The sequence below is a fragment of the Antechinus flavipes genome, chromosome 6 (assembly GCF_016432865.1).
Source record: "Antechinus flavipes isolate AdamAnt ecotype Samford, QLD, Australia chromosome 6, AdamAnt_v2, whole genome shotgun sequence".
NCBI lineage: Eukaryota > Metazoa > Chordata > Mammalia > Dasyuromorphia > Dasyuridae > Antechinus > Antechinus flavipes.
The window spans coordinates 133222382-133503365 of record NC_067403.1 but is presented as its reverse complement, the minus strand read 5'-3'; the positions used below and the strand labels follow the sequence as shown (position 1 = coordinate 133503365).

The following is a 280984-nucleotide window of genomic DNA, read 5'->3' as shown; positions in this document are numbered from 1 at the left end:
TATGGGATTCTCCTATTTGTTTAGCCATTGTTTGCTTTTCCCTTGGTACTGTAGTGTATTGGAACCAGCTGACTGGAGTTAGATGGATCCAGGTTGAAATGTCACCTCTGGCAGCTATGTGAGAATGAGCAAAACATTTCACCTCTCCTGAGGTCTCAGTTTCCTTATTAGTATAATGAAGATAGCAGTACTTATAGTACCCACCTCACTGAACTATTATGTAACTTACTACTAATAATAACTAACATTAACACTACTATGTAGCAGACACTGTACTGAGCCCTTTATAAAGATCTCATTTTTTCTAAACAAAAATTTACCAGGAAGTGAATCTTGTTATACCCATTTTTATAGATGAGGAAATGAAGAAAATGACATTAATTGAATGGCCCAAGGTGAAGCATCTAATTGTCTGAGGCCAGATTTGAAGTCAGGTGTTTGTGGCTTTATAGGCTGAAGCTAGCTCTAAGCCCCCAGATATACTAAGTAATACATCAATATTATAAGGACTTAAATTTATAGGATGTAATTAGAACTATCCTAATTAGAACTATAATTAGAACTATCCTAAGATAGGATGGGCTTCCTGGTGAGACAATGAGTTCCCCTCATTTAAAGTCTTCAAACAAAAGCTAGTTGATAATTTGTTGGATCTTTTGAAGAAAATTTCTTATTTGGATACATATTGGACTCTGGCCAGAGTTGGTTATTGAGAAATACTGGGGGGAAAAAACAAAGACTCCTGAAGGGAAATAAGTATCTGACTACTTTTTAATATTTGCAGAAGAGAAAAGGAAAACTCTAGGATTCATGCCCTAGATTTGGGGAGAGTACATTTTACAAATTTTAGAAAAATGATATTTAAAATTATGACCTGATGTGTAGGAGAAACCATCATAGGAGCAATGTGGAGCCTTCAAGAATAGCATTCTCCCATTCTCCATTGGATCTGAGATTTCACTGACGTAGGCATTGTCTACAATAATGGAGACCACAATCCTTCCATACCTACCAATTCTGTGTAATTCTATATTCTACCATGGATGTTTCCTTGAATTTACCTAATGTGCTTAGTTTTCCAATTTGGTCATCTCTTTGCTCTAAATATGTAACTAGCCTAACATGTTTTTCTGATCACATTTCTCTGATGATATATACTTGGAGTAGTTTGCTATTTCTTTTTCCAGCTCATCTTACAGATTAGGAAACTAACAGGGTTAAATGATTTGCCCAGGATCAGACAGCTAGTAAATGTCAGATCACTTAGATTTGACTGTGGAGAACCCCAAAGGAGGCAGGAGGGAAGTGAGTTTTCTTTCAGGTCCTCTCCTCTCAAACTTAGATATTTGCAATCTGATCTCTAAACTCATCATTCAACTGAAACAGCTCTCCACGGTGATCTAATTGCCAGATCTAAAGGTCTTTTCTCAATTTTCATCCTCCTTGATTTTTCTGCAGCATTCTATATTGTTAATTATTCTTTCCTATTGGATAGTCTCTCCTTTTGAGTTTTAGTGACTCTTCTCTCTTAGCTATCCTAATTATCTAACCATTCTTTCTTAGTCTTCTTTTCTAATTCATTACCTAAATCATTCCCTAAATGTATCTGAAGCCTCTTCTGGAGACCTCATTATCTACCCTGAGTTTAATTATCATCTCCATGTAGATAACTCCAGCCATATTTTCCTGAGCTACAGTTACACATCTCTAATTGACTATTTGATCATTGAACTGAATATCCCATAGATATTTCTGAATTAAAACATCCCAGATTACATTAACTTTTCCCCAAAATTCACCTCTCATCTCTATATCTGTCAAGGGCACCAATACATTCCCAGATATCTAGATTCAGAACCTCATTGTTATCCTCAAATCCTCATTCTCCTTCATCCCACATATCCAATTAGTTAAAAAGCTTTGGTCTTTACCACCTCCAGAAAATCACTTGCATCTGTCCTCTTTGGAAGGAAGGAAGGAAGAAAGGAAGGGGGGGGGGGGGGGGGGGAGGGGGAGAGAGAGGGAAGGAAAAACCGAAAGGAACAAGCATTTATTAGATGTTTACTATATTCCAGATCCTATTACTCAATAAAACTCAATATCTCCTTGCTTCTAGGGTCAAACACAAGTTTCTCTATTTGGCCTTCACAATCTGGCCCCAAACTACCTTCCTACTTTTACTAAACTTGATTCCTCTCCCATTTTCTGTGACAGAATCAAACTGGCCTTCCTGCTACTCCTTACAGGTGGCATTCCATCTCATATTGGCCTCTTTGCCCTGTTTGTCCTCCAAGCCTAAAATGTATTCCCACTTACCCTCTGCCTCTTAGCCTCTTTTCTTTAAAAGCCTTATTCAAACCACCTTTTACATAAAGCCTTTCCTAACCCTCCCCCAGCTGCTATGCTTTCACTCTATACACTTTTTAAAATTATTTTATATATATACTATGCAAGTAGAGATGCCCATTTTGGATTTGGACAATTTTTTTTTTTTTGGTGGAAAGAAATTAAAACATGAAGAGTTCTGAGTGAAACTCTGAGAAATCAGTCTCTTGGAAAAGTACTAGGGAAGAAACACTTTAAAGGAAACAATCCTCAAAGAAGAGAATTTACAGCGGAGGGTTGAAATAACTTGTCTCATGGCAGCTAACACAGCTAATATTAGGACTTTTGAGATTGGTACTATGTGGGAAAGGTGAAGAACTTACAGCTCAAGCACTTATTGATCAGTAACTGTTAGCTAAAATTAGCTGAATCCTGGAGACTTCTCAGTTTTGGCTTCTCCAGAGTCGTGATTTTAGATAAGGCCTGGACTGCATTCCATTGTACAAAGAAGGGACTAAAAGTATATGTGGCCGAAGAAGCTATATCATTATCTCATTTACTGCATTCTGCTAACTAAATAAAGGAATAAAGACTTATGTAGCTAATCACAACTTATAGAGGGTGGAATTTGGGGGGTTCTTTGAGTGAAATGGATAAAAACTGTGAGTATTTCAGGGGATCAGCCCTCCTGCTGTGAGCATTTTTCGTTCATAGTCGGGGCTGCTCACTTCTCGAGATTCTAATAAATTTTCTGCTTTCTATGAGTGATCTCTGAGTAGTCATTTTTGGGTAGGGGTCTTTTTACGTCCCATACGGTACCTAGGAAATCGTGCAGCTAAATATTACAGGGATAAAATGCTGAGTCTAAATCAAGAAGACTCATCTTTCAGAATTCAAATTTCACCTCAGATATTTACTAGCTATATGCCCTGGGCAAGCCACTTAATCCTGTTTGCCTCAGTTCTGAGAAGGAAATGGCAAAACACTCCAGTACCCTTGCCAAGAAAACCCCAAATAGAGTCACAAAGGCAGACACCACTAAAAAATGACGACGAAAAAAAGCTAGAAAATGCTGATAACTACAGCTTTTTTGGATGGCTATGAGACAATTGCAAATTATCTTTATGTGTCAGGGAAGTGAATTTTGGTTTTTCTCCCTACAATAAAGTTGAGTGAATGACTTCCTGCTTAGTAGTGGTTATTTAGCCTGAGCATAGAACCAGAAAAGGCAGAAGGAGCCAAGGAAGAAAACTAAGAAGGAAGCAGATGTAATTAAGACTGCTCTATGCTACTTGAAAAGATAGAGAATGAAAAGCAGCCAAGCTGAGAACTGAGAGAAGAGGTTACAACCTGCCTTGTCTTTTCTTCCCATGCTGATCTGCTGGAGAAATCTATCTTTCTCTCAGCATCTATTGCTGATAATTGAATTGATGGAAGGAAAAGGCATTTCTTCAATCACAATATGGCTGAAGGAAGAATAATTCTCTGTTTTTAAGTTTAGATTGGGAGGGAAGGAGGAAAGGAGAGGTTTGTCTGCTTTACTCTTTAGGATAGCTAGGGCTTGAGGGAAAAGAAAGTCCTGTGCCCTAAAATCCCACAGTCTGCTTAAGTTGAGAAAAACCCTGGGGGCCCAGCCAAGAAATCAAACCCTCAATAGCTTTGTAGTTCTCAGAATGTAGCAGTGCCTGAGAAATATCAAACTCAAAACATGCTGCAAATAGTCCCACAGAATTCTTAGTACTGCCTGAACTAGATTACAAGTTGTCTAGGTGCTACAGTAGCTAAAGCACTGGACCTGCAGTCAGAAAGTTCTGAGTTCCTCCTTAGGAATCCTAACTTAGACCCTTACTAGCTAGGTGAATGTGGATAAGTTGTTCAGCCTTTTTCCTCACCTGTCAAGTCAAGAGGAATTTATTAAGACCTTACTATGTGACAGGTATTGTGCTAAGCATAGAAAAATAATGATAATAAAAGTATTTACTTTATAGGATTGTTGTGAGGAGCAAATAAGATAACTTATATAAAGTGCTTTGTAAATCTTTTTATTATTATTATCATTAATATTATTTTATTAATTATTATAATATTATAAATATTATTTATGTTATTATAACTTTTTATTGACAAAACATATGCATGGGTAATTTTTTTTTACAACATTATCCCTGGCACTCACTTCTGTTCCTAATTTTCCCTTTTCTTCCTCCACCTCTCCCTTAGATGGCAGGCAATCTTATACATGTTAAATATGTTATAGTGTATCCTAGATACAATGTATGTGTGCAGAACTGTACAGTTCTCTTGTTGCACAAGAAGAATTGGATTCAGAAGGTAAAAATAACCTGGGAAGAAAAACAAAAAATACACACAATTCACACCCATTTTCCAGTGTTCCTTCTCTGGGTGTAGCTGATTCTGTACATCATAGATCAACTGGAACTTTATTAGATCTTCTCTTTGTCAAAGATATCCACTTCCATCAGAATACATCCTCATATAGTATTGTTATTGAAGTATATAATGATCTCCTGGTTCTGCTCATTTCACTCAGCATCAATTCATGTAAGTCTTTCCAAGCCTCTCTGTATTTATTCTGCTGGTCATTTCTTTCTTTCTTTTTTTTTTTTAATAGCTTTTTATTTACAAGTTATATGCATGGGTAATTTTACAGCATTGACAATTGCTAAATCTTTTGTTCCAATTTTTCCCCTCCTTGCCCCCACTTCCTCCCCCAGATGTCATGTTGACCAATACATGTTAAATAAAGTATAAATTAAATACAAAATAAGTATACATGTCCAGTTATTTTGCTGTACAAAAAAGAATTGGACTCTGAAATAGGATACAATTAGCCTGTGAAGGAAATCAAAAATGCAGACGGACAAAAATATAGGGATTGGAAATTCTATGTAATGGTTCTTAATCATTTCCCAGGATTCTTTCACTGGGTATATAGCTGATTCAATTCATTACTGCTCCATTGAAACTGATTTGATTCATCTCATTGCTGAAGATGGCCAGATGCATCAGAATTGATCATCATATAGTATTGTTGTTGAAGTATATAATGATCTCTTGGTCCTGCTCATTTCACTCCTGCTGGTCATTTCTTACAGAACAATAATATTCCATAACATTCATATACAACAATTTACCCAACCATTCTCCAATTGATGGGCATCCATTTATTTTCCAGTTTCTAGCCACCACAAAAAGGGCTACCACAAACATTTTGACACATACAGGTCCCTTTCCCTTCTTTAGTATCTCTTTGGAATATAAGCCCAATAGTAACTGCTGGATCAAAGGGTATGCAAAGTTTGATAACTTTTTGGGCATAATTCCAGATTGCTCTCCAGAATGGTTGGATCCATTCACAATTCCACCAACAATGCATTAGTGTCCCAATTTTCCTGTATCCCTTCCAACATTCATCATTGTTTTTTCTTATCATCTTAGCCAATCTGACAGGTATGTAGTGGTATCTCAGAGTTGTCTTAATTTGCATTTCTCTGATCAATAGTAATTTGGAACATCTTTCATATGGGTAGAAATAGTTTCAATTTCATCATCTGAAAATTGTCTGTTTATATCCTTTGACCATTTATCAATTAGAGAATGGCTTGATTTCTTATAAATCAGCATCAATTCTCTATATATTTTGGAAATGAGGCCTTTACCAGAACCTTTAACTATAAAAATGTTTTCCCAGTTTGTTGCTTCCCTTCTAATCTTGTTGGCATTAGTTTTTTTGTACAAACGCTTTTTAATTTGATATAATCAAAATTTTCTATTTTGTGATCAATAATGATCTCTAGTTCTTCTTTGGTCACAAATTCCTTCCTCCTCCACAAGTCTGAGAGGTAAATTATCCCATATTCCTCTAATTTATTTATAATCTCATTCTTTATGCCTAAATCATGGATCCATTTTGATCTTATTTTGGTGTATGGTGTTAAGCATGGGTCCATGCCTAATTTTGCCATACTAATTTCCAGTTTTCCCAGCAGTTTTTGTCAAATAGTGAATTCTTATCCCAAAAGTTGGGATCTTTGGGTTTGTCAAACACTAGATTGCTATAGTTAGTGACTATTTTGTCCTGTGAACCTAACCTATTCCATTGATCAATTAATCTATTTCTTAGCTAATACCAAATGGTTTTGGTGACCACTGCTTTATAATATAGTTTTAGATCTGGTATAGCTAGGGCATTTTCATTTGATTTTTTTTTTCATTAATTTCCTTGAAATTCTTGACCTTTTTTTCTTCCATATGAATTTTGTTGTTATTTTTTTCTAGGTCATTAAAATAGTTTCTTGGGACTCTGATTGGTATAGCACTAAATAAATAAATTAGTTTAAGGAGTATTGTCATCTTTATTATATTCGTTCGGCCTATCCAAGAGCACTTAATATTTTTCCAATTATTTAAATCTGACTTTACTTGTGTGGAAAGTGTTTTGTAATTTTGCTCATATAATTTGGTAGATAGATTCCCAAATATTTTATGCTACCGACAATTATTTTGAATGGAATTTCTCTTTGTATCTCTTGCTGTTGGATTTTGTTGGTGATGTATAAAAATGCTGAGGATTTATGTGGGTTTATTTTGTATTCTGCAACTTTACTAAAGTTATGAATTATTTCTAATAACTTTTTAGTAGAATCTCTGGGTTTCTCTAAGTATATCATCATATCATCTTCAAAGAATGATAATTTGTTTTCCTCATTCCCTACTTTAATTCCTTTAATCTCTTTCTCAACTCTTATTGCTGATGCTAGCATTTCTAATACAATATTGAATAATAATGGTGATAGTGGGCAACCTTGTTTCACTCCTGATCTTACTGGGAATGGTTTCAGTTTATCCCCATTACATATGATGCTTACTGAAGATTTTAAAGATATGCTCCTGACTATTTTAAGGAAAAGTCCATTTATTCCTATACTCTCAAGTGTTTTTATTAGGAATGGATATTGATTTTATCAAATGTTTTTTCTACATCTATTGAGATGATCATATGGTTTTTGTTAATTTGGTTATTGATATAGTCAATTATGCTAATAGTTTTCCTAATTTTGAACCAGCACTGCATTCCTGATATAAATCCTACTTGGTCATGGTGTATTATCCTGGGCATGATTTTCTGTAATCTTTTTGCTAATATTTTATTTCATATTTTAGCATCAGTATTCATTAGGAAGATTGGTCTATAATTTTCTTTCTCTGTTTTCAACCTACCTGGATTAGGTATCAGTACCATGTCTGTGTCATAAAAAGAATTTGGTAGGACTCCTTCAATCCCTATTTTTTCAAATAGTTTATATAGCATTGGAGTTAATTGTTCTTTAAATGTTTGATAGAATTCAAATGTAAGTCCATCTGGTCCTGGGGATTTTTTCTTAGGGAGTTGATTAATAGCTTGTTCTATTTCTTTTTCTAAAATGGGACTGTTTAACCAATTTACTTCTTCCTCTGTTAATCTGGGCAAATTATATTTTTGAAGGTATTCTTCCATTCATTTAAGTTATCGAATTTATTGGCATAAAGTTGGGCAAAGTAACTCCTAATTATTGCTCTAATTTCCTCTTCAGTAGTGGCGAGTTCTCCCTTTTCATTTTTAAGACTAACAATTTGGTTTTCCTCTTTCCTTTTTTTAATCAGATTTACAAGGGTTTATCTATTTTGTTGGTTCTTTTCATAGAAGCAATTCTTATTTTTATTAATTAATTCAATAGTTTTTTTTTTTTACTTTCAATTTTATTAATCTCACCTTTTATTTTTAGAATTTCAAGTTTAGTGTTTGACTGGGGGTTTTTAATTTGTTCCTTTTCTAGCATTTTTAGTTATAAGCCCAATTCATTAACCTTCTCTTTCTCTATTTTATGCAAGTAGGCCTCTAGAGATGTGAAATTTCCCCTTATTACCACTTGGCTGCATTCCACACATTTTGGTATGATGTCTCATTATTGTCATTTTCTTGGGTGAAGTTATTAATTATGTCTATGATTTGCTCTTTCATCCAATCATTCTTTAGGATGAGATTATTTAGTTTCCAATTATTTTTTGGTCTATTTTCCCCTGGCTTTTTGTTGAATGTAATGTTCATTGCATTGTGATCTGAAAAGGATGCATTTACTATTTCTGCCTTACTGCATTTGAATTTGAGGTTTTAATGTCCTAATATATGGTCAGTTTTTGTACAGGTTCCATGAACTGCTGAGAAGAAAATGTACTCCTTTCTGTTTCCATTTAGTTTTCTCCAAAGATCTATCATAGCTAACTTTTCTAATATTCTATTTACATTTTTGATTTGTTTCTTATTTATTTTGTGGTTTGATTTATCTAATTCTGAGAGTGCAAGGTTGAGATCTCCCACTATTATAGGTTTGCTGTCTATTTCTTCTTACAGCTCTCTTAGTTTCTCTTTTAAGAATTCAGACGCCATACCACTTGGTGCATATATGTTTAATATTGATATTGCTTCATAATCTGTGGTGTTCTTCTTCTTTTCTAAAATATAATCATTCTCCAGGAGCAGGTTTCTTGGAGAGGTTTTCTGGAGGTAACCTTCATTTCGGGTTCAGAGTAATAATCACTTCAAATGCAGCCAGGTATTAAAAGTTTAAATCCTTTATTGTATGCTTCAAAATAGCCCAGTTAGCTTTCCTTGTTTCCAAGAGCTCTTGTTGCTAGTCCTCTGCAAGCTTCAGCCTCCAGCTCTCTCTGAATCCTGGCTCTGAATCTCCCGACTGAATTCTGGGTCTCAATCTCTTCAACTCCCTTACTTCTGACTCCAGGAGCTCCTTATATATGATCTCTTAAAGGTGTGAACCCAAAGGTTGACTCCTCCTCTGAGAGATTGGGATTGTGGGCTTCTGACTTGTGAATCTCCCGAACTTATGAACTCTAATGTGTGAACTCTCAAAGTTGTAAACTTAAGCATTGTTTCTATCAATTCTAGTGACTAACACCTTGTTTCTAGTTCTGGCTCATAACAATTATCTATGCTACCCTTTAGCAAGATATAGTGCCCTTCCTTATCTCTTTTAATTAGATCAATTTTTGCTTTTGCTTGATCTGAGATTAGGATGGCTACCCCTGCTTTTTTGACTTCACCTGAAGCATAGTAGATTCTGCTCCAACCTTTTACTTTTACTCTGTATGTGTCACCCTGCTTCAACTGTGTTTCCTATAAACAATATATTGTAGGATTCTGGCTTTTAATCCAGTCTGCTAACCACTTCCTCTTTATGGGGGAGTTTACCCCATTCACATTTATGGTTAAAATTACCAATTCTGTATTACTTGCCATCTTGTTAACTGCTTATGCTTTTCTCCTTTCCTTCCTCCTTACCCCCTTTCCAATATTAAACTTGAGTTTAAGTGGTGAGCACCACTTGCTTCTCACAGCCCTCCCTTTTTAGTATCTCTCCTCCCCATCAAGAGTTCCTCCCCCTATCTTACCCCCTTTCCTTACAATTTCTGTATTCCCTTCCACTTAGCTTATTCCTTCCCTTTTTCACTTTTCCCCTCCAACTTTTCAATAAGGTGGGAGAAGTTTCACCACAAATCGAATATGTCTAATATTTTTCTCTTTAAGCCAATTCTGATGAGAGTAAGATACACACTATGTTCATCCCCCTCCATTCTTTCTCTCAGATATAATAGGTTTCCTTTGCCTCTTTGTGCGATGTGCCCTTTTTCTGATACAATTTCCTTTCCACCTCTAGTTTCAAGACCAAATTATACATATGTTTTTTATATATTTTTATAACAGAAATATAGTTCCCAAGATTTCTTTTTACCTTTTTAGATTTCTCTTGAGTCCTATATTGGGAGATCAAACTTTTTGTTTAGTTCCAGTTTTTTCATCAGAAATAGATGAAATTCACTTATTTCATTGAATGTCCATCTTCTTCCCTGGGGGGAAAAATGCTCATTTTGGCTGGGTAAGTTATTTTTGGCTGCATACCAAATTCCTTAGCCTTTTGGAATATCAGATTCCAGGCCCTTCGATCCTTTAATGTGGATGCTGCTAGATCCTGAGTAATCCTTATTATGGCTCCTTTATATTTGAATTGATTTTTCTAGCAGCTTGTAGTATTTTTTCCTTCATCTGATAGTTCTGGAATTTAGCCACTATATTTCTTGGAGTTTTTATTTTAGGGTCCCTTTCAGAAGGTGACCGATGAATTCTTTCAATATCTATTTTACTCTCTGTTTCTATAACATCTGGACAGTTCTCTTTGATAATTTCATGGAAAATAGTGTCCAGGTTCTTTTATTCATCATATTTTTCAGAAAGTCCAATAATTCTCAGATTATCTCTCCTAGATCTATTTTCCAGGTCTGTTGTTTTCCCAAGAAGGTATTTGACATTTTTCTCCATTGTTTCATTTTTTTGGTTTTGCTTGACTGATTCTTGGTGTCTCCTCGAGTCATTCAATTCCACTTGTTCAATTCTGATTTTTAATGAATTATTTTTTTCACTCACTTTTTAATATCTTTTTAATTGTCCAATTGAGTTTTTAAGTGAGTTGTTTTGTTCTATGGAATTTTTTTCCATTTTGCCAATTTTATTTTTTTAGAGATCTATTTTCTTTTTCTGATTCATTGATTCTGTTTTTCTTGGAGTTGTTTACCTTTTCCAATTCACTAATTCTGTTTTTCAAGGATTTGATTTCTTTATCCACTCTATCTTTAAATGAGTAGGATGACTTATCCAGACTCTCTTGCCAAGCTTCCTTTTCCTTTTCCCATTTTTCTTCTAGCTCTCTTGTGAGAGTTTTTTTTAATTTCTTCTATGAGAGTCTTGTATGTTGAGGACCAGATCATATCCCATTCTGGGGATTCATTTGGAGACAGTCTGTTTTTAGTTTCCTCAGTGTTTAAGGTCTGCTCTCCATCTGTATAGAAGCTATCAATAGTTAGAGCCCGTTTAAATTTTTTGCTCATTTTGTCAAAGAAGAATTAAAGAAAATGAACTAACAAAAAAATCAAATGCAGTCTGCTTTTTTTTTTTTTTTTTTTGGGGGGGGGGCGGCTGGGGGAGAGGAGCTGGATGGTATTACTGAGCTTCCTTTACAGAGCAAGGGCTACAGTGAGGCACTAGCAGGACAACAATGGCTACACTGTGTCTGCACTCTGAGACTCTGAGAGCGTGTTGAGAATACTCCAGGTGGGTGTGGCCAGGTCCCAAAAGACCCTAGCTTTTTGGGGTTATAGTCTTTACCCCTCTGTGTTTATAGCTTCTCTGCTGATCTACTGGCTTGCTGCCAAGGCAAAGTAGCCACACTGTGGTAAAGTTCTTTCTGCAGAAACGGTTGAGATCACACTTCATCCCCCTTCAGTCTGCTCAGTGTGAGCTGCCTGCCATACTCTCACTGCCTGCCCTTAGTCTGAGCCAATCTGACTGTCCCCACCCATGAGCAAAAACAAACCTTTTCTGGTGAATTTCAAGGATATCTTTTCTTGGTAATTATTTGTGTTTTTTTTCAGTCAAGCACTAATTCCGAGGCCTTGTCATGAAATAAAGTATTCTGAGAGGAAAGATAGAGCTTAAGTAGATGTGAGTGTCCTCTCTGTCATCTTGGCCAGAAGTTTGCTTTGTAAATCTTAAAGTGCTATATATAAACCCTTCTCCAATTCCTACTCCTACTCTTCTTTCTCTTCCTCCTTCTTTTGCTTCTTCTCCTTTTTCCCCTTCTTCCTTCTCCTTCTCCTCCTTTTCTTCTTCTTCAATCTCCTCTTTGTTTTTTTTCTTCTTCTTCCCCTCTCCTCTTCTTCTTCCTCCTCTTCCTCCTCTTCCACTTCTTCCTCCTAAACAACAACAATTCTCCCAATGATTCCCTACCCTCCTACCTAACTCTAGAGCTCAGGATTAATTATTTCAGTTGTTTACCTTTAATTATCTCTCAAATTATTTTCTGCTTAATCTACTATGTTAAATTTCAGCTCCAGTTCTTCTCCAATATTACTTTTTTTCAAATCCAGCCCTACTAATCATTGGTGTTATTGCCACTGTTGCTACTGATAACATCATTATCAGTATAACCATCACACCATCATCTTTACTATTATTATTACTACTGCCACTGCTGCTGCTGCTGCTACTGTTACTACTACTACTACTGCTGCTGCTGCTGCTGCTGCTGCAATATACTTCTTTTAGTAACAACTATCTAAATGTCACATCTAGAGACAAAAAGAGAGAACAAAATAATAAAATAAAAGGATGATGGCCAGTTGGTGATGCTATGTGCCTTGAGCACTCAATGAAGGCCATGAAGTTCTGGGACGAACCTTGGAACACCAGCTAATAAGTCTCTAGTGATACCTCTGATTGACTTAAAACCCAGGAAAATGTGATGAATATGTTCTTTTTAATGTGAGCAAAAGGCAGTGTAGTATAAAATTGCCCAGCTGGCTTTAATCAAAACATCTTGTTGTTATTGTTTTTATATTTTTAAAGTTTTTTTTTTTTATTTTTCAAAATATATACATGGATAATTCTTTGACATTAGCCTTTGCAAAACCTTCTGTTCCAATTTTACCCCTCTCTCTAGATGAGAAGTAGTCCAATATATGTTAAACATGGTAGAAATATATGTTAAATCCAATATATGCATATATATTTAAACAGTTATCTTGCTGCACAAGAAAAAGCAGATCAAACCAGAAAAAAAAAAAAGAGAAAGAAAATAAAATGTCAGCAAACAACAACAAAAAGAGTGAAAAGTCTGTGTTGTGAACCACAGTCCTCTCTTTGGGTGTAGATGAATCTCTTCATCACAAGATCATTGGAGATGGTCTGAATCATTTCATTGTTGAAGAAAGCCATGTCCATCAGAATTGATCATTATATAATCTTGCTATTGCTATGTACAATCATCTCCTGGTTCTACTCATTTCACTTAGTATCAGTTCATGTAAGTCTTTCCAGGCCTCTCTGAAATCATCTTGCTGATTGTTTCTTTCAAAACAATAATGTTCCATAACATTCATATACCATAACTTATTCAGCCATTGTTCAACTAATGGGCATCCTCATTTTCCAGTTTCTTGACACTACAAAAAGGGCTGCCAGAAACATTTTTGCACATATGGGTCCCTTTCCCTCCTTTAAAATCTCTTTGCGATGTAAGCCCAGTAGAAATACTGCTGGATCAAAGGATGTGCATAAAAATATCAAGTGAAAGATTGTGCTGAAATACATTGAAACTTGTTCAACTAAAAACAATGGAATATTGGGCAGCTAGGTGGCACCGTGGAGAGCACCAGCCCTGAAATCAGGAGTGCCTGAGTTCAAATAAGACCTCAGACACTTAACACTTTCTAGCTGTGTGACCCTGGGCAAGTCACTTAACCCCAATTGCCTCAGAAAAATAAACGTAAATATGCATTCCAATAGAGTCAAAGCAAAAAATATTATGAAACAGTTTTTGTATATGGATGTTATCAAGCTATATGGCTCTATTGAAAAACATGTTAAATAACTCTCATTGCATAGCATTCATAGCAGTGATATCAAAATGGCATTTGGACGCAATAAACATACAATTCTCTTTTTTTCTTTTTTTGCTGAGGCAATTGGGAGTAAGTGACTTATCCAGGGTCACACAGCTAGGAAGTATTAAGTGTCTGAGGCCAGATTTGAACTAACATCCTCCTGACTTCAGGGCTGATACTCTATCCACTAGACCACTTAGCTGCCCCTAAACATAAAATTCTTAACATATTCTAAGGAAAAAGAGAAATTAAAAGCTTTAAACTTGAATGTGGAGGTCATATTAAATCAGTGGATGAAGGCAACACCTTGCAAATAACCTTTGAAAGGTATAGTGGATTCACTAGAAATAGTGGGTTCACATCCCACCTTAGATACTAACCAGCTCTTTGACTCTGAACAAGATGCTTAATCTGTCTAGCCAGTATTTGAGCATATGAGCATAAAAACATCAAGTGAAAGATTGTGCTGAAATACATTGAAACTTGTTCAACTAAAAACAATGGAATATGCAGATTAAAGTAACTAACATCTATAAAATAACCATCTTAAAGAACACTTTAAGAATTGTAAGATGGAGTACAATAAAACAAAACAAAAAATTAGACCCATCATCCTAAAGTAACCACAGGAAGAGTTTTATTAATCATGTTAAAGAGGAAAAGGATTGATTGAAATTCTTAGAGCATGGGATAAAGTAGGCCCAAAACTACAGAAAGAGTTATAAAATAAGCAGATAATCCCTTCACCAAGTCTATGAAACAACTAAAATTCAAATATGGAATCAAAAGTTACTCTAAGGATTAACCTCTAGAGGAATTCAGCCACTAGTACATCATCATTGCCATGAAAAATGTCGGCAAGTTTATCTTTAAGGAAAGCTACTAAATGGGACAGTGAATAATGTACAGAGCAGCCAGGAATCAGGAAGACTCAACGACCAGAGTTCAAATTTGGCCTCAGACATTTACCAGCTATATGAACCTGAGTAAATCACTTTACCCTGTTTGCCCTAGGAGAAGGAAATGGCAAACAATTTCAGTATATTTGCCAAGAAAATCTCAAATGGGATCATGAAGAATCTGACACAACTGAATTGCCTGAACAATTATAACCTTTAATGATCCCTGTTTTGGTGATCATAGTAGATTATACAAGAAAATGGTATTTACCATTCACAATAGGCTAACAAATTTGCACACCTCAATTCAAGTCAGTTTCAATGGTCTTGTGATGAAGAGAGACATCTGCACACACAGAGAGTACTGTGGGGACTGAAGATGGATCACAACATGGAATTTTCACTTTTTTGTGTTGTTTGATTGCATTTTATTTTCTTTCTCTTTTTTTTTCCTTTTTGATCTGATTTTTCTTGTGCAGCATAATCATTGTGGAAATATGTATAGAAGAATTGCACATATTTAATATATATTATATATGTTATATATATTATATATGCATATGTAATATATATATATATATATATATATATATATATATATATAATTCCTAGGGGAGAGGATGAGGAGAAGGGAAGAAGAAAAAAATTTTAGATTACAAGGCTTTTTTGCAAGGTTGTCCTTGCAAAGTTGAAAACTATGCATGTGAATAAAAAGCTTTATATTAAAAAATTGTCACCTCCAAAATATCTAACAAGATATGTGATCTAATGCATAGGATTATGCATCTGAAGCGCAATATCTTTCATGAACTCAGATGACAAATTCCATACTGTAAATACAGATCTCAAAATATCCTAGAATACTCCACTAGTTGGAATCAAATTGTTGTCCATGATTGCCAAATAGGCAATCTAAAAACCTAAAGATACCTAAAAACCCAAGAACAACATTTTTAGGAGAGGTAGCCATACCAAACAACTCATAAGCTTTTCAGCTTACAAAATACGGAGACCTAGGAGAGAAAAAGATCATATGATAACTGAAGTGCTTATCCCCCACCAAAAAAAAAAAATTCTCACCTTTATTTGTCTTAGTTTCCTTAACTGTAAAATGAGGATAATAATATCAATCTGGAATATTATTGTTCTATGGGAACTGATGATCAAGATGCTCTCAGCATAAAAAAAAAACCTGGAAAGTCCTACATGAACTCAAGCAAAATGAAATGTACTATATACAAAGTAATAGCAATGTTCTGGGATGACCAGCTGTAAATGACTGCTATTCTCAGTCATACAATCATCCATGACTACTCTGAAAAATCCTATCCATATCCAGAGAAGGAACTGATTGTGTCTGAATACAAATTGAAGCATTCTCTCTTTCACTATTTCTCTCTTTTTTAAAAATTTAATTTTTCTTGAGGGTTTTTATTTTCATTAAGATGAAAGATCTATGTTTTTGTTCATTTTATATTTTATATAACTTCACATGTGGTTTTTTAGTTTTGGAAGGGTACAAGGGAGAGAAGCTAGAACTCAAAATTTTAAAAAATAAATGTAAATGTTTTTGAACATAACCAGGGTAAATATTAAATACATAAATCAAATTTTCAAAATTTTCAAAAGAAAATAATAACATCGAACTCCTGGGGATGTTGTGAAGATCAATTGAAATTTGCAAAGCATTAATACATAGCCTGGAATATTATGGATATTTGATTAATGCTTATTCCCTTCTGCTTTCTTTCCTTCCCATATTGTGCTTTCAGTGAGCTTACAGAAGATGAGCTTAAGTGGTTGCATTTTTGACCACAAAATGTAATTATTTTGTTCACTCATTCAATCATTTGTAGAATTTTAAAAATAAAAGAACAATAGCAAGATAGTGATTTATCCTAACACTGAACCTATCTGAATCCTACTAATAAGATGATGAAAACAAAATTATTAATAATAATAATGATAGAGAAATAGTACTTGTATGCTTGTTTAACAAAATACTTTTCATACAATAAATACTTCATTTGAATCTCTTAGTAACCTTGTGAAGGGGGTACTTCAGGGATTATTATCACTATTTTATAGATGAGGTAAACAAAGACTAAAAAATTCAATGTTGATCACAGCTATTATATGAAACTGGGAGCATTTGCATGTAAATCTGCCTAAATTCAAGTGCAGCAGAATCTTATCATGCGCCAAACTCAAACTTCAGATTTTCTTCTATTTGGTTTCTAGTTTTACCTAATAATTATGGCTTCATAAATTTAGAGCAGGAAGAGACATCAGATATCATCTTGTTACCTGTCCCCCATTTATTTATTTTATATTTACTGTCAATAAATTTTTAATTGCTTTTCTGTATTGCTAGCCTCATTCCCCATTTTTTCCTTGTCCATACAGTTTATCTCAACTTATCTTTATCTATTATTTCTTTCTTTCTGCTTGTTTCAGAGAAAGAAATAAAAGGGAACATGTGAAGTATTATGACATGTTGGAGAATTTATTCTATTTGTGTAAGGGTGCTTTTTTTTTTTTTTAATCAAGACACATTATTCTTACTGCTGATGGAAACAAACCAAACTATAAACCAAGCTCTTCTTCAATTTGCAAAAAAAGAGAAAAAAGAAAAAAAGGATCTTGTTATGGCTTTTCCCATTATGTTTAAAAGATGAGATAAAAGAAGTGCACAACTGGAAGGTGAGTAAGAGTTATACAGCATTGGATCAGCAGGGTTCAGTGACCAAGTTAGCAGCTGGAACATTCTGGGAACTAGTCACATTCAGTGACATAATGACTAGTCTACTCATAGTCTTTTGCAACAACATAAAGCTCTCGAGTCTACCACAAAGTAAAAACTGGAATCCTGATAACACAAAGATGGAAGGTTTTAACCATGCCCCTCCTCCTTCCTATGACCCACAAACCATCTCTGCTTTTCCTAAAGGAGTTTTCCTTCCCAATTATCCTCATTCTTTAATACAATGGTTTTTCCTTCTTCATTGGTACTTTCCTATTATCTTCAGCAGCCAGGTGGCACATTGAAAAGTATGAGGCCTGGACTCAGGGAGACCTGAGTTCAAACTTGACCTCAGACACTCAAATGTGTTGTGACTTTACATATCTATCAAATAAGCTGGAGAAAGAAATGGCAAAGTGCTGCATTATTTTTGGCAAGAAAACCTCAAAATTCATGAAGAGTTGGAAATGACAGAACAGTAGCAACAAATTGCTTTCACTTATGTACAGATCTTTCATATATTCAGAAAATCTTGAATTCATTCATCTTGTTGCTCCTTCTCTTCCTTACCTTCCTTTCTACATCAGAGAAGGGAAGAAGGGGGAATTTGCCATAACTGTACTAAATTGTGCAAAAAACAAGTTTTTCCTTATCAGTCAACCATTCTGGATTTAACCTATATCATCTAATTTTCACTCCACAGAGATTCCTTTTTCAAGGAAAAAAAAAATGTCTTCCCAGCATTGCCTACTTTAAAATTTTAATAATTAATCAATCAACAAACATTTACTAAGCCATTAATATGTACCAGGCACTGTGCTAAGTTTTGCGGATCTAAGACATACCGCCCTCAAAGAGCTTACATTTTAGGGCAGCAATATTTCACATAGTTATTCCCTCCTTCCTCTTGCAAAGTCCTTTCCCTTTGTTTTGGTGAAATTGATTAATCTTGGGCAACTTTCTGTCTTTCAGATTGCTCTTTTTTTGTGGCATTTAAAAAAAAATTTCTGGTTATACATGTGCATTTAGTTTTTTTAAACACATTTCCTTACAAATCATGTTAGGAGAGAAAAATCAGAACAAAAGAGAAAAAACATGAGAGAGAAAGAAAACAGAAGAAAAAGAAAATGAATATAGCATGTGTTGATTTACATTCATTCTCTATAGTTCTCTCTCTGGATGCAGATGGCGTCTTCTAATCCAAAGTTTATTGGGATTGCCTTGGATCATTGAACTGCTGAGAAGAATCAAGTCTTTCATAGTTGATCAATGTACAATCTTGCTATTATTGTGTACAATGTATTCTTAGATGTGCTTGTTCCACTCAGCATCAATTTGTGTAACTCTTTCCAGGCCTTTCTAAAATCAGCTTGTTCATCACTTTTTACAGAACACTATTATTCCATTACTTTCACATAACATAATTATTCAGCCATTCCCCAACTGATGGGGAATTTTCCAATTCTTTGCCATCACATAAAGAGCTGCTACAAACATTATTGCACATGTGGGTCCTTTTCCCTCCTTTATTATTTGGGATACAGACTCAGAAGTGGCACTGCTAGATCAAAAGGTGTGCAGTTTTATAGTCCTTTGGGCATAGTTCAAATTCAGACTCCAGAATGATTGGATCATTTCACAACTTTACCAACATCCCCTCCAACATTTATTTTCTTTTTATCTTTTTAGTCTTTTCCTGTTATCTTACCCAATCTGAGAGGTGTGAGGTAATAATGCAGGGTTGTTTTAAGTTGCATTTCTCTAAACAATTGTGATTTGGAGCATTTTTTCATATGCCTATAGTTAACTTTAATTTCTGCAACTGAAAATTGATCATTTATATCCTTTGATCATTTCTCAATTGGAGAATGAATTATATTCTTATAAACTTGACTCAATTCTTTATATATTTTAGAAATGAGGTCTTTATAAGAACTGGCTATAAAAAATATTTTCCCCAGCTTTGTGCTTCCCTTCTAATCTTGATTGCCTTAGTTTTGTTTGAGCAAAACCTTTTTAATTTAATGTAATCAAAACTGTCCATTTTGCATTTCATAATGTTCTCTAGTTCTTCTTTGGTCATAAATTCCTCCCTTCTTCAAATATCTAATAGGTAAACTATCCCTTTCTCTCCTAATTTGCTTATGGTATCACCTTTTATGTCCAAATCATATACCCATTGTGTGCGACGACAAATCTAACTTTAAAAAATGACTTCTCAGAGATCTCTCAAAATGAAGAGTAGAAGCTTTATTCAGGCACCTCATGAGGACCAGACATCCAATAAACTGGGGTCTCCAGTAAAAAGAAGGTCACCCTTTCAGAAGTTGGGAGAGATTATATAGTTACAAGCCATAAGAAATTATGACAATCCCCATTTCCCCTTATCCAGTCGATTCTCATTATCTTGATTACTGTCTGGAAGCAACATGGACTTGTTAAATTTTGACCTGAATTTTATAATGGTCAGTTTCACAAGTTTTGCAATTGTTTTACTTTATCTAATATGAGCACCCTATCTCCCAAATTCCCCAGGTAAATTGAATTCTTAGTTAATGATTTTATAAGAAACCATATAGTCCCCTCACAAAGAGATTTGTTTAGAGGTAAGTAATTCATTAAACTAGGATAACCAAGGAGACTTGGTTTAGAGATTACACAGTTTACAGATCCCTTAGAATATCTCCAATTCATTAGTTTCTTCTTCTAAGAAGTTTAGTAAAGGTTCAGGAGGTCAAATATTTCTACTAGAAGAGCAAAACCTTATGTTCTCCTTCCCAGAGTCCTAATGATTAAGAGATCTGAGATGTCCTCAGTTTCCCCTCACACACACACACACACACACATGACCTTATTTGGTATGAGGTATGAGATGTAGGTCTATGCCAAGTTTGTGATATATTAGTTTCCAATTTTCCCAGCAATTTTTGTAAAATAGTGAGTTCATCCTAGAAGCTGGAGTTTGGGAGTAATCAAATATTAGATCATTATAGCTATTGATTATTGTGTCATGTGTATCTAATTTATTCCACTTATCTGCTATTATATTTCTTAGCCAGTACCATATGTTTTTGATGAATGCTACTTTTCAATAGAGTTTTAAGTCTGGTACTGTTAGGCTATCTTCCTTTGCAATTTTTTTCCATTAATTCCCTTGATATTGTTGATCTTTTGTTCTTTTCCGGTTGAATTTTTTTCTAGCTCTATGAAATAATTTTTTGACACTTTGGTATTGCACTGAATAAGTAAACCAATTTAGGTGGAATTGTGATTTTTATTATATTAGCTCAGTCTCCCCATGATCAATTGATATTTTTCCAATTGTTTAGATCTGATTTTATTTGTGTGAAAAGTATTTTATAATTTTTTCATATAGTTCATGTAGTTGTCTTGGCAAATAGACACCCAAATATTTCATTTTTGTCTACAGTTATTTTAAATGGAATTTTCTTTCTATTTCTTGCTGCTGGGCTTTGTTTGTAATATATCAAAATGCTGATGATTTGTGTGGGTTTATTTTATATTCTGCAACTTTGCTAAAGTTGTTGTTTCAAATAGGTTTTTGGATGATTCTCTAAAACTTTAAATCCTAGAGAATCACCATATCATCTGCAAAAAGTGATAGTTTTATCTCCTCATTGCCTATTTTAATTCCTTTAATTTCCTTTTCTTTTCTTATTGTTAAAGCCAACATTTCTGGTCCAATATTGAATAATAGTGGTGATCATAGGCATCTTTGTTTCACCCTGATCTTATAGGGAATGCTTTTAGCTTCTCCCCATTACAAATAATGCTTGCTCAAAGATTTTAGATAGGTGCTGCTTATCATTCTAGGAAAAAAACTCATTTTTTTTTCTATGCTCTTTAAGTATTTTTTAATAGGAATGAGTGCTGCATTTTGTCAAAAAGTTTTTTTCTGCATTGAGATTATATATGATTTCTGTTTTATTTTCTGTGGCTTTTTACTATTTTCTGTTCATCTATTTATTCTAGTCTTCTGTTCAGTTTTTTCAGTCATATGTGACTGTGACTCCAGTTGGAATTATCTAGGCAAAAATATTGGAGTGGTTTGCCATTTCCTTTTCCAGTACATTTTACAGATGAGAAACTTCTAAGGCAAACAGGAGGAAGTGACTTGTCCAGGATCACACAACTAGTGATTCCAAGTACAGTGCTCTATCTACTGCTCCATCTAACTCCCCTTAAACTAGCCTACAGGATGTTCTTACTTTACATTTTGTAACAACGACAAATTTGAAAACAAAGCTGTTGCTAAGGAAACCAAATAATTGCATGTCTTCCTTAACTAAATAGCACTACATATAGATTAAAGAAAATATCCAGTTCCAACCAGAGTGTAGGAGAAAAAGAAGAGAAAGAAAATCTTTGGTGTGGAGTAACTCTTCTGTTCTGATAGAAAGAGACAACTCTCTTGAATAAGCCCAGAGAGCAAGCAGAGAGCAGATTTCCTAAAGGATGAAACTAAAATGCATCCAATAGAAGAGATGAGGGGCAACTTTATAAGAAGGGTTAGATACCGTATAAAGATTCAGAATGAATATAAAGTCAGTCAGCTTTCTAATAAAAGTCACTTTATTAGGATAATCTGTGATAAATAAATGATACTAAATAAGAAAGTTGCAGTGAATAAATGCAATAAAGGTAAACATGTACATTGTCCAAGTTTAATAATTTTTATCAACAGTGACATATATAATTGTTAATAAAGTGGGCCAAATTCTTACTTCAGTAAGACCAGGGATCCTAATGAGAAATGGAAGAAGGGACACTTTATTGACATAGAAGGGAGGAGATATAGGTGATTGAGGAACATTACAATAGACTACACTGAAAAAAGTGGGTTAGCTTGTCAAATCCTGAAATAAGTCAAAGCCATGAGTTGAGGATTAAAGCATCTTTATTTGAGATAACAAGGTAGCAAAGCTACTACCCTGGGGAATGTGCATTGCATTTCCTAATATCTCCAGATGTGAAAGCAGGAGTACACACATACATGGGCATATAGACATATATAACATTTACACTTTTAATATCATATTGCTCTAGTAAGTGTACATTTTTAAACCACAGCTCAGAATTGATGTAGTCCAATTAAGCATTTGTCTTATTAGTATATACTGATGACATCAAAGTTGGTATAGATACATTATAGGGATTTAATACTTGCTAAAGGTCCCAATTGGTTAAGCAGATGTAACATTGTTCATTTTCCTAGTGCAAAAGAAAATAAACAAATATTTTAACAAAAAAGAAAGAGCTCTAAAAATCAAAACAAAGAATCCCCGTAAATTTAAGTTATCCCCCTTTTAAAGAAGTATTTATATTACTTGTATCAAGATAATAACAAAATTGCTGTTTGCATCCCTTTCTGCACTTTGTTTTCTTCTGTGCATTAAAATATTTTTGTGTTCTTTTAGATCTTTTTTTAAATTTCCTACTAAAGGAAAAATGTAAATACTGCCCTGTGGGTGTTGGGTACAACACCATTTGGGTAAAAATCTGCCAGAAACAATTTTATTTATTTTAGCATTATTCTAATATTCAAATCATTTCATTATGTTCTGTGGTTCCCCCTGTTTCCTCTGATATGGACTATGACAAGATGATTTAAAATAATTCTTAACAGAGTAGTTAGGTGGTAGAGTGGATAGAGTCAGAAAGATTCAACTTCCCAAGTTCAAATGTGGCCTTGAATACTTAGCTGTGTGACTGGGCAAATCACTTTATCCTGAGGCAAATAGGGTTTGGAGAAGGAAATGACAAATTGAAGGTTGGGGTCCCTTTAAGAAACTGTATTTTCTATTGATCTGTGATTCCTTTCAGATTCCCAGACCCTCCTGGCTGAGGCATATCCTCTCCAGACAAGTTATCTTTCTAGGATACCACTGACTTTGATTCAATTACAAATCCTGGTCAAAAAGCATTCCTTTGAATTCCAATAGGAGATCCAGGCTTGTCCCAGCCCCAATTCTGACTTGCTTGAGTTGCCCAGCTCCCACCGGTTCTGATCTGCTCAGGCTTCCCAACTCCCACTAAGATATCCAATATACCCAATACCCAAGCTTCCATCACCTAAAGTCTTTGCAGATGGATCTTGCAGCTCCCTTTGCTGCCAGGACTTTCTGTCCACTGAGAACTGCTTTCTCAGTGCAAAACTCCATTTTCCATAGATCTGCCACTACAGAAGTCAGTCTCTGGTTAAATGATTTCTAACAATAAACTTTCATTTTGCAACTAATATTCGAGAATGAGTGAATTCTTTCACTCCTAAAACCTGTGGCTGATTTAAAGAGGATTCTTAATAACTCTTATAGCCACTAACCTCTAGACCACCAGGAATCTACCCCACTCAAACAGCATCATATTTACTTCATTCAGTATCTCTGCCAAGGAAATCTCAAATAGTGTCATAAAGAGTCAAACACAACAACATTTCTCTAATAGTAAAATGGAACATTATTAATATAGTTATAAATAACCTTGGTTTCCGGTTTTTTCCTTATTTCATCTAAAACTTTTTTTTTTTTAACCAGTCAATTTTCCTAAAGCATCTTTCATCATTCCACTTTTTTTTTTTTTTTTTCTATAAATGGTTTTGGTGTTTTGTTTTGTTTTGTTTTTGTCAGGGTAATTGGGGTTAAGTGACTTGCCTTTGTTCATACAACTAGTAGTATCTGAGGCAGATTTGAATGCAGGTCTTCCTGATTTCAGGTCAGTGCTCTATACTGCACCATCTGACTGCTCCTATTCCCACAAATGTTTTTGCCTGGCTCTTAGGGCCTTTCTTTCTTCATTACCTGCTCATCCAAAGGAACCTTTTGTTCCAGTCAGCCTGGTCACACTTTTTCCTTTTACTAGTCTATACTAAACTTACTGTTGTACTTTGGTTTCTGTTCACACTTATTTCTTAATTAATTGTTGAAAATTACCACCTTTTATTTTTTTCTTTTTTCCATTTCCTCTCTTCACTGGAGAAAAGACAAAACCTTTGGAATCTATAAGCATCATCATTCAAAATAGATTCCCATATCTATGAGCTCCAAAAATGTGTCTCATTTTGCTTATTATTAGTCCATCATCTGTTAAGAGGTATTTGCTCATATTTTTTCTCCTCTTCCTTTTCCCATTTTCCTTTCCTAATAAGATTAACCTGCCCTGGTCTTTTTCTTATCCAATTTCTTTTGCTATTATTCATTCAAAAGAAAATATTATTGTAGTCCAGGTAGCAAGCATGAGGGCCTGAAACATTATAGTTGCAGGAAGAATAGTAAAAGAGAGGATGGATACAAGATAGAATCAATAAAATTTAGCAACTGATTAGTCATATAGAATCAACAATTAGTCCATGATTTTAAATCCCGGTAAGTGGGTGAATAGTGTGCCAAAATTGGAACTAGAAGAGGTAAGAAAGAGAAGCAAGTTTTCTGGGGAAGATGATGAATTCACTATGTAATGCTGGAGAAACTGAGGCAAGATAGAGATTAGAGAGTTTTTAATATTTTATTTGGATTTTTGAGAGGAAGAAATAGTCTGGCCACAGAGCAGAATCCATTCTGCCTCCAGGGCTGAATTAGACTTTCCTCTCAAAGAATCCAGCCCCAATGTGAGATTCTAATGATTTTTATCAATCTGGTTCTGATGGGGGGGAGGGAGGGAAGGGGAGGAAAGAGGTGAGTACCATAAATTCTTGATAACTTAGGAGGACTTAGGAGCCAGGAAATCTGAACTCCTACTTATCTGGGATTATATATTTACAGTTTATGACTCTTTTGGAATGCCAGAGTGGCTAGATCTCCACAGCCTTAATTATCTCAGTCCTAATGGTCAGGAAGGCGGGTTGCAACTAGGTGGATGGAGGCAGAACAATTCAAGGAACTGAGGCAGAACAATTTAGGGAAACTGAGGCAGAACAATAAAAGGAAACTGTGGCACAACAACTATTGAGTATGTTTATTTTTGAGGGGCTGGTGGGACATTCAGGTGAAGATATCCATTAAGTAGTTGGAAACTAGAACTAGGGAACCTTACCTAGGCTGGGGATAGCTTTGGGAATCATTTACATTGAGATGATAATTGAGGTCATTAAGTAAGTGAAACTGCCAAGGAAGAGGCAAGGATATAGGAAAGAGAATGGGCTCAGGCTTTTGGGATGTCCATCTTTGAAGCAGAAACAAATATCAGTAGAAACAAAGAAAGAGCAGTTGGAGAGGTAAGACAACCAGAAGAGAAGTCACTGAAGTCAAAGGCAAAACCATAAGTGAAGAAGATGGAGCTAGTCACATGGTCAAATGCCACAGCATTTGCTCCAGGGGGATAGTTTGAAAAAAAAAAGACCACTGAATTTGCTGCTGATGCCACTGAGGACTTGGGAAAAAGAAGTTAAAATACAGTTAGAAGTCACACTGTAAATCATTAAAGAATGAGAATAATCTCTTAGGAATTTGGCAGTGAAGGGGAATAAGAAAGGTCAAGGAAAAGAGGGTTTTCAGGTTGGGAGTTTTAGGTAGGGGTTGAGACCAGGTGAAGTTTTCTCAGTCAGCCTAGATAGACTAGGTCAGACGAGGCCTAAGTCACATGATCCCTATTCCCAGAGATCTGCAGAGCTGGAAGATCAGGCTTTGGACCCAGGTTGAAAGAAGTCACATGACTTCATGGACGAGGGCAAGAAAGATCAGACCCTAGGTCCCAGCTTCAGGAAGTGACATAACCCATAAGAACAGATATTGGTCACCAATGGTTACTTCCTTTTAAGTCTATACATGAAATGACTTTAGTCTTTGTTATTTAACCAGCTTTACTATTTCTTGCTTGCCAGGTCAAGCACACATTTTGAGCTGAGATACCTCTCAGGTATACTATATAACCAGCTTTATTGTTTCTGGCTTTTTAGGTCTGGCACATATTAGGAGCTGAGGTGCTCTCCCTGTAGGGACTAAATAAATGCTTTCTCATTGTATCTGAAGATGTCTCTGATTAGTTAATTTGGGTAAGGGGGTCTAGCACCATCACACACAAGGTTTTTTTAGGATAGGGGTAAACTAAGCCTATCTGCAGGATGAAGGGAAGAAGTCAAGGAAAAAAAGAGGAAGGAAGATTGATGGAGAAAAGGAAAGGAGTGATGTGGGAAAGATTCCTTTTTAGATTCCCACCCTCTCCTAGTTAATAATGTAAATTACCCTTTAACTCACAAACCCTGGTCCCTTTGAATTCCAATAGAAGATCTGACCTGTCCCAGCCCCACCCGGATTTGAGCCAACTTTGGGGCTATACCCAAAAGCCCCTCGAGCTAAGTCTCCTATTATAAAAAGACCATGCTGGAAACCCCTCTTTGCAGAGATTTCAAACATGGTAGCCATGTGAGGACCCTCTGTCCACTGAGCCCTCTGTCCGGTGCCTTCCTTATCGCTACCTTCATCTATCTCCTTACTTCCAAACCCCATAATAAACCTCTTTTATCAATCTAGCTCTCAGGCCAATAAATGCTTTTATTGGGAACTTGCGCCGCTACTAGACCCCATTTACCACCGTATCCTTGCGCCGAATCCAAGGGGGTTGCAGGGGATCTTTGCTTGACTTCCTGTACCCCAAACCTGCCACTAGACCTCAACTAAACCCTAATCTCATTTAGGTACCCCATATCTAGACCTCAACATTTGGTTCCCTGACTAAACAAACACCGGAAGCTAGATAATTTAGTGACCAAACTGAACCCCAACCTTTCCAGAGCACTCGGAACCAATCTGGGTTTTGAGCTGTTCGGTCAGTATTCTTCCGGGAAGAATCTGCGTTCCTTCTTTCGACTCTATCTCTAAAGGTAGTGGGGAGAATATCTGTGTTCCTCTCACCCTACTTGCATATCAGGTGAAAAGGCTTCTATTTTTTACAGATAGCAGGACCAAGCAATCCGGAACTCTGGACAAGGTAAAAGACTTTTTTTCTTTCCTTATCTTGCAGTGGACACCCAAAGCCCTCAGGTCGCGCTTGGGTCATTGTTGGGAGCTCTAAGCTCTGGCACAATTCTTTAGGAATTGTTGCAGATTGACCAAAGGCCTTTTTTGTCAGCTCTGTGTCTCTAAGAGATCGGAGAGGGGCTGCAAGGATTTGGAAAAATAAAAGTTTTTACCTGTCCACAACCTAGACACTCCCCTGCCTCTAAAATCTTTTCTGGAGCAGATGCTTTGCTTGAGGAAACTCCCTCTGTCCAAATCTTTTGGAGAGATAAAGGCCCTTACTTTGCATCTCAATGCATTTCTAATCTTTTTTTTCTCTCTCACCAGAAAACCCTGCTCTGAGGCAGGGACTCTTGAGACACGAGAGGAATTATCTCTTTAACACCTCCCCCCCCACCAACCAAGGAGACACAAGGCCGTTCTGGGGACCCCACCCCTCTCGGGGCTCCCAGGCCAGCGCTAACCGGAGAAATGTAAGAGGAGCTGTGTTTGAGCCCTTCTCCCACTCCACTGTTAAATGCAATGGAGTTTCTAATGGTCAGGCTGTAGGCACTAGGGGAAAGGTCACTGAATTGGGGTGAGTTTAGAGATATGTCTCTGCCCACGGCGCTACTCCCTGGACAGGGGTAAGTGGTCTCTCCTAAAGGTCTTGCTCTCCCAGAAAGATTTGGGAGCTTAGATGAGCTGCCCCACTTTCAAGTTCCAGCGTGGAATCGCCAGAGGAGCCCTTGCCATTCTAGATGCACTATGCTATGTAAGATGGCATCTCTTTGTTCTGGCCTTTCCTCCCCCTTCTTCCATGGAGTGGGGAGTGTAGAACTCGAGGCCTGTTTCACACCTCTCCCATGTGGCTTGGCAACCTGCCATTTAAATACTTAAATAAAATTTAAATATAAATACCTGTCCCCTTCTTGGGGTTACTGTATGGTGGAGAGATTGGGGACTCAATCTTAATCTTCTCAAATCTCCAGAAAGGTTTTCCCCAACTTTTAAAATGGAACTTTGCTAGCAATCTGGACAAGTGAGCCGCGCCCCTCCCAGACCTTTACCTGGCTCTTAAAAGCCACAGCTTCCAGCCCTCAGGAAGCAAGCTCGTCCCATACCTTTTAAAACGGACTCGATTTCCCTGATTTGGTCATCCTACTTTAGAGCAATGCCCTAATCCTAAATGCAAGCCTTTTAGCTGTAGAAGCCTCAGAATTACGCTTTTGCATGCTCACGAGGCTGTCTACAAAGACAAGGGATTTTAAACTGCTCTCGGTTTTTTTTTTTTTTTTTTTCCCTTAGCCTCAGGGCACTACTTAAAACCTCTTTCTCAGCTGCTTGTGGTGAGATAACCCAGGTAAACCAGTCTAGGTCTGTCTCTCTCACACTTTCCTACCTAATCCTACAGGTGGGAACTCTTTTGCTCCTAATTTTCTTAGTCCCAAGACCTTTTGCTCTTAGGACACTCTATTTTCTGTATTGGCATTCTATGTCCCTGCCAACAATTAAAGGGTTTTTTTCTGGGCTCCAACCCTGGCCAGGTAGCAGCTTCAAGAAAGACCTTTGGAATGATGGCTGGGGAATAAAATTCCAGGTCAAGGCAAATTAAATTCTTTAGAAGATGGCTTTTTTTCTTTTCTCTCCTTATTCCTACTGCAGCAAGAAATGAGTTAATGGGAGAAACTGAAGCCATTTAAGAATTCGGTGAATACCTTTAGGAAAGAAGTCTGTCTTTCCTGTTGTGCTTTTCTCAAGTTCTCTAGACTTGTTCCCTGTTTTCCCTCCCTCATTCCTTGAAACACTACAGCTAAAGGAGCCCAGGGGCTACAGAATATGCATACTGTCTAGAGTTAAGGGAGGAGCTATTGAAATGGAGAACACCCCCACTCCTACCACACTTCTCCTTTGCTACCTTGCCCTCAGTGTTGGTGGCCCTCTTAGGAGGTTTCCACTGAGGCAAACTCACCACATCATGCTTCTAAAATGGGGGGGGGGGGGCGGCTCAAATTTCCCAGGCTAATTTGAGCTTGCTGACAGGCTCCAGGAGTCTTCAGGGGGACTTGTTGCTCATAGGATGCTGTGAAGACGAAATCCTGTTTTATCTTTTGGTAAATGGCCCTCTGAGAGAGCCTTTGTAATACCTCCTAGAGACATCTAGTAAGGTTACGTTATAGAATGGGAAAGTTTTCGGGTTTTGCCATGAATTAGCTTTCTTCCCCATCCCTATAGAGATTTTAAGCTGTCTCTTAATGCAGAGACAAACACTGGGCTTGAGAAAAATGCCTCAATCTCAACACCTGAACTCTGAATAGATTAGCTGAATTCCAATCTCTCTCTGGACTAGTCCATCCTTTAAAGTGCTTTTTTTTCCTTCAATCCTGGGAATGATTAACACTTGTGCCCTCAGGCAAAAGCATTGAGCCAAAACACACCCACCACACTTGTCTCTTTTAAAGCTGAAAGATTCAACCTAGTAAAACCTAGGACCCGCCCACCACCTCAACTTTTTCGGGGTCCAAACCTCAATGTTTCTTCTATTCTGCTGCTAACAGCTGTTGGGTTCCCTTTAACTCTAACCTGAGACTCTCAGCTCTTTTCTTAGAGCAACTTCTGCCTCCTGAAAAAAACACTCGGAGCAGAAGTGCCTTTTAATACAAATCTCTCCCAGACTTAGGCCTGTAGGTGCCCCAGAAACTGTCCTGAGTTCGAACAGGAGGAACACTGGAGAAACTGTGTCACACCATTAGGGCTGAATTGGCCCCCGGCATCCTGCTCCCGGGTAGGGAATTGGGGTCTGGCCCTGTTTCCCTTTGTGTGGGTCAGAAACCATTAATAAAACAATAGATAGATCTCTAGAAGCAAAGCAAAGTTTATTTACATTCTCAAGAACGGGCATCCCACCCATCGAGCAGACAATCGAAGGGAGGAGGCCCTGTAGGGGGTAGGGTCGGCGCTTTTAATCCCTAAAGCAAATTCCCCCTCACACCACTGACCTCATCCTTATTGGCTGAAGATCTTATATTCTAAACGAGGGAACTATCCAAGAACTTGAACTTGACCAACAAGTACATAGTTGCCCATATTTGGCTGAAATAGGGAAGATAACAAGAAGGGGACTCAAGTATGCCCTTAGGGGGCTAACAGGGAGAGAATAGCAGGAAGAGACTTTGAGTATGTCCTTAAGATAGCAGGGAGGAGACACTTTAAGTATGCCCTTGACTTAAAGTCCTTCAGGCCTACTCAAACTTTGAAATAGATGAAGCCTTACTCGATTTTCACAACTGTCTTGAAAGATCTCATTTTATCTCGTTCACCTTTTTATCCCAGGACAATCCCAATACCTCAGGGGCCCGTAAGCTGGGTTGGCAGTGCTGAGATACTTTGCACTCCCTTTGACCCCTTCCACTCCTCCCCCATAAGAGTGGGGAAAGTGGGGGGAAGGCTCAGGGTCTTTGCTTATTGAAGAACCAACTCTTTTTAAAGAAAGGCAGCACAGTTAAAAGATTTCTAAGAGCTTAAATTGCATTCTTATCTTGACTAGATATCAAGGCCTCCAGCCTATCCTGACTTCTTAGTCCACACCCTTTAATACCAATCCCAGGAGAAATTAGCTTTCCTGGAAATTAAGAGTGAAAGGGCTAAACTCTAGGCTACTTAACGCTTTTTACTATTGACAAATAATCTTTTTTTCCCAGCATTTTCTCCTACTTCTCCTTGTTAGATAGGCCATCAGCATTTTTACAGGCAGCCCACAGAAGGGACCTGATGGATTTCCTGCTGTCGCCATCTTCACCCTAGATGACACCCTGGTTTTAACCTGCTCATGAGATCTGGGCTTCAATCTTTGGACTCTCAACTGCCCTTCAGTCTGGAGAACATGGGACAACTGACTAGGAATGACTGACTGTGACACACATCCCTTAGATGCCCTGCTGCCATCCCCAAACCCCACACCTCATGCCTCACCTCCTGGCATGAACCCCAAATCTCTACGACCCTTGCCAGCTCGAAGCAGTTAAGAGGAGATCAGTGCCCCTTTTCCCACATGCCTTTGGAGGTGACTGCTTAAGGAGAGGATGAAGAGTGGACCCCCGAACTTAGAAAATCTTAGAAGGAGAAAATCCTCAATTCTGTCTCAATTTTGCCCCATGTCTTTTTCCTTAAATGAATTTAAGTTCCAACTACTTGAGGGGGAAATGATGTGGGAAAAATTCCTTTCTAGATTCCCACCTTCTCCTAGTTAATAATGTAAATTACCCTTTAACTCACAAATCCTGGTCCCTTTGAATTCCAATAGAAGATCTGACCTGTCCCAGCCCCACCCGGATTTGAGCCAACTTTGGGGCTACACCCAAAAGCCCCTTGAGCTAAATCTCCCATTATAAAAGGGAGAACTGGGACCCCTCTTTGCAGAGATTCCAAACATGCTAGCTAAGTGAGGACCCTCTGTCCACTGGACCCTCTGTCTGGTGCCCTCCTTATCTCTATCTTCACCTATCTCCTTACTTCCAAACCCCATAATACTTTATCAATCTAGCTCTCGGGCTAATAAATGCTTTCATTGGGCGCCACCCCATTTACCACCGTATCCTTGCACCGAATCCAAGGGGGTTGCAGGGCATCTTTGATTCCCTGTACCCCAAACCTGCCACTAGACCTCAACAGGAGGAGACTGAATTAATGGGTAAGAGGGGTTAGCTTTCTGTTATCCTCTGATTTTAATGTTGATTAAAGTACACAGATTGCTTGGGGTGTCAGAAGACATGTGGACAGATTTTCCTATCACAGCATAATGTTTGTGGTTTGGGGTAAGTCACTCTTTGCTTGTTTCCTTATGTGTAAAAAAAGAGGTTGTTAAGTCAACTAGATGGCTTCTAAGTGCCTCCCAGCTCTAAACCTTGGATGTACTTTGAATTTCAACTCTCACTCTAATAATAAAGAAACTAAGGCCTATAGGGCATAAATGTTCTTGTCCAAAGTCACCCAGGAAGTAAATCTTCACATTCCAGACCATTATCTCTTCCTTCTTCCTTACCATACTAAATCCTGCACTAAGTAGGAGAACTTTAGACCCTTCTAGCTTTCAGCCTTTGTGGACACAGTTATATGAGGGTGAGAAGAGAAAATAAAGTTGTATTTTCTTTCTTTCTTTCTTTTTGCTAAGGTAATTGAGGTTAAGTGACTTGCCTGAGGTCACACAGCTAGGAAGTGTTAAGTGTCTGAGGCCAGATTTGAACTCAGGTCCTCCTGACTTTAGGGCTGAACCACCTAGCTGCCCCTAAAGTTGTATTTCCAATGATTTATTTTTTTCATGAGGGGAAAAAAAAAAAAGGCAGCTAGGTGGTCCAATGGATAGAGTGCCTGGCCTTGGAGCCTATAAGACCTGAATTCAAATTCAGTCTCAGATACTAACAAGCTTTGTGATCTTGAGCAAAAGACTTATATGCCTCAATTTTCTCATCTGTAAAATAAAGATAATAATAGTGCTAAGGTTGGGAAGGGGACCCCAAAAGTTTGGGGTCACAGACTGGTATTGAGAGGTGTCTCAAAAGAATTTGCACCCATCTCCTTAGCCAAGGAGCAAAGTTTATTGTAATTGCAACACTATTATAAGCAGATTGAATTCTAAGAGAATTCAGCAGAGAAATAGAATCAAGGATACACATTTATCCAGCTTTCTATCATTGACATACTAATTCTACAGTTCAGGAGTGGCCTTCTGTAGAGGGCTGAAACTCTTGAGTTCATGCACTGAGGTACTGAACAACTGAGCACTTAAGGCGAATTGCCAATTGGACAATACTCTATAAGCATATACTTGGAAAATGGCTCTTCCCACTATCCTGTGCTGGCTCGATAATTGGTGTATACAGAGAATTGTAGGAGGGACTAAGGGAAGGACTAAGACTAGCCAGGGTTACTTTGGCGGTAGATGAGAAAGAAGGAAGGTCGTGGAGATTCTGCTTCCATCCAATTCAATCCTACCTCTAAAGACCAAGAATAAAGACGGAGGACTTTTGCTTATCCTGATTCCGGCTGATTCTAAGGTATCCAGGGTGCTAACTCGGTCTTCACAGTCTTCGGGAATTTGGTTATCACTGAAAAGATTATCACTATCTTCAAGAGTTTGGTCCCTGGGACTATCCTGAGACCAGAAGCTATCTGACAGTCAACAATGAATTGAGGAGTGATCTATTCAGAATCAGATAGATTGTTGCTCTTAGATTGGGAGTTTGGCAGACTCCAAAGCCAGAAAATTTAGGATTACTGACTTATTGTTAGAACAGAAGCTTCCCTAAAATCAGGGAACCACAAAATTATATTACATAAATAGCACCTACCTCTCAGAATTGTTGTGAGCATCAAATGAGTTATTTTTTTTGGGGGGAGAAATTCTCATTGTTTAAACTGTTTATGTCTGAATATGTGGAACACATGTACAGATAACAATCCATTCTGTCCTCATTACTATGGTGTGCAGTTAGGAAATGTAATCCTGGAAACTAAGCTGACCCTTCTAGTAATAAGTGATTCTAGCTTGACCTTAAAGTTATATAGGAGTAATTTATTCATTACAAGGAACCATTGTCAAGAATGAGCCAAATTGGGTGCAGGTTTGCCAAATTTTTCTTTAAAAGTATTTTATTCTATTATTGTTCGGTAAGAAATGACCAACAGGATGATTTCAGAAAGGCCTGGAGAGACTTACATGAACTGATGCTGAGTGAAACGAGCAGGGCCAGGAGATCATTATATATTTCAACAACAATACTATATGATGATCAATTCTGATGGACCTTCAGCAATGAGATGCACCAAATTAGTTCCAATGGAGCAGTAATGAACTGAACCAGCTACGCCCAGCGAATGAACTCTGGGAGATGACCAAGAACCATTACATTGGATTCCCAATCCCTATATTTTTGCCTGTCTGCATTTTGGATTTCCTTCATAGGCTAATTGTATAGTATTTCAGAGTCCGATTCTTTTTGTAAAGCAAAATAACGGTTTGGTCGTGTATACTTATTGTGTATCTAATTTATACTTTAATATATTTAAGATCTACTGGTCTTCCCTGCCATCTAGGGGAGGAGGTGGGGAGAAGGAGGAGAAAAATTGGAGCAAAAGGTTTGGCAATCGTCAATACTGTAAAATTACCCATACATATAATTTGTAAATAAAAAGCTATTAAAGAAAAAAAAGAAAAGAAAAACATTTGCATTATAATTACAATAAACTTTTCCCCTTGACTTGAAAAAAAAATTTTATTCTCTTTTGCTATTTTAAGGCTTTGTATTTCCCTTATAGAACAAAAACCCAGAAGATTTTGTATATTCATGAGTTATGATAATTGATCTGGAATGTTTGGTATATTTTCTTGCTTCATGTTGAAAAAATACTTAGGAATTATGTTCTTTTTTAAAAACAAGTGTGTTAAAAATTAAATTACTCATTAAAAAAATAAACGCCAGAAGTGTATGGAGGTAAACCATCAAATCTAACTTGGGAGTATAATGGAAGGCCTTTGAAGATACAGAGTATCTGGCTGGGCTGGGTATCCTGATCTTCACTATTTTTCTTTTAGAATAAAGGGAAAACTAGCCCCAAGCAATTACCAATTATTTTCTTCATGTTTCAATGGAATACTATGTAGAATTCATTAACCCTAAAACACAGGCCTGGACAGAGGCTGTTTTCACCTTGGCCTCCCAGTGAAAAAAGAACACAATCAGCTCCTTAATAAATGCTTGTTGACTTCACTTATGGGCCATCCACTGGATCACTTCTTTGGTCTCTTTATAGGCAAATCTGAAAGGGTTGGGGAATGGATTGGTGTCCTTTCCTTTTCTAAGCCAAATGTCTAAGGTCAAACTATATCATTTCATCTTTCTCAGCTGGTACTACTGAAAGAGATTTCCACCTAGAGTGTTGGTTTGGGCTAGAGAATGGTGCCTTGACAAGAGGGGTTGTTTGACTCGACAATTCTTCCCTTCTAAAGGAAGGAGGCTCACCGTTTTAAAATTAACGAAGATGTGCTCCATGTCTCCTTTCTTCATTTCTCTTCCTCGGTCCCTAGTTAGGTAGGCTTCTGTTCTCCAAACCTTCGCTTTTTTCTCTTCTCTCTGGTTCCGGTGCCTCTGTGCCCTCTCCACCAGTGCACCCCCCAACTCTTTTTTTCTGCTTCCCAGTCCTACCCAAATGGACACTGACATTTACGCAATCAGTAGCTCTGGTTGAGGGGGAGGGGCAATCCCTTGACCTTTCTCGATGCGCTTTGTGGAACTGCTGTTTTTTCCGACGTGGGCAGAAGGCGGAGGCTGCCGGAGCCGTCCCTTCCAATCGAAATTGAAAGCACGAGATTGGGGTTTGGGGAGACTAGGGAGTTTTTGGTCGGCGGGAAGAAAACCGGGTTATGCTTGAGCTTGTAGCAACTTGGAGAGGGAAAAAAGACCACACCCTCCCCTTTAATCTGCCTTTACACGCAGGAGGCGGAGGCTGGGGCGGGCGCTTAGCGCTGGGATTCCACCAGCGCTGCGGTGCAGGGGTGCCGCCTTAGTTCCGAGCCGTGGAGGGGAGGGGAGTCCGTCCGCGGCGCCGACCGCGAGAGCTGTAGCTTCGCATACAGTTGTGACCCTCCCGGGGGGTTCCCCACTCTCGTACCAGCAAAATGCTGCTGGCTGGCCGGTGGCTACTACCTCGCTCGTCCCGGGCGCCCTCGGCGTCCGCTGCCGTCCAGGTAAGGCGAGCTTGCCGCGCGTTCGGAAAAGTTTTGCCTTTGCGGAACTTTGCTACTTGTTTGGTCAGAGCGGGAAGCGTCCGGGGCGGAGACGGAAGGAGGGATCTGTCTGCTAGTGGGACTGCAGCAGCAGCCAGTAGGCTGGCATCATCCTGGTCCGAGTGGGCTCATTTGTGCCTGGGAGGTGGGGATGCTGAGGATAGAACTCGGGATCCCGCATCTAGTATCAGACTTCTAGGCAAGCCTCTTTTTTTTTTTTTTTTTAAACAAATGAAGAAACTGAAACCGGGAGAAGAGCGTGGGGTCCTAGGCTTAAAGTGCCAGACCTAGAAGGGATCATTTACTGATGAGGAAATTCAGATCAATAAGTCAATAAACATTTATTAAGCGCCAGACACTGGAATTATAGTTCAAAAATTCACCCCAGTTTGTGTAGCATTGTTTGCATGTTGCCTTCACCATTAGACTGTGAACAGGGGGCTGAGTTTGTTTTTTCTTGTTTTGCTTTGCTTCATAAATCCCTATCTAGTTGATTGGTCAATTGACAGATTGGCCAGATTGTCCTAGTTCAGACCATAGAATTATGATTCTATGATCAGGATCTGGAAGGAACCACCAGAGGCCCCCTAGTCCAAACCCTTCGTTTTATTTAAAAAATAAAAAAAAAAAAAAAAAAAAAAAAAGGAAAGTCCCCGGGTCCAGAGAGTGATTTGTTTTCACTCACTTGTACGAGTTCTCACAGGCGGTGGCTGAATTCAGGTTCAAATTCCGAGGTCGATTGCTCCTAAATTGCTTCCTGGTAGTTCTTGTGGTAGAGATCTAAGTATTCTTCCCCCCAAGCCCTTCCCCATAAGCAAATAAAACTGACAGAGCCATCCCCTAAACCTGCAAGAAAATAAGGGAGGGAATTCGCTTCCGCGCCAGTTAGGCATCCACCTGAGTGGATGTGGGATTGGGAATCTGTTGTTACCCTGTGATCAAGTGAAACAGAAAGGTTAATGGACTGACTTTGGCAGAAGGCAGTGCCGAATGCTTTTCGATGGTATGTCGGGAGAGGGGAATTGTACTTTGAATCCGGATTCTCAGAAAACACGGCCAGTTCCCTTTTCAAAGGGAGAAGGAACGATTCCTTTGGTTTTGTAATGCTGGACCATGATGGGTGGATGAATCATCTTCCTTAAGTCGGATGAGTTAGTTTGACACCTCTGTTTTACAGTCAGTTCAGAAATGGTACTTGGAGAGGAAATGGGAAAAAAAAGGGGGCAGGGTGGGGTGAAGTAGGGGAGCTTGTGGCTTTAAAAAACAAAACGGTAGTAAGAAAGTATAGCATAAGTAATGAAAATTGCAATAGAGTTTGGCTGAAGCCAAGGATCCTAAAGTCTTGTTAGAGACAACTTGAAGACACACCCTAAAGGCAGATCAGATTTCTTTTGCTCTTAAAAGATAAATAAAATAAAATAAAACTCAAGATCCTTTCTTCTTTTTAAAGATCAGATTAATTTGGAGATTTCAGCTGTGTACAAAATAGTGGCAACCACAATTTGTTTAAGAACTGGTTGAGAAGAGAACAGTTTTGATTCAATTTCTCTGTTTTCACTTTATAATTCCTTTCACCTTGCTGCAGAGTTCTCAATAGTGTAGGGAATCCATTAATATTGTACTTCTTGTGAACTGATTCAACCATTCTGGAGAGCAATTTGAAACTATGCCAAAGGGCTATCCAATTGTGCATACCCTTTGAGCTAGCAGTGTTTCTACTGGGTTTGCATCCCAAAAAAGATCATAAAGGAATGAAAGGGATCCACCCACATGTGCAAAAATTTTTGTGGCAGCCCTTTTTGTCGTGATAACTTGATAACTGAGTGCATGCCCATCAGTTAATGGCTGAATAAGTTAGGACATATGAATGTTATGGAATGTTGTTATGCTAGAAGAAGCGACCAGCAGGATGATTTCAGAGAGACCTAGAAAGACTTACATGAACTGATGCTTAGTGAAGTGAGCAGAATAGATCATTGTACAGGGCAACAAGATTATATGATGATCAATTCGGATGGACATGGCTCTTTTCAACAGTGAGATGATTAAGACCAGTTCCAATGGTTTTGTGATGAAGAGAGCCATCTGCACCCAGAGAGAGAATTATGGGAACTGAATGTGGCTCACAACATAGTATTTTCACTCTTTGTTGTTGTTTTCTTGCATTTTATTTTCTTTCTCATTTTTTCTTTTTGATCTGATTTTTGTGCAGCACGGTAATTGTGTAATGTGCAATTTGTGGAAGAATTGCACATGTTTAACATACGTTGAATTACATCTAGGGGAGGGGGTGGGGGATAGGGAGGGAAAAAATTTGGAGTACAACGTTCTGCAAGAATGAATGTTGAAAATTATCCATGTACTTTTTGAAAATAGAAAAAGCTTTAATAAAAAAATAAAATAAAGAGAAAAAAAAAAGACTATTTCTTGAACATTACCGCCCCCCCCCCATTCCCCGCCATCACATATAGTAAAACAATTCTCTCAGTTTTCTTGGAAGCCCTCAATGGACTTGGGACACTTTACAATGCTTATGTGTATTACCTCTTTTGAAATACTCTCTTTACCTCATTCTTTAAGTCTGTTGGTCTCCTGTGTTCTAGAGATATAGAATACTTATTAAATACTTATTAAGCACCTACTATGTGCAAGGTACTGTGTGATAGCTTCCGGGCATGAAATTGAAAAGTTAGTTTTTAAGCTTCTCAGGTGAGCCTGAAATTGAGTAGCAGAGACAAGATAGAGAAAATTGAATTTGAATGTTTCATAGAGATGCAAAATTCTCTGTACGGCTGATGCTGTTTCTCCTCCATGTGTGAATCTAAGAAAGCATTAGTTCCTTCCCTGTTTCTATTTCCATTATGGTTTTAAATTTGAATTGAATCCATCTCCTCTCTAAAGTGAACTAAGTGGTACTTCTTTTCCCCACAATCTGTCAAGAACCTCAGTGGTGACTGATACTGAGAAGCACTAAGAAAAGAAAGGCAAGCCTCTATGATAGACATTAGGGGGTTCTTTACATGGAGCTCAGGGAAACCAAATCACAGTTTCTTAACTGATGTGAAACTCTAGTCTTTTGCTCTCATTTTACAGGTGAGGAAACAGGCCTGAAGAGGAGTTGCTCAAGATTACATAGGGTATAGACCATCTAGGTGGAGCAGTAGATGGAATAATTGGCCTGGGATCAGAAGATTCCTCTTCATGAATTCCAATCTATTCCCACATACATACTATGTGACCCTGAGCAAATCACTTAATCCTGTTCGCCTCAGTTCCTTTATATGTAAACTGAGTTGGAGAGAGAAATAGCAAATCACTCCAATATTTTTGCCAAGAAAACCCCAAATGACACCACAGAGAATTAGACACGACTTAACTGTAATATTATTTAGTAGAATACCTGGCACATAATAAAATACTTATTTGCTTCTCCTGCTCCCCATGATTATCTCTCTACAGAGGTTAAAAAATGGCAGATTTTTTTCTGAGATCTTTTGAAAGGTCTGGCTTCTTCTCAAAACTCTTAAGAATACCAGCCTTCCAGGTCTTGCTCCAGTGACATAGGATGAAGAACTGTGATGAAGTGTTTGAAGCCATTGAAGTTGAAAACTATTACCCCATTATGTTTTCTCTCCATAAGTAGTCTTTGACATAGTCCCCTAACATATATTAACTTAGGGAGAAAAAGCAAGAACATTTGAATTTGACAATTCATAAGTCATTGATTTAGAAAGACCAAGTCCTTTGGTGTGTCTTAGAAGGCTTTCTCTTTTGTGTTGGCATCTTCTAACATTTGAATATATTTTTTAGGAAAGTAGAATGATTTGGGGTAGCTAGTTGGTGCTGTGGATAGAGCACCAGTCCTGAAGTCAGTTCAAATTTGGCCTCAGACACTTAATACTTTCTAGCTGTGTGATCTTGGGCAAGTCACTTACCCCCAATTACCTCAACAAAAAAACAAAAATTATGTGAAAGTAGAATGACTTGTAGAAAATATTCTCATTTTAGGGATATGAACAAGTAGTTTTCAGATGGAGTTAAAAGTTATCTGTAGATATATAGATGAAGAAATGCTCTGGATCACTATTGATTGGAGAAATGCAAATTGATTCTGAGGTGTTGCATCATATTTATCAAACAGAGATGGAGGATGATAAGTATTGAAGGGGATGTGGGAAAACTGGGAAACTAATGCATTGTTGGTGGAGTTGTGAACTGCTGCAACCATTCTGGAAAGCAATTTGGAGCTGTGTCCAAAGGGCTTTGAAATTGTGCATACCTTTGATTCAGCATTGCCACTGCTGGGTCTTGAAAGAGATCATAAAAAAGGGAACCACATGTACAAAGATATTTGTAGCAGCTCTTTTTATGGTGGCAAGGAGTTGGAGATTGGGAGGATGTCCATCAAGTGAAAATTGGCTGAATAAGTTATGGTATATGATTGTGATTGAATGCTGTTGTTCAATGGAAAATGATGAGTGGGTGAATGTCAGAGAAATCTGGGAAGACTTATATGAACTGATGCTGACTGAGGTGGGTCGGGAATAGCAAGGGGTATGTATCATACATAGAAACAGCAAGATCATATGATGACCAACTATGATAGACTTAGCTCTTTTCAGTAGTGCAGCGATCCAGGACAGTTCCAATAGAATTGTAATGGAAAATGCCATCCACATCCAGAGAGAATTATGGAGATTGAATGCAGATTGAAGTGTCCTATTTTCCCTTTTTTTTCTTTCTCTTGATATTTTCTCTTTTGTCCTGAGTTTTCTTTCATAATGTGACTAATAACATGATTGCACATGTATAACCTATAGCAGGTTGCTTGCTTTTTTGGGGAGGGGAAGAGAGGGAGAAAAAATTGGAACTCAAAATCTTACAAAAATGAATATCGAAAACTATTTTTACTTGTAATTGGGAAAAATATGATTAAGTTAAAAAAAAAAGTTCCTATTTTTTTTTCTTACATTGGTTGTGCAGACTATAATAAGTTCCTTGAGTTTTTGCCATTTTATCTCTGTCATTTAGCATAGTTCCTGGAATACAGTAGGTTCCTAATAAAATGCATGCTGATTGATTGATTGATTGATTGACTGACTGACTGAATGGCAAAGTTTTGTAGGTATAAATAAATAATTTGTCAGCACAGCCCTAATGTAGCAGAAGAGGGCCGGAGGAAGAGGGGAAAGAAGAGACAACTAACTACAAAGGAACCTCGAGGTCACTTAAATAAGAAGTACCCCACTGTATTGGTGGACCTCAGTAGTGTTCATGGATATTTCTTATAACAGCATCTCTTCATGTCCGCATTCTAGCTTAGCTGTTGTCAGGACAGTCAGTGACTCCTGCTGATGCTGGTGGGACTCCAGCCTTGAGTAATTACTATGCTTGCTGAATAATGTTTATGTTAAAACCCCTTGCTTAATTGTGTATTTCTTAATTGTAACTCCCTGCTTTTTTGGACCAAAAAACCTTTGATAGGTGTTGATGTTCTGACATAAAAATTGAGCTCTTTCAAGCAGTCTTTAAAATTTGAAAAATTTGCTTATAGCTTAAATATGGAGTTTAGCCTTTTGTAACTAAACTTGATTTGTAAACTAAACAAATCACAATTTGTTAATTTTGTTTGTTTTTTTTTACAACTCTTGCGTTTAATAATTGTCATTCTTGTGACTCATTGTCATCTGCTTCCTAAATTTTAATTTTGTGCAGTTTATTTTATTAAGCACATTTTGATTTACAGAAAAGAAACTATTACTCAAAAATAGCAATCGTAGACCTAAGAAAGTCTTTGTCCTTGTTTGGGTCAACAGTCTTATAAACATCAAATTTGTAAGTGACACAGCTGGGGAGGCTAGCTAATACTTTGGATGCTAAAGTTAGGCTTCGGAAAGATTTTTGACAATCTGGAATGATAGGCCAAACTAAGAAGATGAAATTGACTGGAGATACATAAGAATTAAAAAAACTCATTTGTGCTTGTATAGAATGTAAGAAACCCAGCTTGGCGCAAATTCATGTGAAAAAGGTTTAAGAGATTTAGTTGACTGAAAGTACCCATCAATGTTGGAGGAGATATGGGAAAACTGGGACACTGATACATTGTAGGTGGAGTTGTGAACTGCTCCAGCCATTCTGGAGAGCAATTTGATCTATCAGTGTCAATACTGATTCTGTATCCCAAAAAGAACATAAAAGAGGGAAAAGAATTCAGCTGTGCAAAAATGTTTGTCACAGCTCTTTTTGTGATGGCCCAGAACTGGAAATTGAGTAGATGCCTATCAGTTGGGGAATGGCTAAACAAGTGATGAGCTGCTTGATTTTAGAAAACCCAGAAAGACTTGATATGAAATGATGCTGAATGAAGTGAGCAGAACCAGGAGAACCTTGTACAGTAATGATGAGATTTAGAGTGGTCTAGATTCCTGGTGGTGTAGAGGTTAGTGGCTATAAGAGAGTTATTAAGAATCCCCTTTAAATCGGCCACAGATTTTAGGAGTTAAAGAATTCACTCATTCCCGAATATTTGTTGCAAAATGAAAGTTTATTGTTAGATAGAAATCAGTTTACTCAGAGACTGACTTCTATAGTGGCAAATCTATGGAAAATGGAGTTTTGCCCTGAGAATGCAGTTCTCAGTGGACAGAAAGTCCTGGCAGCAAAGGGAGCTGCAAGGTCCATCTGCAAAGACTTTAAGTGATGGAAGCTTATTATATAGTGGGGATTGGGAAGCCTGAGCAGATCAGAACCGGTGGGGACTGGGCAACCCAAGCAAGTCAGAATGGGGGCTGGGACAGCTGGAGCAGATCTGAACCAGTGGGGCCTAAGATGGCTCAGATCCAGTGTGGGCTGGGACAAGCCCAGATCTCCTATTGGAATTCAAAGGGATGCTTTTGACCAGGATTTGTAATTGAATCAAAGGTTCTGGCATCCTGGACTGGGGAGGATATAGACTGGGGAGGATATACTTCAGCCTGGAGGGGCTGGGAATCTGAAAGGAATCACAGATCAATGGGAAATAGTTTCTTAAAGGGACCACAACCTGCTTCAGTAATAGCAAAATCATGTGATGATGACCTATGGTAGACTTAGCTTTCCTCAGCAATAGTGATCCAAGACAATTCCAATAAATTTGGGATGTAAAATGCCATACACATCCAGAGAGAGAACTATAGAAACTAGTGTACATTGAAATATACTATTTTTACCTTTTTTTGTTTTGATTGCTTTTTTTTTTTCCTTGTAGTTTTTCCTTTTTGCTCTTAATTTTCTTTTACAACACGGCAAATAAGGGAATACATTTAAAGTTTTCCCACATGTAAATTGCTTGTTGTCTTGGGGAAGGGAGGAGATAAAGAGGAAGAGAGAGGAAATTTGGAACTCAAAATCTTATAGAAATGAATGTTGAAAACTATCTTTACATGTAATTAGAAAAATTAAATACTATTGAAATGGGGAAAAAGAAAAAGAAAAAGCCAATGCAGTTTTTTGGGGAGTCTCAGCTTACCTATACATTGAAGAAACTCTCTCTTCCAGGGTAGAGCAACAAACTTTCAATAATTTATTTTCCAAAGTTGCCTGGAACACAGAGATACTTAAGGGACCCCAGTCAGGATGTGGCAAAGGTAAGACTTGCAACTAGGTCTTTCTGCCTCCAAGGCTGACTCTGTAATCACTCTGCAACTACAAGACTGGTTCTCCTATCACTGAACCACTCTGACAGCTTCAGTAAAATTAGGTTGCATCAATAACAGTACAAATAAAAATTAAAGGAAGTAATCTTACTGTATTCTGATTGGATTAGACCCATCTGGAGTATTATGTTCAGTTTGAGGCATTATGTTTAAAAACAAAACAAAAGAAAGGGTTGTAAATATTTGAAGGCAGCAATTATCTTAAAATTTTAAAATAATTCAATTTTATTTTATTTTTATTAAATTTTCAATTTATTTTACTTTTACGTTCTCTCTCTTTTCCTTCTCTCCCCCCACCATCAGCTTTAAAAAAGCAGAACAGTCTGTTACAAACAAGCAAAACAAATTCCTGCATTGGCTATCTTTAAAAAAAAAAAAAAAAGTCTCATTCTACATCCTAAGTCTGCACACTGACCTCTTAGTCAGAAGATGAAGGCTCTTCATGAGCCTGCTGGAACAGTGTTTAGTCATTTGATTGGTCAGAATTCTTATGTCTTTAAAAGTTGTTTGTTTTTATGATCTCCCAAGGTTTCTCTGAAACTATCCTCTTCATCATTTCTGACAGCTCAATAGTATTGCATCCCATTCACATATCAGAATTTATTGAGCCACTCCTCAGTTGATGGACACCACCTCAGGTTCCAATTTTTTTCCACTATGAAAAGTGATTCTATATATTTTTTGACTTTACATCTTTTAATGTCTTCTAGCCAGCATACAGTTAATGCATTTCTCATAAATCCAGTCTATGCTTAAAGATCAAAAAGCAAGGAAGTATTCTTCCTAATTGACACTGCCAATATACTTTTCTGACAGTTCTTAGTGCTAAGCAGTTGTCTTGATCAAATCAGAATATTATCTGTAACTTCCTATTAATAAAAAACGATTGGATTCAAATCTTATATATCGAAGTACTTCACATTTGAAGATAGTGTCATTTATTCTCTAGCCCTGTCCCCTCCTCTCTCTTTCCCAAATCTCTCCAAACTAAATATTTCAAGTTCCTTCAACTTTACTTCAGCTGACATAGCCACCATTGCCTTCAAGTTTGTCTTTTTATTCCCCTCCTCGCTCCCCCTCAAAAAAAGTCATGTCTAGAAATGAATGCAGAAGTGAATGCGGAGGGGCTGAACTATGATTTTCTCCTTTTGTTCCAATTTTTCTTTTCCAACATGACAAATTTGGGAATATTAAAAAAAATAATTGTAGATGTATATAATCTTTATCAGATTGCTTGTTGTCTTTAGAGAGGCTGTAAGAGATAGAGGGAGAAAAAATTTTGGAATTCATTTCTAGCAAAATGAATGTTGTAAACTATCTCTACATGTAATTGGAAAAATAAAATACTATTAAAATGGAAAAAAAAAAAAAAGAAAAGAACTGACCACAATTGCGTATAGTGGAACTTCCAGGGTAGTTGAAATGCAGTAGTTCAATAGGTAAGAAATAACTGGAGGCCAGATTAATTTCTCAAAGGAAAATACTATATTGTTTATAAAGCAGGACAGGATCAAGTAACATCAGGGGACTGGTTGGTCTAAACAGATACTTCAGAATGGGTATTTTATAGAGAAATGTAGGGCTAAAGAGGGAATGTTTATTCTTTGCTTATTGGTTAGACCCTCTCAAAGGAGATATTTACCTCTTACTCACTGGCCAAATTTTGAGAAAATTAAGGAATAGAAACAAGGAATTAGAATCTCAAGTTTCCCAGATTCCTAGTTACTAAGACCTAAGCTCCTTGCACCTGAGTGTGTGGTTAACCATTTCCTATTTACTACAACCCAAGCCCCTGAACCTGTCCTAGTGGACAGTAACAACTTTATTTTTCTTCCCCCATCCCTAATTACAAACAGAGGCCCTGCTGGGGTCCATTCTATTTTCCCACTTTTTGTTTTGGAAGGGGTAATGGCAATCAGGGAATAGGGAAATAACTGATTGGAATTGGCCAGAGACAGCATGCAGGAGGACTTCATGACACTCTTTGAGCTGCTCAAAAGGTGATTGCTGCTTCATGAAGGGAAATGGGATGTAACTTGTGAAAAACATTTAATAATGACAGAAACAAAACAAAGCTAAGAGTGAGGAAGCAAAGAAAAAAAGCTCAAATGAACCAGACGAGTTTAAGGGCAAATGGGGCCAAGAAGAAAAGGGTTTAGGCAAAGAGGCATTCTCCTGCCAATGGCAACTACTCTTCTTAGCCTTCTCAATGATGATCTGAATCTTGCCTGACTTGTTAATGTAGAAATAGCACTCCTTGGCAATCAAGGCACAGTTGCCATCCTGGGCTGAAGTGTGAATGTCCAATGAATGTTGATTTTGGAGATCTGCCGTGGCAAGGGATTAATTAATTAATCTCTAGTTTAGTGAGGGAATTGAGCTTCTGACTAATCTTGGTAATCCTATTGGATACATAGTGAGACTAGGTGAGAGATGTGTCATCCATCCCAATTCCTATTCTACCTGCAGTTCCCATAGCAGCAAAGAGGGGGTTCAATGGGAGTACTCTCCAAAGCCTGTGAATGGATCTATGGAAGTACAGGAGAAGAGGGACAGGTTCTGTGGAGCTTAGGAAAAAGAAAGCAGGAATAACATGTACCTGACCAGAATGGAGGCAGGACTCCTTGTAATTCATTACCACATAAAAAGATGGTTCCTGGCAGGTCCTGGAAGGGAAAAATAGATGCTCCCAATGTTAAGGGACCCAAGATGAGCAGAGAACCCAATAGCCTTAATATCCAAGAACAGGTATCTCTGAGAATATTGCCTTAGCAGGATTAGGGGTAGGATTACTGTTGGAATTCTTATTTCATATTTAACCCCAGAGTGTGTCATAGACAAAAGTAGTGTGAACAAGAGTCTTATATTTACTCTGAGTGCAGTGGGTAGTGAAAAGATGGCACTTATCTTCTTTGGTCCCCTTAGGCTTCCCTTAGCCTCCTGTGAGGGCTGAACTCTTATCCATGGTACCTTTGAGAAGGAAGATTTTAAGTTCAGTGGATATAGTGGCTGGCCTGGAGTCAGGAAGACCTGAGTTTAAAATCCAGCATCAGATACTTATCAGCTGTGTGACCTTGGATTTTTGCCTCCTTTATAAAATGAGCTGGAGAAGGAAATGGCAAAACATTCTAGTATTTTTGCATGAAAATTGACTGTAAACTGAGAAGGACCAAATAACTAAAATAAACCTTATATAAAGGTTCTAGTGGGGTGCATATTGGATTAGAAAACCTCAACTAACATTATGTTTTATTATATTTTTATTTCACTAGCTATTTTCCAATTACATTTGAGTTTGATTGAGGTCTCATTTGAGAGTGCTGTGGGTAGGAATGTTTGATACTTCAGCCCTATATCAATTAAAATCACAGATTTAAAATCCTAAGAAAAAAAGGAAATAAAAAAATTTATTAAAGGTCTCTCTGAAATGCTAATAATTTTTTGGCGGCTGATAAAATGCAGGTTAATGTCAATGTGCTAGGAAACAGAGAAATTACAAATGAAAAAAGCAGAATTATTGAGTCCAGCCTTTACTGATTTTTATATAATTATTATAGTCATACATAAGGAAAGCAGACACAAATAACAGACACATAAATGGAGACTCAATAACATCCTGAAAAATGAATTGGTAAAAACAATTCATAAATACACATTGACACATAGTACTAATACTTTGTAGAAAGACATTCACAGTGATAAGACAACATGCCAATATTTCTTAAACCAATTAAACCATTTCTCAGAGAAAAATCTCATATAGCCCTAAGAACAGATATTAACAAAATAAAAGAGAGGATTGATGAACTGTATGTAATTAAAAATGAAAATGCCTACAAATCCCAAAGGAAAGATTAAGGAAGAAATCTTGAAAATTGTAGGAGAAATGGATGCATTTTTATTTTTTATTATTATAGCTTTTTGTTTATTTATTTTATTTATTGAAATTTATTTATTTTATTTATGCATGGGTAATTTTTCAGCATTGACAATTGCAAAACTTTTTGTTCCAATTTTTCCCCTCCTTTCTCCCCAATCCCTGCAAAAAATAATAGAAAGAATGAAAATGCTATGTTGTGATCCAAACTCAGTTCCCACAGTCCTCTCTCCAGTTCATTGGAACTGGTCTGAATCATCTCATTGTTGAGAAGAGCCACATCCATCAGAATTGATCTTCATATAATCTTGCTGTGTACAATGAAATCCTGGTTCTGCTCATTTCACTTAGCATCAGTTCATGTAAATCTCTTCAGGCTCTTCTAAAATCATCCTGCTGATTGTTTCTTATAGAGCAATAATATTCCATAATATGCATATATCACAACTTATTCAGCCATGCTCCAACTGATAGGCATTCACTCAGTTTCCAGTTTCTTGCCATTACAAAAAGGGCTGCCACAAATATTTTTGCACATGTGGGTCCCTTTCCCTCCTTTAAGATCTCTTTGGAATATAAGCCCAGTAGAAAGATCTGGATCAAAGGGTATATACAGTTTGGTAACTGTTTGAGCATAATTTGGATCCAGAATGGCTAGATCTGTTCACAATTCCACCAACAATGTATTAGTGGAAAGACCCTGTTCTTACTGGGACAAGGGACATAAATAGTGGGCAGATGAACATCTGGAAAAGATGGATAAGCATAGATACAAAAAAGCCTATTGATTAATTTCCTCAGATGAGTTCACTTTCTTCAGGGACCATCATTATTAAATTACTGATATTGTTTTAACATACCTGTTCTTTGGCTATGTTTTCTCATGTATATCTTTATTATTTTTAATTTTTTTTACATCATCTTACTTCTCTCTTCTCTTCCTCTAACAGAGCCATCCCTTATGAAAATGAATTTAAAAAGAGGGAGGAAGCAATTCAGCAAAACTAACCAAACATGTAGAAAAAATTATTGACATTATTTTCAGTATTCTATTCTCATACGTTTGGACAAAGCCAGGGAGAATCACTTCTACTTTCTTTTCTATGCTTCCGTTCAGCAACTATACTCCACCCACATATATATGAAAACTTCTGGAAGGAGTTAATGGAAGTTCAGCAATTTAAAATAATTCATGCTTAGAAAAGGAACAATAAGACCAAGCTCAATCTTTTGGACAATTTATTGGGTTCATTATGAAATGCCCTCAAGGCTATTAAGTGGTTCAGAAAGAGGTTTTTCAGTTGTACTGAGTAACAGAAGAGGCCAGGGAAGAGAGAAAAAATAGAACCAAAATGGTTGTTTGAGTAGAATTTCAGTTAAGAATTCAAGTTTGTATATGCAAATAACTACTACTAGGGCACGAAGAGAACTATAACTGAGGAGAGGGGCTGACTGATGCAAGCTGGACAAAGATTCTGGTTGAATGGATCCAGTGTCAGGTAGTTTGATTTCTGACTTGGAAAGAGGCAAATGAGTGACAGGGGACCACAGGTGAAGTTATGAATCACACTGAGATAAATAACTTGAGGGAGCAGTGATTTAAGTTTAAAGACAAATTTATTATATTTTTCTATGTAAAAAATAGAATATTTTAATCTGAGAATGAGGTAGGGGGTGGTGGTGCAGGTATCATTCCTATGCCATCTTACTGACATAGCAATGTCAGTATCCAAAGTTACCCCTCTCTTTTTATTATTAGGAGAGCTAAGGCCTAATAAACTGTGCCCTCGACTCGGAATAACAAGTCCTTTGCGCTCATCTTCTGGATGAACACTGTTGCAATGAAATTACCAACTGGCTCAGTCAGCCATGAAGTCCTGCTAGGAATGCAGGTTTTGTCACTAGACAGCCTTAACTCACTGTTGTTATTTTGCTCCACTGTTGTTGCTATGCTACACTGTTTGATTCTTTATCTATCCACAATTATATAAACAAAAGGTTGTCCTCACCCTACACATCTAATTTCCTTTCCTGAATGGAATAAAGAAAGCTTTTTTACTTATAACCTGTGTGAGCTCTTTGGCATTAACAGAGATTTCGAAATCTTTGTGACTATTTTATCATTTGTTATTAGAGTTGACACCCTACTTTGGAAAGTTCTTATGGCTATGACATTTTTAAGTACTTATTATGTGCCAGCAATAGCTCTAGGCCCTGGAAAGTCAGAGACGACAACAACAACAAATTCTACTTACATTCTGTCCCGCTGGTATCATTCATATTATCCTACCTTCTTTTGGATCTTTGAAATTTTGTTCTTAAAATTCTACTGATTAATCTTGGAAGACTAATGAATTGATTTTGAGAATAGTAAAAATACCTTGTTTTTTAATAGTTTTTTTGAGGAATGGGAGTGGGGAGGAGAGACTGGGGAAGAGCTTTATGATTTTATCTGTGTGAGAAACACCTTTCCCATAAGGTAACTTCAATTCCTCTGTAACTTAAAGTCTTAGCAAGTTGCCTAAAAGGTTAAATGATTTACTTAGGGTGTCGGTAACTCAGATGCACCCAGAGGCAGGATCTGAACACAAGTCTTCTTGACTCTCCACTTACAGGTTTAAAGTTGCAAGGAACTGCTGAGATGTTTGTTTTACAGATGAGAAAAGAAAGACTCAAGGAAAATTAAATTTAATGTGCCCAGAAGATAGCAGCAGAGTCAAGATTTGAACCTAGTCTTTATACTAGCTCCCTCTTAGTGGTGCTTTGTAGTGATTTTTTTACTCTGGAGATGGTATAGACCAGAGATGGCTAATACTATTGTCTCACTGCCACCATAGCAGATAAAAATTTAATTGGAAATTATTTAACAAAACAAATAAAAATACAGTAAAACATTGGTGGTGGTGGTTTTTGTCCAGCCTATCATGACTTCATCTGGGGTTTTCTTGGCACAGAGATAATGGAGTGGTTTGCCATTTCCTTCTCGAGATCATTTTACAGATGAGTAAACTGAGGCAGTATTAAGTGGCTTGTCCAGGCTCACACAGCTAGACAGTGTCTGAGGCTGGATTTTGAACTCAGGGAGAGGAATCTTCTTGACTCCAGGCCTGGCACTCTATCCATTGTGCCCATCTAGTTTTCCTTAAAACATAATAATGACGGTAGATGGTAGTTGATGGTAAAATATATTTAATGTTAATATGTGGTTTTCTAAGTCAACATGTGGCTAATATATATATATATATATATATATATATATGTGTATGTATATCTATCTATATTCTATATGTCCTTCTATACAGTACAGTGGCCCCAGTTTCTATTTGAGTTTGACACCATTGATGGTAGATTAGGATTTAGAAAATACATACCTGCTTTGTTTACAAGACTGTACTAAGATACAGTCAATCTTCAGTCTTAAGATTCTAAATTTGATAGGAGAGAGAGAATAAATTGGCCTATGCTTACTTATGGTAAGAAACTACAGGATGGAACTTGAGAGAGAAATAGGAAATGGATTTATGATTTCATTTGCTTAGTGAATTTCCAATTGAGTAGCCTCCCTCTACCAAGGCAATTTGGCAAATTCTTGACACCTAATAGCTTCACAGAGCTAGCTTTCTAGAGCTGAGAACTGAGAGGTTGTTCTAACCAGCATGTACCAGAGTCAGGTCCCAGGACCTCCTAACTTCCAAGATAGCTGCCTCACTAATGTAAGATAGGAAGAATTATTTTCAGATAAATGTCATAACTGGATTCATATTCTAAAAATCATTTTATCTGTCTAAAGATTGTCCTAAATCATGGTGGTGATGGTTTGAAGTGAGTACTGAACAGAAGGATAAAAAGTTGTTTTCAGCTGTAAAGTGTCACAAGAAAGAGGAAATTAATTTTGTTGCCTTGGGGAGCAGAATTGGAACCAGTGGGTTCAAATACCTATCCCTCCTCCTAAAATAAAAACTTCTTGAGGGCAGAGCCTAGACCATTGTTCTTATAGCCTTGAAACTTCTAGCACCATACCTTATACTTAGATATATAATAATTTTATTATATATTTGAAAGCCTGTGGGACAGGTCCCAACTCCACCATGTGCTCCTAGAACCTGGCCAGCTTCCGGCTTGTCCAGGGTTTAAATGCAAAAGACTGAAGCCTTCTCATTGGATAAACTAAAAGGACGGAACCATCCTTAACCAATGTCGTGAATGTTGGCTGCCTCCCATAGGTCGTAACTTCCTGCAACTTCCTGTTTCTCCGGGTTCAAAGTTCATCCCTCCAGAGATCAAATGACTTCTCCAGGATCCCAGTTCTGGGAACAGGGATCATGTGATTCAATACCGAAAAACACTTCATCCAATCAGTCCCATTCAAAAGGAATAGCAAGTTGTGTTTAGTAGATTAACAGTTTGATATACATTCGTCCTTTTTATTGTCCTGTTGTGAAAATGCTTATTTTATTCAATAAATTAAAAATAAAACAATATTTATGGAACTGATCTGTTATATGTCTGCTCTGCAAGGAGCTAGGTAGGCCAAAGCTAGGTATGATTTCTTTTAGCAAGCACTTTGAGCTTTCTCAGCCCTGCAGGGAAAAGCTTTTACCCAATTAGTAAAGGTGTCAACAAGGATCAAAAGCAACTTGAAACCTCTGCAAGGGTGCATATGTATTACAAGGGATTGAAGAGCATTTCTTCCCAAGTGGGTAGCTTGGTGAAGACCAAAAATGTTTCCCCTGACTTGCCTCTGGGATTAAAAGTTGGCTTGAGGATGTTTGAAACCAGCCAGGAAGAGAAAGTATATCCCCTTTCCTCTGCAAGGGCTTGATGCTGTGAGCTATATGAAGGGGTGTAAGAATCAGGGAGCTGGGGAGTTAAAGGAGCCATAGTCAGGAGTAAATGGGCAGCAGTTCTAGCAGCTGAATCTGCAAATCTATTCCCCTTGGCCTTAAGTGAATCTCCTTTCTGATGTCCTTTACAAAATATGACTGAAACTTCTCTGGGTTTGTGGACAGCTTGTAATAGTTATAGAATTTCCCCCGCATAATAGGAGAATTCTTTGCTGTCAGAAGTCCCCTTTCTGTAATAGCCCTATGAGCATGCAAAATATGAAAAGCATATTTGGAGTCTGTATAGATGTTCACTCTCATTCCCTTCCCCAGTTCCAAAGCTCTGGTTAGGGCAGTGAGTTCAGCTTTCTGAGCACAAGTCCCAGGACGTAGTGGCTTTGCTTCCAGGGTGCTACTGAGGGTCACTATAGAATCCTGCCTTTTCTTTCCCCATTTTCAAGAAAACTCTGTAAAACATTCATCATCTGGGTTGTCGAGAGGAATATCCCTCAAGTCAGGTCAGTTGGAGTAGACAGAATCTAAAGCTTCCTCATAATTAGGAATGAGGACTCCTGACTGAGTGTTGTCAGGGGGCAGGGTTAAGGGTGTGACATACTCAAGAGAGTCAGGTCAGGGGTATCTAGCAGGAGAGCCTGATATTGAATAAATCTCCCTCCAGCAGGCCACTGATAAAATGCTCTGAAACCGGTGGGGAGTTAAAACTTCCAATAGCTGCTTTTTCAAATAAGAAGGGCCATAGCAGTCACTGCTCTAAGGCATGAGGGCCATCCTAAGGATACTGAATCCAGTTTCTTTGAGAAGTAGGCAACTGGTCTGGGGTCCAGTCCAACACCCTGAGTTAAGATCCCCAGGGCCTAGCCCCACCTTTCATCTACTTTTAGAGTAAAAGGCTTTTCTAAATTCGGTAGGACCTGAGCCGGGGCAGAGTAGAGGTAGAGGTCAGTTTACCTTTCAAGGTCTTAAAAGCTTTGGCCTGATTGAGGCCAAAGGGGAAGATTGTCAGAATCCTGAATGGGGGTGAAGTTATGGCTCAAATATTTGACGGGCTGGCAGGCAATGTGGGCTTTGAATAAGTTGAGACCCTATAGCCCCTAAAGGCCAGAAAATTAAAGAGTTTTTACGTTTGCTTTTAAGGAAGCCTCTCGGGGTCGGGCTTCAGATCAAATTATTGTATGTGGATAAGGCTGCTATTAAGCAGCAAGCCCCTTAAGTCTTTAGCCAGTGCCTGTCCAAATATGTGTGGACTATCTTGGAAGCCCTGGGGTAAAACTGTCCAAGTTAATTGGTGGGGATGGTCCCCTAGCTTTGCCCATTCAAAAGAAAAAAGAAATTGTAAGTTTTCATGCAAAAGTATACATCTTTAAGATCTAGAGTGGAAAACTATTTTGTGTCTCCTGGGATCTGGGTACAATGGAGTGAATTGGAATGACTGCCTCATTAGCTACTCTGAGGTCCTGTACCATATGAAACTCTCCATTCGGTTTTCTAACAAGGAGAATTGGAGTACTGTAGGGAAACTCAAAGGCAACTAAAAGTTTGTGTTTTAAGAAATTTCTCAGTCAGGAATTGCAATCCTTCCCTAGCCTCTGCCCATCAGAGGAATCTATTTCCTCCCAGATTTCAGAGGGAATATGGGAGGGCTTTGAGAGAAGCACACAAAAAAATTACCTGGAGCCCTGAGAAGAGAAAATTGGGTCCCCAATTTCACCATTAAATCATTAAATCATGCCCCAATCACCAGCCCTGAAGTCAGGAGGACCTGAGTTCAAATCTGGCCTCAGACACTTTTAACACTTCCTAGCTATGTGACCCTGAGCAACTCAAATTCCCCCTCTACCCCCCCCCCCAAAAAAAAACAAACAAACAAAACATGCCCCATTAAGGGAGCAGGACGGGAGGGAATAATAAAAAAGGAGTGTTTAAATCTCAGGTAACCAAACAATTTTTAAGTTTCCCTTCTTATTCTATGAGGGTAAGAGCAAGTGAGACCAGAGTGTTGTAGCAAGACAGAAAGAGAGGCCCTAGTATCAAAAAGAAATTCAATGGTCTCACAGGTCACATCCAAGGATACCCAGGGCTCGTCTGTCATGGTGGAGCAAAGGGAAGCCTTGCCGAACTGTGGGCACCATCACTCCTAGTCTTGAGCAGACTGGAGGGCAAGACCTAGTGTTGGTGGCAGCTTTACCCTTCAACTGGGGACAGTATCTCTTCCAGTGCCCCTCCTGATCAAATTTGGGGCAAGAGCCAGGAAGTTTCCTCTAAGGACAGTTTTGAGTCCAATGGCTCTATCCATTACATCTGAAGCACAAACCCCTATGGCTCCTGGATATGACAGCAGCTAAAATTTGAGCCTGTTAGTTGTTTCTCACTTTAACTCCTTTCTCTTCTGCTGCAGATCAGTCCCTATAATTAGACTCCAAAAGCTTTTTCTAACAGCTGGGTCGGGGAAATTTGAGGGCCCAAAACGAACTGCTGCAGCTTCCTCCATATATCTGGGGCAGATGGAGGACAATGGTCCCGTCTGGAGAAGTGGGGTCCAGATTAGTGTTTTCTTAGAGCCTCTACAACCCTGAAAAGAGGGTAGGATTTTCCTCAGCTGTTTGGGTGATCTAAATCTTTCAAAATTAACCTTCTTAATTCCCCATTTCATGCCTTCAGTGAGGCAGGTTAAAATACCCTGAGGGGTATCTACCAGAAGAGCATGCAGCCATGTCATCCCCCAAATTTTGGGCCAGATCCCAGGTTCTCTTTTTCTCCCCTTGGTCCTCAGAATGGTGAACATGTTTCCCCTTAATCTGGGAAAGATCTGATATTGAAAAAGGCACCTATCCTAAGGAGGAGAAAGAGGGACCCCACTCCTTATGTCAGAGGGATTAAGGAGTGGGGATGGGAAAGTCTCAGGATCTGGTTCAAGAAGTAAGGGGGACAGAACTCCTGACTTTGATAAAGGTGTGGTTCTGGAAGGGATTCACAGACGTCCTTATCAGGACTGCTTGGGAGTGCAGAGGAATTCTTTGTCCCTAGAGGAGTAGAAAGGATGGTGTTATTTAAAAAGTTAGTGTCTAATTTTGATTTCCCTTCAGTAAATTTTAGCAGCATCCTGCAGTGCTGTTTTAATTTAGGATCTTGAGACAAGACCATGAAGGCTTGAACATAGATAACTTCAGTCCACTTGCCTTGTCTTCGGCAAATCAAGCTGCTGGAGTTAATTGAGTCATTAATGGGCTATTTTTCCTAGTTCCCCAAAATATATTGAGGGCAGGCAGTATTGCAAAAGAAAATAAACTTTTTAGTTTTAAGATCTTTCAGGCCAAATTTGTCTCTGTTTTTTTAAGAGAGAGCCTAAGGGAGAATCCTTAGGGATAGAGACAGGTGGATTGTCCCATTTTTATCAAAAGCCTTAGACTTTTTAAATTCCATAGTGCCTGTGTTCTTCAGGCATCCCAGAGAGGGTGATAGGTACTGAAGTCCTCTGGTTAAAAGTATTTCTGCTAAGAAATGCAGAAACTTCCAAGTCTAGGCATCCCCAGTCAAAGAACTCTGCTGAGCATAGAGCTCCCAATGGCACCAAATCTTCCTAGGTGTTTGGGTTGTCCTTAGCTATAGAATAGAGACAAAAGAGGCAAGAGAGGGCTTACCTTGGCGAGGAGGATGTAAAATTTTGGGGATCCCCATACGGGTTACCAAATGTTGAGGGGTGGGATACCCTAACAGCTATGGAGGTCCTCAGGCCAGTGTTGCAGGTTTTGCAAAAGAATTCACAGTGCTAGTCTTCAAGCAAGGTTTGGCAAAATGGTTTATTTTCACTGAGAAGCTCTTTATCTTAGTGTGCCCCTTCCTGATTAGGAAGATAGCAAAGATTAGGGTACAGAGTTTTGATTTTACTTAGCTTTCTATGGTTTGGGGCTAGAGAGCAATTCGAGAGACTAATTTCCAAATCAATAAAGAGTGGCGATTGTTTCCTAGTCCAGACTAATTTCCAGATCAGTTGAAGTGGAAGTTTCCCATGGGAACCAAGTAGGAGGATGGGGATCATTTTAGAAATTTTCCCAGAGGCCGGGAGGGATTGAGATTCAGGGTTTTTCTAACTCAGGCCCCTCCCCCAAAAAAAGATTGGGGGGACAGAGTTGTATTATATCAGTTTCTTGGTCATCTTTATGGCATTGATTTAAGGATAACTGATTGTTAAGATTTCTTCCTGTTTCATACTTCTAGAAATGGACATGGAGTCTGTACCCTCATGGATGTTTGTTGAACAGGGAGTTAGTTGTATATTTTCTTTTAATTGTTCAAAATGTTGTTATTATTTTCAGCATACTCTATTCAGAGCCCTCAAATGAAATCTCTTTGTGAAAAATAAGTGACTTATTCGAAAACTAGTTCTGGATCCCAAAAAGGCCTGTGGCTTTTATTCACTTAGGTCCTTGGATTGATATAATTTAAATTCCTTTGAAGCAACAAACTGGGAAAACATCTTCACAGTTAAAGGCTCTGATAAAGGCCTCATTTCCAAAATATATAGAGAACTGACTCAAATTTATAAGAAATCAAGCCATTCTCCAATTGATAAATGGTCAAAGGATATGAACAGACAATTTTCAGAGGATGAAATTGAAACTATTACCACTCATATGAAAGAGTGTTCCAAATCACTATTGATCAGAGAAATGCAAATTAAGACAACTCTGAGATACCACTACACACCTGTCAGATTGGCTAAGATGACAGGGAAAAAGAATGATGAATGTTGGAGGGGATGCGGGAAAACTGGGACACTAATGCATTGTTGGTGGAGTTGTGAACAAATCCAACCATTCTGGAGAGCAATCTGGAATTATGCCCAAAAAGTTATAAAACTGTGCATACCCTTTGATCCAGCAGTGTTTCTATTGGGCTTATATCCCAAAGAAATACTAAAGAAGGGAAAGGGACCTGTATGTGCCAAAATGTTTGTAGCAGCCCTATTTATAGTGACTAGAAACTGGAAAATGAATGGATGCCCATCAATTGGAGAATGGCTGGGTAAATTGTGGTATATGAATGTTATGGAATATTATTGTTCTGTAAGAAATGACCAGCAGGATGAATACAGAGAGGACTGGTGAGACTTACATGAACTGATGCTGAGTGAAAGGAGCAGAACCAGGAGATCATTATATACTTCGACAACGATATTGTATGAGGACATATTTAGATGGAAGTGGATTTCTTTGACAAAGAGCCCTAACTGAGTTTCAATTGATAAATGACGGGCAAAAGCAGCTACACCCAAAGAAAGAACACTGGGAAACGAATGTGAACTATCTGCATGTTTGTTTTTCTTCCCGGGTTATTTATACTTTCTGAATCCAATTCTCCCTATGCAACAAGAGAACTGTTTGGTTCTGCAAACATATATTGTATCTAGGATATACTGCAACATATCCAACATATAAAAGACTGCTTGCCATCTAGGGGAGGAGGTGGAGGGAGGGAGGGGAAAAAAATAGGAACAGAAACGAGTGCAAGGGATAATGTTGTTAAAAAAAAATTACCCTGGCATGGATTCTGTCAATATAAAATAATTATTAAATAAAAATTTAAAAAAAAGAAAAGAAAAAAATTTAAATTCCTTTACCAATTTTCTCTGGAATGGGTTGATTTGTATAGTAATTGTATCTATAACTGCCTTAGGGGGACTCAATTTCTTTCCTCCTTTGTAGTAAAAGACTTCTTTTCAGTCATAGAATTCTATTAGACACTGAATTTGAAGTCACAGGATGTGGATTCCATTTCTAGCCCCTGTTGCTTTTAACAAGGTGACCTTGGACAAATCATTTAATGTTTTTGGACCCAGTTTTCTTCTTTATACAGTGAAGATTTTCAGTTGCATAACTACCAAGACTCCTCTGAGGTCCCTTTTAGATAGATGTTTGTGATTAGATATTTAAAAATTGTACAATTTCCTTAGCCATCTTACTAATACACTACACTACAGAACTATTTCTCCTACTAACTTGCTAGAATCCTTACTGGATACTATATCATATATAGTGTAGAAAAGAATAGGGATAGGTTCACAAATCGTCAACTATAGCAATCTAGTGTTTGACAAACCCAAAGATCCTAACTTTTGGGATAAGAATTCAGTATTTGACAAAAACTGCTGGGATAACTGGAAATTAGTATGGCAGAAATTAGGCATGGACCCACACTTAACACCGTATACCAAGATAAGATCAAAATGGGTTCATGATCTAGGCATAAAGAACGAGATTATAAATAAATTAGAGGAACATAGGATAGTTTATCTCTCAGACTTGTGGAGGAGGAAGAAATTTGTGACCAAAGATGAACTAGAGACCATTATTGATTATAAAATAGAAAATTTTGATTATATCAAATTAAAAAGCCTTTGTACAAACAAAACTAATGCAAACAAGATTAAGCAACAAACTAGGAAAACATCTTCACAGTTAAAGGTTCTGATAAAGGCCTCGTTTCCAAAATATATAGAGAATTGACTCTGATTTATAAGAAATCAAGCCATTCTCCAATTGATAAATGGTCAGAGGATATGAACAGACAATTTTCAGATGATGAAATTGAAACTATTTCCACTCATATGAAATAGTGTTCCAAATCACTATTGATCAGAGAAATGCAAATTAAGACAACTCTGAGTCACCATTATACAACTGTCAGATTGGCTAAGATGACAGGAAAAAATAATGATGAATGTTGGAGGGGATGCGGGAAAACTGGGACACTGGTGCATTGTTGGTGGAGTTGTGAACGAATCCAACCATTCTGGAGAACAATCTGGAATTATGCCCAAAAAGTTATCAAACTATGCATACTCTTTGATCCTGCAGTGCTACTACTGGGCTTATATCCCCCCCAAAAAATACTAAAGAAGGGAAAGGGACCTGTATGTGCCAAAATGTTTGTGGCAGCCCTGTTTGTAGTGACTAGAAACTGGAAATGAATGGATGCCCATCAATTGGAGAATGGTTGGGTAAATTGTGGTATATGAACGTTATGGAATATTATTGCTCTGTAAGAAATGACCAGCAGGATGAATACAGAGAGGCTTGGAGAGACTTACATGAACTGATGCTAAGTGAAATGAGCAGAACCAGGAGATCATTATACACTTCAACAATGATACTGTGTGAGGATGTATTCTAATGGAAGTGGATTTCTCTGATAAAGAGAAGATCTAACTCAGTTTCATTGATCAATGATGGACAGAAGCAGCTACACCCAAAGAAAGAACACTGGGAAATTAATATAAACTGCTTGCATTTATGTTTTTCTTCCTGAGTTATTTCTACCTTCTGTATCTAAGATATACTGTGACATATTTAACATGTAAAGGACTGCTTGCCACCTGGGGAGGAGGTGGATGGAGGGAGGGGAAAAATTAGAACAGAAGTGAGTGCAAGGGATAATGCTGTAAAAAAAAATTACCCTGGCATGGGTTCTGTCAATAAAAAGTTATTTAAAAAAAGAAAGAAAGAAAGAAAAGAATAGGGAGCTACATTGGTGTTTTACGCAGAAGAGAACTTGCCAGAACATTGGATCTCAGGGTAAAATGGTTTCCTGTCAGAGTCCTTGATCGTTAGCTCTCATTCCAGGCCTGGTCTGATGGTGTTACCTAATTACTACTTTGTTGTCACCATGAGGAAGCTGATTCCCAGGCTCAATCTCTCTGGTTGAAACTTGACCTGGACTCAGACTTCTCTTGTAGACCTCCTTCTCACTTCTGTTCTGGTTCTGGTGGCCATTATCCCTGCCCTTTGTCCCAGATGCAGCAGCCTCCTCCTATCTATTGGCACCCTGACATGTAACCTTTGTCCAATTAATTTTCCTTGACTGGGATGTGAGAGGCATAATTAGAGTCTAGTCAAATTGTTGGTTTAAAGCTTTGTCAACCTTTTAGCACCAGTCTCACAAATAAATGGAGTAACTTTATTTAGAATGAGAGTAGCCCCCAAGTTGAGTCTTAAAGGACTTAAGTTGTCCAAGAAGTATAAATAAAGAAGAAGTGCATTCTAAATAGGAGATAATCAAGTGCCAGCAAAAGCCTACTAGGTGACTCTGGGTGCAGAGCTGGGCCTAAAGTCAGGAAAGACATGAGTTAAATCTGGCTTAAAACTATCATACTTTTGTGCAAGTCATGCTGTCTCAGTTTCCTTCTGTGTAAATTGAAGTGCTAGTCATAGCATCTGCCCCATAAAGTTGTTGTGAGGATCAAATGAAATAATATTTATAAAGCATTTAGCATAATGCTTGGCATACAGTAGGTAGTTAATAAATGCTTGTTTACCTTCCTTCCTTACTTGTATGAGAAAAAGAAATTCTGTTTTAATGGAGGGTGTAATGAATACATGAAGAAGAGTAATGTCCTTAACTTTTAAGTCCCAACTAAAATTCCAACTTCTACAGAAGTTTTCCCCAATCTCGCTGAATTTCATTATTTCCTGTTTATTCTGTTCATAGTTTGCTTTGTATATATTTATATTTATTTGCCACGCTATCTCCTTCCATTAGATTGTAAGCTTCTCAAAGGCAGGAATGGTCTTTTGTCAAGTTTTTGTATCCCCAGTACTTAGTGATTGTTTAATAAATGTTTATTGATTGATTGGTGTGGCTGGAAAGTATGGCTGAGGTCAAGTTGTAAATGGCCTTTTAAATGCCAAACCGAGGTATTTGTATAAGATCTTAGAAGTGATAGAGATCTTGTAGAGTTCTTTAAGTAAAGGGAATGCTAAGTTTAAATCAGTATTTAAAGGAAATCACTTTAGCTGCTGTCGTGAGGATATATTAGAGTTGAGACAGACTAGAAGCAGGGAGAGCAATGAAAAGGCTATTTTTGCAGTCCAGGGAAAAGGGGATAAAGGTTAAGTAGACTGATAGTTGTATTGAGGGGGAAAACGGACAAATGTGACAAGTACTGGAGAAGTAGAAACGATATCACTTACCAACTGATTGAATGTGTAAAATGAGAGAAATGAGAAATTGAGGGTTTGTGAACCTGAATGACTGGAAAGATGCTGGCCCCTTTGACACTATTAGACAAATTTGGGAAAGGGGTGGGTTAAAGAGAAAGACAATGAATTCTGTTTTAGACACATTGAATTTGAGATTCTTATAAGCAGGTAGTTGGTGATGTGGGACTGGAGTCCAGAGAGAGACTATCTCTTGTAGCTGGATAAGGGAGGCTTCTACATCAATATGATAATTAAACCTGAAATTTAATGAGATCATCAAATGAGACAATCTAATGAGAGAAGAGAAAGATTCCAGGACAGAGTGTGAGGGAAGATTCACAGTTAGATCCTTCTCAATCTTCTTTTAATATTATCCTATCAGAAAGAAGGAACATGGAGAGAAGTGTCATAAAAATATAGGAGGACAATGACAGTGTCAATCTGCAGAGAGGGGAGAAAGGTGGAAGATTGAGAACTTTTAAGATTTGACAGTGAAGACTTAATCTTGGAAAACTTTGGAAAGAGCAGTTTTATTTGAGTGATGAAATTGGAAGCTGGACCTCAAAGGCTGAAAGAAAGTGAGAAGGGGGAAAATGGAGACAGAAAATGTAGAATTTATAAGAATTTGGCAGAGAAAGGAAGGAAATACAGGACAGTAGCTAGAAGAGATGGTAGGATTAGGTAAGAGTTTTTTGTTTGGTTTTTTTTTTTTTTTTTTTTAAGAATTAGGGAGATTAGGGAATGTTACTAGTTAGTAAAGAAGGAACCAGTAGATAAGAAGAAAGTAAAGATTTAGAGATAAGGGAGATGACTGAAAGAGTAGGCCTCTTAACAAAAAGGAGAACATAAGAGTAAAGATATATGTAGAGAACTTCTTGCTGAAAAGAAGAGTCATCTGAGATTGGAAGAAAGAAGATGAGAATTCTTTGGGTATGGTGTGGATGTGGTTATGGGGATGTGTGTGGGGATATCTAGATATTATGAAGACAGGAGAACATTGGGAACTTAATAACAGGCCTCTATTTGCTCAGTAGAATAGAATACTTCATCCTCATTTGTTTGTGAAAAGAAGAGAATATTTGGAAGAGAATGAGCTAATGAATCAATTAGGGATGAGTAAAAAGACTTCTTTCTTCATTTAGAGCCTACGTTAATCAGTTACTAAATATTTATTAAGCACCTGCTATATGGTGTGGCTGTTAAAAAGGTTCAAGAGACAATTTCTGGGTAATTTATTGTATTAATAAAATTATTGTATTTAATAAAAAGGACAGTCAATTTGGCAATCTCTCTCTTAGACCAAAGACAATCATGGTAATGAGCTCAGGTTAAAGAGTAAGTATTCCCCAAGATGATAACCAATCCTGATTGGTTAACAATTAATGAGAGAATGAGAATTACTATGAGTGGTAGTACCCTAACTTTGATTATGTCATCCATTTTTAAGTTTTCCCTTTCCCATCCTTGGACAAAATATTTTAAGAATTTATGCCTTACCCAAGTCTGAGCAGAACACAATGGCTGCCTCACTTAGATGGGTATGGATAGAAGAGAAAGTTAACTCAATCTTTAAAGGCAGAATTTTTTAAATAAGGACCTTAGAAAAAGGAGGTGACTCTCTGGGTACAGATGGCACTCTTCATCATAAGACCTGTGGAACTAGCCTGAATCATCTCATCGTGGAAAAGAGTCACATCCATCAGAATTGATTATTGTAGGGGCAGCTAGGTGGCTCAGTAGTAAGAGCACTGGCTCTGAAGTCAGGAAGACCTGAGTTCAAATTTGATATCAGACACTTTTAACACTTCCTAGCTGTGTGATCCTGGGCAAGTCACTTAATCCCAGTTGTCTCAGACAAAAAAAGAAAAAAGAACTGATTATTGTATAATCTTTTGGCATCAGTATTATGTTTCTCTCTAGGCCTCTCTGAAATCATTCTGCTAATTATTGCTTATAGAACAATAATATTCCATAACATTTGTATACCATAACTTATTCAGCCATTCTCCATGGCTGAGATGGGCATCCACTCATTTTCTAGTTTCTTGCCACTACAAAAAGGAATGTGGTAAACATTTTTGCATATGTGGGTCCCGGGTCCCTTTCCCTCCCTTATGATCTCTTTGGAATACAAGCCCAGTAGAAATACTGCTGAATTAAAGGATATGCACAATTTGATAGCCCTTTGGGCATAGTTCCAAATTGCTCTTCAGAATGATTGAATCAGTTCACAACTCCACCAAGAATGTATTAGTGTCCCAGTTTTCCCCCATCCCCTCCAAAATTCGTCATTATATTTTCCTGTCATCTTAATCAATCTGAGAGATGTGTAGTAGAAGTATCAGAGTTGTCTTAATTTGCATTTCTCTGATCAATCGTGATTTAGAGCACCTTTTCATATGACTAGAAATGATTTTACTTTCTTCGTCTGAAAATTTTCTATTCATCTTCTTTGACCATTTAGTGATCAGTTTTTTTAGTGCCTAGCACTGGGGATCCTTATTCAGTCATTTTTTCAGTCTTGACCCCAGTTAGGATTTTCTTGGCAAAGATAAATGGCATGGTTTGCCATGTCCTTCTCCATCTCATTTTTCAGATGAGAAAACTGAGGCAAATAGAATAAAGTGGCTTACCTAGTATCCCACTAAGTGCTGAGATCAAATTTGATCTAAGGAATAGGAAATCTTCCTGACTTCAGGACAGCACTCTTATCTACCTAACTGACTGCTTCTCACTACTATTTATGTATAGTTTTAGGGACTACTAGTGAATTGCCTTCATTGTTATTGTTTAAAATTGATAGTCCCTTTGTCCACCATTTATTTTATTTGTCCACCGTATTTTATTTTATTAAATCGTTGGGTATCTGAGAGATGAGCAGAAAATTTTTGAATATGCTGCTCTTTGGGATCAAATGACTATTTTACAAATTAAATATCTTCTCAATATCATTACCCTCTCCGTTTTCCTTCCTGATGGTTACCATTATTCTCTGCTAAGACTTGACCTGTCCCTGTATCCCATTCTCACTTGAGGGCTTTTCTCTAGTAGTTATCCTTTTTCATTCATCTTCAGTGTCTCCCTCATTGCTGATTTTTAAAAAAACATAATAATGGCTCAAGTTTAGCAACTCTGAGGTTTGCTAAGTCTCAAATCTAGTAACTTCATAGCAGCCCTAGGAGGTAGATGCTGTTAGGATTTCCATTTTAACAAGGAGGAAATTGAATTTGAAAGATACTTGCATGGTTTTGGCCAAGGTCACAGAATTAGCAAGTGTCTGACAAGATTCAGACCAAGACTAGTTCTTTTTCTATTCTGTCACACTATATCTCAAACTTGCTTAGGTCCCTCCCATTCTTCTAAAAAAAAAAATCCTTGACTCTGCCACCCAGCTACTTCTCTGCTATATTTCATGAACAATTTACACCAAAAATATGAGCTTCCCCATTACTTATTCCTTCCTTGATTCATTTCTTTTGTTTTCTTTTTTTTTTAATTAAACTTTTTATTGTCAAAATATATGCATGGATAATTTTTCAAATTAACCCTTGGAAAACATTGTATTTCAGTTTTCTCCCTCTTTCCTTTACTCCCTCCCCTAGATGGCAAGTAATCCAGTATATGTTAAACATGGTAAAAATAAGTGTTAAATCCAATATATGCATACATATTTATACAAATATCTTACTACACGAGAAAAATCAAGAAGAAAAAATGCCAAAGAAAATAAAATGCAAGCAAACAACAACAAAAAGAGTGAAAATGCTATGTTGTGATCCACACTCAGTTCCCACAGTCCTGTCTCTGGATGTAGATGGCTCTCTTCATCACAAGATCATTGGAACTGGCCTATTGATTATCTCTTAATATCTGTTTTTGTCATTTGACTGGAAGAAAACTGCTTTCTTACCAAATCATTTGACTTTTTTCCATGAAGCATAGTGTAGCAAATCCACTGTATTTGGAGTCAAGAACACATTGGTTCAAATCCTGCCTCAGATGTTTAACAGCTATGTGATTCTGTACCTCTCTGTACCTCACTTTTCCTTATTTATAAAAACGAGGAGAGTTAGACCTCTAAACTCTAAATGTATGATCCTACATCTGTCGTCCTCCGACAACCATCAGACTGTGAATTCCTTGGAAGCAAAAACTGTTTTCTTTGCATCCTTGGCACTTAACCCAGTGCCTGGCACATAGTAGATGCTTAAATGCTTGTTGACATACTTTCTGAGAGTCCTACCAGTCATGAATCCTGTATGGTAAGAGGATCATAGATTGAGTGCTGCAAAGTACCTTAGTATACAATGTCTTGCATATAGTGGGCACTTAAAAAATGTTTGTTTATTTGACTTATTTTCTAAGAGTCTTTTCAACCATGAGTTCTTTGAAAATAAAGTGATTAAAGTGATTAGAGTCATAGATAAGGAAGGAGCCTTAGCCCCATACCTGGAACAAAGCAGACACTTCATAAATGCTTATTGATTAATGGGCTGCTATGATCTTCACAGATTTTGCCATTGCAGACCACTTTTTTAGGACACTGTCTCCTTTGACTTCAAAGATCACCCCTCTGCTACCTCTATGAATATGAATCATCTGTTTCCTTCCCTGACTTTAGGTGAATATTTTCCAAGGGTCTGTCCTTAACCCTCTCCACAGACTGTCTGTCTCCTTTAATAACTCATTCACTGCCAGAGTTTCGGCAGCCCCCTCTCTGAAAATGATTTCCAAATCTGTGTCTCCCAGCCCTAAGTTCTTCTCTGTGAATCTCAGGCTGCCCTTGAAAACATTTTCTGTCTCTTGTCTCCCATAGAGACTTGGCACACAGTAAATAGTTGATAAATGCTTGTTGATTTAGTTGATGCCCCGGTGTGAATTTCTGATATAATGCTGACCCATTTTTATTATAGGCCTGAATAAGATCTCAGTGCCTACTGTTTCCTGCTAAGTGAAATCTGTTTCCCATTGTACTTTAGAGGAGGGGAGAAACTCTTTTACAAAATAAACTAAACATTTCTAACATTGTATGCAGAGAAGAGTGGAGTTGGCATTGTAAGTCTCCTGAAAAGCCTAGTTTGATTGGGAAACAAACTGATTCTTACTGAATACTTTGTGCTCTAAAAATGAATGCGGGCATATTCTTTTCATAGTTGAACTTAAGGCAGTTGTCCTCAGAATTTGCAAGCTTATAAAGATATTAAAAGGAATACTTGCAAAAATGAAAGTACAGTTTCAACCAACTTTGGATATTTAAACATTCAAGCAGCTTTATTCAAATATTCAGAGCATAAGCTACATGGAATTAATTTTTTTAATGGTAGTCAGCAATTGTATATCAGCCAAGTATTATATCTAAAGAAATGATTAGGCATTATTCATCTCTGAAGAATTTTAACTCTGGAAGAAAGAACAGGCACTAATAATGGAGCATGTGAATTTGGAAATCTCCTTAATGTTTAAAAACGAGTCTATGCATCCTAGTGTATTGTTGGTGGGGTAATGAATTGATCTAAAGTAGGAACCAACAATCCATGACCTGAGGTTCAAATCCATTGAGATTTATTTTTTATGGCCCATAATTTTTTTTTTTTTTTACATTTTAAAGTTCATTAAATTTTTATTTAAAAGTTGTTGTTTAGACCAGAAAATGGTAAAAACCTGTTAATAGTTTTTAAACATTATAAAAAGCGATTTAGAATTAAGTAAACAAAGTAAATAAAATTTCTATTCTTTTTGACTCAGAAATTCCATTACCAGATACCAAAATATATAGTATCATTTTTATTATAACAATTGGAAATAACCAACTGCGGAATATCTAAAACAAGTTTGTGATGTGTGAAAATAATAGAATATATGCTCCAAGAAGTGACAATGATAATAAATAACATTTTTATAGCTTTTAAGGTTTGCAAAATACTTTGCATATATTATCTAATTTAGTCCTGCTTTTAGATGGGGACTTATTTATTTCTATTTTGCTGATGAAGAAACTGAGGCTAAGAAAGATTCAGTAACTACTAAACCAAATTCATATAGCTTTGGAGTATCCAAGTTGAAATTTTTAATTCAGGTTTCCTGTCCTCAAATCCAACAGTTTATTCCCTATGCCATCATTATGAATACCGAAAAGTCTGAAAAGATTGATATGAAATATTTCAAAGGGAAATAAACAAAACTAGGAAAAATAAAAATATACAATGACAACAGTGTTTTACAAGAAAAGAAAATAGTAAAACCCCCAAAACTGTGTGCTATGAAATTATGAGTGTTAGCTCCAAGAAGGAATATAAGAGTATACTCCCCTCTCTTTTTTACAGAGGTAAGGGGCTGTTGGTGAAGAACACAACTGTGGTGTTCTTCTTCTTTTCCATAATACAATCGTTCTCTGTGAGAGCAGGTTTCTTGGGGAAGTTTCTGGAGGCAGCCTTAGTTTCATCTCAGAGTAATAATCACTCCAAATGCAGCAGCTGATAAAATCCAAACGTTTATTTTCTCCTTTCTTGGGCCCGGGTAGCTTTCTTGGTTCCGAGAGCTCTCGTTACTAGTCTTTTGCCTCTAGCTCAACTCCAAATGTCTCCAGCCAGCACCAAGGTGAAAGTTGGAATGAATCTGACTCTGCCTTCGAGAGAGGGCTTCTGTTATCTCCCAGAGTGCTCTCTGGCCCTGAGAGCTTCTTGCTTATATGCTGTTCACTGAGTACATACCAATCATTATATCACTGGGAAACCATTATTTGTTGTATGATTAAATCATGCTAAACTAGATTTAACCCTTGTCTCCTCAATTTCACTTAGTACCTTGTCTGGCCTATAACATCTCCTCGTAGGATCAGATCAATCATACTGAACCCTGCTAAATTAGATAATTATTGTCTCTATCAACTCTAATGAATTAACACTTTGTAAAGATTCCAACAACAACAAACATATGTCAAATCACACCTGGTTGATGTGTTGGTTAGTTTTGATGAAATGTTCTCCATCTTGACCCCTGACCTTTTTCTTTTTTTATGAGGGAGGGTGTAGTGCAATTCTGGAAGGGGAGGAGGAAGTGTATATTGGGAATTGTAGGTGATATCAAAACAAAACTATACGTGCTCATACATAGGCATATGTGTGTATCTATTTCCAGCTCTTTATTTCTATGTCAGTATGGAGGTAGTTTGCAAGGCATGGTGGAAAGATTTGGAGTCAGGGCCTTGTTTTGAACCTTGGCTCTTCTCCTTACCTCTTTGATCATGGGTAAAATCATTTTACTTCTCAGACTAATTTTCCTTCTCCATAAAATGAGCATGATAAATTTGAAGGACTCCTCTTCTAGCTCAGTCTTTAAAATATGCTGGGGTGGGGGGGAGTGGAGGGATAGTTATAGCAAAGGTAAGACTCACAGAATCTCTCAGTTAGAAGGGAACTCAGACTCTGTAGTCCATTTTGTACTAAACATCCCTTCTATCATATAAGCAACAAGAGTACTCCAGACTTTACCAGCAGACTTCTAGTGAGGGGGGAAGCCTGCTATTTCCTAACACACTTTTCTTCCTCTTCAGGATAGTTAGGGAAAGGAAGTTTTTCCTGATTTTTAAACCTTGTGGCTTTCTTAATTTAGCCTAATAACTTATTAATTTTTGGGATTGCTTTATCCACTCAAACTCCCAGATTTTTTTGATAAACTTCCAGCAGTATGTGTCCCTATCTTATGCTTATGAAATTAATTTTTTGAACCCAATTAAAAGACCTTACAGTTATTCCATATGCATTTTCTCTTAGGAGTTTGTTTAATGTTCAAGCTTATCAAGATCTTTTTGGATCCTGACTGTCATGCATTATTCCTTTATGCTGTAGATCAACTACAGATTTGATAAGCTTGCTCTCTGTAGCCATATCCAAGTCAGTAGCACAGAACCAAGCACAGAACCAAGCACAGAACCTCGGCACTCCATAGAGACTTGTTAGTTGGCATTGACCCTGTGTTCAATCATTCAAGTCATTCAGAATCTATTCACTTATTTTATGGACTCTTTCAATGACATCCTGTCCATAAGAATGAATAGTGATATACAATTATATCAGATGTTTTGATAAAACCTAAGCAGACAATACTTCTACTCTTTTCCTCTTTTACTAGTATTTCCTCAAAAAAGAAAATAAAGTTAGTCCCAGCATGTTAGTAATATTAATGTTGAAAATATGTTGGCTTCTCATGATCTCCATTTCCTTTTCTAAATCTTGAACAGTATCCTTTTGATAATATATTCTAGATTTTTGTCAACAAACTCATAAAAATTGCATTTTTTCTAATTCAAAGACAATGATGAATATGATGAATTAGAATGGAATTTATAAATGCTGAGGTACTCCTAGGGCCAAAATAAAAAAAAATTGTATAAAACTAGTTTAATATACATAGCTTTCACTTAGAATTTCATTTTCATGCTTGTTTGCTAGAAAACTTGCCTGTGAATTATCAAGCCTTTTGAAAATATTTTAGCTATAGCTGACGTTGTAGGGATTCTTGGGAACTCTTAAAACCAAAAGTTGTATGTATGAAGCCAAGTGATGAGCAATTATTGTTTTCAAAATCAGAAGTTTTTCATAGTCCTAAATATATATCTCATCATTTTGTAAGGGGATTGTTATCCTTTGGTATAGTCACTGTTCCTCCTAGAATTAATTTTACTAATTCTTTAGGGATCTTGTATTCTAATGAGAATTGATTCCTACTCATCAAACTCTCAAGAGATCTATTTATCTACTTGGATACAGATTTAAAAAAATTTTAAAATATGCCTTTTTAAGTGTTACATCACCAGGATAGCTCTCTTTCTATTCAGACATTTGGGTAAGTAGATGTATTCATTCCACAGACATGTATTAACTACTACTTTTCTGGTTTCAAAGTACTGAAGCTAATCAGAAGATTTACTTAGGTAATATTTCTGAATCTGTGAGAACTTTGACTATATAGAGAATAAAGATTTCTAAGAAGTCCCTTATCTCTTAACTTTTGTTTTTGTTGTCATTTCAGTCTTGTCCAACTCTTCAGGATTCCGTTTTGGGTTTTCTTGGCAAATATGTTGAAGTGAGGGGCAGCTAGATGGTACAGTGGATAAAGCACTGGCCCTGAAGTCAGGAGGACCTGAGTTCAAATATGGCCTCAGACAACACTATCTGGGTAACCCTAGGCAAGTCATTTAACCCCCTTTTGCCTCAGCAAAATATATATATATATATTTTAATTTTTTTTAACACAGGAATGCTGGATGTATGATAGCGGCTGTGGGCTTCCTTTTTAAAAATGAGGCTAACCACATCTCCCTCATTAGAGACCTTGGGGTTCAGGTGATTCTTCTCCAATATTATTTGTTTGAGGGGCAGTTAGGTGACTCAGTGGATAGAGCACTAGCCCTGAACTCAGGATGATCTGAGTTCAAATCTGATCTCAGACACTTAACACTTCTTAGCTGTGTGACCCTGAGCAAGTCACTTAACCCCAATTGCCTCAGCCAAAAAAAAAAAAATTATTTGTTTGAATTCCCCTTTGGCTATATTTCCCATAATGCACCAGGTCCCTTTAACAAAATAACATTGGTTGGTTAGCTTTTATGAAGGTATATTTACCAGAGCAGAAGTTAAAAGCATCCTGGAGCATCTTCTCTCTTACTTATACCACCTGGATTCCTGGGGAGAATGAGCTCAGAGGTATATTCCTTCTACAAAGCAACTATTCCTTCATACTTTCTTACAATATGGCATAGTGAATGGATTGATGAGTTTACATCTTTCAATTTGCTGGACTGGGCAGTTGGGACTTTGTTTGCTCGCTGACTAGCTTCTGCAAAAGCCCCACTTACACTTTGCTCTTAGACTTCTAGTGTAAGGAAATTAAAATTAAAAGTGTCATTTAATAACCAGTTCCATTCTGTAATTAATTATACTCTCCATTACTCCATATTACTGCCATCATTTTGTCAAGCCAAACTTCTGTTTTTGAAGTAAGCTGAGGAATGCCATTTTTCCCTCTCTGAGTTAGTATGGTTGGAAGAAAAAGTTGCTATCATTTGTGCTGTTAGCCCCTGGGACATCTACTTGCTGTCTTTCAGCCCCAACAGCTTAGCCTGGTGTCATCCCCCAAAAGACAAGGCCTTACATGGCCTTGTGCGATGAGGGTTGGTGGTGTTGATCTAGGTTGATAGATTAACTAGCAAGCTAACATTACAAGAGGCAGCTGAGTCCCTTAAAGCAGTTAATATTCCACCCAGATGTCCACCCAAGTTCCCCAGTGTAGCTTATTCTAATACTCTCCAGTTACCCAGACCCCCTCCTTTTCTGTGTATGAATAAAGAGATTCACCTCACCTCACTGAGGTGGCCAGTCTGACCCGCTTTGTTAAGTTATACACATCACTGTAAATACATTGTGTATAGAGTATGTGCCTCAGTTTACAGTGAATTTATTCATGGAAAATGGCTTCTTTTCCTGACCTTTCAGGAGAAAGTTTCACAAAGTCATCTCCAATTCTGATCACCAAAAACCAGGAAAGAAGAGAAACAATAAAAGAAAGATGTCAACCTTGTGTTCATGGTCTTCCTAGTGGGAAGGAAAAGACTTGCTGTCTCTCTTCTCACTAATGACTTAGTTCTTCTCTCACAGAGGCAGCTAGGTAGTGCTGTACTTAGAGTACTGGACTTAAAGTCAGCAAGACCAGGGTTCAAATTTTACCTCAAACACTTCTTGGTTGTGTGACCCTGAGCAAGTCACTTAATCCTGTTTGCCTCTATTTCCTCATCTATCAAATGAGTTGGAGGAGGAAATAGCAAACTACTCCAGTGAAAAGTCTCTCAACAACAGCAGTGACAACTTTCCCTTAAATAGCTGGCATTATACTGGAAAAGCTGCCCAGAACAGTGATATCATATTTACACAGAAAAGAACCACTAAATGCAGGTGATTAGAAAAATCAACCACATACTAGCATTATATGTGTTCTACTGTACTTTTATCGATTTTGTTAAATATTCATCAGTTACGTTTTAATGAGATACACACTTCAGGCAATTTGTTGGACTCTTCTGATGTAAAGCTCTGAGTGTTAAATGACCAACGAACCACGAATCAGTATTATCAGAGGTGAAACTTGAACCCAAGTCTCCTGCATAGGAAGGACAGCCTTCCATTCAATATACCTTCAATGTTTCTTTAGAGTTTATGTTAGGCTACTCCTAACCGGGCGGTACCTTTCCTTACCCAGTCGTGACTGATTCTTCAGACATTTCCCGATACACGAGAGGAGATAGTCACCACACCTGATGAAGGTTGCAACAGACACACTTTATTTGGTACAGCTCATGATGTCTCCCCTGATGTCTCTCTCTCTCCCTCGTCCTTTATATCTTCCCCCAACTATCTTCCGTTTCCCCCATGGTCACATGCCTCAGCAACAGTCCTTCCAGAGGAGGGGAGTGCTTGCCCCATTCTTGGCACGTACTCAATGAATGACTGTTTGTGCCATAATTCTCTTGCTGGAACACGTAGTGCACACCTGTCAGCAGAATACATCCCTGGGTGCCTCAACCCAATTCTGGTTTGTACTGTAGCCAAGGCATTGTATTTTAGGGGCATCGAAAAACAGGTGAGGTAGAAGGTTTCAGGGCCCAAGTTTATACGCAAAATAAATGCAAAATAACATTATTTTGTGAAGGTTATTCCTATTGGTTATTATTTAGATATTGCTTTGGGGGTTTTTTTGGTTTATTATTTTGGGTTTTCTTTTATTTTTTGTTGTCCAGTTCATTGAAGCTGGGGGAAAACATAAGAGTTTGATTCTTGAATTTTTTTATCCAATGTTGTTTTTATTGAGAAATGACTATCATAGATTAGAGGTGTTGTCAGCTCATGTCCTAAATTCCTGAATTGAGATCCCAGTTAAAATTGAGACTACTGAGTGTAATTGAAAATATTGATCAGTTAGCACTATTTATGCTTAGTTTTTTGTTATAATATTACTGTTTTCTCCTCCAGTATTGATTTCTTGCCTGAGTTTTAAAATCTGATACACTTATAATTCCAGAAGAGTTTTAACTTGGAACACTTCCTAGTAAGTAGCATATACAACCCGTAAGAAAATTTTAATTTGTTATCAGAGTACTTTAATTCCATCAATTTTATGTTTCTGAATTCAGTTTCTTCAAATGAGTTCATTAGATATCTCATTCAACTTCAGAGCAGTTTTGCAAAGTAATATCCTCATTTTATGTATAATTGAGATTTAAATCTTCCTGACTTTAAATAGTGTTTCAGCTGCTATACGTACTCACTTTCCCTTTTTTTATGTTTTCTTCCATCATGTAATTCTAAAGAGGATGAGATTCAGATTTCTACAAGATTCTCTCCCATATCCCTCTGAAATATCTACCCCTTAGATTTCCTAAGGTTTGTTTTGTTGTAACCACAGTTATATAACATACAGAAGAGAAATTTTATAAAGTTAGGAGACATCCTAATAATTTGAGAGTAGGAAATCCTTGTTTTTAATATGTGAACTCACAAGTTTTTCTCTCCTACTCTCTTCCTTAGCTTTGCTCTTAAGCCCACATGTAGCTTCACTGTCTTGGGGATAGGATTAAATTTTTTGGCTTCCAATTGAAATAGATTAAATTTAGTTGCAATATAAGGATTCTTGGTCCCTTTTGGGATGTTATTGTTTAGTCCTTTTAGTCATGTCCACCTCTTTGTGACCCTATTTGGGGTTTTCTTGGAAAAAATACTAGTTAGCTATTTCCTTTTCCAGCTCATTTTATGGATAAGAAAACTGAGGCAAACAGAGTTAAACAACTTGCCAGGATCACAAAGCTAGTATTTTGAGACCAAATTTGAATTTAGGAGTTTTCTTGACTCTAGACTGGGCTTTGTATCCACTATACCACCTTGCTGACCTTTTTGGATCTGTATCCTAAATTTTATCTTTTAATATGTGGTCCACGCACATATGGCCTTCAAGTTTTCTCTGAGCTAAAAGACTCCCTTAAAGAACATTATGTTTTGTAGAAGCAAAATCTCTAAATCATAAATTCACCAAATGATCACTAATGGAGTTTCTGGAAGAAATGAAATAGGTTTTAAAATGAAACGTAAATTTGAGTTCTAGAATAAACAAATGGGTTAGTATAGGAGGTAAAAACATACTCAAGTAAAAGACTGAAAAATAGAGCCAAAAGACAATAATAAATAGTAAAATATATACATACGTGTGTATGTGCGTGTGTGTGTATTTAAAACCAGAAAATGTATAATCACACAAAAACTATTGACCTTAAATAAAGGTCAAGGGGAGATCTTGTAAGAATCATCCTAACTACTTAAAAACCTAAATGACCAAAAAAAAAAAATCCTTAATATAGTTGAAGAAAACATGAATGAAATGAAAATTGCCTCTAACTGTTAGGCAGTGGGCAAAATGAAAACAGTATAGAATTTCCCAGTCCCTTTCTGAAATCCCAAAATGAAAACTCCCAGGAATATCAACCAAAATCCAGAACTTAAAGATTAGAGAAAAAAATACTAAAAGCATTCTGAAGAATTTAACTACTAAGGGAACCTCAATCGATTAAAAAGGGGGTGGGGGAAGATTCTCATTCTGAAATATGATTTATTTTTTTTTTTTTGATTAGTTAGCCAAACTCCATAAAATATCTACCCTTTTTTTACAAAGGATCTAAGACAAAGAGATGCTTTGCTTAGCATTGTTTACATAATTATAGTTAGATCACCTCTAATATTTTGGCCATGTTAAAAATAGGCTTTAAATGCTGATTTTTTTAAACACAAGAAACACCTTTACTGTGCAGATGACCCCTGACCCTCAGATCAATCATAATTCTCTTTGTCACTTAAAGACCTCAAGTATATTCCATATTAAACCTTCCTTATAATAAAATTGACTCCTCATGAAACCATATCCTCCAAGTGCAAAAGCTGTCTAAGTACTCTAATTTCATTCATTTAAACCATGACTAAAGTTTGCCTTTTCCTAACCTTTGAATTTGTATGGTGTTTTGATTTTGCATTTATTTCTTTGACGCTACCACATAGCAAACAATAGTTTGAGTAATGAGAATGATCTAAAATAAAATGTTTTATTCTAGAAATAATTGTTTAAAGCATCAATAAACTTCTTTAAGTTTTAAAAGATATAAAATGTTTTATGAAGCAGAATCAACAACTTAAAAAAAAAAAACTTTATGTTAGCTTTTGTTAACCTCATTGAAAGTCTTAGTGGGTCTAGATTCTTGAGTCTTACCATCATCCTTGATTCTCTTATCCAAGGGGACAACAATAGACTTCAAAAGAGTTGCGTGGATACAGTGGGTAGAGTGCTGAATTGGGAATTGAGAATCCAAATCTTGCCACCAACAATCAAGTCATTTAATGTCTCTGAGCCTCAGTTTCTTCATATGTGGAAAAATAGTATATATATTCTTCATAGCACTTTAAGATTGTTTTCAGCCAGTTTTATAAACGTTAAAATGATATGTAAATGTTAATTATTACATTTTGTTCGTATATGAGTTTACCAGAGGAATAAGATGGGGCCTTAGAAAACCAGCTAGGTACTCAGGAAAGTGTCCAAGAATTGAATTTCTAGAAAAAGAGACCCTTTCACTCCTCTTCTCTCTTTTCCAATCAGCTAACATTAGCTTGTTTCTAAATCATGGTAAATGTAAATTTTCTTCTTTTACTTTTGCACTTTAAGAGTCAGTAATTTCATCCATGTGGGGAACAAATTATATCCCCCTCTGGGCCTTGGTGAGTTGCTCTAAATGAAAAAAAAAAAAATCATCACCTTAAATAGAGCTAAAAGGTCAGTGAACCTCTTGAAACTTAATTGGGGGGTGGGGGAAAGGCACGCAATCAGATGGTGCAGTGGATAGAGCACTAGCCCTGAAGTCAGGAGGACCTGAGTTCAAATCTGGCCCCAGACATGTAACACTTCCTAACTGTGTGACCCTGGGCAAGTCACTTAACCCCAGTTACCTTAGTGAAAGACAGAGAGAGAGAGAAACTTAATAGGGAGTTGTTTTTGGTTGATCCCCATGGCCTATCCAGCTTGGTAGGACCTTCCAGAGTATTAAGTTGGCATAACTTTTGAGAACTCGGATCATCTCTGTGCTATGGTGTGAGGTATGAGAAGAGACCTGGAATATATGTCTTTTTTACATCTTGACCTACCTCATGATGTTGCCTATGAACGCCTTCTCAGAATAATATTTTCAAATGTATAAATTAAATTAGTACCTGAACTGAGACTAGGAATCTGGTGTCCCTAGTGTTATATATATATAACAGGTCTGCTGTTTGCAGACAAATAATTGGATCCTTTGATTTGGAGGTAGGTAAACAAAAAGTAGAAGATTTTGGGCTATGATTGTGTACCATGTCACAGATTTCTTTATGGAAACATAGTACCTATATATTTTCTCTTTGAAAGATGTCCCTCACTGATACATTGTTGGTGGAACTGTGAATGGATCCAACCATTCTGGAGAGCAATTTGGAACTATGCTCAAAAAGTTATCAAACTGTGCATATCCTTTCATCCAGCAGTGTTACTACTGGGCTTATATCCCAAAGAGATCCTAAAGGAGGGAAAGGCCTGTATGTGCCAAAATGTTTGTGTCAGTTCTTTTTATAGTAGCCAGAAACTGGACACTGAGTGGATGCCCATCAATTGGAGAATGGCTGGTTAATTGTGGTATATGAATGTTATGGAATATTATTGTTCTGTAAGAAATGATCAACAGGATGAATACAGAGGTTTGGAGAGGCTTACTTGACCTGATACTAAGTGAAATGAGCAGAACCAGGAGATCATTATTCATAGCAACAACAAGACTATATGATGATCAATTCTGAAGGACGTGGCTCTCTTCAACAATGAGATGATTCAAACCAATTCCAATTGTTTACTGATGAAGAGAGTCAGCTACATTCAGAGAGAGGACTATGGGAACTGAGTCTCGACCACAACATAGCATTCTCACTCTTTCTGTTGTTGTTTGCTTGCATTTTGTTTTCTTTTGCAGTTTTTTTCTTCCTTCTTCATCTGATTTTTCTTGTGCAGCATGATAACTGTATAAATATGTATATATATATTGGATTTAACATATGTTTTAACATATTTTAATGTATTGGACTACTTGCCATTTAGGGGAGGGGATGGGGGAAGGGAGAGGAAAATTTGGAACAGAAGGTTTTGCAAGGGTAAATGGTGAAAAGTTACCCATGCATATGTTTACATACATACAGAATGTAAATAAAAAGCTTTAAAAAAAAGAAGAAGAAGAAGAAAGAAGGAAGGGGAAGGAGATAGATGTCCCCAAGGTAATGCCTTTTCTTTGGACAATTTTTTGAAAAATACAATTTAATCCTAAAACAAATTTTTAAAGAGCTCAAAGTTTTTTTATAGCATATTTTTATGTCATAGGAAAGGAAAAGAAGGAGTTCAATGCAAATTACTATTAAAAAGTTGTGTTTGTCATATATAGATGATATATTAATTACTATTGAGATGCTTTGTTGTGATTTCAACCAGTCAGATGTAATTACTCTTGCAAGAATACAGTGAGCTCTCAGATGCTTTCTGTTTGCTTTGTGTAGCTCCTCTTCATTTTGTAAAGACAACTTCAGATTTCAAACAAACAACTGAAGCATGGAAGGAGGTGGATGCTAATGCCAACAGCTATTGAATGTTAAAGCTATGTTGGTGTGAGGTTAAATGGAAGCTGGGTTCCATGTTAAGGGATCTGTTGTTAATTATTTCAATTGCCAAGAAGAATTCTATATTGAGGAGGCTGGGATAGCATTTGGAGTTGGAGAATTTTTATTAAATAAGCTGAGATACAGTAGTTGTGAAATAGGTTTGGTTAAATCCCAATTAAACATTGATTTTTTTTTTTACCCCCTTTCTTCTTTCCTCTCTCTCACTATTCTTTTCTTCCTTCCCTTCTTTTCTTCCTACTACCTTTTCTTTCTTTCTTCCTTCCATTTTTCCTTGCCTTCCTTTCTCCTTTCCTTCTCTCCTTTCCTTCTCTGTTCCTTCCCATCTTATTCCTCTCCTCTCCTCCATCCCTTTCTCCTTTTCTTTCTCCCCCATTCTTCTTCTCTTCTTCCTTTTCTCCCTCCTCTATTCCTTCTCATCTTCTCTCTTTTTCTCGGTTCTTTGTTTTTACAAAGAAAATTCAAATTAAGACTAGTCATTATGCAGTGAAGTGTTAGATATGAGAAACAGTGAATTTAGAGTAGTAAACAAGTAGATATGTCATAAGAAGATGTTAATAGCACTGTAATCCCAGAGCAACTGAGTTACAATGTTTAAATAAGGTTTTTTAGCAAACAAAATGCAGAAGCTAGAGTGCAATTAGTCTTGCAGCTGTTGTTATCTTTACTTCAAAGAAAAGGCAGGGAGAGAGTAATGAACTTAGTATTTATAGCTTGGAGATTGTGGCTCAAGCCCAGTCAGATAAGAGAGTGGAATCATTCTTGGATAAATAGGGGGTATGGCAAGGGCATAACTGCAGGACACAAGATTGTCCTTGACAATAATTTTGTTCCTAGGGTAGTTTTTGTTTTTGTTTTTATTTTATAATAACTTTTTATTGACAGAACCCATGCCAGGGTAATTTTTTTTACAACATTATACCTTGCACTCGCTTCTGTACTGATTTTTCCCCTCCTTCTCTCCCCCCCTCCCTAGATGGCAAGCAGTCCTATATATGTTAAATATGTTGCAGTATATCCTAGGTACAATATATGTTTGCAGAACCAAACAGTTCTCTTGTTGCACAGGGAGAATTGGATTCAGAAGGTAAAAATAATCTGGCAAGAAAAACAAAAATGCAAATAGTTTACATTCATTTCCCAGTGTTTCTTCTTTGGGTGTAGTTGCTTCTGTCCATCATTTATCAATTGAAACGGAGTTAGGTCTCTTTGTCAAAGAAATCCACTTCCATCAGAATACATCCTCATACAATATCATTGTTGAGGTATAGAATGATCTCCTGGTTCTGCTCATTTCACTTAGCATCAGTTCATGTAAGTCTCTCCAGTCCTTTCTGTATTCATCCTGCTGGTCATTTCTTACAGAAAAATAATATCTAGGGTAGTTTTTGGATAGGGATAAATGAATTTTTGAATAGGGATAAATGAAGTCAGAGAGCACCTGGAAACTTTTTCTTTTCTATTCTTCATTGTATTGCAAAGGAAAATGAAGGGGAGTCAGAGCCTCAAGGTTTAAAGTTTTCTTTTTAAACTCAGTTTTCCAAGTCTAATTGCACAAATGAAAAAGGGAAGGCAGGGTATGGTTTGCTTTCCAAGGCATAGCATAGGAAGGGGCATATAACCTGCTATCCAGGGGATTAATAGATGAGTATAAAGTACATCAAGGAGAAAAAGAAGCTACAAAAGTAAATATTTCAGGCAAGGATAGTGAAATTTACCTAGACAGAAAGCTCTGTCTGTGTAATTATATTAATGAATTGAAAAAGAATCCCTGAAAGAAAAAAAAAAGGAACATGGTATAAGAGAAGAAAGAAGGAAGTAGAGGTTGAAGAGGATGGGGAGTGAAAGAGAGAGAAGGTAACATAAAAGGAAATCACTAAAATGTCTGAACTTCTAGACTTCTTTTGCATTTATTTCCTGTGCTACACTCATTTTTTAGTGTTTAACTTCATACTGTCATGTGCTAGTCTATATTAATCTTCGTTATTAATTAAATTGTGACTTCCTCTAAGTCAAAGTTTTTTTATTATAAGAGATTTCTCATAAAATGGGAGTAATCTCTCTTTATGTGTGTGTGTGTGTAAGATAAAAACAAAACATATCAATAAAACTTTTTCAAAGGCTAATTAATAAATAATTATAATATAAAAGCAAAATCACTTATAAACATGTGCCAAAGCTTACTTGTACTTATACCAAAGGTAGTGTGGTGCTATGGAAAGTGTGTCAGGTTTGGGGTCAAGGATCCAGATTCAAATTCTAGTTCTTACATTTATTACCTTTATGACCTTAAGTAAGACACTGTCCCTCTCTGAGCCTCAATCATTTGTTAAGAGTGGGTAGGGACAGCTAGGTGATGCAGTAGATAGAGCATCAGCACTGAAGTCAGGAGGAACTGAGTTCAAATGTGGCCTCAGATACTTAACACTTCTTGGCTGTGTGACCCTGAGCAAGTCACTTCCAAATCTGTAATCCTATGACCATGTACTTCTCCATAACTTTTCCGATAACCTACAACTTTGATTTTTCAGAGATCAGGCTATTCCAGTATTCCTTGCCATATAGCATCATTGGGAGAACATTTATGTTTAAAAAAAAAAAAAGTTGAATTTTCATGATGGAAAAGTTTGTGATTGTTGAAAGCACTGTATATTTGAAAATGCAATCCAGCCTGTTTTTTTTTTTTTTTTTTTCTGTTTAGTTCTGATCCCAATTATATAGCATAGTTAGGACAATAAGCATTTTTCATCCATTTAGTTTTTCCTGTATGAATTGTAGCAGGTGAGATGCGTTGAGAGAAGAATGCTACTTTTCTTCTAAAGCTTCTAGGGATGCTGAAACCACCTCCCCCCCACTATTTAAGATTTCTAGCACTGTTGCTCACCAAATCTTAGCGTTACTCACAAAATCCAAGTGATAGCGATTTGTTTTTAAAAGAAAAAAATCAAAAGGTGTTTACTGAGAATGGCAAGTCACTTGTTCAGGGTCCCACAGCCATATCTCTCACTTTGATGCTAGCTCACTCTTTTCTATTTGTTAAGTACTTGTTGGTTAATAAGATATTAGGTGTGAAGACCAAGTTAGCACCCTGGATATCTTAGAATCAGCTGGAGTCAGAATAAGCAAAAGTCCTTGGTCTTTATTCTTGGTCTTTAGGGGTAGGAGTGAATTGGATGGACACAGGATCTCCATGACCTCTCCTCTTCATCTCCTGCCCAGAAGTGACTCTGCTACTCTTACTCCACCCCCTAATCCCTCCTACAATTATCTGTGTACACCAAAAGATAGAGCCAGCACAGAATAGTGGGAAGGGCCATTTTCCAAGCATATGCTTATAGAGTATTGGCCAATCGGTAATTAGCCTTAAGTGCTTGGTTGTCTGACCTCAGTGCATTAACTCAAGAGTTTTAGCCCTTTACAGTTAGGTATTAGATAACAGTTTGTATGTCTCTGAATATTACAATTATCTAATCATCATTATCATCATAGCATTTGTATGATGTTTTAAGGTTTGCATTACAAATATTATCTCATTTGATCCTCACAAACCACCTTGGGAGGTGAGTGCTATTGTCCTCTTTTGACAAATGAGGAAACCAAAGCAGACAAATTCAGTGACTTGCCTAATGGGAAGAATACTGACTCTGGTGTCAGAAGAAGCCTGTGATGTTCATTATCTGTGTGATGTTGTCATGTCACTAACCCTCTTTGACCCTCAGTTTCTTCACCTTCACCTAGGTCCATGAGTTTTCTTTCTCCTCAAATATTTCCTTTCTGCAGATTTTTCTCATCCTGAAACTGACTCCTGCTAAATTAGAAGATAGAGTAGATGTTGCTGTAGTTGCCAGTGTCTGGTAGTAATAGTTTTCTCTCCAAGGAGAGAAAAAATATTGTTTCCTGTGCTGCCATTTGTGCCTGCCTTCATTGCCAGTCTCAGCAGCATGTGTTATCTTTGCACATCACCTAGGATTTAGTCTGCATCTTGCTTGAGTATCCATTCCTGAAACAGGCTCTCTGAAATACAAGACGTGATCAAAATGAAGAAATTATCATATGGAGTGAGAAGATGGGTAAGGCATGGGTGAACTCAGCCTAAGTCCCAAAAATTTTGGAAGCGATCCAAATGAAATGATAAACCACAAATGAGAAACAGGTGCTTGTTTGAGGAAAGTGAGCCTTATCTCCACCACTACTTCCTTCTTACCCACAAATCCTTTTCTTATGGATTCAGCCAAAGTTTCTCAGGAACCCTAGGTAGAATATATGCCTTGTGTTTGTAATGGCAGCTTCTTCTTTCAAGTTTTATTCTGATGCCTAATCCTCATGTTCCCCTAAAGGGACTCAGGCTTTGCCAGCCAAGAGACTAGGCATGTCTTATTCAACAGATCCTGTTCTAAGGACTGTGTTTTGTCTCTAACCCATGAGGGACCAAGCTCACAGCTTCTACTACTTTGCCAGTTCATCTCTATTTGTAATTGGGTTTTTTTTTTTTTTTTTTAAATGGAAGGCAGCCAATTAATGCAGTGAATAGATTACTAGACCTGGTATCAAGGAATCTCTTAAGTTCAAAGCCAGCCTCATTCATGTACTAGCTGTGTGACCCCATCTGACTTACTCCACTGGAGAAGGAAATGATAAACCACACTAGTATCTTTGCCAAGAAAATCCCATTCGTAATATAGCCACAAGGTCTCAAAAAGCTGGATAGAAATGAAAAGCAATATCTAGCCTCTAAAGTCCAGGATTCTTTTCACACAGTGGGATTATTTTCATTAGCCCTGTGGTTTATTCAATTACAGCTTCACATATCACCTGGATCTCTTCCTGCCTCCTTTAAATCTTCTAGACATCATTTGAGTGCTAAACCTTGACTCAGGAGATGACTTGGTTTTGACTTATCCCAGTGGTTAATGCTTCTTATGGTGCCATGAAAAAGTCAACAGAACTTTTAGTTGTTCATTTTTATCATTTATGAAATGGAGATAATAGTAGTATCTACTCTTTAAGGTTGTTGTGAGGTTAACATGTAAAATGTTTTGCAAATCTTATAAGTACTGTATAATGGTGAAACTTAACATTTTAAAAAAAGCTTTAAACTTTTTTGTTTTCATGTAATTGAGAAAAATATTAAAAGTAAAATTTTTAAAGTTCTACATAAATGATAACTATTATTGTTATCGTGGATTACAGATGACATGTGTAAAGCACTTTGTCAAACTTAAAATGCTATGTCAAAGTAATAATTAACCACTTTTATTATGACATCCTTAGGAACGTCTTTTAACATTTCAGGGAGGTCCTACCTTAATTTCACAAAACATTTCATGTACATTATGATTAAAAGCACTCTCGAGTCTTTTTGGACAAACGTCAGCAAAGACTGATCAGCTAGCTAACTTGGAAATTGGTCTCTGTTCTTTGAAACAACATATTTTTCTGCTCCCCAAAATCACATATTTTTGAAAATCAGACTTGCCCATTTCTGGCCTCGTGGTAGGCCTGCATGTATCACAATTTAGCCTTCTGTGAAGAATTTAATGCAGAGAAATTTCCTACATAAGACATTATCAGTTCATCTTTTATGGGGCATCAGAGAGAAATATCACAGAACCCTAAGTGTTCATTTTCTAGGTGCTGTATGTAGTGCTTTCTCTAAATTTTGGGTGTTTGGGTTTTTTTTAAGTTTGTTGCTTCAAGACATTTTAAGTAAATTACATAATCTAATGATATCGCTGGCATACAATTGTGCAATCCCTGAAAAAGAACAGTAGTAATTGAGTTGTCATCCATGTGGAAAGGGTGAATCCTAACACCATGTGTTATTGTCAGAAGCCTCATGCTGAGACTAGTTTCAGATGGAGTGCCTTTGCAGCACTGTAATTAAAATCCTAAACCAAATGTTTGTCTTTAGAAATACATTGTCTTTATCTTAATTCCCTGTAACTTACATGTCACTGTTATAACAATAATAATAATAATAATAATAGCTAGCATTTACATATCACGTTAAAATATGCAAAGCAATTCACAGATATTATTGCAGGTGTCCTTCAAGGTAGAAAATTTCTGTCAGGGGTTGCTGATACTTTGCATTCACTGTGCTAGTCTTACCACTTCCTTTAGGGATTAATGTCAATATACAACAATGTCTTTTTATCTAAAATTTGAAAATAGATTTTACAAAGTGTTTTACTGTATAATACTGTATAATATAATACAGAATAATAATAACACCTTTTGTGTATCTCCTAGATCCTCATGTAAGTCTGATGAAGTGTTTTAAATGCATAAAATTAAACACATCAAGTTACCCAAAAAACACTATCACTCCCAGAGACTATCAATTATAGTTTCACGATGAGAAATGAAAACACTTTTATTAAAATATTTTAAATGCAAGTTTACAGTAATCTAGGTCATGAACCTCAGAGATAGTACAAAGAAGTCTGGACTTTTAGTCAATGGATCTGGATTCAAATCTCAACTCTAATACTAAATAGTTGTGCTATTATATTGTCACATGCAAGCCAAAAAGCTGAGGGAAAATGACCTATACTTGGTTGAAGTAGTAGGTATTACCAAATTTGGAGGAGAGCAAATTGAAGACTCATCTTGGTGAGTTCAGATTGCATTAGCTGTATGATTCAAGAGAAGTCACTTAACCCTGTTTTCCTCAATTTCTCCTTTTTAAAATGAGCTGGAGAAGGAAATTGTAGACTACTCCAATATCTTTGCCAAGAAAACTCCATATGGGGACATAAAGAGTCAAACATGACTGAAAAAAAAGTCACTGAATTGTAATGGCAAAATCTAATCTGAAAAAACTATCTAGAAAGCTTTATACCAGGATGCCTGTGGAGTGTTTAAATCCAAGATCTGAGATGAATCAGTAGAAAATCATTGCCAAAGTAGGATTTCAGAGGCTAGGAGTCATTTTATACTGTTTTAAGGAAGCAAAATAAAGGGGGTAGCAGTGTGAGAAAACATTGGCTCTGGTGTCAGAGGACCTGGGTTCAAATCTTTGCTTGGAAACTTAGATACCTTTATGACCTTGGGCAATGTATTATTAAATGTTTCTTCATCTATAAAGTGAAGATGATCCTTCTAGTTTTCAAATTATGATACTATAAATAATACAGGAAAATTGACTAACTCAGACTGAAACCCCAAATTTATAGTTTCTCTCTCTTTTTAAAAAACTGTCATCTGCTTATATTTCCCTCCTGACCTGAATGTTTCAGTTAGGTAACAAGAAGTAATTTACCAAGATTTGGCTGTTCCCATGTGATTATGAACTTTCTCACCATATTTCGTACCAGAGTAATCCTTTGGATCTTAAAAACTTTTAAGGCTTTTTAAATGTAAAGACCTAAAAGTCCTTGAGAGCTCCTTGGGCAGATGGAACTGACAAGAATTCTATCAATTCTAGAATGTGCACATTGTATGTTGATTTCAGTTGCCTTTCTGCTTTGATGAATAGCACCTAGACTCTGACAAGAATGGATGAGTAATCTACCAAGTTAGTCTAACTCAGAATCATAAAATTCAAGAATTTGGAGGTTGAAGAGAATTTGGATTTTATCTAGTCTACATAAACCCTTTCTTTTATATAAAGCAATCAATCTAGGAACTGGGAATTATTAAAAAAAAATTCAGTTGCTGGACTTGAGGAGCTGATGTTTTGTCCGGGGAAGTATAGATATATGTGTGTGTGAGCAAAGCAGACTTGCAATACTTCAAAAGAAATATGAGACCTGCATATTTAAAGATAACCACTCCAAATGTTCATCTGGTCCATTTGGTCCTGACTTATAGTAGAGCCATTCAAGCTCATATTGATCTGATTAGCCACAGTTGGACACACAGTATCTTAACCCCAATATAGTGACATAATTTTGGTCCTCTTTGAGCACAAGTAATAAAATGAATTCAAAGTAATTTTAGGCAGGGGCAGCCACCAGCAGGTATGAGAATCAAAAAAGGCTCCGTGTTGAAGGTATTGTTTGATACCTTCCTTAAGACAAATCTTAAGGAAGCTTAGAAATTCTATGAAGTGGAAAAAGTAATATATTCTAGGTGTAGATGGACAGTTTATGCAAAGAAGTCTCTGGAATTTAGTGAGTAGGGGAATGATGTGGTAAGATCTTCATGTTAGGATTATTGTGTTGTCAAATTGGTGAAGAATGAATTGGTGAGGAGATTTGAGGCAGCTATAAAAAGAGCTTCTGTCTGTAAAGACAGAAGGCTTTGTCTGTTTCCCAAAGCAAAAAGAAATGGACTTACATGTACAAAATTATTTTTATAGGTTTTTTTTTTTTTTTTTTTTTTTTTTTGTGGTGGTAAAAAGTTGGGAATAAGGGGATGCCTATCAGTTGGGGAATGGCTAAACAAATTGTGGCATGTAATTGTGATGGTTTACTAGTGTACTATTAAAAAATGACAAGAGAATTGGTTTCATAAAAACATGGCAAGACTTATATGAACTCTGGTGCAAGGTGAAATGAAAAAAACCAGAAGATCATTGTAGGTTGTAAAAGTTTGTAATGATGATCAACTGTGAAATATTTGGCTACTCTGAGTGTAAATTGAAGTATAGTTTTCTCACTTTCTTTATTTTTTTTAAATGGTGGCATGTATAATTGGTATTTTGCTTGCCTTTTCAGTAAGTGGGGATTTCAGTGGGGAGAAGTGAAAGAGAGGGAGGGAATTTGAAACTCAAAAGATTTGGACTTCAAGAATATTTAAAATAAACAATATAGTTAGAAGGGGGGAAAAAAGATTGTTGCAATAGACCAGGTAATAAGAGTCTGAACCAGGTTGTTGGCCCTCTTACTGGAGATTAAAAAGAAGAATTGGAGAGAGGTTATAGAAGTAGAACTGACAAGACTTGGCAATTAATTGGATATGTAAGATAAGGACAAGGTGATGGTACAGGGGTCTGCTCTTTCATTTCCCTTCAGGTCTTTCTGAAACTGAGCCCCAACATAGTGTGGCTTATCTTTCCTGACAAGACTTTCTTTCTTCTTGTGAATTTTGTCCCTTTGGGTGTGACTTCTGATTACCTATTCATTGGTCAAACTGAAATAACAGGCCTTGGATCTAGCAGACTTTGGACACCATTATTTTGTACAGGATTCAGAGAAGTCCTTTCCCATAACTTCTTGTGGTAACTTATCTATTAGGAAGTGGTTTTCCATCCGTTATTTGTGTCAGAACCGTGGGATATTAGAACTGCTTGATACAAACATTTTCATCCAATAAAACTTTTCTTAAACTGTGTTGATTTTGTTTATACAGAATTAAACTGGAATAGTCTGTTTTGTCTTTTATCTTTTTTAGCTTCTCCATCCTTTGCCTTGTTATGAATTCTCCTTAATCCTGAAATCTCCTTAATCAATAAGGGGCAGATAGGTGGTATAATGGATAGAGCACCAGCCCTGAAGTCAGGAAGACCTGACTTCAAATATGACCTCAGACATTTATCCCTTCATAGCTATGTGACCCTGGGCAAGTCACTTAACCCATTTGCCTCAGCAAAAAAAAAAAATCATACTTGTAAAAGATCTTTTAAATGTTCTGAATCAATCTTTTATATTTCAGTTGCTTATTTAGTTTACTTGTATTTATTTAGTTTGTTGTGCTTTGTTACTTAGTCTAAAACAATGTTCTGAATAATTTTTGATAAGTAGGAATTTCCCCCCCAAATAATTTGTGATCTTAGATTTATTGAACACTGGATTGCTTCTGTATCTTTTTTCTCTAGTATATTTTTTCTTTTCTTTTTCCTCACTTAATAATACTCTATTCTTCCCAATTACATATAAAAATAGTTTTCAACATTTATTTTTATAAGATTATGATTTCCATTTTTTTCTCCTTCCTTCCTTTCCTTTCCCCTTCCCCCAGATGACAAGCAATCTGATAGGAGTTATATATGTACAGTCATTTTAAACATATTTCCATTATTAGTCATGAAAGAAGGATCATAACAAAAGGCAAAAACCACAAGAAGAAAAACAACAAAAAAGTGAGCAGAGTATGCTTCCATATCTGCATTTAGACTCCATAGTTTCTTTGGATATGGATAGCATTTTCTATCATGAGTCTTTTGGAATTGTCTTAACTGAGAAGAGTTAAATATGATTTATCAAAGTTAATTATGGCGCAGTGTTAATGTTACCATGTACATTCTCCTGGTTCTGTTCACTTTACTCAGCATCAATTCATGTAAGTCTTTCTGAATCTGCTTGCTCATCATTTTTAATAGAATAATAGTATTTAATTTATCCATAAACCACAGCTTGTTCAGTTGTTATCCAATTGATGAGTAGCTCCTCAATTTCCAATTTTTTGCCACCACAAAAAGAGCTGCTATAAACATTTTTTGTACATATGAATCCTTTTCTGTTTTTTAATGTTTTCTTTGGCATACAGACATAGTAATGGTATTGCTGGATCAAAGGGTATATATAGTTTGGTTGCCCTTTGGGCATAGTTCCCAGATTGCTCTCCAGAATGGTTGGGTCAGTTCACAATTCCACCAAAAGTGCAGTAGTGTTCCACTGTTCCCATATCCTCCCCAAAATTTATCATTTTCCTGTCATTTTGGTCAATATGATTAGTGTGAGATGATACCTTAGATTATTTTAATTTGCATTTCTTTAATCAGTAATCATTTAGAGCATTTTTTCATTTTAAAAATAGCTTTCATTTCCTCATCTGAAAACTGCCTATTCATATCCTTTGACCTATTTTTCTAATCTGCTTTTTTGGTTTTTGGGTTGTTTTATTTATTTTTTTTTTAAACAAGTAGCAAATATAGGGCAGCTAAGTGGCAAAAAGTGCTGGGCCTGCATTCAGAAAGACTTTTCTTCCTAAATTCAAATCTGGCCTTAGACACTAACTAGCTATGTGACTTAACTCTATTTTCCCCTGTTTCCTCATCTGAAAAATAAGCTTGAGTGGGACAGGGTGCTAGACCCCCCCTTCCTCAAATTAACTAGTCAGGGACATCTTCAGGTACAAAGAGAAAACATTTTTTTAGGCCCCTCAGGGAGAGGCCCAAGCACACATAGGAGACATCTCAGCTCCCAACATGTGCCCAACCTGAAAAGCCAGAAACAGTAAAGCTGGTTAAGTAGCAAAAGACCCAAGTCTTTTCAGTGGATAGACTAAAAGATCACCAATGTTGTCTGCTTCCTATGGGTCATGTCACTTCCTGTGGCTGACCTAGGATCTGACTTTTAGAGACTTCTAGGCCTTGAGATCATGTGACTTTCTGTATCCTGGGCCCAAGACCTGATTTTCTGGCTTTGCAGACCTCTGGGAATAGGGAATCACGTGATTTAGGTTTAAAGTCTGAGCTACTCTATCTCATAGACTTTTAAAGAAAACTTCACCTGGTCTCTCAAACTGGAAAAGGAACTGGTAAATCACTCCAGTATCTTTGCCAAAGAAAACCTCAAATGGGGTCACAGAGTTGGACATAACTGAAAAACTATTGGATAGTCACAAAGGAAATAGTTTCAATAGTTGTTACTTTATAATTTAAAACCTAGTAATACCAAACCCCCTTCATACTTTTGACTATAATCTCCCTTGAAATTCCTGATCTTCTGTTTCTATACATTGATTTTGTTATTAAAGTAGCAAATATTGTCATTTTTATTATATAGTTGTCATAACCATTGTGTGGGATGGCAACACAACCCCTAACTCAAAATGACTACTCAGAGATTTCTCAGTGAAAATCAGAAGCTTTATTAGAATCTCGCAGACCGATCACTGAGATCTCAGAGAAAGGAGACCAATTTTACAAAGGCTTATAGGTAATTTAAATAGTCAAAAACCAGAGGAACCCATGACCCCCTCCTCTTATCTGGTTAATTTTCACTGCCTGCTCAAGTAGAGATAGCAAAGGTTTGCTAAATTCTAGTCAAGTCAATATAGTTGACTCATTGCAGATGTGTTTGCCTAAAGTTACTGTGGGCAGCTTGTCACAATGTTTGCACATGCTTGCTCCAGCTGATATGAGGACTCTATTGTAATGTTTGTACAAAGAATTTCATTTTTCCCAAACCCATCAGACCTTCATAAACTAAAATTTAAGTTATAGGTTCAATCTACTTTAGTTAGTGATTTTATGAGAAACTACACAATCCCTCACAATCAAGAGATTTATTTAGAGGTAAGTAATTAATTAAGCCAGAGAGATTAAAGTAACTAAGGAGACTTACTTTACCTCAGCCTCTCACTCAACAAATAGAGATAGTTGGGAGGCTTCTTGAATATCTCCAGGCCATTAAGTTATTAGTCAGGTTCTTCTCTAAGCAGTTGTGTAAAGATCAAGCTGTTACCTCAGGTATTTTCTGCTGGAAAAGTAAATCTTTGTTCTTCCTCCTAGAGCCTTAATGATTAAATAGATTCCTGGTGCTGAGTCTTGAATTACCCAAAGTTGTTATTGTGAGAAGTCCTCAGTTTCCCGTTTCCCTCACCCTGAACAAAGAGGATCTCTCCAGTTATTTGAATCTTCCTTTATTTTTGTGAAGAGTAATTGTAGTTGTATATATATGTGTCTTGAGTATATTTTGGTATATTAACTTATACCTATTTTCTGCATTTTGCAACTATTTTGAATGAACTTTCTTTCTTGTTTGTTTCTGAATTTTCTTGTTAGTGCTGAATGAAAATCCTGATTTTTTTTTTTTTCAAATTGTGTTTCGGTACTTTGCTGCAGCCATTAGTTTCTTTTTTGATTTTCTGGATTTCCGTAAGTAAAGTATCAAATTGTATGCATATTAAGCATATTTTTTCTCTTCTTTGAAGATGTTTATTTTTAAAATTTCTTTCTCTTGTTTTACTGCTATTTCTGGCATTTCTAGTACAGTGTCAGATAGGGAAAGGAAATATTCTTGATTTATCCTTGAACTTACAGAGAGCTTCCAACATTGCTGTATTTAATATAATTATAGTTCTTAGTTTTAGATGCTTTAATGTTTTAATCATGTTGAAAAAAGGTTTTTCCAAAGGGTCTTCTAACCTTTAATGTTAATTGTGTGGGGCAAGCCATGTGGTTTCTCAGAAACTGTTTGCTAAAGTAAGAGAAGCCTTAGGCCTCAATTTTGCTTTTTTTTATGTAACCTTGAAGAAATTAGACTTTTTATGTAGTTACCTCATCTCTAATCAGTTCATTATCACCCCACCTGCCATATAAGGAAAAAATAACTGCAAGAGCCAATCTAAACTAAAAGCTTTGCATAAGGGAATTTTGGGGAGGGGTCAGGTAGTACTTGTTTATTTAATTGAGCTCTCCTGTGAATTTGGCTTCCTCCTTCTGGATTTCCTAGAGTTAAGGACTGCGAGTTTCTCATGAGATTCTAATAAAACCTCTCAACCTTCACTTTGAGAGATCTCCGAGTAGTCATTTTGATTAGAGTCTCTGAATTAAATAAAATAGTACTTTATTTTGTGGAAGTCTATTGATATAATCATATGTATATAGTTGTTGTTTTTCTTGTTTATTTAGTTAATTATACCAATTGCTCTAAAAATGTCGAGCCAACCTTATTTTCTCTAGTGTAAATCCAATTTGGTCACAATGAATAATTTAGAAACTACATTCCTGTAACCATTTTGCTAAAATTTACTTTAAAATTTTGCATTAGAATTCATTAGCAATATTGGTCTTTAGTTCTTTGTTTCCCACCTCAATTCAACAAGCATTTGTCAATACCAGCTCAACTGCAGTGCTAAATTCCTCAGTGCTGAATAGAATTAAAACTACAAATTAGGGAGAGATTAGAATAGGCTTAGAGAACAACTGCTATTCTAAATGAGACTACACATTTTGAATAATCAAAATTGGAAATAATTTATCCACATCTACCTTCTCTCCCCCCCTCCCCAATTATATACCCTTACACACATACATATATGCGTACGTTTCTATTTTTATTGTTGGTAGAAATAAAACTGTAACTTAGAATATATGGCTCCGTTTTAGTTCCATTTTACTTACATTGTTTATGCTTTTGTTTAAAATAAAAAATGCAACTTTTAAGTACTCACACTCTTAATATCAGGTATTCTGATGTCATTATTATAGTAGAAAAGTCAATTAGAGGATTAAAAAAATCTCCTTTATGTGATCTTTTTAAAAGATTTCAAAAAGCCTTTTTGGAGAAGGATCAAATGAAAACATTAAAAATGATTAAAATTCTCTTTGCACAAAAGATTGTGGGGGAGTTGGGATTACTTAGACTTTGAAAAATGAAGATTGACTGCAGGGAACCTGGTACAAAAATATTTAACACTGACTTTCTCTTCTCACTGCCAGTCTCCATTTCCCTAATAGTACTTTTCCACTGAAGAAGTCAGTCTTTCTAGCAAAGATGGCTTCTCATCCAGCAATAAGCTTCCCTTTTTGCCATCTAAAACTCTTCAGGTTCGTGAATTCTTTTACTAAGGACCTGTGCCTACCAAAAGGAGATTCCCACAACTCTCTGACTGCCACTAGAACCCCATCAACACTCCAGAGACTTTTTGATTACCAAATCTAGGTAACGTCCATTCATTCAGCAACAAATCAATATTTGTTAAGTACTCAGGCCCTATGAAGGGTACCGAAATGAATCAGTAGTTCTTTCTCTTTAAATTTGAAAGGGAACTTCAGAGATTCTTTGGACTAACCCGATCATTTTACAAATGAGGAAATTGAATCCTAGAGAACTTAAAATAATTAGTCCAAAATCATACAGGTAGAAGAGATAAAATTCAGTATTGTGTCCTCTGACTCCCAAATTTGTTGTTCTTTCCATCCAGATTTTCTCTTTCATTCATGTTAACCATATAGTAGTATGAACTGAGCACCAAAAAGAGATCCAAATTAAATGAGGGACTGTGTTCTACGAGGCAGCCTCAGAAAAAGATAAAGGAAGGCTTACTGTAGCAGGCATTTAAGCCAGACCTACCTAGAAAGATTTTGATAGGAAAAGATGAACTTGGAAAAACTATTCCATTTGAAAGAACATTATATGAGCAGAGAGGGGTCAGGGAAACATGGCACATAATAACTTCATAGGTGAATTGTTAAGCAAAGCCCGAGGGCAAAAATACTTGGGAAGGATACATAGAAGAAAAGTCCTAGTTGGGATGCATTTATGTGTGGAAAATAGCATGGCTCATCCCTTGGAAAGTCTACACTCTTGCATGGGAAGGTAAGGCAGTTGGAAAGTAGGAAATTATGGCTCAGAACCAAGTGAGGGATTAATATTGTTCAGCATGGCATAGGTTGGAAGACCAGAGGCTACAGATTGATAGTGGTTTCCAAACTGCCCCAGAAAAGAAGCATGCTTCTCCCCTCAGAAATCTATGCTGTGATACAAAGCTGCATTTGACCCCCTTAGTTCCAGCTCTAGTAGTTCAGTAATGCTGGAATGATATAACTGGTTGCCAGATTGAAGATAAATAGAATGATTCTAAAGTCTAACTCCAATCTTGTCACTTTCTCTTCTTTAACAAAAGGTTAAGACTCTTAGCACCATGTAGAAGCAGTGAGGTGGATCAGAAGATAAGAGTGATGAGCTTGAAGTCAGGAAGACCTGAGTTCAGATATGGCTTTAGAGATCAGCTATGTAACTCTAAGTGAGTAATTTAACCTTTGCCTCAGTTTGTTTGGCCATAAAAGGGGGATAAAGTAGCACCTGCCTGTCAGGGTTGTTGTGAGGACCAAATGAGACAATATTTATTTTGAATTATTATTATTTTCTCCAGTTACATGTAAAATGAAAATTAGTTTTACATTTGCACTCACTTTTTGCATATTTCTGCACGAATCATATGGGCACATATCTCTGATCCACACAGCTAAAATCCCAGGGCAGAAACACTTTCGCTGTGTGGGGCTATTCCCAGAGCACTTCCTCAGCTTGGCTGCTCTTAGCATCCCATTTGCAGGACAGCTACTGTCCATATATCTATTCCTGCTCTGCAGAGGAAGCTGGTAATCTCCTTGCCTGAAGGCAGACCCCAAAGGCTTTTAAAAAATGAGTTTAAAAAGCCAAGTGTACACTAACAATCGATAATTTTTATACAGAAAAAGAGCAGGTTTTCAACCCTGAGGAGACTATTAGCAATCTCCAGACAAAACCCCAAAGGGGGATCTAACTTGATCCCCATCACATAAAGCTCTCCTAGAAGAAATTATAAAAGATCTTAAGAGAGCTAGAAGAAAAATGGGGAAATAGAGTATGGAAAAGGCATATAATTTACTTAAAGAAAAATTTGATAAAGTGGAAAAAGAAAACAACTTCCTGAAATGTGAATTGGAAAAGGTAAAGAACTCCCAGGGAAACTGATTTTGTGAATTGGAAAAGATAAAGAACTCCCAAAAAAGTAGGATTTGTGAATTAGGAAAAATAAAGAACTCCCAGGGAAGTAGGATTTGTGAATTGGAAAAAGATAATAACTCAGTTAAAAAAAAAAATTCCATAGAACAAAACAACTCACTTAAAAACTCAATTGGACATATACAAAAAGAAATAAAAAAGCTAATGAAGAAAATAACTCATTAAAAATCAGAACTGAACAAATAGAAATGAATGATTCATTGAAACACCAAGAATCAGTCAAGCAAAACCAAAAAAAATGAAAAAAAAAAAGTTAAATATCTACTTGGAAAAACAACAGACCTGGAAAATAGATTTAGGAGAGATAATCTGAAGATTATTGGACTTCCTGAAAATTATGATAAAAAAAGAGCCTAGACACTATTTTACAGGAAATCATCAAAGAGAACTGCCCATAATAGAATCAAAAGGTAAAATAGGCATTGAAAGGATTCATTGAACACCTTCTGAAAAAGACCCTAAAATTAAAAACTCCAAGGAATATTGTGGCCAAATTTCAGAACCAAACTAAGGAAAAAATATTACAAGCAGCTAGGAAAAAAAAAATTCAAATATCGAGGAGCCACAATAAGGATCACTCAGGATCGAGCTGCCTCCACATTAAAGGATCAAATGGCCTGGAATCTGATATTCTGAAAGGCAAAAGAACTTGGAATGAAGCCAAGAATAAACTACCCAGCTAAACTGAGCATTTTCTTCCAGGAAGAAGATGGACATTTAATGAAACAGGTGAATTCCTCTTGTTTCTAATGAAAAAATCAGAACTAAATAAAAAAACTTGACCTCCAAATATTAGACTCAAGAGAAGCAGAAAAGGTAAAAATACAGTTCTTGAGAACTATATTTCTGTTATAGACATACATAAAGAGTGCATGTATAATTTGATTTCACTGATATAATATTAAAAAGGGGAAGTAGAAATGAAAAGGAGATAGCATCAGAAAAAGGGAAAAGGGGAGAGAAAAAGAGGGAAACTACATCCCATGAAGAGGCAAAGGAAACTTATCATATCTGAGGGAACTTAGGGAGGGAGAAGAACATTATGTGAATCTTACTTTCATCAGATTTGGTTCAAAGAGAAAATAACTGACCTATTTAGTTTATAGAGAAAGTTCTCTCACCTCATTAAAAATGGAGAAGAGGGAAAGGTGTGAGAAAGGGGAAGGGATTCAAAGGGGGCGGGAGGGACTATGAAGAGGGAGGGCTGTGTGAGGCAAGTGGTGCCCATAAGTTTAATATTGGGGAGGTAAGAAAAAGAAAAGCATAATCTGGGCATAATAACATGGCAGGAAATACAGAATTAATAATTTTAACTGTAAATGTGAATGGGATGAACTCTCCCATAAAGCGGAGGAGGATAACAGACTGGATCAAAATCCAGAACTCTACAATATGTTGTTTACAGGAAATACATGTAAAGCAGGGTGATACATACAGAGTAAAGATAAAAGACTGGAGCTTTCAGGTGAAGTAAAAAAAGCAGGGGTAGCCATCCTTATCTCAGATTAAGCAAAAGCAAAAATTGATCAAATTAAAAGAGATAAGGAAGGAAATTTTATCTTGCTAAAGGGCAGCATAGACAATGAAGCGATATCAATACTAAACATATATGGACCAAGTGGTGTAGTATCTAACTTCCTAAAGGAGAAGTTAAGAGAATTGCAAGAAGAAATAGACAGCAAAAGTATAATAGTGGGAGATCTCAACCTTGTACTCTCAGAACTAGGTAAATCAAACCACAAAATAAATAAGAAAGAAGTAAAAGAGGTAAATAAAATAATGGAAAAGTTAGATATGATAGATCTTTGGAGAAAACTGAATGGAGACAGAAAGGAGTACACTTTCTTTTCAGCAGTTCATGGAACCGATACAAAAATTGACCATATATTAGGACATAAAGACCTCAAAATCAAATGCAGAAAGGCAGAAATAGTAAATTCATTCTTTTCAGATCACGATGCAATACAAACTATATTCAACAAAAAGGTAGGGGTAAATAGAGCAAAAAGTAATTGGAAACTAAATAATCTCATCTTAAAGAATGATTGAGTAAAACAGCAAATCATAGACACAATAATTTCACCAAAGAGACAAAATGTGTGGGATGTAGCCAAAGTGGTAATAAGGGGAAATTTAATATCTTTAGAGACTTACTTGAATAAAATAGAGAAAGAGAAGATCAATGAATTGGGCTTGCAACTTAAAAAGCTAGAAAAAGACCAAAGTAAAAAACCCCAATAAAATACTAAACTTGAAATTCTAAAATTAAAAGGAGAAATTGATAAAATTGAAAGTAAAAAAACTATTGAATTAATAAATAAAACTAAGAATTGGTTTTATGAAAAGAACAATAAAATAGATAAACCTTTGGTAAATCTGATTAGAAAAAGGAAAGAGGAAGATCAAATTGTTAGTCTTAAAAATGAAAAGGGAGAACATTCCACCAATGAAGAGGAAATTAGAGCAATAATTAGGAGTTACTTTGCTCAGTTGCATGCCAATAAATTTGATAACCTAAGTGAAATGGATGACTACTTTCAAAAATATAGGCTTCTTAGATTAACAGAGGAGGAAGTAAATTGCTTAAATAGTCCCATTTTAGAAAAAGAAATTAATCAACTCCCTAAGAAAAAATCACCAGGACCAGATGGATTTACATGTGAATTCTACCAAACATTTAAAGAACAATTAACTCCAATGCTATATAAACTATTTGAAAAAATGGATTGAAGGAATCCTACCAAATTCCTTTTATGACACAGACATGGTACTGATACCTAAACCAGGTAGGTTGAAAACAGAGAAAGAAAATTATAGACCAATCTCCCTAAAAAATATTGATGCTAAAATCTTAAATAAAATATTAGCAAAATGATTACAGAAAATTATCTCCAGGATAATACACTATGACCAAGTAGGATTTATGCCAGGAATGCAGCGCTGGTTCACTATTAGGAAAACTATTAGCATAATTGACCATATCAATAACCAAATTAACAAAACCATGTGATCATCTCAATAGATGCAGAAAAAGCTTTTGATAAAATCCAACATTCATTTCTATTAAACACACTTGAGAGTATAGAAATAAATGGGCTTTTCCTTAAAATAATCAGTAGTTAAAGTAACTGTCAATAAATATTTGGGAATCTATCTGCCAAGGGAAAGTCAGGTATTGTATGAGCAAAACTACAAAAAACTTTACACACAAATAAAGTCAGATCTAACCAATTGGAAAAATATTAAGTGCTCTTGGAGAGGTTGAGCAAATATAATAAAGGTGATAATACTTCCTAAACTAATCTATTTATTTAGTGCTATACCAATCAGACTCCAAAAAAACTATTTTAATGACCTAGAAAAAATAACAACAAAATTCATCTGGAAGAACAAAAGGTCAAGACTTTCAAGGGAAGTAATGAAAAAAAAATCAAATGAAGGTGGCCTAGCTATCCCAGATTTAAAACTATATTATAAAGCAACTGTCACCAAAACCATTTGGTCTTGGCTAAGAAATAGAGTAGTTGATTAGTGGAATAGATTAGATTCAGAGGACAAAATAATCAATAACCTTAATAATCTAGTGTTTGACAAAACCAAAAACCACAGCTTTTGGGATAAGAATTCACTATTTGACAAAAACTTCTGGGAAAATTGGAAATTAGTATGGCAGAAACTAGGCATTGACCCATACTTAACATCATACACCATGATAAGGTCGAAATGGGTTCATGATTTAGGCATAAAGAATGAGATTATAAATAAAGTAGAAGAGTATAGGATAGTTTACCTCTCAGACTTTTGTGGAGGAGGAAGGAAATTGTGACCAAAGAAGAACTAGAGATCATTATTGATCACAAAATAAAAAATTTTGATTATATCAAATTGAAAAGCTTTTGTACAAACAAAACTAATGCAGACAAGATTAGAAGGGTAACAATAAACTGGGAAAACATTTTTACAGTCAAAGGTTTTGATAAAGGCCTCATTTACAAAATATATAGAGAATTGACTCTTAATTTATAAGAAATCAAGCCATTCTCAATTGATAAATGGTCAAAGGATATGAACAGACAATTTTCAGATGATGAAGTTGAAACTTTTTCTAGCCATATGAAAAGATGCTCCAAGTCATTATTAATCAGAGAAATGCTAATTAAGACAACTCTGAAATACCAGTACACAATTCTCAAAAAATGCTAAGATAATGCTGAACGTTGGAGGGGATGTGAGAAAACTGGGACATTGATACATTGTTGTTGGAATTGTGAATACATCCAGCCATTCTGGAGAGTGATTTGGAACTATGCTCAAAAAGCTATCAAACTGTGCATATGCCTTGATCCAGCAGTATTACTTCTGGGTTTATATCCCAAAGAGATATTAAAGAAAGGAAGGGGACCCACACCTGCAAAAATGTTTCTGGCAGCCCTCTTTGTAGTGGCCAAAAACTGGAAACTGAGTGGATGCCCATCAATTGGAGAATGGCTGAATAAATTATGGTATATGAATGTTATGGAATATTATTGTTCTGTAAGAAATGATTTCAGAAAGACCTAGAAAGACTTCATGAACTGATGTTGAGTGAAATGAGCAGGACCAGGAGATCATTATATACTTCAACAACAATACTATATGATGATCAATTGTGATGGATGTGGCCCTCTTCAACAATGAGATGAACCAAATCAGTTCCAATAGAGCAGTAATAAATTGAACCAGCTATACCCAGCGAAAGAACTCTGGGAAGTGAGTGTTTACCACTACATAGCATTTCCAATCCCTCTGTTTTTGTGTGCTTGCATTTTTGATTTCCTTCACAGATTAATTGTACATTATTTCAAAGTCCGATTCTTCTTGTGCAGCAAAATAATTGTATGGATACGAATACATATATTGTATTTAACATATACTTTAACATATTTAGCATGTATTGGTCTGCCTGCCATCTGGAGGAGGTGGTTAAGGAGGGGAAAATTTGGAACAAAAGGTTTTGCAGTTGTCAATGCTGAAAAATTATTCATGCATAAATCTTGTAAATAAAAAGATATAATAAATTATTTTTTAAATTTAGAATAATCAATAGAGAATGTATGTGATGGGAACAAGGCATCACAACTATGTTATTTGCAACTCTATTTTGATACCTTGCCATTGATGATTTCTGCTATTTACAACTCTTTTGACAAATACTTTGCTATTGATAATTTTTGTTATTTACAACCCTGTTATGACAGATATCTTGTTATTAATAATTAAGGTGAATTGAAATGTCAAAGTGTGGCATATGCATTAACCTTGGAAGATATATAGCATCACCTGGAGGTAGCTGTTGTAAATGTAACATTAGTTTAAAAAGTATATAAATCCTGATGTTCAGATTAATAAACAGAGATTGCAAAGCATATGTTCCGCCTGACCTCCGATACTCATTTACACTCTTGGTACTCCAATAATTTTCCATCCAAAAGTTATCGAGATTGCCTTGTATCACTCAACCAATGAAAAAAGTCAAATCTATTTAGCTGATCATGAGATATTTATAAAGCATTTCGCATAGTAGTTATGTAGTAAGTTCCACATAAATGCTGACTCCCTTCCCTTTCTCCCCTTCATCTATAGTTCTACATGCCCATTCAAAGGTAGTGTTAGAATTTGGAGCCAAACATAAACTTAGCTATAGTAATATCTGGACAAAAAGACAGGGTAGACATTCTGTGAATGTTTTCCTATATTCCTAGTTGGTGAATGATTGATCCATATTCTTTTAAGGTATGAATCAGGCATTTATTTTTTAGGTCAGAATTATTTCTCTCCTGTATGAAATAGTAGCTACTTTTCAACCAAAGAATATAGTGGGAACTGGAAAAATTTAGTCCATTATTTTCAGGCATATTAAGATAACTGTAATTTTAAAATCTAGTTCAGGGAAGGGAAGAAGCATTTATAAAGTGGCTACTCTGTGCCAGACGCTGTCCTATACATTTTTACAAGTATTATCTTACTTGGTTTTCATAACAGTCCTAGGAAGTAGAAGCTGGTTTTATCCCACTTTACAATTAAGGAAACTGAGGCAAAAAGAAGTTACTTGCTTCTTCAGGATCACACAGGTAGTGTCTGATACTGGATTTGAACTCAAATCTTTCTGATTCTTGGCCCAGTGTCCTATCCACAGAGTCAATCTTGATTGCTATAATGTGAAGGATAATCTTAAGAACATAGGTTGAGAGCTAGAAGGGATTCTAGTGTTTATGTAGTTTACTTGTCCCCTTCTGTTGTCTTTTTTATAGATGAAGAGACTTGAGGCCTACAGAAATCCGGTGACTTGATCAAGACAATACAGGCATTAAATGACACAGTCAGAATTTGAACCCAGGTTTTCTGACTTCAAATCCATTGCTCTCTCCTCTGAATTGAGCTGCCTAACTTTTCCTAAGGTTTTCAAGTTTACAAAACATTTTCATGGGATCACATACAAGCTGGATAGGTAGCTCAAATCCCCTTGTTTTAAACATGAGGAAACTGAGATGCAGGGAGGTTAAACCATTTCCTGCAATCATACTCTCTGGGGCAGGTGTTAAATACCATCTTCCTGGTTTCAGATGCCATATTCTGTTTACTCCACTTTGCTGCCTCCTTTAAGAGCCCAACAGAATAATATTGGTTCAGATTTGAGTAAGTGCAACTTTAATTAGATAAAAAGATCTCTAAATTATGGGTATTAACAGAACCCAGCTTGGTTCTGGGATGAAGTGGACCTTGGAAGGTAAATAGCATATATCTGACTTTGGGGGTTGTTAAATAATTTTAGATGATATTACACAGGCAAATTTGAGTCTGACTTGAAAGTATAGGATTCATAGATTTACACACATATAAGAGGCTGCATGGATAGATTTTAGAGATTGTCTGAACTTGGGAACAAATTACATCTTTATTTTCATTACTTTCTAATTTAGTGTGACATTTAATTATGACTTAAAATAAAAAAGTGTGATTCTGAGAAGGGGTCCATAGGTTTCACCAGACTACAAAAGGGTTCAAGGACATATGAGAGTCCCTGAGTTAACTCCCTAACACCTGAGTTTTCCTTATGCTTTGCTAGTTTTTCTTTAGTATCGTCTAGCAACCCTGTTTTTAGCATTCAACAAGGCATCATCCATACATCTGTCAATCAACTAGACTTACCTAACCCAAACCACTTCCAGATTTCTTTTGTTTCTTTCCTGCTGGCTTCTTCCAAAGAGAGAAGAGAGAAAAGAGAGAGAGCATGAATCTTTATATTCAGTGCTAAGTCTGATGAAATTTGAAATTCCAGCTTTTGCTCTGTCAAAGTTCCATTTTGAAAAAAACACCTTATCCCCAGGCCTGCTTTTCTCCCCTTCCCATTCTACAAATATAACATTCATATACTAATGAAGTTGTTGTAGCTCAGTCATTTTCATGTAAACCCCATTTAGGGTTTTCTTGGCAAAGATATTGAAGTAGTTTGCCATTTCCTGTTTCAGCTCATTTTTACAGATGAGGAACTGAGACAAACAAGATTAAGTGACCAGGGTCACACAGCTATTAAGTTTCTCTGAGTCCAGATTGGAACTCATGGCCTTCTTGATTCCAGGCCCAGTGTTCTATTTACTGCACCATCTATCTTGTCCAAAGCTAAGGGAAGTAGTTTGAAATTATAGATTGGCTTCATTATGATTAAAGTAAAAGAACAATTGTTGATTTAGCCCTTGACATTTGTCTGGATAGAAAGAGAAGAGCATTTGAGGATGACTGAATCTAATGCTCAGGAAGTAGGATCCTAGGAGGCCTATTTTCACTTGCATTTGAAGAACAAAGCTCTGGGATTGGGATGAAGAATCAGTTCTGCTCTAAGGACAGTTTTCTCTTTCATTTTCCTTTTATTTCTTGTGATTGCAAAGCACTCCGAGGGGATCTCTGAAGATTGTTAACACTTGAAAAACCTGCCATAGTTTTTTGCATCTGACATTTGTTCATTGTGAATGACAGTCTCATTTTTTAAAAAAAAATTACTGCAGCTTCCAGTTCTAAACCTGATTTCAGCTATCATTTTGCAAATGAAGAAGCTGAGACCCAAAAGTTGGAATCACAAATTTAGGCTGGATCGTGGAGGCCATCTATTTAATGATAGATGAAGAAACTGAGGCAAGCATCATTTAAATGTCATACCCTAAGTTATATAACCTGAATCTGCAATAGGATTTGAATCCAATTTCCTGACTCCAGGTTCAATGCTGTCACTAGTCTACCGTGCTGCCTTATGAATTAGTTCTTATGAACTTGTGGAGTGGGAGGAAAATAACAGATGGCACTACCAGCGAATGAATGATTGAGACACTTGGAGAAATTAGCTGCTTGCCCATACTAGATGAGAAAAAGATTTATTTGTAGGTAGAGCCTTTTCATTCATATGCTCATTCATTCAACCTCTATTTATGAAGAAGCTCCAGTGCCTCCACATGTAGCGGGATGGACGTAGGTCCAAATTCCACCTCTTACACTTACCCCAAACCAGCTTACCTTAGGTAATTCATTAAATTGAATGAATTAAATTCCCTAAGATAGTACATTTCATGGGTCCTGGTTTCCTTATCTTTAAAATGAGACCTCTTCCAGTTTTAAATCTGTGATTCTACAAGGTCATAGAGTGGTTGCAGTCTTCAATGGTGGGGACATTTCACTAACAAGGAGTTCCCTCCCCTAAGAGATCATTTATTCATCTACTATACACAAGGTATAATGAGGGAAAAAAGGAATAAGCATTTATTAAGTGCTTGCTGTATGCCCAGAAGTGCTTTGCAAATTTTATCTCATTTGATCCTCAGAGGTTCTCTATTATTATTGCTAAAATTTATAAAGTGCTTATGTACCATGCACTAGATTAAGCATATTATAACTTTTATATAATCTTTACAACAACACTGAAAGGAAGGTGCTGTTATTATTTTTATGTTAGATATGCAGAAACATGCAGACAAGGGTTCTGTGATTTTTCCAGCGTTGTATCATTTCTGAGATTTCAATTCAGATCTTCTTAACTCCAGGCCCAGTACTCCATCCACTGGAACAGAGTAACCTCTTTAACCTTTCTTTGCTTCAGTTTCCTCAATTACAAAATTGGGATAATAATAGCACTTACTGGCCAGGGTTGTTGTAAGCTTCAAATGAGATAAAGTTCTTAGCACAGTGCCTGATATATATAAATCCTATATTAATGTTAGCTATGAAGAGGATGAGGAGAAAGATAAAGATTACTCAAGAAAGGAATCATATGAATGGAGTGGCATTGTATAGGACTCTTCCTTAGAAAGGAAAAGATGTGGGGTTATGGAAATTAGTGTGGAAATTGCTCTAATATTCAGTAATTTACTCTTCCAGCTCTGAAAAAAATCCACTTTTATATATGTCCTCTAGTAGAACATAAGTTTTTTGAAGGCAGGGACCAATTCCTTTCTGTCTTTATATTTCTTATACCTAGAATAGTGCCTTGGCACATAGCAGATACTTAATAAATATTCTTTGATTGGTTGATATCTATACTTGTTCTGAATTCAGCACTGATGAGTCTCCTGATTTTATGGAAAAGTAACCAGTTCAAGTTTCTCCCTTTTCTTCCAGATACTATGTGTAAGGCCAACTAGAAATAGGAAATACCATCATCAATCACGCTTTTACAGCATACTGGTGCCATCTGATGGTAAGTCTATTACCATCTTCTTTAATTAATTGGTTTTTGTACTTCCAAATAAAGTTCCAGTTAAGGATTTAGAGTTCTAAGTAAAACGTTTCAGATTGACTATGTTACCCCTCTTTCAGTGAACTTCCCTAGCTCCCATTTAGCTCCAGGGCTTTTATTTACACACACACACACACACACACACGTTATGTCTAACACACCTAACACAACATGTATGTGTATGTCTGTCTGTGTGTGTGTGTGTGTGTGTGTGTGTGTGTGTGAACTCTGTTGAGCAATTAAATATCTTCCTAATCTGGCCCTTTCTCACCTTGCCAGACTCCTTATATATGACTATTTCACATACTCTGAAGTATTCCAGTAACACTGGCTAGCTTGCAGTGTCATGTCTTTGACACTCTCTTTTCCCCACATCTGGGATGCCTTCTCAGCTCCCCTCCTCTTAGTCTCTTTGACTTCTTTTAAATCTTTGGCTTAAATCCCATTTACTCTAGGGATTCGTTCCCAACTATTAATTCCTTCCTTCTCAGAGTGCCTTCTGTGTATATCATCTATCTGCTTAGTTTATATGTTGTTTTTGGTGTTAGAAGGTAAGCTCCTTCAGTATAGAGACTGGGGATAAGGGGAAAGAAATTGTCTTTTTTTTGTATCCTGAATGCTTCCATCAGTGCCATGTACACAATAAGTGCTTAATAAATGCTTTTTAACTGGTACCTCTTAAAAGAGATAAAATTTTTACTGTGAATAACTACATACAGTATAACCTAATTTAGTATAAGGCTGAACTTCGAAGGAGTTCAATGTACATGTATATAATTTGGTCAATTAACAAGCATTTAGGTGCTGGACAGTATTTTTTAACTATATCCTACTTGGAGGCGGGGATGAAAGGAAGGGAAAATTAAAGTAAAAATGGTGAGCAGCAAAGAATGAAAGAACAGTTTACAAGAAAGTAATGAAAAGATAGATACTCATGAATATAATTTCTTCTACTAAAACATATACTTTTTTGAATTGGTAATTTGTTGTTCTATATTTTGAATCCTCTAAATGTTCTATTGGGCACATGACAATATTCTCTTGTTTTATTTTATTTTGTTTAGTATTCTTTTTGCAGTTTTTTCTTACTTTTTAAAAATAAAATAAATTGATTTCCTAATAGGGAAGCTTATATTCTAAAATGAGTACAGAAAAAAGAATTATAGTTTTCTCTTAATTTTAGTATCTGTTGCTTTTTTCCAAAAAGGAAGAAGTATCTTTGAAAAATCTTAACCTTTGCTACATCATCATTTGGGTTTTTTTTCTTTCTTTAACAGAGGTAATCATTAATTACAGATATGGTCTTCCTTTGATAACCCTTACTTTGCCATCGAGACAGGAGCGCTGTCGTTTCACAATCAAACCAATGTTAACCACCGTTGGTTCATTCCTCCAGGATATCCAGAATGAGGACAGAGGTATAAAAACTGCAGCTGTCTTCACCCCAGGTATTAATTCACTTTCATTTGTGTCTTACTCTCCCATCTTTTCCTTGATCCCAACCTCCTAACCATTTTATTCTAGTTGTCTGCTATTCCACAGAGGACAAGAAAAGGGTTCTTTCCAAACATTTTGCATCATTCATTATAATGCTTATATTTGACGTTTTTTAATCAAAGTAATACCTACATATGGGGATCATGATAAAAAACATCAGTAGAGACGATTAGAATCTTAGCTCTAAACATGAAAAAGACCACAAAGTTATCTAGTTCAATTTTCTCATTTTTAGAAATGAGGAAATTACCACCTATGGAGATTGTTATTGGCCAAAGATAATTAGAATTTCAGTTCATTGAGAGCTTGAGAGGCAAAATTTGAAATAAGGTCCTTCCTAAGCTCATCTAAGGACCATGATGCAAGTATTAATTGCTGACGTGACCTGCATATTATTTCCTTTTTTGTAATTTTGTAATTTTTTATTTTTTTAATAATAACTTTATATTGACAGAATCCATGCCAGGGTAATTTTTTTTACAACATTATCCCTTGCACTCGTTTCTGTTCCGATTTTTCCCCTCCCTCCCTCCACCCCCTCCCCTAGATGGCAAGCAGTCCTATATATGTTAGATATGTTGCAGTATATCCTAGATACAATATATGTTTGCAGAATCGAACAGTTCTCTTGTTGCACAGGGAGAATTGGATTTAGAAGGTAAAAATAACGCAGGAAGAAAAACAAAGATGCAGATAGTTCACATTCTTTCCCCAGTGTTCTTTCTTTGGGTGTAGCTGCTTCTGTTCATCATTTATCAATTGAAACTCAGTTAGGTCTCTTTGTCAAAGAAGTCCACTTCCATCAGAATACATCCTCATACAATATTGTTGTCAAAGTGTATAATGATCTCCTGGTTCTGCTCATTTCACTTAGCATCAAATTCATGTAAGTCTCTCCAGTCCTCTCTGTATTCATCCTGCTGGTCATTTCTTACAGAACAATAATATTCTATAACATTCATATACCACAATTTACCCAGCCATTCTCCAATTGATGGGCATCCATTCAATTTCCAGTTTCTAGCCACTACAGACAGGGCTGCCACAAACATTTCCTGCATATTATTTCTTTTTTTTTTTAATATTTTATTTTATTTTATTTTATAATAACTTTATATTGGCAGAATCCATGCCAGGGTAATTTTTTTTTACAACATTATCCCTTGCACTCGCTTCTGTTCCGATTTTTCCCCTCCCTCCTTCCACCCCCTCCCCTAGATGGCAAGCAGTCCTATATGTGTTAACTATGTTCCTGCATATTATTTCAATGAAAAATTTGGTAATTATGTGTGGCAGTAGAGCTGCCCAATAATTTATAAACTAAGACCCAATTCTTGAATCATTAGAAATAAAATAAGATTTCACTGATTAAAGTCCTTGGCACAGAATCAAAATGCAAACTCTATTATTAATCTTTTCTGTATTTTAACTATAATACAATCTATTTTTGACTAAAAAGTATTATGGGCCACAACTCTGAACTTGAAACAAGGTACTAAGTGGAATTGAGACAAAGGTTATCTATTTTACAATGGTGCTTAACAGTTCTCTAGTTCAGTACATGTACTTAGTACTTAATATAGTTCAACAAGATTCACACCTATGATAAGAGAGCATATAAGCTCAGACAAACTCAGCCAAGACACAGAGGCAGAGAAGACAAGAGAACTGGAGGCAGGAGCTCAAGCTCTCAGAGCCAAGGAGACAGAAATTCATTTCCATCTTTGGTCAGGCAGGCTCTCCTCCTGCTTTTCTCCATTGAAACCAAGACCGGTCTGAAAGGCTCTCCAGAAAGCTGCCCAGCCCCAGGAAGGAGATAATAAAGAATTTGGACTTTAACACCTGGCTGTACTTGTAGTGATTACTCTGGTTAAAACGAAGGCTGCTTCCAGAGACCCCCAGGAAAACCGAACCAAAGAACATTACAAAAAAGGGTATTTGATCAGGAAATATATAACAGAAGGCAGGGCTAGTGGTTAACTCTTGTAAAATAAATCATTTTTATGTGGGTAATAGAAAAAAAATGACCTGCCTTGTGAATCAGGAAGACCTGCCTATAAGATCCATCATTTCTAAGTTTTCTTAGATTTTTCTCTGTATCACTCTCTTCCTTCTAGACAACCATCCCTTTTTAACAATTTTTAATGCAAAAAAGAGAAAGAGAGAGAGAGAGAGAGAGAGAGAGAGAGAGAGAGAGAGAGAGAGAGAGAAAGAGAAAGAGAGGAATTTCAGGTCACACTTTAATTTGCTATGGATTTGAAAGAGCAAACGCCTTTTTGTTGGAAGCTTATACTTGCATTTTCAAAAGAGGAAATAAAATGTATTGTTGGCCCCTTAAAAGAGCTTTCTTGAGATTTTGCAGCTCAAATAGTATGTTAACAGATAAGGTAATGTAATAATACACTCCATAAATCATATTCAAATTATTCCTTTTTTTTTTTTAGTGAGATCACTTTGAAAGGACTTTTGGAACTCATTTAAATAGAAATGTTTTTAAATGTCACTTGTAAAGTCAGATGAAAAGATTAGCACATCAGAGAATTTTTTTAAGACCACATGGAAAAGATATCTGCCTTTATATTTAATTTGTGCTTGAAATTGGTATTTTGAGCGTACTGAATTTTTTTTAACCTATCATGAATTGACAGTTAAGTTGGCAGTTCAAACCAGACAATTCAAAAGGAGGCAGGTGCAGGCTTGACTTACTAAGATCCTTGAGAATAAAACATAGGCAGCAGAGAGGCAGGTGACTAAAATGTTTCAACTTAGAAGTGTCTGCCTTCTATATTGCATGCTGATTTTCTTGGTTCTCTATTGTCATTTAATTAAGTGGATTAAATAAATTAAATCAAGCTGGTAGATAATAATTCTGCTAACCTTTCTCTAAGCATTACTTTATTTAATAAGTTGGACTTTTGCAGGTGATAGAGATGATGGAGAAACTTCAGAGGTTCTTTTTGTTTTGTTTTTTAATAAAGTTGCTAGAGTATACCTAGAGTACATTTGGTTCAGGAAAATCACTCTACTTTGATGGATTGCATTGTTTTATTACCTAATCTAATCCCTTTTGGAGGATATCATTCCTATATTATAATTTGATCATTCTTATATTATAATACAGGTTAAAGTTGTAATATGTTCATACTTGAATCTCATTATAATTACCTAGATGTTCTAATATCAATTTATTATTTAATAGATTCAGTGTTATTTTACAAAACTTCTTGATTATAGAATTTTGCTATAAAAGGAAAACAAAGGACATAGTTACATCAAAACAGGAGAAAAAACTCTCTTAGCTTTGTTTGACTCCAGGCATGAATCATATCTGTACCAATAATGTAGTCACAATATTGTTAAAAAGGTTTAAAATTAAGCAGGTGGGAAAAATTTCATTTTCATCAAGGTAAATAGCACAGTAGGGAAATGGAGGAAGGATTCTATCTAAGCCTAGATCATCCCCATAACCTTTCCCAGACAGAAACATCTTTCTTAGCAGTCCCCAGACTACCATACATGTCATTTTCTATTACTGGTTTTATGTCAAGTCAGATAACTATCCTGGTAATCAAAGTTAAAAACAACAATTAATTTACAGTCTTTAAAATAGCAAAATTTCACTAATCCCTATTTAGAGGTTGGATATCTTTCCTGATGTTTCTCTAACAAATGACGGTTCATTAATCCTTTACTTATAAATTAAAACTACTCATATTCTGGGGCTTCAAACATACAGCAAATACTTGATAGTTGACTCATCATTAATATATTAAAGCGATATCTTTAAACTACCATATGCACTTTCATAAAAGTCAGATTTTTCAAGTGAAAATATGCTATTCTAATAAATACTAGTAATAGTATTTATAACTACATCATTAAATATTTGTTTTCAAATATAGTTTTCATCACATCCTTTTAAAAGTCTGAGTCACATGTGACAACATCCAGATTAAAATTTGCTTTGTCTAACAGCATTTTTGTTTTACAGTAGTCTCTCAAATTTTACAACATAAATTTAAAAATATAATAATAACAAACAATAGGCTTCAGATGACATCAACTTCATTTCTAAGTTTTCATTCCCTGTTTGGTCTTTGAAATTGTCAAATATGGAACAATTACATTCACATATGGTGCTTAGCATGTGCCAGTCATTTTACAACCATTATATCATTTTGTACCTAACAAGATATTTGTTATTCCCTCTTTGAGCTAATTATGATGAGATAAAAGTTCAAACAATGCTCATCCTCCTTCCTTTTTTCCTTCTACTGGAATAGGCCTTTTGTGCCTCTTCCTGTGGTATAATTTACTCCATTTTACTTTCCCTTTTCTTCCCCAGTACAATCTTTTTCCCACCCCTTAATTTCTTTTTGTATTTTATTATATCAAAGTCAACTTAAAACCAAAACCCTCTAAACTGCCTTAACAAAAATACAACTCTCAAGAATTACAATCCTGTGTAGGGATGTAAACAACTTAACCTTTAAATAACTTTTTTCTTTCCTGTTTACTTTTTTATGCTTCTCTTATAATTGAAGATCAAATTTTTTCAGCTCTGGTGTTTTCATCAGAAGTATTTTAAAATCCCCTATTTCATTGTATTATTGATCTTTTCCTCTGAAAGACAATGCTCAATTTTGCTGGGTGGTTGATTTTTGTTTGTAGTCCTAGCTTCCTTATCTTCCGGAATATTATATTATAAGCCCTCTGACCCTTTAATGTGGAATCTGTTAGATCCTGGAAAATCTTGACTGTGACTCCTTGATTATATAAATTGTTTCTTTCTGGCTGCTTGCAGTATTTTCTTCTTGACCTGATAATTCTGGAAATTAGATACAATATTCCTTGAAGTTTTTATTATAAGGTCTCTTTCAGAAGGCAATCTTTAAAGGAGGATTCTTTCAATTATTGTTTTACCTTCAAAAACAATCAGTTCGGTTTTTCTTGATGATTTCTTTTAAAATGTTGTCTAGGCTTTATTTATTTATTTATTTTTTAATCATGGCTCTCAGGTAGTCTAGTAATTCTTAAATTATCTCTCCTAGATCTGTTTTCCAGGTCTGTTGTTTTTCTAGTGAAGTATTTTACATTTTGTCTATTTTTTCACTTTTTAAAATTTTGTTTAACTGATTCTTGATCTCACGTTGAGTCCTTTGTTCACATTTATCCAATTCTAATTTTTAATGAATAATGAATTAACTTTATTCAATTAGCTTTTTCATCTCTTTTTCCACTTGGCCAAGTCTACTTTTAAAGGAGTGGTTTTTACTTTTTTACTTTTACTTCAAATCTATTTTAAAATTAATAGCTTTTTGTAAATAAACAAAAACATATGCATGGGTAATTTTTCATCAATGACCTTTGCAAACCTTCTATTCCAACTTTTCCCCTCCTTCCCCTCACACCCTCCCCTAGATGGCAGGTAATCCAATACATGTTAAATATGTTAAAGTATATGTTAAATACGGTACATGTTTACATATTTATACAGTTATCTTGCTGCACAAGAAAAATCTGATCTAGAAAGAAAGTTTAAAAAAAAAACTTGAGAAGGAAAACAAAAATGCAAGCAAACAATAATAGAAAGAGTGGAAATGTTATGTTGAGGTCCACACTCATTTCCCTTAGTTCTCTCTCTGGGTGTAGCTGATTCTCTTCATTATTGAACAATTGGAGCTGGTTTGAATCATCTCATTGTTGAAGAAAGCCACTATCAGAATTAATCATTGTATAGTCTAATTGTTGCAGTATGTTATGGTTCTGCTCATTTCACTCAGCATCAGTTCATGTAAGTCTCTCTAGGCGTCTCTGAACTCATCCTGTTGGTTGTTTCTTATAGAACAATAATATTCCATAACATTCATATACTATAACTTACTCAGCCATTCTCCAACTGATGTGCATCCATTCAATTTCGTTTCTAGCCACTACAAAGAAGGCTGCCACAAACATTTTTGCACATGTGGGTCCTTTTCCCTTCTTTAAGATCTCTTTGGAATATAAGTCCAGTAGTAACACTGCTGGATCAAAGGGTATGCACAGTTTGATAACTTTTTGAGTGTAGTTCCCAATTGATGCTGCTTATCATTTTAAGGAAAACTCCATTTATTCCTATGCTTTTAATAGAAATGAGTACTATATTTGTCAAAAGCTTGTGCTGCATCTCTTGAGATTGTAACGAATTCTCTTCTTTTGTTATTATTATTAACACAATAGTTTTCCTGATATTGAACCAGTCCTGAATTTCTTGTATGAATTCCAGTCGATCATAATGTATTATCCTGCTGATAAGTTGTTGTAATCTCTTTGCTTATATTTTAAAATTTTTGCATCAATATTCATTAGGGAGATTGATTTGTAATTTCTTTCTTTGTTTTGCCTCTTCCTGGTTTAGATAGCAGCGAAAAGCCTAAGGTGGGAGTTTGTAAAGTTAAGAAATCTTTCCAAGTGTTTTCACTCACTACAGCCCTTAGAATTTTTTTCTGGCTGGCTGCATTTTAGATCTTTCAAGGTAACAAAGTATAATTCATATGACAAACATGACACTGACAATTATACAAACACCGACAAAATATAAGACAAATACAAACAGCAGAATATACAATCGAAAAACTAATTTCAACCAGTTTCAAATGCACACAAAATCAAATATAAAAGTAATTCTTAGGCAAATACAACTTAGATATGAAGAAAATAAAAACCACAGTTCATAGCTAGACATGCATTTATAAAAGAAAAGATGCACACAAATGCCAATCCATGTGCAAAACAGTCCTTATCAAAGTTATCTGGATCAAGAAAAGGGACCCTGAAATATTCTTCACAAGGAAAGCCAAATTCAGTCAAGAGTGAGCCAGAAGATTTGAGCAGGAAAGGGCAGTAGAATCACCAGATGAGGGGGTACAGTCAGACTTCGGAGAAATAAATCTCCAGTGGTGCCTAATATATCCCACTGATACCAGAAGACCCATTTGATCGTGTTTCATGTCATATGTCAGCTAGATCAGAACCAACTTCTAACTTATATGTGGCTGTAACTAAAGAGAGCAGGGTAGACACAAAGAAAGGTTTAAATAATTTCAGAGTGAAGAATATGGTGTTTTTATCATCCCTACCCCCTTAAAAAAAAGGAAGCCTTAATGCTTCTGATGCTGGGGCTACATATATAGATGAGAAGGATTCGCTCTTAGATCTTAGATAGTTCTCGTGGTTAACATTTCTTGGGACAGTATAGTTGTTCTTGGCTCCTGTGGGAACAATCATTGTCTCAAATCGTAGAGGTCATGGCCACCCTGCAGGACACAGAACCAGAGTTCTGTGACTGAAACTGGAGTCTGGTCTCTGTCAATGAAACGTGGTGAACAGCCCTGGGAAATAAAGAGAGCTAAATTCTTTAATAACACTTTGCCAGAAGATGAGATCATTCCAGGGCACAAAGGAGTATTGTTATGCCAAACTCAGCTTCTTTTGGGATTTAGTTATGGGAAAGAGCTCCAAAATATTTTGACAATATGCATCTCCCCTTTGCATTAGTTCTCCTTGTCTGTCTTTCTTAAGCACAAAATTCATCTGAGGAGACATCCAGTTTGGACAAAGTCAGCAGTGTTGGATTAGACAGGAAAATAACATTTTCAGTAGCAATTACAAGAGGTAATTAAAAGTGTCACATTCATTTTTTACTTTGTGTGTTCCTGTTGATGGAGAACTTGTAAAAATAAATGTGCTATCTGGAAAATTGATTTTGTTTTCACTCAAGGAACTGGTTTTTAAAGTCTTTGTTTTCTACAGATGGGAACAGTATTCCAACTTCAACTCCTATGGAGATTTTGCTTATGAATGACTTTAAACTGATAATAAATGATATAACATATGATGTTCAGTGTCCTAATAAAGGTAAGAATCAAAAAAGTATCCAGAAATATTCATTTCTGCCTTGAATTTGAGGGGCTTGGGGTAGGAGTGGTTTGGGTTCATCAAATGATCAAGAGGTCTTGGAAGAATCCTTATTTTTAGAATTTTTCAGCCAGTTATATATAAAATAGTTTCCAAAATTAGCTCCTCTTTGTCTTCCCTCTCCAACCCAATATCCTGTCTCTTCCCCTTTAGCTTTGAAAGCCTGGACTTTGACTCTTACCTGCTATTTCCAACAGTAATCCATTTGGGTGGAGATGGTCAGAATTCTTATTTTTATTTCCTTCCTCCTCTTTAAATTGCAACTCCTCATTTCTCTAAGGTTTTTCCCTTTCATCTTGGAACAATCTGTGCTTTCCTTTTTCTGAAAGCTTGTTAGTTTGTTTCTGGACTTAGTGTGTGGTTCTATTGATTTTCACATTAAGTAATCTCCTTGAACATTGCTTCCAAATGTTTGTTTTGCATCTGTGTATTAAATATTTGTTAAGTCAACCAAGCAAGTGACTCAACTCAAAGGTTTGAGATCTCTGCTGGCCATGGATGTTGTCACCTCTCTTATAATGGAGTACAGCATCCCATTTCTTTGGATTCTTCATCCCACTATAGCCATCAAAATTATAAATCTCTTTTGTGTATGTGTGTATGAATTTACATTTTGAGGAGGCATTTAAGTTTTCTTTTTATTTCTCTTAAAAATGATATATTCAATTTAACAAGCATTTATTAAGCAATGTGATAGATGCCAAAAAGTAAATTAAATATTCCCTATCCATATTTTTAATTTGATCCACAAATGCCTTTTTTATCACCACATATTCATTATTCTAGTTTTTTATTGAATAAAGACTTGCTTGGAAAAAAGTTATCTGTTATCTTCATGTTTCTTTTATTTCTAAATACATCTCCCTCTTTCCCCACTTTACCCAGGAAAGTGGTTCTATCACAAAGTATACAAAAGCCTTGGTGGGGAAGGAAGAGGAAGAGAGAAAAATTTGGAACTCAAGATTTTGTAACAGTGAAGGTTGAAAACTATCTTTATCAAGTCATCTAAGATTAAATGTCTACTCTGCCAGGCAGAGTCCCAAGCACTGGGGATGCAAAGAGAGGCAGAAACAGACAAGAGTTGGTTAGACAAGCGGGAGAACCAGGAAAGAGCTTTTGCTGTTTTCCAGTCTTGCCTGACTCTTTGTGGCATATTTAGAAAAATAAAATGCTATTAAAAAAAAAAAAAACAACAAAACAGTAATAAGAGAAAAAAATCTAGTTTAGTAAACCAGACAATATACTGTGGCAAGTGAAAGATAAAATGACTGAGGAAAAACTGATTCAGTCTTTAAAAAGTATTTTTTAAATTTCTTTTTAAATAATTTATTTTTTAATTAAAGCTTTTTAAAAAACATATACATAAATGAGCAGAACCAAGAGATCATTGTACACAGCAACAAGATTATATGATGATCAATTCTGATGGACATGGCTCTCTTCAACAGTGAGATGATTAGACCATTTCCAATGATGTTATGATGAGGAGAGCCATCTATACTCAGAGAGAAGAGTGTAGAGACTGAGTGTGGTTCACAACATAGCATTTTCACTCTTTTTGTTGTTGTTTGCTTACATTTTATTTTCTTTCTCATTTTTTTCCTGTTTGATCTGATTTTTCTTTTGCAGCAAGATAATTATATAAATATCTATGCATATATTGAATTTAGCATATACTTCTATCATGTCTCACTTGCCATCTTGTGGAGGGGTGAGAGGGGAGGGAAAACTGGAACACAAGATTTTGCAAGAGTTAATGTTGAAAAATTATCCACACATGTTTTGAAAATAAAAAGCTTTAATAAAAATTTTTTTAAAAAACATGCATGGATAATTTTTCAACATTGACCCTTGCAAAACCTATTCCAAATTTTCCCCTCCTACTCTCTAGATGGTATATAATCCCATATATATTAAACATGATAAAAATGTTAAATTCAATATAAGGCATATTGATTTATTAAGTAATACATGGAAATTACCCATTAAACCAGGATTAGACCTGGATCCCCAAAAGAGGTGGAAACATACTTTTATACATTAAAAACAATCAAATACGACCAAATAATTAATAGAAATAAGATCAGGGGCAGCTAGGTGATGCAATAGAGATAGAGCACCAGCCCTGAAGTCAGGAAGACCTGAATTCAAATCAAAATCTGACCTCATATACTTAATACTTCCTAGCTTTGTGACTCTGGGCAAGACATTTAACCCCAATTGCTTCAGGGAAAAAAAAAAAAAAGATCAAATGGAAACAACTAAGATATAACATTAGAAAACCTGATAGATATCTAATTGGAGGAAAGATTAGAGACTTTCCAAATTGGATAGGGGTATGTGACTTGCACAGAAATCACAAAGTTAGTAAATATCTGAGGTTAGATTTGAACTCAGAAAGATGAGTCTTTTTGACTCCAAACCTGGCTCTTAAATATTACAAGGGGGTTTTCCATTGTTTGGCTGGGGAGAAAGGATAATGAGAAGGAGAAAAAGTAAATGCTTTATTCTTTATAAGTGTTTTTCCCCCAATTAGGGCAAGAGAAAACTTTTGTACATTGGAAAAATTAAACTAAAAAAATGCTTATTGATTTAAAAAGATTAAATATATGTGATTAAAAAATTTATATGATGAGTATCCTTGGTATTTAACATTTGAATGAAAAAAAATTATTTTACTAAGAAGTAAATAAAAATATTTCATTTGTTTTAGGAGATGGGGAAGGGAGGAGATAAACGAGAAATGTACTTTATACATATAAATGTACATATATATATATGCAAAATAACCTTAAATATATAAGCAAAATAACCTTATTTTATATGTCCACAAACTGGGACAGGTTAAGCTCACAAGAGCCTGGACTTGTCAGAGTCAGAATGGGACTTGACTGCCTGAACTGGCAGCATATCAGGTCTGACTTGCTCCTTCCTTGATTGTGATTGCTATTGTGTCTTTTCTCAGAAAAACTGAATAGTGAGCACATGACCGGCTTGGATGACATTAAGTCCTTGGTACAGAGACTCTTTACTGCCCTGCATGTGGAGGAGCATCAGGTCAAGAAAGAACGCAGTTTACTAGAGAAAATTGAAGAGCTGAAGGAACAGCTACAGCCCATGGAGGAGGTTAGTCAATGGGTCATCCAGTAAGGGCCAGACATCTCTTGGCCATCCTCTCTGGACAATGAGAGGGATCATTTCAAAGTATCATCAGGATTCATAGAGAAGGCCCTCTCTTATCATGGACTCCATGCAAGAAGCTGGAGTCAAGTTTTCCAAAGCTAATTAAAACCCGGATATCCAGGGCTTCCTGATAAACTAAATAGTACAAGAAGAAAGTTATCAGAGAAAAATAGTGACTTCAGTTGATTCTTCTCTGATGTTATGGAAGCATAGAAAGCATTCTGGTTCAAGATCAAAGGAGGATATGGGCTCAAATCCTTGTTTCTGATATTTGATAGCTATGTGATCATGGGCAAATCAGTTAAATTCTGTGTGCTTCAGTTTCCTCATTTATAAAATAAGGGCAGTGGACTAAATGACCTCTGAGTTCTTTTCCAGGTCTAGATGTTGGAATTAATTGGTTATAAATAAGCATTTATTTTATATTACATATTTTGTATAATATATAATTATATAACATATATCATGTTGATGTTATGTAATGTTTTATTATAAATAGGCATTAATTTTATATTAAATATTTTCCTTAATATATTTATACAACTCATTGTGTGATATGTTTTATTATGAATAAGGATTTTAAAATATTATATCATATATATTTACATAACATATTGCGTATGATATATATGATATAATATTTTATCATAAGTAAGCATTTAAAAGCACCATGTCAGGAACCAGCTAATCTTTGACAAGAAGCCTTTTCCAAACTCTCTTAATTCTAGTGTCTTTTTTCTGTTGATTTCTTCCTATTTATTCTATACTGTAGCTTGTTTCTACATTGATATTAACATGTCTCTCCCCCATAGATTGTAAACTCTTTGAGAAGGTTATTGTTCACTCCTTTTATGTCTGATTCTATTTGGAGTTTTCTTAGCAAAAATACTGGAGTAGTTTGCCATTTTCTTCTCTGGCTGATCTTACAAATGAGGAAACTGAAGTAAACAGGATTAAATGACTTGTTCAGGTTCATATTTGAACTCAGGAAGATGAGCCTTCCCGACTACAGGTCCAGCCCTCTAACTACTGTACCAACTAGTTGCTTCTTTGAAACCAGGGATTGTTTTTTACAGTACCTAAAACAAAAGGAGATACTTAATAAAATGTCTAGCAGATGGCACAGTGGGGAGTGCCAAACCTAGAGTCAGGAAGACCAGAGTTCAAATCTAGCCAGACACTTGCTAGCTTTGTGACCTTAAGTTTTAAACCTGTTTCCCTCAACTTTTTCCACTGTATTTTTTGGGGGAGAGGGGAGGATTGAGGAAATTGGGATTAAGGGACTTGCTCAGAGTCAACAGCTAGTAAGTGTTAAGTGACTAAGGATGAATTTGAAGTCAGGTCCTCCTGACTCCAGAGTTGGTGCTTTATCCACTGCACCATCTAGTTGCCCCTCCACTGTAAAATAAGGATAATAACGTCGATCTCCCAGGGTGGTTGTGAAGGTCAAATGAAATATTTGTAAATTACCTGGCACATAATAAGCAGTGTATAAATGCTAACTATGATAGTATTATTATAATTATTGTTGTTGTTATTAAATGCTTTTCACTGGGGATACAAAGCAAGACAGTCCATCTCAAGGAGCTTATAGACTAGTAATGGTAATAAATAAAATAGATTAAATATAGAATATATACATATATATTCTATATTTAATCTATTTTATTTATGTGTGTGTGTATTATGTATATATACATATATATGTATATATACATAATACACACACACATGAAATGAATAGAAAATGATGGGAGTGGGGGAAATTGTAACAACTGGAGGAACTGGAGAAAGTCTCTTAAAGGAGGTGACCCCTGATCTTAGTCACAAAGCACGGTTCCAAGAGATTTGGATGAGAAAATACAGAATTTCAGGATTTCAGGTGAGGGGGAGGGGCAGTATCAACATTGGGAAGCTTTTACAATAGAACTTACTATCCATTTAATAAACTTTACCATCTCAAATATTTAGTTTTATTGTAATGCTAAGAACAAAAGGGCACATGACTACATTTGACCTGGTAACCCCTTGATCATGTCATTGTTCGTATAGGTATCTATTTATCTATCTACTCTTTAAGTAACAGAAATATTCTCACAGTTGTAGATAAGAGGAATAATTAGTTTTTTTATTTTAATTTTTAATAGCTTTTTACTTACAAGTTATATGCATGGGTACTTTTACAGCATTGACAATTGCCAAACCTTTTGTTCCAATTTTTCCCCTCCTTCTCTCCACCCCCTCCCTTAGATGGCAGGATGACTAATACATATTAAATATATTAAAGTATAAATTAAATACAAAATAAGTATACTTGACCAAACCGTTATTTTACTGTACAAAAAGAATCGGACTTTGAAATATTGTACAATTAGCCTGTGAAGGAAATACAAAATACAGGCAGGCAAAAATATAGTGATTAGGAATTCAATGTAATTCAGAGTTCTTTTGCTGGGCATAGCTGGTTCAGTTCATTACTGCTCCATTGGAACTGATTTGGTTCATCTCATTGCTGAATATGGCCAGGTCCATCAGCATTGATCATCATATAGTATTGTTGTTGAAGTATATAATGATTTCTTGGCCCTGCTCGTTTAGGAATAATTATTTAAGATGCATTGATTGGGGGTAGGTGAAAAGGCGGTACAATCACTCCTTAAAGCCAACACTTTAATGAAATCCATTTGGAAATGTTTCATCTGAATAGTTATTCTGGGCTTTCATAAGATCCTAGGTCAGATTCCCAGTGTTCCTTTATATTAGGTTTGTAGCATGATTAAGCTCAGAAACTCTTGAATTTCACCAGAACCAAACAAACATTAACCTGGAAATGTTAAATAAAATAATAAAACACAACATAGATAATATTAATTATCTATTTATTTATCTTATTTATATTTAATATATAATATATATTATTATATAATATATTTATTATTATATATAATTATATAATATATAATATTTATATTATCTAATTAACAGTTAATATACTGACCACAGGGATCTATTTTTATTTGAGTTTGACACCCTTGGTGAGGAGTATCCTCATTGTCAAGAATAGCTTGAATCTTATCTGTCTCAGCCATGCACACTGATCATGTATTAAGTACCAGGCATTGTGCTAAGTGCTGAGGATACAAAAAATAGCCAAAGACAGTGCCTGCTGTCAAGAAGCTTACAGTCTAATAGGCAAGTAACTTCACTTGTCACTTCTTCAGCCATTCCTCTTCATACAAGTTGGAGAACAGATATTCCTCTGCACTGGCAGAGGGCATTTCCACACCGAGAGTTCCCTAGAATGTTATTTATTTGTTTGTTTGTTTATTTGTTTATTTAGGAATGTTATTTATTCTGAAAGTGTCATTAAGAATTCTTAGCACAAACTCCTTGGACTGTGGGGGAAAAAATATGGGAACCCTATATAAGTACAATCATGGGTCTGGGTCAAAAAAAAAGGTAGATGTTGCAATTATAAGTAGATTAATCACGTGGTTGTTTTTTTCCTCAGCTGAAAACTAAAATTGCAGTTGGCTCAGAGGCCAAAACCAACAGACTTTTGTGGATAGGACTGGCCCTGATGTCCACTCAGGGTGGAATCCTGGCCTGGCTCACATGGTGGGTGTACTCCTGGGATATCATGGAACCGGTGACTTACTTCATCACCTTTGGCAGCTCCATGGCCTTCTTTGCTTATTTTCTGCTCACTCGACAGGTGTGTCTCTAGATAGGATAATCTATGTATGGCCAAGAAAGACTATTCATGTAAATTATCTGAATTTACATGATAGGTCTGTTAATTTTTTATCCTTTTATGCTTTAATAGGCAGCGAGCTGGAAAAGTGTACACAGAGTGAACTAGGAAGCCTTTGGTTTAAACCTGGCCTTAGGCATTTACTGGCTGTGTGATCGTGGGCAAATATATTAACCGCATGTCTCTGTTTCCTTATGTGCAAAATAGGGATAACAAGAGCACCTATTTATCAGCATTGCTGTGAGAATCAAATGAAATACTTATTAAGCACTTTACAAAGCTTAAATCCTCAGCCAGTAGTAGTAGTAGTAGTAGTAGTAGTAGTAGTAGTAGTAGTAGTAGTAGTAATAGTTATAGGTAATAGCAGTAATAGCTATTGTTATTTATTGTGGTTCTGGTGGTCGTAGTAGTAATAATGGTGATAATGGTACTAGTAGTTATTATTGTAATTGTGTAGGGAATTTCTACCATTTTAGAAACATAATCAGACTGACTTAGATCTAGAGGTGTTCTAACAGTTGTCTCAGATGTGTAAAAGTTAAATGATCTGCTTTGGGTCACACAGCCAGTTTCAGAGATAGAATTTGAACCTAGATCTTCCAGGCTCCCAACCTGCATTCTATCCATCAATCCATGCTGCTTCACATGTTAGATTAAAAATGCCATGTCCCAAAACAAATCATTGATTATTCTCTCCTTCTTGGTTGTTGTAATTATTAAGCCAAATATTGGAAGTCAGGCGTACATTAAAATATGGGGATTTTTTTTTTTTTATTAGGATTATTCTTACGCACTCATTAAGGAAAGACAATTTCTCTACTTCTTCCACAAAAGACTGAAGAAGAAGGATTTTGATGTGGACCAATATAACAAGTTAAAAGAGGATCTTAAAGAGGTATCTTTAAAGTTCTAACTATCTGTTATCTCTATTCTCAAAGCTGGATTTGTATTTGTGATGGCTTGCTTCACGATCATCCAGTTATTGGCTTTACACTTGCAAAATTCCTCCCAGATGAAGTTGGGTGTTTTCTCCCCCATTTTAAAAAGAAGAATATTGAATTATGAAATGGAACTCCAAACCAATTTAACCTTCTTCCAGGTTTTTGTCTTAAATTTTATATTTGTATTTTTAGTCTTCATAGAAATATGAATAGCTCACATTTAATTAACTCTATATACTTGTGTTTCCTTATATCATGTGTGCATTAGAGTTCTATAACTCTTACATAGGATGTTGGGGACCCATTTACTCTTTGGGCTGGTTTATTCATTCCATTTTGCCCTTTTATTGAGAGAACTGAGTTCTCAGATAAGGACTATCACCATATGGCTCTATTTATTCTTTTTCAGGATCCTGGGGGTAACTGTTATGCAGGAATACTCCCCTTACTCACTACTAGAGATATTGAGCTCCATTGACTGGTGTGCTCCATTTATACAAAACCAGTCACTCACAGTGATGATAACCACTAGATCCTCAATATAATGATCTATTTAACAATAAAGTAAAATAAATATTATAAATCACAGGTGCTTACTATAAGCAAATTCAGGAATAATTAATAATCCACTATACATAGACTTGAGTCACACTTTACTACCAGTGCACTCAGTGTTTGAGGAATGGGCACATGCTTGCTTAATACAAGTGAAGAAATCCCCTATGTTCAGGATTAACTCAGGTGTCATTGGTCCTTTCAGGTGACATGTGAAAGATCTCTGCTAATTGCTTTTATACAAACTCTCCTGCTAGGCAATTTTTTTTATCTCAAAATCATTAGGAATTGACAAGCTCTTTTAACTCAGTCACCCTTAAAAGGGTGTTGAGGAAGTGTTTTACTGTCATGTTTGTTGGCTAGCAGAGAACTGCAAAACTCATCAAACTGGCTCTTTAAAATTTAGAGTTGAAACAAAAAAATTAAGCAAGGCAAATGTACACCTTATAATAAAAAGACAATAATGAAGAGTTCTTTTTTTTTTTTTTAAACAAATGCATCCTAATCCTAGAAAGATAGGGATTGTCCTTCCTGCTATGTGATATAAGATTTTTTTTTAGACCAGAACTATGGTTTCATTGTTGTAGGGAGCTCCCAACGCGTCAATTTCTTCTGCTAACATAGATCAAATGAATTTATTTTAATTTAAAAATGTAAAAACATAACCTGGGACACAAAGAAATTAACTAGCTATGTCATTTAATGTGTCACAGAATGTGTCAGAGGAACCCAGGCTTTCCATACTGTGGCTTTTCCAAACTAATATTAAACCTATGATGATGAACTCCTTCCCTTCCCTCCTCCCCCCACATGACAGTTTTCAAGTCAAATAAGCAAATAAGTGTTATTTTCAGGATAGTAAAAGAGGACAAATTAAAGAGGGAAAATGGAGGCCTTTAAAAGCTTGCAGGTTTATAGGTTCCTTGGCTTCTGCTATATAATCAGCAAAACCTCTTGATGTCCTTTATAAAAATAATGAATTCAGGATAATATGGGCATATATTAAAGCAGCCAAGGAAACAAAGTATTCATTCTGACATGCCATTGTCCCACTACAGGGGAAAAACTATTTTGAGTTTGCTCAAGAATCCATTGAACATGAATATATCCCTTGCACACAATAGATATTGATGTTTCTCATTTTTTTATTCCATCTTTCTCTGTCTTTTACTTTGTTAGGCTGAAGAGTCTCTGCAGCGTCTGCGCCAGTCTCTCCATTTGCAGTTACCAATTGAGGAAATTAAAGAGAAGAATTAATACCTGCTTTTATTATTTGATGATTATTTAGTTTGTTTTGTGAACTAGATGCTTTATAATTTTCTGTTGTTGAAGATTTGAATTTTTTTTCAAAAAGGAAGAAATAAAATTTTTTAGTTAATGAAGTTTTTCTTGCAAGACAAATATTCTGAATTCTAAATCTTATAATGAGGTTTTGATTTGTATGTTTTAATGGATGATGAAGGGTCTGTCTGGTATTATACTGGTCAACTTGATGGTTTAGTGCAGTGGTTCTCAAACTTTTGTTTTAAGTATCTTTATCCTATTAAAAATTATTGAGGATCTCTCCAAAACGTTTTTGTTTATCTGGATTATATTTATAGATATTTACCATACTGGAAATAAAAACTATTTTTGAATTTGTAGGCCCTCTAAAAGGGTTCCCAAATCCCCAGGATTCTCTAGACCATATTTTGAGAACCACTGATTTAGTGGATAGAGTACCAGGCCTGAAGTCAGAAAGACTCATCTTCCTGAGTTCAAATCCAGCCTCATATATTTATTAGCCATGTGACTGTAGGCAAGTTATTGAACCCTGTTTGCCTCAGTTTCTATTTGAGGAGGAAATGGCAAATCACTCCAGGATTTTTGCCAAGAAAACTCCAAATGAGGTCATGAAGACTTTGGACATGACTGAAAAAAACTAAACTGGTATTACACAGGTGTTTGATCAGATAAGATCTGGCCTGGAAAAGAATTCATTTTCCAGATAAGAAAAGAAGTCCCCCAGGATCACTTCAAGATTAACTAGGATGGAAAATAATTACAGTTGAAAAAAAAAAACAATTAAGAAAATATCAATAACTACCACCTATATATATATACTTTCCCTCCTCCACTTGGGCTTTTCATATGTTAATATTTGGCTAAAATTGTGCGATTATAAATATCCTTTAGGAGTCTGCAATTTCAGGGCTTGATGGAATTAGCACAATGTTTTTCACATGTATATATGGAGGCCCTCACCATTTATAAAGTTATAGGGGTGTGTTCAGGGAGGCCTAACATCTCTGGTGTGAAGATTTGCTGAACCCTTTTCAGAGCTGCTCCACCTGTCAGTTTAATGCTCATCTGTGACTCCAAGAAGCTATAACATGCCTGGCAGCCACATTCTGCTAAAATGCCTTGGTAGATGGGCTAAATCAAGGTGAAGGTAACTGGTGGGCTTCAAACCTGTCAGAGAGTAAGGGTGATTTCTACCTCCCAAATGTGTGGCAGAATGTGTAGATGAAAACAATTTGTTCCAGTGGTCATTAAGGCAGCTGAAAAAGGCACTACAGGGTGATTAGAGCTTGGTCAGGCATCAGAGACGCCAAGGTCATCCACTGGCCTTCATCAGCCATCACTAATTATCCTGACCTTTGTCTTGCCCTTGGACTGATGACTCTAGAAGAGAGAGTAAAGCTGAAGACTTTGTGCCTGACTTGAAGGCCAATTCACATGCAAGTCAAGATATCATCCTGTGATGTCACTACTCAGCTTCAAAAGTGAAGGTCAAGAAACAATTCTTTTGATTCTTCATTTCAACATAATTGATTTGCTTTGCTTTTTACTTTGTTTATTCCATTTAAAAACATTATTCTGAGGAATCTGTGAATTACATCAGACTCCCCAAAAAGTTCATGACACAAAAGCTTAAAAATCTCTGCCTTAAAGCCTTCTCCTAAAGACAAGATTTCTTTAAAATAAAAGACCTATAATCCATTAGTATATATACCTTAGGCAGCCATTAGGTAAGAGAATTTAGATTGCATTAGTTTTTAACAAACTTTCCCTTCAAACATGCATGTTTTAAACACTAATATTCTCCAATGTTGTTATATATGATAATCAACCAAGGGGGGAAAAATCATGAATAAAAGGCATAAGTAACCTAAACAGCAAAGGAGAGACAGGAGTAGGCATAGGTAAGCCATAACATATTACCAACAAAGAACTGAATTATCAAAACTGATGTTAAAAGGTACCTCCATCTCTTGATATATCTTGCCTTGCACATGAAATTGAATTTAAATGAGGCACTGCTGGGAATTAGACAAAAGGCAAGATACCATCTCTTCAAGCCTTAGTCTTTATCTGGCACTGTTCTGCGTTTAATATTTCTATCTTTGCCCAGATAATTGGACCATTCACTGCACATCCAAATGCATTTTTAGCATCCTGATTTAAATTACAACTGATGTAAATTGTTCTTTTGACTTCAGTGATCAAAACGAGTAAGATTTTGCTAATTCAAGCATTTATTAATATGTTAAGTATTGGGGATACAAAGGCATAAAAATTTTAACTTTTAAAACCTCTCTAAAGGTATCTGAAGTCTAATAAGAGAAGACAAAATGAAAACATTTACATACAAACAAGATACATATGAATTGAATGTAAGAGGGAAGAACTAGAAATTCTATACACCTAAAGATAATATGAAATTCTGGCCCATTATTAAAATGAATTTCCAAATAGTAACTGATAAGATTTTTTGTGGACCAGACTTGTGATTTCATTGGTATAAGACAATTTCTACCAATTCAGGATAGAAATTTTAAAGAGTTGCCTAGTCTAAAACATGAACAACTTGCCCTAAATATAGTAGTCTACTGTTTTGAGACCTCATGAAAATGGATGACAATGAATAACTTCTTTCCACACAGGTGGAATCTATAGCCAACTATATTGGAATAAAAATGAAAGGAATCTGTAGAATTACATGATTTTATTACAAAAGTATCAAATTATTACCCATATAATAAGTGTAAACAAAATTTAGGTCTGTCCATATTGCTTCCAAAACTCAAGCCTTATGGCAACTGAGCTTAGGTTACATTGCTCTAAAAAACTATTTAAAATAATCATATTTAAGATAGGATGACAGTACAGTGGTTAAAGCATTTAATTTCTCTGAGACAATCAGAATTGTGTAATATTTTCCCTAGAGCCCCCAAAATTTTTCATGGTCTGTACACCAAGTACGACATTCTGGAGTATTTACCTCTTTGGAACAGAGCCAGTGGATAGTGGTTAAGTCTTATTGTACCTTCACAGGGAGGAGAAAAGGAGGTGGAGAGTTAAGATTGAGAGGCTGCTAGTCACCATCCCAGCATTCCTCTGCAATGAGGACAAGAATCTCACCTACCATTAGATATGAATGGCCACTTAAACAAGTGATCACTAAATTACCAAATCACTCAAGTAGTGATTTATCTAAAAAGGACTTTTTAAAAAGTCTAAAGAAAATCTTCTGTTACAATAAATTTTAAAGACTGACCTAAAACGTGCAGCACATCAACTATAATCATCGGGGGTGAGAAGGAATGATGAAAATCCGGCAAGATATGTCATTAGATTTATTGACAATTTAGAATCTGAGAATAAAATCTCAATTGTGCAGACACACCTTACTTATGTAATCACAAATTTGCTACTCTAAAATATAATCACAGATGAAACAAGTTAAAGCAGAATGTGGGTACCACAGGAATGATGTCATAAATTAAGCAGTGGCAACAATATGTAGATGAAGTTGTCTTAGACTGGGTGTAGTTTCAAGTGTAAAATACTGGGAAGCTAAAGGAAAAACATGTACCCAAGCAGAACAATGGTGGTACAGGCTGTGGGCATTGGCTTTAAATTTGGAGAGAGCAGGTATCCATTTATTGGATAATATGTACGTAAGCTATAAAAGGGTGGGTAAGAGGTATTGGTGATTATGAAACATTATGTCATTATGAAACACCACAGATATTTAAGAATATTTTTAATTTTATAAAACAACCAAAAGTCCCAGAGAAGATACAAATATTCCTTTTAAACTGAAATGCTAATGGAAAATGATCTGCTGTTTTTATCTTTCACTCAAGCATCTAACAAAGCTTTAAATGACTATTAAAAAACAGATGTTGGTAAAGAAACAAAAATGCCACAAATACAAATTAGAGCTGCTTGGATGAAATTAAAGTCAATTATTCATAAACCCTTGGGAAGGAGATTTCCCTAAGAATTTTCCCTGAGAATGTTGCCAACATAGTAAATAGCAAATATGATCAAAAATGAATATTTAGCAAAAGTACCCATTTTGAGTACTTTGGAATTATTTTGGAACTGTTATAATTCCCAACTTTAAATTGTGCTGCTGAGCAATGAGATTCTGTCCCTAAATGGACATATGATTAAAAAATTTAAAAGGCACTGGGCCCCATATCTCAAGACATTAATTGTATGAAAAGAAAGGGGATGGGATGTGGGGAGGAAGAAATCATGCCTCCAAAATATATGTTTAAAACATGGTGGCTGACCATATCTTAATTAGACTTTGGAAGGAAGAAGAGCTTTTTGGTCAACATGGAGGCAAAACAAGGGACCTGCTTTTTCCCAATGGCTTTTGGGTCCTTGCAGAAGTCCACTCTGCGATGAGAAACTTTTCTGTTCACCAGTGTGAGAAGTTCTGTAAACTCTAAGGAGGAGCCATATTTTCCCAGCATCTCACAAAAATCTTGAATGTACCAGGAACCATTTACTGTTTCACGGTGAGAATAATAACCTGGGAAAGAATACAAAACACAAAATGCTCAGACTTCAGCACAGCATTTTCATTTGTCTCAAATTGATAAAGCTCTCAAGAGGTGTCATTATGCTTGAATTCATCTTAACTGCATAAGAGTAAATCAGGACAGCATCACCTAAGTCAAAGGATTTAAAAAGAAGCAGGAAGTCAAGAGCTGAGAGGGCCTGCTAGTTCCCTAGCCTAAAGTCAGGAAGACCTGAGTTCAAGTTGTGCCTCAAATATTAGCTGTGAGATCCTGGATAAGCCACTTAACCTACTTTGCCTCATCTGTAAAATGGGTTGTGGTTGGGTCATTTCAGATGCCTCTAAAAACAAATTGAGATAAGGAGAATAGGGAGTTGTATGAGGATGTATTCTGATGGAAGTGGATTTCTTTGACAAAGAGACCTAACTGAGTTTCAGTGGATAAATGATGGACAGAAACAACTACACCCAAAGAAAGAACACTGGGAAATGAATATGAACTATTTGCATTTTTGATTTTCTTCCTGAGTTGTTTTTATCATCTGAATCCAATTCTCCAACAACAACAAGTGCAACAAGAGAACTGTTCGGTTCTGCAAACATATATTGTATCTAGGATATACTGCAACATATCTAACATATATAGGACTGCTTGCCATCTTGGGGAGGGGGTGGAGGGAGGGAGGGGAAAAATCAAAACATAAGCGAGTGCAAAGGATAATGTTGTAAAAAATTGCCCTGGCATGGATTCTGTCAATATAAAGTTATTATTAAATAAAATGAAATTAAAAAAAAAAAAAAAGGAGAATAGGGAGGAACTGTACTTGGGAATTCACAGGTAAGGAAATCCCAGCTTGTAGTGCAGGTTGGCATTTTTTTCTCCAACCTTCAATCTTAGAGAATAGCTTAGAAGGCTGAATGCTTAACAGCCATGAACAGGGACAAGTGTCAGGGGTTTGAGTTGGCACCCAAGTTTTCCTGGCTTTGTGGCCAGCTCTCTGACCACTATCCATTTTGAGAGAGACAATTGTCTTACTAGACAAGAATTATCTCTACTTCTACAGTTGGGGTTGTTGATCTGGGATCTATGAACTTTTACAAATATATATCTTTGTAACCATTTGGACATCTTTTGAAATGGCTTCTATTGAAATGCTATTTTATTTTATGCATTTCAAAACAATATTTTGAAAAGTGGCCCAGAAGTTCACCAGACCACCAAAGGAGTCCCTGTTCTAGAGCATCTGCTCTGGAAATGAGGAGCCAAAAAGAAACATTGTCTTGATATAGTTTTCTAAGAGTCTGACCATAACAAGTCATCATAATCAGTAACTGGCAAGCATGTCACTCATGACAACAAAGATGCAGATATAAGTCCAAATAAAGATCATCTCTCCCCCAAACTCCTAATTTTGTAAGCTGATATATCTTCTAATAGTCAATAATACCTTATTTTAGGACACCGCTATTTAGACCCCTACAGCAGTACTTAGTATTTAAAATAGTTTATCCTTTTTTGGCTTAATTTAAAATTAGATGTCTCAAACTGATTTCACATGTGATTTTTCGGATTATATTTTAGTCTAAATTCTGTGCTAAATTCTATATGTACTGTTTGTCAGTATTCTTACAAAGTGATGACTATAATTGGGAGTGTTGCCTCTACTAAGTACTTACCCACAGCACCATGAGCTGCCTTTATGAGACATAATGGAAAAAAAAAAAAATCCTCCTGTAGCCAACTCTGATGGTGCGGGATCTCAGAAATGAGTGAGGGAGGTTACTCCTCAGGTGCCAAATGTTTAACCTATTACCAATAACATCCTAAAAACCTTTCCAGAGCTTGTATTTCATTTGCCATCCACAAACTGGGGTCATCAAACCACAATGTTTTGGTTAGAACTTTAGGAGACCACAGCACCAATTAATTAAGTTTAATTAAGATTTCCTATTTGGTTTCTGAAGCTCCAATCAAACTCTAAAGTATCCTCTGTACCACAGGTAAATTTTAAAGTGTAAAATTTAAACCAGATAAAACTGTAATTGAGAAGTATTTAGCAAAATAAATGGAAATACAATTAAGATAATTTTAATGTGGGGTTTCCAAAGTTCATTATCCAGATCAGTTTCTATTTGAGTTTGACAACACAGTTCTGAACAGTTGGAAAAAAATAAAAGCAAAGATCTAATCACATCAGCTGTGTACGCAATACATTCTCTAATGTTCCCTATAACTTCTAGGAGCTCCCTCTTTCCCTTCTTTCTTTAGTCGCCTCATGTCTTCTTTGTATATCTTATTATATACATGGAAGTATATGTGCTATTTTTCCTATTAAAATGGAAGCTCCTTGAGGACAGGGCCTGTGTATTGACTTTGATCTGTGGGTTGCGATGCCTGCTTTAAAAAAATACTTGGTAGATTTACTTACTTGGGGACAAAGCCTTGACTCAGTTTCTAAGAGGAACGTACAAAATAGAAACACACACAGAATTAAGCAAGAGCTACCAAACACTCCTAGAAATAGTTAACAAACCTTCTGCAACAGAGTAGCACATGAGGAAGTCAGCACCAGCAGGGAGAGTGTAAACTGAGGCAGCATCTACTTCAGTTTCATTGACATCCACCTCTTCAGTCTTATAATCAACCACATCCAAAGGAATGACTGGGACATCGTGCTGTTCTCCCCGGCATGCCTGACAGTATCAGGGAAGAATCTGATCAGTTCTCTTCATGCCCCCTCCCTATCTAGTGTTTTCTTCTATTAATTTAAAAATGAATGAATGATTACTAAATTGTTCGTTATTAAACATTAAAAAGTTAATAGATATGGTAGGAATGCAAATCACCGCCCAGATGGGCATTCCAATCCAAAAAAAACTCAAAATAAGGAAACAGATGCCAAATCTAAAGTAAATAAAATTGAATCCAAAAGATAACAAAGCACATACAACCAAGGGGTGTGTTGGAACTAACTGGAAATAAACTTGTGACAGATTTCATCTCAGAAATCCATAAAGGCTCCAAATCAGGGCACTGTTTTGTTGACTGTCTAGATTTAACTGAAAGTGAAGAAGAAAAATTTTAATAATACAGATCAAACTTAAAAGTCATCAAGCTCACCATTTCTTATAGCACAGTAATATTTCTTCACCATCATATACCAAAACTTATTGAGCCTAATTGACAGGCATCCAGTTCTTTGCTACTACAAAGAAAGCTGTTAAAAATAGTTTAGAACATATAGATTCTTTTTCTTTTATCTTAATTATCTTGGGAAATAAATCAAGAGTGGTGTTGCTGAGTCAAAGGATATAGATAGTTTAATAACTCTTTGGGCATAATTCCAGATTGCTCAATCAGTTCACAATTCTACCAACAATGATTTAGTGTCCTAATTTTTCCATATCTCCTTCAAAATCTGTCAGTTTCCCCTTCATTTTAGACAATATGATGATAATAATATCTCAAGATTGTTTTAATTTGCATTGCTCTACCCAATGATTTAGAGAATGTTTTTATTCATGACTACAAATTATTTTGATTTCCTTTGACTCATAATCTTATTCATTTGACAAAGTTCTTTAGATATTGAGATATGAGAACTTAATTTAAAAAACTATAAAATTTTTTTCTCAATTTTTTTGCTTTCCTTCTGATCTTTGTTTTATTTATATGAAACCTTTTTAATTTAATATAATCAAAACTATCCAGTTTACACTTTACACTGCCACTCTTGTTTATTCACAAATTGTTCACCTATCTATAAGTCTGACAGGTATGTTCTATGTTTTTCAAATTTTCTTATCTCTCTTTACATCTAGGTCATGTATCCATTTTCACTTTATCTCAGTAAATAGTGTAAGATATTGGTCTATGCCTAATTTATGCCAGATTGCTTTCCAGTTCCCCCCCCCCCAATTTTTTTAACCAAATAATGAATTCTTATCCTTAAAACATAAATCTTTATGCTTGTCAAACATAAGGTTACTTAAGTTATTTTTTAGTATAAATTGTATGTCTCCTCTGTTCCACTGGTCTGTTTCTTAGCCAGTAAATCAAATAGTTTTAATTACTACCCTATAATATAGTTTAAATTCCTGAAATTGCTATATCTTTAGTTCCTTTGATATTCCTGACTTTTTGTCCTTCCAAATGAATTTTCTTATGGCTTTTTCTAATTCAGTAAAATAATTTTTTGGTAATTTAATTAGCATAGCATCGAATACATAAATTAGTTTCAGTAAAACTATCATTTTTATCATATTGATTCTGCCTACCCATGAAAAATAAAATATTTCAATTATTTACCTTTATAAAAAGCTTTTTTAGTAATTTTGTTCATATAGATCCTGTTTTGTTTTGGTTATTTTTGATAGGTGTACTCCCAAATATTGGATACTCTCTAGTTATTTTAAATGAGGTATCTTTTACAATCTCTTCTTGCAGGATTTTCTGTGATATATAGGAATGTTGTTGATTTATGTGAATTTTACTTTATATACTGCTACATTGCTAAAATTATTGTTTCAACTAATTTTTGATTTGAGTCAGATTTTCCCAGTACGTCATCATATTGCCTGCAATGAGAGAAGAAAATTTTCTAATCCAATTCCTTCTATTTATTCTTCTCTTACTGCTATTGCTAGGATTTCCAATACAATACTGAATAATATTGGTGACATTAGGCATCTTTGTTTAAAACTTAATCTTACTAGGAAAGCTTCTAGCTTTCATTATTACAGATAATGATTGCTATTTCCCAGTTGATAAATGGTCAAAGGATATGAACAAGCAGTTTTCAGATGAAGAAATCTCTGTCATAGTCATATGAAAAAATGCTCTAAATCACTATTGTTTAGAGGAATGCAAATAAAAACCACTGAGGTACCATTTAACATTTATCATACTGGCTAATATAATAGAAAAGAAAAATTATAAAATGTTGGAGAAGATGTGGGAAAATTGAGAATCTAATGCACTGTTGGTAGAGCAGTAAACTGATCTACTGTTCTGGAGAGCAATTTGGAACTATACCCAAAGAGCAATCAAACTAACCCAGCAAAATCACTACTAGGTCTGTATCCTCCAAAAATCATTAAAAAAAGGGCAACAAAATACAAAAAATATTTATGTAGCTCTTTTTGTGCTGATGGTTGGAAATTGAGGGGATGCCATTAATTGAGGAATGGCTGAATAATTTGTGGCATATAAATGGAATGGAACACCATCATGCTATAAAAAATGATAAGCTGATTTCAGAAAAACCTGGAAAGACTTACATGAACTGATGCTAAGAGAAGTGAGTAGAACCAGGAGAACATTGTACACAGGAACAGGAACACTGTGCAATGATTAACTATGATTGACTTAATCATCTTGGCAATAAAATGATCTAAGAGTGGATGTTTGGCTCTTTTCAGCAATAAGGTGAATCAGGCCAATTCCAAAAGACTTACGATGGAGAGAGAGCCATCTGAATCCAGAAAGAGGACCGTGGGGTTTGAATGTGGATCACAGAATAGGTTTTTCACCTTTTTTGTTGTTGTTTGCTTGCTTTTTGATTTTTTTTCTCATTTTTTTCCTTTTTGATCAGATTTTCCTTGAACAGCATGATAAATGTGAAAATATGAATAGAAGAATTGTATATGTTTAACAAATATTGTATTGCTTGCTGTGTAGGGGAGGGGAATGGGGAAAGGGAAAGAGAAAAGTTTGGAAACAAGGTTTTGCAAGGGTAAATGCTGAAAAGTTATCTTTGCATCTTTTTTTTTCTTAAAGCTTTTTATTTACAAAACACATGCATGAGTAATTTTTCAACATTTCAAAATCTTCTGTTCCAAATTTTCCCCTCCTCCCCACCTCCTCCCCTAAATGGCAGGTAGTTAAATGTTAAAAGTATATGTTAAAACCAATATATGTATACATATTTGTACAGTTATCTTGCTGTACAAGAAAAATCAGATCTAAAAAGAAAGAAAAAAACCTGAGAAGAAAAACAAAAATGCAAGCAAACAATAACAGAAAGAGTGAAATTTTGCATGTATTTTGAAAATAAAAAGATATTAGTTAAAAAATAACATAAAAAGTGAAATGATCTAAGGCAATTCCAAAACTCATGATAGAAAATGCTACTCACATCCAGAGAAAGAACTGATTATCTCTGAATACAGATTGAAGCATACTACTATTTTCAACTTTTTTGGGAGTGTGGTTTCCTTTTATTCTGTGGTTTCTTTCACAACATGACTAAATGAGGAAATGATTTTACATTATTGCACATGTAAAATAGCAAGCAATCTGATAAAGATTATATATTATTGCACATATATAATCTTTATCAGATTGCTTGCTATTTGGGGGAGAGAGAGGAAGAAAAATTTGGAACTCAAAATCTTTCAAAAAATCAATGTTGAAAATTGTCATTAAATGCGATTGGGGAAAAAAAAATACAATGCTATTAAAAAAAAAAAAAAAAAGTCCAGGGGAAGAAGGGGATCAAATAATGCTTGCTGACAGTTTTGGATAAAATGCCTTTTTATCAATTTAAGGAAAAATATTTTTATACCTATATTTTCAAGTTTTTTTTTAAAAATAGGAATAACTGTTGCACTTTATCAAAAGTTTTTTCTACATCTATTGATATGTCTTTATTTTTTATTATTGACATAATCAGTTATATTAAAATTTTTCCTTTTCTTAAATCATCCCTGCATTCCTGGCATAAATCCTACTTGGTCATATATATAATCTTTTTAATACATTGTGGTAATCTTTTAACTACTATTTTATTTAGGATGTATGCATTCATATTCATTTATAAAATTAGTTTAAAATTTTCTTTCTCTTTTTATTCTTCCTGATTTTGGTATAAGCATCCTATCTATTTCATAAAAGATGTTTGGTAGGATCTCTTCTTTGCCTATCATTCCAAATATTTTATTTAATACTGGAATTAGTCTTTAAATATTTGATAGAATTCAGTTGTAAATCCATCTGGTCTTGGTTATGTTCCTTCAATTTCTTTTTCTAAAATAGGTCTATTTAAATATTCTATTTTCTCTTCTGATAATCTAGGCAGTTTATATTTTGCCAATTTTCTTCTACTTTACTTAAACTGTTATAAATTTTCCTGATTACTGTTTTCACTGTATCACATAGGTGTTGATATTTTTGTCTCATTGTCATTCTTTTTAATGAAATTATTGTTTTTATGATTTGTTCTTGAACCTAATTATTCTTTAAGATTAGGTTGTTTAGTCTCCAAATAGTTTTTAATCTATGTTTCTGTGGTCCCTTATTAAATATAATTTTTATTGCAATGTGATCCAAAAAAAGATGCTTTTAACATTTCTGCTTTTAACTGTGAAATTTTTATATTCTGATATATGATCATCTTTGTAAAAATAGCATAAACTGTTGAGAAAAAGTGTATTCTTTTGTATTCCTACTCAATACTTTCCAGATATCTATCATATCTACCTTATCCAAAATTCTTACTTCTTTGATTACTTATTTATTTTTTATTAGCTTTATCTAGTTCTTAAAGGGAAAGATTAAAATTCTCCATTATTTTATTATACTACTACTATTTCCCACCTATAATTTATTTAACTTTTCTTTTAAAAGATTAAAATGCTACAGTATTTGGTTTATTTTGTCTTACTTTTCAATTTATATCTCCAGAATTTAGCAGTGTTTTCCACAGAGCAAATGTATAAGAAATGCTTTATTCATTCGTCAAAAAAATAAAAGATTACAAAAACAAAATATCAGTATTTTTTTTAAGAGAAAATCCCCATCCTTGTAATTCTAACAATTTACTCTAAGAATTTTAATACTAAATAATACATTTGGTAAACATAAAAGAATGAGGCATTTGGCTATGAAGGAACATGAATTCAAATAATTCTAAATCACTCTGTAACCAAGAGAGAACTGCCAGCAAAATAATTGAAAATTCATTATTATTTTGCAGCCAAATGAAAAGAGGGGAGCAATAATTTTGATACAGGGGAGAAAGATTGGTGAATACAGAGTCAGAGCTCAAATCTTAGCTCTTTTCAGAACAAATCATCAAGTTTAAAAAACAGGATAATTTCCTGTGATAGCCTGTTCCAATTATGATTAGTCAAATCCTTACTGAACTTCTCCAAAGTGTTTAAGACAAAGTGCAGGAATGATTCCTGTTATGGATACTGTGATAAAAATCCTCTAGCAAAATGATTTCCACCATACAAAAATGTACTTGACTTATTCGCTTCTCCTTCAAGATTAGTCCACAAGAAATGGTTTTAAATACAGGAGCAAATCAATTGAAGAATGGCTGAACAAACTGTAGTATATGACAATAATACTACTGTCTGCAAGAAAAAACAAGGGGGTTGATTTCAGAAAAATCTACATGAACTGATGCAAAAATGAAATGAACTGAGACAAGAAAACATGGTAACTTCTATGATATAATGATTGTCTCCTGTGAAAGACTTGGCTATCCAAGACAATTTCAAAGGACCCGAGATGAAAAAATATTATCCACCTTTAGAAAGAGAAATGATGAACTCTGACTCCTTTATTTTCCCTGTCCTCTATGTGTTGGTTTTTTTGTTTTGTTTTTTTTTTTTTTTTGCAACATGGCTAACATGTAAATGTTTTGCTTTATTTCACATATATAATTAATATCATATTGCTTGCCTTCTGAAGAAATGGGGTAGAAGTGTGGTTTGAATTCGAATTTGAAGAATTTGAAACTCAAAAAATTTTAAAATGGAAGTTAAAATCTTTTTAATATAATTGGGAAATATTTAATGAAATAAAATATATGAGCAAATTTTTTTTTAATAACTGAAAAAAAAAAAAGATACAGAGGCAAAGCCAAAAAAGCACTTGCAAGTCTGTGTTCTTTAATTAGCTTTTCCTCTAGTGGGTCTGTGATGATTTGTAGCCTCCAGAGAGCCAAGATAAATTTATGATATGCTAATGCATCCATTTCTAAAACAGTTAAGTTCTAATCAGTGGATAATTCTTTTTGATTGCTTGGCCTTCAACCTTGAACTAAGCCTGGGAATTAGTTTGAGAGCAGTTTTATGAGTTACCCACAATTTAAGTCTAAGAGCTTGTTTTGCTAAAACTAAGTATCAACAGAATTTATGATGAATTAATAATCATTCAAAGTACTCTTGTAAAGAAGTGTCAATAGCTGTACCAGATCTAAAATTATGTTATAAAGCAGCAGTTACTAAAACCATCTGGTATTGGCTAAGAAATAGACTAGTTGATCAATGGAATAGGTTAGGTTCAAAGGACAAAATAACCAATAACTTTAATAATATAGTGTTTGACAAACCCAAAGACACCAGTTTCTGGGATAAGAATGTATTATTTGACAAAAATTGCTGGGAAAATTGGAAATTAGTATGGCAGAAACTAGGCATTGACCCACACTTAACACCGTACACCAAGATAAGGTCAAAATGGGTTCATGACCTAGGCATAAAGAATGAGATGATAAATAAATTGGAAGAGCATAGGATAGTTTACCTCTCAGACCTGTGGAAGAGGGAGGAATTTATGACCAAAGAAGAACTAGAGATCACTATTGACCACAACATAGAAAATTTTGATTATATCAAATTGAAAAGTTTTTGTACAAACAAAACAAATGCAAACAAGATTAGAAGGGAAACAATAAACTGGGAAAACATTTTTACAATCAAAGGTTCTGATAAAGGCCTCATTTCCAAAATATATAGAGAATTGACTCTAATCTATAAGAAATCAAACCATTCTCCAATTGATAAATGGTCAAAGGATATGAACAGACAATTCTCAGACGAAGAAATTAAAACTATTTATAGACATATGAAAATATGCTCCAAATCATTATTAATCAGAGAAATGCAAATTAAGACAACTCTGAGATACCACTATACACCTGTCAGATTGGCTAGAATGACAGGGAAAGATAATGGGGAATGTTGGAGGGGATGTGGGAAAACAGGGACACTGATACATTGTTGGTGGAATTGTGAACACATCCAGCCATCTGGATAGCAATTTGGAACTATGCTCAAAAAGTTATCAAACTGTGCATACCCTTTGATCCAGCAGTGTTTCTACTGGGCTTATACCCCAAAGAATACTAAAGAAGGGAAAGGGACCTGTATGTGCTAAAATGTTTGTGGCAGCCCTGTTTGTAGTGGCTAGAAGCTAGAAAATGAAAGGATGTCCATCAATTGGAGAATGGTTGAGTAAATTGTGGTATATGAATGTTATGGAATATTATTGTTCTGTAAGGAATGACCAGCAGGATGAATACAGAGAGGACTGGCGAGACTTACATGAACTGATGCTGAGTGAAATGAGCAGAACCAGGAGATCATTATATACCTCAACAACGATACTGTTTGAGGATGTATTCTGATGGAAGTGGATCTCTTCGATAAAGAGAGCCTTAATTGATCAAAGATGGACAGAAGCAGTTACACCCAGAGAAAGAACACTGGGAAATGAATATAAACTGTTTGCATTTTTGTTTTTCTTCCCGGGTTATTTATACCTTCTGAATTCAATTCTCCCTGTGCAACAAGAAAACTGTTTGGTTCTGCAAACATATATTGTATCTAGGATATACTGCAACCCATTCAACATGTAAAGGACTCTTGCCATCTGGGGGAAGGGGTGGAGGGAGGGAGGGGAAAAATCGGAACAGAAGTGAATGCAAGGGATAATGCTGTAAAAAATTACCCTGGCATGCATTCTATCAATAAAAAATTATTAAAAACAAAAACAAAAACATTAAAAAAAAAAGTGTCAAGAATTCAAGAAAATAATCTGTACAATAACTAAAATCATTCAAAAGAATGAAAATACTAGAGGCTGCTCAGAATAAATTCAAAGGTCAATACTAGTTCTGGAGAACATGTGATATACATGTCACATTCCTTAATAGAGATAATCCACACAAATTTATTTAGGCACTTACCATTTGCCAACTGATATTAGTATGTACATTTCACTTGAGTCCAGAAGACTTTGTACTATTTTTATTAACATCACACTATGATTATATAAATTGTGATGAAAACTTGATACTTTCCAAGAGTAGTCTGAATAGCTACAAGTTTTTTTATGAATAATAAAAATATCCAGTGCTTATTCTTAAAAAACATACATTTTAATGACTAGACAGAGATGGCAGACTACAGATATCAAAAATTGCTTTTCTGTAAAACAATTTTTTTTCTGTATTAAAATGAGGAAGGTGAGGATCTCTCAACAATTGGGAAGTAGCTAAACAAATTGTGATTCTTAAATTTTAGGGAATGCTATGTGCCATATGAGAAGATGGCTAAAAAGAATACAGAGAACTATGGGAAGGTTTATATGATAATTTCAATATCAATAGAAAGAACAGTAAGAAGCAACTGAATCTAAGCATATACTTATGAGCAATGAATAACATCTGAAAGAACAGATGGTTCAGAAGACAAAGGTAAGTAAGGCAGCTTTGATATGAATTTTTCAAATTTATCATATATTTTAAAAGAGGAGACTCATAATTTCATATGTAATTATTTTTGTTTTTCTATTGTTTCTTGAAATGTATGTGTTTTGTGCATTTATTGAAATGTATATGTTTTGTGCAAAAATGTTTGTAGCAGGCAAGGAACTGGAAAATGAGTGGATGTCTATCAATTAGAAAATGCCTGCATAATTTATGGTATATGAAAGTAATGGAATATTACTATTATAGAAAATGATGGAGCCTGATTTCAGAAAAGTCTGGAAAGACTTACATGCACTGATACTGAGTGAAATGAGCAGAACCAAAACAACACTGTATACAATAACAACAAGATTATATAATGATCAACCATGGATTTGACTCTTCTCAACAATGCAAATGATTTAAGGCAATTCCAACAGACTTGGGATGGAAAATGCATTTCTCCTTTAAAAAAAATTCTTTAATACAAGAATGACATTCTGGTTGGGATAGGAAAAATGTATCATATGAAGATAATATAAAAATCAAAGGATAACAAGAAAAAATAAACTAAAAGAGAAGGGAGTCTTTTGAAGGGAAGAAGGCCCAATTTATTGAGTAAAAATATAAACTTTAATAGGGCCTATGGCAAGGATTCCAGACAGTATAGGTTCAAGCAGGGATCTTTCTAATCCAGAAAATCTAGAAAGCACTGACCTTGAAAAGGTGCTGTGAATCCTTCATAAACAAACCATGAACTTTTCCAAATTACTCATACCTGAATGATAAATATCTTAGGTTTCCCAACTAAGCTCTGACATCTGTCTCCCTTAAACATGGCGGTGAGCTTCTGAATATCAATTTTGGCATCATAAGCATAGATGTGATTTTCTTCACCATGAGTCAGGAATACGCACAAGAAGCAGTCAGCATCCACATGGCTAGAGGTAGACACTGCAAGGGAATGATCATCGAGAACTCAGGAGAGAAAGCTAAGCATTCACTGACAGTTCTACAGGTAAAAATGGTAGTAAACTATCAATAATTTGGAATAAACTGGGAAAAAAATGAAGAAATAATCCAATTTAGTAAAATGCAAAAATAAAAAGTAATCTTAAAAATTTTCTTTCAAATGCTGTGCATATTGATGTAAATAAAATTGGCTACTTTAACTGGCTTCTAGTAGGTGACCTATGAGGTCCCTTTCAGTTCTAAATGTATGTCTTGTTTAAATAAACTATAACTGATGCTTCTCCAATCATATAAGTTCATTGCTATATGTGGTACATGCTACAAATCCATCTAAGACCTGAGTTTGGCCAGAGCCAAAAGAATTCATCCCCAGAGGCTAATATAATAATGATAATTAGCATTTATAAAAAGCTTTAAGGAGCAAAACACTTTAAAAAATCTTATTTCATTTGGTCCTCACAACAATTAAGAGGGAAGAGGGAAGTACTACCCCCATTTTATAGATGAGGAACCTGAGGCAAACAGATACTAAGTAAATTGCCCAGGATCACAAGTGAGTGTCTAAATCAGAATTCAAATTCTGACTCCAAGTCTAGCATCCCATCCATTATGCCAACTATTAGGCCCCTAATATGAGCTTAAAAGTTAGTCCTCAGCTAACATACATAGAGTCCAACATTAGTCTTTATCTGAAACTTTTTAGGTTTTCTTTAACCTTTCAGTGATATAATCATCAAGGTCCTAGGGTTAATTTTATGTGGGAGTGAGACATCAGAACAGGACACCATTAAAGGAAAATATGTAATAATGCATTATAATGACAAATATTATGAAGGCCCATCAACTGAAGAAGGCTAAAGAAATATGGAATATAAATATAATGTGACATAATTATCCCTTAAAAATGATAAAATAAATAAAAAAGAAAATAATAAAAGGACAATTTCAAAGAATTCTGGAAGGACTTGTATAAATTAATCCTGAGCAAAAGGAGCAGTACAATTTATATTATTATACTGACATTATAAAAAGGAGCAATTTTGAAAGACTTAAGAATGCTGATCAACACACTGACCAACCAAGATTTTTATAGACCATTTTTATTTTGAATTTTCTTTTTTTTATTTCCTTTAGTCTGGGATGGGGGAAGATGGCAGAGAAAATAAATGCATTAACTGAAAAAACTTAATTTTAAAGTGTATTCTTAACATATAAATCATATGCCTAGAGATGGAATGGTCCTCAGTGGATTTCTAATCCAATCCTCCTATTTTACAGATAAAGAAACTGAATTGAGGGGAGAGGAAGAGAGGAAGAGAAATAATCTAGCTAATATTATAAAAGTAGGAACTGAAACACTATCATCTTACTCTAGTCTAAGTTTTATCACATTTTAATTAGCAAGAGTAATTTATATCACTGTCTGATAACAAACAGGATTTGAATGGAATCTAACTGGTGAGATTTTTACTTATTCACTGACTTTTCTTGAGGAAGGGACAACTGATGCCATTTCATATTCTGCAGATGTGAAATGGGAGAAAGGGGGATCACCATTATGATTTCTCCCATTTGAGGAACTCTTATCAAATTTCTCCCTGGAACAACAGGAGTTATTTAATGGAAAGAAAACTGACTGTATATTTATAATGCCCTCTGTAGTTAGATCTCTGTTACAAAAACCACCCTGTGATTGATGCCTCAAGAATCAATAAGATACCTTGTATAGTTCATACCAAAAAAGATGGAGAGAACTAACAGATACTAACACCTAAAAGGGATAAGGCAAGTCAAAATGATGATTTAAGTTTCTTTTTTTTAAATTATTATTAAAGCTTTTTATTTTCATAACATATGCATAGATAATTTTTCAACATTAACCCTTGCAAAACCTTATGTTCCCAATTTTTCTTTCCTTCCCCCATCCCACCTCCCCTAGATGCCAAGTAATCCAATATATGTTAAACATGGTAAAAATATATGTTATAATTTAAGTTTCAAGAAAAAGACTAATTAAAAAAAACCAAAATGTGGAGTGACAAGGAAGACATTTGGAGAAAAGGGGCCGGGGTTCTTGTCCCATTTCTGTTATTTACAATTTGTGTGACCTCAGACAGATGACTCAACCCCTCAGAACCACAGTTTCCTCAACAGTAAAGTCAGGCAGTTGAGTAGATGGCCTCTAAGATATCTTAATTCTAATCACTATTCCTAAGTGGGATATTTATAGCTTGGAGAACAGATTAAGAGGTAAGGTTTTGGGCAGCTAGGTGGAGTAGTGGATAGAACATTAGCCTTGAAGTCAGGAGAATCTGAGTTCAAATCTGACCTCAAACACTTAATACTTCCTAGCTGTTTACCTTAGGCAAGTCACTTAACCCCCAATTGCCTCACCAAAAAAAAAAAGGTAAGATTTATAAAATTTATATCATGATTATGACTATTCTGTTTTCCAACTATCCTAGAAATAAAACAAGAGAACATGTTTAGGTTTCTGGACCATTCATAAACCAGTTTCCTCACTGATTAAAGTTACTCACTAAAATGAAATCTTCCTTTGTAGGGATTTTTGAGTCAGTAGTTTCATGTGGTTAAACCCTTTTCTATCAAATTCCTCAAGCCAAGAACCTTTAGCTCAAAACACTTTAAAGGTGTTAACTTATGTTGAAAGACAGACAGGAACAACTGAAGTGCTATTTTTTTTGAAAGTCCCAATTCTGGCCAACAGTATTAATTCTCTGGGAATATAAAGACAGAAAACAAAAGGCACCATAATTCTATATTAGAAGCCCACGACTGAATAGTCAACAAATCTTGGGTTTCCAATAGTGTTTTAGAACCTTATTAGCTGTGGTAATTAAGTAAAAGTAACTTAAAAGGTATTAAGTAACTTATAGTGTATTATAAGATATTGGTAAGAAGTAACTTAAAATTCTCTGGGCCTTTATTCTTCACCTATAAGATGAAGAGCAGGGCAAGGTAGCAGGGGAAGAGAAGAAGGAGGAGAAAAGAGAGGGAAGAAAGGAAGGAAGGGAGGAAGGAAGGAAGAAAAAAAGGAGAAAAAAAAAAAAAGGTGGGGGAAGAAAGAAGGGAAAAAAAGAAAAGAAAAAATAAGGGAAGGAAACAAGTACTTATTATATGCTTACTACATGCCAGGTACTATGCTAAGCATTTTACAATTGGAAGGAAAAAAAGTACAGCAGGGAAAAAGGAAAGAAGAGAAAAGGAAAGGAAGAAGTAAACAAGTATTGATTATGTGCCTACTATGGTGTGCCTGACGCTGTTATACAAATATCACATTTGATCCTTACAACCATCCTCAGAGATAGGTCCCATTATTATCTCCATTTTACAGGTGAGGAACCTAAAGCAAACAGAAGTTAAATGATTTGACCAGAGTTCCACAGAGAATATCTGAGGCAGGATTCAAACTCAGATCTTCCTGATCCTACCCACTATGCTATCTAACTGCTTCTAAGATCCCTTCCAGCTGTAAAAAATCTATAAACCTATGATTCTATCCCTGTCTCTCTGACATCACTATGATTTGAACAAAGTCAATCCAAGTTATCTAAAGCTCCCTGTGACAGCAGAGTTCAGGCTCAGGAAAGTATTACTAGGGTGGAAGTTTCAAATGCAGAGCTAATATAAGACAGGGTTTATTATCCAGCTAAGTTAGACTATTTTCATCATCAGAAGATTGCACAATATGATGGACTTTTCTGACCATAGAGGACTATCTACAAATGTGTGGAAAGGTTTGCAATATGGCTCTGATGACACTCAAACTTTTGGGGTATATGAAGGCATCCAATGAAAGCCTTTCTCCCTTCCCTCCAACCCTCCCAAATTCTACCATTTCTACATATAACATGTTTTACCTTCTATCTTTGCAGCAATACCTTTCAGATGGGGTTCCAGGACGGGTATGCTAACAATTAAAATTTTTAGTTGTGACCATTTATTTGCATTTTGGAAACTGACCAAATACTACAACAAATCAGGGCTTGGCTGATTGTCTACACTTAAAAAAGTGATGAAGAAACATTAGTGATGCATATTAAATCCAAATCTTGTATACTTTTTTTTTTTTTAACAAGATACAATTGTTAAACATTTATTAGCACACCCCTTGTTGTGCTAATAAGGAAGGGGTGGGGGAGGTGAGAGGCCTGCTTCATAATTAGAAACTCTGGGGATAGAGAAATCACCTACCCTGATGAATGGTCTTTAGCAGATCTTCAGCTTTGAGATCATCATAGCAATTCACTTCAAACCCCAGATTTGAAAGCCTTGGGATAGAGTAAGGGAAATGTTAAAGACAGTCCAATTGAATCCAAACACCATCCAGGTCCTATACATTTCAGACTTTCCAGCCTCAACTCATGCAAGCTTCATTCCTACTTCATCCCTATTCCCCTGGTCTTTAATCTGGTCTTGCTCAATTCTTACCTTTTCTTTGAACACATCATCCTCAGGTCCAATCTAGGGTGCCACTTTCTCCATGAAGTCTTCCCAGCTTAAAGGAATGCCAATCTCTTTGGACTTTTCTTCCCATTATAAACTAACACAACTCAATAAAATCACTCCACTCCACTCTATTTTGTACTTGCTGCTCTATTTAGTTTCAAAATACCTCTGTTCAGTGTTACCCCTGGTGTCTGGTCCTCTCCCCACCCTGTTTTCTTGGCTTCTTTTGTGTGTTGTATCTATAAAGGCAAGTTTTTTCTTTCTTTTTATTAATTGTAGCTCTAGGCTCAGGGTCTGGCACAGAGCAGGTGTCTGCTCAATATGAGCTTATATACATAGAAAGTGTTGAGGCCATAAATATATATGCACACCTATAATATAGAATATAACATACAATATATAAAAATGCATATATAACACATACTATGACATATACAAATATATTTATGTTATATATAATATACAAATATATATACATACATCCAAATTTACATACACATATATAATTTTACATAGAGAAATTGCCAAATTAGTTTATCTTACATAGGAAATGCTACACATGCTTCCATCACTCAATAAACATTAATTTATCCCCTACTATGTGCCAAAGAGTGAGGCTATAAAGATCACAGCAGAAGAAAAGACAAACAACTAAGGGAAATAAGAAAGGTGTCCTATAGAAGATGATGTCTGAGCCAAGTCTTAATGGTCTTGGTTAATCTAAACCAACTGGAGAATCTATTTCTCTAGAAGTAAACAGTAGGGAAAGGAAATGAGAATTTCAAAGGACACTTTTGTCTGTGGCCAACAAAAGCATCTCCTGGGTACTATTTTTTTTTTCTGTTTGTTTAAAAAATATATAGAATAGATAAAAGACAAACAGAAAAGGAAAATAAAATCAAACTAAAGAGAACATTATGTACCTAGTAGAACATTAGAGAAGATTCAAAATACAGAACAATAAATTTCTAGGTCAAGAAAAGATATAAGGGGCAGCTAGGTGGCACAGCGTATAGAGCACTAGACCTGAAGTTAGGAGGCCCTGAGTTCAAATCTGACCTCAGATATTTAACACTTCTTAGCTGTGCAATCCTAGGCAAGTCACTTAACCCCAACTGCCTCAGCAAAAAAACGAAACAAACAAAAGATATATAATAATAGAAGAAATTATATTCATGAGTGTCCATCTTTTCTTTGCTTCCTTGTAGGTTGTTCTTTTGTCCTCTGCTGTATACTTTTTTAACTTTAATTTTTTCCCAATTTACCCCCACCAGCCCAAGCAGGCTATATATATGCAGATACACACATACTCACACACACTCACACAACATATAAATTCACACCTATCCACAGACCCACACATATACATATATTTACATACACACATACATAGAACAACAAGTATACAAATCTATATATACTCAGACACACATATATACAAATTCATTTACCCATGTGTAAACATGCATCTAAAATAATATTAGCATGGCTGACATATTGTAGATTTCTTTCTTAATTGAATCTTTAAGTTTGACTTTGTTTAAGATCAATGATTACAAGCTGTACTTTTTTTTTTCCTAATAAATTCTACTCCTGATCCTTGTTGTGTTTGTGTTTATCTTTTCTTTTCTATTCCTGCTAACTCTTCCACTTTAATTCTGCTCCTTAACTTGCCTTGCTATTACTTAACCTCCTTCCACTCATAGGTCCTTTCCTTGTTTCCTTCCCCCATCTTTTGCTTCCCTTTCCATCCAACCTTCCCCTCAATTTCTTTATAGATTTTGGAGTTTGCTATATACCCTTCATGATATATATGTAGTGTTGCCTACTTAACCCATTTCTTAATGTGACTAGGTTTTCAGAACTATGAGCTTTCCTACTTCCTCTAATACTTCTAACTATTCTTCCTTTGTACCTTATTTGTACATTTTCCTAAACAGTTTTACTTTTTAGAGTCAAATACTTAACTCTGCTTCAATATTTGAACTACCCAATTGCTGATGTCAATCTTAAACATATGACATGCATTTCCATGTAAAAAACATAAACATAAACAATTTGTCCATGTTAAGTTTTCTATTGCATTAGGGTTGGTTGAAAGAAAGTCCTGAAAATATGCAAATTCATTTTTTTTTCATTCAGTATTATGGATAATTTTGTTGGATATATTTTTGGTCACAGATTCTTTTGATCGCTGGTATATGATTTCCAGGACCTGGGATCTTTTATTGTAGCTGTTAATAAGTCCTGTGCAATTCTAATTGTAATTCCAGCATATTTGAATTTTTTTTCCTTGTTTCTTTTTCTATTTCTACTTGTCCCTCCAGGACAATTTTCTTGGATTATTTCTTATGTTAATGTGTCAAGGTTCTTTTTTGGTCAAAGCTATCAGGTAGTCCAATTATTCTTATGTTTTCCCAGGAGACTATTTGAAAATCCTTTTCATTTCAACAGAAAGGGAGAAAGCCAAAATGTTCCAAGTCACAATTCCTCCCCTATTATGAATTCTCATTCACAGCATCTGCTACCCTTCCTTCATCTGATCCTTGAGAAGTCAGTGGAGCATTGAGGTATAATGGTTTTTATCTTTTCCTATGTAAACATGGGTACTTCCCAACCACATTTGAACTTCAGTTTCTTTAACTGTAATATTGTAGAGGTAGACTAAATGTCCTTAAAGTCTCTTCCACTTTGAAATCTATAATTCTATGATCTTTTTCACCAGAAAGAGTTCATCTTCTCTCTGGACTTCTTATCTGATTATCACTTACAAATTTGATAAGCCATTCATTTAAACATACCAACTTGTTTCTGATAGATGATAGGAAAGATGAATAAAACTACCTTAGTTTAAGATTATCTCTGTCAGCTCTGGTGCCACGCCTATCTGGCAAAGTCAAGTGCCAGAAGAACCGCTCGTGATTGAAGATCAAAGCTACACCTCTCCTCTTGTAATTCATTTTATACTTTTCTGCTGGATCAAATAATTCACTGTTCACAGAAAGTCAAAGATAAGAAATTTGAGTCAGTCATCAGGTACCTGAACCAAGTAATATCAATTAATCAATCAATAAACAGAATTAAGCATTTTATATGCCCAGGACTGTGCTAGGTAGTGGGTAAACAGAAAATGGAGAATATGGGAATAGGGGCTGAATCTGTGAATTCCTTATTCCTGGGAAACTACAGGATAAGGAAATACACTGTTCACTAATTTAGGTCAGCACCTTCTTTCCAATTTGTAATTTTAGAGCAAGAAGACTTAAACTGAGATGAACTTTAAAAAGAAAAATGTTGATAATAATTCCAAAATAAGTGGTGGAGTTGTGAATTTATTCAACCACTCCACAGAGCAATTTGGAACAATGTTCAAACATCTACAAAACTGCCTACCATTTGATTCAGCAATACCACTATTGGGTCTGTATCCCAAATAGAGAAAAATAAGAAGGAAAAAAAGCTATCTGTTCAAAAATATTTATATAGCAGCTGTTTTTTATGATGGTAAGAACTGGAAATCTAGGGAATGCCCATCACTTAGGGACTGGCTGAACAAATTATGATATATAATTGTAATGGAATATTAATTGTACTTTAAGAAATGGATAATTTCAAAAAACTTGAAATCTTACATGACCTGATATAAAGAAAAGTAAGCAAAACATTGTACACAATAACACTAATACTGCACAATGAAGAACTGTGATTGACTTAGCTCTTCTCAGTAATACAGTATCCAAGATTATCCTAAAGGACTCATGATGAAAAATGTCATCTGCTTCCAAAGAAAGAACAGCTGCTGTTTGAATATAGACTAAAGCATACTTTCTCTCCCTTTCCTTTTTTCTTGTTAGAGTTTTCTTGCACAAAACAACAAATATGGAAATGTTTTATATGATTGTACATAATTGGATTTCTTAGTATCAGGGGATAAAAGTAGGGATAGGGGAAAGGGAAGAATACAATTTGAAACTCAAAATTTTTTAAAATTGTTTTTATATGTAATTGGGAGGAGAGGGGAATATCATGTAAAATATATATAATTTACTTCCTTTGCACTCCTATTTTATTTTAAAATAGGATTCTGTGAAAGGATCCATTGGCTTCATCAGACTACCAGAAGGATCCAGAACACACAAAAAAATGGTTTAAAATTCTTACATTTAACTTTTCTATACTGTTTAAAAACTCAGCACCTCTTACCCATCTTTCCTCTTTCTCTGCCATAGTACAGCAGAACTGTGCCACAAAAGACTGAGATCAATTTTTAATTCTTATCCTTCTTCATGACCGCCAAGGTCAAAGTATTAGGCCTGCATCTGATGCAGGGGTTCTTAATATAAGGTTGATGAATTTTTAAAATATGTCATAATTATGTTTCAATATGACTGTTTTCCTCTGTATCCTTACGTATTTCATTTTAAGGACTGCTAGGAGGCACAGTTGATAAAGTATCAGGCCTAGAGTCACAAAGATTTATTTTTGTGAGTTCAAGTATTACTTTAGATACACACTGACTATGTAAGCCTGGCAAATCATTTGACCCTATTTACCTATTCTCATCTATAAATTATATTCTCATTTATAAATTTAATTGAAAAAAGAAATGGCAAACCACTCATGTAGCTTTGCCAAGAAAACCTTAAATGAAGTCACAGAATGTGAGATATAATTTAAAAACAACTGAACACAAAATGATTAAAATCTTTTTCATTTTCTCATTCTGAAACAGGATTCTTTATAGATTCAATCATGGCCAACTGAGTAGCACAGTGGTTAGATCATGGGCTTGGAGTCAGGAAGATCAGTTGTTAAATCTGATCTCATGTAATTATTAGCCATGTGACTCCAGACAAGTCACTTATTTAACCTTTCTATACCGCAGTTTCATCATCTGTAAAGTGATAATAATAGCACCTACCTCCTTGGGCTGTGGTGAGGATAACATGAAATAATGTTTGTAATATTGATAAGGTGATATCTTATAAATATCTTTTATTCATTGGTTCTTGTTCTGCTCTCTGAGAATAGAGAGAATTAAATCTAGTCTGTCTTCCACATGACAACCCTTGACCTCCCTCACCTCAGTTTCTTCTTTTGTAAAATGGAGGGATGATTTCTTCTAGCACCACACTTAGGACAACATTGTTCTTTCTTCTTCAGGCTAACCACCCTTAGTACACCTTCCCTGACACATAGTTTTCCAGTCTTCTCATCTTCCCAGTACCTGTTACCTAGATATACTCTTGTTTGTCAGTGTCTTCCCATGGTGCCCTAATATAAACATGTTCTAAATACAGTCTAGTCGGATCAATTATTGTGAGACTATCCCCATCCCAAGATTGGGATGCCCAGGCTTTCTTCTCTCATAGGAGTCTGAATCAGGTTAGTTTTTCATCTGCCATAAGCTGATACAAACATCATCAATGGCTATCATCATCCCCAGACAGACCACAGATCAAAGAACTGGAAAGGCTCGGAAAGGCTACTGAGACCAAGCATCACATTTTACAGAAGAGTAAAATGAGGTAGAGGGTGGTTAACCAACTTGGCTAGGGCTATACAGTTAGAAAGTATCTGATGTGGGGTTTCATAATAACACTCTGAACACCTTCCAGTTCCTCTCAGTGCTCTCATTTCCAAGGAGTCAGCAGTATTATCATTCACCTATTCTATAACTAATCTATTTAATAAAACTTGATTCTACTTAGTTCCAAAGTCCCTTTATTGCTTTTATTCTCTAGGCTTTTTTAAAATCCTCCTTTCATTCTATCATTAGCACCAGCCATAGAATCTTTATTAGAAAAATACCTCCTACCTTTTAATTAAGGCATCCATTTCTGTCACATTTAGTACAGCACCTACTAAAAACAAAAACAAAAGTTTTTAAAATAGAAACACATCAGGAAATATTGAATGCCCTCTCTTCCACACCTACAAAAGCTTGTGTCTTCTTCAAAAGTGATCTTTAAAAATCTAAATTTTCTGGTTTGGTACATGTTACATATGCCAACTTTGGTATTGTTTGGTTTACAAGGCTTTGCAATTTTATCAGCCTTTGGGAGGGATGCTTGACTCTTTTATGTGTTTTAAGTACAGAATGATTTTTTTTTAAACATTTCATTTCAAGGCAAGTTGCTCACTTCAGGGGATACAAGAAAGAGGGTGAAAGAACTCTGGGAGATGACTATGAACCACTACATAGAATTCCCAATCCCTCTATTTTTGTTCGCCTGAATTTTTGATTTCTTTCACAGGTTAACTGTATACTATTTCAAAGTCCGATTCTTTTTGTACAGCAAAATAACTGTATGGACATGTATACATACATTGTATTTAACTTATACTTTTAACATATTTAACATGTATTGGTTAACCTGCCATCTGAGGGAGAGGGTGGGGGTAAGGAGGAGAAAAACTGGAACAAAAGATTTTACAATTGTCAATTAAAATTACCCATGTATATATCTTGTAAATAAAAAGATGTAATAAAAAATAATAAAAATAAAAAACAAAGGATGAACAATAAAAAAAAAAAAGAATTCGTTTTTCTACATTTTTTTTTAGAATTGCTGTCCTTCTGAATCATAGGTAAAGCTCTGCCTGGGATCCAGCAAACACTTATTAAATACTTTATGAAGGAGAAAACTAGTCCTTGTTCCCAGAGCAGTAACTAACAATTTAAACTCCTGGAGCAAATTCATGGAGATTGAGGTGAAAGGAGCAGAAGTAGAAAGAAATCTTGAATCCTAAACTATAAAGTTAAAGACTCCAAGAAAGCCCCTGTTTTCACCCCTTTGCTGGGTTTACTGGGAGAATTAAGGAGAATGACTTGGAACCCCTCAGTAATTATGTGATAGGAAGGGGAGAGACTAGAAGAACTGACCTGATGGGAAGGATATTTTTGATGTCTCCACAATATAAGGAACAGTTGTCTCAGCATCTATCCCCAAGAGAAAAGTGGAGAGAAACTACTTCTCCCTGCCTTCCCTAAGGGAGCTCCAGCAGCTCCCAGGGATTTTTCTTTACTTTTATTTTCAAGAGTGAGAAGTAAATCTCCCACAAGCATAATAATCAGTTTGCACAGATATAGGGCTTTAAGGGTTGCGAAACATATTATAAAGATCATCTCATTTATTCTTAACAACTACCCTTAGAGGAGGGGCTAGAATTATTCTCACTTTACAGATGAGGAAATTGAAGCTGGGAAAGGTGAATTCACTTGCTCATACAAGATCTGAAAAAGAACAGAACTCCTGACTCCAAATCCAGCACTGTCCACTTTCTTCAAAGGACTCCCCCAACAAGGATTTGTTAAGGCCAGTATGCAATAGGAATACAAAGATGGAAGTGAGCCGCATTTGAAAGCAATTTTAGGAGAGAGAAATTATATAAAAATATATATGCTGAGAGAAAGCGAGTCGTTATGTAGCAGTAAAACACGAGGCAGCTTCTGGCGGAGGTGGAACGAAATATGAAAAGGATTCCGGCAGAAGATTTAGGGAGCCTAGTACACCCGACAGGGAACCCCAAAGGGCACAAGCGTGAAGAAACTTAGCTGGAGAATGGGAAGGATAGCTCATGGATTAAAAGGGAAAAACACCGTGGAGACTGTGCAATCCAAGCCAATCCAAACCCATTAAAAACGAAGGCTCAGAGGGACGTGAAGGAGTTTTAAGAAAGCAAGTCATTAAACCTCTTTTTCTAAACCCACGTTCTCCCACTCCAAATTGGGAGAAGTGGAGAGGGAAGAAGAAAAGCAGGGAGGGGAGGGGGGAGAGAAGAGGAAAAGGAAGAAGTGGGAGAAAAAAGAGAAAAGTGGGAAGAGAGGAGAAAAAGTCGGACGATAAGGGGGAGAGGGGAGGCAAGGAAAAGTGGTGAGGGAGGGGAAGGGGAGAAAAGGGAATAGTAAGAAAAGGAAAGAAAAGGGGAGGAGGAATAATGGAGGAAGAAAAAGGTAAAGGGGAGAGAGGGGAGAAAAGAGGAAAGAGAAAGTACAAAAAGGTTGGAAAAGGGGCATAGGGGACAGAAAAGGAACAAGGGGGAGGGGCTAGTGGAGCGCCCTTCCCCCTCCCACCTGGGGCCGAGAAGTCCCCGCCGCGAGGCTCCGCAGAGGTCATGGTGGCAGTCCGGGGGGCGCCCTCCGTAAGTCTCTGTCTCTTCCTGGCCGCTATTGTTGCCCCCGCCTCTTCCTCCGCTACCCAGTCGGCTTCCTTCTCCCTCTCTTCCTCCTCCTCCCAGCCCGCCCTACACTGGAGCAGAGTCCGCCCCTCCTTAACGGAAAGAGCAGCTCTGGGTGGACGCTGCCACACGCAGAGCTTCGGAAGCAGCTGGTCCCCAGCTCAAATTCTGCCCCAAATATGTCTTAGTTCTTGTTTTCCTAAGATCGTGTGCCTGAGTTTCCTTGTTTGTTAAATGGCCTAAAAAAGACTCCATTATCTCTCGGTTAGTCCCAGGTCCAAATGCGAAGACCTGTGGTCCAAATAGGCTCCTTCCCTTTCTTGGCAATCTCACATGTAAATCTAGGCAAACCTGCTTCTAGTTTTGAGTTAACTTTTTTTTTTTTTTTGGTTGTTGTTGTTTTTAATAAAATTTCTTTTTACTCGTGTTTTCCAGAGCTAAAGCCTGACAGACAGACTGTTCCCCGACTTTTCCCTCACCTTCCCCATGGGCTCAATCACAGGAAAACCCCATAACTGCTTCACACCAGGCACCAGGTGGTCCCAGAGCTGAGACAAACATTGCAGGACCTATGTTACAGTCCCAAACCCTGCTATGAATCAAACTGATCTCAATGTTGCTGTTATTTTTATAACTATATGTGTGGTGTTTTTCTTTTTTAAAATAATAATGGTTCCCTCTGGGAGCAAGCAGGTTTCTTGGGGAGGTTTTCTGGAGGCAGCTTTTGTTGCAGTTGAAAGTAATAATCACCTCAAAACGCAGCCAGATGATAAAAGTTCAGATCTTTTATTGCCTCCAATATAGCCCGGTTAGCTTAGAGGCCTCTCTCTCTGCTTGGTTCTAAGAGCTCTTGCAGCTTCGTCCTTTGCTTTTGCCTCTGCTTTCTTCAGCCTCCAGAGCCAGCACCAAATTGAATCTGTCTTGCCTCTGAGAGAGGGCTTCTGCCTCTCAATCTCCCAGAGTGCTCCTCTCCGACCCCAGTCAATGTTCCGAAGTAAAACTCCTCACTCAGAGAGGGCTTCTGCCTGAACTCACATTACAAGCTCCCCTCTCAATCTAAATTCAGCTGAACTCCCAACTGAGTCCGCTTCTTATATATCATCTCCCAAAGGTTGACTCCTCCTTCTGGAGGCACACCTAAGGGAGGTGTGAATTCACAAAGTTTGCTTTGTGAATCTTCCATACTTGTGAACTCCAATGAGTACTGGTGTGAACACAAGCATTGTATCAATTAGTTCTACTTAGTACCTTGTTTCAGGTTCTGGCCCAAAACATCTCCTTGTAAGATCAGATCAGTGATACTGAATCCTGTTAAATTAGATAATTATTGTCTCTATCAACTCTAATGACTTAACAGTTTGTAAAGATTCCAACATATATGTATTAAGATTTTGGCTTACAAAAGAAAGTCTCCTGGAGGAGGCCTCAGTACATGTTCCTCCAACAGAACAAAGTATTCTTTCTGATTATGACCATTATTAGCACCTTGTTTTTATTTTATTTTATTTCTTAGCATTAACTGTAGTTGTGATAACCCATGAGTGTTTTGGTATTTTCATACAGACTTGACAAAACAGTGATTTTTCTCACCCTCTCTTACCTATCTCCTTCCCCATCTTGAGAAAAAGGAGAAACCAACATCCACAGTCTATGTTGGCCACATCCAAAAATATCTGTCTCCTATGTCTGCCTATCAAGTGTCAATATCCCTTGTGCCACCTCTCCAAACTATTGCCTCTTCTCTCCCCTCCCTTGTTCCTTCGCTCTCCTTTTACCCTTCCTCTGCCTGTTCTCAGTAAGGATCACATTATCCAGGCGTGGGGATCACAAACTTAAAAACTCAATAATAGCTTTCAATATAACTGGGTTTTTTTTCATAATTCCTAATCATATTTTTCTGTGCCTTTCAAGAGAAGCCCATCCCACCCCACACCACCCAAGAGATTCCAAGTTTCACCAGCCTGCTTCCAAGGACCCAGGATACTAAGTTATATAGGTCTCTTTTCCCTTTCCACAAGGGACTAAATCAACCAAGCTTTCTATACATTTTCTTTCATTGCATATGTTTGGGGATGAAGGGAGGCAAAAATTGGCTTGACATATAGTAAATTCATACAGTATGCAAGGGCTCTTTCAGGAGAAGAATCAGAGATTCAGGTGAACCAATCCAAGGCTTGGTGTGAAGATGTGACTACTAAAAAGGGTAGTGATTTGGGGCCCTTTTACACAATTTAAAGCTTTCATTACAATCTCCCATTGCTTGCTACTTTATTCTGCCTATCTGTTCAACAGTTTGTGTACCTCTATGAGGGCAGTAACAGATTCTATGATTCTATTAATTCATGTACAACAAATGCAATGACCAGACAATAATTATTCAATTTTATATGAAGCTAGTTCTTTTTAATTGTTAAGTATTTTAAATAATATCCATTGACCTCACAATTACTCAGGTAGAAATTAGACAAATTTAGATTTTTTTTTAATTATGAATTTAGCATATGTGAATGAACTTATAATATGAATTTATAAGCATGAATATTTCAATGCATTATTGCTAAAAGAAAATGGTAAACTGTGAAGTTCTGTTCTGGCCAAAAACCCTGAGAATCTTCCTCTCCCAAAATGATTTTTTTTCCCTTTGAGTAAAAGAGGTCATTTTTTTCCTTATTTCTTACCTTGCCTTAGTCAGTGTTGCCTCAGACAAACTGAGACTTGGGAAAAACTGTTTTTTTTTAAAAAAAAGCTTTTTAGCTTTTTAAAAAGACCAAGGTCTCCTATTATATCAGGAAGCCATCTCCAGTCATCTTGATCTTGCCACTGGACTCAAGATGGTTCAAGAGGAGAGCGCGAAGCTAGTGATTTTGCACAGCCCTGCTGCACTTAAATCCAATTCACTTGCACATCTTGATACTGTTTTCCTGATGTCATTGATCCTCTTTAAGAACAAAGAACAAACAACAATAATGACCCTCTTTTAAACTTTTCTCATGTTCAGTAGGGTTTGATGCTTTGGGACCCCATTTATTTTTTTAACAAAGACACTGAAGTGGTTTACCATTTCCTTCTCTAGCTCATTTCACAGATGAAGAAACTGAGGCAAACAAGGTTAAGTGACTTGCCCACGGTCTTACAGCTGATGAGGTATGGTGGGTGTAGTTTGGCAAAGAGAAACTGAAGAATTAATAAAAAACTATTACCTGGGACAGGCAGGAAGAAGGCTGTGATAATTGAGATCAGTGTAGTTCCATGGTTCTACCCTCTGGGGGCAAAAAATCTAAGTTATATCAAGTTTCTGAGGTTAAATTTTCCATATAAGACAACTTGTGGATTCATTACTGCTCTCCTTTGGATCAGGCCACCACTGGCCCTCTGCCTTGTTAGAGTCTTTTATCTCTTCCCACATGCCATGTGGTATCTCTCCTAACTCCACTACCTTCTCAACCCCAGGGTACTAAGTCTCTTTCAGGATTTAGCCTACCAACTAAGACATAAGCCAGAATATAGGACATGCTTCAACCTCATGGAGTGTTCCTTTTCTATTGGGCAATTGTGAGTTCCACTGAGGAACCTGTCTTTTATATGCTTTCCCACTCTATTTTATATTTACCATTCCTGGTGTCTACTGTATTCCTTCCCTTCATTTTGTCTGTAATTTAGGATAGACAAATAAATAAACCTGCCTTTTTGACAAAGAGACTGGCCATTGTGAATTCTTCACATGACCAAACCCCAACTTTAGGTTTTCCTAAAGCACATCACCTGGTTCCACATTATTTGCTATATCAGACACATCACAGAAGACTGGATTTAAACTAAGATCTTTCAGATTCCAGGTGAAAGACTCCATCCATAGTACCAACTAGCCTCCAGTAGTTACATCTTCTCTTTGGTGGGTATTTTAAAATAGTCCCCCAAAGAAGTTATTTATAACAAGGAGAAAAACTCCATTAGGCAGCAGTATACCACTGATTGGAGGGCTAGCTCAAAAAAGGAGTTAATGTGTTGATGAAACAAAGTTAAGTCCTTTTATAGGGGAACTATAATCTTGGGGGTTTGATATCATAACTTGGCTTTTTTTTTTTTAATCACCTTAGATTCACTCATTTATTTGTATATACAGAAGATGGGAGGCTGTGTAATATAAATGAATATGGCAAGTGTAACATAAGTAATGTGAAAGCTAAGAATAACCTAGGATTGTTAAGATGAACTAAGGATACCAAGAAAGTTTTATTTGTTCTTAATATTTCATTTTTCCATATACATGCAAAGACAATTTTCATACTTAGCTTTACAAAATCGTATGTGTTGTGTCCTGCTTTCTAGAGCCCCCAAGTTAGGGTGACAAAACATACTGTTTTCTAGAACCCCCATGTTGGGGTGACTGAAATATACCTTCCTAGTGGAGAAGTGATGAGGTGGGACTCCTGAGGATGGTAGGAAAATGGAGTGTGTTTATTATAAGGACTTTCCTCTTTTTTATACCCTCATGCCCTTATGTAACAAAAACACTGGGTATGCGCCCAGTATATACTGTGCACGTGGGACCTCATAAACAACTTGCTATTGTATGTAGTTTGTCACCTGGTATCACTCTGCTTCAATCACAACTCAGGTTGTCACCGTCCCCTGACTTCTTATGAAAGCTGAGGGGAGATAGGGAGCTGAACCAGACATTGTTAGCAGGTTTCCTCTGGGCTGAAGGGTCTTATACCTCATCCAGAGTTTTTCCACTGTCTGTGACCCTCTATGCTTATGTTCCAAATTTTCCTCTTCCTCTCCCTCCCTCATCCCCAATATAGCAAGCAATCTCATACAGTTTAAATGCAATTGTTCTAAACATATTTCCAAATGAATGGATGCCCATCAATTGGAGAATGGTTGAGTAAATTGTGGTATATGAACGTTATGGAATATTATTGTTCTGTAAGGAATGACCAGCAGGATGAATACAGAGAGGTCTGGAGAGACTTACATGAACTGATGCTAAGTGAAGTGAATAGAACCAAGAGAACATCATACAAAGAAACCACAAGATTATACAAAGATCTATTCTGATGGATGAGGCTCTTCAACAGCAAGTGACTCAAGGCCAACTCTAATGCTCTTGTGAAAGCCATCTATACCCAGAAAGAGGACTGTGGGGACTGAGTATGGATCACTTTTTTGTGTGTTGTGTGCTTGCATTTTGTTCTCTCATTGTTTTTCCTTTTGAATATGATTTTTCTTGTTCAGCATGATAATTGTGGAAATATGTATAGAAGAATTGCATATGTTTAATTTATATTGGATTACTTGCTGTCTAAGGGAGGGGTGGGAGAAAGAAAAAATTTTGGAATACAAAGATGAATATTGAAAATTAACTATACACGTTTTTAAAATAAAAAAGAAAAGAAAAAAAGGCCTACTTACAAAAATCACTAACATAAATATTTTCTAAAATCACATCGAAGGAACACTTGTCCTAGAAATTGTTCCTTGAACTCAGATAATCAAATTGCCATTTTGACTAACTTTTTGAAGGATCCTACGACTAGGCTACTGTCTGATTTTTTTTTTTTTTTTTACAGCTTTGTTATTTCTAACATGACTTAAAGTCAAAATTACAAAAGCTTTCTTCCCACTGACCATAAGAATCAGTTACCCATGCTATTTGGCCCACTTGCTTTGGAAGAATAAAGCTTTGACTTAAGGAGAATTCTGTTCAAGTAGTTTTCATTCTGACTCCAAATCAAAAGCTCTCTGGCAGCAACAAGGTTTCTCAAAAAATCTGTAAGCTTATAATACCATCTCCAAATAACATTATTATGTTATTGACTGGCAAGCTAAGTTCCAAAAGGGATTTAGAGAGGAAGTGGGGGGACAAATGCTGATCTTAGAAGTAGAAATGGGACAGTCAGTTTAGGCTTTTCACTACTGTTACTCATTAGCTCCCAGATGTCACTGATATGTTCATTTTATGGCTTACAGGTGAAGTTAGAGAAAGATTAGGTTAAGTATCTCACTCCAAGCTCAAAATTAAAAGCTAAAATAGATTTAATCAAAAGAGAAAAACAGAGAAACTACACTATGCATCATCTACATCATTCAGTACTGTTTTAGACTTTTAAAAATAACAACAATATGAAATACCTGAGAGTATACCCTCCAAACAAACCCAGGAGCTATATGAAAACCACAAAACATTTTTTATACAAATACAGATCGAAATAATATGAGATCATGATTACTACCCTTGCTTTTTTTGTTGTAATAAATTCTACTCCTGACCTTTATCTTTGTATCTCTCATTTTTATAGCATTTCCTAAAAGCAACATATTTGTTGAATACAAAATTTTAATCTGCTGTCAATTTCCATTTTATGGGTAAATTAACCCCATTCACATTCTAATGTATATTAGTTGTGTATTTTCTCTTTCCTAGTTTTCTTCACTATCATCCTCATCCCATTCCTATCTCTCCTTACTCTTCTGCTTTACTTCTATAAAGTACCTTGACCTACTTAACCTACTCTCAGTTCCAAGAGTTCCTCCCTTCTCTTTACCCCCCCCCCATCCCCTTCTTTATGAATTTAGAAAACTTTTATACATTCAATACATACATACATATATAGGAAGCGAGAAGGAGAGGGGGAGAAGAAGGAAAGGAGGAAGAGAGAGAAGAAAAGAGGGAAAGGGGAAGGACAGAAGGAGAAGGGGGAGAGAGGGAAAGGGAAAGGGAGAGGAAGTTTCCTCTTTAATTCCCAAATATGATTCCAGAACTACCTATCTTTGCCACACTAGCTGTTTCTGTTTCATTTTTTCCTTTTATGCCACATTTGTATGTGATAATTATTCTCCCTAGTTTTTTTCTTTGAATTACATCATCCTAAGTTCAACCCAAGCTTTTTTTAACTATCCAAATAATGAAATACACAAATATTTTCGCATGAGAAATAAACAATTGACATTTTTGAGTCCTTTATAAGTGATCTTTAATGTTTACCTTATATTTCTCCTGAATGTTGTATTTCAAATTTTTCCTTAAGTTCTGTTATTTTTGTCACAGATAACCTAAAAGTGTTTTAATTTGTTAAATATCCTTTTTCCTCCATTCAAGACTATATTTAACTCTGCTAGATAAATTGTCTTTGGTCTTATCCTAGATTTTTTGCTCTACAAAATATAGTACTCGAAGATCTCTGGTCCTTCAACTTAGTAGCTGTTAGGTCTTGTTTAACTCTTACTATAACTCCAAGATATTTAAACTGCTTTTTTTTTTTCTTGTTGCTTCCAATATTTTCTCCTTAACCTGGGAACTTTAAAACTCAGCTATCCCTCTAAGATTTCCCACTGAGATCTCTTTCAGGTTTTGATTCATGGATTTTTCTTCTATTTCTGCTTTGTTTTCTTGATCTAGAAGGTCTAATAATTTCTTATGCCCTTATATCAAGACACATTTTTTTTTATCACAATTCTGTCCAGGTCAATTGTTTTTCAGATGAAATGTTTCACATTCTCTTCTATTTTTCTCAAGTTTGATTTGTGAATGCCATAACATAGTCTATTTGGAGGACCTATGTAGTGGACCATTTTTTTTTTTTTTTTAAACAAGACCCCACTGACCCTACTATATTAATCCTTTTTGTTTACAAATATTAAATATTAAAACTTCCTTGCTAATAATCTTCCAAGGCCTACACCCAGTAAAATTTTGATAAAAAAAAATATAAAATGAAACCAGCAGATTTTGCTTCTAATTCCGAAAGAGCAGTTTTGAAAATGGTTGCCTGTATCCCTGAACTAGTATGTAACTGCTCCAGTATAATCCTCGCTGTTTAAAGGATAACACTCAGAGTGTGAGTATAGAGTCTATCTTCTCTTAGATTCAGTCTCATTATTTTTGCTGTGGAAAAATTCATTTACATTGGCAGTATACTTTTCAGGAAGGTATACACTGATAATAAGGTTGACAAGCACATTGCCAGACCTAGCTCAGTGGAAGGCTCTAAAGTAAAGTGTGGGAGAGGATAGCTAACAATTTATATATAACAATTTACTAATTACAGATAAACAAAGATCAATTCTCTGCTGCTTGTGCTACTTTTGGCCTAATAATTAACACCAAGAAAACATGGTGCTCCATCAGCCAACACTATACCATCCATATGTGGAACCATCAGTTAGTTATATAGCAAATAGTAAAGTTTTGAATGCCGTGGATAATTCATTTTGGCACATTTCCAGGGAAATCCACTTTGATAATGAGATTGATACATGCCTTGCCAGAGCTAGCTTAGTGTTTGAAAGGCTCCAAAGGAAAGAGTGGGAGACGAGGTATTATATTGACTTCCAAACTGAAGGTCCAGAAACTTTGTGCTGTCCCTATTGTTGTTTGCCTGTGAAATCTGGACAGTATAGAAGTGCCATGCTAGGAAACTAAATCATTTCCATTTGAATTGTCTTAGCAAGATTCTGATGGTCTCCTGGCAGGATAAGATACCAGAATCTACTGCAGAAAGTCCATTGGGCTGACCTCATGGTTTGAATGCCAAATGTACACTTGCCAAAAAGACTACTTTATGGAGAACTCATAAAGGGCAAGCGCTCATAAGGTGTTCAGAATAAACAATACAAGGACATTCTCAAGGATTCTCTTAACAACTTGAGAATTGATTGTATGACATTGGAGACAGGACTGTGCTGCATAGAGTTTTCTCATAAGATAAAGTGCTGTGCAAAATGAACAAAGCAGAAGTGAAGCCACCAGTATGATAGCTCTTTGTGTATAATTTCAAATTGCTCTCCAGAATGGTTGTATCATTTCACAACTCCACTAACAAAGCATTATGTTCCAGTTTTCCCTCTTCCCCTTCGATATTTATCATTTTTTTCCTGTCACCTTAGTCAGTGTGAAATGGTATCTCAGAGTTATCTTAATTTGCATTTCTCTAATGAATAGTGATTTAGAAAAATTTTTTCATATGATTAGAAATTATTTTAATTTCATCATCTGAAAATTACCTATTCATATTCTTTCACCATTTATTTATTCATTATCAGGACATGAACTAGGGAATGGTTTGTACACACTAAATTGACTAATATAGTGATATCATTTTGGTCCTCTTCAAGAATGAAGGACAGGGGCAGCTAGATGGTGCAGTGAATAGAGCACCAGCCTTGAAATCAGGAAAACCTGAGTTCAAATCTGGCCTTAGGCACCTAACATTTCCCAGCTATGTGACCCTGGGCAAGTCACTTAACCCCAATTGCCTCAGCAAATAATAGTAATAATAATAATGATGATGATGATGAAGGACAACCCTTTGGGGGATTTGTTCAAAGACATGAAAATGAAACAAATGGAAAAGAACTACATTGCTACATCATTCAATATGAAATCAGCTAATGTGATAACTTACAAAACAAAATCATTCAGATGCAAAGCATCTGAAAGCTTGTCACTACTTGAGTTCTATAAATGTTACATATGCAATGATGAATTTCCCACTTTGAGGAGACATACTTTTTTGAAAAAATTGACTGTGCTCCAGAATGACTGACACAAACATGGAAAAGTAGTTGTGAATATTAGCATCATCAATACCAACTAATATCATATACCCTCACCAAGAGAAGCAGTTACAACTTTTAGGGTGAGTTAATTAAATGTCTGACCAAATATAGTAGGCTAATTTTTAAGTTAATGATTTTGTATGGTCCATGAATGATATTATAAATATCCAACTGGCCCAAAGGTTCCCTACCTCTGCCTTAGATCAATGGTTCTCAAAATGTAGGCCACCACAGATTGGACTATTAAGGTCTATACTAAAACATTTTTTGTTTTGGCATGAATTAGTCACTAGAGCTCCATCAATGCCTTAAAAAGAAGCATCACTGTTCTTGTGTTCCCCTCATTTTTTTAGGGAAATGAGATGCTGGAAAAGGAAATGGATAATCCATTAAAAAAAAAAAAAGAATTTTTGGCCCCATTAAAATGATTCATGGATCAATGGAATTCACCTTTGTTAGAACAGACATCACTAAAATGCACCAAAGACACTTGATAAGGGATAAATGACAACAGAGATATATTTGACAGTGACTATTTCCCAAGGGTTTTTATGGAACAACTTTTAAGATTTATGTGAAACATGAACAATTTTTACAGTCAATTAGAGATTTATAACATTTCTCATGTAACCTTGAGACTTCCTTTCCTACTTTCTATTATCAAAATAGCAAAGGAAAAAAATAATGGCAAAACAAACTTTTGTTAAAACTAAAATTAGTCTGAACTTAAAATAAAAAAAAAATTTAATAGAAATACATGAAACCAAAAACCTTATACCTAAGAGTTTAAAATGTGGCTTTATATAAGTATGTTATTATAAGCAATTAATCATTAAATCCACCGGAATCCATTCTTTTTCCAAACTAGACATTTAGACAACATTCAAAGTACATTTAGAAAAAAAAAGACATTTACATTGAACAGTTTTTAAAAGTAATTCAACAGATGTGAGTGGCTGTGCTTCACGTTCTTGTTAGATAAAGTGTTACTCTTGAATGCATCCGTGAGTAGATACTGCTTAGACTTGCAATTACGGTGTACCTCTTTACATTTTCAATCTTACAAGAGAAGCAGATATGTATTCGATATATGAAAACCTTGTCCCTGCGCCTAAATGTGCTCTTACTATGCCACGATTTGGTTGATATGCTAAATATATTGTAAAAGAGAACAGATGATATACAATTAATTAAAAAACAAAACATTTCGATCTTTCATAGCATCAAAATGCAAACATTTAAGATTTTAAAGCAAACTAATCTTTTTCCAAAGTAAGATTTTTCTCTTTTTTTATTAGCCTACATTATAATGAACTTTAAAATTTGACCTATTTTTTCAAGGAGGAGATATAGTTGCAAAAAAAAAAAATATATATATATATATATATATATATATTCTACAGTTACCTGTTTCTGTCTTTCTAAAGTTTCAATCTGTTTCAGTTACTCCCAATCTTGCTTTTAAGTCACAGTAGTTTGGCACAATAAGGCAATAATGGTAAAATACATGAAAGCAATAATATGTTTTTAAAAGAGGACATTTCAAATCTGAGGGTATGTGGATGAAAATAACTTACATTTACATAGTGCTTTAATGGTTTACAGAGCACTTTCCTCACAAAAACTTCATGAAGGTGGCACTAGAAATATTATCCTCATTTGAGAGGTGAGGAAACTAAGGCTAAGAAGGTAAAATAATTTGCTCACAGTCACATAATCTGTTTAAGTCCAGTGCCTCCTGGCTCCACATTTAGTGTTCTCTCTACTGTAACAGCCTCTCTTCAAACACCTAGGTTTTAAGGGCAAAAGAAACAAAAAACCCCACCAAACCAAAAAATCCTTTCAGGTTCTTCTAAAAAGGCCACTGAGAAAAAACAGGCAGTTTCACCTGATTTTGGCACGCTGGATTTCTGTCAGCAACGGGGCTCCTCTTTAGTTGTAGGTACTAATAGTGAGAGTACTCTTTTAAAGGTCAATTTTCTCTTCAAAGCGGCATTTACAGGCAGCTCTCTGGCTGTCCAGGTATGGCTTACAACCTAAGTGTATAACACCATCAAATAAGAGCTCCATTGTGGATTCACAAGCTGTAGAAGAAGCAAATACCATCACTGCAGGATAGGCTAGCAGAGCCTTTTCATTTATACACACACTATCTAGCACTGTAACACAGTAATCCAGGTATGCTTTTAAAAGCTGTATCAGATCTATCTAAATAAATAATGGCATGATTCATTTTGATTTTAATCTATGTCCCTTCTCCTTATTTGTATATTCCCATATCCCTGAATCATCAAGTCTATGTGCTGATCTAGTCATAAAATTCACAGATGATGCAAAAGCCATTTTCAGCAAAACCCTTGTTTGTTAGTCAGTATTTGTCCCACTTTTTCCTATTAAAAATGTAAAAAATGAATGAAGGTTGTATGACACTGTTAAAGCTATACGTCCACGTAAAAAGTTTTTGACATTAAGAGTGAATAAAGCCAGAAAGGAAAACAACAATGAATTCTGCACATAATGGCTTTTAAATGATAACATGTAAGATAAAATGTTTATAAGGTATAGTAAGAAAGTTTTCTTTTAAGTAATTCTGATTTTTGTTGAAACATTTCATTCTAACAAGAATCAAAATTTGCTCTGCAAGTTTTTAATTAAGTTAAATACTCATTAAAGAATATGAAGAACTTACATAATCATTGCTATGTGACAAAAGATATAGTAAAGAAAAAAAAAGCAATTTAAAAATTGCTTTCTATTTCCAAATTCTAATAAAGTAGAAATGAGGGAAAAAATATGGATTTTTCAATGATTTTCTTAAATCATTCTTAAATGTATATTCTTTACATTATTTAACAAAACAATTTTTTAAAATAATGATTTGTGCCAGGTGACCTTCATGGTATATATCATAGGTATGTATAGACTGTGTCATTAGACATGCACCTTAATAAAGCCTCTACGAGGCCAGATTATCTCAGTCAAGCATGAAAATCAGTCTTATCCATTAAAGCTGGAGTAGGGAACCTTTTTTTTTTTTTTTCTGTCAAAGGTCATCTGTATACTTATAACATCATTTGTGAGGACTATAAAAATTATCAATTTATAGAACTTAAGCAATGGTATACTTGGCTTTTAGTTCATTGTTGCCCATGACTGATTATGCAAGCAAATGATTTTGAGGGCCTTGTATGGCCTCACACCTGTATTAATCACATTCTGTCAATACTTCCCAGAGGAGCTTCCTTACTTCCCCAAAAACAAAAAGTTTGCCAGGCAGGCAACTTGCTTGAAAGGGAACAGGATTGAAATCTGCTCAAAGTAGGAATTTAACTATGGGCAACTAAGATTTATTACAGGAACGGCAAAGAATGAGTTTCAGATGAATTTCCTTTCCCTGTTCTCCCAGTTGCCCACTTCCCTCCCCTATCTCCACCTCTTTTGTTTTTGTTTCAGGTAAGTACTTTTAATACACCCTGACCTTCCTGCTTTTACTATGGAAGTTAACAAAACTATATAGAATAGTAGGCATGTAATGAAATGAGCTACTCTCACTGGTACTGGAAAGTGATTAATGATATGTGTCATTAAAATGATTAACTCAAGACTGCAAATGACCATCAGCATCACTGTGAAAGCATATGAAAATGGATGGCACTGGCAGACTGTGGCAGGTATGAATTCCATTGAATCCAAGGGGTTTGTCAGTCTTTCCCACCTCTAAAAATGGGTCCAGCAAATCAGGGTCAAAGGAAGCTGAGATGTGCTGGGATATCCCATAATGGGCATCATCAGCTTTGAAACCATAAAAGGCACTTAGTCCTAAAACTGAAGAAGAAAACCACATAAACTTTATACACTGCCTTTAGATCGTTAAAATAATGCAATAATTCAGAGCCCCTGTAATGAACCCTAATTAAGCCAACAAACAGTATGACAGTTAAAGAGTCAGTTTTATTTTTGTCTAAAGATTATGCCAGGCTCCTGATTAGAACAAAGAAATAGGATTAGAACATTTACAAAAAGAATAAAAATGAAATGAAAATCATAGCAATACTTTTTGATTTATTATAGGGAAATGATGTATACAGAATATTTTGCTTCATTTCATTTTTCCTTAAATCTTTAATAAGCTAATTTCATCACAACTGAATTAAAGAAACACAAACACACAGAGTCAGGGGGTACTTTCAAGATCCCTCATTTTAGGGTTGGTTTGTAGCAGTAGGAAAAGGGGGCAAGGGGAACACATTTGGCGAAGGACTTTTCCTGAACACTCCTAAAGTCTTCCTCCACAAAAGCTATCCAAAAAAAAAAAAAAAAAAAAAAAAAATCCCAAAACCCTCCAAACCTAAAAACCAATTCTCTCCCTCCACTCCCTACAAGACCATCCTTACCTTGCACATTCTGGGGTAGCCCCAGTGTTTTCTGTACTTCTTGGCAGATCTTGGAGAGACAATAATGAAACTGCTCATCACAGTCATTCTTGGTGCTGCCACAGGTTTCATAGCATCTGTCATGATGATTGCAGCACTTTGTTACTGAAGGGATGCCGATGTTAAGCTAGAAATGGAGTTTTCACAAAGATTAGTGTTTGATCAATAAAACTCCAGGCCTCTCTATCTGGAGGCCAGCACTCAGATGGTATGGCAAAATGAGAAAGACTGTTAAAATTGTCTTTCAGAATCTGTGTACATGGTTACTACAAGAACAGAATGTACACCATTCTCCACCACAGCTGTCTATGGTTCTGCCAATTCTCTCTGTTGTGTCCATCACACTTCTTGTGTCTCCAGGATACAATTCCCAAACATCTGCTCCCAACAGACTCCAATTTCCCTGAACCCCAACCTCACCATTCTCAACATAATCATCTACTGAAATCTAATAATATGGTTCCAGCCTTTCTAAAAAGTGGTTTGGAAACATATCCAAAAGGTCACAAAATAAGAAGTACCTCTGACTCAGGAAGAGCCACCACCCCTCCCCGAGGAGTCAAAGCAAACACAAAGGACCCATATGTACAAACATAAATCTGACAGTACTTTTTTTTTGGTAGCAAAAAGCTGAAAACAAAGCAGGTGCTGAAAAACTGGAAAATAGCTGATAAAATTATGATATATGATTGTAATTGAATATTTTCAATGAGTGAATGAATACCATTCCCCAAAATGGTAGCATTTTCAAATTTCTTGTTTTACTCTGTTGCAATGTTTATCTTTAGTCTACTGCTCAGCACTCCCAAAATGCTATTTTGAGATACAATGTTTTATCTATAGTTTTTTCTATGTAGTATTTTGTATATCACTAAGTTACACATTTAGGATATTAAGAAATAACATAGCTCAAACTGTGTTAAAATCATTAAGGGTGACAATATTCAATTATTATCAGCAATATAATGAAAAGGCTGATTAATTACTATAGCAACATATTTTAAAAATATGCTAAAACTTACAACTATACAGATGGTTAGCCAGTTGTCAAATAACTGGCCATTTTTATGTCGTTGGTCACAGCATTTAATGAGTAAAAACTAACACTTACGTGAACACCAAATACTGGAGAGCCACATCCATTTGGAGGTGCAGGTTTGTATCCATAGCGAGGGATAGGCTTAGATCCTATAAAATACAAACAACACCATTAGGTTTTAGTAACTTACTTGACAAGGACAAAATACAAGTGTGAATTCCTGGGGAACTAATGCTCCAGAAATATTAAAAATATGTGTATGTTATTTATTTTTAATTTTATTTTTGGAAGGCTTATTATAGTCCTTAAAATGGCTACTTGCATGCTTAGCCAAGTGAAAATCTATTTGGGGCTGATGAATCATTCCAAACTTCAGCCAAACTAAGCTATTTTATCTTTTCTCTATGCATTCTCACAAGCTGACCCCATGGTTCTCACTTCAACTTTTCAGAATCTCTCTTTTCCTTAAAGACTTAAAACTGAATTGGTAGTAATTTTTCCAGAAGTCTTCTCTCATCCTTTCAGGGGTTAAGGCTTCCTTAAATTAGCTTATATTTACTCTCTGGAGTTTCCCTTCATTCAAAGCTCCTTGAAAGCAGTATCTTTGTATACCTAGTACCTCGAATGTAGTAGGTGCTTAATAAGTCATTCAACACAAGTAATAAACACATAATCATCTACATGCCTTTTAGGTCTACACTTCCACTCTGTGAAATCCATGCTTTCCTTCGTGAAATCAGTATTAGTGTCATCTGCTACATAGAAGAAATCTTTTTTCATCTCTAGCTATAAGTACTTCCCCATTCAAAGTTTTATTGTATTTGATTTCTATATGTCTCATGTGTATATATTCGTGACTATCCTGTTAGTATGTAAGCTCCTTCAGGGAAAGGAGTATAATGCCCAGCACATAATAAGCCTTTAATTTTATGTGTTCCTTGAGTAGCTAAGCTATACACCCTCTATATTTCTACAAGTGCTACAATGTAGATTACATTTCTACAAGATTTACAAATCTCTACAGACTGAGATTTGATCTTTAGAACATCAAGAGCATGGTAACATCCTTTTTAAAAGATCAATTTAATTATATTCAACTCTACTAAGGCAAAAAAATTTTCAGTAACCAGGGATTATTTTATCTCAGCATTCCTGTCATTTTCTACTTATCATTATCATTCACCCCATGTCTCTGGATTCTAGCTCTTTGCACTGGTCAATCTTTCCTCCTAGAACACATCTTTTCCTGATTTCCACCTCAGAAAAATCAATCCCTCACCTCCTTTAAGCACCATCATTTAGAGGAAGCCTTGTTGATTCCTCCAAGTGCCAATGCCCCCTCCCCATTATTTCTTCTGTATAAACATATATAAGGTATGTTGTCTCCTCCAATAAAATGCAAGCTCTGTAAGAGCAAGGATTGTTCCATTCTTTGTATTTGTACCCTAAATGTTTAATACAACACCTGGAACATAGCATATGCTTAATAAATGTTTGTCAATTGATTGGGGACCTTTTCTCAAGATAGGGTTGAAAAAATTAATGTGTTAGAGATAATGTGTGACCTTGAAATTTAAAATTAAGTTCAGAAATTTTATTTATGTCATCTCATTTGATCCTTACCACCAATTGACACATGAAGAAATTGAGGCTAAGAGAGTGATTTTCCCAGAAGAAGAAAAACTTGAATCCTTTTTTTTTTGGGGGGGGGGCCTCTTAGTACCCTTAAAAGTGCTTTCCTCACAACAGCAAGGCAGTACAAATATAATTAACTCCATTTTGTAGAGGAGGGTGTTTAAGGCAGGATGCAAATAGAAAGATAAATGTCTATCTCCAGGAACGCAAATCAATGAAGGGAAAGAATAGTGAATCTGAGATCAGAAGACCTGGGAGTTCAGGCTCTACCCCTTACTTGATTTGTGACCGTTAGTATATTTGTGAAAAATCTGGTACCTCAGTTTACAAGTGTGTATTGGGGTATGTGTAAGGGGGAGTTTAGAGCTAAGGTCCAATGTAACTTCTGAGGTCTGAGTCTATTTCTTCATCTGCCAGAAAAAAATTTAAAAAGGAGAAAGAGAAGAAGGTATTAGACTAGATGAGTGCTAAGGTACTATCTAGCTCCATATCCTATGAGCCTATGACCTCTCTATTAACATCCACATACATCATAACAAACCAAATTCAAGTTTGTATAAGAAAGAGAAAAAGAGTATTAAATGTATGTTTTATGGGAGGACAAGATACAATGAACAAATTCTTAATACCTGACATAGAACATTTTCTGTACCACATGTCACTAATAAATTATAAATAATCATCCTAAGGATTAGAGCTGATAGGTAGAATTAGATAGAATTTTATTTGATGGCATGTTTTACTATACACAGTATCTGGTTTTCCTATAAAATTCCTTAGGAATACCCTACAATATTTGGTTTTCCTATAAAAATCATTAGGAATAACCTATCTTCATTGGATTCTTAATAGTTGCTTTTGTTTCACTAAATTAACTAGACAAAGAACTTGGCCAATCAATCCTAGAGGAAGCCTCAGGAAACTTGATTACCAGAAGTGTTTATTTTTAACATTTTAAAATTTACCAAAGTAAAACCAGAACATCACTTCAATTAAATACTTAAAGGGTCAAGTTATTTAGTAATAAAATCCTGAGGGAAATAGTGAGTCATTCACTATTCAGACAACTACCAAAAATGTTCACCTACAAAGATACTGTGGTAAACTAGCCACCTCTGACTCTCACCAGTTGTGTGTGGATGAGCAAGTTAAGATCTCTCAATGCACATAAATAACTAAGACTATATGATAGGAAGCATTTCTGAGTTGCATCCTTGGGTATAGCTTCCATATCGGAAATTCCCCAATCTAATGATAAAACATCAAATCCAAACCCAAAATGATGCCAATCCAGTAGCATGGAAAATTGAAAATGAAGCTAGGCACTCTGAAAAGGACCTCAGACACAGCTTAAATCCAACCCCCTTATTTCATATCACCAACAAGGATTTATTAGTTCTTACTGTATGTAAGGCACCATACAAAATAAATGGGGACACATAAAGGGAAAAGACATGGTCTCTGCCTTTCAGGAGCTCACATGGGAAACACTGTGCAAACAAGAGGAAACTGAAGCCAAGAAAGTTAAGCAAGGCCCAAGATTATATGGGAACTAACAGGCAGGGCTATGATTGGAACCTAATTCCCCTGCACTTCAAATTGAACACTCTTTCCACTATACAAGTTCTCAAAGTCCAAGGCTACTTTGTAAAATTTTTAAAAAATAATTAAAAGCAGGGATGAGGCATATGAAATTATAATGTTGGATTTTATCCTCTGTGGATCAATTTAGCTTAATTTTTTTTCTTTCGTACTTCTATACATTAAAGAAAAAAATCTATTATAAAACATATTAGAATTCAAAGCCTAGTGTGACTTTGGTTAAGTCAAGTCAATTCACTTCTTAGCTTCAGTTTCTTCATCTGTATAATGGAAGATAAGCAATAGCCTCTAACTCCCAAGGTGCTTGTGAGGATCAAATGAAATAAAATGTAAAATGCTTCTCTGAAAGCCATAAAATTCTGTATAAATGTTAAATTTAAAAATTATTCCATGGAGGAACTTTAGGCAATATAAAAATAAGATATAAAACAGTAAAAATCTATTTTTTAAAATAATAAAAGCTGGTTATAGATGTCTATATTCACTTTTCCAAAGCTACAATAGTGATGGGCTCTTTTAAAAGATTTCCTCATACCTAAACCAGGTAGGTTGAAAACAGAGAGAGAAAATTATAGACCAATCTCCCTAATGAATATTGATGCTAAAATCTTAAATAAAATATTAGCAAAAAGATTGCAGAAAAACACCCCCAGGATAATACACCATGACCAAGTAGGATTTATACCAGGAATGCAGGGCTGGTTCAATATTAGTTCAATAATCAAATTAACAAAAACCATATGATCATCTCAATAGATGCAGAAAAAGCATTTGATAAAATCAACATCCATTCCTATTAAAAACACTTGAGAGTATAGGAATACATGGACTTTTCCTTAAAATAGTCAGTAGCATCTTTTTAAAACCAACAGTAACCATCATATGTAATGGGGATAAACTGGAACCATTCCCAATAAGATCAGGAGTAAAACAAGGTTGCCCACTATCACCATTACTATTCAATACTGTATTAGAAAAGCTAACTTCAGCAATAAGAATTGAGAAAGAGATTAAAGGAATTAGAATAGGCAATGAGGAAACCAAATTATCACTCTTTGCAGATGATATGATGGTATACTTAAGAGAACCCCAGAGATTCTACTAAAAAGCTATGAGAACCAATCCATACCTTTAGCAAAGTTGCAGGCTACAAAATAAACCCACAAAATTCATCAGCATTCTTATATATCACTAACAAAATCCAACAGAGTTACAAAGAGAAATTCCATTTAAAGTAACTGCCAATAGTATAAATATTTGGGAATCTATCTGCCAAGGGCAAGTCAGGAACTATATGAGCAAAACTACAAAACACTTTCCACACAAATAAAGTCAGATCTAACCAATTGGAAAAATATTAAGTGTTCTTGGAAAGGTCAAGCAAACATAATAAAGATGACAAGACTGCCTAAACTAATCTATTTAATTAATGCTATACCAGACTCCAAAAAAACTATTTTAATGACCTAGAAAAAATAACAAAATTCATATGGAAGAACAAAAGGTCAAGACTTTCAAGGAAACTAATGGAAAAAAAAATCAACTGAAGATGGCCTAGCTGTACCAAATCTAAAACTCTACTATAAAGTTGCGGTTATCAAAACCATTGGGTAGTGGCTAAGAAATAGACTAGTTGATCAGTGGAAAGGTTAAGTTCACTGGACAAAATAGTCAATAACTCAAATAATCTAGTTTTTGACAAAACCAAAGACCCCAGCTTTTGGGATAAGAATTCACTGTTATTTGACAAAAACTGCTGGGAAAATGGCAGAAACTAGGCACTGACCCACACTTAACACCGTACACCAAGATAAGGTCAAAATGGGTTCATGATCTAGGCATAAAGAATGAGATTATAGATAAATTAGAAGAACATAGGATAGTTTACCTCTCAGACCTGTGGAGGAGGAAGGAATTTGTGGCCAAAGAAGAACTAGAGATCATTATTGACCACAAAATAGAAAATTTTGATCATATCAAATTGAAAAGCTTTTATACAAACAAAACTAATGCAGACAAGATTAGAAGGGAAACAATAAACTGGGAAAACATTTTTACAATCAAAGGTTTTGATAAAGGTCTCATTTACAAAATATATAGAGAACTGACTCTTAATTTATAAGAAATCAAGCCATTCTCAATTGATAAGTGGTCAAAGGATATGAACAGACAATTTTCAGATGATGAAGTTGAAATTATTTCTAGCCATATGAAAAGATGCTCCAACTGGCGAGACTTACATGAACTGATGCTGAGTGAAATGAGCAGAACCAGGAGATCATTATATACCTCAACAATGATACTGTTTGAGGATGTATTCTGATGGAAGTGGACCTCTTCGATAAAGAGAGCCTTAATTGATCAAAGACGGACAGAAGCAGCTACACCCAGAGAAAGAACACTGGGAAATGAATATAAACTGCTTGCATTTTTGTTTTTCTTCCCGGGTTATTTATACCTTCTGAATTCAATTCTCCCTGTGCAACAAGAAAACTGTTCGGTTCTGCACACATATATTGTATCTAGGATATACTGCAACCCATTCAACATGTAAAGGACTCTTGCCATCTGGGGGAAGGGGTGGAGGGAGGGAGGGGAAAAATCGGAACAGAAGTGAATGCAAGGGATAATGCTGTAAAAAATTACCCTGGCATGCGTTCTATCAATAAAAAGTTATTAAAAAATTAAAAAAAAAAGATGCTCCAAGTCATTATTAATCAGAGAAATGCAAATTAAGACAACTCTGAGATACCACTACACAACTCTCAGAAAATGCTAAGATGATGCTGAATGTTTGAGGGGATGTGAGAAAACTGGGACACGGATACATTGTTGTTGGAATTGTGAATATATCCAGCCATTCTGGAGAGAGATTTGGAACTATGCTCCAAAAGTTATCAAACAGTACATACCCTTTGATCCAGCAGTGTTACTTCTGGGTTTATATCCCAAAGAGATCTTAAAGAAAGGAAGGGGACCCACACCTGCAAAAATGTTTGTAGCAGCCCTCTTTGTAGTGGCCAAAAACTGGAAACTGAGTGGATGCCCATCAATTGGAGAATGGCTGAATAAATTGTGGTATATGAATGTTATGGAATATTACTGTTTTGTAAAAAATGACCAGGAGGAGGATTTCAGAAAGGCAGACTTGCAAGAACTGATGCTGAGTGAAATTAGCAGGACCAGGAGAGCATTATATACACTTCAACAACAATACTATATGACGATCAATTCTGATGGATGAGGCCCTCTTCAACAATGTGATGAACCAAATCAGTTCCAATAGAGCAGTAATGAATTGAACCAGCTACCCCCAGCGAAAGAACTCTGGGAGATGAATGTGAACTACTACATGGTATTTCCAATTCCTTTGTTTTTATCTGCTGGCATTTTTTATTTCCTTCACAGGTTAATTTGACATTATTTCAAAGTCTGATTCTTCTTGTGAAGCAAAATAACTGGATATGCATACATATGCTGTATTTAACATATACTTTAACATATTTAACATGTATTGATCTACCTGCCATCTGAGGGAGGTATGGGGGGAAGGAGGGGAAAAGTTGGAACAGAAGGGTTTGCAAGGGTCAATGCTGAAAAATTACCCATGCATATATCTTGTAAATAAAAAGCTACAATTAAAAAAAATATATGATGATGATGAAAAAAAAAATATTCCCTCAACAATTAGAAGACAAAATCCAATCAAAGTAAGCTTTATCCAGGACCCTCTCCAACTTCCAATCATTATCATTCTCAACAACCAGAGTTCAGCCTCTCCCTCACTTGACCTGACTCAGAATAGGGTGTTTTACTTTTAATGTGTCATGGACCTCTTTGGCAATCAGCAGAGGACATAAGACTTCTCAGAATCATATTTTTGCTTTTAAATGTTTAAAACATACCTGATTGTAACCCTGAAACCAATTACACTGAATACAATGATCAAATATTAAAAAAAAAAAAATTTCAAGTGTAGAACTTGGAATAAAGAAAGCCTGAGTTTGAAACTTGCCTCAGATACAGCATAGTTGCCCAGTTATGAATCAGAATGCAGAAGCTCACAGTTGCTTCTAAATTTAGACAGGTAGACAAACAGATGGACAGATATAAAAGGTTCCAAGATTAAATATAAAATCTGGTCCTCCATTATTTGGCCCTTTCTTACCTTTCTCATCTCCTTACTCTTCCCTCTCTTCTAAAGTTCTCTAAGACCTGGTGGTCTTAATCCTTTCTTGGACCCCCTTAATATTAATAATATTAATATTAGTTAGTATCTTCCATTTTCTATGTAGGTCTTGTAGGGACAGTTATTTTCATGTTCCCCCTATTAGAAAAAAAGCTCCAAGGGCAAGGTCTGTGCCTCTGCATTCTTTTTGTAAAACACCTACCTCACAGGCTTGTGGTATCACATCAAATCAACAAATAAAACAACATATATAAAAAGTACTTTACAAACTTTAGGACCCTCGATGAAGAATTTTGTCAGTCGTGTCTGTCTCTCCATGATCCCATTTGGAGTTTTCTTTGCAAAGATACTGAAGTAGTTTGTCATTTCCTTCTCCAGCAAACAGAATAAAATGACTTGCCCAGGTCACACAGCACTAAGGAGACGGCTGGTAACGCTAGTTACCTGTCTTCTTAAATGCAGGCCTGATCCACTGCTCCACCCTGAAACCCCACTAATAACTGCCAGCTCCCAGATTGCTGGGATTGGGTGAGATAACACATGTGAAGCCCTAAGCAAATTTTAAAATGTTTCATAAATACAAGCTATTATTATTGTTGTTGTTATTGTTATAAACAAGAGCAGCAGCCAGTTTCCAGGTTTGTGAGAATCCAATATGAGGATCTTTGCCAATTTTAAAGTGTTTTATAAATGATGAGAATAGAAATATAATTGATATTAATACTAATAATAATGGCAGCGGCAGCCAGCTCCCAGGCTGTTGTGAAGCTCCTTTGGGACTCCCTCTGCAAAGTTCAAAGAGCTCTATAAACCCCTTCAGTCATAATAACTACAAATTCTCACCACCCGTATCCCAGCGGTAGTCCCGGACCCGGTCTCGCATTACCGTCGGCGCATTTGTACTGGCACAGCCCGTCCTCGCCACCCAGCAGGTCCAAAGCCGCATTCAGGTATGTGTCTATACGGTGGACGCCGTTGCGGATGGTCTTAAGCGTGGCCCTCCAGTCTGTCGCATCATCCTGGGGGCAGGCCCCGGGGACCGTCCCGAGCAGCAGCAGCAACGCGAACCAAGCCGACAGAAGCCTGAACCCCATCGCCCACCTTTCAGAGGTCATGGACAACAGCATCTCCGGGGTTGGGCGTCCTCCGCATCGGCCACACTCCCGGGTTCAACCGCCCGGCGTGGCCTGCTCCATGCCGCCTTGGCGGAGAGCTCACGGCCTCAGCTCCCCCGGCACGCACCTTTTCCAGGCCTGCTGACAGAGATCGGAGCCAAACAAGCTTCACCTGGGGCTCATGTGGCGTCATCCTTCGCTAGCGTGCTGACGTGAGGTCCTCAGCGTGCTGAAGTCACCTTGGCGTGTATCACGGCGGGCGGGGCGGAATTAATACAAGAAAAAAAAAGTAGGGAAATGGGGAGAGAGACGGGAATTACTCAAGTAGCAACAAAACTTTAAGCATTTAAAAAAAAATTTTTTTATTATAGCTTTTTATTTACAAAGCATATGTATGGGCAGTTTTTCAACAATGACCTTTGCAAAACCAACTTGTCCCCTCCTTCCCCCCACACCCCTCCCCTAGATGTCAGGTAGTCCAATACATGTTAAATATGTTAAAGTATATGTTAAACACAATATATGTATTTATACAGTTATTTTGCTGCACAAGAAAATTCAGATAAAGAAGGAAGAAAAAACTGCAAAAGAAAACAAAATGCAAGCAAATAACAGAAAGAATGGAAATGCTATGTTGTGGTCCACACTCATTTCCCATAGTTCTCTCTCCGGGTGTAGCTGATTCTCTTCATTACTTACGGTATTCTCTTCTTTAAAATATAATGGTTCTCTCTGGGAGCAGGTTTCTTGGGGAGGTTTTCTGGAGGCAGCCTTTGTTTCCGTTCCAAATCTTGTCTCTTTCCTTGGGCCCTGGCAGCTTTCTTAGAGGCCTATCTCTCTGCTTGGTTCCAAGAGCTCTTGCAGCTTGTCCTTTGCCTCTGCTTTCCTCTGCCTCCAGCCAGCACAAAGGTGAAAATTGGAAATGAATTTGATTCCACTTCCTAGAGTGGGCGTGTGGGCTTCCTCCCAGAGTGCTCCTCTCTGACCCCTGGCAATGTTCCAAAGTAACTAACTTGACTGGATCCCTGAAGCTCTATTTATGCTCCTTCTCTGAGAGTGAGATTGTGGGATATGAGAGAGGGATTATGGGTTTTCTCCCAGCGTGCTCTCTGGCCCTAAGAGCTTCAAGGGAGGTGTGAATTCACAAAGTTACACAGTTAACTTTGTGAATCTCCCATACTTGTAAATTCCAATGAGTAAAGGTAAGAACACAAGCATTGTTTCTCAGTTCCACTTAGTACCTTGTTTCAAGTTCTGGCCCATAACATCTCCTCAAAGGATCAGATCAATCATACTGAACCATGCTAAATTAGATAATTATTGTCTCTATCAATTCTAATAACTTCACACTTTGTAAGGATTCCAACAATTACTGAACAATTGGAAGTGGTTTGCATCATCTCATTGTTGAAGAGAGCCACTTCCATCAGAATTGATCATTATATAATAATTGTTGAAGTGTATAATGATCTCTTGGTTGTGCTCATTTCATTTAGTATTAGTTCATGTAAGTCTTTCCAAGCCTCTCTGTATTCTTCTTCTTGGTCATTTCTTACAGAACAATAATATTCCATAACATTCATATACAACAATTTACCCAACCATTCTCCAACTGATGGGCATCCATTCAATTTCCAGTTTCTAGTTTTTGTACAAACAAAACTAATGCAGACAAGATTAGAAGGGGAAAACATTTTCACAGTCAAAGGTTCTGATAAAGGCTTCATTTCCAAAATATATAGAGAATTGACTCTAATTTATAAGAAATCAAGCCATTCTCCAATTGATAAATGGTCAAAGGATATGAACAGACAATTCTCAGATGAAGAAATTGAAACTATTTCTAGTCATATGAAAAAGTGCTCCAAGTCATTATTAATCAGAGAAATGCAAATAAAGACGCATCATCCCGAGGGCAGGCCCCGGGGACTGTCCCAAGCAGTAGCAGCAGCAAGGCAAACCAAGCAGACAGAAGCCTGGACCCCATCACCCACCTTTCAGAGGTCATGGACAACATCATCTCCAGGGACGGGCATCTTCCACATCAGCCACACTCCCAGGTTCAACCGCCTGGCTCAGCCTGCTCCATGCCGCCTTGGGGGAAAGGACATGGCCTCAGCTCTCCTGGCCTCAGTATCTCCCTGAAATACCACTACACACCTGTCAGATTGGCTAAAATGAAAGGGAAAGATAATGAGGAATGTTGGAGGGAATGTGGGAAAACTGGGACACTGATACATTGTTGGTGGAATTGTGAATACATCCAGCCATTCTGGAGAGCAATTTGGAACTATGCTCAAAAAGCTATCAAACTGTGCAGACCCAGCAGTGTTTCTATTGGGCTTATATATCAAAGAGATTTTAAAGAAGGAAAAGGGACCTGTATATGCAAGAATGTTTGTGGCAGCCCTCTTTGTAGTGGCCAGAAACTGGAAACTGAGGGGATGCCCATCAATTGGATCATGGCTGAATAAATTAGTGCTATATGAATATTATGGAATATTATTGCTCTGTAAGAAATGACCAGCAGGATGATTTCAGAAAGGTCTGGAGAGACTTACATTAACTGATGCTGAGTGAAATGAGCAGGACCAGGAGATCATTATATACTTCAACAACAATACAATATGATGATCAATTCTGATGGACCTGGCCCTCTTCAACAGTGAGATGACCCAAATTAGTTCCAATAGAGCCATAATGAACTGAACCAGCTTCACCCAGGGAACCATATCCCAGTGGGAGATGACTATGAACCATTACATAGAATTTCCAATCCCTCTATTTTTGTCCACCTGCATTTTTTATTTCCTTCACAGGCTAATTTTACACTATTTCAAAGTCTGATTCTTTTTGTACAGCAAAATAACTGTTTGGACATGTATACATATATTGTATTTAACTTATAAAAAATGTTGGGGTTCAAGCAAATAATCTGCAGTGTCATCTTTGAAAGAATTCTCCAAATCAAGTAAAGGCATTTATTAAGATGAATTAAGAATCAAGCATTCAGGGCAATACTCCTTTTAGGAATTTAGCAGGAGTTAGCTACCCAACAAATCAAGACAAAGATATATAGATTTTGAGATTACTGGAGGAGTTTACTAACATGGGGAGATTCAAAAGTCTTGATAGAACTGTACATATGGTTACCTAGATATACAGAAAAGCCCATTGGGGGAGATATTAATATACCATAATGATATTACAATTAGCCTGACTTCATAAGTTAATCAATAGAACAGCAAAGAAGGATAGTGTGTGGGCACTATGTTAAAAGATTAATTAAAGTTTGTGATTCAATGTCTTGGTCTACATTCTGTTGGTGCTACTTTTTTAATGGTTGATTTCTATGGCACATCTAGACTAGATGGATGATGGAAATATAGACCATGTAGATCTGTACCTGTACCTATCAGTTAATGATTGAGGATTTTTGTGGGGTTTGATCTGGGGAGAGAGCAGGTTTGAGCTGGGGGCAACAATCAGAATCCCATCACCTCCTATATGGAAGAATTGTGTGAACCAAACTGACTCCATTTTAAGACTTCAGTTTCATTTTCCTATAAATTCCACTGGCTTGCTAATCTTAGGAATTGAGTAACATCCCATTTTACATCTGGAGAAGTCCATCTGATTACTCTCTCTCCTCCTAACTCTTGAAATTTCATTTATCCGCTTCCCAACTCAGAAAGCCTTTCATCTTTCCTCCAATTAGAAATCAGATGAACTAGTCTTTATATGGGGTCCAGGGCCAAGCTGAAGAGACTTGGTCTCAATCTGTTATACCACTGATATGCATTACTTACAAAATCAATATGCTTGGAAGCTTGAACATTTGTTTCCTCAGTTTTTCAGATTTGTATCTCATATATATGTTCCAGGCACGATGTTAAGTGCTTAGCAATACAAAGAAAGGCAAAAGATAGTTTCTGCCTTTGGAGCACTCACAATCTATTGGGAAGTAGATTCAGAATCAGGAATATCTACATTCAAATACAATTTCAAATATTTATTAGCTGTAGACCTGGATAGATTCTTCTCTGGGTCTTGGTTTTGTAATCTATAAAGTGAGATAGTTACAACCAGTGAGATCTCTTTGAGCTCTGAATATATGATCCTATAATTCCATTATAAAACAAAGCTCCCCTGGAACTGATTCCAAGTGATGTGCATGTATCCAGAGATAGGGCCATTTTGAGTGGGAGAGGACAAGTACCCTATGCTTCTGGATCTAAGAATAATTGTTGTTAAATATGGAAGAATTAACCTTTTGCTCTGAAACTTCAGTATCAATCATATCATACCTGGAATATTTGTTATTTGCCCTAACTTTTTCTTTCTTTCCTTTTCTCTCTAATCCATCATCCACACAGCTGTCAAATTGATATTCCTCAAGCACAGGTCTGAAGATATTGCACTCAATTGGTCAAGAAGCTCCAGTAGTTCCTTATTGCTTCTAATATCAAATGCACATTTTTCTGCTTCTAAACTGAAGCTCATTATGAGTAGGCTCTAAACCATTTTATTAGGTAGACTAAATATGACTTCTCTTCATGTATCCACCATTCAAGCCAAACCATCATACTTGCTTACTCAAGGCTTAAACTCAAGTGTCATTTTTAACTTCTCCAAAGGGCCTTCCTTCATTCCCCTCAATCTCTGAGGGGAATGGTCCCAAATGACCATACTTATTTTGCTTTTCTTATCTATAAACATATTGTTTCTCCACAACAAAATGTATGATCCTGGATAGCAGAAACTGTTTTGATTTTTGCTTTTGTACCCTGCTTTCTTAGGGAGCCCAGAACAGTAGACAAAAGTCAAGCAAACCTGAATTTGTCTCATCTCTAAAAAATAACTAACAAGACTGAGAAAAACATGAAACTTCTCAGTGCTGTAGACAACTGTCTAAGCTACAGAGAAGGTGCTGACCTATATTAGTGAAGGGAGTTTATTTGACACTTTTTTAAATGTTTGAACTGAATTTAGACAGTCCAAAATACTTCGTACTCTTGTGTGGTACATCACATTTATTGTGTCATTCAATTATTTAGCCATTCAAGTTATGTCCAACTTTTTGTGACCACGCTTGGACTTTTCTTGGAAAAAATATTGAAGTGATTTGCCATTTCCTTGTTGAACTCATTTTAAAGATAAGGAATATAAGGCATACAGGGTTATTGACTTATACATGGTCATTTGGCTAGTAAGTGGCTGAGGCTGGATTTGAATTCAGGTTAACCTGACTCCTATTCTGGTATTCTATTCACTGCACCATTTAGCTTCACCATATTACATTTAACTCACTTACGTAAATTTGTTCTTTAGAGGGTCTCCTTTTGTAAGCTAGTACAAACATGTGGCTCAAGTCCACAATAACCCAAACAAATTCATCATTCCCAACCAGAAGATGTGAACTAGTTAACAAGTGCCCTGGCTCAGATTATTTCCCCACAATTTAACAAGGTGTTCTCCTAACTCATTTCAAAGAATTGTTAATAAGTTGGGGAAATAAGAAATCATAGGATTATAGTTGAGAAAAGAAATGAATTTCTGAAGTCATCTAGTCCAAATTCCTCATTTTACAGTTAAGGAAACTTAACTAGCCCAAGGGATACAGAGTTCCATAAATAATGGAAGTCTTAAACAAAGTCTTGACTTTAAGCCTACTATGTCAGCCAAACTTACTTCTGGTCACTCCTATTACCTAACTAAATCCTCTTGTCGTAGGTTTCAATTCTTCACTCATGCTAGTCCATATCATCTGTCCTATTTTCCACAGTTTTCCTAGATGTCTCCACCTTGATCCAATGAGGAAATTTGTGCTCAATGCTTCCTTGTCAATTAATCCATTCCTTAAGATGACCCACCTTGAAGTCTCATTTGCCTGGATTCAGAACAATTTCCCATTTCACACTCATCTACTATCACTATTGGATAGGCACAGTGAGAGCTAATTTCTCACATATCTATTCTATCCAAGTAATAAGTGACTTTCCTCCTCAAAATGATAAAAACAAAAATAGTTGTAAAATAGCGACTGTAGATTTATGCTACATTTATGTTTTGATAAATATACTGTGTTTGATATATGTGTCATGTTACCTTAGAGATGAATCTCCTGGGGGTTAAAGACTGGCTCTATTCTCTATCTAATTCTAAATATGTTATGAGTATTCAATAATTTTTGTGAAGGCCTCACCCTTCGTTTTTATTGGGGAAAAAAGCCCATGCCTTGATAGCAGCAACACCAGTTTGCTCATTATGTTGCTACGGAGTAATTAATCTGTACTGAAATTTCTGCATAAGAACCTACACTTGTTAGTTGGTCATAGGTGATTGGCCTTCACAAAAATTGCACAAGAACCAAATGAACTCTTTGCTGATTTTGTGGGACGTTTGTAGACAGCTATTATACGAACTAATGGTGAAAATGCAGTAACAGACATTTTGATAAGGCAACTTGCTAAAGAAACGGTTTGTAGAAGAATTATACTAGGATTGTGCAAGGATGCTTCTTTAGAGGAGATCATAAGAAGTTGTGCCACAGTGAGCACAAATGCCTTTTATAGCCAGGCTATGATGCAGACTTCCTAAGATCCGAACGTGGGAAGACAGGGTCCCTTTTGATAAGGGACTTCCAGAGAGACTCATCAATGCTTTCTTTTTTTGTTTTTTTTTTTCCCCAGAGAGTCGTACTGTTTTTTTTTTTTAATTTTATTTTATTTAATAATAATTTTATATCGACAGAATCCATGCCAGGGTAATTTTTTACAACATTATCCCTTGCACTCGCTTCTGTTCCGATTTTTCCCCTCCCTCCCTCCACCCCCTCCCCTAGATGGCAAGCAGTCCTATATATGTTAGATATGTTGCAGTATATCCTAGATACAATATATGTTTGCAGAACCGAACAGTTCTCTTGTTGCACATGGAGAATTGGATTCAGAAGGTAAAAATAACCCAGGAAGAAAATCAAAAATGCAAATAGTTCATATTCGTTTCCCAGTGTTCTTTCTTTGGGTGTAGCTGCTTCTGTCCATCATTGATCAATTGAAACTCAGTTAGGTCTCTTTGTCAAAGAAATCCACTTCTATCAGAATACATCCTCATACAATATCGTTGTCGAAGTGTATAATGATTTCCTGGTTCTGCTCATTTCACTTAGCATCAGTTCATGTAAGTCTCTCCAAGTCTCTCTGTATTCATCCTGCTGGTCATTCCTTACAGAACAATAATATTCCATAACATTCATGTACCACAATTTATCCAGCCATTCTCCAATTGATGGGCATCCATTCATTTTCCAGTTTCTATCCACTACAAACAGGGCTGCCACAAACATTTTGGCACATACAGGTCCTTTTCCCTTCTTTAGTATCTCTTTAGGGTATAAGTCCAGTAGTAGCACTGCTAGATCAAAGGGTATGCACAGTTTGATAACTTTTTGGGCATAATTCCAGATTGCTCTCCAGAATGGTTGGATTTGTTCACAATTCCACCAACAATGCATCAGTGTCCCAGTTTTCCCGCATCCCCTCCAACATTCATCATTATTTTTTCCTGTCATCTTAGCCAATCTGACAGGTGTGTAGTGGTTTCTCAGAGTTGTCTTAATTTGCATTTCTCTGATCAATAGTGTTTTGGAACATTCTTTCATATGAGTGGTAATAGTTTCAATTTCATCATCTGAAAATTGTCTGTTCATATCCTTTGACCATTTATCAATTAGAGAACATCAATGCTTTCAATGTGGTAAACTAAGACATCTGAAAGCTCAGTGTTGGCATAGAGACAGAATGAGAAAACAGGGTGGGAGAACAAGACCCAATACCCCATGTCCAAAATGCAACAGAGGCTTCCATTGGGCATCAGAATATAGACAGATTCAGGGAAATGCGATAAGGGGCCCAGCTCCAGGGCCCCAGGCAAAAAACACGTGGGGCATGATGGCAGATGATGCTACAACCAGAGAGTGTCTAGAAGTCCAGTACCCAGACATGACCAATCAGCCAGGAAGCCAACTGATGGGAGAAAGGGATTATACAATCAATCAGTCAGGAAGCAACCTGATGGGAGAAAGGAATTACAATTGGGGAGAATAGAGTTGTATGCAGCCGGGACAACTGAGATACCCCTTGGAGAGGTGAAATCTGTTCCTCTCCAGCCTATGGATGCCTAGCCTCCAGGCACAGTAGGCTTGACCATTTCACCTCCTGAGAGCACTTACAAAACAGTGTCCATCCACACACTGATGTGGGAAACTGGGGAATGTGTAGATAATATCCCAGTCACTAATACAGGTAGAAAATGTGTGAAATTTCCTAATCACTTTTTCCTTCCTCCTAATCACTTAGGAGAAGTAGTAGCATCAGATTTACTGATACAGACTCCTAATAAGCAATCTGGTGATAATTGCCCAGATTCTGACTCCAGGCAACAAAATCCAGGAATATACTGGACAGCAGCTGTGACAGCTGACTGACCTATGCTCACTATCTATACAAATGGCCTACCATTGGAAGGATTGGTAGACACTGGTGCAGATCGTATACTCATTAGAGGTGCCAACTGGCCCAGTCACTGGCCAAAGATTAAGGCAGACACCTACATGTCTGGCATAGGAGGATCAATGGCAGCTGAAGTTAGTGCTGCCCTATGAGATGGACTTTTGAAGGCAAAACAGGAGTTTTTATTCCTTTTATAATTGAAAAAATCCCCATCAACTGTGGAGAAGAGACATTTTACAACAATTAGGATTAAAAATGAGTACTTCAGTTTTTTAGGCAGGGCTGCTGTTGAAGGCCTGCCAACACTTTCACTTGTTCCTATCTAATGGAAAACTGATACACTAGTGTGGTTAGAACAGTGGCCCTTAGGTAGCGATAAAATTCAGGCCTTATTAGATATTGTACAGGAGTAACTTGACCAAGGACACTTACAACCTTCTCTAAGTCCTTGGAATTCCCCTGTATTTGTTGTAAGAAAGAAATCTGGAAAATGGAGGATATTGACTGATTTAAAAAAGGTAAATGAACAGATGGAAACTATGGGAACTCTTCCATCTCCTACTCAGTTGCCTGGAGAATGGCCTCTTTGGGTTATAGACATTAAGGATTATTTCTATTCTGTCCCTCTAGATAAAGAAAATATGAAAAGATTTGCCTTTTCAGTGCCCAGCGTTAACTTAGCTGAGCCCTATAAAAGATATGAATGGACAGTTTTGCCACATGGAATGAAAAATAGCCCTACTATGTTCCAAATGTATGTTGCTGCTGCTGTTAGTCCAATAAGAAAAGTATTTCCAAAAGTAATGTTATTAAATTACATGGATGATATATTGGGATGTGCACCTGAGGAGCAAATGTTCGACACATGTCTACAAAAGACCATGGAAACACTAAAGTATTACAAATTGCACATAGCTCCAGAAAAAAATTCAAAGACATGCTCCTTTTCAATGTTTAGCATATGAAATATACCCTAAGGTGCTTACAGTACAAAAACTTTCCTTAAGAAACAGAGAAGCTAAACATCTTAAATGACTTTCAGAAATTGATAGGAGATATCCAATGGATGCACCCAGTATTAGGCTTGACTACCTATCAATTTCAACCATTATATGACATTTTAAGGGGAGACAGTGCTTTAAACTCACCACATCAGTTTACAAAAGAAGCTCAAGAGGCTTTGAGAGAAGTTGAACTGGCTTTATCTAATGTGGTTGAAAGAGTCACTCAAAAAACCCTTGGAAATATCAGTTTTTGCTACCCAAGAGGCATCCACAGCAGTCCTTCATCAAGTAGACAGTGTGATAGAGTGGGTGAACCTCCCAGCACAACAAGAACAAAGCCTTACTCTTTACCCAGTGCTTGAGTAGAATTTTATTAAAGATCATTAAGCAAGCAGTACAATTATTTGGGATAAGACCTGACGAGATATACATCTTTTATACCAATGTGCAAATTAATGTGTGCTGTGAAACCATCCCAGAGTGGCAAATTTTATTAGCCACAGCTCCAAATTTTACACGTGGGTCTCCATTAAAGATAACCAGACTATTACATAATGATGATGGATTCTTGAAGAAAAGGTTTCTAAAGTTCCTCTTAAAGGACCAACTATCTTTACAGATGCCTTCAAACATAATATTTGTGCTGTATACTCTCATGACTTAACTATAAAGAAAGTAGTCAGAACTCCTTTTCAGTCCACTCAGCAGAACAAATTGTATGCAATCATTCTAGCTCTTACTTATTATCCAGGAGAAATAAATATAATACCTGATTCAGCTTATTCAGTAGGTGTGGTACAAAGAATTGCCACAGCCCAATAAAATTTGTAGCCTCTAATATATATCAGTTCTTTAAGGAACTTCAAGAGCAATAAGAAAGCATCCAGATAAGATTTATATTTTGAATGTCCACTCTCATAGTGGACTTCCAGGTCCTATTTTTGATGGTAATTCAAAGGCAGATAGTTTTCTAACTATGCTGGCCAATATTCCTTTATTTCAAGAAGCCCAAGAATCTCATTTTAAATATCATCAGGCTGCTCGAGCTTTACGTTTACAATTTGGAATAACAAGAGAAGAAGCTAGAAGCATAGTAAAAGCCTGCACAACTTGCCTTTCTTTCCACGCTTTTACACTACCTCCAGGGAAGAACCCTTGTGGTTTGAGATCCAATGAAATTTGGCAAATGGGCATGACCCAGTATAAATCTTTTGGTCGTCTCTCTTTTATCCATGTTGTAGTAAATACCTTTTCAGGATTACTTTTGCAATACCAGCAGCAAAAGAGACAGCCCAAGTGGTCACTGAATTCCTTATCCAGGCATTTTCAATTATGGGTGTGCCACAAGCAATAAAAACAGATAATGGATCTGCATATACTTCTACACATTTTGCATACTTTTGTGCACAGTATAAGATTTTACACACTACTGGCATACCCTTTAGTCCTCAAGGACAGGCAATAGTAGAAAGGAGAAACAGAAACATTAAGACATTCCTCCAAAAACAAAAGAAAGGGGGAGCCACAGGTAACCCTAGAGAACTTCTAAATCTAGCCCTTTATACTATTAACTTCTTGATTTTTGACAAAGATGCACTGGCTCTGGCAGACAGGTTTTATAACCCACCAGAAGGGCAGTGTCCAGTGCGAGCAGCTCCACTATCTTTAGATAATTGCCAGGTGATGTGGAGAGACCCAGAAAGTGGTGAATGGAATGGACCAGATAGGTTAACTGCTTGGGGGAGAGAGTTTGCCTATATCTCTACAGATGGAGAAGGAATCAGATGGGTGCCAGTGAGCCATATTCGCCTTATCCATTGGAGAGAGATGGAGCAGACCCTTGAAACAAAGGAGAAGAACCAAGAAATATTAGGTGGTTCCATTGCTGACTGTACCCACCACTGAAAGAACATGGCAGTTATGGCGTTTGACTCATGGACATCAAAAATTGTTGAACTTCAAAATCCTCAGGAATCATTGGAATCCCTGAGACATGAAAAGATTATTGTAGGATTTGAAACCCCCCGGGAATCATTGAATTCTCTGAGACATGATAAGATTGTTGTAGGATTTGAAAACCCTCAGGAATCATTGGATTCTCTGAGACATGATAAGACTGTTGTAAGACTTCAAAAACTTGTGGGCATCATTGGATTCCCTGACACGTGAAGCAATGGACAATAGATTGGTTTGGGACTATCTCTTGGCTGCTGAAGAAGATGTACATGTGACTGTTGTTTATATACCCTCCTTCTAGGACTTCTGGAAATCTTTTACAACACCATGTTGATTCATATTGTTTGTTATATCACTACTTGCATGTACAATTCATGTTTGTTACACCACATTGAGCCTGCACTGACTGTGGGGAGAGTCATCACTAATAGCCTGTGCTTTATTGCTATGTGCTTGTATAATACCTCCTATGCTGATGGGTTTGTTCATACCTGTTTCTAATAAGACCCTTCAGCCCAGAAACCCGCTAGCAACCCCCAATTCCCTTTGGTGCTTTTCATCTCCCTTCCTGAGAAGTCAGGGAGGGCATGATCACCTCTTTTTGGGGGTTCTCACCTCTCTGAAAAATCAGGGATGGCGTGACCACCGGTGTTCTAAAACAAAAGAAAGTAGAAGATGGAAAGGGCTGAAACTCTTGAGTTCATGCACTGAGGTCAGACAACTGAGTACTTAAGGCTAATTACTTTTTGGACAATACTCTATTAGCATATGCTTGGAAAATGGCCCGCCCCACTATTCTGTGCGGGCTCAATCTGTTGGTGTATACAGAGAATTGGAGGAGGGAGTAGAGGGTGGAGTAAAACAAGCCAGTGTGACTTCTGGCCAGGAGACGAAGAAGAGAGGTGTGGAGATTCCTGTGTCCATTCCTCTCATTTCGACCAAGAATAAAGACCAAGGACTTTTGCTTATCCTGACTCCAGCTGATTCTAAAGTATCCAGGGTGCTAACTCGATCTTCACAGATAAAATTCCAAGGGAATTTAGCAAACAAGAAGATAATTTTATAGGAAAGAAGTCACTGATATGCTAATCTTATGGCTTAGAGGTACAGTTGAGGAGTGGTAGGGGTGGGATAGTTCCCATCCTTGAATTCTATGGTTTACTAACCTGTTCTCTGATAGTCTACTTTTTTTGTGGCACTCCCAAGGCTGGGTAGCTTTAGGGTTTCTCAGGCATTGCTATTTCTCTTTATGAACTAAATCTCTTCAAGGGCAGAGTTGCCCCAGGTATTTGATTTTCTTGATTTAGGTGCCTCCCTGCTAAGGAAGGTGAGTTCATGTTCACTCTTTACAATGGACATTTGAAGGGGGAGGGGAACTATGTTCCCTTTAAAATTATCACTCTGAAACTGTTCCCTTTAAGATTATCACTCTGAATTCCCCTTTTTGATCTGAGAGATCAGAATCTCCCAGGCTCCAAGGAGTCTGGAGAAAGGGCCCATGCTCCCAGGATGAGAGAAGCAACATTCTTCAAGGGCAAATCAACTCCTATTGATTTTTTTGAAATTCTAAATTCTCATTCAATTGAGAAATCCTGGTCTGATCAGCTCAGACTGTCCCAGCCCCCTACCAAGAGCTATCCATATAATAGGTTTCCTTTTACTCATTTCTTTGCAAAAGGTCCAGAGCAGCTTGCTAGAACCCTGCCCACAGAGAAGGCATTCTCTTCTCAGTGCCAGCCTCCATTTCCCTAATAGGATTTTGCCAATAAAGAAGTCAGTCTCTTAGCAAAACTGGCTTCCTACTCAACAATAAACTTTCATTTTTGCCAATTAATAATTCGGGTTCATGAATTTTTTTTATGAAGAACCTGTGCGCCAACCATAAGGGGATTTTAACAACTCTCTGACTGCCACTAAACTCATCATTTTGGTTCCCTGACCGGGAATCGAGGGGATCCTAATCTCATCCTACTGGGTGCATTGGTAGGTGAATATGAATCAAATTTATGGGGAGATTGCTGTTATGATGCAGTGTTATATTGTGTTTCATGTTGTTTTATGTCATTGTTTTATCATAGTATACATTATGTATTATGATCAATATTAAATTCTCTTTTAATAAAAGTTCATGATCATATTTTTAAAAATTAGAAATGACAGGAACTTTGAGAAAAAGTGATCATTTTATTTAAATATCCTTGATCAATAAGGACAAGAAGGTTGTGCACTTGAACACCTTATGCATAGTCTATGTTCATTGGATTATAGCTTTAGGGTTGAAAAGGATCTTAGAGGTCACTGAGCCCAATTGTTTTGGATTCTCTCTTTTTGCATATAAGGAAACTGAGGCTCAGAGAGGTAGTAGTCAAAATTCAACCCAGGTTTTCCTGACTCTGAATCTAATGCACTACTCACTAGACAATTTTGCCTCATTTTATAGACAAGATAGATTGTTATTATAATGTCCAACGCTTTGAGACCCATTTGGGGTTTTCTTGGCAAAGATATTAGATTGGTTGTCCATTTCATTCTCCAGCTCATTTTATAGATAATGAAATGAAGCAAACAGGATTAAGTGACTTGTCCAGAGTCACCTGGTAGTAAGTGTCTGAGGACAGATTTGAACTCAGAAAGATGAATCTTCTTGATTTCAAGCCAAGGATTCTAACCGCTGCACCACTTAGTTAGTTGTCCTATGTAGGCTCAAACAATAAATCACACCCTAATATTAGGTATCCTAATTCCCATAGCTGGTTCAAGGGAAATTGGTTCTAGAGGAAAGCTTCCAATAATTAAATTTTCATGATACAAAATCAGATGATCTAGATGAAAAAGAAATAGAGAAAAGAAACTGATGAGGCTGAACAGGGCACACTACATGGGAAATCAATTTTTAGGAAGTACTTATTGATTCCTTTGCTTTTAATATTAATTGATATTGGAGGTCATATTAATGAGGTCTAGCTCCTAGAGAGAATGTAGCAATTCCTGGGAAAACCTAAGGCTTTCTGGCTTTGGGATAGCCACAAACAATGCTGGCTGTCAGGGAACAATTTGTTGGTCAGTGAGCCACAGAATTCAATGATGGAAACTGCTCCACCCTTACTACTCTTCAATTGTACCTCTGTCTGATTTTCTCTTTTCTATAAAACTGTCTTTGCTAGATTCCTTTGGAACTTTAGCCTGCTTCGATTGGAATTATAATAAATCTTTGCCCTTTAACTTAGAGAATGAGTATGCAAATTCTTTCATCAAATCCTTGACTTGGAGACCCTGATCTTGTTGGGGTATCTTCTGCCTCAACATTTTAATGCCCAACATGTAGTCCCAAGTTTTACACAGAACTTGTTAGCCTCTTTTCACCCATATCTCAGCTGGGACAAATCAAGGACCTAGGAAGGCTTGTCTGAGTCACCAGAGCTCTGTGCTTGGCAAATTTTCCTTGAACAGGTACTCCTGGATTTGGAATTCTTGCCATTTCTCAGCAAAGTTCCTTCTTGACTAAGAAATCTTTGCCACCTTTTCACTCTCCCTGGGATGCCAGAGGAGGGGAGATACTATAAGACTAGGAATTCTAAGGCTTATAGCTAAGATAGGTCAGTTCACCTCTATCCTAGAGGGGAATTGAGAGTAGATACTGACCTTCTAGATGACACCCTTCTTTCTATGCCCCCAGGGGCACAGGATCCTCATTTGCCCCCTCACACAATGCTTCTTAGAAAGCTCAAGAATCCCTTCCAGTACTATCCCCTTATCAAGCTCTGGATCTCATGTTCAGCAATATTTCTTCAAATCAGTACCCTTCCCATGGGTCCCCTGGACACTCACTTCTGAAGCCAGATTCTGAAACCTCCCAGCCTCTGTTCCTTGGTCCCTCCCATACAAGGAGTGGAATCCCTTTTTCTCTCTGTCAGGATCCTGATTCAGCCACCCCTTCTAAATTCTGCCCATTGAGAGAAGTAGCAGACTCTCAAGGTGGAATAATCAGGATGTATGTGCTTTTTTTCAATTAAAGAAAAACTTGGACATTACTAAAAGGATCCCACTAAATATATTAAAGCCATGCTTCTCCAATTTGATCTTACCTGGAGAAATGTTAACTTTATTATCTCCTCTTGTTACACTATGGAGGAGAAAAAGAAAATCTGGGATCTAGTTCAGAAGTTTGGGGATGACATGGCTGACATGTCCTCTTCTGATACCCCCCAGGGACTATTGCTGTCCCAGTCACAGACCCCGGGTGGGATTTTCAGGAAGGAAATAGAAGCAGAGAGATAACGGATCATTTTCTAATTTGCCTTAATGAAGGTATGAAGAAGGGAATTAAGAGCAGGTTAAGTATGAAAAACCTAAGGAAGTTACCCAAGGAGCTGAAGAAGATCCTGCCTTTTTTTAAGGGATACCTTGTTGAGGCTCTAAAGAAATACACTAACCTGAACCTCACTTCTCCAGAGGAGACCAATGTCTTCAGCATGTATTTTATTAGTGATTTTGCCCGAGACATTTGTAGGAAGCTACAGAAGTTAGCCATGGGTCCTCAAACTCCCCAGCTGTTGGAAACAGTCTTTAGAGTTTTCAATAACAGAGATCAAGTTGTAGCAGAGGAGTAAGAAGGCAGAGTGAAGGCAAAGATCAGAGAGGAGGTTCAAATTTTAGCCTCTGCCATATCCAGGAACCAAGGGAGTTCATGCCCCAGATGCCCCAACTAAAGCCATTTTTCCTCATGACTGTCCTCAGAGGAAACCCCCAGGCTCAAGCCTTAAGTAGAAACAGGATAAGCACTGAAGGGACACTGCCCATAGTGGAGTCAGCCGCCTCTTCCCAATGCTTTATCCTCCAGTCTCCTCAAGACCAGGAGAGGCGATGTCCAGGGTTTGGCCAAGCTACCTCTTGCTCCATCATGAGGCTGAACCCAGAGTAACTTTGTATGTGGCAGATAAATTCATTGAATTTTTCTGACTTTATGGATCCTGCCCTGATACTCTGGATCTACCATAGGGTGATGGGAAAACTTAGGAACTGTTTTGAGATCTTCCCTTTGCCTTGTGTGGTGACCAGTTATTTAAATACTCATCATTTACTCCTGTCCTGTCCCCTTGTTAGGTCATGACTTAGTGATGAAATTGGGGACCCAATTTTCCCTTCTCAGATTTCTAGGTACATTTGGACAGGCACTAGCTTAAAATGTAAGAAACCTCGAGCTACTTAATAGCAGCCTCATCAAACTGATCTCTGCTCTAGCCTTAGCCTAATTTAGAAAAGGTGGGGTCAGGACCTAGGGATTTTAACTTAGTATCTGGGACCTGATCCCAGGTCTACTGCTTATTTCTTAAAGCAACTTGTCTCAGTGTCCTAGGCGTGGCCTTCTGGCCTTTGAGCAGTGGCAGCCCCAGCCCTTCTGAAGAAGCTCTAAGCTCACCTTAGGCCAACCTTTGGAGGTTCTAACTCCCCACCAGGTTCAGAGCATTCTAGAAGCCAAAGGTCATTAGTAACTTGCTAATGGGAGGCTTACTAGATCAGGCTCTCCTGTTAAACACCTTCCCCGTCTTGACTCTACAGGTGAGCCACACTCTCAATCCTGCCACCCTGCTCCTTGATAATACTCAGTCGAGTGACATTATTCACAATTGTGAGGAAGCTTTAGATACTGTCTACTCCAGGTGACCTGACTTAAAGAACATTCTTCTTGACAACCCAGATGGTGAATGATTTACTGATGGATCCAATTTTCTTGAAAACAAGGAAAAGGAGGGCACATTATTCTGTGGTGAGCCTCAATAGCACCTTGGAGGCTAAACCGCTCCTCCTGGGACCTCTGCCCAAAGGGCTGAACTCATTGCCTTCATCAGAATGTCAGAATTGGGGAAAGGAGTTTGAGTAAACATCTATACGGGCTCCAAATATGCCTTTAAATCCCCTGTGAAACCTATTTTCACTGTCGCAAGCTAGGAGAAAAAAATAAAGAGGTCTGCCTCATCCTTTTTTTTATTTTTTGTTGTTATTGGTATTATCCTCCACTTCCTTTGCTAAGTTAATTGTTTTATCCCCTTCTACTTGGTTTTGTATCTTCTAGACTTTGGGCCATGAATTTCCTAATCTAAATACCACCAGCTACCTAATCCTAAAACAACACCCCCTGGATGCTGCTGCCACCATCTTCGAGTCTCTTCTCCTCAGTCTGGACTCAGCTAGCAGGGTCAGTTGTACATCCCTTGTCAGCCTAAAGAAGCTCTAAAAGATGAAACCTTTGTTCCTTTGCCCCAAATCAATTTAGATTTCGATTGCTTGAGGGAGGAATGATGAAGTGTAGCTCCTAAAGAGAATGTAACAATTCCTGAGAAATCCTAAGGCTCCCCAGCCTTGGGAGTGCCACACATAATGCTGGCTATCAGAGAATAATCTGTTGGTCAGTAAACCATAGAATCCAATGTTGGGAACTATCCCATCCCTACGCTCTCCAATTGTACCTCTTGCTAGATTCCCTTGGAACTTTAGTCCACTTCAATTGGTGTTACAATTATGATAAATCTTCCCTGTCTATCAGCAAAACATTTCCATTGGCCCTTCCCCTTCCCCTTCCCCTCAGGGTAACGATCAACAGGAATGATCTATCAAGGTACAGCTAGTAATACCTCATCCATGTTTCAGAGTGACTGTGGATAACACTAAGGGAGAAAAGTGGGAAACAAGATGGAAAGATGGGAGGTACATTGAAGTGGTACATCCCTACCTTATTTCAGGAAGTATTCTGGAGTCAGACCTAACTGTCTCTCTAGATCTGATTGTTAAATTTGCAGTGTGAACATTTATACCTTGGAAATAGGCAAATGATACAAATCAGAGCTGGAGTTAATGTTTTATTGATTTTCTAGATTTAAGAAAGTGAAAGAAAAAAATTTAATGAACCAGATAATATTTTTTTAAAGTGATTTAGGAAAAAAAAGGTTTTTTTTCTTCTTCAAAGAGCCATTTGTTAAACATTTACCAGCACCCCACTAAAGTGAGGGTAGGAGCTAGATGAGGCAAGTTCCAACCTAAGCCTTTTAAAAAGAAAAGTTAAAGTCACTTAGTATAAGTTTAAGGCAGATTCAATAGAGCCAGGGCAGATTTGTGCCCTCTTGAATCATTTTGCAGTCCATAACATTCCTTTAGTTCTTTATATGTGAATTTAGATGAACTGAGGTTCCTACCTGAGTTGGGACAGAAGCTGAAGTCAAATGAGTTAATTCATATTGTCCAAATACACCATATTGAACTCATGTGACTCCAATGTGAAAGCAGAGGTTAGTGGTTTACAAGCCTTTAGTGGTTTCCAGTCAATCCTCAATCTCTTTTCCTACTCATCATTCACCTCATATTCCCTAACTATATTAGGTCCTTCTTGAATCTTCTCTTTCCCAGTTTAAACATCCCAATTCTTTCAACTATTCTTCAAATGATATGAATTCAAGGCCCTTTGCCATCTTAGCTTGATATTATAGCATTCAGAACTGATCTCAATCCTCTAGAGATATGTATGCTTCTGATCAGTACACAGTGCAGAGTATAGAAGTACAGACTTTATTGCTATAAGCTATGACTCTCTTAATATAGCATTCAGAACTGATCTCAATCCTCTAGAGATATGTATGCTTCTGATCAGTACACAGTGCAGAGTATAGAAGTACAGACTTTATTGCAATAAGCTATGACTCTCTTAATATAGTCCAAAACCAAATTTTTGACTTGCTAAACGACTATGTTGATATTGAGTTTGCAGACCACTAAGATCTTCAGATCTTTTTCCCACAAATGGCTATCTAGCCAATTGGATTCCTTCAATCCTGTATTTTTGAAGTTAATTTTTAAAACACAAGTATAAGATTTTACATTATTGGCATGCATGCAAAAGTGTTTATTTTGAGAACTTTTCAGTAAAATTTAAGTATAGCATTTATTCAGGCACAAATCTTATAAGAAAGAAAAAACTCTATAAAACATAGTTTTAAAATTTTTTGTGGCTTTTGAAAGGTTTTTTGTCTTTAAAAGTTAATAATTACATATTGTTCTATTTAGATAAACGTGGGAATTTGACTGTAATAGAAAAGACAAGGAAGCCACACTATCATACATTGTATTGAGAAATTAAAGACCTTCCCACATGATGACTAATCCAGTCAAAATAGTTGGACACTTTAGTGTAAACACCAGGGAATTCAGGTTTTCCACAGTTTTCCCCCCAGCTCACAATGCCCCAAACATAAGACACATTGTTGGAATTCATACAGACCAAGGGCCCTCCAGAATCCCCTTTACAAGCATCTATAGAACCATCATCTGTTCCTAAACAGAAAAAAGAGAAAAAAAAATGAATGTTCCTCTTTTATTTTCACTTGAAAATTATGAATTCACTCTCTCTCATTGGGATTTAAACTTTCTTTTTTCAGGAAATTTATTTATTTTTAATCTACTTTATGAATCATGTTGGGAAAGATAAATCAAAGCAAAAGGGAAAAGCCATGGGAGAGATTAAAAAAATAGAAAAAAGAAGTAAACATAGCATGTATTGGTTTAGTCTCCTTAGTTCTTTTTCTGGATGCAGATGACATTTTCTATCCAAAGTCTACTGGAATTGCTTTGGATCACTGAACCACTGAGAAGAACCAAGTCTTTCATAACTGATCATTGTACATTCTTGCTGTTATTGTGTACAATATATTCCCAGTTCTACTTGTTTTGCTCAATATCAGTTTGTATAAACCTTTCTCGGCCTTTTTAAAATCAGCTTGTTCATCATTTTTTATAGAACAATAATAATATTCCGTTATCTTCATATACCACAACTTGTTCAACTATTCCCCAATTGATGAGTATTTAGTCATTTTCCAATTCTTTGCTACCACAAAAAGAGCTGTTACAAATATTTTTGCATATCTGAGTTCTTTTCCCTCCTTTAAGATTGCTGGGTCAAAGAATATGCACACTTTTATAGCCCTTTGGGCATAATTCCAAATTGCTCTCCAGAATGATTGGATTATTTCACAATTCTACCAACAACGCATTAGTGTCCCAGTTTTCCTATATCCCCTCTAACATTTATCATTATCTGAGAAGTGTGAGGGATACTTCAGAGTTGTTTTAATTTGCATTTCTCTAATCAATAGTGATTTAGAGAATTTTTTCATATAACTATAGATGGCTTTAATTTCTTCATCTGAAAATTGTTTATATCCTTTGGCCATTTATCAATTGGAGAATGATTTATCTTCTTACAAATTTAACAGAGTTCTTTATATATTTTAGAAATGAGACCTTTATCGGAAACACTGGCAGTAAAGATTTTTTCCTAGCTTTGTACTTCCTTTTTGGATTTATACTTTCTTACACTGTCCAGTGAGGATGGAAGGTATTGGTCTTTTGCTTACATGGTCTATCTGGGACCACAATATCCTGGTCCATATTTCTGAAGCATTTGAAGATTTACCATTTTTTGTACAAGAAGTCCATGTAGGATGTAGTGTATTATCATCTCCATTTCATAGATTAAGGCTCAGAAAAATGAAGTGACTTGCCCACAGTCAAAATCTTAATAAATGTTAATTGTGTATCTAGGAAACTTTGTAGTTACTAGTGCAACTTAAATTTTCTGCTGCTAAATTCATTGCTCTTTCCACCAATATAATGCATTGTCCCCTGCTCCCTGCCAAAAGCTGAACATTCCTAACTTTATATTTACTTCACCATCTTGGTAAACACTATATACCTGGTGACTTACTTGATTTAGATAGATTTAGATTTAGATAGAAATCTGGTACTAGGCCAATAATCTTGAAGTGTTCCAGCATTGCATTCTGGGTAATGGGATTATCTGGGTAAAGAGATACTTCCTTTTCTCTCTCTCTTTTACTCCTAGATCTAAAAAGTAGCCTATATTCTCTTCCTCCCCATCCTCATGGCTCACTAGGGTCCCTAAAAAACAACTTATGGATACTAATAACAGGAACTAGCATTCATATCGTGCTTTGAGGCTTGTATAGTACTTAACACACATTTAATCTCATTTGATCCTCATGACAATCCTTTGAGGTAGGTGCTATTATAATATCACTGAGGATGATGGAAACTGAGGCTGACAGAGGTTAAGTGACTTACCTTGAGTTATACAACCAGTAGGAGTCAAGAAAACCCAAGTTAATAGAGTTCTAATCTGGCACTCTATTCACTAATAAAATAGTGTCCTATGACAAAGCAACCTACTTGTTTCTTGTATGTGCTTAATATATGTTTAAGTTAAATTGAACCAAAACTTTTATTAAGATGTATTCTACAAACTAAGATGATAGTTCTGGTTTATCATAGAACTTTGAGAATTTATTGTCCTTAAGACAAAATATTTGCAAATATTTCGACTGAGGACTTCAGAATGCTGGATAGATATGCTGGACACTAGTCCAGTATACTAGCAGAGTGATAGAAAGATTTAGATCACTGAATTTAAAAAGTAGGAGGGACAGCATGTGGTAAAATAGTATTTCATTCTATACTGGCCCCCAGCCTGGTTTCAACCTCTTGGAACAAGATGCCTCTCCTAGGATAAGCTTATTACCTCTATTCTCACCACTACACTCTATAGTCTTGATTGACAACTAATTCTAGATTTGATTGATACCACTTCTCTTGCCTCTACTCTCCTCAGACTAGAGGACTGATTATCAAATTCCTCCCAATGCCTTTCTTTATAGAGGGAAGTCTAAACTTACTCTACTTTGCATCTGCTGCCTATCTGGCTTCAACTTTGAACAAGATCTCCCCACCCGTGATGTCTCATTCCTCCCTTTCCACTCCCCCACCCTTTCTTGCCTCCTTTTTGATGCCTCCTCTTTTAAATTGTAAACTTGAGGACAGGGATTGTCTTCCTTTTTATTAATTGTATTCTTAGAGCCTGGTATATAGTGAGTGCTTAATGTTTATTAGACTGATTGGATTAATACTCAAGGTGAGCAGACACATATGCAGAGTAATATAACCAAAATATATTGTGCTTACCTGCACATTCCATTTCCTTCTCAAAGAAGCGATTTGAGTAATATTTAGAACAGTTCCCTATCAGTTGGACTTCACCCCATTTGAGCTTAAAAATATTTTTATTCTCTAAAAAAAAAAAAAAGAAAGAAAGAAAAGTGTTTTGTGGATGGTTGACAAATGTAAAGTAGTACAAACTCTCCCAGATCAACAGAACACAAAAGTTAAATATGTGGCTATGAAGTATAAACACTGGAAATGGAACCTTTGATTTTACTGAGAAAGGGATCTCCTGGATGAGAAAATGCCTACTATTGAAGCAGGTCAGAATCTTTTTTGAAACTTAAGAAGTTAAACAGCTTGCTCAGGATCATACACACCTGCCTGGTATGGATCAGAGGCAGGCCTTAAACCCAGATCTTCATGTTTGCAAGCCTAGCTCCCTTTCACAGTCACCTTTATTTTAAAAATAATTTATCATCTGCTAAGTGAAATGAACAGAACCAGGAAATCATTGTACATGGTAATAGTAAGACTATACGATGATCAATTCTGATGGATATGGCTCTTCTCAACAATGAGACAATTCAGACCAGTTCCAATGATCTTGTGATGATGAGAGCCATCTACACCCAAGAGAGATGACTGTGGGGATTGAGTATGGATCACAACATAGCATTTTCACTTCTTTTGTTATTGTTTGCTTGAATTTTATTTTCTTTCTTATTTTTTTTTCCTTTTTGATCTGATTTTTCTTGTGCAGAAAGATAATTGTATGCCTATATTGGATTTACATTAAAAATATGATAAAAAATTTATCATCTGCAAAATGAAGGATTTGGATTAAGATGATTTCTAAGGTGTATACATCTATTGGCTAGCCAATTTTAACCATCTACTCCAAATTTTTTTTTCTATTTTCCCTGTAATATGAAGAATGAATTTTAAGGGGGTATTGTGGACCCTAGTTATTTATCAAAGAAATAAGTGATGACACCAATTGTTGTTCAGTTGTGTGCAACTCTTCTTTCTTACCCTAGATGGAGTTTTCTTGGCAAAGATACTAAGTGGTTGCCTATTTCCTTCCTTAGCTCATTTTACAGATGGGAAAAGTGAGGCAAACGGGGTTGCTCAGTGTCACAGAGCTAGTTATTTAAGACCAGTTTTGAATATGGGAAGATTAATTTTCCTCACTGACCAGACATGCTATTCAGTGTACTACCTAGCCTCCTTACCTGTCCTTATTATCAGTAGAATGTAAATTCATTGAAGATAGAGAGTATGCTATTTTTGTCTTTGTATACCTAGCATTAAGTCCAGGACCTTACACATAGTAAGGGCTTACTTAATACCTATTGGTTTATTACTTCATTCAGTAATTTCTTATATTTCTTGGAATGTGTCAGGATGAAAAGAGTTGTTTTTATTTTTAAAGTGAGGAATTACAGTGAGAACCAATGGGAATGTACCAATTCATATATCCCATTATATTTCTGTAGCAGAGTATGCAATAGTGAGTCTTATATTTTTATTCTTTTTTTCCCCAAGTTTAAGAATTGGAATGTAAGCCATTTGGGGAGTACCTTTACTTCGTGGAAATATAGCCCAAGAATTGTTCATTGCCAATCTCATCAAATGTAAGCTCCTTAGGGTAAGAACTAATTTTATTTTGTCCTTGCTCTATATCTAGCACAATGACTGATATGTAAGAGCTATTTAATAAATGCTTGTTGACTGACTGGTTGATTCTGAGAAAAAAAATGTGATAACTGAAAAGGCCAAGTAGAAGTAACTGGATATATTTAAGATTTCTGTTACAAAAGATGGAGGAAGGGAATTTAAAGAGACAGAAAAATCAAGAATTCAGTTCAACAAGTATTGGACAGTAGGTTAAAATATGGCATATGAACACACAAAAAAAGTTTCTACCTTCAAGGAGTTTACCTTGCCCATGGATTCACACTGAACTGATGAGAAGATTCAAGTAAAGTATTTGGGATGAATGAAAAGAATAAATAAATTGAAGAAATTTAATTCTTCAAATTGGAAAGTTGTGCAAATCAGAGGTCTTTTAGGCCCTGTGCACACTCAGAAGTTACTTATGTACGCTGTAATAGGGGACTATCAACATTAGTAGAGTTCTGAGGCAGTTCCCCATGTGGAAGAAGTTGGAGAGACTGCCTCCTAGAGATCTGTGATGACATATAATAGAGAGACTTTCGAGCATATATAGACATTATGTAATAGGTCAGGGTCAGCAAACCACCTTTTGAATTTACAGACTTTTTGACTTGTTGCAATTGACAACCATACCAGATACCACATTTAAAAGTTATTAGTTGGTCTCAGCCCTCCTTGTGTCTGATTTTGCTCTTCTGCTGATTTCCTCTAATTGCTGTGAACAGAATGGGCAAAGGCTTTGTTCACACCTGAGGACACCTTATTACCCTGTGAAAAGGATTCTTGGTTTTTTTGGCTGAGATTTTGGTCTTTTATTTTAGGTGAAGGCTACACTCTTTTGAGTTTTGAAAAGTCAGAAAAGGAAATAATCTGGGAATTTATGGGTTCAGTAGTCAAGGCTATGTAGGGTTTTACAGCTGGTCCAGCATCAATGGGATGCTTTAGTCCTAAAGAGAAATCTTAGGACTCAGCTTACTAGCAGCTGACATAAGCAGTTATCTGACAGTGATGCTAGATTTGGATATAAAGTTCGTGGGATCCATGTTGTGTAGAAACTGTTTTAAGTCTGAGCCTGCTCTTACTATTGAGATGACTGGGGGAAAAATGCTTGCACTTTTGTCCTTATTGGTAGTACAATAGCTAGAGCTCTGGGCCAAGGTCAAGGAGGCCTGAGTTCAAAGCTGATTTCAGATACTTATTAAGTTGTGTGACCTTGGACAAGTTAAATAACCTCTGTCTGCCTCAGTTTCTTCAATTTTAAAATGAGGATAATAACAGTATTTAACAGCATCTAAAAATATTCCTGGATAGGGATAATAGTAGCATCCTAAGGTTGTTGTGAAAATAAAATGAAATAATATGTTTTTAAAAAGTGCTTAGCATCGTATCTAGCACATAGTAGGTACTATAAAAATATTTATTCTATTCCCATATCCCTTCTTCCCTTATTATTTTCAAAATAAATATCCCTTTTTAAGAGCTAATCTATATTCCCTAATTAAATGAAATTGGATTGCTAGTCACTAGCTAACTTGTGAGCCAGTTGCTAGTCACTGGCTAACAGTGAGGAGAACATAATGGGAATGGGGACTCAAGCATTAGAAAAAACTTTCATGGATACTTCTAGAATCCTAAAAGGGAGATGTAACCAGCATTGTTCTGGGACAGTAAATCTGGAGAGTACCACTTAGTCTGGAAAATTTTAACAGGTTTAAGGAACTTAAACTTTTTTGTCTCTTTTCTGTACTTTTAAATTTCTGTGAATGTGAACTTGAATAAAAGTGATAGGCTCTATCTTCATCTTTGCTTCGAAGGAGCCCTTTTTCTTTAAGTATTAGCTCATGGGTGACTCAGGCTAATTCCAAAGAATTAGTGATGGAAACAACCATCTGCATCTAGAAAAAGAATTGTAGGGACTGAATGTGGATCACAACATAGTATTTTCAACATTTTTGTTGTTTGCTTGCTTTTTTTCTCATTTTTTTCCCTTTTTAATCTGATTTTTCTTGTATAGCATGATAAATGTGGAAATACATATACAAGTATTGTTCATGTTTACATTTAGGTGTGAAAGGAAGGGAAGGAGAAAAATTTGGAACACAAGATTTGCCAGGGTGAATGTTGAAAACTATCTTTAAGGCATGTATTTTTAAAGTAAAAAGCTATTATTAATTTAAAAAAAGAAATCCTGGCCTGGGGCAGTTTAGCCCAGGAAGTTCAGATAGGAGGGTCAGATCTCACTCCTCCACTGTGCTGCCAGGATGCTCAGGAACTGCTAGCATGGACAGCAGGGGAAGCAGGACTTCTCCTTGGGAGTAGCCCAGGGGAGGTTCATGGTTGCCAACATGAAAGTAAAAATGAGATTATTAATAAAATCTCACAAATGCTTGAAGAAACTTTAAAAAAAAATTAGCTCATACATAATCTTCTGCATGCTGCCTTTCCTGGATCAACTAGTAGTGTCCTTTCTTCCAAACATTTACATTTATCTACTTTATGATCATGATGCATTTATTCATATATAGTCTTGTCTTCTTCATTAGAATGTAAGCTCCTGCATGTAAAGTTTATTTTATTTTTTATATACTTGCATCACCTGTGTCTAACTTGTGTCTAGAATACAATAGATATTTAATAAATATTTGATTTAGATATATTTGAATATTTTAAAAATGTTTTCCCATGTTTTTCCAATACCTTCAATAGGCTCGATAATTTTATATCTCCTTGTAAGAATTACTCTGTAATATGTCCTTCAGCAACAAAGAGGAGATACATATAACCTGAAAAGCTGAATAACAACTTTTAGCATTCTGATAGCATTTTTCTTCCTTGAAGACGATTAAGTTGTCTACAATATAAAACTTTTTTCTGCATAGCTATCACCTCCTTGTATGCTGTTTAATAAATAACATAAGAAATACCTTCATCCCGTCCTAAGCCAGAAACAAAGCACTTATCACCAGGTCTGAAGAGATACTTGGACCAGGGAACACAAGCAGGGGCAGTATTCACCAGCTCACATGTGGTTTTCGTTGGGTGTTTTTGCATTTCTATCAAAGCAATGTCATTTTGATAGGTGACTCCAGTGTACTGTTCATGGATTATCACTCGATTGACCCTCTGGATTCCAGTTCCACTGTTAACTTTTATCCAGTCTAGTAATCCTGTCCATATTTGGTACCGATGTGCTAAATTTTTCCTACAAGATAAAATGGAAAATATTTACTAGAATATATAAACATTTAGTATTGGATTTTTTTATTCTTCCCTTTTTAAAAGGGATTTTTTTCATATTTCCCAAATGTCCTTTCTCTTCATTAGCCCTGAGACCATGTGGCTGCCATTTTATGGAATACAAGTTTAAAAAATTGGCTTTCTCTTGCATTCACAATTTGGGGAGGGAGAGAAGGAGAGAGGACTGATTTTTGTTGACTGGCCTAACAGCACAAATAATATAGTTTATATTATTTTTTCATAATGATGATAATTTTCACAATGATAATAATAGTAATAGCTCACAATATACAAATGTGTATACATGTATATATACATGTATACACATAAAAGAGAGAGAAGGAGGTTGAGAGAAAGAGGGAAGGAGGAAGGAAAGGAGGAAGGGAGGGAGGGAGAGAGAGAGAATATATATGCCTTAAAGCTTAGAAATGAGAGAAATGGAACTACACTGAAGTTAAGTCATTTGGGTTCCTAAAGTGTTCATTCTGATCTTGCCATTTGGGTAGTAAATAAGACTCTCTTGAGTTCTGAATCTTTTTCTGTGTTTGGCAGTTTGATTAAGTCCTGGGGATACAAAAAAAAAGCAAAATATAGTCCCTGCCCTAGAGGAGCTCACATTCTAATGTGGGATATAATAAGTAAACAACTAGCATACAAAGAAAACATATATAAAGTAGATTGAAGGTAATTTCCAAGGGAAGCCACCAGTATTGAAGGAAACAAGAAAAGGAATACAAGGTAGAATTTGTGTTGAATCTTGAAAGAAGCCATGGAGTTCATGAGGAAAAATCAAAGGGAAGAAAGCATTATAGTGCTGAAGTCCACTTGAACTAGCTTGGAAGAGCAGACTGTTAAATTTTCATGGTAACCATCTTATACCTTAGAAGTAGGAAAATAACATAAATCAGGGCTTAATTTACTGTTTTGTTGCTTCTCTAGACTTAAGTGATAGAGAAAGTATGTTGTGGATACTATTTTTTGGTAATATAGTTGTTAAATATTTATGATTAGAAGCAATGAAAAGATGTAGAGGCTGGAAATGAGGGTCATTTATGAGTCTGGTGAAATCTATGGGTCTTTTCTTAGTATGTTTTAAAATATATAAAATTCATAGGTTTACAAAGGAAACAAAAATGTGAAATACAATTATCAAAATAGATAATTTTTTAAAAGCTTATGGACTCCAAGTTAAGAGCTCCTGCTCCCGAGTTTGTCTGGGACACTCTAGATATATCTATAATTATGAGAAAGTGACAATTAAAAATTTTTTTTTCAATTGCTCATATATGCCTTTTCTACCATTACCTTTTTAATCTAATTTCATTGCTCCACGTTATTAAAAATATTTTTACCTGACACAATGTGCAGCAGTCAGGACCCAACAGCCACCAATATAGATTCCTCCACAGTGGATTTTATCACCTTCTTTAATTGCTACCTGCCATGGGAATTGCCCCTACAAAAGATATCTGGAGAGTTATAGTTGCAGTGACATGGGGTAATCAATGATGAAATCCCTCAAATTCCCAAGAGTATCTTCTTTATGAGACCCTTGGATTTTTATTACATATTCTTCTCAAATTTATTTCTCAATCTAGGCTTCTCTAGAAAAATCTATATGGTAAAGACCCTTTATTCAAGTATGTTATTTGGATTTTATTAAGTTACCCTTAAACTCTTCTTTCTTCTTCAACATCCACTGATAAATTAGCAATTCCCCTGGTATAATAACAATTATTATTATTAAATGTGCAATATGTATAATTATATGCAAATATAACAATAATTATGTATAATTCCTCTCTACAATCTCAAAATTTCTCTGGTTCTCTCAATTTATGCAGCATCTACAATCCCTTATTAATTTTCAACTGGACATTTTAATAGTTTTCAAAATATTCTCTATGCCTCCAATCTTTTTCTTCTACAAGATATGGTCAATATAGCTGCTAAATTGATGTTCCTAAACCACAGACCTAATCATGTCATCTTATTGATATAAACTGAAATTTTTTGGGCAAAAATGATGTAAACTGTGTCCTCTTTAACCTTTGGAGGGGCCAGATGTAAACAGTGTCCCCTTTGGGGAGACTCTCAAACTCTGGGAAAAGCACACCTTTCCCAAACAACGTCCTTCCCAAGTTAAGTGGTCCCAGACCAGCCCTTCTCAAGTTAAGTGGTCTCATTCAATTGGAGATCTCGGCCTGAGGCACAGTCAATAGTCCTCTATTGCGTGGCTCAAACTGCTCCCCAGTTCCCAGGTCAAAATTTACCTGATATAATTAAGAGTCTGTTAACCTACCTTTGCCAAATTTCTAATCAGAAGTTTTGCCAGATAAGAAAGCTTTCTTTTTAGTGAAAATAAAAATTCCCTTTTTGCCATACAGACTTTGGATTGCAAATTCTTTCACAAAGAATCTGCAATACCAACCAGAGGGGATTTTTCATCCTCATTTCTCCCACCTCATCATTTCATGGCCTGGTATGGGGATCCCCGAGAGCCTGGTAGAAGTAAGCCCCTTTTTGCTGGTGGACTATTCTATAGTTAGAAGGGAGAAAATCTGAGTTTTCTGAGGCTCCACACCCAGCAGAATTCTCTGTTTAGGGACACTCCTACTGGAATTCCTGCACTTTGACAAAAAGTTCCTTTAATTAGGGAGCGTTTTTGTCACCTCTCTCTCTCTCTCTTGGGATGCCTAGGAGAACAAAGAGCTATAGAATCAGGAAATCTGGGGCTTGTGGCAAAATGGGGCAGTCCATCTTTATTCCTAAAGATTCTCCTTTAGGCTGTCTCTTAAAAAAGAGATAAATTCAGCTTCAAAGATTTCAAGACTAATAAACTCATTTACTTTTACAATGCTGCCTGACCTCAATAAATCCTGGAGAACCTGGGAAAATGGCCCATTAATGACTCAATTAACTACAGCACCATCCAGCAGCTTGATTTGTTTTGCTTTGCAAGTCAAGTTGACTGAAGTTCCCTATGTCCAAGCCTTTATGGCCTTATCTCAAAATCCTGAATTAAGACAACATTTCAGAATGCTGCTGGTAAGATTTATTGTAGGGGAACTGAAGGTAGATAATGACCTTCTAGATGACCCCTTTTTTTTTTCACTCCTTTGGGAGCACAAGGTCCTTCCCCTGTTCCCCATTGCAGTCCTTATCAGAAGGCCTGCAAATGCTTTCCAAAACCACCCTCTTATCCAAAAACAGGCTCTTAGTCCCATAATACCCGATCCTCCTCACCTTCTGAACCAGATTCTGAAGCTGCCCAGCTCCCACTCCTCAGTCCTGCTCACACAAGGAGTGGGATCCCTTTTACTTCAACCTGATCCCTCCCACCTCCTGAACTAGATTCTGAGGCTGCCCAGCCCCCACTCCTCAGTTCTTCTCATACAGTAATGGGACCATCCCCCCAACCCCCTTCTCCTGCTCAGGAGCCTGATTCAGCCACATCTTCTACTCAGGATACTGATTTAGCCACCCCTTCTAAACTCTGCCCCTGAGGGAAGTAGCAGACTTTTGGGGAGGGACACTGAGAGTACAAGTGCCCTTCTCAATGTCAGATCTTTCCCAAATTAAGGAAAGACTGGGCCAGTACTCTGAGAACCCCACAAAGTATATTGAGAGGTTTAAAGTCATTGCCTCCAATTTGATCTTTCCTGGAGAGATGTTAATATCATTATCTCTTTCTGTTGTACTATATAAGAGAAAAAGAGAATCTGCATCCTCCTCTCCTGGTAGATACCTCCCAGGGACTGTTGTTGTGCCTGTCTCAGACCCTGGGTGGAACTATCAGGAGGGGAGTAGTGATAGAGGAAAGGGATCACCTCTTAATCTGCCTCACTGAAGGCATGAAGAGGGGAATTAAGAAGCAGGTTAACTATGACAAATTTAGGGAGATCACCCAAGGAGATAAAGAAATCCTGCCCTCTTTCAGGGCTGTCTTGTAGTGGTTCTAATTTGGACCAAACTTCTCCAGAGGGGACCATTGTTCTCAGTGTGCATTTTATTAACCAGTGTGCCCCAGATATAGGAGGAAGTTGCAGAAGTTAGCCTTGGGCCCTCAAACTCCCATGTCCCAGCTGTTAGAAACAGCTTTTGGAGTCTTTAACAACAGGAACCAAGCTGCAGCAGAGGAGGAAGACCACAGGGCCAGAGCAAGATATAAAGAGCAGGCCCATCTCTTAGCTGCTGCTATTTCTGGGAAACAAAGGAGTTTGTGCTTTAGGTGTCATGGAAATTATTTGAGGAAACAGTTTTCTTACTCTGAGTTTGAGCAGGAGGGACTGCCTAGAAGGGACAAGCTGCCCCCCAATGCCCTGCCCTCCAGAAGAAACTGTTGCTATGGGGGGGAGGGGAGGACTTCTCCTTCCTTCTCAATGTGGCATTCTGGTCTCACTTGCCTCTCCCCACACAGAATGAGGATTGCAGGGGAATTGAGAACTGTCTTGAAACTCTCCTCTGCCTCGCCAGCTTGGTGACCTGTCATTTAAATGCTCATTTCTTATTATTCCCTCCTATTCTGCTCCCTTATTGGGGTGTGATTTAGTGGTGAAATTGGGGACCCAATTTTCTCTTCTCAGACCTCCAGATGACCTTTTTGTGCTGCTCCCAAAGCTCTCCTATATTTCCTCTGAAACCTGGGAGAAAATAGATTTCTCTGCTTTAGCCTTAGCCAGGTTTGAGAGTCTCACCAAAGGGGACATAGTTTACATCCAGCCCCCCCTCAAAGGTTGAAGGGGACACAATTTACATCATTTCCCCCCCAAAAAAATCTCAGTTTACATCATTCTGACTAAAAAAAATATTCAATGACTTCCTTACAGCCTTTGGAACAAAATTGTCCATTTGGCGTGTAAAGTCCTCATACAATTCTGGCTCCCACATACCTATCTCATCTTGCTTCCTATTATTTCTCAACATCCACATTCTCTGTCTCATTTAATCTGCCTAGTAACTGTACATGACATTTTATCTACTAACTCCATTATTCTGTACCATGGTCTCCTGTGTCTTCAGTGCTCTCTCTGCCTTTGAGAATCCTTTCATTCCATCAAAATCCAACTTAGCTGCCATCTCCTACATAAGACTTTTCCTAAATTCTTCCGTTATTAGCACTCTCCCCCTTTTGAAATTACTTTGTATTTAGTTAATAGTAATGATAATTGCTAGTATTTATATAACTCTTGAGGTCTGTATAAGTCTTTACTTATGTTTGATTTTGCTTCTTGAGGACAGGGACTATTTCTTTTTTGTTTTTGAATAGCCTCAGCACTATGCTTAGGGCTCTCAGCGGAGTAAGGATTTAATGTTTGTTAAACTGAATCCAATTATCACTTGCCATCTAGGGGAGAGGGTGGGAGAAAGGGAGAGAAAAAAATTAGAATACAGTTTTGTAAGGGTGAATGTTGAAAATTATCCATGTATATATTTTGAAAATAAAAAGTTTTAATTAAAAAAAAATTTACTCCAATTACCTTAGTTGCAATCTTTCCTCCTACGATTCGTTTCCTTCGAATGTGTGTATTGTTTCTAACACCACAGCTTATTTTGGGTAAAAGAGATTTCAATAATTTTCTTTCTTTTGAGGGGAAAAAAAATAAGATAATAGCATTATCAAAATTGAACTTAGTCATTTCTTGATTATCCCCACTAATGGAAGGGGTCAAAATCACAGGCAATGCAATGCCATCATATTTGCAAATTATATTTGAAATTTTAGGATATTATGTAATTTCACAGAGGATATTTTCTTGATTTCGTTTTCTTGGTCAAGATTTCACTTTAATTTTCTAAGTACACAGTAATTGAGGAGAGGATGGCCTAGAAAAATATTGGTTATGAAAAAATCTAGACGAATTAAAAATGTATAATCCTCTAGCAGATAATAGAATATGCACACTATACAATACTACTATTGTATTCATGTTTTAAATTATTAAAGAATCACTTTATTAGCTTAACAATGATCTGAATCATCAGGGCATGGTCTCAAAAAAAAAAAAAAGAGACAGTTCTATGGCAAAATGCTTCTTTTTTTAAAGATAAACTGTTCCATATAACTGAATTTAATGTCAATGTCTACTTCAGAAGCAATTTTTACTTGTAAAGATGGAAGACTGAGAGAAGCATTATTTTGTAAAGATATGAACCTAGTTAGATTATTCAGATGGAATCTAAAACCCCTCTCCAGAACTCCTTCCCCATCATTCTTTGTTATCTCACCTAATTTTATATATGAGAAAATTGAATCTCTGTAGAGGATTTATGGGAGGGCAAAGACAAGAACTGCACATAATGAGAAGGTGGGCATAGAGTAGGGAAGGAAGAATTCACAAGATGGCAGATCTATCAAAATTTCAAAAATATAGACCAATAAAATTATTCATTATTATAAATGCATGCATGCCCATGACAGATCTACCAATATGCACGGCTTGACCAATAAGCAACAAGCAGAAAGTTTTAAATAACTTACCCTCATCCATATTAACATTCAATATTTCATCTTGTTCTACAAAAAAATTCAAACTTATTAGCACATTTTAGTCATATGAAAATGAAATAATTTAAGCCTTAATACTCTATAGACATTTTATAATTTCATAATGACTTTCCTACAAACTTGTCCTCCCTTAAAAACAAAACTGAAAAAATCTTTCTTTCACCTTCATTCCTGATCTATATAAGGTAAGATCTGTGCAGTTACAGATGATTACCCAGAAATTTTGGTGACTTTAGACAAGAGGATCATTACTTTACAAGCCACCTTATTCAACCCACTCATATCACAGTTGAAAAAACTGAGGCCCAGAGAGATTAAATGTCTAAGACACATAGGCACCAAGTCTTGTGCCCTGATTTTCATATTAGATAAATGGAATAGGTAATAGAAGGAACTTACAGTTCTTTACTAAGAGATAATGCCCATTTGATCTTCATACATTTGAAAGATGTCACCATACATAAATATTTAATATGTGAATCATATAAACATATCATCTTATCTCATCAAGGGATTTTTTTACTTATTTTGTTTTCATCAGAGAGCACTGACTGAGGAATTTCCTCACTGGTAATTACTTCCCTATTCTAACTTTTAAGAGTAGTTACTTCTGGTGAGAAATTTCTTCAATCAATGTTTAACTAACACCTTCTTTATAATTTATAGTCTTAGTGAATTGTCTAGAATTCTGAGATTAAAGTGATTTGCCAAGCTGTAAAGAAGTGCTGAATCTTCATCATATAAAAAGCTTCCTCTGGATGGCCAGTCTTGAATCCAGGTCTTACTGGTTTCCAGATTGGCTCTCTCTATCCATTACACATTTCATTTCTGCCTAAGAGTGTGTATATACATTTCATTCTTCAGGCCTCTAGTATGCAGGGGGCAAATGCAAACTCCATCTTCTTTCTTTTATATTCTTCTAAAATAACAAATGACAAATGGGGCAGCGGTGCATGAATAGAGCACTAGGCCCGAGTTCAAATTTGGCCTCAATCAGTTCTTCACTATGTGACCCTAGGCAAGTCACTTAACCCATTTGCCTCAGCTTCCTCACTGATAAAACAAGCTGGAGAAGAAAAGGACAAATCATTCAAGGATTCCTGCCAAGAAAACCCCAAAAGGGGTCATGAAAAGTTGGTCATAATTGAACAACAAAATGCCAACAGTTAATTTTGTGTTTGTTTACTTTTTTTATTTTTAAAGCTTTTTTATTTTCAAAACATATGCACAGATAATTTTTCAACATTGACCCTTGCATAGCCTTGTGTTTCAGTTTTCCCCCTTCTTCTCCCCAGCTCCTCCTCTAGATGGCAAACAACCCAATATATGTTATCACTGTAATATTTTACAACATTTTAATTGTCAACATGAGGTCTGAATGTCTAATATCCACTGTTCAGTTATGTCTCTTAAGGCAAGGATACAAAAGTGGAGATGGTAGTCCTAAAGGATGATAGCATAGCCATACTTTGTTTCCTCACTCTTATATTCTCCAGAGTAGACTGAAGGTACCTTATTATTTATGAAAGGGATTACTCCAAGCCACTAGACTTCTGAGGCACTATTGAGAGCTCTTAAAGTCTTCACAAAATCATGTCATCAGAAACATAGGATCTCAGACTTAGAATGGATTTTAGAGGCCATGTAGGCCAAAGCAGTTCTGAATCAAAATCTCCTTTTGGTTAAGAGCTAAAAGATAACTTAAAAGTAATCAAATTCAATGTCTTAATGTTACAGAGAAGGAAACAGAAGCCTTCAGAAGCTAGATGGCTTAGAATCTTAGTCCCAGCTCTAGAGTTGGAAGAGGCATTGGAGGCTGTATAGTCCAGTGTGGGTTAAAAACAGCAGAGCTAGGATTTGGACCCAAATATTCTGATTTGCAATTCAGTGCTCCTACCATTATGTCACATAGTATGCCAGTTAAGTAGGCATCTGGTCTTTGCTTGGGGATCTCCAATGAAAGGAAACCTAATACCTCGAGGCTTCTTTTGGAGGCTCTTATTATTAGCAAGTTTTCCCTTACACAAAGCTTAAATTTGCCTTTTTGTTGCTATTCATTGGTTGTTGCCCCACAAAGTTGTTGTTGGTTTTTTAAACTATTGATTACTCTAAAAATAAAAGAATTTAGGAGAAGGAATTATAAACAGGTTAAGTGTCTTTAAAAAATTCTATGCTTATGGACATCAAATCTACACAGAAATTTTTACTTTAAATGAAAGTAATGATACTTTACCTTGGACTTCATGTTCAGAATTTCTAGTACCTAAAAGTAAAACATCAAAATATCATAAAACATAAAAAAACACAATGAAGAGAAAACCACACCGGAATGCTATATTCTATTGTTGGTAGCTAAAAAAATATATATATATTAGTATGTCAAGTCAAATCATGCTCAGATGCAGCAAATAATGGGGTTTTATACACACACACACACACACACACACACACACACACACACACACACCAAATCTGATATGCCATGGAATAGAATGACCCTAAATTCAAAAAGTCAAAAACTCATTATGCTTAAATCAAAGTCTAGAGCAGAAGCCTGCATCTTGGTCATCCATATAAGCCATAGACTACATTAAATAGGAGACAGAAGTTAGGAAGAAATTTCTCAGGGACCCAGATAGCAAGACTTACAAAATTGTTGCTGATCTCCACTGGTAGAATAGATCAGTGAAAACACAATTCTAGATAAATATACACAGCCATCCATTCATATATACATCTTGTATTCTATCTATATAATATAAAACAATGTATAGTGTAATCTTTCAAATACTGTTCAAAATGGTGGTTTTAGTACCATGAATGGTGAAATAAATGTAATATTTACCTTGAACTGAAGTTGAGGCTATCAAGTCTAGATATAATAAAGCAAAATGAAATATATATAATTAGAATATAACATTATATGATGAAAAATGACCCCAATTATAAATCACATGGATTTATACAAGCCAAATTTGAGGAAAAATACAGTATTGAGGAATAATACTGTATTTATAATTGTCAAATTTTCTATACTATTTAGAATGGCAAGAGAAACTATAAAATGGATTATTTGGGTCAATATTAAATGAAAATTGTATTTGATGTACTTTTAGGAATGCTGTTAGCATTGCTTTAGAATAATTCTAGAAGAGTTTGGCAGAGCAGTGAGTCAGATGGAGAACAGGACTAACACAGCCCCTGAATGCTCATTAGGACCAGGATAATGATGAATGGAGTCAAAAACAAGGTCCCATACAGGGTTAAAGCAATGAAGGGAAAGCATGTCCAACACATTCCCTAATCTATCCATCTACCAGCTCTTCAGGCCCTGGCCCCTACCTTGTCCAAAAATTCACGAATTTACTAATTACATAGGCAGTTATTTCCAGAAAAGGTTGAATGTGGGAATATTATTAAAAATCACCAGACATTTTGGCCAAGTTGGTTGTGGTTTTAACTATATTAGAATATCAGGTTTAGTTTTGGATTTAGAGGAAAAAACATTTTAAGCTCCAGACTTTACCAAGAGGCCCAATAAAGTAAAAGAACCAAAACTGACCCTTTTTCTCCCGTATCACGCAAGCTATCAATCCACAAAGACAAAAACAAAACAGTCCCTGTTCATCAGGAACTTACATTTTGTCAAAGGAGACTACATATAGAAAAATAAGCATATATACAAAACATATACAAAATGACTGGGATTTTTTTTGGGGGGTGGGAGAGACAACTTCAGTTTGAGAAAGGATCCAAGAAAGCCTCATATAAAGGAGATATTTAAGCTAAGCTTTTAAGGATATCTCCCTACTTGCAAATAAGGCACCAGAGAAGTAGCTGGGCAAGTTATCTTGCCCAAGGGTAGAGCCAAGATAGCAGAATAAAGTAATCTGCCAATCTCTCCCCTAAACCTCTCAAAATTCCTTTGAATAATAACTCTTAACAAATTTTAGAGCATCAGAACACTCAAAAAGATGGAGTAGAACATTTTCCAACTAAAGCCAATTTAGAAAGTCAGCAGAAAATGTCTGTGATATCACTGTGGGAATCCAGTATGCAGTTCTGCTGTAGGCTGTGCCAGTGCAGCCGCAGCCCCAGCCCCGTGCCAGTAAGCAGGACTTGAAACGTCAGCAGAAAAAGTCTGTGACAACAGGGTGGGAATCCAGTGTGTAATCCCCAGCTCAGGCTGTGCCAACAAAGCCCTGATCCCAGCCGTGATCTCAATTCCAGTGCCAGCACCTTTAGCAAAACAGGACCCTGTTGCTTTAGCACAATGGATCTTACGGCTACAGTGGGGCACTCTTAATAGCTCCAGGGCAGAAAAAATAACTTGTGGTCAGGTCTGTAGAAGTATCTCTGAAAACAGCTGTACAAAATCCTTGCAGCTTGGGACAACATACCCTCCATCCTAGAAACAGAGCCCTACTTTAACAAAGAGTTAAAAGCCATGTAATAGGCTAGGGAAATGAGCAGACAAAAAAACAATTTCTGATGATAGAAAGTTACTATAGTGACAATGAAGATCAAAACACATACTCCAAAGTCCTCTGTCAAAAATAAGAATTGGACTCAGACCATGGAAGAACTCAAAAAAGATTTTGAAAATCATGTTAAGAGAGATAGAAGAAAAATTAAGAAAAGAATTGAGAGACGTGGAAAAGGAAATACAAAGAAACTAATGAGAAAAAGAATGCCTTAAAAAGCAAAACTGACTAATTGGGAAAGGAAGCATAACAGCTCACTGAGGAAAATAATTCCTTAAAAATTAGAACTGAGCAAATGAAAGCTAATAACTTTATGAGAAATACAATAAACCATTACAAAAAATAAAAAATAGAAAAAATGTGAAATATCTCATTGGAAAAGCAATTAACCTAAAAAATTAGATCCAGGAGAGATAGGTTAAAAATTATGATCTACATGTGATCTACATGATCTACATCATAATAAAAAAAAGTGCTTGGAGATAATCTTTCAAGAAATTATTACAGTCTTGATATTGTAGGACCAGAAGGCAAAACAGAAATTGAAAGAAATCACTGATCACCTCCTAAAGAAGAAAATATTTCAAGCATCCAGAAAGAAACCATTTAAGCATAGTAGAACCACAATCAGGATAACATAAGGTTGAATAGCTTCTTCACTAAAGAATGGGAGGGCTTGGATATGATATTCTGGAGAGCAATGGAGCTAGGGTTACAACTAAGAATCACCTACTCAGCAAAACTGAGTTTTAGGGGAAAAGTGAAAATTCAATGAAATAGAGGGTTTTCAAGTATTCATGATAAAAAGACCAGAGCTGAATGTAAAATGTGATTTTCAAATATAGGATTCAGGAGAAACATAAGGAGGTAGTCAGGAAAGTTATATCATAACGGACTTAATAAGATTTATTTGTTTACATTTGTACATGGGAAGATGATACTTATCACTCAGAATTTTCTCATTATTATTATTATTATATTGAAGACGTGTATATATAGAGAGGGCACAGGTGTGAGTTGAATATGAAGGGATAATATCTAAAAACTGATGAAAATAAGGGGTGACATAGAAGAATAAACTGGGAGGAAAGAAAAAGGAGACGTGTAATGATGTAAATTATCTGCCATAAAAAATAAAAAAAAACAGGCAAGAAAAAGCTTTTATAGTAGAGGGGGGGAGGAATGGGTGAGTAAATGAACTTTTCTCCTATCAGAATTGGTTCAAATAACTTAACTCAATATAGGTATAGAAATTTATCTTACCCTAAAGGAAAATAGGAGGGGAATGGAATACAGTAAAGGGGAAAGGTGATAAGAAAAAGAATATAGTGGGGAAGGGAGTGGTCAGTAGCAAAACACTTTTGAGGATGGAGAGGGTGAAAGAAGAGAGAGAATAGAATACATAGGGAGAAATTCAATTAGCAACAGTAATTGTGGAAAGAATTTTGAAGGAAGTTTCTTTGATGAGATCTTATTTCTCAAATATAGAGAGAACGGAGTCAAATTTATAAAAAATTAAGAGTTATGCCCCAATTGATAAATGATCAAAAGATATATTTATTACTCTATAAATTCATGCATATCCTTTGATATAACTATACTACTACTAGGCATGAATGCCAAAAAATTTTTAAAAAGCTTTTTTTTTTTAAAGAAAAAAAATTTATATGTAAAAATATTTGTAACAGCTCTCTTCTCAAGACAAAAAGTTGGAATTTGAGGGATTGACTCTCAATTGGGGAATGATTAAATGAATTGTGGTATGTGATTGTCATGAAATATTATTGTTCGATGGGAAATGATGAGAAGGATGCTGTCAGAAAAAAACCTGGAAAGTCCTCCATGAACTTAAGAAAAGTGAAATGTAGTATATACAAAGTAATAGCAATGTTCTAGGATGATGAGCTATAAATAACTTTGCAATTCTCAGCAGTAAAATGATCCATGACTATTCTGAAGCTCTTGTGATGAAAGAATACTATCCATTCCCAGGGAAGAAACTGATTGTATGTCTGAATACAGATTAAAGCATACTTTTTCTCTGCCCTCCCCTCAATTTATTTATTATTTTTTGAGGTTTTGGGTTTTTTAAATTAGTGTGGGAGATCTATGTTTTCTTTCACAACATGACTTTTATGAAAAAAAATAATAAAGTGCTTTATAAATATAATCTCAACAAATAAATAAATAAATGGAATCTCATTTTGTCCTTACAACAACTCCAAGAAATAGGTACTAATTTTATTCCCATTTTATAGATGAGGAAACTGAAAGAGATGGCAGTTCAATAATTTGTCCCAGAGACACAAAGCTAGTAAATATCTGAGGTTGGATTTAAATTCAAATATTTTTGACTTAACATCAGAATATTTACCTTGAACTTCAGAGTGCCCCACATCTAGAAATAAAGCACAAATATTTCAATGTAGCAGAGATAATTTTTTAAGAAAACTGAAATGTTTTAAAAAATGATGCCAAATCAGTATTATATACACTCACATATATTTATATAGTCCAGTATTAACGATATGACAAAATCTGTTGTATACCAATATAGTCAACTTATAACCTGCACTACTAAATGAAGGCTGTGTAACAGATAAGGGAAATCCCAGAAAGAATTCATAACTTATTTTAATAATTATTTCCATCCTTTTCCCAGCTCTTTCTTTACAGAAGATGCTAAGGAACAGCTATTATCATCATTATTAAAAAATATGAAATATTGACTATCTTCAGCTCTTCCTTGCTTTTCTCTGGCAGTATAACAATGAGAGCTCTGCCAATATGCAAGGGCCACAGATTGCACCCAAGAATGGTAAATCTCTCTCTGGATTAGTGGTAGTGATAATCAACTTCAGATATCTTTAATTATTTGATTCTTATTTATGATTTAATTATTTGATTGATATCAGGTTCTCCTGACTTCAGGGCTGATGCTCTACCCACTGCACCACCTAGCTGCCCCTGGCTTATTATTTCTCATAAACTAACAAAGCACATACCTACAACTTTGACTTGAAATTATTTATATTTTAAGAATAAAACAAAAACAATTTTTGCTGGGCTTGAATGGACAATCTCAAATGCTGTAGTTTTAACAGCCAGAAATTCTGTCTTACCAGTAGGAAGAAAAAATGGAAAAAAAATTATTTTTGTCCTTATCTCTAGGAATTCCTCTGCTATAATCCAGAGGATAGAAATGGCATAAGGACTGATTTGAAGGAACATGGAAGGATATTTGAATTCTACCTACCAGCATGCTTCAATTTAAACTTTACTAATTCTGAGAAATGAAATTTTGCTAAGCACACTCACATACTGAAGGTGCCAACTTCTAATTAGTACAAAAACATCAATAACAATCATCCAGGCATACCTATCATGAAGAAAATGTTTGCAACAGTAATTATATTCCAATCATCTCTCCAGTCCATGTATTGGGAAGCAAAGAGCAGGCTGATCTTGACATTTTAATATTTACTTGTATGCCCCTTGGATAGTGACACTACATTTTTTTTAACTCAGGTTAATGAATTAACATTTATTATGTGCTAGACATTGTGCTAAGCATTTGGGATATAAAGACAAAAAGTTCTTGCTTTCAAAAATTTCAAGGTAATGGGAAAAATAAGGGAGCATTGTAGTGCATGTAAATAATAAAAGTTTGGGAATCCCTATATTGGACAGATAAAGCAGAATATCACATTAATCTAAATATAGATTATACCTCTTCCTTCTCAGCTTCCCATTCTGGTTTGGATATGGAACCCAGAGTATCTCTGTGTGTGTGTGTATATATATATATACATATATATATGTATGCGTATGTATATATACATATATGCGTGTATGTGTACTATGTATATATATGTATATATACATACACACATACATACATACATATATATATATACACATATATACATACACACACACACACACACACACACACACAAAAGTTTCAGATCCTCTTCAGGGAGAGACCCAAGCAGAAAAAACAAACCTTGGATATTAGTGACATGGTGGAGAGTTGACTTTCTTCTATATATATAAACTTTGAAACTTTATTTTCTCTCTGGATATCTCCTTGAACCTTTTTTTTTTTTTTTTTTTTTTTTTTTTTTTTTTTTTTTAGTGTACACAAATTATTTTCCTTTCAGAGGTAGTTTTATTTTAGAGATGAGACCTATATAAGGACCAATACAGGTAAGTGATTATAAAGTTCCAAATTACCTTCACAGTTCACTTCATCATCTCCACTAATGCAGTCCAGTTCACCATTACATTGATATTTTTTTGGTATACAAACACCTGATTTACAAAAGAAACCTCCATTTCTACACCCTGTAAGAAAAACAAAATATGTGTGTATACAATTACATGTGTGTTATATATTATAGATATGCAAAGGGTTGTCATTTCTTAAAATTGAAGAAAATGATTTTCAAGTGAATTTATACTTTCTTTTAGATCAAGGAGGCAAGTAACCTAAATACTAATACTGACTTTGCTACTAACAAGTTATGTAATCGTAAACAGTTCTTTAGTCTCTCTAGATATCAGGTTCTCATTCTATAGAATGCAAGGGTCAGACTCTGTAGCTGCTAAGGTCCTTTCCTGCTCTAAGATTCCATGAATTGAAAAAAAAAATTATATAGCATTTTGCTCTTAGAAAAAGCTATTATTCACATCATCCCCAAAACTCCTATTACACTGATTTCACAATCTTATCAGTGCAGGTCTACTTCTGGGTAGGTTTTGGTTTAGCCGTACCTTGAAGGACAGTCCTATGATCTCCGCTTTCCCCTAGATATGTATATACACACATATGAGTGTGTATATACATATATATAAATGTGACTAGATTGATGGAGAGACTTCTGAGAAAGAAAGGATAGAGATTTACCTCTTGATTTACCTCAACATTCTTAGTACTTGATGTTCTAGAGACCAGTAACGATGAACTCATGGTATGAGATCATTCTTAAGTTGAGATGAAATTTTATCTCAATCCTAGGTCACAGAACCTTTTAACTTATAGTGTTCTATTGCTTAAACTAATCTGGATGACTTCCTTGAGTTACTGATTTCTTTGGCAAATAAATTTGCTTGCTAACTATGATTTATTTTGTCTAATAAAACATTTAGTGGGAGGAAAACTAAACTGATCGAGATTAACTAAAGTGTTAGCTTCCAAATGACTAGAGAAAATGGCTTTTATACTAACTTTCTCCCCCTAAAAAAAGAATATACATACAAACTACAGATTTCAGACATATAATAGATATACTATAAATCCAAGCCCAATCACTTCCTTGAAACTGGAGAAGGATGGTGTGAATATCCAACCATGGTAATGCTTATAAAGTTTGAAATCTATTCTTTAAGGAAATGCAGAATGATAGGGGATATTTCAGATCTATCTAAAATCCCTGTTATACATGTATGTACTCCTATACTTCTACCTAGTAAAGTGTGCTCTAAAAGTTATATGCATTTGTACCTTTACAACATAGCTCATCACTTTGGTCTCCACAATTATTGATGCCATCACAAGTTTTCTTCTGTGGAATATACTTCCCATTGACACACTGGAATGAATCACTGAGGAGGTCTACTAAACAAAGATTAAGAAAAACTTCCTTCAACATTTATTCACTTGGTGCTTGGATTATCCATTTAATTTGGGAATAAAAATGAGATATTCATCAAGTGACAAAGGTGCTGGAATTTCAGTATAATTAAGAAGTTCAAGCATAAATACAGAGCTAGCAGAGACCTCAAAGCTCACCTAGTCCAATCCACTAACTTTACAGACAAGGAAACTGAGGCCTAGAGTGATTTGGTGGCTTCTTTTTGATAAGAAGCAGAATCAGGAATTGAACTAGGATATCTGAATCCAAATACAGCCCTTTTTGTGCTACACACACTGTCTTCAATGAATAAAATAAATGTCTTCTGTGAGGTACTATGAAATGAAACTCAATCTAGAAAATTGTTAAAGGTTTCTACTTTCTGAGGAAAGGCTTGGCTTCTACAATCAAGTGCAAATTAAACTTACTGCTAGATGATGGCATATCTTAATTCTCATTCTTTATTAAAAATCTCTGTTTTCCTTTCAGGTGACAACACAGATATTCTCTCAGAGGATACCATTACTTCTGCTTTATCATACAAATACCAAAGCTACTCCAAAACCTAGATAATGTCTCTAAATTTAGTCACATTTAAAAGCTCCCAGGCACTAAGCCTCAGCACATAAGAAAACTTTGCCAACAGGTACTTTGCTATATCAAGTGAGCACAAAGATTAGCCAAGGAATCTACCCACATTAATTTGCAGTAGCAGAGTTGCTGAGTTAGTTTTCTTGTCATAAGATATTTTATCTCATGAACATAGAATGGAAGGAAATAGTTGTCTCTTACAGTAGCCAAGCTGGGCTAATGATATTCATGCCTTGATTTAAATACTATCCCTCCAGCAAAAAATTTAAATTGGTATTTGCATGGTAATTGAAGGTTTCTGGGAATATCTTGGAAGAAAGAGGCTATAGAAACATTAAAGAATCATATTTGTTATCCAAGTTTTCTTCAAAGAGTAGCTCAAATATCATTTCATATATGGAGCTCTTGTCTTCTAGTGCCCTCCTCTGCCAAAAACAATTACCTTCCAAATGTTTTTGTATATATGTATATACCCATATGCATACATGTTGTCTTTTTCATGTAATAGTAGCATAGGTTGACAAAAAGTAGGTTTACAAAAGTTTAGAGTTTTGCAGAAATTTTAAAAAGCTACAGAGTTTTGAAAAGTGCTTTCTATGTTATTTTATCTTATCATGCCTTGACTTTTGCAATAGCCTTCTTGTTGACTTCCTATCCCTTCCAATTCATTCTCCACTCAGCTGTCAAATTGGTTTTCCTATAGGTCTGACTATGTCAGCCCCATCTTCAATAAACTCTAATGGCTCTCACCAGGATCAAATATAAAATCCTCTGTTTGGCTTTTCATAATCTAGCACAATGCCTGGCACATAGTAGGTGAATAGATAGCTGATTGATTGGCTAATTGATTTATGTAAGCTCTCAAAGCAACTATTTGACTGTCTTTGCATACACAGGAGCAGGACAGTCCTAGGCCTATAGTGGTAAGTATATAAATTCCTATTGACTGATTGATTGATTAACTTCTGAAATTTACATCATCAATTTCTTTATTTATGATTGTTAAAGGCCAATTTTGCTTTTGCCAGCATCTTACATCTGAGCTTAGAGTACATATTTTTAGTAATGGATTGATTAAAATAACATTTATATAGCACTTAAAATGTGCTGGACACTGTGCTAAATAAATAATGATTATCTCATTTAACCTTCTTAAGAGATTGGTGCCCCATTTTTCTCAATTTTACAGATGAGGCAACTTAGATGAACCAGAGGTTATGAGTTGCCTGGGGTCACATCACTCCAGGCCCAGAGACTTAGCCACTGAACTACCTAGCTGCCTCTGAATCAAGGACTAGAGGTAAAATATGATAAGAATATTAAGTAAATGTTGTACCAACCTGCTTCTTGCGTATGACATACTACACCAGCCAAATCCTTGCTATTAGCCTTTCTTTTTATTAAAACACATTCTGCCAAAGTAGTCTCCAATCCTCTACAATTTGCTTCTAAACAGTCAGTGATCTTGCCATCAACATCATCAGGGAAATTAAATGTTTTCTTATAATCAACAGCTCCTCTAAAGGGACATAAATAACTAAATTAGTAAATATAACATGCAACAAAGAAAGAAAGAGAGAGAGACAGAGAGACAGAGACAGAGAGAGAATAAGTAAAACAGTTGAGGATAGCTTGCTTACTTTGTATTAATTAATCCAATTAATTAAACTATCAGTTTTTGAACTGTCTAAATGTTTGGATGACATTGATTTTCACTACATGACATTTTTTTTATTTTTTAAAGGATTTTTTATTATTATAGCTTTTAATATACAAAACATATGCATGGTGTTTCTATTGGGCTTATATCCCAAAGAAATACTAAAGAAGGGAAAGGGACCTGTATGTGCCAAAATGTTTGTAGCAGCCCTATTTGTAGCAGCTAGAAACTGGAAAATGAATGGATGCCCATCAATTGGAGAATGGCTGGGTAAATTGTGGTATATGAATGTTATGGAATATTATTGTTCTGTAAGAAATGACCAGCAGGATGAATACAAAGAGGACTGTGAGACTTACATGAACTGATGCTAAGTGAAATGAGCAGAACTAGGAGATCATTATACACTTCAACAACGATATTGTATGAGGACATATTTTGATGGAAGTGGATTTCTTTGACAAAGAGACCTGAGTTTCAATTGATAAATGACGGACAAAAGCAGCTACACTCAAAGAAAGAACACTGGGAAACGAATGTGAACTATCTACATTTTTGTTTTTCTTCCCGGGTTATTTATACCTTCTGAATCCAATTCTCCCTGTGCAACAAGAGAACTGTTCAGTTCTGCAAATATATATTGTATCTAGGATATACTGCAACATATCCAACATATATAGGACTGCTTGCCATCTAGGGGAGGGGGTAGAGGGAGGGAGGGGAAAAATCGGAACAGAAATGAGTGCAAGGGATAATGTTGCAAAAAAATTACCCTGGCATGGATTCTGTCAATATAAAGTAATTATTAAATAAAAATTTAAAATGGAAAAAAAAAAAGAAAGAAATTAAGAAGACCTAAGGAAAAAAAAAAACATATGCATGAGTAATTTTTCAACATTGACCCTTGCAAAAACTTCTGTTTCAATTTTTCCCCTCTCCCCCCTAGATGGCAGGTAGTCCCATACATGTTAAATATGTTAAAGTATATGTTAAATACAATATACACTACATGATATTTAGAAAAAGTTTCCAGAAGAGTTACATAGTATAGGGGAAAGAGTTATAGCCTTGAAATACTGGCATTCAAGAACTACATTTTGGACAAATCACTTAATCTTCTCTAGGACTTAGTTTGCTCATTTGTAAAATAAAGTTATGAATACTTCTTTGTTGATTTCACAAGGTTGTTAAGAGGATCAAATGAAAATTTATATATTTACATATGTATGAAAGCCCTTTGAAAATTATAAGATGTGAAAAGTATGGTGATTTAAGTTGAGTTAAAATTAAAGTGTGAACTGATTTTTAAGAATAAGATCAACTTTAATTTTCACTTCTGAATTTTCTTCCTCTATCTCTTTCACCCATTGAGAAAGCAAGGAAAAAAAATCTGTAATATGCATATTCAAGCAAAACAAATTCTTGAAATAGCAATGTCCAAAAACAAAAATCCCTTAATCTGCACTCTAAGTCTATACCATGTTTCGTCACGGATAAACCATGGATAAAACCATATATATTTCTAAGGTTTATAATGGGAGTTTAGCATATGCCTAAACCACATAAATAGTATTACTTATATGAAAAATTCTGAGGGAGTTGCTTCATATGTGTTGAAATTATCCACTGGTATGCCCTGTGGTCCAGAGAGATATTCTTGCATTTGCATCTGAAGATGAAGGTCTCCTTCACTCACAACAGGTGATACTATGTAGTAAATAGGGAAGGCCTGAGGGTCACCACTTCTCTCATGTGGGACTCGTGACCTCAAGAAACAGGATTAGAGTTTTGTTCTTTTCACATGTGAACTTTTCTATTCTGGTTACAGGGAATGAAGTCTCCAACTCAGGAGCTCAAATCATGAAAATTCAGTTTGTAGGAGTCCAAATAACTAGACCAGGCATAGCCGTTAGCTTAGCAAGGAAGCTCTAATGAGCAAAGATCTAAGACTAGCCCAATGGAGTTCTGGACTTGAATTTGGTGGGAGTGTAATCCCTCTTCTCTTCCAGAGACTGAAGTGATATGGGTCAGGGTCATACCCCCCCAAGGTACTAAAGAAAATAATTACATTTTTGTATGATTAATGATTACTATACTTTTCAACCAAATTCCAATGCAAAAGTTAATACCATGTAAAGTGGTTCAATGAAAGGAAATTTAATTACTGAGGTCCTAAAACTGGGGGAACAAAATAGATGGGGGCTCTGGTTCAGGATACTAAAGAATCCTTGGAGGAAGGAATATTGGAAGATGTCATAGAATATAATAGGTTTGACCCTTCCTATTACCTGTTGAAAGATTTGACTATGTCAAGGACTTTGGCTTTTTAAGTCTTCATTAGGTTTGGCTGCTGAGGAGGTGGCTTTGCACCTGAAAGAATTTATCAAGTCATATCTTCATAAGAATTGCTCCCACTGATGACATATGATGGATGATGGCTAGGATAGAAGTTATGGGAAAGGCAGATGGAAGCAAGGTAATTGGTCTGGAAATGGTGTTGCTATACCTGAGGCTGGGCTCAAGGTTCTTACCTATCTCATGAGGAAAGAGTTGTTCTAACAGGTAGAGGAAATAATTCAACTCGCTTGGCACAATGGGTCTCCTATTTGTGAGTGGTTCAGAGACTGCTGCTATTCCTAGTCTATCTCCATCTGTGTCTGAGGGTATGTAATGGTTGAGGTAACAACTCTGGTTTGACTCACTTGGGAGAACATGAATGAGAAAAATGTTAAAATAGTTGAAAGGGAGAAGATTGTGGGAAGATGTGGTTATAAGCCAGGAATTCTCCAGGTTTTCCAGACTTCCCCTACAAACAAGATAAAATAATGGCTTAGAGTAAATGTAAGTAATTTAAAAACAAGAGTTTTCACTGTCCTACAAAGTGGGGACTCTGGGGTCTGAGTTGTGGAAGGTTGAGGGAACCTATGCTGCTAAGATGTGGCTCTAGGCAAGGAGGAACCAGCACAGGTATGGTAAGTGGATAAGCACTGGCACAGGAATTCTGCTTGCTTAGGTATTTACAAGCTGGCAGAGTTTTTAGTTTCAGTTCTAGGCCACAGGGAAGAATTAAAGGAGGACCTGAGACAGACCTCCACACCTCAGAATCAGAGGTGACTAAAGTCACCTCGTAACAAGCTACTATAATTTTTTTTTTTTAATGGTCAGGAAAAAGAGAAAGGACCTAACCATAGAGAGTTACTATAGGAATAGAAAAGATGGCAATATCCTTTGAAGAAGGATACTGAAGCAAAAAAAAAAAAAAAAAAAATGTTTCCTACACCAAAGAGTAACACCAAAAGAATTCATAGAACAATTAAAAAAAAAAAAAAAGACTTTAAAAAGCAAATGAGAGAAACTGAAGAAAAATTAAAAACCAATCCAAGAAACACAAGATTATGAAAAGAAAGTCATAACAGAAAAAGGAGATCCAGAATCTGAGGAAAGAAAATTAGAATTGGGAAGCCAATGAAGTTATAAGAGACCAAGAAATAATAAAACAAAATATAAAGAATGAAAAAAAGAAGAGGATATGAGACATCTCATAAGAAAAACAATTGATTTGGAAAACAGATCAAGAAGAGGAAACATAAGAATAAAAGGACTCCATAAAAGATAAGATCAAAAAAAGACCTGATATAATATTATAAGAAATTAAAGAAAACTTTCCTGAAGTCTTAGAACAAAAAGGAAAAATAGAAAAAAAAAAAATCCACTAATCACCATTTCAACGAGATCCTATGAGGAAAACCTATAGGAACATCATAGCCAAATTCTGAACCCCCCAAGTCAAGGAGAAAATATTATGAGCAACAAGAAAAAAAGCAATTCAAATATGGGGGAGCCATGATTAGAGTCACATCAGACCTAACAATGACTACATTAAAACACCATAGGTCTAAGAACATTATATATGGAAGAGCAAAAGAACTGAAGTTGTAGTCAAAAATATCATACCCAGAAAAGTTAAGCATGTTCCTGAATGAAAAAAAAAAAGATAGTCAATGTATTGCCAAACTTTTAAGATTTTGTTGCAAAAAGATCTGAACTTAATAGAAAATCTGTCATGCAAGATCCAAAAGAAACATAAGGTAAACATCAAAGACTAATTACAAGGGACTTAATAAAGACAAACTGTGTATGTATTACATGTGGAAATGTAAACTACACAAACACACTATATATATATATATATATATATATATATCCACATGTATATATATGTATATATATACACACACACACACATACACATATATATTCACTATATTGAACTGAGTATGTTGTGATTCTAAAAAGCAAAATCATGTAGGAAAAGGTAAAAAAGAGTATTTATGAGATGGAGGTGGAAGAACTGATGCAGAAACTAGAATTTATTATGTAAAAAAAATCAGAGATAGTCATCATGATCTCAGCCAAATTTAAAGCTAAAATGGATTTAATTAAATCTATGTTTATGCTTGTGAATATACATTTGTGTGTGTGTGTGTGTGTGTGTGTGTGTGTGTGTGTGTGTGTGTATGTGTGTATTTATAGATATCTTAAGGGAGGTAGGGGGAGGAAGGGAAAAAATAATAAAATAAAAACTATACAACAGAAAACAAAAGACAACTTATATGGAAGCAAAAAAAAAGGACAACTCAGAATATAAAGTGTAGTATTTATTATAAAGACTTTCTTGAAATGGAAATTTATTGCTTGAATTTTGAATCTTCTCATATTCTGCTGTGCACATGGTAATTTTTTTTCCTATTTTATATTTAAGTTTAAAATAAAGAAATGAATGAATAAAAATTAGATGGTGTATCAAGAAACCTACAAACATGTAGATAAGTTCTCTGGATGTATTAAAGGTTTGGAAGAAAGAAGAGCTGGAAACCCCCCCCCTTTTTTTTTTCTTAGTTAAACAAAACCTAAAAGAACAATATGACAGTTAGGTAATTAATATTAAATTACTACATAAGGTGTGTGACCACAAATTAGAAAATCAGTAAATACACAAATGGAGCCACAAACTAAAATTGGTGAAACAATAATAATTCTATAATTTTTTTTAATGCACTTACCCTTTAAACCCACGATATAAACAGGCCACATTTGCTTCAATTATGCTCCAATTTTTTTTACATATGAATGATGTAGCATTCCCAAGTTTTACTTCAACAAGTCCCTCTGACTCTGTATTTCCATACTTCAAAGAAAGATCAAATTGGCCTAAAAAAGAAATCCAGTCAATTAGCAAGCCAAAGCATTCACTTCCATTGAGTCACCACCAAGTTTTGGGGTAGAACTAATGAGGAATTACTTCCTTGCTCAGCCAGGCTGACATTCCTCCAGGCTGCTGCATGATTTCCTCATCAGATATGGCTTTTATTGCCATTGATTCTAGGGATTAGAATTGTTAGTGGTACCTTGGATATTCTGTTCTCCTGATTATCTGAGTATTCCCATTTCAAGATACTTCATCTAAGATAAGGAAAGAAGAAATCTAATAGATCCAAAGGCACCCATTCATTTTTGTATCTGTAGGTGAAGGAGTTGTCCCAGTGCTTTACACTCCTGTAACCTTTTATTATGCCCTCAGTTTCAACTCAAAAGCCAAAATTTTTTTTTTCATCATTATACCATAAGCTACCAGAAAACTGTCAGATGATACCTATAAATACTTTTGAGGGGGCAGGGAAAGGGGATGCTTATGTGTAAGTATACAAAGCAGCAAGTCTACCAAGATTCCACACAAGCTGGAACTAGGTACAGCAAAGCTCCAAGGACTTAGCCTTTGCCTTACCCATTTACTTTACTCATTACATATGAAATATTTGGACTTAACCTACCAAGATACACATACACTATATAAATGCAACTTCAAAATACTCTTTGCAAAAATAAAACAAGACTTAAATATTAAATAGCTAAAGAATTATTCAGTATAGATGGCTGGGTTATACCAATAAAATAAAAATGATGTTACCTAAGGAATTACTCATAGAACTTGACAAAATAACAATAAAATTAATTTGAAGGAACAAAACATCAACAATTTAAAAAGAAAAAAGCAGGTTTAACATTATAAGACTTCAAACTATAATATCACAAAATAGTAATCATGAAAAATGATTATTAGTTAGTTAGTTGTTAGTTTAGTATTATTTTTTAAAATGGAAAAGTGAATAACCAAGAATGGATCACTATTTGATAAGCTCAGTAAGACAAGCTTACTTGTCTTGTGGACATGACTCTTTTTATAAGAACTGCTGAAAAAACTGAAAAACATAAAACAAATTTATATATTTTTCAAGTACTATATGCTACATTAGTATATATCACACACAAAAAAAATTAAAGAATGAAAGAAGATACCTTGCTAGACTACATTTATTTGTTACAACAATGAAATTTTAATAAGTTCAAAATGACAATATACAATTCATCAAATTTTTTCATATGGGCTGAAATGTAGAAAAAGTTGATGAGTGGTACAAATAAGGTTTGTAATACTCAAAAGCAAATGAACATTGCACTATAGTGCTCATTAAAATCAAGGATACTGGGACAAGAGCTGACTGACAGCTAAGAAAGATAGAAATCAGACTGGCAAAAATTTAAGCAAATATGTCACACCATGACAAAGATAATTTTATTCAGATCCCTATTTTGCTCTAATCAGTAATAAGTCTAGAGTGATTCCATAAGAGAAAATGATTAGCATTACACTTATCTAGAAATAGTAATATATATTTAATCAGTCTAGTTAACTAATATTTTATAACATATTTTACATATATTATGTTTAAGGATAATTAAATAAGATACTTTCTTATAATAGATTCCAAATTTTAAATTACAAGTTTTAAGTTCACTGGTCAATAACTTCTTATAAAGCTCAAGTATGTTTTAAAGTTCACTTACCTAACAAACAAGAATGCTGATATCCTTTTGGGTGAGGAGTGCATATCTAAGCTGAGTGTTGGTAGAATGTCCTAATGTGATATGAAAATTTCCCCAACTTCTTTTTGTACCTCTGAACCATCCTCTCTTGCTCAACATGAGGAGGGGCTCATCTTATGAACAATTAGTGGAGAAGACCCTTCCTTGTCTTACCCATCCTGTGACTACCCATGTTAATGCATCATTTCTGATTCCTCCTAGAAAGTTGAAATTAATTAGATTTTGTATTTTATTTTGTCTCTTCTGCGTCTCTAAATATCAATCAATAAAAACTAAGGACCTGGAGAAAGGGGGCATCTCAGATTGTGAGGAAGATCTGAGGGCCACTTCATTAGAGGGAAACATCCTTTAATAAAGTACTACTATGTTGGAATCTTTACAAACTGTTAAGTCATTAGAGTTGATAGAGACAATAATTATCTAATTTAGCATGGTTCAGTATCCTTGATCTGATCTTACAAAGAGATGTTTTGGGCCAGAACCTGAAACAAGGTACTAAGTAGAATTAATTGATACAATGCTTGTGTTCACACTTTTAGAGAGCTCATATAAGCAAGAAGTATTTAAGTACTCATTGGAGTTCACACATTTGGAAGATTTCAGGGTTTAATATGAGATATCTGAATTTACACCTCCCTTGAAGCTCTCAGGGCCAGAGAGCACTCTGGGAGAAACCCATAATCCCACTCTCTCAGATCATATATAAGAAACAGACAGAGGCTCTCTCAGAGTTCAGCAGAATTAGATTGGAGAGGAGCATGCTGGGACAGACACAGAGCACTCTGGGAGATTGAGAGCCAGAAGCCCTCTCTCAGAGGCAAGAGAGATTCATTCCATTTTCCACTTGGCTGGCTGGAAGCTGAAGAAAGCAGAGGCAGAAGCAAAGGACAAAGCTGCAAATGCTCTTAGAACCAAGCAGAGAGATAGGTCTCAACTAACCAGGCTGTTTTGGAAGGAGAAAATAAATGTTTGCATTTTTACCAGCTGGCTGCATTTGGGTGATTATTACTTTTAACTGAAACTAAGACTGCCTTCAGAAAACCTGCCCGAGAAACCTGCTCTCTTCCAGAGAGAACCATTATATTATATTTTAAAGAAGAAAAACACCACACTACTAGGCTTGGAATTCTACCTCAGTGGTTTTTCTTGCAGTGAACAATTTTGGACACCACAACCACATACCATAGTAAGCTTCAAATTGACACAAGACACAAAAGTTTATGATATATATTTCTTTTGGTACTTTGTTGTTTTTGTTCTATGCAGACATTTTCTTTTTTCTTTCTTTCTACCTGTGAAATCTCTCTCTTTTTTTTTAAATTCAAGATTTTTATTTATAAAACATATGCATGGGTTAATTTTTCAACATTGACCCTTGCAAAATCTTGTGTTCCAAATTTTCCCCTCCTTCCCCCTATCTCCTTCCTTAGATGGCAAGTAATCCAATACATGTTAAAACACATGTTAAATCCACTATATGCATATATATTTATAGAGTTATCTTGCTGCACAAGAAAAATTGGATCAAGGAAGAAAAAAAACAACTGACAAAGAAAACAAAATACAAGTAAAAAACAACAGAAAGAGTGAAAATACTATGTTGTTGGTCCACACTCAGTTCCCACAGTCCTCTCTTTGGGTGTAGCTGGCTCTCTTCATCATAAGATTATTGGAACTAATCTGAATCATCACATTGCTGGAAAGAGCCATGTCCATTAGAATCGATCATCATATAATCTTGCTATTGCTGTGTACAACGATCTCCTACTTCTGCTCATTTCACTTAGCATCACTTCTTAAGTCTCTTCAGGCCTCTCTAAAATTATCTTTATATAGACATTTTCTAATGCCACTTTGTACTATGACTACCAACTTTCTACTTAGCCTACAAGTCCTCCATGAATTCATAGCTTTCACTTCAGCACATTTTATTTTATCTTTATTAACATTCCCTTTTCCCTTCACTGATGTTTTATATTGGTCTGTTAATTGTCCCTAATCATTAGCATGCCCACTCCCTTATCCCAAGTGAGAGAGAGGAGTTCCTGAAAACTATTTTTATGTTGAATATTAAGTTTTCCTACCTTGGCTAGTGCAAGTTCCATTAGTTAAAAACTTTGTTTTTGGATAAATGCATTCATGACTCTTTAGCTGACAGTAATTATTATAGGTTTTTCCAGTAGTTGAACACACCAACGTAATAGCCTTTGGACACTGGTAAGGAAGTTTGCAAACACAACTTCCCTCAATACATTTTTCCCATGGCTGGCAGAAGACTTTTTCACAAGATTGATGCATGTATTTTTCTTTTAAGCATTTTTCATCTAGAAGATCTTCTTCAACTAGTGTTGGATTCTATAAAACACAGATAGGCATTAAGTTGACATCATAAAGGAAACAAGATCTTTAATACAGATGAGATCTATGATTCTAAAACCAACATAAAATTCTTTTATTTGAAACTATGCTCATGACAAGACAATATTTAGCATTTTCTAAAAATTCAAGCAACTAATTTAAGGTATTTATTTTAAATATGTTTCTAAGCTAATTTGTGTAATACTTTTAGTGTTCCTATAGTGAAGTGGAAAGACAGCTGGCTTTATTTCATGAGGATGTGGATTTAAAGTCTTGCCTCTATGGTTATATGATCAGGAGAAAATCATTTAGACTCTCAGTGACCCCACACAATTCTCAAAGATTATAAATTATAGCTAATCTGCTAATAAAGTTTTTTACACTGGGAGTTTCTTACACTTAGCATATCATAGCTCAAGATACCCTTTCCCCTCCAAAAAAAGGAGAAAGAAAATGTGGGCTCTTTTAAACAAATACTTGTTTTTACTGGAAATGAATGCTATTTCCTAGAACACAAGCTAAGTCCTTTTGGCTTGAAATCTATGAACTTGACATTAAGGGAGAAATAAATTGCTACAGTTCTTAAATTTGAATATATCCTTACAAGAAAAAAAATTAAAATATTTTTCTGTTGCTTAATCTTATTAAAAATTACTTCTTTTATCTTATCTGTGTCTTATACTCAATATTTAAGCCATTGCAGCTTTTCCGGTCAAATTGGCTTATTTGTCTTTGTATTTCCCAACTTGCCCTCATGCTGATTTCTCCATAGTAAGCAGGAATTCCTTTACCTAGGGTAAAAACTTTTAGGGGAGACAGGGGAAGTGACAGAGAAGCCAGTTTGGTCGTGGTTGCACTTGTATCGGAAGGAGTAGCTTATCTCTAAAAGACTTAGATCTCTTGAGTGGTTGGTGGAGGATAGGCCCAAGATAAAGAGTGTCATGTGACAGGACACTGGGAGGCAGGTAACGTAAGGGAGTAAGATCATGCTGTGCCATTATTAGGTATATACTGTGTACCAGGCATTGTGCGGATGCTGGAGATACAAAACAAAAGTGGACCAGTTCCAGTGAATCTAAAAGTGAAGTCATTAGTAGGCTGGTGAATTATAGGGAACTGGGCATTTCCATTCACTTGCCTGTCAAAGAGAGATGGACTCAACAATAGTATCTCCATTAAGCTGTAATCCACTCTCTTTTAGAAGAGGCTTGAGTTAAGGAGAAGCTGATTTGGTTTCTGTAGCCAGAAGGGTAATTGATGATTTCTTCTTAGTTAAATGAACTATTCCCTGCTCTCATTATTATTTCATCACTATAATTTAATTTAATTTATTTTTTTGCTGAGGCAATTGGGGTTAAGTGACTTGCCCAGAATTACACAGCTAGGAAGTGTTAAGTGTGTGAGGTCACATTTGAATTTAGGTCCTCCTGACTTCAGGGCTGGTACTCTATCCACTACGCCACCTAGCTGCCCCATCACTATAATTTTAAAGGCCCCTTCTTACAAAAGAAAATCTGATGGCTACCGAAGGTGAAATAAAATATAATAAATTATACTAAATCCTTATTTATGTAATAATTATGGCACTGGTTATGTAACCAGTTTGGCAAAATAGGCTGGAATCAGATTATGAAAGCTTTTACAAATTCCAAAAGGATAGAATCTGTTTTATTCTAGAGGCAATAACATGGTCTGAATTTTGCTTAAAGATAAGGCGAGATGGTAATTTCACTGGTATAGGGAAATCCAAGTGAGAAAACTTATTCTATCATTGCAGGCTACTGTCTTTTCTGCAATTTATAATCTTAGACTTGCCTAGAGTACTGATAGATAAATTTATTTCTCCAAGGTCACTCTACTACTTTTGAGAGGTGAGAACTGAACTTAGTTCTTTCTAGTATCAACAGCAATTAGCTACTACTGCTTTAGGTATATCAGTGTGGAAGATGCATGGATAGAGGCCATGTTTTAAAGTTTGTGTTCTCTATAATCCTCAAACAGGATAATTAATGTTTGAGAAGTAAATCAATTAAATAATTAAAATTTGGTAATTGATATGAATGATCTATAAGTTTGCATCCATATAATTTGTCCTAATTTTCTACATATAAGCTATGAAAAATAATTGTAATTTATATTTAAATCCTTTAAAGCATTTTGATGATCATTATATACCTAAAGTGTATTAAAATTTGATGACTGAAATTAATAATAATGTTAAATTATATTTACAATGTTGTAACATTTACAATGTTATTTTTTAAAAATACATATTAAAAATCTGCTTCTAGGCTTTTGAATTATCTTATATTTAGTTTAATATTGTTATAAGTATTGTTAGTTGAACATTCTAAAATTCAAAGACTTGTTGCTAGTATTCAAAATATTTTGCATATTTTTTTAAAAGAAAACATTTTCAGAAAGAATAAACTACTTACCTTACAAAAACTTAAACCAATATACAAAAATAGGAGAAGATAATGAACTAATTTCATATTGTTGAGTAGAATGGTCTTTGTGTCTAGGATTCTTTTCCACCATGAATCTTCTGTTTTTAATTTTTAACTTCTAGAAAAAATATATTTAAAAAAAAACCTTATATAAGAACTGTGTACTTTTGAACTCTCAAATAGTTGGCTGCTATCAGATAAGCTTTACCGTAAATGAAACCAAAAAAAAAGTTTCCAAATAAACAGTAAGGTTGATAACCAATAGGAACTTCACTTCCTACAAAAGCAGTTTATTTTTTTCTACCCTCTTAGAGAACAATATTTCAGCAACTAATAAGATAAAGTTGAAATTAAGTTTAAGGCAGTTTTTTTTTTCCCCCATGCATCCATTTGCAAGCATTTCCTATTTTCATTCTTATCTTTCCATCTTACCTCATAGTATGAAATTAGTAAGAGGTTTAATGAGCATGCAGACCCAGATAAAAAGGGAAGAAAAGTAGCTCATTATATTAAAGAATATGCCAGTAAATAAGATCCAGTAAAAACTTATCATTTGTCACATATTTTAAATCTTAGCAAGACTTCAAAGAATTTACATTCTATTGGCATAGGTTTGAGAAACCAGTGTTGTCTTTGTTCTGTTAGTACAGGGTTGTCTGTTATTCTGTACCTTATATTAATGTAGCTCTTGATAGTTACAAGTGTTTTATAGATATTATCTCATTTGATCTTCACAACAACTCAGATGGAAGTTACAGGAAGAAAAAGTCTTCTAATCAATGTTATGAAGAACTTCATGATAATTGGAACTGTCCAAAAATGCAATGGAATGTCCTTCACATTGGAAGTGATCTTCACATTGCCTTAGATGTTTAAGCAAAGCATGTTATAGACAAGTTTCATGAGGAAAGTTCTTTCCAACTTAAAAAATTCTGGTATACTAGAGTTAGAAGAAATCAGAATTCAAGTCTCTTAACTCTTAACTATGAGAATAGAGATGAATGAGGGTAGGGTTCAGATGGTTAATTAGGAAGTTTCTGAAAAACTATCATTGTTTTAATTTTTAAAAAATTATAAAACTTGAATATTTTTATTATATAGACATAAATCTGTCATTTCTAAATCATATCTTATAACTGTTTATCATTTATCACCTACTACTATCATCTCTATCATTTATCAATCTCTCTTTACTTCTATCCCTAGCTATCCTATCATTTATCTCTAGCTCTTGATCATCTTGCTCTATTATCTATCTTTATCTTTTTTTTACCTATATTTATCTTTATGTATTTATCTTAATTTCAATCCATCCATCATCTATCTAGCTATATTTAATTTTTAATGCATGTACTAAAAGAGATGAGGCATGGACAAAATTTTCACTGAAAAATTTAAAAATTATTTTCAATTATCTTAGCTTGGTATAGTGCTGATCTTCACTGTGATTAAAACTCAAATATCTCTTGTATCAGTCTTTTTCCTAATTATTCTTTGCTATCCTTTTAATCAGAGTAGTAAATATATTCTTTGTAATTTCAAAAGCAAAGGAATTTGGACTTTACCCTCTTCGTTCCATTTTCCCCACCTCTACTCAGTTGCCAAATCTAGTGTGTTATTCCCCTGCAATCTCTCTTCTACTGGGACCTCTCTATTTGCAAAGATACTAAACTCATTCAGGCCCTCATTTTCCACTCACTCAAAACTGAAGCTAAAAATAAGCTTTCTAACTGATTTGCCTGGCTCTAGTTTCTCCCCTCTTCAATCTATCCTTCACCCCACTATTAGAAAAAGCTTTCTGATGGAAAAGTTTGACCATATTATACCTACAGTAACCTCTAGTGGTTTCCTTATTAGCACACTCAAGTGCATGGAATCTTTCTACCCTTCAGAGCACATGTAGCTATTTTCTTCTGGTTCTCAAGAAATAAGAGTCAAAACTTTCCTGGGTTGAATTGCTGGGTTAAAACCAAAATTAGTTGCTGAGCTGGGAATAAGCTGATGACCCACAAACTAGAAGAAGAGGTAGTTATTAGCAGAGCTCTTGTCTCCCACACTTTAGGAAATAAGATGTGAATTTAGCCAGAGGTGGAGAAAGTCCTTCTCTATCTATCCTATCAAAATGGAATTGCAGGCTATTGGTCACAATGTAGAATGTGGGAATCAAACTAAGCTGGGTTTATAGCAGTACCCCTGGCTGCTTTCGCCTCCCTTTTAGGTTTCTTTCCTTTGAGATCAACCTTATGAGCATCAAAAAATCCTGGAAATGCTTTGGAGAATCAACAACAATTAACAGAGCACTCTGGTGGTGGTGCTGCAGAAGGGGTTGCAAGTGCTGGCAAGGAAAGGGATGTCAGCAGAGAGAAAAAGAAGTCAATGGAAAGATACTGCTTAGTAATTTTTTTTGCTGAGGCAATTGGGGTTAAGTGACTTGCCCAGGGTCACATAGCTAGGCAGTGTTAAGTGTCTGAGTCCAGATTTGAACTCCTGATTTCAGGACTGGTATTCTATCCACTGAGCCACCTACCTACCTCCATCCTGCTTAGTATTTGATTAGACTTTGTGTTCAATGGAAGTAAAATGGATAATTGGCAGCCTTGAAGATGTGCCTGTTACTTGATAGCCTGAGTAGTGTTGATAGAATTCTGCTTTAAATTATTCTATGATTCTTTATTCTTTTCTGTATAAAAATAAACTACCTGTTCCGTGCTGGAATCATGCTTGTACATTGGGATTCTTTTCTATGACGTCTCTTAACCTTTCTGGGGAAACACTAAACATTGGATACATTTCTATTTTTGTTATTAACATTCTGTTATCATTATATATGTCACAATATGCACTGGAAATCATGTAGTGGTAGAATGAAGCACTGTGATGAATGAAAAGCCTGAGTTTCTATAATTAATAACATAATTAATAACAATAATTAATAACAAATTGGCTAGCAAATAATAAATTGATGGTCAGTTGCCCTGGTAACCAAAGAAAAAGATGGAGATCTCTGAATACTTAAATACCTGTGGGAAAGGAAATACCTTTAACAGATGAAAAGCAATCCTGATTGGTGAATGCAGGGTAGGCATCCTGATGAGGATAGGCTAAAAGTCTAATCCTACAGAGAATATGCCAGTCACAAGACTTAGCTGCCTCTAACATTCTAGACAAATTAACCTATTTCTACCAGACCAAAATTTTGGTTGGCTTTTTTTTTTCATAAGCTACATCACCCTAAGTTCTAATGCAGGATTTCAAGAACTAGAACTTATTTCCTAAGGGCAAGAATTCACCTAATTAAATTGTTTGTAAGGTCTTCTAGTTGGGTGGGGTCCTGTTCAAGATCAAAGAGCATATATCTGGAGGATTTCGGCTCTTACCTTTTTTTGACAGAAATGTCAATGTCCTTCAGAGGCTGACTGAATGACTAGCAATATCCAGTGCCTGAATGATAGAGAAAACCTCTATCCCAAATAAATAATTGGCCATTAATTGAAAAATAATCATTTCTCTCTACACTGAGTCTAATTCCTTTATTGAGAAGACAGGAAAACCCAGAAAAATCAGTGCAGGACAAACTTTGATAACAAGGCCAGATATAAGCACAATTAGTCCTTGTGGCCTTGGTCAAATGTGTCCTAGATCATCTTTCTGAAGAATATTTATTGGCTCTCCACTCTTTACCAAACAGACTTTCTGGCATTCATAGTCTTGCAGAATTTGGCATCAACCTGTTTTCCCAGATATATCTTACTCTTATTTTTTAAAAGTGTGACTTTGGAAGTCACAAGATCTTCACTCAAGTCTTACCATAAGTACTTGTCAAGCATTTTTTCCCCTTTATTTTAAAAATTATTTTTATTTTCCCCAGTTACATGTAAGAACATTTTTTTGTTACACATGTAATTTCATTTTTTACATATTTCCACATGAATCTTGTTGGGAGAGAAAAATCTGAACAAAAGGGAAAAAACATAAGAAAAATGTGAAAATAGAATGTGTCAATCTACATTCAGTCTCTTTCTGAATGCTCTGAAGCATGTTTCTAAAAATGCAGATGGTGTTTTTTATCCAAAGTTTATTGGAATTGCCTTGGATAACTAAAGGGGATACAACTGAGTCTATTAGAATTGATCATCGGCCAATCCTACTGTTGCTATGTACAATGTTTTCCTGATCTTGTTTCACTCAGCATCAATTTATATAAATCTTTCCAGGCCTTTCTAAAATCAGCTTCCATTATTTTTTATAGAACAATAATATTCCATTACTTTCATATATCATAACTAATTTGGCCATCCCCTAACTGATGGGCATCTACTCATTTTCCAATTTCTTGCCACCACAAAAACAGCTGCTACATTCTTGCATAGGTGGGTCCTTTTTCCTTTTATGATTTTTTTGGGATCACTGTTGGATCAAAGAGTATGTACAATTTCATAGCCCTTTGGACATAGTTCCAAATCAATCTTCAGAATGGTTGAATCATTTCCAAATCAACCAACAATGTGTTAGGGTACCAGTTTTCCCAACATTTATGCCCTCCACTCCAACATTTATCATTATCATATCATCTTAGCCAATCTGATAGGTGTGAGATAGTATCTCAGAGTTGTTAATTTGCATTTCTCTAATATTTAGAATCTTTTCACATAACTAAAAATGGCTTTAATTTTTCTGAAAATTGTTCATATCCTTTGACCATTTATTGAGGAATAGCTTGTGTTCCTATAAATTTGAATCATTTCTCTACATATTTTAGAAATGAGACCTTTACCAGAAACACTGGCTGTAAAAATTGTTTCCCAGCTTTCTGCTTCCCTCCTAATCTTGGCTGCATTGATTGTTTATATAAATCCTTTTTAATTTAATGTAATCAAAATTATCCATTTTGTATTTCATAATATTCTCTAGTTCTTCTTTGGCCATAAATTCTTCCCTTTTCCAAAGATCTTGCTCTTCTAATTTGCTCATAGTATCACCCTTTACACATATAGACATGTACCCATTTTGACCTTATTTTGGTAGGTGTGAGATATAGATTTATGCCAAGTTTTTAGCACGTTATTTTCTAGTATTCCCAGAAATTTCTGTCAAATAAGTTATCTCAGAAGATACCTGTTTCAAATGAGCCCCTTCAGAAACCCGCTAATCTGATTTTATTTCCATTTCCTTTGGTATTTTCATCTCCCTTCCTGAGACGTCAGGGAGGGTGTGACCACCTTCTTTTTATGATGTTTTCACTTCTTTTTTGAGCAGTCAGGGAAGGCGTGATCACCTTCTTTTGGGGGTTCTCACCTCCTTGAGAAGCCAGGGAGGTCATGACCACCTTATATTCTAAATCAAAAGAAAGCAGGAGATGTTGGAATCCTTACAAAATGTTAAGTCTTTAGAATTGATAGAGACAATAATTATCTAATTTAGCATGGTTCAGTATGATTGATCTGATCCTACAAAAAGATGTTATGGGCCAGAACTTGAAACAAGGTATTAAGTGGAATTGAGGAAACAATGTTTAAATCTAGTTTAGAATTGATTTAATCCTACAACAAATAATGGTTTCCCAGTGATATAATGATTGGTGTGTACTCAGTGTACAGCATATAAGCAAGAAGCGCTCAGGGCCAAAGGGTACTCTGGGAGATACGGAAGCTCACAAGCCCACTCTCGGGAGGCGGAGTCAGATTCATTCCATTTTCCACCTTTATGCTGGCTGGAGGCTGGAGACTGGAGGCTGAAGGACAAATCTTTGCATTTGGAGACCTTCAGAGGGAGCTCTTAGAACCAAGGAGAGAGATAGATCTCTATTAAAGCTAACTGGTCCCAAGGAAAGAGACAAGACTTGGAAGGAGAACATAAACGTTTGGATTTTATCAGCTGGCTGCGTTTGAAGTGATTATTATGTTGAACTGAAACGAAGGCTGTCTCCAGAAAACCTCCCAGAGAAACCTGCTCACAGAGAACCATCATATATTATACAAAAGAAGAGAATACCACACTGGAGTTTTGGGGTTTGTCCTTATTAAGCCTTTTAATCTATTCTGAGTTTGCTCATCTGTAAAGTAGTTATCACAATACACACATTCATTGTAAGATTGTTGTGGAGAAAACACTTGCAAATCTCAAAGTACTATTAGATATGTTCATTTCCCTTCATATAGTCTATGATATAGCCAAATGAAATTATTCAACATAATCTAGACTTACTTTGCTATTTCTGTTCTCCATTCCTTTGCATATGCTCTTCTTCATGATGGTGTTGGTGAGGTTATCAGGTATGTGGCCTGGTGTCCCCTCTGAAAAGATTCAGGTTTTCTCTCCAACTGAAGCAAATCTGGCCTCAGTGACTTTAACACTTACTATCTGTGTGACCCTGGCAAGTCACTTATCTTCAATTGCCAAGGGGGGGAGGGGAGGGAAGTCTACAAGCCAAAAATAAAGTACAGGAAGTGTTTTGCATGATTTTTGGTTGCAGCTGATTGTCAATTTTGGATTAACAACATCAAGAAAACACAGGTATTCCATCAGCCAGCACAATATCCATAGTGGAAGTGCTTATAGGAAATTGAGGAGTGAATGTCCACTTTACCTTGGTAGTATACTTTCTAGGGATGTCCACATTGATAACAAGGTTAAAACACACATTGGCATAGCTAGCTTAGTATTTTTTTTAATTATAGCTTTTTATTTATAAGATATATGCATGGGTAATTTTTCAACATTGACAACTGCAAAACCTTTTGTTCCAATTTTTCCCCTCCTTCCCTCCACCTCCTCCCCAGATGGCAGGTTGACCAATACATGTTAAATATGTTAAAGTATATGTTAAATACAATATATGTATACATGTCCATAGTTATTTTGCTGTACAAGAAGAATCGGATTCTGAAATAGTATACAATAAACCTGTGAAGGAAATCAAAAATGCAGGCGGACAAAAATAGAGTGATTGGGAATTCTATGTAGTGGTTCATATTCATTTCCCAGAGTTCTTTCACTGGGTCTAGCTGGTTCAATTCATACTGCTCTATTGGAACTGATTTGGTTTATCTCATTGTTGAAAAGGGCCACATCCATCAGAATTGATCATCATATAGTATTGTTGCTGAAGTATATAATGATCTCCTGGTCCTGCTCATTTCACTCAGCATCAGTTCATATAAGTCATTCCAGGCCTTTCTGAAATCATCCTGTTGGTCATTTCTTACAGAACAATAATATTCCGTAATATTCATATACCATAATTTATTTGTCCATTCTCCAGTTGAAGGGCATCCCCTCAGTTTCCAGTTTCTGGCCACTACAAAGAAGGCTGCCACAAACATTCTTGCACATACAGGTCCCTTTCCATTCTTTAATCTTAGATCTCTTTGGAATATAAGCCCAGTAGTAACACTGGTTAGCTCAGTATTTGTGAGGCTCTGAAGGAAAATGAAAAAAGGCTACCAAACTGAAGGTCTATAAAGCCACTGTGCTAACCTTATTGTTGTATGCCTGTGAAACCTGGATCATGCCAGGAAACTGAATTGTTTCCATTTGAATTGTTGTAGGAAGATTCTGAAGATCACCTGGCAGGATAAGATATAAGACACTGAGTTATTTTCTCCAACTAAACTGCCAAGCACTCAAACTCTATTGCAGAGAGCACAACTCTGTTGGGATGTCCATATTGTTCAAATGCCAAATGTACACTTGCCCAAAAAGACTAGTACTCACTTGGTAGTCAGAAAAAGTGATACAAGGACACTTTTAAGGTTTCAAGAACTTTAGAATTGATTGCATGACATGGGAGGCACTGACACAGGACTGACCAATATAGAATGCCTTCATCATAAAAAGTACGATGATCTAGGAGCAAAACAGAATTGCAGTAGCTCAGAAGAAATGTGAGATGTGAAAAGTTAGATAATTCATCCCAAATATTCACATGGACTAATTTTTTAAAACTTTTTAAAAAAAATTGAAGCTTTTTATCTTTCAAAACATATGCATGGATAATTCTGCAACATTAACCCTTGCAAAACTTTATGTTACAATTTTTCCTCCTTCTCCCACCCACTCCCCTAGATGGCAAGTAGTCCAATATGTCAAACATAGTAGGAATATATGTTAAATCCAATATATGCATACATATTTGTGCAATTATTTTGCTGCACAAGAAAAATCAAATCAGACCGGAAAAACATGGGAAAGAAAATATAATGCAAGCCAACAACAAAAAGAGTGAAAATGCTATGTTGTGAACCACACTCAGTTCCCACAGTCCTCTCTCTGGGTACACATGGCTCTCTTCATCACAAGATCATTGGAACTGGTCTGAATCATCTCATTGTTGAAAGAGAGCCACCTCCATCAGAACTGATCATTGTATAATCTTGTTGTTGGCATGTTAAAATAATCTGCTGGGTCTGCTCATTTCACTTAGCATCAGTTCCACATGGATTATTTGTACCTGTGGCAGAGCATTCTGAACTCACATTAGTTTGATCAGCCAGTGTGACACAATGTAACTTGACTAATATAGTGATGTCATTTTGATCCTTTTCTGGAACAAAGGACATCAACATTATCTCTCCATTTAGAATGGAAACTTTTTGAGATGATTTTTGTCTGTGACCCTTTGTATCACATAGTGGTTGAATAAAACTTTTAAGAACTTCACTGTAAGGAATTGGAGTTTCTAAGAATAGAATGTCTCAGTGATCTCCCAGTTTTCTGATAGTAATAAGCTTTAAATGACCCAAGTGAACCTTAGCCCTATTCAGATTATGGTAAGATAAAATGTTAAGAGGTAAATCTAAAATCTTATGCTTTTAATTAATTCAATAGACCTATAATTTAAAGCTAGACGTCTTCGTGACTAATATCTGGGAAAACTAATGAACTACAAAGTTTCATATGTGGCTAGAAATCTTTGTGACAAACATTTGGTTGATTAATTTTAAGTACCAAAAATAAATGGCTACTAAGTGGCTTGAAAGGACAGCTGGACATCTTGAAATTTAAATGACATTTGTCTCTATTCCAAGGATTTAATAATGGGATTGAGGGTTTCTGAGTGGGAAGAGAGAAGGGAGGTTAATTCTGGCTTACAGTCAGAAAATGGGGGAAAACTATTTCATCACCCTAAGCACTGATTTCCCCTAATTTTTTTGAGGGGAGGGGCAAGGCAATTGGGGTTAAGTGATTTCTTTCTCTCTTTTTTTTTTTTTAGATTGATAAAAGAAGTTTATTATTGGGTTTGGAAGTAAGGAGACAGGTGAAGATAGAGATAAGGAGGGCACTGGACAGAGGGTCCTCACATGGCTAGCATGTTTGAAATCTCTGCCTAAGTGATTTCTCCAGGGTCACACAGCTAGTGTCAAGTGTCAGAAGCCCAATTTGAACTCAGATACTGACTGTAGGGCCAGTACTCTATCTACTACGCAATCCAGCTGCCCCATCCCTATTTCAGGGGATAATGAACAGTTAACATTTGTCAAGCTACCAGTCAGGTACTGCGCTAAGACTTTTATAATTACCTCATTTAATCTTCACAATAACTCTGGGACTTAGATTCTGTTACGCTCTCCATTTTACCAGATAAGGAAACAGAAGCAAACAGAAATTAAGTGACGTGTCTGAGATCACATTTGAATTAAGACCTTTAAATCAAGCCCGGCGCTCTATGCTACCTGCCATTTCAAAGTGCCGTTCTTAATTTCTCCTAAGAGTTCTGGATGGGCGCCACCCCTAGGAGCTGAAGAGTCTACACGGGAGCAGTCTAAGTTTATTAAGACACATCACAGTCCTTAAAGCAGTGCCAGACAAACCTCGGGCCCAAACCCACCAGGCTCCGCCGATCGAGCACTCTGCTCAGGGGCAGCCGCACCAGTCCCACTCCACCTGCAGGAAACCATAATCGGTTTCTACAGACCAAGACAGGAAAGAAAGTTCAAAAGAAACAGCGAAAGCAAGAGATTGAGTAACGAATTGGAAAAATGACCGGCTAACGTAGCACTGCGCAGTCTAACCCCGCCTCTGCTATCTTATTTCCGGCGCTTGCTGTTAGTCATCCCCAACATCACTCATACATAGCAAAACGGCCGCGTTTGGGTTGTTTGGAAGTCGCCTGGGCTACTTTTGATTACGTATCATTCGCTGAAAAGGCTTTCTCATTTTCCGGCTCTCTGGGCTCTTTCTCAGTGGCTCTGTTGCTCAAACTCTGGTCCTTTCTTCTCCGGGTTTTTCTGTCATGGTGGCGGCAGAGGTAGAGAGAGAACAGAAGAGGAAGGGAATTCGGAAGCCTCCCTCGAGTTGCTAAAGCGCACACTAGAAGGGTGAGAGGTGGGGTTCGAGCGAGCTCTGAGTGGTGTGGGAAGACTAAAGTCTCGAGGCCCTGCGCAGGCGCGACGCGGAAGCGTATGTGCGTGCGCGCGTTTGTGTGTGTGCACGCCCCTTGAGTGGGGAGCACGAGGCGCCGTGGGGGAAGCGTGAGGGCGCTGGAGGAGCGCAGGATTCCGGACGCATGTGGAGGACGGCGTGGAGGTGAGAGAGAGAGTGAGAGAGAGAGAGTAGCGAAGCGCCGGGCGGAAAAGGCCGGCCTGCTCTTTCCCTTAGGCCTGGGGTAAGCTTCCCTCCAGCCTTTGGGGAGAGACTTAGCAACTTTACAAAGACTTTGTCGTGCCGACTTTTTTCTCCCTCCCCAGGTAGGAGGAGAGCATGTCCTTTCGCGGCGGAGGAGGCCGCGGCGGCTATACTCGCGGTGGTTTTAATCGAGGCGGCGGCGGCCACTACAGAGGAGGAGGGCGAGGCGGTGATCGCGGAGGTGGCCGAGGAGGACGAGGCAGTGATCGCGGCGGCTTTGGTCGTGGAGGTTTCGGCCGAGGAGGGGGTGGTCGTGGAGGCTTCCAGAAGGGAGGCTACAACGAGGGACCCCCAGAAAATGTGGTCGGTAGGTCACGCCCATGACAGTGTGTAGGTGTGTGCGCGCGCGTGATGGATCTCGTTCTCGCTGGGCCCACGTGTTAGGTTGTCTTGGGCTGGCAACTCTGGGAGAGGCTTAGGACAGACACCTCCTTTTATCCCCAAGTTTAAAGAGTCTTAAGCCGGGTTGGAAGGGGAGGAGGCAGGGGGGAGAATGGATCGATGCTAATGAACAAACTTTACAGCAAATAGCAAAAAGGCATCACTTTGCCAGATTGCTGTAATACTGGAGGAGCTGTGAATTTGGAGGATCTGAACATTAATTAAAGCTGAAGTCTGTTTTAGGGAAGACGTGGGACTCTAGTTGGGTCTTAGAAACTTTACATTTTGAATTGGGATAGGAGGGGAGAAGGAAGCCTTTCTGGGGAAGAATAATTGAGATGAGCTTGAGTTCTGTTTAGATCTAATCAAATCTTGATAAATTACTAAGCACTTATATTTTGCTATTTGAAAAATAGAGGTACAAAGAAAGGCAAATCTGATTTCAGTTGAATGGGAGAGACCACATACAAAAGAATTATATACAAAGAAGGAAAATCTTAATGGGAAAGTTCTGAGATTAAGAGAGACTGGGAAAGGGTTTTTTTTTTTTTTTTTTTTTTTACTTTAGCTTAGACTTGAAGGGAGCCTGGAGGTTGAAATGAGCTGGCAAACATCCCCAGATAAAGGGACAGATTACCAATGAAAGTGACCAAAGATGAGATGGAGTGTCTTAGGTGAGGAACTGCAAAAATGCCAATGTTACTGAATCCCATTACAGCATGTGTGAGGAGGAGAAAGGTCCAAGAAAACCTGAAAACTAGAAAGGGTCTGAATTATGACAGGCATTAAATGCCAAAAAGAGAACTTTATATTTGCTTCTGGAAATGAGAGGAAGCTATTTGATTTCATTGACTGAGAGGGGGATGATAGTGACATAGTTTTAGCTTTAGGAAGATGGCTGCGGTACCCAATGGAGCGGGGGAGAGACTGGAAAATAGTGGGGAAGTTTAGTGGTATAGGTAAGATGAGGCTAAATTATATATCGAGATCCTGGAGGATTAGTTTTGAAATCTTGGCTTCATTTAGGAAAAATTAATTCACTGATGGTTCTTTGAGCCAATGGAGTAATAATAAAAACTGTTTTTAAAAGAATGATAGAATTAGATCAGTGACTGTAATCTTAAAGGTGACCTAAAGAATGTGACTACAGGTAAGCTGTATATGATAAGGATCTGGACCACTATGATGAAAATGGAATGGAGATGAATTAACAAGACCTGATTGAGAAAGTGAGTGGATTATATCCCATTAATGGAAGAGAAAAGTCAGATAATTGAGGCTCTAGGAAAATGGTGATGAAGATAGCCACTTGTGGGGGGACAGAATGAGTTCAGTTTTGAACTTTATGAGTTTGAAGTGCCATCCAAATGGACATATTTATGAGTTGGCACTTAACTAGATACTTGGTAATATAGTTTTAATAACATTAACATAAGAGGGTAATGATAATTAGAATGGAAGAAACACGTGACAGAACCGAGAGCATAGGAAAGACTGGGTTTTGGAGAACACATTAAATTGAGGGAGTCTAGCTGGCAGGACATAGAAATGAAAAAATATGGTTCTAGAAATAGGAGTATGAGGAAATGAAGCCAATTGAGTACTTTTAAGGGGTGGTTTAGTTGAATTCATATTTTATATTTTGACATTTCCTTTTCTTATTACAGTGTTAGGAGAATTCTTGCATCCCTGTGAAGATGACATTGTTTGCAAATGCATAACACATGAAAATAAAGTGCCTTATTTCAACGCTCCAGTTTATTTAGAAAACAAAGAACAGATTGGTAAAGTGGATGAGATATTTGGACAGCTTAGAGATTTTGTATCCTTCCCTTCCTCCCCCCAAAACCCAGCAATAAACACATTGTTTTTCTATTCTTAGAAATAGTTAGCAATATTAACTGTTTCAAATTCATTTTAGTCAATATAAAATTTAATAACTTGGGCCAGGAACAAAATGGGAATATTGAAAGGAGAAGGAAAGAGGTGGATTTTTTTTCTTTAAGCAAAGTAAAATTTGTTATTTTTAGAATTTACTATTAAGAACTTATGGTAAGTGGGGTGTACACTTAGCAGAGGAGTGGCGGTTGAAATTTTATTGTCTTTTTAATGGAGACACTTCACTTTAAAAAACAAGGTTTGGTAATGTTATAGTATTATGGGATTTGAAATCATCAGGTGGTGCCAGGAACAGAATTTTGCTATTGGGATTGGGATTATTTTAGTAGTAGAGTTGTAGACTAATGTGGCTTGCTTAATATGCTGTCCTTTCCCTTATACCTTAATTTTTCATTTGTTGGAATGGCATACTAGTTCTGGAATATTTGTTTGACTCAGTACTCCAGTCTTTTATTCCTTAATCAACATAACAGTATTTTTCAGTTAAACTGTCAGAAAACATGAAGGCCTCCTCTTTTAAAAAATTACAAAAGGTAAGTCTGATGATACTCAAAGTCTGACCAAGAAGGCTTTGATTTTTTTCCTTTATAAAATCATCTACATTCTGCCTTGAAAAAGGTCTTTTCAAATTGCTGTTTTGAAAGACCACAAATTTAGAAAGCATTAATGAGATAATTTTTGATAATTTTTACTTAAAGTAGCAATATTTTTAGAACCAGTTTTTCAGATGCATTAAAGTACTTTTTTTCATTTGAAGTACATTTTCCCCCTGTGTATATGTGGTATAGAGTTTTTAAACTTAAAGGGTAATTTTATGTTTATCTTAAATTAAGTAATTGGTTATTTTCTTTTTCTTTTATATATAATATGATCTCTTTGTCCAAGATATGCTTAGAAAATAAACTATTTTTCAGTAATGTAAAACAGCAAAATACTGTTTAAAATTAATTAACATAATTAAAAAATTTTTAAGTGTATGCTGAAGTTACTTTATTACTATAGTTCACAGTTAAAAGCCTATTAATGTCTTTAAACTAAAATCTTATTGGTAAGATATCTAAGTTTCATTGGTTCTACAAAGTAAACTATAACCTAATAAGATTTATTGTGTTGAAATTTTAGCTTCTATTATCCATAATCAAAATCAGATTTAGTTATTGGTAATCCTTTAGCTCCTACCACATTTGTCTTGTATACTCTGTAAATAGTTGTTGATTTGATAAAAGTTGAATGAATAATGTGCTTTTATGTTGAGTTTTAGTCTTATCATTCTTAGTGAGATGAGAATTCACTTAAAGGTAGAAATTGAAATTAAAGTTTTCTGAGTTTTTTTCAGGCATTTTCATCTTAGTGACATTTTGAAAGGGTTTTTTTAAAAAGATGTCTTAGCAAATATAAGTAAGGGAGTGCTTAAGTAATAGTTATTAGGCAATGTTGATATGTGTATTCTCATAGTATTCTTTTTCTTCCTACCTTCAGTTTTATATTGACCCATATAAACTGCTGCCCCTGCAAAGATTCTTACCTCGGCCACCAGGTGAAAAAGCACCTCCAAGAGGTGGTGGTGGTAGAGGGGGAGTAAGAGGAGGAAGGGGTGGAGGAAGAGGCGGAAGAGGTGGAGGAGGCAGAGGTGGTAAGTTTCTTGTCATAATTGCACTCATAAGAATGGGAGATGGGAAAATCTTTAGAAATGGGGGGATTATGTATTTAAAAATAGGACAAATAGACTTAAAAGTCAAAATATTTACCTTCTCTACTTGAATAAAAATTTAGCAAAATTCTAGAATAATTATAATGATAACAAAATTCTAGAGTATAATGGCAAAGAAATTTCTACTTAAACTAATATCCATTTTCTCAAGTTGGGGAGAAGATATTTTTACTTTAATAAATTTTAATACTACTACTTAATAAATTGAATATTTGAAACTGCCATTAATTACATAAATTTTCAAATGGATTAGTGTCTATGTAAATTTGGTCACTTGATTGGTAGTAGCATTTTAGTCTTTTAAAAGAGAAGAATAAATGAGGTATTCTTTTTGTCCCCTACTACTTCCTACTAAAAGTTTTTGTTTTGAGCTGTACTGATTTTTTTCCCCATGAGACTGCTATAAAGTCATGTAGACTATTAGTTTATTTTTTTCTTATATATAGCTAACTCTTGATTTATTAATTTTTTTAAATGTGTGGACTATATATAACTTTTTAATGTTTTATACAAATTATATACTCTGTATAAAATATCTTCTTAGATTTTAAAAGTTTGCCAGTCTTTTAAAAAAATGCATGAGGCCTAAAGAAATTTTTTTTCTTCTTTTTTTCCCCCTTTATTTTCAAAGAACTTAAGAGTTTTTTTGCTCTTTAAAATTCAAGTTTGTTTTCTTAAGTCTTAGGGGCTGGGTTAAATAACTACTTTTAAATACCCACTTTATGAGTGAATTGTTCAAAATGTAAGGCAGTTTGAAACTCAACTTTTTACCCAAAACATTGTTATAGATGATCATTAAATGTTATAGATGATCATTACTTTCTGGGACAAAACCCTCAAGGTTTATTCAGCTATTAAGAAACTGAATAAGAATAAATGTAGAGTTATCTCCATTTAAGTGGAAAAGTAAATACTAATAAAAGCACACATTTGCTATGTAAGGGTTAGATTCTAAATTCACTTCTAAGTAAAAAAACAAAATCACATGTCAAATTTGAATAAGTAGCTGAAAATTCAATGGTACCTGAATTTTACTTTAAATTCTCAATGTTTTTGGAAGACAATGAATTTTCTTTAACAAATATTCTTTTAGATATGAATTAATAATGTCTTCACCCTCCAGCCCCATGCTGGGAATGGTAGAATTGTTCACTTGAAGGTCTGCAGTGGGAAGGGTAATGCTTCTGGACCATAGCCATAGATTGCCCTACTAAGGAATTACAGTGAGATCAACATCTGAGACCTGGGAAGTTGTTACAGAGAAGAGCCATTGTCTGATGCTGCTCAGTGGTTCTATGTATACAACTGTGTACATAGATTTCTCTCTTTCCAAACCTCTATTCCCTCCCCCACTTTACATGTGTATTTGAGTCAGTTTCATTGTATATAAGAAGGGATCTGAGGCAAGACAACAAAATGGGATTGAGGAGTAATAAAGAATAGAATGATCTTGTGGTGAGGAGATAGAACTGTGTCTAGAAAGGGGCAAACTATCTGGAGTCTGACTTTCCTCTTGGTACTGTCAAATTATCGCATTTCTAAGTCAGGTTTCTTTATGTAACACTTCTTGCTTTTCAGATTTTAAATTTTAAGAAATATTGAGTGGTTACCATTATGGTTTGTTCTTTTTTTTTTTTTTTTTTTTAATACAGATGAGTTTCTGTAAAGTGGGTCCCATTTTAATTTAGATTGACTTTTATCCAAGCCATGCTGTATCTTCAAATAGTTAATTGAAACAGGATCAACAGTTCTGTGAGAACATGAGCTAGGTCAATAGCTAGAAAAGATTTGGATCACTGTCAGGAATGCAGATGGGGATAGGGATTTAAATGACTTAACAGCACACAATGGTAGTAAATGATGAAATTAGTTTTTGAGCATCTGTCTTCTAATTTCAGCAGATTTTTTTTCCCCTTGTTGTTCTACTTGGCTCTCCATAATCTAGGACTCTCTAGGTGCATTTTAATATTTTTAATGAAAGTTAGGTTTAAAAAAAAAAAAAGTTGTGGGTACTGTTGAGATTTTTATTTGTAATCAAGCAGGAGTTGTTCTTGTGCCCCTCTCATTACTTGATATAATGCTTTACACTTATTCAGGTCTTCAAATATGATTGAATAATGATCTTGGAGGACTGACAAGAGAGCAAGTGATAGCTAGAAGAAAGTTAATCAAGATGGTTAAGGGTGGGGTTGGAAGAAGTAAAAGTGGTGAGATTCTTCAAGTAGAGTCTGTAAACAAAGACTGTGCATAATTAATAAGGGTGGTAATATCCAAAGTAGAGAGGGAGAAGAAAGAAAAATGGCTTTGTTGAATTGTGAGTTAAGATTTGTGAAATCTCCTTACAAAGTAAGAGGAAGTGAGTAGACAAGGCCCTGATTCTTTTCTTAGCATAAATCACTTTACTTCTTCACTTCCTTTATCCTTATCTCTTTTTTCATCTCTCCCTGACTTGGCTGACATTCATCTACACAATTGTCATCCCTCCACAGAGTTCCATACCTGGGAGCTGCCCACAGCAATAAAATCTGAAATATCCTGCAGCATGCAACCCCTCCCCTCTGCTCCCATTAAATTTTGAGGTATACTTTGCAGCATCTAACTTTTTTGGTGTCGACAATCTGCCATTCTTTTTTGCTCAAGACCTTGAGTTTTTTTCCCCAGCACTATTTTGATACTGTGGACATCTAAGTTGCCAAATGCCCTTTTCACCTTTGCAAATTTTCTTCCCTCGAAGTATATTGTCTATTTTTCCTCTGTCCTTCTCTATTAAATGTACTAAATATAACCCTTATTCATATTTTACACTCTTAATGGGAGATTTAATTTATTCTTAATCTATGCTGAAGATCCTTTAAATGAAATCTTTATTTTTTACCTCTCTCCCAGGCTTTAGTTTCATATCTCATAAAAGTTTGTTCATCTTCTCTTCTGCTTGAAATTTCTATTGTTAACCTATTTCAGACCTAGAAGTGAACTTAACTTCTCCTCTTATAGTGTCTGCATTGATATCCTTTCTCAATTTGTGTCAGGGCATCACTGGTCTGCATTGAAAACAGCATTTTATTTAATCTTTTTTCCTTCAAATTTAGTAATCAGGTAGATTCTTGTCTATCATTTCATTATTGCCACTATCTATCACCTCATTCTTAGATTGAATACTTCAGTATCTTTCTAATTAATATCCTTGTTCTTATTTAGCTCCCACTTACCAGTGAGCTCTCTACCATCCAAACAACTTTCCATTTAATTTTAAGATTTCCTATATTGTCTTTACCTTCAAATTACTACCCATTACCAAACAGATAGTTTAAATTTCTCAGACTAGCATTCAAGGCTCTTGATACATTTGTCTTACTCCATTTAACTAAGTATATCTTCCATTGATCTCTTTTATATACAGTGTTTATTTTAGCCAGAAGAGTATCCTTATGATTACAGAAAATAGATTCATAATGCGTTCAGGGTCTAAAGTCTAGTTAAAAAATTAATCTTTGCAAGTAATTTTTAAATATTTCAGAGCTACTTTGATTTTGTCACTAATACTCCCCCAGCCTTTATAATTTACAACACAAATTTTAACATCACATCTGATTGTTATGCATAGTTTATCTCTTAGACTAAATTCTTTACTAAAGAATCTAAAAACAAGTTTCTATCTGTAGTTTAAGACTTTTTTTTAAGCTTTAGCTTTATGTAGTGATAGGATTACTGTCACATTCTTCTTTTTAGTTTTGGTTTCCTCATAATGTGATGGTTTGTAGTTATTATATAATAAGCTAACTTTTGTATTGTGTATGTGTGCGTGTGCACATGCATGCATGTGTGCTTTTCCCTCAGGTGGTTTTAGAGGTGGAAGAGGTGGTGGAGGCTTTAGAGGAGGACGAGGAGGTGGTGGCTTCAGAGGTAAGTTACAGAAATTTATATAGTATGTTCTGAATTATATACTACATTAACATTTTTATTGGTTTTTGCATTTAATTATATAAAACCAGGTAATAGTTTATTTTTACGAGTACCAGACACCTTAGGAAATAATAATTGAATTAGTGTGTCAGTAGACTAATTGCATATTAATAAGTACTAATGAAGATTTTGACCTTGATTTTGTAATTGTATTATTAAAAATTTTGTTACTTTGAATCTTTTATTTTTCTTAACATACCAGGTAGAGGACGTTAAGTGGAACTCGTGGCAAGTAAACATCACCAGTTGGCTTTTTGAATCATCTTCAGAATTAAGGAATTATTTCTTCTGTGGATCTGAAGTTTTGTTTGTTTTTTTTTAAAGCAAGTACAAATCTAAGGAACTGGTCACTTTATGACTGTGTTAACTGTCACTACACCATGCAAAATGAATGCAAAGGATGATACAGTTTTGCTCCAGAAGAGCATGGACTAAATCTTTTATATATTTTGTACGATGCTCAGCACTCTGTGGGTGCTTAATAAATGTTCAGTAATACTTTTGTTGTAATTTGAAGTTTTTAAATATGAAAATTTAACTTTTCTTAGTTTTAAAATTGGTAACTTGTTACTGTGGCTTAACTTCATTTTTGAAGGTCAAATGCCCACTGAATGAATTTTTAAAAGCTTTAGCAGTCCAAACATAAATATAATTGCATAATCAGTTCTCAACTTTCTAGTTGGAACTGCACTAGTGCTATGGTATAGTGCTTATGAACTATGTCAAATGGACTCTTTACAAATAAATACCAATTGTATATGGGAATATTAGCACTTTTTAAATGATTGTACTCTCTATATAACAGCAATTGTAATTCCTTTATTTTGGGCAGTAAGAAACTTATAAAACTATATAGGTGGAGAGAAGTTTGTTGATTGATACTTTAGTCAGAAAATTTGAGAAATAAGTATGGAAATTTGGGTTACTTAGTTCAGTTGTGTTTTGGTTGGACATTAAACACCATTCTATATGTCTATAATTAATTCAATTTGAAGCCTGAAATACTTGGAATTTTTATTTGAGTGCTCTTTATTTAATTCTAATTGGGAATTCAAAGGTTTAAAATGCCCATGAGTTGCTAAGACTACTGTTAATGGTTGAAGGTGAGCTTTGAAGATCTATAGAAAATTGAATTAAAAGACTCTGGTCATTTATGAAAATTATGTTAATTAAGTTAAACAAATAGAAAATGCAGAAATAATTGCATGAAATACTGGTTTCTAATAAGTCTTCTTTTAGAATTTTTATATGCACATGTGCTCTTTTAAATCAGTGGTCCCTATTGGTTTCTCATGAGTGCTTCTAATAAACTATTCCAGTTGCTCACATATTAGCAGGAAAACAGTTTTACATTCTCCCACTACACCAAATTTTTTTTCTCATATTTGTTTTGAAAGATATTATTAATATAATAATGCCTTGGGCAAAGTATGTAATCCCATGTAACCTATTCTTGAGTAATATTTTATTATTGATATGAGTACTACTTAAAATTCTAGTTATTCTAGCATATTGGTTAGTACTCTGAAGAAAATATTTTTGGAGGGTCTTTCCTCAGTTAATCAAGCTGTCAATGTGATTTCACTTTTTAGGGCTTTGACAAAGTAGAGTTTGTTTTTTGAGTAGGAAAGGTGCTGTTGGATTTAATTATCACTTTGCTATTAGAATAAAAATTTCAGCAAGAATTAATGTCAAGTTTTTTTTTTTCTTGGCTCCTGATAAAGTATTTTTGAAGGTTTGATTTTTCTTGCATGATTTCTTAAATCTACTTTCTAAGCTATTTTATTCCTAGTAGGTAAATATTAAGATAGTATAGTTAAAAGCACTCAGGGATTCAGACTTAAGCGCAAGTATAAATCCTCAGCATCATGGTCTACTTGAAATGTTCTTATTCAAAGTCTTATTTTAATATTTTCTTTATATGTTGGGATGAGAAGCTGTTTAGGAATTCCTCCTGAAGGAAGTAATAACTGGTAGAGTTGTAGTTTGAGTTCACAATAAGGGTATTTTTGAGGTTCACTTTTTTTTAAAGGCTTTTAAGTTGAAGAATAATTTTATTTAAATTGTTCCTATGGCTCTCCTTGTACTTTCTACTTAGACCTTCAAAGAATGATTAGATCACTGGTAGTGATATTCCATTAAGTTGCTTTGAATAAAACAAGTAGGCATTATGGTTACAAATACTGTATAAAGTAGGATTCCTGGTTGATTTTTTTTTTTTAATCGTTAATTTGTATGTTTATTTTTGTTGCTGATAGACATTTTTAATGGCCCAGCTAATCCTTTAAAGAATAGCTTTTTTATGTTAGGGGTATCAGAAAAGTATGAAAAAATACGGTGTGTGTGTGTGTGTGTGTGTATGTGTGTGTGTGCGCGCGTGCGCGCGTCTGTGGTTGTTTTCCCCATATTCAGTTTATAGGGAAAACAGTGCATAGTTGAAAGGGCTCTCTTCTCCTTACCCCCTTTTTTTGTAGGCAAGATTTCCTTTAAGTCTAAATAAATTTACTGGAAAATTTGATATTTTCTAACAAATTTCCAGTCTAAATTTTAAAATTTGATTAAATTTTATCTGCTTTAGAAGGGAATGTGAGCTGCAATATTTTTTTCTCAGAAAGGCTTAATAGAAGAGAAATTTATTTGCTAACTTTTATAAAAGTATTTTATGACTTTTATAGAGTGCTTTTTCCAAACTCTTACAGTATAGTTTTTCCCTATTTTACAGGTGAGGAAATGGAGATCAAATGGACTTGTTCATAGTAGCACTGTATTAGTTAAGTGTTAAGACACCTGAGCTTGGGGTGAGTCTTTTGTTTTGACCTAACCCTAAATGTGCTTCTTTTCTGAATTCTTTCTTTAGGACTTGACTTCCCCACTTATAATAGAGCTGGTGATCCAACAGAAAATTAGCCAATTTCCTTTCTAGTAATAGTCTTAAATGTTTAAAAGTGTCATACTAGGCTGTAACAATAGCTTGAGGAAATCTTGGGAGAAAGTCAAAAATTCAATTCAGCAAAATATTGCCTACTATGTTAAAGACATAAAACATTGTACATTGTCATTTTCAAAATTATATGGTCATAACAGTAGACTGCTGGATATAGAAGGTACATATGTTTGGCAAATGGGAAACTTCAATTTTGGGCTTGGCTATGTGTCAATTCAGTTAAACAAATGGGAAAGAATTTATAGAAGAGTTAGTCCTGACCTTGATGGAACTAATATTCTCATAGCTATTGGATTAATTCACTTAGCATCTCTGTTTTGGAAAATCTGAGTGTCCTCTTTTGTAAAACCAAGGGGTCGGGTTAAATGAAGAGAGTGTGGTAAGGTGGCAAGTGCACTAATAAATCAGGAGATGACAGGCTCAGAATTCTGTTTCTACAACTTAGTAACTGTCTGATTGTGGCCAAGTGCCTTTCTTTGCCTCTTTTGAGTTTCTTCTTCAGTAAAAGAAATACCTGTAGTATCTGTTATCTTAATTGTAGTATATGTGAGGAACTTCCTAAATCTTGAAGTGCTATGTAAATATCAGTGATCATAATCTCTGATCTGCTCTGTAAAATGAGAAGGGGTGGATTAGGTGATCTCTCAGGTTCTTAACAATGCTAAAATCTGATTCTAAGATTCAGAAAATTGGGGTGGTGATAATCAAATGGATGAATATGGCCCTCTGGTGGTTGTATTTCATTCCTTTAGTATAAAAAGGTTCTCATTATTACTGTTCTTAAAATGTTAGCTATTTTAACTAAGAATATGTGGTCTTGGTCAGAATTAAAAGATTTGTTTGGTCTGGAGAAATTTTGAAAGAACCATTTGTTCTTGAGCCATTTATCACTCCTGTTTTGCATTGGGTATAACTTCATTAAATTATATATAATTGCCCCATTTTTAAGGCACAGAAATATAATTTTTATATCTTGTATTCTATCAGATCAATAACCAAATCCAAGAATTCTTTTCTTATGTAAACTATTCCTATTAAAGAAATTTATTAAATCTCTACGTGTGGATAGTGTTGTATGGAGTTAACAAAAACGACAAGAAATTTAGTGTTTTTACTCCTTAGAGGAGGTAACAGAACTTGATTCAAGTGGTTTTAGTTAATTAACTTATAGTTTTAGAAGTCACTATAAGGTGACTAAACTTGGTTGCTATGCTGATTTTTCTGAAAGTGGCTTTTTGATCTTTAATTTTCCTGGGGCTTTGGGAACAGATCTTTTCAGGACAAAAGAGAATACAGCCTAGTGAGTGCTGAGTTTGATCCTTTTGGCACTAATGGAAACCTTGGGGCCACAATATTAGGATCAATTCGTTCTTAGTGTTATAAAATTATATTTTGACAAACCCTGGTGAACGCAGTTCAGGATTGATCCACAAGCCTTTAGGAGCGCCTGGGTATTGAGTTGGTTGTATGGGGTTAACCCTTAATCTTGTGGTAGAAAACTGTCTGCTCCAAATGTTTATTCACATAGGTGCAGAACATCCATTTAAAGGTAGCTTCTGTATTTCTATTCTTATCCAAAGGCCATTTCCACTATTCTGTCACACAAGTGTTCCCTTTATTAGTCAGGTTATTCTATTGAGAAACCCTGTTAAAAATCACTTAGTTTCTAGAGAAGTTTCAGTGGTTTTTTTTTTTTTTTTTTTTTGGATTATGAAAAAAGCATAAAACTCAACACCTTACAAATTTTTTTGAACAAGCTTTGTCTCCTGTATCAGGCATTCAAAATAGAGTGAAAAATACATTCAATGCAACGGTCAGCCATGATTCATGAGGACAGGTGATGAAACAACCCACTTCCTGACAGAAACCATGAACTCAAGGTTCAATTTAGAATGATAGGTTTTTCAGCCATGTATATGAGGATTTGTTTTCTTCAGTATGCTTGTCTGATATAATGTCTTTTTTATTTGGGGGAAGAACTGGTGATAGAATTAGCAAGCTGAAGAAAAAGTAATGAGGTAATTACTTTCATGTTGAACTTAATGGAAACTAAATGGCAAGTGATACTTTATGGGTTAAGCTCAATTGCAAGTTTAATTTACTTAAGGAAGGATTCAATGGAAGATGTAACAATAAAAATAATACTATTCAGTTATCTGATACTCAACAAGTGAAGCATAAAATAAGATAATATACTCACCAAAAATATTCAGCACTATGATGGCAGTGATCCAGTGCCAAGTACATGTTAAGGCAGTATTTTCTATGGATGAAGTCCTCTAGATGCTCCTATTCATAGATGGTTTATTAATTTCGTCAAGACCCAAGACTTTGCAAAGCCTTTTGAAAGACATGTAATCAAATTTGGCCTGTCCATCTACATAGGAAATAGCAAATGGATGAAGACTCCTATGCCCATATTTCAATGTGCCTCTGGATGGATTCATTATAGAGCTTCTCTAGCAATAGAATAAAATAAAAGGTTGAAACAACCTTTGTTAAGTAAATTACTCAGTGCCTTCACAATTATATTATTTTCAACATAGATCTCATTCATACTTATACACAGATCACATGTATTAAGTTTTTTGATAGAGTACTTGCCTTCCATCTTCCCATCATCCCTCCACTCCCACCACACACACAGAAAAACACTACCTGGTTTGTAAACATGTATAGTAAAAAAGCAAAACATTTTCTTATTGCCTGTGTTAAAAAAAAAAAAAGTCTCCACTTTGAATCTTGCCTAGGGTTAGATGGGACATGAGGAAGTTTGAGTAGTATTTTTTTTCTTTTTTCTGTAACTGTGATCATGATTGGTTATACTGTTTAGAGTTTTCTAATATTTCAAAGTGTCATTGGGTACTTTCTGCTTATTTAATTTCATTAGTTTGTGTAAATTTCCCAAAACTTGCTCTTTATTTCTTCTTACACCATAAAAATCTGTCACAATTATACGCCATAACTTGTTTAGCCATATTCTAATTGATGGATTTCTAATTGCCACAAAAAAAGAGACTGCTTTCTAGTTTACTGATTTCTTTCTGAAACTGGCACCCAGAATTGAACATTATTATTCAGATACTGCCTAAGACCACTAAAGAGCATAATTCTAGTCCTGTAAACTTTTTATATTAATGAATCCTTAAGTCACCTTAGCTTTTTTGGCTGCTACATCACATAGACATATTGAGTTAGAAGTCCATTAAGACTCTCTGTTTAGATTATTTTAGAAAACTTGCTGTCACAATAATTTCATCCAAGAGAATGACAGTAATGAAACAATATACCAAAATTTGTGGGATACAAAGTGGATATAAGGAGAAATTTTTATATCTCTAGATGCTTGTATAAAATAGAGAAAGAGAAGATCAATGAATTGGGCTTACAACTAAAAAAGCTAGAAAAAGAATAAATTAAAAACCCTCAATTAAATACCAAATTTGAAATTCTGAAAACAAGAGGATATTAATAAAATTGAAAATAAAACTAAGTTGGTTTTATGAAAAAACCAACAAAATAGATAAATCTTTAGTTAATTTGATTAGAAAAAGGAATGAAGAAAATCAAATTGTTAGTCTCAAAAATGAAAAGGGAGAACTTTCTACCAGTGAAGAGGAAATTAGAGCAATAGTTAGGAGTTATTTTGCACAACTATATGCCAATAAATTTGATAATCTAAATGAAATAGAGGAATATCAAAAAATATATATAGATTGCCCAGGTTAACAGAAAATAAATTATTTAAATAGTCCAAGTTTAGTAAAGAAATAGAACAAGCTATTAATCAATTCCCTAAGAAAAAATCTCCAGTGCCAAATGGATTTACATGTGAATTCTACCAAACATTCAAAGAACAATTAATTCCAGTACTATGTAAACTATTTGGAAAAAACAGGGAAAGAGGAGTCCTACCAAATTACTTTTATGACACAGATACGGTGTTGATGGCTAAACCAGGGAGGGTGAAAACAAAGAAAATTATAGACCAATCTCCCTAATGAATATTGATGGAAAAATCAACTAAGATATTAGCAATGAGATTACAGAAAGTCATCCCCAGAATAATGCCAGAATTTATACCAGGAAAGCAGGGCTGGTTCAATATTAGGAAAACTATCAGCATAATCAACTATATCAATAACCAAACTAACAGAAAGCATAATTATCTCAGTAGATGCAGAAAAAGCATTTGATAAAATCCAACACCTATTCCTATTAAAAATACTAGAGAGTATAGGAATAAATGGACTTTTCCTTAAAATGATCAATAGCATCTATTTAAAACCATCAATATAACATCATATATCATATAGCGTCATATATAGCAGGGACAAACTAGCACCATTCCCAGTAATATCAGGAGTGAAACAAGGCTGCCCACTATCACCATTACTATTCAATATTGCATTAGAAATGTTAGCGTTAGCAATAAGAGAAGAAAAAGAATTTAAAGGAATTAGAGTAGGTCATGAGGAAACCAAATTATCACTCTTTGCAGATGATGGTATACTTAGAGTATCCTAGAGGATCAACTAAAAAACTACTAGAAACAATTTACAAGTTTAGTAAAGTTGCAGTAATTCCACAATAATTCCATGTAAATCATTAGCATTTTTATGTATTACCAACAAAGTCCAGTAGCAAGAAATACAAAGAGAAATTTCATTTAAAGTAACTGTTGATAGTATAAAATATTTGGAATCTGTCATCCAATAGAAAGTCAGGAACCATATGAACACAATTACAAAACACTTTCCACACAAATAAAGTCAGAACTAATCAGTTGGAAAAATATCAAGTACTCATGAGTAGGCCAAGCAAATATAATAAATTAATCTACTAATTTAGTGCCATACCAATCATATCTAGAAAAAATAATAACAAAGTTCATCTGGAAGAAAAAAAGTCAAGAATTTCAAGGGAATCAATGAAGAAAAAATGCTAATGAAGGTACCCTTAGCTGTGCCAGACCTAAAACTATACTATAAAGCAAAACCATTTGCTACTGGCTAAGAAATAGGGTAGTCAATTAGTGGTCAATAACTAACCCAAAGACCCCAGCTTTTGGGATAAGAATTCACTATTTGACAAAAATTGCTGGGAAAAATGGGAAATAGTATGGAAGAAATTGGGGCTCCACCCACATCTAACACCACATACCAAGATCTAAATGGGTTCATGATTTAAATATAAGGAGTGATATTATAAGCAAATTAGAAGAACATAGGATAGTTCACCTCTCAGATTTGTGGAAAAGCAAGGAATTTGTGTCCAAAGAAGAACTGGAACTCATAATTGAATACCAAATAGATAATTTTGATTATATTATGTTAAAACGTTTTTGTACAAACACAACTAATGCAGACAAGATCAGAAGGGAAGTAATAAATTGGGAAATCATTTTTACATTTAAGAGTTCTGATAAAGGCTTTATTTCTAAAATATAGAGAGAATTGACTCAAATTTCTAAGAATCCAAGCCATTCTCCAGTTGATAAATGGTTAAAGAATATGAACATACAATTTTCAGATGAAGAAACTTCTAATAATATGAGGAAGGTGCTCTAAATCACTTTTGATCAGAGAAATGCAAATTAAGACAACTCTGAGACACCACTAGACATCTCTAAGATTGGCTAAAATGACAGGAAAAGAGAAGGATGAATGTTGGAGGGGATATGGGAAAACCGGGATACTGATGCATTGTTGGTGGAGTTGTGAATGGATCTAGCCATTCTGGAGAGCAATTTGTAACTACATTCAAAAAGTTATCACACTGTGCATATCCTTTGACCCAGCAGTGTTTCTATTGGGCCTATATCCCAAAGAGATCTTAAAGAAAGGAAAAGGACCGACATGTGCAAGTGTTTGTGACAGCCTTTTTCACAGTGGCAAGAAACTGGAAAATGAGTAAATACACACCAATTGGAGAATGGTTGAATAAGTTAGGGGTATATGAATGTTATGGACTATTATGTTCTATAAGAAATGGTCAGGAGGATCAGGATTTTAGAGAGGCCTAGAGAGACTTAGATGAACTGATGCTAAGTGAAATGAGCAGAACCAGGAGATCATTGTACATGACAACATCAATATTATACAACAATCAATTCTGATGAACGTGACTCTTTCCAACAATGAGATGATTGATGCCAATTCCAATAATCTTATGATGAAGAGAGCCATCTACACTGAAAGAGAGGAATGTGGATCACAACATAGCATTTTCACTCTTCATGTTGTTTGCTTGCATTTTGTTTTCTTACTCATTTACTTTCCTTTTTTGATCTGATTTCTCTTGTGCAGCAAGAGAATTATGTAACTGTTGATACATATTGGATTTAATATATTTTAACATATTTAACATATTGAGTTGCCATTTAGGGGAGTGGGTGGGGGAAAGAAGAATTAAATATGAGATACAAGGCTATGCAAGGGTCAATGTTGTCAAATTATCTGTGCATATGTTTTGAAAATTAAAATAAAAAGCTTTAAAAACAACAAAAAAAGAAAACTTGCTGTTTAACCATGTCTTGTAAAGTTAAAATTTTGAACCCAAGTCTAAGATTTTTACATTTATCTCTATTAATTTTCATCTTTTTAGAACTGTCATCAAGTGTATTAACTATCCTTCTCAGTTTTGTGTTATTTGTAAATTTGATAGGTATGTTATGTCTTTGTTTTCAATTATCCACAGAGGTTTTAGTCTGTTGATAGTAGACCTGAATTTCTGTTCATATTAACAGAAAGTGATATTAATCAGACTAACAAAATTGTAACCTTTTTTTTAGTAAGTACCATTTATTAGTACTGGTATGTTACCACTGAATTTTTTCAATAAACTCGGGGTGAGGTTGCTTTCAAAGAAGACAATCCTACATTTTTTTCAAGTCTATAGATCCTTAAGTAAAATTTGTGTGCCTCAATTTCTTCATTTATAAAATGGGCAAAGTCTTGTCATTACCTATCCTACAGGTGAGGGGTCATTAAGATATGTTATCAAACACTTCCACATAGCTGAAACACTTTTCCTGGTTCCCACACTCCAAAATTGGGGTTTTTAATAAAATGTAGTTTTAAGGGTGGCAGAAAAGAAACATTTTCGTGTTTTCAGTTGCAGCAGAATCCGTATCTTTCACTTTGGGAGTCAGATTGCTGCATTGGAAGAGCTGTGGTTGGTTTAGAGCACCTGGGCTCAAATACTGAGCAAGTTAGTTTTTTTTGTCTGCCCCTCAGTTTCTTAATCTGTAAAATGGGAGGGAGTAGGAGAGTTGGACTGGATTGGCTTTTTAATACTTATTATACTTCTTTATCTGGGCTGCTAAGTGGTGAAGTAGGTAGAATGCTGAACTGGAGTTAGGAAGACTCATCTTCTTGATGTGTGGGTCAGAAACCATTAATAAAAAGACTGGATAGATCTCTAGAAGCAAAGCAAAGTTTATTATACATTCCGGTGAGAATCGGGCGACCCACCCATCGAGCAGACAATCAAAGGGAGGAAGCACTGTAGGGGGAAGGGTCGATGCTTTTAATCCCTAACGCAAATTCCCCTTCCACCACTGACCCTCATCCTTATTGGCTGAGGATCTTATATTCTAAACAAGGGAACTACCCAAGAAGTTGAACTTGACCAGTAAGTACATAGTTGCCCATATTTGGCTGAACTCAATCAATAAGTACATAGTTGTCCATATTTGGCTGAAATACGGAGGATAACAAGAAGGGGGCTTAAGTATGCCCTTAGGGGGATAACAGGGAGGAGACTTTATTGTCCTTAAGAAGATAGCAGGGAGGAGACTTTAAGTATGCCTTTAGGAGGATGGCAGGGAGGAGACACTTTAAGTATGCCCTTGACTTAATGCTTAAAGTCCTTCAGGCCTACTCAAACTTTGAAATAGATGAAGCCTTACTCGATTTTCACAACTGTCTTGAAAGATCTCACCTTATCTCGTTCATTGAGAAATTCTGCCTCAGACACATCCTAACTATGTGACCCTGGGCAAGTCACTTAACCCTGTTTGCCTCAGTTTCCTCATCTGTAAAATGAGCTAAAAAAGGAAATGACAAACTACTCTGTATCTTTGGCAACTTCCCCCCACCCACCCACCCACCCAAATGACAGAAAAATCAGACACAATTGAAATAACTGAACAATCTCACCTCCTGATCTATGAGCTTATATTTCTTCTTGTTTTTCTATTGGTTCCCTCTCATGTCCATCAAAGGGAAGCTTCTCAGCCTTATCTGTGTATTAAGGATGTTCATCATTAAGTCTTGGTAGCTAGGTCTCTGAGGTTCAGACTTAAGATCCCTTATAACTTTTCCTCTTTTGTTGTAGCAGCCTAGAACCCTTTTCTCTTTGTGACCCTAGTGTAAGTTATGGCTGTAGACTTGTAATGCCGGAGAAACTGAGGCAGGAGAGAGATTAGGAAGTTTTAATATTTTATTAATGGGAGAGTAAGATTGACTGGACAGGACTCTCGTCTCAGATTATCCAGTCAGACAGAGATAAGTATACTGGGACCAAGGAATCCATATTGGTCCCAGGGCTGGAGGACCCAAAGAATCCAGCGTCCAGCATACAGCTGCCAGACGCCATTCTCCAGCAATGAATGGAAGAACCCCAACTTCTTAAATACCTTTTTGGAGACACAGAAGAGAAAGGGAGGGAGTTTTTTTTTTTTTTTTTTATCTGGGAGGGGAAGCCATAAAACCTAAAAATTCCAGAGACAAAGAAGTAAAGATATCGTGGGTTATCTTGGAATATTCTAAAGGAATATTGTAAATCCCTAAAAGAGTCAGGAGATCTACTTTTTTATCTTGCTAATTTATAACCTGAGAGCAAATAATCCTTAGTTTTACTGGGTCAGAGACAGAACAGTTAAGGAAACTGAGACAGGGAAACTGAGTCCGGACAGTTAAAGAGAACTGTGGCATAACATTCCACACTCTTTCTCTCCTAAATATTCAAACCTTTGAATCTTAGCACCTTCCTCTAGATACCCAGGAGGTCTTTGTCCCACCTTATGTAAAGCAAATGAGCCAAAAATAAAACTAGAAAAAATGTAAGGACTCATATGGCAAGAGCAAGTCTCTCCCTGATAACCCCAGAGTTAACAGCTGTACAAAGGCTCCCTTGTTGCAAGCATGTCAGGTCCTTTCCAGTTCTGGAGCACCACCTCAGCCAGAGAATCCAGTTTGAGATGGACAGTTAGGTCTGTGGTCATTTGTGCACTTAACTCAGTCTCTGCTTACAAAGCAGCAGGGTCCAAGGCCCATTCAGAGAGGCAGCCCTCTCCATGGGGGAAGGATGAGGCTTGTAGTAGCTCCACCCGTCCCCACCCAGAGAAACAGGACTGCTATTAGAATACAGATTTCTGAGCAGATTATGCACAGTTAGACCATCAAGGCAGGCAAACTCCAAACTTTTTAGGTGCCTCAAGCCAAACTTCAAGGTCCTTTGAAATGCTGAAATACTTAATGAACTGGGGTTACAGGAATGGAAAAACAGATCAGAGCGACTGCCAGTGTCACGACAGGTGTCTGATTTCTAAAATTTTTCTAAAAAAAAATAATCCCAAAAACTGAGTCTGCCAGGGCAATTTTAACAAAATAAGGGATTCTAAAACTAAAGCATCCAAATTCAATCTGAACTAGTGAGATAGGGGGTGGGGCAAAAGTGCTTAAGGCAAAGTGAATAGGAGCTAAGGGTTCCCATTCTTTCAGGTATTTTGAAAAAAATATACCAATTTCCCCAGTGTTCTATCTCTACCTCCCCTTTTTTTCTCACAGAAAGGAATTATCAAATGACCATTCCCCATATAAATCCCAAGAGCAAATCAAAATCCCTATACATAACAGACTAATACAGTAGCATTTCCTAAAAAGGCCTAAAAACATATCAGCAATAATTACACAGTTTTAACAAATCCCATCCCAAATCTTAAACACACAGTAATAGATGATCCAGGTAAGGTTTAACAGTCAGTCATCAACCATTCCCAAAGTCCCTCATATCAGTCCAAAGTACACTCGATGCAGGGTCAAGTCCATGGTCTCATTTTAAAACTGCTGCTTCAGGCTATGAAGTGACAGGAGGCTCTCATTCCTTGCAGAGTGGGTGTGTGCTGTGGTGACAATCAAAGCTGATCAAAGCTGATCAAAGCTGATCCAGGTTCCAGAAGCAAGTCAATATCTGTAATTTGACCAAAATCTAGAACAAAAACACAAATCTAACACAAAGATTAGATCAGTCTCAGATAGACTCAGTTCACCAGACTGTTGCAAAATACGAGGAGGCCAAAATAATTGGCCAGCAGTTTCCTATGTGAAGAAATGAGTTTGCTTTAGAGGCCAAGCAAACGGCTGCAGTCTTACAGACCTCTGTTAATTGTCCAGTTATCATGTAGAAACCTAGAAACAAAACACAAATATCCAGTAACAGACAGATGACTAGGCGAAATAGTTGCCCAAGCATTTAGGATACAATGACTACATATGACCAGACTGAAAATAGCAAGGCAGGACATAATTGAATTGCAGTAACAGTTCTATTGACCATTGCTCTGATCAGAGAGAGATCAGTTACAGAAGGAAAAATGCAAGAACATAACTATAACATAACATAAGCAATTGAGTTTTAACAGCTTATCAATCAATTGTCCCAGTAACTGTCACAGGGTGGAGCTTTAAAACTCCCAAATAGCATTAACTAATTAACTCTAAGCCCAAAAACTCCAATAACAGATGTCATTAATCAAATTTCGGATAAATCTTAAACAATTATTTATCATATCCTTATAAGTCATAACAGAAAGCAATTTTGTCTCAGTAAGTTCACAACTTAGAACAATTATCATATCTAGGTAGATGTTACATGAGTGAACATTATATACATACAAATCATTTTGCTTTTAAAATACCCAATACATAGAAAAATATCTCCAATTGCATATTGTCCATAACAAACATTTTCAAAAGGACAAAGAAAAACAACTATTATGTTCAGAGGCCCTTTAAATAACCTCAGGATGACCCAATACAATCAATTTAAACTTATACAAAACACCCAATTCCACATAAAAGAATTCAAGAAGGTTTTTTTAACATAGCAATTAAACTCTTAGAAATATTCGTACCAAAGTATGGATCACATTTACGACCATTTTCTTTTAACCAAAAAAACATTTATGTATCAAGAAACAAATATTCAATCAATTTAACCTAAAAGTAAGCATGTCCTTAAAAATCACACTTTGCTGCACTGCTGCAATCAGATAAGAAAAAAAGCGGCAGGAACATACTTAGAGAGGAGAGGGGAGGAGAGGATTCCACGTGGCCACCCTTCCCCCACTCCTGACCCCTAGGAAAAAAACTTCCCTAGATTTCCTACATGGGAATCCTTTTCAAGATTTAGCCCATCAGTTTCCCAAGATCAGGTTTCTTCCCAAATCCACCCATTTCCAACTTTCTCTTTCCCCCTGACTACATACTTATCTCCTTTCCTTTAAATGTTAGCATACTGCTGTATATTAACTTTCCAAACTTTCAAATCCCTTTCAATCTATTTTTTCTTTCTTTTTATTTCTTCCTTTCTCCCCCTTTTCTCACAGGCTGCTGCAGTCAGCCAGAGACAGAGAGAGAGAGAAAGATTTTTCAAACTTCTTGATATTTTCTAAGCCTGCAACATAGAGGCTGAATCCTTATCTCTTACAAGCTTACTAACTTTTAACACACACAGAAACAAACATGGAGCTCCAATTTACTATGCACAGTTGCAACGTTTTCCAACCAACAACATAACAGACAAACCACACAGAACATAGAACATATATCACACAGACTACACAGTTACAACATTAAACGAACATGTATACCCAGAGGATATTTTCCAGCGTCCCAGAAAATACCCGTCTCAGAATTTTTAAACCCGTCGGTATTTATTCTGAAACCACAGGTTGCTAGCAACAGAACAGACCAGAACCAGAACCAAAACCAGATGGTACCCCAAAAGGTACCCAGACAGAGTTACTCTCCCGAATGCCGAATCAAATGCCGAATCGATTTCGTTGTCCACTGTAGGCCGGACTGAGGCTGAGGAACCACTTAGCCAGAGTGCTGGTCTTTTCTCAAGGAACAGACCCAGGTCCTGAGCCCCCCTCAGGCCTAGGTGGAGACGGAGAGGTCTCTAATCTCTAATCCAGTTCTTAGTTTCTATTATCTCCACGGAACCTCCAAATTGTAATGCCGGAGAAACTGAGGCAGGAGAGAGATTAGAGAGTTTTTAATATTTTATTAATGGGAGAGTAAGATTGACTGGACAGGACTCTCGTCTCAGATTATCCAGTCAGACAGAGATAAGTATACTGGGACCAAGGAATCCATATTGGTCCCAGGGCTGGAGGACCCAAAGAATCCAGCGTCCAGCATACAGCTGCCAGACGCCATTCTCCAGCAATGAATGGAAGAACCCCAACTTCTTAAATACCTTTTTGGAGACACAGAAGAGAAAGGGAGGGAGTTTTTTTTTTTTTTTTTATCAGGGAGGGGAAGCCATAAAACCTAAAAATTCCAGAGACAAAGAAGTAAAGATATCGTGGGTTATCTTGGAATATTCTAAAGGAATATTGTAAATCCCTAAAAGAGTCAGGAGATCTACTCTTTTATCTTGCTAATTTATAACCTGAGAGCGAATAATCCTTAGTTTTACTGGGTCAGAGACAGAACAGTTAAGGAAACTGAGACAGGGAAACTGAGTCCGGACAGTTAAAGAGAACTGTGGCATAACAGACTCTGGTTTCCAGTACTTCAGTTTCTGTCTGTTGGTTATTGTCATCAAGGTGTTTTTGATGAGGTGCGAAAATTGAGGATAAGAGATCCCCTAACAGCAATGGGATCTGCTTGGCCTGTGGCAGGCTTTGTGAATTTTTCAAAAACCCCAATGAATACAAGCAAGAGGTTTGTGGCAAAGAATGGGATTTATTTACACTAGGAATACAGCCTTCTTAGTGAGCAAGGTCCTATTAGGAATATAGCAAAGGTGGGTTAATACTATGAAGAAAATATCTTCAGCAGTGGGCCAGATTCTGTTAGGACTTTTGCAAAGATGTCTGTCTGGGCATACAGCACTAGATATATTGGGGCTGCTTTAATCTTTGGCCCCAAATTGGGGAGGTAGGCGCCTATCACTGGATGAATCTAGGAGACTTTCTATCCAAATTCGATCCAATTCAATTCAAAATTGAATGAGATTACTTATCTTGGGAGTTGCATTTTGAAGTTGAAAGGTTGACATATCTTCTTGGGAGACTTCATTTGGAATTTGGGGTTATCCCAGCTCTATTCTAGCAAGTCTAAGCAGCTCAAAGGAGACTTGCTAAGTCACATAATAGAGGTCCCACAATATGCCTCTCTTTTAGTAGGCCTTAGAACCTGATTTGCTTGGTGCCTTGGTATTTTTTGGCAAATACAATAAAAATATTTTAAACAAAAACAAAAATAAAAAAAAATTTGACACGCACTGTTCTCTCTGAAATTCATTCCATATAGCTAACCTTAGCCTTGTGGGAAGGACATAATCCTTTAATCCTTTTTGCTGCTTTCAGATCCTCACTTCTCCCTGGGTATGCAGACTATCCATAATCACAAAATCTAGAAGAATCTCAGCCTATTGCATCTGAGCTTGGCCCCATTACTTAATACTCTTTAGATATAAGTCTTCTAGGCCAAAATGCTTAGTATTGTTTGCTCTTTGTTCCGCTAACAAGCTTATCTCTTGTTCTGGAACTTAACCCATTTGCAGTTCAGCCTAAGTAAATCCAGTAGGCTATGCCGTTCAGTGAAAGGGCTCTTTCTTTGAGGTCTCTCAATAAAACTGATTTGTCCTGAAGATCTTTCCCTGAAAACATTCTGTAGCTGCCGAAGACTTGTTTGGGAAGTTATTACCCAGCATCTGCTCTGCAAAATGTTTAAGAATGATTCATTCAGACGTTTGGAACCTGACAAGGAAGGCCATTCAGTCTTTTCACCAGCAGAACACAATATTGTGGCTGCTTATTTGATCACAGCAGGTACTTATATTTTTTTCCATTTGAACAATTGTGTTTTAAAATAGGGGAAGAAAAAGAAAGATGAGAGGGAGTTTCAGTTAAATCAATATGATGTAAATTGTGTCCCCTGGATCTTGGTGGGGGAGATAGACCTGGGTTGGAAAAACCTTAAATCACAACTCCTCCAGCTCTTTGGGAGCAGCCCCACTAAACTGTTCCTAGGGAAAACTCCCATAATAATCTCCACCTACAATTCAATTGGAGATCTTGACCTGGGGCATAATAATGGGGCACCCATTATTGATTAGTCCCTCAAATTCATCTGGAGATTGGTCTTAGCCTTGGGCCATAGAAAACTAATTATAAAAAAAACACACGTCTTTATTCCAAACCTATGCTAAATTCCTTTTGGAACTAACCCTCTGGGAAGTTGGTTCTCAGTGTAATAAACACTTTTTTTTTTTTTTTTTTTCTTTTGGCCAAAAACCTCCCCTGATTGGGACTGCAAATTCTTTCACAAAAACCTATGACACTAGCCTGGGAACTCTATTGCTGTTAGGATATTTCTCACCCCTCATTTCTCATACCTCAACAAATACATCTCAAGTACACTAGGTGTCTGATCATAATGTGACATGGGAGAGAAATGGGTAAAAGTCCTTACTTTGCAATTTTAAATCAATAATTGAAAATATCACCTCAATTTGGCCACTACAATTAAATGGAGTGCAATAAATTATTTTATTAGAAATAAAAAGACATGCTCTACTTCAGTGTTTTTTGGCTTTTTTTTTTTTTTTTTTGTCATCTGTTATTTTTTCTGACAGTTTTTACAACCTTATGTATATGATGGATATTTGGGCTTGGGGTTTGTTTTCATAGATTTTTCTTATTTTTTTAACCAGATTTCTGATTTCACTGATATGGGGAACTTCTGGTAAGAAACTTCCTCTACCAATGAAGTTTGACACCTTCTCTGCAACTTAAAGTGATAAGGAGTTGCCTAATGATATGAAATGGAAATACAGTGTCTTGAAAAAGAAGTACTTTGGATTTCTTGGTGGCAAATCCATGGAGGAAAAAAAAAAAGCATTTTTTATTATCATTGATGCATTGAGAAAATCTAGCAATTTTCTTTTAGAATTTTAGAAAATTGCTAAAAATAGCACTTTTCCCAGAATCATTTATATTTCTTTAACCAAACAATGATTTTTATCAAACCATGATTTTTTATTCTAAAATGCAACTGAAAGGACAACAGAGGTATTAAGACAATAAAGGACAGTTTTGATATTCATAAAAAATTTTTATGCATTTGCAACTTTGTGCTACTATCTCACATTTCTGAAATAACCTCTTATCATTTTGAACTTATTAGTAATTTGAAATATTCTCTCATATAAGAATAAGTTTTCTTTAATTAAGCTAATTTATTGAACCTCAATGTTCTCTTGGTTCCTTGCTAAATTATTTTAGAACTTAGGCTGCTTCAATTGGGATTACATTTACAATAAAGTTTGCCCCTTAAGTTGGATATGGGTTCAAACCTGCAGATTCTTTTGAGATTCTTTGTGACACTGTCTGTGACCCCAATCTTTTGATTGAACCTCAACAGTAGTATAAAATAGTAATCTTCATATAGATAAATTTAATTTCATTATCACATTCCATTAATTTACTATACTATAGTTTATTTAGATATTCCCCAAACATTGAAGTTTTTCATAATTGCAAGTAATAAATATTTTTGAACAAATACTGATGGGCGTATGAAACTGTGTTCCCTTTTGATCTGTAAAATGAACACTCTAAAATTCTGTCTCTTTTGATTCCTGGTCCCCCAGGCTCTGTGGAGTCTGTGAGACAGAGCTTTGTTGGGCTGGACCGTTTCTAAGGCAAATCACCCCCATTGATAGTTGGATCTCCATTCAAATTCAGGCTGAAAAAAACTTTAAAGTAATTTCAATTGGGAGATCCTGATCTGATCAGCTCAAACTGCCCCCAGCCACCTCCCATGCTCCCCAAGATCTGCTCATAAAATAGGTTTCTGCTCTCTCATTTCTTTGCAGAATGTCCAAAGTCTACCAGGACTTCTGCCTGCTGGGGATAGACCCTCTTTTCAGTAAAAAAAGTTTTGCTATTTCTCTACCAGGACTTTGAAATTGAAGAAGTCAATCTTTCTAGCAAAGCTGGCTCCTCATCCAACAATAAACTTCCCTTTTTTTCCACCTAAAACTCTTTGGATTCATCTTTCATGAAGGACCTGTGCCAACCAAAAGGGGATTCCCACAACTCTTATGACTGCCACTAGAACCTCATCAGTACCTTTTCATCTTTCTCTCTCCCCTCTTCTTGGCAATACTTTTAGGAAATGATACCAGCTTAAAGACTTGCTGGGTCAAACTGATTATTTTTGTAATTCTTGTAATGCATGGTCAAATATTTTTAGAAAAAAGATTCTACCAATTTAAAATTCCATCACCACTTAATGTGTGTACTCACTGTCCATAATTGTATAACATTGAATTTTGTTACTTCTAATTCTCTTTGCCACTTTGATGGGGGTCATGTCATACTTCAAAATTGTTAATATTTATAACACTTTATTCTTTCAACTGAATATTTTTTATGTCATTACTATTTATACTTCCAATTTTGTTTATTGGTTGGCCATATCCTCTGTCTGGAATCATTGGATATTTTATCTTTAAATGATGTTATTTGTTCCTTTTAAGGGAGGGACTATGGAGGAACAAGAAGGAAGGAAAGAATAATCATTTATTTATATAGTATCTGTTATGTACAAGACACTCTCTTGTGTGATTTTTTAATAATAATTTGATAATGATAGCTAACATAATATTTAATATGTGTTTATAGCTTTACAATTTATTATCTCATTTGGTCTTCACAACAAAAGGAAAATGCTATTATTATCCCCATTTTATACATGAGAAAACTGAGGTTAAGTCACTTCCCAAGATTCATTTAAGCTAGTAAATGTCTTGAGACTGGATTTGAACTCACAAATTCTGATACCAGGAATGGTGTTCTATCTACTGTGCCACCATCTGTCTTATAAATGTCATATGTTGATTTTTTTTGTTATATTTGCTGAACAATGTTAGTTAATTGTTTTAAATATTGTGGATTTTTTGTTATACAGAAATATTTACCTTGTTTCCAATAATTTCCCCAACTAGATCATGAGATGGCACCACACTGCACAAAGTACTGAATATGGAGTCAGGAAAACTAGAGTTCAAATCCAGTCTCTTTAAATTCATTATTTGTATCATCCTAACAGGTCACCCAAGGGCTTACTGCTTAAGTTTTCTCAATTATTAAATGGGAATAATAAACTACTCCTAGGGTAGATGTAAGGATCAAATGAAATAGTATTTGTATTAGTGCTTAACAAAGAGCCTGGCACAGATACTTAGATTCTTAGTAAAACCTTCCTTCCTTCCTCCTTTCCCTCCCTCCCTTTGTTCATTCTTCTCTTTCTTCTTCCCCCTTTCCCTTCCTACTTTCCTGCTTCCCTTCTTCCTCCATCTCTTTTTTCCTCCCTCCTTTTCTTTCAGTTGAATCAATCCCTAATCTTAAGGAATTTAAGTTTTATTAGAGCACCATTAAGATTAAGTAGCTAGGTGGTATAATTGATGCTGGTCTTGAAATTTGGAAGGCCTGAGTTCACATCTTACTCCAGATATTTACTGTATGATCTTGGACATGTCACTTAGCCTATTTTCTTTATCTGTAAAATGAGGGAAGTAGACATAATGATTTTTCTGCTTCCTTCCAGTTCTAAATCTTTGATCTGATGAAAAGATAAATATAATATTCTATTCCTTTTTTCTTCTAGATGACTTACAAATTGTACTACCAATGAATATTTCCATTGTGATATTTTTCACTAGCACCTTAAATTCAACATGTCCCAGACTCAACACATTATCTTCCCCCCAAATTAGTATTGTTATTTAACTTTTCTATTTTTTTTAATGGTGCCATTATTTTCTAGTCACTCAAGCTTATATTGTTGAAACTATCTTTGAATTACTTCTCTCTCATCCCACATCAAATGTATTGCTAAGTTCTACTTTCACAATATCTCTAGCATGTGAACTTCCTCTCCATTTCTACTGTAAACATCCAAGTTCATTAGGACTTAAATATATAGATTTACATAGATAATATGCAGAATATATAAATAATAATTGAATACATTAGAGTTGATGTTGCCAAAAATTAAAGATGTAGTGATACAAGCAAAGAAGACCCAGGACAGAGCTTTGAAGAACATGTACAATTAGGAAAAACATTTATATAAGCACCTCTTATTCATGTCTTTTTCTCAACACACTTTCTTACTTATTCTTAAGATTTCAGCTTGACTTTTCTTTTAGGATGAGAGAAAATCCAGGAAACTTTTCACAGTCATACATGGAGAATTTCTGTTCTATTTTCCATGCATCCATCTCAAGTTCACTGAGTCCTTGGGTAAAGGATGTTATGTATAAGTTACGAGACATCAAGCAAAGACTGGAGAGTAGTGATCAGAATGGGAAGAGACATAGGAGGACCTGGAGAGAGCAATATAAGGAAAGAAGGGAGAAGAGAGCGTATCCAAGAAGTAAGTCTTCAATGGTGTCAAAAGCTGCATATAAGAAAGAAAAGGATTGAGAAACAGCCATTGAAATCAACAATTTGGAGAAAGAACTTCTTTTTTGTGGTCAATAACCAGATTTTTAAGGAATTAAGAAAGTAGGGAGTAAGGGGGTTAGGTAATGTCTAACAATTTGGTTATGTAAAGAAGGTATGATTTGAGATAATAGTTTAAGTGAATGGTAGAATTATGAATCCATTTATTCATTCTTTTATTTGTTTATAGAATGGATAATATCTGAGCTTGTTTGTAGGTATTGGGGAAGGAGCCAGTAGATAAAGAGATTGAAAATGAGAGAATTGGATAGATGATCCAAAGAGTAAGTTGTCAGAGAAGACAAATAAAGTGATGAGATCTAGGGCAACAAATAAAGGAGTTAGCTTTAGCAAGAATGATTTTTTCTAAGATGGATACAAAGAAAAGAAGAATGGAAAATCATGTAGAATGGTTTTGAGATGTAAAAGGAGGGGATGAAGAGCCAATTACTTCTTTTCTCAAGCAAGTGTGAGACAAGGAAATTTTTAGAAGAAAGGAAAAGGGATATAATAGCAGAATATAAAAGTATGGAGAATAAAAAAAAAATTAGTAAGAAAAAATAAATGGATTGCCTTGAAGTGGTGAGGATCTCTGAAATTCAAAAACATTTTGAAGCTGTGTTGCAGGGTCAACAGACGGAATCATTGACATTACCTTCTGATACCTTCTCAATTTTTTTTTTTTTTTTTTTTTTGGTATGTCTGTGCTAGAACTCTTGCAGTCAGCAGCCATGGACCCTTGACACCATCAATGGATATTAACTTTCTAATTATTTAAGTCTTCCTTTGTTTTTGCCAATATGGTTTTATAGTTGACTTCTTAAAAATCACATGGATTCAAGTAAGCTAATCAATATTTAATATTTGTTTTGTTTAATATTTCAAATTTGTAGTTTTATTGTGGAATATTTAGTTACTACACTATTTATTGATTTAATTTTTTGGTTATGTTATATTTTTGAAATTTTAATATTTTATTGCTCATTTAATTTTTATGTGTCTACTTCCATTAGAGAGTAAGCTCTCTGAGGATCCCTGGTACTCATATTTTAGTTCAAAGTTCTTTTTGCATCAGCATTTATTCAAATTGGCATTTCATGAACCTCAATCTGATGTTACTTTTCCATTTATATTGTTTGCCTTATTTTTTTGACTATTTAGTTCACTTTGCATCAGTTCATGTAAGTCTCTCTTTTCATCATATTTAAATGACAATTTTCAGTGTATTCTGAGATCTTTAAAAAAAAGTTATTATGTGGTTACAGATTGGTTGAAGTGCAGTTACTGCTAAATCATTCGAAGGCATCTTCTCTCAAAGTGAAAGAAATGCCTTTCTTGATTTTTCTGAAGGAAGAGCCGAGAATTAAGTCAGAGTATCTGATGCAATGACTGCATCAGATACTCTGACTTAATCCCCTACTAAGGAACTGGGCAGCCAAGTGGCAGACCTCTGGTTCAAATGTGAACTCCGACACGAACTGTCTGACCCTGGGCTAGTTATTTAATCCTGTTTGCTTCATTTTCCATATCTGTAAAATGAGCTAGAAAAGCAAATGGCAAATCATTCTATCTAATATCTTTGCCAAGAAGATCCCAAATGGGATCACAAAGAAATGACTCAACAACAACAGCTAAGGAAACAAGACTCAGGAGTGTCAGTTACACTGGGAGTCTGGATGCTGGTTCTATTATTGTTAAAGATATTCTAAGATTTGTAGATTTTTCTCAAGTGCAAATATTACCCCTTGCTTATTAGTGCTTCCTCCAAATCAGTGAAGGCGAGGAGATCAGTATGGGTACAAAATCATATTATGGTGATCATTCTGGCTACTTTGATATTCATCTTGATCTTGCTTTTAGACATGTACAAATTATACTGAGTGCCTTGTTTTTTGTGTCTTTGTAGGTATCATAAGTATTCTCAGCAACATCATTGTGCTAGGCATTTTTGTTAAATTTAAGGAACTTCGGACAGCAACAAATGCAATTATCATAAATTTGGCTGTTACTGATATAGGGGTTAGCAGCATTGGTTATCCCATGTCTGCTGCTTCAGACCTATATGGAAGTTGGAAATTTGGATATGCTGGATGTCAGGTATTTGAGAACTTTTGCCATTTTAGAGAATAATGTGGAACAAGAATAGTGGTTCTGGAGTCAAAAGACCTAGATTGAAGTTCTTCTGAAATTTACATATGATCTCGGGCAAAATTTTCCTTTGTCTAAGTTGCCTCAACTGCAAAATGAAATTGTTCTACCTAAGCAAGGATTCTTAACCTGCCAGGAAATTTGATATCTTTATGTCAATACAATTGGTGTCCTTTGATCCCTGATATATTTTATTTCATTCATTTAAAAATATATATAGTCCAAGAAGGGATACAAAGGCTTCACCAGAATGCAAAGTGATTCCTCCATAAAACAAAAATGTTCAGAACTTCTGTATTAAAGAAACTTTGAAATTCCTTTCTGCTCCTAAGCTATGATCTTAAATATTGAAAGCAATTTTCATTTTTGGAAAAAAAAAAGAGTAATTGGAATTTTTTAAAAAGTGGTTTTATTTTAAGTGGGAATTAATCACAGCAGCTTGTTGGACAGTTAGGAATTTGGTCTTGACCAGAATGACATCAGAGGATTGAATGGTCCCTTATTTTTTTTTCATTAATCCAAACGGGAATATGCCATAAAGGAAAGAACACTGAAATGGAAATCAAAAGATGGGGTTCTAATTCTGATCTAGCTATTAGACAGGTATGTCAGAGGTTGAGGAACCTAGCAAAGGGGGAAACATTTCCAAAGCTGCAGGTTTATGTAAATTCTCAAAAGTTTATAAATTTCCTTGATAAGAGGAAAACCACCAACTGAGCCTGCTGTAACCTGAATTTATTGGAGAGGAGAAGGACTGCTAGGATTCTTGAGTCTTGGACATATTACATTTAGTACCTGAGTCCCATCAAATAAAGGTAGTGTTTTGCTTGAAAAAAAGAATTTTTAAGGGGACTTAAAGTCACATGCATTATAGGGGATATTATGAAGAGATCTAGAATTAATTTTGCTATAGAGGACATGGAAAATCAGCTGAAATTATTAGCTTAAAAGTAAAGACATCAAATCATCCAGCATTTTATTAAGCACCTAAAATGGTGCCAGATATTATGCTAAATCCTTGAAGATAAAGAAAGCAAAAGACAGTCTTTGTTCTTATATAGCTCACATTCTAATGTGGGAAATGCTATGCAAACACCTATGTATCAGCAAAATTATACATACTCACATATGCATATATTATATATAGAGAGAAAGAGAAACTAATTTGCAGGTAATGTCTAAGGGAAGGTATAGTATTAAGATTAACTAGAAAAGGCCTATTGTAGAAAGATAAGATTTTAGATATGATTTGAAGGAGGCCAGGGGATCCAAGAGGACAGTCAAGTAGCTCTGTGGATAGAGTGCTGGGTCTGGAGTTTAAATCCAGCCTTAGATTCTTATTAACTGTGTGACCCTGGGCAAGTCACTTTACCCTGTTTGTCTTAATTTCCTCATCTGTAAAATTAGCTGGAGAAGGAAACCACATTAGTACCTTTGCAAGAAAACCCCAAATTGGTTGAGTTGAATAGATTTAACAGTTAGCCAAAGGTTTTTTTTTTTTTTTAAACCATTAAAAGAACAAATGACTTTCTGTTATAAAATATTTTAAAGTGGAATTATTATCTTGAGGAAATTTCTTCAGTTATGAGTTCATCACCTGCTTACCTGAAGTGAACTTATTAAAAGAGTAGAAACAAGCAAAAAACCCTGTCATTTTACTGATTAAAAATTAGTAAGATTAAAATATGACTGAATCTAGATAAAATATTTTGAATCTAACAATCAGATAACTGTAATTGCTTCTTGGGAGGGTAATTAAAATTGTGTCTGATTCTTACTTTCAGATTTATGCTGGTTTAAACATATTTTTTGGAATGGCAAGTATTGGATTACTCACTGCTGTGGCTATTGATCGGTACCTGACCATCTGTCAGCCTGACCTCGGTATAGCACTATTCTCATGGACTTTGAAAAGAGATTAATGATGAGAACTGTGTCACTGCACCATTGTACACATCCATATCCAAAACAATTTTGATGGTTCTGAGCCACATTCAGTATTATTTTTATGTGAGGGCCCAGTTTTTTCAGGCCAGATCCTCTTCAATTATCTATTCTAGTGGTTCTTCATCTTTTTTGATCTCAAGACCCCTTTCCACTATTAAAATTGGGTTACAGGTATAAGTACTAATCATATTAGAAATGTTTTAGGATTATTTTGAGTTGGCTGACTAGCATTTACTAAGTGCCTACAATGTGCAGTGTATTGTGGGTTATGATATGCTTAGGATACAAAGACAAAAAAATCCCAAATAATCTCTGTTCTCCAGGAGCTCAAGCTTTGTTTTGACCTCATGAACTCCCTGAAAGGGTTTTAGAGACTCCCAAAAGGTCCCTAGATCATACTTGAAGAACCACTGAATTGGCATACAACTTCTTTAAAATTTCTTTAAAATTTCCTTTTCATCTTAAACCTCCATATTCAACCCAGGCTTTAACTTGGTCCTTTCTAACAACTTCCTATTAACTATAAAGTAACTGCACAACTGGAAAGAATAGCTGTAGGTATACTCATCAATAATTTTGTTCTTTACTCTTTAATAAAATATGCATATTTTATTAAAGCTTTTTTATTTTCAGAACATATGTATGGATACTTTTTCTTTTTTTTATTATAGCTTTTTATTGACAGAACATATGCATGGGTAATTTTTACAACATTGTCCCTTGCACTCACTTCTGTTCCAACTTTTCCCTTCCCTCCCTCCACCCCCTCTCCTAAATGGGAGGCAGTTTCATACATGTTAAACATGTTAAAGTATATCTTAGATACAATATATGTGTTCAGAACTACAGTTCTCTTGTTGCACAAGAAAAATTGGATTCAGAAGGTAAAAATAACCTGGGAAGAAAAACAAAAATGCAAGTAGTCCACATTCATTTCCCAGTGTTCCTTCTCTGGGTGTAGCTGATTCTGGCCATCAGTGATCAATTGGAACTGAATTGGATTTTCTCTTTGTCGAAGATATCCACTTCCATCAGAATACATCTTCATACAGTACTGTTGTTGAAGTGTATAATGATCTCCTGGTTCTGCTCATTTCACTTAGCATCAGTTCATGTAAGTCTCTCTGTATTCATCTGGTCATTTCTTACAGAATAATAATATTCCATAACATTCATATGCCACAGTTTACCCAACCATTCTCCCATTGATGGGCATCCATTCAATTTCCAGTTTCTAGCCACTATAAACAGGGCTGCCACAAACATTTTGACACATACAGGTCCCTTTCCCTTTTTTAAATATCTCTTTGGGATATAAGCCCAGTAGTAACTCCGCTGGATCAAATGGTATGCACAGTTTGATAACTTTTTGAGTATAGTTCCAAATAGCTCTCCAGAATGGCTGGATCCGTCACAACTCCACCAACAATGCATCAGTGTCCCAATTTTCCTGCATCCCCTCCAACATTTATCACTATCTTTTCCTGTCATCTTAGCCAATCTGACAAGTGTGTAGTGGTATCTCAGAGTTGTCTTAATTTGCATTTCTCTGATCAATAGTGATTTGGAACACCCTTTCATATGAGTAAAAATAGTTTCAATTTTGAATCATCTTTAAATTGTCTGTTCATATCCTTTGACCATTTATCAGTTGGAGAATGGCTTATTTTCT

The 280984-nt window shown here is 35.9% G+C and overlaps 5 protein-coding genes and 1 long non-coding RNA gene across 15 annotated transcripts in view; 3 read left to right on the top strand and 3 right to left on the bottom strand.

Annotated features, from left to right (window-relative positions):
- The first annotated feature begins 36001 nt into the window (after positions 1-36001).
- Positions 36002-124007, top strand: MCUB (mitochondrial calcium uniporter dominant negative subunit beta). Of its 2 annotated transcripts, XM_051967398.1 has the most exons (8): positions 36002-36171; positions 104430-104508; positions 105825-105995; positions 113839-113943; positions 116969-117129; positions 120698-120901; positions 121719-121835; positions 123616-124007. In XM_051967398.1, the coding sequence occupies exons 1-8, from the start codon at positions 36103-36105 to the stop codon at positions 123691-123693; spliced, it is 984 nt and encodes a 327-aa protein (XP_051823358.1). In that variant the 5' UTR covers positions 36002-36102; the 3' UTR covers positions 123694-124007. The 2 variants fall into 2 exon arrangements, with proteins under 2 accessions (XP_051823358.1, XP_051823360.1); XM_051967400.1 differs by lacking the exon at positions 113839-113943.
- A 2402-nt stretch (positions 124008-126409) lies between these two features.
- Positions 126410-177107, bottom strand: LOC127541990 (caspase-6-like). Of its 5 annotated transcripts, none has more exons than XM_051967395.1 (9): positions 176648-177107; positions 168451-168527; positions 167301-167466; positions 150983-151028; positions 148009-148155; positions 144910-144986; positions 140501-140676; positions 130771-130930; positions 126410-128248 (listed from the first exon to the last, which is right to left on the bottom strand). In XM_051967395.1, the coding sequence occupies exons 1-9, from the start codon at positions 176748-176750 to the stop codon at positions 128010-128012; spliced, it is 1191 nt and encodes a 396-aa protein (XP_051823355.1). In that variant the 5' UTR covers positions 176751-177107; the 3' UTR covers positions 126410-128009. The 5 variants fall into 5 exon arrangements, with proteins under 5 accessions (XP_051823355.1, XP_051823353.1, XP_051823354.1 ...); XM_051967393.1 differs by having other exon boundaries at positions 176691-177106; XM_051967394.1 differs by having other exon boundaries at positions 150983-151025; positions 176691-177106.
- Positions 177108-195236: 18129 nt separating this feature from the next.
- Positions 195237-235113, bottom strand: CFI (complement factor I). Of its 2 annotated transcripts, XM_051964814.1 has the most exons (15): positions 234931-235113; positions 232219-232489; positions 228253-228400; positions 222870-223048; positions 220809-220922; positions 219539-219649; positions 217677-217700; positions 213664-213690; positions 213052-213081; positions 210792-210827; positions 209791-209894; positions 205663-205766; positions 203998-204275; positions 199418-199522; positions 195237-196714 (listed from the first exon to the last, which is right to left on the bottom strand). In XM_051964814.1, exons 1-15 carry the CDS (start codon positions 234985-234987, stop codon positions 196497-196499), a joined length of 1806 nt encoding a protein of 601 aa, XP_051820774.1. In that variant the 5' UTR covers positions 234988-235113; the 3' UTR covers positions 195237-196496. The 2 variants fall into 2 exon arrangements, with proteins under 2 accessions (XP_051820774.1, XP_051820775.1); XM_051964815.1 differs by lacking the exon at positions 213664-213690.
- A 6480-nt stretch (positions 235114-241593) lies between these two features.
- Positions 241594-243643, bottom strand: LOC127542039 (uncharacterized). Its single transcript, XR_007948529.1, has 2 exons — positions 242656-243643; positions 241594-242507 (listed from the first exon to the last, which is right to left on the bottom strand). It is a non-coding gene; the product is annotated as an uncharacterized LOC127542039 (long non-coding RNA).
- Positions 243644-245022: 1379 nt separating this feature from the next.
- GAR1 (GAR1 ribonucleoprotein) lies at positions 245023-255208 on the top strand. Of its 4 annotated transcripts, XM_051967490.1 has the most exons (7): positions 245366-245466; positions 245628-245872; positions 247614-247768; positions 248319-248378; positions 249325-249478; positions 253394-253459; positions 253722-255208. In XM_051967490.1, exons 2-7 carry the CDS (start codon positions 245641-245643, stop codon positions 253733-253735), a joined length of 681 nt encoding a protein of 226 aa, XP_051823450.1. In that variant the 5' UTR covers positions 245366-245466; positions 245628-245640; the 3' UTR covers positions 253736-255208. The 4 variants fall into 4 exon arrangements, 1 of the variants encoding a protein (XP_051823450.1); XR_007948527.1 differs by lacking the exon at positions 245366-245466 and adding an exon at positions 245023-245258 and having other exon boundaries at positions 249325-253459; XR_007948526.1 differs by having other exon boundaries at positions 245361-245466; positions 249325-253459.
- A 15220-nt stretch (positions 255209-270428) lies between these two features.
- Positions 270429-280984, top strand: part of RRH (retinal pigment epithelium-derived rhodopsin homolog) — a 17944-nt gene continuing 7388 nt past the window's right edge. The window contains exons 1-3 of the mRNA XM_051966707.1: positions 270429-270534; positions 277124-277314; positions 279150-279249. Of these exons, the coding sequence (XP_051822667.1) occupies positions 270429-270534; positions 277124-277314; positions 279150-279249 (397 nt within the window). The remainder of the gene's footprint in view (positions 270535-277123; positions 277315-279149; positions 279250-280984) is intronic.

Bases quoted from the DNA above. Each gene is read 5' to 3' on its own strand.
- MCUB (XM_051967398.1), top strand. From the start codon at position 36,103: ATGCTGCTGGCTGGCCGGTGGCTACTACCTCGCTCGTCCCGGGCGCCC. The intron at 105,996-113,838 runs GTATTAATTCAC...TGTTTTCTACAG, and splicing joins TGCAGCTGTCTTCACCCCAG to ATGGGAACAGTATTCCAACT. The intron at 121,836-123,615 runs GTATCTTTAAAG...TTACTTTGTTAG, and splicing joins TAAAAGAGGATCTTAAAGAG to GCTGAAGAGTCTCTGCAGCG.
- LOC127541990 (XM_051967393.1), bottom strand. From the start codon at position 176,931: ATGCTGTTGTCCATGACCTCTGAAAGGTGGGCGATGGGGTTCAGGCTT. The intron at 144,987-148,008 runs GTAGTTTTATTC...CTCTATCCCAAG, and splicing joins AGAGATAATCTTAAACTAAG to GCTTTCAAATCTGGGGTTTG. The intron at 140,677-144,909 runs GTAGGTGATTTC...ATTCCCTTGCAG, and splicing joins GCTAAAGACCATTCATCAGG to TGTCTACCTCTAGCCATGTG.
- CFI (XM_051964814.1), bottom strand. From the start codon at position 234,987: ATGAAATTAGTTCATTATCTTCTCCTATTTTTGTATATTGGTTTAAGT. The intron at 213,082-213,663 runs GTAAATATTACA...TTTTACTTTTAG, and splicing joins AGCCTCAACTTCAGTTCAAG to GTACTAGAAATTCTGAACAT. The intron at 209,895-210,791 runs GTAAGTTATTTA...TCCCCTCAAAAG, and splicing joins GAATGTTAATATGGATGAGG to AAAGAAAATTATTGAAATCT.
- GAR1 (XM_051967490.1), top strand. From the start codon at position 245,641: ATGTCCTTTCGCGGCGGAGGAGGCCGCGGCGGCTATACTCGCGGTGGT. The intron at 245,873-247,613 runs GTAGGTCACGCC...TTCTTATTACAG, and splicing joins ACCCCCAGAAAATGTGGTCG to TGTTAGGAGAATTCTTGCAT. The intron at 248,379-249,324 runs GTAAGTCTGATG...TCCTACCTTCAG, and splicing joins CTTTTAAAAAATTACAAAAG to TTTTATATTGACCCATATAA.